Consider the following 285,849-nt stretch of genomic DNA (forward strand, 5'->3'; position numbering starts at 1 on the left):
AATGACAAAATTTCAAATTCATAAACGCTTTTGAAATTATCTTCAGTGGTGTAGCAGGATCGCTCTGCTACAATTAATCATCGTGATAAATCGAGCGAGCATTTTACATATCACTAACAAAGCAGTATTTCACGAATGATAATCCGACCAGTAAAGTTTACGTCTACTATTCGTACAATTAGTTGCTTCGTGCACATAAATTTTACCATTAAATCCAAAACATTACAGTATTTTACAGATCTCTTGTAAAAATTCTGCAATTAAAACCGAATGTCATAACTTTTCTTGATACTCCAACCGGTTAAATAGAAACAGCAGAAACAACGATTTATTGCTCGAAATTTGAATACACCGGAGAACCTAAACGAGAAAGAATCGTTTCTCGCGACATTGACTGGCCGAGTTGTGCCATAATCTTCGACAAACTTCTTCGTTCCTGTGAGATACGTCGAAGCTGCGATAACTTTATCTCGAAAGAAAGTTTCGCCAATGTCGACGTACCATAGGAAGTGTGAACTCATGAAAAACAGGATGCCGGAGGTGCGCTTAACCCGTGACATCGTTCGACCGCTAGAACAAGCTCGATCGTCGAGTTCAAAGTTCATTCGGCAATGTCCGATGTCGACGAGTAATCAGATGAAAATCTCTCCTCTTTCCAGATAATTCGAGGAGTTGAGTATATCTTCTTGAAAAAAACTCTTAGTATTCTCTCGTTTCCTTGAAAATTCTCTTTTTAAATTCTGAAGATATCAAAGTTCGAACTTTGAGTAGTATGAATAGATATTTTAATTACGAAAATTTAAGGAGACTAAAGTAGGATGAAAACTTAAAGTAGCGGAGTTTCGAGTTGGAACTATTAAAGTCGAAAAGCCTGGACTTCTAAAACTCTCTAGCAGTAAGTTCAATTGAAAACTTTTTGCAAATACGAAGCTTCTACTCGTGCATCATCAACGAAATCGATGCTAATATCGCTCGTCATCGGTGGCGATCGTTACGATGACGTGCTTTTAAACGATTCCACGTAATCACCTTCTTGAATCGTTCTTAATCGCGGCATGACGGATGCAAATGGCAGGACAAACGAAGATTAAACACTTCAAGTCGTTCACCGCGCGCACCGCCTTCATTGCGTTGCATTTTAAATGGATATTCAGTCTGGAAGCGGCACAAACATGCCAGATTGATGGGCTTCGATTTCAGCAGGGCGACAACAGCGTTTGTATATTGCTGAAACTCGACTTTCACCGAGTTTCCTTCGCCTTGTTATTTCCAACGATTTATAACATCCATAGGTCCGAAACGAAATCTGAAATTTCTACGTTACGATCGTATCTGTTCGATATTCGCGCGTTAAAATTAGATGAACTTCGGGTCACGTATTTTGGTCGTTGAAAAGGACGACAGTTCGATCAACATTGATTTCTTAGTTTATCGATGAACGGGCGTATCGTCAAGTTTGACAAACGTCTTCGGCATCCTCGTCCTCGTCCTACTTCGGTCAGGATTTGCTTTATTTAACAGAGACGATTTTAACGACGTTTTCAACTCCTTTCTCTGAAAACAAATGGCCACGCTGGGAAGCACGCCAGTTGGGCCGGATATCCGTCTTGCGATTTAAATAATGCAAATCGCGCGCCTAGGTCCCTTAAAGTTGCCGTTTCTCCCGGAAGGCACGAGTTACATCGAAAATGTCATTGCGAATACAAGCGCATCGTCAAGTAGCATCGACGCGAAATACGAACTCGAAGAAAGAAATAATTTGCTTCTATGACTTAAACTCGTTTCAAAGGAAATTACGTCGTTCTTTTCGCGAAATAAAATAATTCGGATATTACTGTATCGAAGATTCGTACGACCTTACGATTTACGTCTTACGTTTATACTCCTTTTCTCGTTGGTTATCGTTTTCTCAATCGATTTGCATAAAGAATCATCGTTCACTGCCTTTGCCATTCGATAACCAAAGATTCTCGAGAAAACCACCTTCCTGTCGTAGTATCTGCCAAGAATCTCTGTACTTCGCGTACAACAAGCTTATTAAAGGTGCTTTTGATCGAACGAAATTCGATGATGGAAAATACGGGCGCAAGGTTGAATTTCAGTCGATCGAAAATGGTCGAAGGTATCTTTAGCTGATAGCAAAGACGCCTTTGATAAACCGCCCTTCGGCTTATCGTTTCCATAGGAGTGGCACGAGATCGCGTGGGTGGACACGGAGCTGGGTCGCCTTTATCGGGATATTTCGGTGTTCCACGCTGGAAAAGATATCGTGTCCTTCATCGAACACCGCGACTCCTGTAGCGACGCTCTGTATCGAGTAATATTCCCATTTGTTTCCATTCATTTCCACTCGTTTCTGTTCCTTTCTATTTTCTTCTATTCGCCTCGTATCTATTCGCTAGTTTGCTAGTAATAGCACGAAGTAGTATGAAACCGTATAAGGATAGTTGCGTGGGAATTCTTGTTTAATCGATGAAGGGCCATGAGAAAGGAAATAAATTTTTAATTAAAACGTATTGTGGAGATTAATTTGGCCTATAGTTTAATATACGCTGTAGTTGGTAACTTTTTCAATTTTAGGAGAACAAGGAGCTGAAATATACTGAAAAGTTTGGACGCGCAAATTGACTTCCGTGTAACTTGCACGTTGCCTTGTTTAAATAGCCAGATGGTCAGCCTGGTCCTAAGTCAATACGCCAGTCAGCTAAAAACTTGTTCTTTCTAATTTCCTCGCAAGATTAAGTCCGCCCGTGTGTTCACTTCCACCTGCAACTTCAAATTTCTCTATTCTTCTATCGGCTAAGAAATCCAACCTGTAACCCCCCTTTGTCACTCGATCAATCGCGTATACCTGTTGAAACGTCCTCATTCTCTTTCGATTCAGAAACCTCCCTTTCAAAAACTCGAGATTACTTCGCTCGGATGGGCCTATTAAAATGCCTCCGGGAAAACCGATAAACCTCTCCCAATGTGAAACGCGACATTGTACAGCTAAACAGTTTCGTTGGATTTTCCTAGTCAGACCAGAAACGGATGCCACTCGCAATTAACGTCGTTTACCGTGAAACGACAGCCTGTGAAACCCAATTAACTGGAATTTTTAACCGACTTCGGTAAAATAAACTACCACGAATGATGTTCCTTTGGCTCCTTTTGATCTTCATTGCCCCTTTGATACGATTCGCGTCTCATGGGCCATCGATGAACTGGTTGAGATTGACACGAGTTCGTTTCTGTTGAGCGAGCGGGGACGTTCTTCGAGACTCTGAGTTTAAGCAACGTTGAACTCAACAATTCGTAAATTCTCTTGGAATTAGATGTTCCTAATATCTCTTGTAACTAAATATCGTTATATTACATTCCTAACATATTTCACACTATAATTAAATTTCAGTCACAACTCCAACTATAAACGTTTGATATTATAAATTCCTAAAGCGTGTATCGAAATGCGTTTAATAGAAAATATGAGCTAATTCGACACGTTCACAGTTCATACGCAAAAGCGATTTCTACGTGGTAGAACGTTCTACCACATGTTTCGCGTGTATCGGAATCTATCCGTCAAATAACCAGGCAACTCGGTATCGTGCAACGTATCGTAAAAGTGCATTCCAAGCTGGGTCTAATGACTCGTAAGACGTAATTCAGTGAATGCGTTAAGAGATATTAACCTCGTGTACTCTAAAGTAACTATTTCCCTGAAATTCTAAATCCAGCCAAGAGCAAGTTTCATTTTCTCCAAGCACGTGCTGCGTTCACCGGCGCTCCCTTTGGTTAATCGATTCCACCATCCGCTCCGGGCTCTCTTCGGTTAATCGATTCTGGCCAACGTGCTTCCGTGACCACGGTGGCGAACCGTTTCGATGATATCGATAGATCGGGCCGGCGTGAATGGACGAGAAAGGAGCCTGCGCTACTGGAGATAGCGCCGGTTACGATGTGTCTGTGCATGCAATATTCATACGGTGTAACAGCGGCAATAAGCTTCGTTGAATGGAACTGCTACGACTATATACATTCAAACACATCCATACAGCCGTCACGGTTTAGCGCGGGTTATATCTACGCGCCGCACCTACGCGTATTTCGCCAAGCCAGTGTTTCTCAACGTAAGAACCGAAAGTTGCGTTCATACAAGGGCGAACGTTTCTTGCGATATAAGCTTTAGGATTTAGGTACCGAGCGTCACTGGGGCCAATTGCTTTCTGTCATTTACTTCCTTTTATTCCTCCACCGTTGATTCCCCAATTTCATCAAGCGAATATTTATTTGCTACTGAACTCATCGCCTATGATCTAATAATATCGCTCGAATGAGAACAAAAACTCTTCGTCTTACGTCGACAGTCGATAAATCACAATTGAGAAAACCAACGAAGAACATTCATAGCTGGAAACTCAGTGTACGATACGTTTGGCGACACTGCTCGTTGCCACGAAGGCGTATCTCATTGTTGATGTTTCTCGAGGGGAAGAACTGTTGAAAAAAAAGGGAGGATTCGAAATTCCACGTCATTTTTTTCAATTTCTTACGTCCCTCGTTGTTCTTACCTTGTTACCGCGTCTACACGTAAAAAACCAAGGCGTGAGAGATAGTTGGGAAGTTTGCCGTAAAAGGAGGGTGGCTTTCGAATGACACGGCTCGAACAGCTGCTTCCAGTCAAGTTCTGCGCTTTCTTCCGGAGAAACGTGAAATTTACGACCTCTGTTTATTTCGCTTTGAACGCTTAGCGTTTCACCGGGAAGGAAACTTCCGGGAAACAGCGGTAATCGCAGCTTTCGAACCCCTCGAAGGAGACACCGATAGTTAACGAGCTTAGAGATAGAAATCGACGTTCAAAGTAATTCGTACAAGACTCGGGGGTTATCCTCCATGACTATGGAGAGCACAAGACGAACACAAGACGAAGAACCATTTTCCGCCCGAGCACGCGTTTTATTTTCCGACAGACACGATAAAGTGTTTGCACAAGGCTGTTTCGCGGCCACGTGAATCTCGTTTCTCGCGTAACAATGACCTTTCGCTGACGTGAGTAGACTAACGAGTGTCATATTGCGACATTGAAATATTTACAATGTTAGCTAGGGACGATGAAACGTAAAACGAGAATATTTTGTTAACGTAAATGACAATTTCATTGGATACAGTTGCTGTATACCGCGCGATTTTATTCGACGTTGTAGCTATGGAATTTTAAGTTTTTCCCCCCAGTAATAAACGTACAAGCGGTTACATTGCATGAATATTACATGAAATTCTCATCCACGGTTATCGCTGGCAATTCATCGACATTCGATGCCCTACAAGTCTACTTATCGTAAATGGCGACTTGTCCTCGATTTCGATGAAACGACCAACACTACGAAGCTTGAATTACGTTAAAAATTATCGCCGTAAATCTGTAATTTGCGACTTAAACGCGCATAAGATGCAAGCAAATATTAACGACATGAAATCACGCAGCAAAGTTGCGCTTTATCACACGCGTTTTATGGAAATTAAACTAAGCGTATCCATTTACTAATTACGATTTACGATATGCATCGCGCAAAACAAAGCGAATAATTGTCGCAAAAATTAGGGCGATCTTACTTTACCTCGATCTTTTTATCCCTCCACCTGTTTCGCAGTTTCATAGTCGCAATTTTCTAAAAAACCGTTCCTCTCTCTGATAAATTGTTCGTAGTCTGTCGTATAAACGAGTTTCGCTTCGAAGAATCTAGAAACGACTACCTTCCTTGTAATGGAAGCGATCCCTTGATTTAGCGCAGCTTGTAAACACAATCTCGGCCTTTACAACCCACGAACCTCACTCGTGCTCGACCGATGTTCATTAATCCAGCGAAATCCGAATAAATTACTAATCGCTACCACCGTAATACCGTGTGTGCTTTGCCGACAAACCATTGTGTATTATTTTGGGTAATGGAAACTATTAAATGCGGTCGAATATGTATTCAAAGGACCCGCTGCCGCCTCTAGATCTAATTTAATTTCGTTATTGGATAAACTTTTGACCGAGCTTGCCGTGATATAATTATTAATTAGGTATATATACGCTATACACTCTGATAATATATGTATGCGCGAGACAAAGCTAAGATCGGAGATAATTATCAAGCACAATTAGTCTGGATGGAAATTTTGGAGATTCGAGGTGCACAGATATCTTAGTTCGGAACATTATGCTTCTAGAACATTATGCTTCGGAGTATCGATAAAATCGTACGAGACAGTTTCCGATTTGCTAGTTTAAAGATAATAGAACTATCGGAAAATCAAGAGTCTGAATCGTTCAAACCGTCGTTGAATCGCCCTTGCGATTGTCTGTGACGCCAACAGACGTGTCCATTGGAAACAAAAGGGCGAAAATCATAGAACGATCCGTGAATTTTTCTCGTTCTCCGTGTCTTTGTTATCCGAGGAATAAAAAGGAGTCGTTGGCGCACTCTGCTCGTCCGATATCAGATTTCGAGATGTCGATTTAACCGCGCGAAAATCGGGGAGAATCGCGCGAGCCACCTTTTCATCGATAGCCTAATTAACCTAAATATCTGTCTGAATCAACCGCCCCCGTTTCACCGATCCTCTGTCGCGTTTCCCTTGTTAATTATTTGTCGTACGGATAATCCAATTTAACGAACGATACGATGATTAATTATCGAGTCAACGAAAGTGCCGTGAAGCACGAGCGTACACGCTGCGAAATTCGAAAGCAACATCCGCTCGTTTCATCTTACGCGTTCCACATCTTCGTTTTGTTCCTCGCTTTCTGGCTTCGGTTTAATCTACTTTGCTCGCGTATCGACCTCCTAATCACAATCTCGGTGAATCGAATCGATCGACTTTATCCCCATGCTTTTTAAAAGAACAACCAGGTTTCGTCTTGAAAATGGCTTTGCGAAGGATCCCAAGCGTTTCGAGGCTTCTTCCATCGACAAACATCGAGAATCAGTTTCGAAGCTGGTGTATGAGAAAATGTGTACCGAGGTACGAGACGGCAAAGCGAATCCGATCGGATCGTACGGTCTCTCGTGTCGTCTTAGTCCCTTTTCCACAGAACGATGCCTAACTGGGATAATAACGGTCCATGAAACGTCCTTCGTGGCAACAGGGCAAACCGAGCTACCCTTTATGGACCGATGATCGCTAGAAACCGGCGAAACCTCTTTAAGAGATCCTCCATCCCATGTTCTCCATCGATCTTTCTTGTCTACACCGTGTTCGACGCTTCTGTATCGATCGTTCTAAAGGGAATAGAGAAGAGGCCAGATGGGAGGGATGCAATTAAGTCTTTGGTCGGTGTGTCTTTTCTCTGGAAGAAATTTGTTGATGTTACGGATACTGACCGTGGTACGTAGCAATCTAGTTCGCTTGGATCGTTCTGTGTTTCGGACGAACAGGTAGTTAACGTAGTTTAGGATTAACTCTGCAAAGTGGAGATTGGAGACTTAGCGCGAAACATTTCCGCAAGATGGGCTACTTAAAATTCCTCTTCTTAAGAAGTTGCTTCAGAACTTCTAAGAAGTATAACGACGAATAGTCGTGGCGAGTAATTTATTTAACCACTGACGAACGACTGCGCCCTTGATATCTTACGATATTCGCTTTTACATGTGTACGTTTGAATTACTCGGTTCATATTTTAAATTCAATCGAATTACGTCGACATTTTTGGTATGACAGCGTAGCGAAAAAATGTCTGTTAGAGAAGTCGAGGAATACGAAGACCACGAATGTGCCAGGAAAGGGGGAAGAAAAGGGGAGAGGCAGAATTTGCGAGAGTAAAATCGGCAGCAGCGTAATATCCAGGCCAGAATTTCCGCCTTTCTTGGATTCCCGTTCTCTCCTCGTTTTTTCCACCCACCCCTCACTCATGACCTCTCTATCGCGTTCGTTCCTCCACGGAAAATTGGAAATCCCGAAAGGCCGACGTGCCGGATTATTGAAATTCCACGCCGTCAGTGTATCGCTTTTGAAATATTCGCCGCTAATTTTCTAGTTAATTATATGTTTATAGATATTCGAAGTAATGGCGCTTCGTCGCTGATCCCACGATAATTACGCATTTCCGTTTTCCGATGCAAACGTGTTTGTCGACACACAAAAGAATACACGTAATCTGTGTGATTCCTTTTTGGAGTTATTTATTACAGTCGAGTTATTTATTACTCTGTTGAGAGTCGAATTTAAGACGATGGAAACAAAAGAGAATAAACAGAAATGCATCAACGATTAACTCTCGACAGATAGTTATTTATCTTCATGGAATATCCGTATCGAAAAATCCACATTATCTATGCGGCAACCTATACCTCTATGGACTTTGATATATAGTAGAGATTGCGGAGTCGAGCAGTTTGATTTCAGAGTTATGGTACTATAGAAGTAGAGTGTAAATGATTCTTGAATGGGGGATTCTGGTGCTGGCGCTTCGAAAGTCCCGATAGTGTCGTTCTCGGAATATAGCGTGATATCGAAGACTGTCGATTCGCTGGATCTGATAGCAAATGTTTTTCTATTCGACACACGCGATATCGAGAACTTTTGACTCCAACGATTTCGTACTTGCTTTTGAGTCTAAAGGTGTAGGGTTGAAACCCTTTTAAAAAAGGACTGATTCGTAACTTGATCAAAACTAAATTCCATTAATTATTCGTTTCACGACAGGGCTTATTTATGTAAACGACCCCGTGCGTGTAGCATATTCACGCCTAACCACAGAGAAACGGGCGAAGAAACGAAAGAACTAAGTATTGCGCGACACCCCATGTACTTAGCTTTATTGGATAACAAATTTATAGTCGTCCAAGTCAGATTTATTGTTACTCTCGCGAAGAAACGCGCTCTTGCGTCTTAAATAGACGTGCCAGTTCCCCTTCGTGCCTCGCATTCCATTTGTACGAGGAATATTAAAAAATTCAAAGAGAAGCCAGTCAACAGAACCAAAATATATTTTTCCCAAGAACCATCCGTTTACAATATTTTTCATCCGTACCTCTTTGTTGTACCTCATGTTATTTCTTGCTTCGGATATTGCTTCGTTCCATCACTATGCCATGTCGATCGAGGGAACAATGGAGTAAAAATAAAATACAAATGCGTATAATAATGGAACACGTTCAAGTTGTTCCGTTCAGTCGTCTCTCGGGAATTCCATCTTCTTACAACAAACGTACGGCATTTACGTGCTCTTCGCGAGCAGGCGCATGCAGATGTTCGACATTTCCCACGCGACACCGACAAATCCTGTGATAAAGATAACACCGTGCACAAAAGGTATTAACCTTCATCCTACAGAATCCTCCTAAGGCTCGCCGTGTACTCTCCGTTTAGCTACCAACGCTTTCCTTTCCTCTGGTTTCTTTCGAACCGCAAGCCTCGCGATGCTTACCGCTGCCTGAAAGTATTCCGCTGTCTCTTGACTGGAAATTAGGTCTATTCGGGTTTACTAGAGTTTATGCGGTACGTGCTAGCGATGCTCTGAAACGCTCGACAGTGCCTTTCATCCGTTTTTCGCACGCGAGAAAATCTGATTTTAATCGAAGCTGAGTAGCTGAACAAAGTTGTTTACCTCGTCTTCCTTTTCAACGAGATACTCTTCTATCAGAAATGTCTGTTTATTTGGTCTTTTTCATTTCCGGAAAAGAAGCTTCCTTATCGAACAAATTTTTAAGGGTCATTCTCGAGAGTGGAAGAAAATTGTGGAAGATCGTAGAAGTTTCCTGTTAGAGTAACCAACGGTGGAAAGGATTACGGATGCGCGTGTCACAAATTCATCCGAGATGCTTCACAGAGACGGTTAATAATATCGTTACTATTATATTCTCCATATCCATAGTCGCGTGGGCATCAGGAAGATGCAAAGGAACGGTCCGTGGGTGGAAAATGAGTTGCGAGTAAATCATCGTCGGTCAGGGTTCAGCAGAAGCGAAACTAATGTTATGGTGAACTTTTCGCTAAAGGTCTTACCCATATGGATGAACGGGATTTTCCATCAAGAGCAACTCAATTAGCAGAAATCTGCAACGAGCTACGATTTCCTCGACCAATTATACACATAATTGGTGTAAAATATGGTACGCGTCTGCTTCTTTAGCACAGGTCAAACGTGCTGCTGTTTCTTTCGCAGACACTTTTGCAAATGTACTTTTAATCCTTTTTGTCTGCGATAAAACTCGAATATTTTTAACTGGTATATTTCCTGATACGTATACGAATTCCTGTTGATTAAACTTCTTTTTTCGTAGATCGTATCGTAATTCTATCGTTTAAAGACATAATATCGACGAACTAGACCTTGCAAAACGTGTGTTACTTTCGTATTCAAGAATCGTATTCGAGAAAATATTTTCACTCGAATACCCAAGATAATGTGCGTAATTCGTGTCGCTTGTTAAACTACAACGGAGATAAAGGAACTGCACGAAGTTTGATTTTTCTTTCGCCAGGAGTAACAAGCTCCAGAGGGAAATTTAAATAAGCAATTGCAAATATATACTCAGGAAGAATGCATCTGCATCTGTTGCTTGCTAAGGGAATAAGTAACTTCCTACTGAGAAGAAAAGGAAGGTAGCCGGTTTTCACCTTGAAAAGAAATTGGAAATAATATGTTTCCTTTATGCGCTGCATACGAACGAGGACTCGTCTATTAGCAGTTGCTTTATCAAGAAATTACAAAGAACATGTACTTTATAATAAGCTTCCCGCTATCATTAATCACACTGTTTCGTCAAACGCTTTAAATACTTGCCTATCGATTCGCCTAATCGACAAACAATCAGTCGCGTATTTCTCAGGGATGTGATGCGAATAGCGATTTTAACAGCAGCACGCTTCGCCACCTTCTGCGTCACGAGCGTGTACAGGCTCGAGAAATGCATACAAGTACAGAGCACGAATAAATTTCCCGCAATTTTCTTCGCAATTTACGTGGAAAAATATTTGCTGGGAATTTCACTGGGAATTTAAAATTTTCGTGGAACGACAGGAATAATTTTATCGAAATGGCCATCTATATAAACAGAGTAAATCTTTCTTAAACGTCGATGAAGTTTCATGGAAGAAAGTTTGGTCCTAGGTGTTCTTGATGCAAGGACCTCATAGGCCTTGACCAGTTTTAACTCACGCTTTATTACGACCGACTAGATTTACGGCGTACTCAAGATGCACACAGGGCTATAGGGATCTACAACAACCTTAGCGCGACCAGGCGAATAAATTCGCTCGTAAATTTGTGAAGACGCGAGACCTTCGTGGAACACAGGGACGGCCCGAGGTAATTGATACTTTTGGCTGAGACGCTTTTTAACTTCCCCTCGATAGCTTTAGTCGTGTTTTATGAATCCTCTGATACGCGTTATAACTTTGGGGAAGAAACCCCGAGGAAAGTAATCGGGTTCGATTAAGACTCTCCTTATGGAATTTTTTAAACTTTCTATGTTTCTCTTAGTCTGAGAATTTCCTACGTCTGAGCCCTGTTGCGTCAGAGACTCTAGGGATATTGGAGTTAAATGGCATGTAAACCAAAACTAATTTCATTTAGACTCCCGACCGGAGATCTGTTAGGACCTAAGTGACATGGAAACCCGAGCTAATCGATTCCTAATCCAAACATAACGCAATCTAACTGCGACTTAATCGCCACCCACTAAGTGTGCGTTAGTTCGTACATAATTGATATCAAAATCGGTACTACTTCGCTTCTAATTTGACGCAACGCGTTCCAGACCAGACCTTATTCAAGGATAGTCAGAAATTACCGCGGTATATTGCTACAATGGGATTCTATCTTTAAATATCAGGATACGAAGATACGAATAATGCACAGGGTCAGTGTTCTAGCACCTGAATCTATCCTCTGTACATACATTTTTTCTATCTTTCGATTTTACATATCATAAGATGCTCTTCGTTTTATTCGTACAACTTATCACTCACTCGTATCAACAGCGCGGTGCGTTACAACGCCAACTACGAAACAACAGTGTTGGTCGTTGATCTTAAATACCCGAAAACGATACTAAACCCGCATGTACTATTCGTCTAAAGATGCTCGACTAAAATCACCCCGTTCATCCTGCGAAATCACGCGACTATCAAACATCCTCCTACGTCATATAATCCTCGGTGTTCACCAATTCCGAACACAAACAAATTCGAACACGTCGTGCCGCGTAGCCTCGATCTACCGTTCGATTGGAAGGCGCGACGTAGATTTCGCGGCGTGGAATTTACGCGATAGAAGAAGCATCAATGACGCCGGATGCACCCACACGACGAGGCCCACGTCATTCGTGTTCCCGGCTCGTGTAGGTGGCCACGACGTTTCAGGCGTCGCGGCGCCTACCTGCGGCTGCCGTACGCCTGCGTCACCCGCCACAGAGGGAGGAGTTGCGGCGTGTGGAGGGGACGTCGGAGAGGGTGCAAGGCCTGGTACGGCCGGGTCGAGGCGACGAGACGCCGGCGTTCGTCAGAGCGGCGTCGCGACGCCAACGGTCGCGTCCGTCGTACAGTTTCACGTCGCCGCGTTACATCAACCGGTTTCACCAGTCGTTCTATGATCGTTCACTCGATCGTATCTCGCGTTCAACGTTGGTGTTTACGTTACAGAGGGCTGCCCGGTTCTCCGCAAGTGTCGACCAGGCGTCGAGCCAACCACCGCGCTTCCTGCTGCTGCATCCACTCACGCGGGAAATCTTGGTCCGACGGCGTAACAGGTACGCGGATGGTTTACAGTTTTCAAATGATTTTCTCGCAACAGGATCAATGAAATATTTATGCACACGCTTCGAGAAATATTTTGTAACGGGGTTGGAGATGGCTACTTATGGGGGAGGGTTCGTCGAGGTTTTCAGCAGAGAAATCGATGTCACGGTTGCAGGTTGTCGCAATGAAGGACTTTTTGCGTTTTCAGCATCAATTCCCATTAACCAAGACTTTGAAAGTTTAATCTTTTGTGTTTTGGCTTGCATCTTTGATTTCTTTTTTTTTTTTTCTTTTTTCTTACGGCTTCTGATACCTTCGACGTAATTTTGTGTAACTTTTGATATCACGACACGTCAAGCGTGATTTTTAATATTTAATCTCGGTATTAGGCATTCGATATAAAACTTGATCTTTCGACGAGACACACGATACGTACATTCAAGCTTTCAAAAGTTCTCGCGAATGGAATATATGCCTCGTCTCATGGCGAAAAATCTACTCGATACGATACATTGACCTAGGACTAGCTGTCGCTCTGCAGTCGCTCTTTAAAATCGGCGCGAGTACTCGTGCACCGAATGACCGGAGTCGTGACGCGACTTAGGTTCGACGGAACGCGCAACTCTGCGCGACGCAGAGTTAACTTAATGTTAACTTTGTTAATGACAAAATCACGAATGCGAATCCAATCTGTTACGATTACCATAAGAAATTATTTCATTCACTCGTTCTGATGCGGAAATGAAGATTCCAGATAGAATTAAAGTTAGATCAACTGACTTCGCGTGCTATTTTCAGATACGAATAATAGAGACACAGACGTCTGAACGATGTGACCATTCATACACGTTACTTATAAATACCGATATTGGAACGATCGAATGATCTAATTATACGCGTGTATACTATCTACAAGAAACATGGAATTATTTATTATTTTAACTATTTTATTAATTCGAAATTAATATCACAATGGAATATCGATAGTAATTTACCCCATTTCGATAAATGTTTCACTAAAGATTTTTCTAAAACAACACAATTCCATAAGTTGAATCCTTTTAAATTGTAAATCCCTGGATTCCATGGAATGCTGAATGATCCGAAACTTTTGGCCGACAGCGTATATTTGGAACAATAACGAGATTCGCGCTTTTACATTCGACACGGATTATCTAAAAATTCAATCTCAGAATCGAAATAGAAAGACGTTTCTGTATTCTTCAAAATGTTGTGTTCTTTGCACGTAATACTTTTTACGAGAAAAGTTCGATTATATGATCCAAGTAACATATTGTTATCCGAGATTCGCCCGTAAGAGTAAGTTGAGCTCGGCGAAATCTCTTATACGATAGCAGTCGATGCGATATCGTTGAGCAGTCTCCCATTGATGATAATTCTTATCGAAACAGCGAGTGATATCGATCGAAACGCCGAGTTTTGTGAGGTGAGAGCGCAAAGTAAGTCGTTGACCAGCGACTATGGTGCCATTTTATCGTCACGATTACTTGGGCTATCCGCTTTTTGTTACGGATGGCTAACAGGGGACACTTGGTAGATTCGAATAGTCAAATAGACAGAGATTATTCCTACACAAGGAATAGAAATTTATTTCTATAATTTATTTATTATAAGAAGTAATATGTTTTACAAAAATTACCTTTTTGCTCGTTTCACGCTTTATCGTTCTTCCGATTATAATCAGCCATCTTTTAGCAAAATTTCATTTCAAAATTTTGAAATATTAGGCAAGATTTTATCTAAAAATAGGCAGGTAAAAATGCCTCGTAAAATTCTCCGAATCGTTTATTTTTCTTCCAACAATTTTATCCCCTTGTTCTACCCGCCTCCTTTATTAAACTTGATAATTCCCTGGGATCGAACTTTTATAAAGTCCACTCTTCGCTCTCCTCCATATAATAGCACCTGACCTTAACTCTCTACCCCCGTGCACACCGACAGTTTCTCGTCCCTCGTACTAACAAACAGACAACCCCTAAAACAACGAATCCATCCATTCCGATAATCAACCCCGACTCTTCGACCTAATTTTCCTTCCAACGCGCCAAACATCCCCTTCAAATAGAACTTACCAACCACCATAGGAAAGAGATCGATACCAAACACAGAACGAACGAGGCCAGTTTAATAATCCCGGCGTCCATGATTTAAGCAACGGGCTGCTACAAACGCGGAGAACAACGCGTATCGGTTTTCAAAGCAGGGAACAATGCGCGAATGAGATTCAGTCCAATTATCGCTTCGCGTATCAAAGCAAAATGTCTGTTGATGCGTGTCTTAAATTATTCCATAGGTGGATAAATGCCCTTTACGCGGGAATCGAGCGATTCCTAATAGGATCAAACGTAGTCAGAGTCGAGTACGTCCTCGAGAATCTCATAGAGGTTCTGCGTCTGTTCGAATTGGACGAACATTGCGATTACGTATCGATGCTTGGTTGGAAATGTATTAGAATCTAAATCAAAGGATAGATTTCTCTTTCTATCGTGTGTAAATTTGTTTGATTAATAATTGATCGAGTTTGTTAAGGATGGAAATTGCTAGAGCATTGAAGGAAGTTGGACGCTTGAATATGCGGAGAAAAATGAATGTGAAGTGTCATCTTCTTTTTCTTTCTTTTTTCTTTTTTTTTTTAATATGCCATCGTGGTAGTTTGTAGTCATAGTAAGATAGGAAATTGGGGAAAATAGAACGTAGAATTTATAGAATAGCGCAGATGAAGTGTGCAGTAGTAAGTCCTAGTTTTGGTCAGGCATGCGACGGTGATATTCAATATCCGTGTGCACGATAATTTACCAATTAATACTAGCAAATTGACAAGTGAAGCGTTGTTGTAGGACTCCTGTTGCACAATCAGTTTCTACAATTGCACGATATTAATTTATTGCTCGTTTGATCACCGAACTTACTGGTGTTGCGACAGAGAATCTATCATCTATCTAATCATCGATAGCTCGTAATTTGTAAGTTGCTTAACTTGCAAAAATTTGTTAACAATATCTATCACATTATTAGAGAAGTTTCATAAAAGAAACAATTTTGTAAAATGAATATTTCTTTTTTTTTTTCTTTTTTGACATTCTGCTATCGAATGCCTAGCATCATGTCGTCGTACGATACGCGTCGATATGAAAAATGCATGATGCCAATCTCTCTCAGTTACATCTACGTATAATATAGCTACATACGTATAAGAGACAGTTACGTGTCAAAGAGAATAAAAGATTCATTAGAAAAGTAAGCGAGACCGATAAAATTTTCCAACTTTATATTCCTGAAATAAATCGTCGCAAGACTACAAAGAGTCACTTTAGCATTTTCACGTCGATTTCACATCGATTTCACGTTGAAAGGATGCGAAGTTGCGACTCGTAGAGCACGCGTAACCGAAGTCGAACGTACTTGGGTCTCATCGATCTATCGATAAAGACTCGATTTCACGACTGTGCAAGTACAAAAGCCATTTCCGATGATACCGAACTCGAACGTCGCCCACTCTATCCACTATAAATAGATTCGTAGGTCGGCGAAATCGTGGAAGATGATTCACGAGAGAGCCAATGAACGTCGCCGTTGATTTCTGTTAATAGATTCAGCGTCATTAATTTGATGGAATTTAGCCGGACGAGAAAGGAAATATTACTGTGATTATACCGACGCCGTCAACTCAATTTTCCTAATAGGTCTGTTTAATAGTTTGATCAACCGGTGCACGAAGAAACGACTGTCTCTCGTATAACAGGAACCAGAAACTCCACTCGTACATTAACACATATTCTAGAAAAAAACGATATTACTATGTGAATTAAAAGACAATATTGACGTACGTTCTGGGCTTTTAATTCGAACGAGTCTTCTGTTCTAGTTCTGTCTATTTAGAGTTTTGCGATTTAAAAGAATCACGAGAAGAGGAAAATTTTATTCAGTTGCAAAGTGTAGAGTTGATTTTCGTACGAATCGGCCAGAATCGCTCGTGCGCACCGTTAACGATAGTTCTTGAAACGCTCGTTTGCTCGACATGGTCGAATTACATGGCCAATATTTATGGAAATCGTTATCACGCGTCTCATCTCGCGTTTTCCTACGCCGTCACGCAGAGTCAGGTCTATTCATATGGTAATAGACCCGGTGAATTTCACCGACATGTTCTACCAAGCAACCAACTTCACACGCATCGCCCACCTATCGAACCCCTGGTTTTCCGGCATTCAACAAGTAACCTCGTACAGAATAGCTGCACTTCCTCTGCGTTGCAATTATTTCTAATTTAATGCGCTCCTTTTTATTCCCATTAATTCCATTCTTTGTACAATTTGTTGTACACACTTTATATCCTCTGTTGATCGTTGAAAATATTTGTCCCTTCGCAACTTCTATTCTCGCTATCCTTCCTCCAGATTCGTCAACGTCAATTCTCGTGAATTTTCCATACATGTACACGCACAAAGCACACAACAGATACGAAGGAGTTCTTCGTTCAAGCTTGTAACGCGTAGTTAAAGTTTCAGAAATGTTGAACTCAATTCCGCGGCCCGGAATTCATCAATTATTTCGAGCCGAACGTTTCACACAATAAAAACAAAACCCTCGACGAGTTCTAGAAATTTACCCGAGTAAAATGTTTTCTTAAAAAGGAATTTCTCATGCGTAAAGTTCTTCCAAGTTCGATATTTCTCTTTCGTATCGAATTCATAGAAAGTCTAGAACCCGGAGCCGAGAGCAACGTTTTTCTCTTTTCTGTGGGAAAAGATATTTTGCCAGGGCGTCAGCTCGTCTAAACATCGCTCTCAGCGCGTTTTTCTAGGCGAATCGCGTAATCGAGTTCGTGGTTATTCCCCTAGCACCGACAAAGCTAAACACAGGGACGAAGGTTCATGGTGTTAAGCCTCGAGAAAATAGATGTAAGCGCAAGGTTGACAATGGCGGCGAACGTGATAAGAATATTTGCCATCGTCCGGAGGACACGGGCATCGAAATTTCTTTGTATAACGAAGCGACTGTCGCGAGACGACCGACGAAATCATCCAAACCGATTCGAATTCTCTTTCCTGTCGCCATGTTTATTCCTTCCGATCGTCCTAGAGCAGTCGATCCTCGTAAATTCGTGGATTCCAGGGTCGAATGCCATAACTCACTCGGGGAATAAATTCTCCATGCCAATTCGCTGCGGCCGAAGACGTTGCTCCGAACTTTACTTTGAATTTTCCTAGAAATTTAGTTTAAATTAATCTGAAAAATTTATTAACGTTGGAATTAACAAATTTTATTAAAAAATGTGTACGATTTAAAATTCAGAATCTTCGCCGAGTATCGAAGTTTCGTTAAAAGCAAGTGGCGTACTTTTAGATACTTTGTTCTTTTGTCCAGCAATCTCGACGTTCTGCAATTTCCACGTTTTATTTCCTCCTTTCTCCTTCTTTGGTTGTCGCGGCTGTCAAAAGACGTTTATCCAACTTTCGCCATAAAATCTCCGCGTTGTATCGGATACAATTAATGTCACGTTTCCTTTTCGAAACCGGGAAGAATGGAAGTAAAACTGGAGGCGGACAAAGGAGCAATGGACAGGACAAAGAGTGTATTACGATCTACGCAACCTGACAATCACGATGAATTTCCTTCGGCTGTTGACCGGTCCGGACAAGAAAATTGAGAAAAAAGAGCAGACACGATCGCTATCTCTCGTTAGAAACTCGTCTGATGAAATAATATATCCCGTAGGATCTATTCGATGGGATTTCGCCCAGGTTTCGATATTGCAAAGTTTGGAGAAGGTCAAACTGAACAGTGACTGAAAATTATAGTTATACAGGTACGTGTTGGATTTTAAGTGGCTAGAGAGAAGGTAGTTCATCCTAATCGTGTTATTATATTAAACAGAATGACCACATAGATACGTAAATATTAAAATCAAGACGATATATCATTTCATAGCTTATTTGTTCATTTGTATTAATTGCACGTCGAATGTTTTATATTTCCGCTTCATGTTTTCTCTTCCTTTTACTTTCCGACTTCTCCAAGCTGAAGCTACCGTTTTCTACTTCTCACACATATGCATCCATTTCTTAAATATATATCACCGACATTATTGATAATTAAATTAAACTAAAGATTAAACTTTCTCTAAGGAACAAACTCTTAAGCATCACATCGTAGTTCCATGCTAAAGTTCTAAGTTGCCCCGATTATTTAAGATGATACAATATTAATATCTAACAATTTAATTCGTTGGGATTCTACGATGCAAGATCGTAGTTCACGATGAAGATTTTTCAAAACATTTGCTTTGCTTGAATTTACGAATACACGTTGTGTTTTCGACGTGTTTGGAATTCGAAGGAACGTGGGAATTGATACCAGTAATGTAAAATAAACGTTCTGGAATTTCGAGCGAGTCCTCGACATTCTAGAAATACAAAGGAACCAGGAAGACTTCGAAGGTTCTGAAGGTATAAGAGTTCCCAAGACGTCTTAAGGGCTTCGTATGTCGCTAAGATATGAAGCTATTTCGGAGAATCTGGGATTCTAGAAATCCCAAGTCCGTAGATATCAAATCGAAGATGTCCCTCAGGACTATAGATTATTCATTTAATTACAATGGCGGAAAAAGAGAGTACAAGATGGAAGAGAAACTTAAATACGTTACTGCAGAAAGTAAAAGAGAAGTCATCGATGGTGAACTATAATTAGAAAAGTAGAATAGCTTGATATCCATCGCTTCGAGCCATTTTCCTATGTATTATAACCATACAACAAAGTTACAGCAAAGTATGCTTGTCCACAGGTCGATATTCCATTAAATCGCGGGTTTATTACACTCTCAAATATCTTTCCTTTTATCGAAGATGCAGCGACATCGCAATCGAATATTTTCTCCTTCCATTTAAATAAAAAATTCCACCTCTTTTTAAAATATTCCCAAGCATCCTTACAATATCTCGCTGCGCGATGTTCGTCACGCTTTTCCGAATTCCATCGTCTCTTTTCCCATGGCCGACAGTCAATCGACGCCTTTGACGTTCGGTACACAGCGTGTTAACAATGTCCTTAGCATCCCATGTCGTGGTTATCCCTTCCACGAGCCAAGTATTCTCGACAGGTTCCACGTTCACTGGCTTTCCTATGCTTTTTATCCTACGATCGACCAAGCAACTTCCTCTTTCACGTCTACTCTTATTTTTTTTCCCCTGCGCTTTTTCTAGCTACGTGAAGATTTATTGCCTCGCGCCGTCCACCGTGAGTTGCAGAACGGATTGAACGGCAAAGCACGAGTTTGATGGGCTTCGAGCTGGATTTCTGTAATAAGGATCAGCAGCAATTTCATGCTGTTTGGTTCCCATGCATTTCGCACGGATAAAGTTGAAGGGAAGCTAAACAAAATTTCTATTCTTTTCTCGATGAAACGAATTATCTCGCGTTCCGTTGTGCTTTATATTTTACAATTACTTTTAACGCGAGTCTCAATCCTTCGATATCCCTTACAACTACGATAAAGGTAACTATATACTTTTTTTTTTTCTATATCGAAGACGATATAATTTATGCGCTGTCGAGCACATTACGTTCGATGTTACCTCTGTTTGGAAAAATCACGACCGCTGTGGCTGTGCCAACAGACGACGATTTATGAATGTACGACGCGGTTCCATTGAAATTTGATTAACGATCATACAGGAGGGCAAATTTGGCCGATTCATTCGTGTGTACCATCATTGGATAGAAATTTCGCGGACAGGGTGATTGATTCGAATCGACCCACGAATCCGTATGTTAAGGAATACCTTAGTAATCCTATTCTTTACGGGTAAGCGTTCTTTGCTTTTCTCATTCTTTCTTTATGTATTTCTGCTTGATATTTTAGCGTATTTTCGAAGGATCAATGAAAAAAGCAACGTTCGTTGTGCAAAAACCTAGCGATTAGAGCAGAGTAGATTGAAAAACACGCGTACATCGCAGGATACCTTTTTATTCCATTTCAAATGATTCGCGTATAACGACAAAGTATAAGAAACGCTAATCAAACGACCGTTTCGTTTATTGCCACTCTTAGTCCAACCGTATGTATCTCGTCAGCATTTTCTCGTTTTAATACCAGCGCTAATGAAGTTTGTCAAAGTAAAAACACGCGACGTTGCACTATCGCGTACAGCTGTTTCGCGACAACAAAACGTTAATAAATTAGACAAGAAATCGCGATGCTTTCGCCTCGGAGCAGCGAGAGGAAGAGAAAAGAGTGGACAGTTGGCAAGTTGGTTGACGCGTCGTACGAAATTCACAGAACAAAACGTAGCAGGGAAAATGTACACGGTAGAAAGATAATTTCGGTTTACCGGCATCGTGTTTCTGCTTTTTTCATCCTGTCGTATCTTTTGCGTCTGTCGAATTAAAACCACCCACCCTCTTTTCCTCACGTAGGCATGGCATACCTGCTTATCCTGACAAATTCCACTCTTGGACGGGGTAAACGTTGAAACTAGGTCGAAAAGAGTTATTTTTCGACGAAGAAAGAATCTTGATGGAAGATTCAAAAAAGTTTTATTTCCGAGCAACTCTTGTCATTGGCGGTGGTAAAAGTATGGTCCTGAGCAGCCGACAAATTTCTTACAGACCGTAGTTCTTATACCGTCCGTTTTTAAAATTGAACTTTCCTAGGACTTGTAATTTTAATATAAATTACTCGCCATGTTTCATTTCTCCCTTCTTGTTGGGAAATTTTAAAACTTAGTTCGTTAACTCTTGCGAGTCTACGTAAAAATAACGAATTATTCGATTTGTAGAAAATCCTCGCAAGTTTCTAAATATCAAGATATTCGCATGATTCGCCTATATGTTTGTTGTTTAATAGGCGAACAAAATTACAGCAAAATGTTTCTAGCGGTTAAATCGATAACTCGATAACGAGAGAAAGCTGCTAGCAGTAAACGTACGAACGAATAAACAAAGAAAAGTAACCCGTTGATTAAAAGTATGTAAATTCGAATTTTTTAATAGTCCGCATAACAAAAAACAAAATGAAACATTCCCAGGAAAGTTCGCCATGGAGATACGATTTCGTGAGTTGGTTTTCCTGCGGAGATTTCGGAAACTCTCGGTCCAACGCTCCAGTTCACCATGATAATTGGTGTTGACATAAGACGGGACGTTACCCGGCTAGCATAATTAGTTTGCCAAGTGTAATTTCGTGGCCGTTACTTCTCAGGGATTTAACCCCCTGTCCCCGACGACTGAACAAATTCACAATTTCGGTAAAGCGACGATGCTCGTTTCGAGATTGGACTGTAAATGTCAGGTTGCAAGCGTCGTTCGTCGATGTTTCGCGTGTGTTAAGACCTTCAAGCTGCCCTTACCCGATCAAACTTTGAGCCAACTATCGATAACTCGCTTCGATAATAGTAAAATACTATCGTTGCGAAAGATACAAAAATATTATGCTGTCTTCAAATATTAGAACCACCGATATACTAAATACACACGGATAATTCTAGTTTAAATGATTGTTATAGTTGCAGTTGAACGACATTAATTCCATTTTAAGAAAAATCAATATCGATTTTATCAGAAACGGTTGGATATTTTTGATAGCAACGAGATAAAAACATCTGTAATCCGTCAGTTTTGATAATTTTGGCGTTAAAAGCATGGAATATATTTCAAATAATGTCAACATCGGACACTCCACATTTTATCTCTCCACTACGCAATTTTTCACCGAGATCTGTCAGATTATCCTGTATTTCTTTTTCCAATATAAAATATTATTTCTCCTGCAACTTTATCTGCTTCTCAAGAAAATTCTCTGTTTCGTCATGTTTTCTACTCCATAATGGTAGAACCAAGTCCCTTCAAGTTTATGACATTTATCTTTCGAACGAATTTTCGCGAAATTTTTACTACGTTAAATCTAACTCGCTTCTCCTAAAGGTGATTTTCCACGGGCTGGAATTTGCTATAATGGGTAGTTTTTTCGCTCTTTCGATACTTGGTCGCGTAATTACGTTCGACGCCCACGAACGTACAGTCTATCTACACAGCAATACACACTGCGACAAAGTAGACGGTTTAAAATTTACAAGGTTACTCTTACCGAAAGTTATTACGCCACGTACTCCAGCCTCGTTAAATGAACATCCACGTCCCAGGACTCCATTATTGAATTTTATTACGATTACATGACCGTGATCATTCAGCTGCCTCGTGTAGTTACGCGAAACATTTTACGAGAACTTCGACCGAAGCAAGCGAGTTATAGCGTATAAGGTGAAGGCCAGATGAAAAGATGATATCGTTGCTGACTGATACAGCTCGGGACACCTTATATCAGCGATTCTTCATCATCCAAGAATCTTATAAAAACTTACTGATCCTCCTGTATTGGTCAGAAAAGATTCGAATTAATATAGAATTTTTGCAAGTTTTCGTTTCGTTATTCTGTTTGTATAAATAATTTATGTATACATAGAAATCACGGTGAAATGCAACTGTTTATTGTACTGTTATACCGCGGCTTCTCAGTTCGAAGTTAGGATGGGAAGATGCGAAGATTCGTCGATGGAATTGCAGGGAATCGACGATATTTTCTAGGAAAATCCGAGATCCGGACACAGCGGTTCAAGATAACGAAGACAAAGCTTGGATTTTCAAATGTATTCTTTACAAATTCGATACTTGACACGTGATATACAAATTATACGCTCTGTATGCTTGACCAGTATGAGTGACACGATGATTTACGAACAAAGGGAACTTTTCATCGGTCGTGCGATGATTTTGATGTCGGTCTCTGATATTGGGACAGCGGCCAGCAACAGAATTACGGTTTTGCTAGCCTTAACGCAACGCTTTGCAACTAAATGTTTCAATATCGCGATATGATATGATATGAGGAGTTTCTGGATCAGAAATATTTCCGAGCCATACGTAACGATATTTCTTCGCTCGATATAACATAGCGAACGGATGATAACAAGCGCAGAATGTTAAAAAGAACGGGATTTGATGAAAGAAGAAGTGCCGCGTCGTGCAGCCTTCTCGTTAGGCCACGCAAGTTTTCTTCGCCTCTGTCTTCCTGCAACTTCAATTAAAGTTGCTTTGTTAGTCCTGTTAGTGACTTTCGAAATTTCAAGGGAAGCGCGAAACGTAACTTTGCGCGGGCGCGAGTTAAAATTTTGTTCGATAAACTTTTTACGACCTCGCAACTTCCGTCATTCGTGATGTCGCGATGTTTGCTGGGAAAGTTCGTTTCCATGCTTGCTGCACTTTTTCCTCGACTATTTGTTCGATGCCTATAACAAGTATCTCGACCTGTAGAAGAAAAAAGTTGTCGACGAACCGAAATATTTTATATCATTAGCTATTCTTCGAATAACATTTCCTGAAACTTTCTACAAGATATTCTTCGAAAGCAGAAGAAAAGGGGGTCACAGATAGAAATCTATTCCATCCATTTGATGTTTTATCGTGAAAGCAACGTTTAAATTCGCCATTCTCACATTCAGAAAATAATTCGGCGATCTCTGCGAAATGTAATCTCCATGACAACCTGCCACTCTGCTAACGAGAAGTCAGAGTGGTGCGCAAATAATCTATGAAAACGCTGTCCTGTGAATTTCGACGTGTACTTGTTGCGCAACCGCCGATCTCTAGATTGTTTGGATCGTCTAGATTGTCTACAGCAAATAGGTACTTAAAATGCACGAGATATTCCTCGCGAGTCGTCTAACGCGACGAGGAACGGACCGAACCAGCGTTGAACCAGCGAGGAGGAAACGTCGACGAGGAAAATACGATCATACCTGTGATCGTTTCCTGCCATCTGCCAGTTGTTCCTACGTTTAAAGTTTAACCCGGCAAATGCAAGTTGCACGCAATTCCTAGCTTACATGTTCGAGATTGGAGAAGACTTGCCATTACGTGAGGATTAAAGTGCCAATACGAATTTAACGGTAATTAACAGTTCGACGTTTTATTATTACGCCAGTTAACGAGTTGGATTTTACAACGATATCGTTTCGTGCAATATACGAAACTTGGGAAATATTTCCATTTGGGTGTAAATGTTCTTTAAAATGTTCGAAAAAACTCTGGAAAACATTTCCTTGCGTGGAAATTATAGCGTATCGCAACTTTTCTTCAATTCTTATTCAAACCTTAAATCTACTTCTCAATGCGGTTGAAAATATTCCGAATTAATTAAAAAAGCTGGTCTCGTTCTCGTTAAAACAGATTATCCGAAGAATAGTTTCCCCCGTGATACATCGTGCTTCGCGAAATAATTCAGCGAGTTTCTTTCATTCTTTTCAAAGCACTTCGCTCGGTCGATTTTTCAACTAACGCGCCTTAACGTGAAAAATTCAGGAAATAAGTTAACAAAGCGTGTATGGTAGGTTAACGAGGATTCCGCGAGATCAACCGCATTCTTCTAACGATTTTATTTCGCCGAACCGCAATCACGACTCTCACGGACGAACGTTAATTCGCTCTAGTAAATCAATACTCGTGTTCCTCGTTTAATGACAGTATCTTCTTCCAATTACCTGCCTTCAAATGCCAACATCTTCTACGGTGTTCGCGTTGACGTTAAGTCGTCTCCGACCTAATGAGATTTTCCCTCGTTACGGCAAATCCGAATAACGTAAGATGATTCTTGGTTGAAGTGCATTTCAATATATTCGTATGCGAATTAATTATCCAGGACAAGCGAGCGAATTGAAAGGTTTACATCTGGTAGCGTAACATCGCGAAGATCGAACGTGATTAAAACGATGAAGTAATATTGTAAAAAAGAATTCTTTATTTCATCGAGTGCTTTCAAAGGGAATAAAACGAAGAGGGTTGCGAAAGGGAAACGAGATCCGTTGGGGGAAGATTCCAAGAAAAAAAGCTTTCGCTTAGATGTTTTCCTCGAATCCTCGTTTTAGTGTTATGACAATGTTAGCGTTGGACTTGCGTTTGTTTTCTTCTTTCATCGACATAAATGTCCTACACATATATACGAAATAACGAGCACCTGAGCCTGATCATTAGAATCGTTCTTACAATTTCTCAAGACAGCTACGATGGTTTAGATGGAGTTATTTAATTCTATGAAAAGTATTTAATTCTATGAAAATTATATAAAAGTACTTATCATTGTAGTATCGAAAATATACTACTTAATAATTAAATGATTAAACGATGGTTTATTTACAAAGAATGGATTGATACAGATACTGATTAGACAGAAAACGATGGTTATTTAACGTGAACTAATCGCAATAACGTATTATACTTTAGACAACTCAATAATTAATTTGCAACTCTCGTCACAACGGATCCAACGCTCTCTCTCTCTCTCTCTCTCTCTCTCTCTCTCTCTCTATCTCTCTCTCTCTCTCTCTCACGCGGACCCATCGGCGTCCATCGAGGTCCCGGTCGGCACCTCGGCTCGCGATAATGTTTGTGGTATACCCGATATTTTTAGGCCTTTTTGTCCACGATACTACATTATTAGTTACACTTTTAAATTATATTTTAATTATATTTCACTAATGTAATATAACCATAGATGCATTGAAAAGTAGATAGTTTACAAAATAATATCGATTTAATGATTTAATAACCATAATTTACAAGCGTAGTTCTTGGCTTGGTATCGTTTTCCAAAGATTAATCAACTGATCAATTTTTGGAAAACGATGCCAATTACCAGGTCTCACCACGAGGAGGTAACTACGCACGAGACCCGCCCATGGGTTATTTAACATTACACATCCCTCTCGACATTCAACCTATTGGCAGAATGTCGAGTTCTGACTCTACTTGACCATGGGCCTGCGTAAAGAGATAGTTGTTTCGTAGTCTAACTGCGAAACACATATTTCCAACGCAGCGCTTACATGAATCTTTACAAACCTAGAAAAAAAGCATACACGACGCAATATCTATCTCCCACACAACGCAACCTGTATCTCACACACAACGATTACATCGATCAGTACAAACGTCGTACAATAATTCGCAACCCTATCGGCAACATTCCGCACCAAAGATACATTAGTCTAACTTGGAACGAAAGGAAAGAAACGAGGCTACTATGGAAAAGGAGCCTCAACAATCAGACGATGGAAGAAAAACCGCGGTTCGCCCGGAACGAACGCAATCACGATCTCTCGAAAGAACTAACAAACCTACGCGACGTACCCCCGTGCACCAGATAACCCTAAGATTCAGTGTCAGCGCAAGCATTGACCTTCGCTCGATTCCTGTCACGTCGTTTGGATCTTATCACGGTCGATGCCACTTACCGATGATACCAGTGTCCAGCAAATGAGCCTGCAATTTAACACACTCCAACTGAACAGTTGAACCCGGGGAGGGACCGCTGAACAGGATTACAAAGGCAAGGCCCCAACTGAACAGTGGGGTCCACCCCCGCGAGTTCGAACAGAATTACGGAGGACATTAAACGCAGGCCCCCTGTCCAAGTACCGAAGTACCAATCGGACAGGATTGCGGACCTGCGACTCAATCGTCAACAGATTCACAGGTATCACCAGCGTGATGACAACGCCCGCGATTCGAGGCAAACAACGAGCAGTCGTCGAGTAGTCACCGAGACAAGAGGTGTCCTTGGCCGACCTGCGAATCCACAGAGTTGTCCAGTGCACGTTGACCCGCACGTACCCGGAATACGCGCGAGCGAGTACGCCACGCGGCAGTTTGAAAGAACTGAGCGATCGTGAACCGATAAATCGCGGGAACAATTTTTCCAATGTGGTAAACGAGGTGATCAAGAGAGACGAGATTTATATTTTTCGTTCCAAGATGGATAAGTATCTTTGTACGGTATGAGCTTACAATGTACATAACATAGGTATCTATCTTATGACTAATTAAGGCTAAAACGCACGCATCCCGCGTTGTCCCACGGTGTCCCACGGTGCAGTCCAGTCTAGATCATTCAAAATTCTTTTCACGGCTTTTGGTGACCCAAACTGGACTGGTGCGTAGTTCTTGGCTTGGTATCGTTTTCCAAAGATTGATCAGCTGATCAATTTTTGGAAAACGATGCCAATTACCAGGTCTCACCACGAGGAGGTGACTACGCACGAGACCCGCCCATGGGTTATTTAACATTACACATCCCTCTCGACATTCAACCTATTGGCAGAATGTCGAGTTCTGACTCTACTTGACCATGGGCCTGCGTAAAGAGATAGTTGTTTCGTAGTCTAACTGCGAAACACATATTTCCAACGCAGCGCTTACATGAATCTTTACAAACCTAGAAAAAAGCATACACGACGCAATATCTATCTCCCACACAACGCAACCTGTATCTCACACACAACGATTACATCGATCAGTACAAACGTCGTACAATAATTCGCAACCCTATCGGCAACATTCCGTACCAAAGATACATTAGTCTAACTTGGAACGAAAGGAAAGAAACGAGGCTACTATGGAAAAGGAGCCTCAACAATCAGACGATGAAAGAAAAACCGCGGTTCGCCCGGAACGAACGCAATCACGATCTCTCGAAAGAACTAACAAACCTACGCGACGTACCCCCGTGCACCAGATAACCCTAAGATTCAGTGTCAGCGCAAGCATTGACCTTCGCCCGATTCCTGTCACGTCGTTTGGATCTTATCACGGTCGATGCCACTTACCGATGATACCAGTGTCCAGCTAATGGGCCTGCAATTTAACACACTCCAACTGAACAGTTGAACCCGGGGAGGGACCGCTGAACAGGATTACAAAGGCAAGGCCCCAACTGAACAGTGGGGTCCACCCCCGCGAGTTCGAACAGAATTACGGAGGACATTAAACGCAGGCCCCCTGTCCAAGTACCGAAGTACCAATCGGACAGGATTGCGGACCTGCGACTCAATCGTCAACAGATTCACAGGTATCACCAGCGTGATGACAACGCCCGCGATTCGAGGCAAACAACGAGCAGTCGTCGAGTAGTCACCGAGACAAGAGGTGTCCTTGGCCGACCTGCGAATCCACAGAGTTGTCCAGTGCACGTTGACCCGCACGTACCCGGAATACGCGCGAGCGAGTACGCCACGCGGCAGTTTGAAAGAACTGAGCGATCGTGAACCGATAAATCGCGGGAGCAATTTTTCCAATGTGGTAAGCGAGGTGATCAAGAGAGACGAGATTTATATTTTTCGTTCCAAGATGGATAAGTATCTTTGTACGGTATGAGCTTACAATGTACATAACATAGGTATCTATCTTATGACTAATTAAGGCTAAAACGCACGCATCCCACGGTGTCCCATGGTGTCTCACGATGTCCCACGATGTCCCACGGTGCCCCCGCGGGGGGATATTAGTCCGGTCTAGATCACCAAAACTATTTTGGATGATCAAGACCAGACTATATTCAAGTAGTTTTTAGCTTGATATCGTTTTTCAAATAATAATACTAATATTTAAAATAGTAGTTGGTGTATTATTATTTGGAAGACGATACCAATTACCGGGACCCACCACGAGGAGGTAACTACGCTCGGGTCCCATTTACATAAACAGTTTTTAAGCATTGGAAGCAGAGATGTAAAATTATTTTATAACAAAGAAGTAGCGTGTACACTCTGCGTTACCACTGGTTTTATATGAAACAGTGAAATGAGAAATTAAATACTTTAGAATTTAAAATTGGAAAATAATACTATATAGAAATACAATAGCACTTCAGGGACTTGAAAGATTTCGTAAATATTAAATAAAACAAAATAAATCATTAATTTAATCACAACGAATTGATGGTATTCATTTAAATCAATGAATCAGATTTGCTGCCAATTAATGGTACAACTGTTATAAATTAAAAGCATAATTACTTTGAATTAATGGGAGGATATGGTTATAAATTATTAGTATAATTGTTAAAAATTAATGGAGTAATTGTTTTAGATTAATGGCTTAAATGTATAAAATAACAGTTTAAATGTTGTAAATTAATAGCTTAAATGTTGTAAATTAATAGCTTAAATGTTGTAAATTAATGGTTTAAATGTTATAAATTGATACTTTAATTCGCAAAGGTTTTTCTTCGATCTTCACTGTACGGCAGTTCAAGCACGAAAGAATTCGCGCGCGAGTTGCATGTTCCTTATATAGTTGATTTAAAGAGATGACGAAAGGTGACACAAACGGTAACGGTTTACTGTTGTCATAAAAGGTTTTTCTATTATAACGTAATCAAATTTAATAATTCTTTAATTTTTATTATAAATTGACGCCTTCAACAATTTATTACAATAACCATTTTTTTAATTTTCATACTTTTTACAAGATTCACTCTTTTGTGGTACTAGTTTTTGATTTAGAACTATGTTAATTTACATTGAATGGCAGTTTATGATGAAAATAACTGTTCTATTATAATCAAACGCTATAACTATTATAAACTAAGAGCATAATTATTTTTAATTAATGGGAGCATGTCGTTATACATTAATAGTATAATTGTTAAAAATTAATGAAGTAATTGTTTTAGATTAATAATACATTGTTATAAATGAATAACGTAACTATTATAAATTATTAGTCTATTTGTGATAAATTAATATTTTAATCGTGAGGAACTAATAGACCGAATGTTGTAAAATAATAGTTTAAATGTCGTTAATTAATAGTTTATATGTTATAAAATAATAGTTTAAATTCTGTTTATTAATAGTTTAAATGTTGTTAATTAATAGTTTAAATGCTATAATGTAATAGTTTAAATGTTATAAAATAATAGTTTGAATGCTGTTAATTAATAGTTTATGTGTTGTTAAGTTATAGTTTATATGTCCTTAATTAATAGTTTAAATGTTGTTAATTAATAGCTTAAATGTTGTAAATTAATGGTTTAAATGTTGTAAATTAATAGCTAAAATGTTGTAAATTAATGGTTTAGATGTTGTAAATTCGTAGCTTATATGTTATAAATTAAAGGTATAAATGTTATAAATTAATAGCTTAAATGTTATAAATTAATGGTTTGGATGTTGTAAAGTAATAGTTTAAATGTTATAAATTGATACTTTAATTCGCAACGGTTTTTCTTCGATCTTCACTGTACGGCAGTTCAAGCACGAAAGAGTTCGCGCGCGATTGCATGTTCCTTATATAGTTGATTTAAAGAGATGACGAAAGGTGACACAAACGGTAACGGTTTACTGTTGTCATAAAAGGTTTTTCTATTATAACGTAATCAAATTTAATAATTCTTTAATTTTTATTATAAATTGACGCCTTCAACAATTTATTACAATAACCATTTTTTTAATTTTCATACTTTTTACAAGATTCACTCTTCTGTGGTACTAGTTTTTGATTTAGAACTATGTTAATTTACATTGAATGGCAGTTTATGATGAAAATAACTGTTCTATTATAATCAAACGCTATAACTATTATATATTAAGTTCATAATTATTTTTAATTAATAGGAGCATATCGTTCAATTTAATTTAATAGTATTATACACATTAATAGTATAATTGCTGAAAATTAATGGAGTAATTGTTTTAGATTAATATTAAATTGTTATAAAAGAATAGCGTAGCTATTATAAATTATTAGTTTATTTGTGATAAATTAATAGGTCAAATGTTGTTAAAAATTAATGGAGTAATTGTTTTAGATTAATAATAAATTATTAGAAATAAATAGCGTAGCTATTAGAAATTATTAGTTTATTTGTGATAAATTAATAGTTTAATCGTGAGGAACTAATAGACCAAATGTTCTATATTAATAATTTAAATGTTACAAATTAATAATTAAATTATTACGAAGTAAGTAAACGTTCTATTTCTATCTACACGGTAGGTAAATCGATAAAAAACGAGCTCCCGTACGAGTCGAAGTTCTTTATGCACCTCCTACAAATCGTAAAGAAGAAGATCATGATATTCAGAGACGTAAACGATCTCGTGCAACGTTTTGCAAAAGAAATGGTACATTGAACGTTAAATCTGCTTAAAAAGTGAAATCCATAAGTATAACGAACGTATAACGAATATGCCATTTTACTAGCCGAGCTTACGTAATGCTACACTCCAACGCAACAAGAGTATTCAACTCAGTGACACTGATAAATATCGATGGGAAATTCTGAATAGAGCTAAAAAATCGATTAGTTAAATGGCGTAATACTCGTAATTTCGGTGAACTCGGATTAATTCGTTCGTGGACAAGTTTCAGCCTTCATTTTCATATTGGCTGACGTGCATGTCCCACGCGACCAACAAACGAAATTACGAACTTCTGGTTAGCAGGGCCCGTAATGAAGCTGCCGGGGTGATTTAAGGCGAATTACACATCGTGTCGTCGGAAAATGGAACGCTTAACCCCGTTCCAGATTGTTACGTCTTGCAGTGCGCGACGCGGTACGTTGCCGTCTGCGATTTAGGCAATTCCCTCGACATCGAACAACTCGAACCACCCACCGAATACCGTTCGGCCAGCTTCCACGTAGAAATTGCTTGTTCGAATCCATCGTTATTTCCAGGACTTATCTCGCGACGAACTACACGCGCTAGCAATTAGATCAGAAATTAGAAATGTTTGATCGATTTTTAAAAGATTCGAAGTCCAGCTTGTTTGAGATTCGTGTATATGGTTCGTTGAGGATGTTCTATCGTTAAATACACGTATTTCCCGTTACGAATAATTTGATTTTTCACGTATATTGTTCTAAATAAAGCAACGAAGATTTCGAGAGCTTTAGGCATAAAATAAATGATGTAAACGTGTATTTGCGATACAGATACAAAGGAAATTGACATTTTATAAAATAGCTTGGTCTCTATACGATTGACTGTCATCCATTGTGCCTGTCCCTGTGCTTTATTGAAAATAAGTCCTGTGAAATGAATCCTTGCTCATAGGCGCGCGTCCAATGCATTACATTGTCGCCTGGCAGAATGAATCATGAGATGTATCGCTTCGGGCGAACGTAGTGCCTTTAAAGCGACGCGACGTCATAAATCAACGTTGATCCGCTGAATCGCTTCATCGATCAAACCAAGTCGTTAGAAATTTCTTTTTTTTCTTTTTCTTAGCGGACGCGACGTATATGTCTTATCGGGAATAAGTCGTTTCACCGGTAACTGTCACGAATGTGTCGAGGGTAAAAAGAAAAATTTCTGATCGAATAAACGAAAATAAACGAGAAATACGTGTTACCGTTACGAGAAAAGTGCGTGCAATTGCGCGTACAATTAAAGTCATCAACAAGTTCGACAGGTGCGCGGATAATTGCTCGAATGCACGATATTGCAATTGGATTGTGGGTGGGCGTGCATTTTCCGCGCAATTAGAGATAATGGCACCGTTAACTGTATTTCACGCGGTTAACTGTGCGCAGGTGTTAGAAAATATCGTCGATCGCCGATAATCTCTCGTTTACGATATCGCGGAATCTCAACTCGGAATACAAACAACTGGGTTAAACGCTAGACCGTTACCGGTACATCTTTGCGTTGCAGAACGTCTTGTTTAACGTTCTACGGGTACTCGACGATCTGTACACAGATCAACAGGTTGAAATTTTAATTCTTCTAAACTCGGCCCAAGTAAGTAGAATTCGTTCCACCAACGCGATCTAACAGAGCTACTGTCAGCGAAAAGTATCGACGATTATCGATGCACTTGCCTTTTGAAAAGAAACGGGAATACCTGTTGCTGCGAGCGAACAGCGAAAACGGTAAATGTCACGAGACTCGGTTCGCGTTTCTTTATCTTCCCACGACCTGTCGTTCTCTCGTCGTTGCTTATTGCTTAACGTCGAACGCTGCCCATTTTCTTCAAGCCTCTTTTCTATGGAAACAACGATGAAATAAGTCGCTCACTGTGATGCTTCTCGTCAGACATTCGTACACGATGAAACGCTTCGAACGAAGTTACTGATTAAACGTTAAAATCTATTTGTTATTGTGAATCAACATCAACAAAAAAATGTTAAGCTTAATTTCCGTAAGCTTAGAATGTTAAGCTTAATGTTGAGCTTAATTTACCTAGATTCACATCTACCGAGGAACATCATCTTTCTTCTTTTTAATCAAATTCGAAGCTGTTTGCATTATTCGATCTCATCTCTAGAAATACCGGAACGAACGCAGAATAATCGAAGAATGGTAATTACGATGCAAATGGAAATTGATCATCGACCGGCACGACGAACCGAAAAACGCGCAAACATCCGGTTACATAATTTACAAATGCAAATTTCATCACTGTTGCTCTGCTGTTCGTGACTTTGCCTGCTCCTCCTTCATATTTGTTCTCGCGCGTTCTCGTGGCAAGTGCAATTCCGTGCGTGAAATCTCTGAGAAAGTGGAAAACGCGATGAAAGCCGACGATGCACAGTCGCGTTTAGTTTCTGTTTTATCTTTCCATCTGGTTGTGCTAACAAGAATGGCGTATGCCGCGTGCTACGCGGTGAAACGAAGCTACGAATGAACGACACTTGTTTACATGCCGGTTCGCTTCCACTTCCGCTTCTCCGCCGGAGACTGTCGACTGCTTTCAGCGAGAAACGCGACACTTTCTCGAGTTTTCCCCGGGGTTCTCGGCTCGTTAGCAGCTCCTCTGATTTTCTAGTTTCAAAATATCGATCCCACTTTCACGTTGAATCTTCGTTGTTCCATTTACCTACCTTCGCTCGGTTGAGACTGGAAGAATAGAAACTACTACAGACTGGAAACTTGGAAATATTCAAAAGTTTGAAAGGTTTCGTAAAATTCAGAGGTGTTTCTTTGCAACGTAATTTTCTTTCAAATTATTCTTTTTCCCTTAAAAGATAAGTAAAGTACATTGGGCGGGGGTTGAAGAAGGAAAAGCGGCGGTGAGTAAAAGTTACTCGTGAAAGACAACGTTGTAACAGAATGAGAAGTTTATTTGTCCCGTTCATTTGTCTTCCGGCGACTCCTCCGCGGAGCAAGTTTGTCATGAAAAATTGTCGTAGTCTCGAGCTGGTTGAAAAATTGCTTTCGTATTCCTGTCTATCGCGAGCGTTACATAGCCTTGTGTCCTTCGAAAACCCACGCGTAGAATCCATCGATTGTATAAGAAAAGATTTGCATGCCTTTGCCAACGTGTTAGAGAAAGAAAGGAAAGAAGAGAGACGAATATTACTTATTTACGGCGATTACTATCTGGAAACTAAAACAGCATCCGTGAATATGCTTATCGGGAAAACTCGTTCGTCTTCTGTCAGCTCGTTTATGTTTTTGTTGGTCGACCAAGTTTTTTCCACCAGTGATAAGCGGAACATAGCGGGGGAATAAATTCGATTCGATCATGATAACGTCTGCGTGGAAACGAAGCGCGCGATGGCCCTCTGAAACGGTTAGATTCCTCGGTTTTCGAAGTTTTCGGCTATCGCCGAGTCACCGCGATTCACGATGATTTGTTCGAAAGCGCCGAACTTTACGCGATCGATTTGAACAAAGACGTTCGTTTCCGAAGAAATTTCTCCCATGATGTCCCCAATTTGGAGCGATTTGTTGCCTCGAGTCGCTTCCATCCGAGGTCATTGGTAAAAATTAGAGGACGCTTTATCTCGTTGTATTTCATATCGATTGCTTTCTTTGCAGTAAAGGAAAAATGCGAAAGTTTACTTATCTCGTTTAATTGGTCTCTGTTCTGCGGACTTTTCAGATCACAGTAATAGATAACGAACGATAGACAAGTTTTATGAATCAGCAAATTACCACCAATCTACCAACAAGCATCTTGCAATCGTTTTAATTATTTCCCTTTTGATCTGAATCTGCAGCTTATGAACGACGATCAGAATATCGGAATTAGAAGGAATTAATTAAAACTTTGAAAATTAGTCTCGCAGTCTTTCCTACGAGAACATCGATCGAAAACGTTCTTCGAGGTGAGAAATTATATTTTACGCGTCCGCTTCAAAAAGAGCTCGATATTCAAAGGCAACTCAAAGTACCAAAAATGCATACAAACGAAAAACAATGATTTTTATAGTCGTATTTATGTTGGAATACAATGATATTACACGCATAGGCACAAATACTCTTACACAGACACCTACACAGGCATTTGAACAGGACACTTACACAGGTCATACTCATTGCTGTATAGAGAGTGGGGTTCAAAATATTTAAGGGATCGTGCGTTACTACCCGTGTTTAGTCTGAGAGTAACTGGCCAACTGTCAACAATCCATTCGTTCTTGCATACGTTGTTAAGTATACCATATCACTCGCTTATATACATTTGGTTCTGTAGTTCTTTTTAACAAATATCACTGAATATTATTTCAACATAAACATCGTGTCTTCCACAGATTATTAATCTTAACTTTAAGATTAAATTCTAAGAATTTATAAAGCTTGTCCGCGTGGAAATTTATATTAACGTACGTTACGTTATATTTACATAGATGTGTACATACCGTAAATCGCGATCGTCGAGAAATTTTCGACAGAAACTTCGAACCGTTCTATTCCTTCTGGTCGATCCGTCATTTCGCTTTAATCCAACGAGAGCAAGTGTGACTAATAGGAAATTTCGCCCGAGACACTCGATCGAAATATCCGGCTGCCCTCGTGGCACATGTCTCCCCTGCTCTGCCACGGTATCAATAAAGATTACCACCAGCGAGTTAGACAGCCGGTGAAAGGAACGGATTACTGGCGAACAGCTAGGAATTGGTTATCGATCGATTTCTTTCGACCGTTTATTTTCGGCCGCAAACTTTGCGCCAGAGATGGAAAAGCGGAGGGCCAAGAGGCTCGCTCGCCATCGAAAATCCTTTTCGTTCTATCGTCGTCACTTTCTGCTCGTTAGACGACTGATTACAGGAAGAGAACCTGTAATGGATTATCGAGCGATTTTTTTCTATGTCGCGTCGCGTCGGTTCGCTAGTAGTCGTCGACGTTATCCTTGTTACCATTTTCCAGTAGAAACCACACGTTTCATGTTCTATGTTCACGAAGCGAATCATTCTGGTCTTTTTGTTTATCTATTTTTTTTTTTTTTTTTTTTTTATTGGTAAAAGCAATTTATAACCCGTCACTCGTTAAAAGCTTTCGTGCAGCTCTTTGTAACCTCTTTGTAACGATCATTTTTATTTCCACTTCAATTTGTTACAGCGTAATTGGTAAAACAAAGTTTCAAATGGATTGTAACGAACGGATTAAACGCGCGTTTTCTCCTCGCTGACAGTCGAATTCATATTTGCGCGCGTACGAAATGTCATAAACACGATGTTTTATCATTAACTTGTCACTTAACGGATCGTAAAAACCACGAGGATGGGCTTTAACGATCTTTCCCGACAGCGACGTGCTCTAGCGTCGCTTTATCGATCTTCCTTCGGCGCAGCTCGCTCTAGATCCGATCTGATTCGGTTAAAGTGCACCGAGCGACAACCTCCTCCGACGCTTGTTCGCGCGAAATGGCTGCTGCAACGCGCGACGCTGACTTTGCGCGCGATTGCCAGTTCCTTTCACGAACGATCGTTTCATCCTTCGAGTCGACGCCTTGTACAACGGCGAACGCAAAACGATGTAGACTTGTGAACGACAGCAACTTTAATCAGCTGGAAAACTCGCTTCTGCAGGCGTCTGTCACTCGTCAACCATCACGACCATGCCACACGCTTGCTCCAAATTGCTATTTGAAAGGGTTGATCGCGAACGAATTTTTTCAGTTTTCCACGAAACCGTGTCGTGTCTGGGTGACAAAGATTTTAGTAAGACGCGAACTGCGCGCATGGAACGTGTCGTGTGTCCCAGAATCTGCAAATTAAATCGGACGAAGTATAAATATCGGATAGAAAAGGGGTGGAAAACGGAGGAAAAAGAAACGCGCGTGGCTTCTATATATATATCTTCAGCAGATAGACATCGCGCGTTCGAACGGAACGTAAAACAGTTTTATCGAACGCGATAGATTTCTCAATGTTTGTTGCGTGATCCCATAACGGAACCGGAACCGAGCTTCCTTATCGATGCATACACGTTACCGTCCTCGATGGTCGACTAAAAGATTAATTTCCAATGACGTGTTTTTTCTTTTGTTTTATCTATTATTTTGTTCTTATCTATTTCTTTTGTTATTATCTATTATTTATTATTTTGTTCTAATCCATGACTTCAGTCATCGCTTCTAAACATCGCTGCTCAAATCAATCTTTCGACCCACGTACCATTTCGTCCCCATTCTAAATCTCAAACTACGATCTTGAAACTAAACCTTGTCCTAGTACCTAAACTGTCGGCATTACTCGAACAAGAGCGGCCTGATAACGTCCGCAAATTGCACCTCTTTGCGCGTTCAACGATTAAAATAAATATCAAACGTCGCTTTGTTTGCCGACTCGCGTTTCTCTGAAAGCAAACGTTCGCCGTGACAAACCACGCGATCATTAAGCCTGGTCGTTTTGAGAGCCACGGGAAACGAGGTACGTATAATTCTCAACAGTTTCCGTGGGAAGCATGGGGCAGGAAAACCGTCTAAGGCTGACTTTTCCACGGCAACGAACTTCCGTTAGACTTGCAGCGTTTCTATGACGATGCAGCGCAGCTTGATGGAAACACATGCCAAAGACGCAAGTGGAGACGAATCGAGTCAGCCTCGGTGATTTTATTACCTCTGCAAACAACCGAGCGATTAAATCTGTTTATCCTCTGCGTGGAACCGTAAGGTGCGACGAAGATTGCGTCGAGACAACTGTTACGTAGGATTTATGGCTGTTGAAGAAGCGGCTGAAGATCGTGTAACGTAGGGTGAATTTAGAGGCGCCTGGAATGTTGCTGAAACTTGTTTTTGTGGCTCGTAAATAATACCGGCGGATAGAAATAGCGGAATTCGCAGGATGAATATTTTTAGTGCGACGTAAAATGGAGAAAATTGAAGAAAATCAGGCAACGTAGAAACTGTAGAAATCGACGAATCCAAAAATTCAACGTAAAAGCAACATCTCCTGGTCTACGTCTGAGCGTGACTTTACTGGATCGATAATTCCAGCCGGGGGACTCTGCTTTGGACAAGAAAGATTCGGTGTCGAGATGCGAGGTGGTAAAAATGAAATGTTTCTTGAAAGATTATTTGGTAAAGGAGGACCTTTTAGAAAAATACTCGTAAAAAATTCCCTCTGTTAAAGTAACACAGCGAGAACAAGAAAATAGGAGAATATCCTTTAGTCACGCGATTGATAAAATATTTATTTCTTCGACAACTTACGAAACATTTATACAGCTATTTTATATCATCGTTCAACATCAGAACGAGACGTTCATATTGAAAAATCAATAACCAAGTCCGTGCTGGCAAGAATATTCATCCAAGCATCGTTCGTAAGAAAATTCTTCCGTGCAATTCTTGAGATAACTTGTTGCTTTAATTCATTCGAAACGGAACATTCCCGCAGCGTAAAAGTAGACGGAAGGCAACGGTTCGTTATTTATTCATTCAAGAATGATCGAGCGATCGTATGCAGACATGTCGCGAGAGTATTCGCGCTGAGAAACGGGGTCGCGTAGATCGGAATTTATTTATCCGGAAACGCAGCTAGAATTCAAGAGAGAGAGAATCTCATTCATCGAAAAGTACGAAATAAAATGCTGGCGTTCGTGTAGAAATTGCACGCGTTAGTTCGTGTCGCGTTTGTATCGTTCATATCCAGAAGAAAAATGCAGGTACATCGATGTCAGAGACTCGATTCATCGCTTACGAATCGCGTTTGCGTATGAAAATAACATCGATGGCACGAGAATTTCAAAACTACTGCGTGGGTTATTCGAAAAATTACGATCACAGATCGATCTTATTGCCCTATGAAAGAAGGATAGAGGTGTCGGAAAGGCGAAAGAACGATCCTTATCGTGTTCACTGCAGATTCAATTTTTATTATTTACGTTATATGCGAACAAGCGATTTTCGTCTGAAATATATCTTCATATCGGGAAACTTTACGCGAGTATTACGTTTTATAGCGAACATTTTGCTTTCGAAAATTTTATGGCTTTTAATTTGCATTCCACGTTTCCAATCCGATATCGTACATCGTAGAAATCCTATCTCGAATATCCGATTTATTTAAAAAATGGAATTCAAAGGAGAGATTAAATTAAATTAGAAATATTAGTTTGATACATAGATTCGTGCTGCAAAGGATGGTAGACCTTCGGGCGACTAGTTACAGTGGAACTTGGTGGAAAAGGGTTAAGGGAGCAGGTCCAATTACTTACGCGCGCTCCCTTGGCAAATAGGAACGCCGTGCTGCTCGTTCCACCATTTTCACGGACCCTCGTCGAAAGACAAACAACGAAACTAGAGGCACGAGGACAACGTTACACGCAGGATAAAATAAAATTCTTGTCGTACGAAGAGGTCGGAAGTTAGTGGAAATTTCCATGGAAAACGCACTCGACGAAGGGAGCTGCGACAAAGTTGCCACAGGCGTGATTAAAGCGGAGACTTGTAATTCCCTGGTGCAAGGGTTATTAATCGCGCGAAAAGAGAAGGAGACGATGTTACTACGTGGCGAGAAACTTGCGTCGTCGTTGTGGAACAATCGCTGAAGTCATGGGATAGGGAAGTCCCAGTGTGCATTATTAAAAAGGTCAATCTCTTGGTAAAGTTCGGTCGACGGGGCAAACAATGGGTACTTTACCTTTCGACGAAAGGGAAATTTCAGGGATAAAGGTAGCTTTTTGCATACGAAGGGCATTGGAAATGTAGGAACAAGTTTAGTAGGTTACTACTAGTAGTACAAGTTTAGTATATTACTATGGCAATAGATGGACTTTAACTCTCAAGATCTTCGGTACGATATTTTTATTATCGATGTTGTCGTTGTCTAATAATATCGTTTAATGTACCGAAATTTAAACGCCAAAATTGACGCTTATATACCGAAGAAGAAAATGAATTACTCTACGGGAAAGTCGGCTGTTCCGTAAAATCTCATTGGCCAAGAAAGGATAACAGAAAGTCGAATGTAAGAGGAGAAAGAATCTTCCGGATGCACTTTCCACGAACGACCGTCGCAAAGAACTCTCAATTACGAGATTCCCACAAAAATTCCCTCTCTCCATTGTGCAATAAAAAATCCTGTATGTTCTATACGGAACCGCTCTCCGCACAGCCAACAGTCATCAAAATATCTAGAATGACGTCCTACGAACAGAAAAAGTTCGTTTTCCAATTTGTTGCAACAACGTTAAAAATGCATTAAGTGTCCTTCATTTGTCCCTGGCTTCCTCCATCCACGTTTCAGGCGATAAAGCGACCTGACGCAAAAGAACAAAATACGCGAGAGATTAAAAATAATGGCAACGGAGAACCGTGTACGCTCTACCAAGGAGAGAAAAAGGTACAAAGAATAAAGCAAGGGTAGGTTATATTATGTTCCGTCGGTCGGTGAAAGACCTTCTGGAAGGGGTGTGCGAGTTGCTGGAGAGCAAACTAGTAGTAAATAGGAGAGAACGCGCACGAGAAATTATTCCGCGCGCGTTGAAAGATGCATTAACTTCCTTCTCCGCTTCCTTTCTACCCCATAGTCGTCCGTCTTTCTCGACTCTTTGGCAAAGATAAAGAGCCTGGCTCTCTCGTCGGCGAGATGGGTGGATGTACTTTCGCGAGGAAAAGGAGGCAAACGTATAGGATGTCACCTGTTCAAAGCGGCCTCGCAGCCGCAGCTATTTCCGCTCTCCGTTATTTAAATAGCATTTGCATTCGCGCGTCGCGCCTCTCTGGTCACCTTCGCCCTTTGTGCCACGTGTACATGGAAAAATATCATTTCGCTGCGTTTGCCGAAGAGATCACGAACAGCAAGCAACCGTTCGTTGCTACTTTGCCTCGCGCAGAAGAGACAAAATTTTCATCTCGACTTATTTACGAGCCTCTTCTTTGAAAATACTTGCTGAATCGGGAAAAACAAGCCGGAGACTGTTTCAAGGGAATTAATGAAAGATAAGTAGGACGAACTTGGAAATGTCTTGTTGATTCTGAAATTATTAAGATAAGAGGATAAACGCGCGTAATGTGTTTCTGTACGAGAAACGTTACTCGACGAAACTTCTTTGAAATGGAATCGAAGAGATTCTCGAGAGTTGAAGTGGAAGCCAGCTGCGGTGGCCTCGTTGCCCAAGAAGAAAACGCGTTTGCTGTATTTCCACGGAGAATAGCTTTCACATCGGCATAAAGGACGCTCCATTCCACGGTGAAATACGAAGCGACGAAAGTAATCTCTTGTTCGCGGCGTGGCGTGTGCAAATAATTGAAAGAAATTGGCTGAGTCTGCGGTATCGAAACGGAGGCAAAGGGCGACGACACTCTGAACTTCTTAAAACCTCGCTTTGGCAAACAGAGGTCGTGTTTGTCGCGTAGTGAAATACTCGCAGATTTCCAGCGGGAATTCGCCGGGCAAACACCTCGAAATGTCACTGGACAAGCGCATATTGTTTGAAAATCAGCTTGCATCGTTGCCCTGTGGAAACAGCTGTCGCGAGTAAAATGTCCAAGGGACAAGCTGCGTTGCAGCTCGAGGCGAGGAAAGAGGTAAACGACTTCTTCAAACCTTCGAATAAGACGCGAGGAGATGGTGTCAGGAAGCTCGTTTCGTGTCGCTTGTCCAGGAAATCGCGCAGATAGAACGTAGAACGGAGCAAAAATTCAATAGAGAGAGGAGATTTGATTCTTCTGATCTTGATTCTTTTTCACCATAAACTTGTAAAACGTGCTTTGCTTAAAAATGCAAAAAGTATCGAAAGCGAATTTCACGAGAGCGAACAGAAGAACTAAAGGAAAATATCTTCGATGGTAATAGCATGGCAAAGATAGACAAACGTTCGAGATAAAGTACTTAAAGTACGGTAGACTACGGTAGACTACGGTAGATAACAGCAACGACTGAACTGTCGCGATAGACTCGATCGTACAAAAAGCAAAGGACTGGAAAGAAAAGATACGAAAGATAAAAGGAGGTAGAAACGGGACGGAGGAAACAAATGTAGAGAGTCTATATGGAAAATCTTCTGCAAAATCGTCATTGGTATTCTGCGATGTCCAACCGCGGCGGTTGTCCGCTGCAAAGTGTGTCCTGATCCCGTTTGCATATCCAGCATGCCAGCACGGTGATGCGTCAACATTCTGACAGGAACAGAGCCGAAGCAAACCTCAGCTGCGGTTCTGTTTGAAATCCTGCCGGGCAACGGCGATTTGCGATTCGAAATTGAATCGATCGTCGAGAAATTCGTGATCCTCCGGCGACTTGCACGGCATCGCCAAGGAACGCCGCAGGGAATTTCACGTAGAGGGTGGCAGGGTGAAAGATTTACGCGGCCTGAATCACATTTGTTTTCGCTGTGACTTCGGTGCTTGAACCGTGCGCGCGACGAAGATGCCAAATTGCGTCAAAACCTGTGTGCAATAACGTGCACACGTTTGTCGGGACGTTGCATGCTGTTGTTTCCGGTTTACGGAGCGGCGGAAGAATCCCAGAAAAATAGGGTTAGTGGAACGCGACGCAGAGTATTGTATAAGTATAGCGAAATATTATAGCGCTACGTAGTATCGTCGTAAACTACGTTCTCTGGAGACTCGCAAACGTAACTTTTATATTTTCGTTTCTCTGTATGCTACACACGCATAACGCTGCTGCTTCCTTCTTTAGTATGGTTTTATGGTGCTCGTGTGTGACCCGAGAGTTTTTAGTAGGAATTTCATAAATAAGCATGGATGATAAATTCGACCGCACAATTCTTGCTCGAATTACAACGCTTTAATGATGTTGAAGTGGTCACCACTGCTAAGAAAACTCTACTCCTGGTTTTTTTAGTTTTCTCAAGCACCGAAGCCATCGACAGCGTATAGACGATAGACTGGGACGAAGGCAGACCATAGACAGTAGACAGGCGACGATGGTTTCGGGGCTTTCAGTCATAGGGTGATACTGCCAGCGTGCTGATCGGGACCAGCTCAAATTATGCTCCTACTTGAATTTACACTTCTGTATTAAAATATATTTTCTATTTTACAATTTGTCCACGCGTTCCTCTGTTCGTACATCTAATAACCTCGACAAATGACTTTCAAGACTGTCCACGAGAATTTCCAACACTCGTTATCTTCTCAACTTCTACATTATTTTTCAAACGCGATGCTCGTCTCGATCGTTCTTCGTGATTGCCAAACTTGTGCTCCTTCTTTCACAACCATCGCTTGACATTACGATGCTGTACAAACTACAACCGTAACGAGACTGTAAGGTTCTTACAAGTTGACAGATATCAGAGAAACTTATTGTTAATGTGTAAATTACAAAAGGCTGATAGCAAGTAACCCAAGGATATAACTATAACGAGGAGTTGAGACGAACAAGAAAACGAGCTTTGCATATCTATCGCGTTTCATCCTAAATCAACCAGTACCATCTCGTCCGAGTTATCGATCGAGTCCTCGTTGCGATTTCGGTTTCAAATCCTGATCGGCTTTCCATTGCACCCGAATTACCTTCAAACGGCGATTACTCCGATCGACGAATCGCGAGCCTAACCGTGGAAGACTCTCTCAGCGAATCGTATGCACTCGAGTTGCAACCTACTTGCCGCTTGGATTATTAATCATCCGCCACATGAGAATTGACGCGCATTAAATCGGCACATTGAACGTTATCAGGTAGTGAATAAACAGCTGCTGGTTGAAGCGTGAAATATCGACGGTATTTTCCATTATTTTGAATTAAACGTATTAAAATGGAATTTATCACGCGCTTCATTGTTAAAAGTTCTCTCGAATGTGATATTACATTTAAATGATTACTCCTAAATTTAATAACGTCGTCGTATTTTCTACGGTCCTTTACAAACTTTATATTATCGTTTATTTTTAACTACCTACAGTGCTTTGCCAGCTATTTTGCAATGCATCGTATTTATTCGCTGTAATAATCAGCGATATTTCCAAGCATACCAGCGAATTACTTTTTCCAAGAAATCGATCATCGTAAGATTCTTTCAAGTCGCGACTGTTTCTTCTTGTTTCTCGAATATTTCCAGCGACGATCTTGAAACATTCTTAACCTTCCCGACGTTTTACAGCCTTTGACGACTCGTCGAGCGGAGATTTTCCTCTCGCGTTTCTCACGAAACGATCAGAAAAGTGTTATTAGCGAAACGAGCCACGGCGAACGATCTTCCAGTTCCGCTCCAAAGAAATGGATGTTCCCACATAAAGTAGGTCGAAGTTCGCCGTTCAGAAGCGTGAACGATACGCTGGACGATCTTTCTTCGTCTCCTGTGATCGTTCTCGATTGGCTGAGCACAAATCGTGACCCTTTCGGCATCTTCTCGAATTTATCGCGTCGTTCGATTTCACCAGCGCCTGCTTCGTCGATGTTCGCGGAAAAATTCCGCGATTTCCGCGAAACAATGGCTAGATATGTAAATGAACGGAACAATGGAACAATGAGAACACAGGGATGTTAAGGTTCGGCTTTTACGTTCTAACTTTGGAATAGTTGGCCGAAGAAATTGCATTAAGGAGAACAAAACAAAATGGAAGAATATTTTATCGTGGACTTCAGCTTGTTGCTTTTGTCCTGACCTTTGCCACTTGGATTCCGCTGCAAAGGATTGGAAAAGAAGCGTGGTACGAAATAATACGTAATACGTAAAAGTTTCCCGATAGCGAAAGAACGTAGTATAATTACATCGGGCTTTCTCGATCTCGAAAAAGAAAGTCAGCATTACGTGGAAGCATACTTTGCAAAATGGTAGTACGAGAGATGATTCGTTTGAAATAAAGAATTTTAATCTTTCACGTTGTCTCAAGCTCCTCTGGAGACCCTGAAACAAGGCACTCTCACGGTAATGCACAGTTTTTTCCTCGAGTTAAGATCCCATCAAAGATCCCTGGCTTTATCTTATGAAAAGACGTTGGCTAGAAAATCTTCAGCTCGTCAAAGAACGTAATATCGCGTTGCAAGAGATGCTTCGCCCTGCTGTCGCACCATTTTACGAGTTAACGGGCAAGTTTCGGTAAATATGAGAACGGTTTTTTCAAACTAAATTAAGTTAGCGATGAAAGAAAAATTCTTAATTAAATGATATAAACATTCTTCTTTCTCCGTTCCGTGCTTTACCATACTTTCTTCCGTGACAAATGAAATGCCCCACACTCGAATACTCTATACATCCCTGCAGAAGCTATTTCAGTAATTGAAAGAAGTTTTCCGGAACAATAATCGTAAAGCTACACACCTTAAATGGCAAAAGGTTCGAAGAAACGTTAGGAAAAAGTTTTAAATTTCGCTACGAATCTTTCACACGCCACGATATTACGTTTGTAAGGGAAAGAATTCGCGTGGCGATTTTAGAAAGCGAAAGTTGGTGGAAATCTACTGGAAGAGACTGACGTGCAACGCGTAGACCGGACAAAATGCTAATTGAAAACGAAGTGGATCACGCGAACATTAGCACAGACGGTGAAAGGAACGATCAATCTCGAGGCGAACCCTCGCTTGCATGGCGTCGTGCACGCGAACAATCGCCATCGCGACGATTTACGCGGTCGACGACGCCGACTTGGCTTCGGCCGTTGGCGTCGTTCCGACGCGATTTTTGTTACGCCTGTGAAATATTCCAGCCGCTTGGAACGATATTTATCGTGCCTCTCTCACACGGTTTACTCTTCAGCGGGGTTCATCGTGGAAGATTCAATATTTTCGTTTACGACGGTCGTGTAAATATTTGCCATGCTCTCGGGCGCTCGTGACGAGAAAATGAGTTTATAAATCGGTATGGCTGTCGTTTAAAAATTTACTTTTCGCGTCTCTCGCGTTTGTTTGCCGAGTTAACGTCGTTTGATCGAATTTATTCGCGTCACAATCGAGTCACGCGGATTAAATGACAAACAACGGTGGTTTTTAGGATCTTTCTGCCAGGTTTGTGCGTTCGAGAGAATTACGAATTCCTCGTACTCGCTGCTACCATAAACTGATACTTTAAAAACATGACGATGAGATTACTCAACGAAATTGTTATCAAGCTAAATAAGAAAATACGCGACTACGCAAAGTTTTTCACGTTGCTCGTTGATTATTCTGGACAAAAACAATGCACAGCGTAGATTATGGAATGGAAACAGCGGAACATTCGTTTGCGTTAGATCAGAATCCCTGCATTGTTGAAACAAATACACCGTGGTCGTACGACACAGAGAGAAAGCTCTTAATTTTGCTACAACACAACGATAAAGAGCCATTTAAACGACCAAGGCTCGAAATGCACCGACGACAATCAACGTCGCGAGCAACGATAAAATTTGAAACATTGGCCGATGCTTATTCCACGCGTTATCATCGACGACGCTGTTGGTTTCCTCGTCAGCGTCGATGATCGATATTCCACGGGAGCATGTCATTTCCAGCACGCGACAAGCATTTCCAACGACACGGTGAACGACGCCGTCGCTGCGATCTGGCAGCGTTATCGTACCGTGCCATCTTTCGCAACGGAAAATCAATTCATCAAGAGGAGTCTGGCGGCGCGAGGAGACTTCCGCTGGAGACACGTGTCAAAATATCTCCAAGACCTAACAAAAAAAAGCGAGTAGTTAGGGTTTTTAATCGAATTTTATTCTAAAAAGCCCCAGGCCTTTCAAGTACTAATTAAGTGCTTATCGTTCCTGTCGGCGATAATTTATTCCACCATTATTTTAATGAATATGGCCGGGAATTTTTTAAGAGATTAAACCCTTTGCACGACCAATAAACGCTCTTTTCTTTTAATACGTTAATGGAACAGTTTACCGTACGTTGTACGTAGAAGAGTGGAATATATCTAATGGAAGGTAACTATCTTTTGCTAGAAAAAGTGGAAAATACCAAATTCACAGTTATTTATACGATATTCGATTAAAATCTATCTATATAAAATTGATAAAGGCGTGATATCAGGTATCGAGTCTGTTCGAATAAAAATTTCGTTGCTCTTTCTCCTCCAACACTTTGCTATTTCTATCGTTCGTTCGTGCGAACTGAGCTGTAAAGTCAGTGGGCTGTTCGCATAGGATGTTAATAATGCAAGAGTTAAATCGTGCTGACCTTTCTGCACTCGCGACAAAAGAGATTTACATCGAGGGAAACTAAAAAGATATAATACATGGATTTATATATTGTAGTATCGTGGATGAAAGGCCTAAGAGATACCGGGCGAACCACAAACAATGTATCGTCGGTCCTTCAATCGAATAGTTACGCGGAAAATCCACTGCGTAATCCTGGCCACGTGCGTGGTGAGGCAAAGACAAAGGGATGCTAAGGGAGAAAGACAAATTAACAGTCGGTGTTAGTTGAGAAGTCAGGGAGTGTGAGTCGAGAAGCCAGGGAGGTAGAGATGTTAGTGTCACGTCGAGCACACAAGAAATCACGAAACCGATAGATCACCGGTGATCTCCTCGCGTCGCAGTTCGAACGTTTCACGAATAAGGTGAAGAAATTGAACTTTATATACGATAATAGAATTTATTATGCAAATCCAACAGAGTGGCGGATCAAAGTGTTACGACAGAATGATTCAAAGTGTTACAAGAGACTGAGTCAAAATGTTTTAACAGACTGGAGCGAGCGCTTATTTTGGAGGGTTTTTATACCGAGGTTTTCGTCCCTCTGGAGGGGTTATCGTCAGGTGTATCTCAGAGGCGCCTGTTCCGTTACTATTTGGTTATTGTTTCGATGGATGGTATGCAGGATGTCTAGCCTATCCTATTACCGTTTCTGAGCGGCTGATCTTCTTGAACGTGTGACACTAGCGTTGTCGAGAGAGTGTGCTCCGGCGTGAGAGAGAACGTTGGTAGAGACGAGTGTTGAAAATCAACTATTTAGTTGTCTTAATTATAGTACGTCATTGTGATTAGTTCGCGTTAAACAACCGTCGTTTCCTGTTTAATCAACGTCTGTTTAATCCATGTATTGTAAATAAACTAATTGTAGTAAGATCTTACAATATAACAAGAAGAATTCGTGTTATATTATTCGTAAGAAGAAAAGATGATAATCCGCGCGAAAATTACAGAAGCCTCGAACGTACAAACAAACGGTGGTGAAATTAGACGCGAGATCAGAAGGAAGAAAATGGAAGAATATCTTAAGAGGTAAAAAAAAGGAGGTTTCGGTTGGGTCAGCGTTCGATGGAGAAAGCAGGATGATCGAATATCGGCGAACGAAATGAAAGTTCCAGGATGATACATGGTGTGTGGAAAAGGCGAGTGAGCAAGGCCGAAGACAGGAACGATGTTTCAACAGTTTCGTGGCAGAAGGCCAGGGCAACCGGGCTACAACATTACCATACGTTACTCCGTTCGTTGCATCCCTTGTTTTCCTTGCGTATTCCTCCATACACCGTAGCGGATGCGACTACACCGGCCTCAAAACCTGACGACAGTTTCCGCCAGAATTCCAATGTACTCGACGAACCGTACCTCGTTCCATCCTTCGTCGCCCACCCTCGTTTTGGAACCTCACCAAGGAAAATTGACGCTTGTTACTTCTCGCTTTCGAGATTTCGAAAATATCAGGAAATTCTCTTTTACCAAATTCTCGCTTACGTAACGCGTCAGAATGTCAGGCGCAACGCGAATCCGCTGAATGGATCTCATCACAGCGTATAAATGTTTCCTTCGTACTTGTTGCGATTTGACACAGATAGAATTAACCCAAATTTGGAGCGCGTGTTGCTCAAATATTTACAAGGATCTATCCTGTTCCGCGTGTATTTCGCCTGCTTCGATCCCATCTGCTTCCGATCTCCAGGGGATTCTGATGGTTGCGTCGGATCCCTTTCAACGAAGGCACAAAGGAGTCTGTCTGCGTTTGCTCGGTCTCGGTTGACGGAATAAATTCAGCAGTAGACGTTGCAACGACTTGGGCACGATGGAGTTTGTAGGTCGAGAAACAGAGGCGAATGGAGTTCGTAAGCGACGTTCCAGGTAATCGATCATGTTTTAAAGGTAGAACGACGACGACAGGGATGGTACCGCGAGTTCTAATTGCCCGAGTTCCGTTTTTAAGCCGAGACGATTTTTGAAGCTGTAACAAAGAGACAAATTTATTCTGGATCTTCTTTCCATCGTATCGTTGCCATGTACTCGACGATCGCAAGTATTTAGTATCACCGACGAGTCGTTGTACATTGGAAAAGTATTAGGTTACTCGAAAAGTGCGTAGATCTCTGTAAAACGATGAAACGTCCGAGCGAACACTGCTCTTGATGGACGACTAAAAAGAATTAAAAATCTCGTATCAACGATACGAGATTTCTCTCGTATTTCTCTTATATTCGGTGATTTGTACACGGGAAATTTTGAATCGTAGCTACAATGTTCGCTTATAGCTTACGTGTTCTGATTCATAAAACGATAGTCCCCTCGCAAATTGCTTCGTAAGTCGTTGTATCGATCGATATAGCAGCGTGACGAATATTCCCTTCGTCGGGAAGGGATCCATTTCGCGATCCTAAAAGCAGAGCCCAATAACGTACACAGGCTGTCCAGGAGTTCCGCAAATGGTGCCGCCGGGAAGCTTGGCGAGTGTACCTTCCGCCTGGTGGTTCTTGATCGTAATAGACCCTTGTGGGTGTTCAAAGCACAGTTACCAAGTATCGGTCGTTCTCTCCACCGAGCATAAAGGGAATCCAACGACCTTGTCAGCAGATATTGCGTGGAACGTCCGACCATTTCCGGTTCGAAACAAACGGAACACCGACTACAGTCGATAGTTAATATACGAACAGTCCGATCATTCGCTCTCAATATGTCGTATTCGAAGGATTGGCAGTGCTTGTATATAGGAAATAGTTCTTCATATAAGATTACTATTTCGGTATCGAAGTCACACGACGCGATGTTCATTTTCTCGTCAAACGAATTCTTTCTTCCTTTTTGTCAGTTACATTCTTCTTTCCTTCTATTACGTTCTTTCGTCGTTTCGTCCAAAAGTATTAATTTCGCGACAAGTTAGAAAGATTAAATTCCAGGAAATTCCGTGTAAAAGGAAAGTTTTCCCCGTGTGATACTGCTAACAGTGCTAACTGGTGAAAGAGCGGCTGGAAATGCGCGCGATTTCTACAAGCTCAAACGTTTAAACCGCCATTCAACGAATTACGTATGTATGATACTCGGTCATTATCACAGCTTTTAATGGAACGAAGCTGGGTCAGTCTGGTGGGTATAACTCCGGCGCGTTACCTAAAGCGCGTTTTCGGAAACTCTATCTACCGTGTTATTCACCGGGTTTCGCAAAACGTCGGAGCCTCTTTTCGTGCCACGGAAAATGAATATTTCCCTTACTAACGAGCGCTGCGATTCTCGTCCAGGGAATCACTCGTGAAAACTCAAAACAAACGGAAAAAGAAACTCGAAAAATAGGAATAAAAGGAGAAAACACGGAAGAACAAAATAAGGAAAAATACGAAACAGATACAAGAATAAAAATAAATTCGGGTTTCGTGAAAAATTCAAAGGGATCTACATTTTCCAGGCTGAAACCCGGTGGAATCCGCTCGGTTCGATCGTGAACGAGATTAATCGTTCTTGCTGTGGCTGAAATCGAGCGAACGAAATCAAACCGATTGACGACCAAACGAATCAAGTTCTCTCTTTCTTTCTTTTCTATCTGCCTCTCGTTCTCCTCTTCTCTATATCGGGCCAAATAAATATTCATCGTGCATACGGCAAGGGATGCGCGATCGGGTTGATCCGATTGGCCGAGCGGAACTCGCTAGCTGCCTCACAAAGGAACGTTGCAGGCCTGTTCGTTTAACTTCTGACATGGACGATCGATAATTATTAACGCGAACAACGGACATCGATGCAGCAAACGTGGTCGCGTCAATGGCGGCCCATCGTTCGAGGAAACTCCACGTAATAAACTTTCGAGGTTGCGTAGATTTCAAGAGGATAGCGAGAAAATTGTACCAACCGATTTGCAGATCCCTTCGCCTTAATGGAATCTTGCAACGTTGATTTCACGCGTCCTATAGAATTCTGCGTATTTCCGCAAGCAAAATTTTTATTTCGGTTCCGAGCGTTTGAAAATTCTTCGTTCGAGTTTCCTCGTTAGATAAATAGTTCGTTAATTTCGAGATAATTTACATGTTGAAAATCGTGAAGTAAAATCTGATATTTTAATTTTGACACTTTCTATGTGAACATTTTCGACACGCTAGTTTCGCGTGACCGTGCAACGGGATTTATTCCCATTTATCCATCAACACGAGATATTTCTTTATTAATGCCACACGCAATTCGTTCGTTTGTTCGAAATATAATTCAGCCGCGACAGTTTCGTTAAACCAGCGAATTATTCGTTGAATTATTTGCTTGATATTCCATAAATTTCTATCTAACCGCAAAGTAACTTTAACTCGTTAAATAGGAAATACGAGTAAATAAAATCGATCTGTTGTTTTAATCCGACGTTGCATTTTTATCTTGCGTTTAATGTCGCAACAATTAAAACGAACTCCTCTTCTAAACACAGTTCAAATATAAAATTCTATTCGATGTCATACTCGTATGTAACGGTTCTCTGTGTGAGATACATTCATTGAGTCGAGAGCAGGAGCTAGAGAAAAATTTATTTCGATGAAAGAGGGCTGTTAGCAGAATAAAATTCGATTCCACATCGAGATCGCGCGAAAACCTGCGCCACGAACGATGGTGCGGCATCGCGACGCCCGACGCGTCGTCCTGCAAAGCGAAAAATGTTGTAGCAACGGGCCTCGCTGAATTGAAAGTAGATGGATCGGAATGGATGCTGACATTGTGCTTGGAACGATCTTCTTATGAATCTACGCTGAATGCTTCTCCAAGAAGAGGTTTACTCGGTCTGCAGAGGCGTTCTATCATAGAAAATTAGATAGAGATAGAATACTATGGAGATGAATCATAGTCCTTTAAAAATAAAAATATTTTTTCCTAGCTTTGGAAATAACAAAATCCCTTCTGTGTTTTCAGGTTCTTGCTGTCGCCATTCAACTTGCGACAAGGGACGAGAAGGTATTTCCAATTCTATTCCATCGCTATTAAACCAGCCACTCGAAAGCCAAACTTAAGAGAAGTTCGCCTTTTGGCTATTAATTTGAATATGCGATTAGCGTTTAATTTCTTAGAGACGAAACTAGATTTCAGACTTCGATCGATCGCAGTTTCGCTTCTTCGTGATTCGAGTAATTCGAGTAATTTTCTGGAATAAAAAATACTTTCAGATTTCGCCCCTTTACGTATTCTGTCATAACTGGCTCGTCGCGTGTGAAAGCGCGTTATGTTCTCCGCATGCACGGGCAGCATGTTATCCGATCACCGATCCGATTATCGATTCACCGTTCGCCTATGTACGTGATCAGTCACGGATAGCATTATTTTCGCGTGGCCCGCTCGGTTTACATTGTGTACGCGATTTTCGTTAGCTGGAACATTTCTATGGCGATCCATGTCGCGTCACTGATCGCGATTGTTCATGAAAAATGGACGGAATACATGGATAAGCAGCCGTCCATTGTACCATGGTTTTGTTTAAAAATCCGCGTGTTTGCCATTATTTCGCTGTATTTTACGAACAGACGCATAGGAAAAGTGAAAGAGCTTTAAGGTTTAACTCTACCGCGTTCCTTTAATCGTTTTCAACCGAGTTATATTTTTTCTAACGTTGAGAAATGTCCGAAGTTTGAGCAAAGTATAAGAAAATTCTCGTCACAGCAAAATTCATATTTGTACGGAGCTAAACGTAGAAACAATCAGGCGAACCATTTCGGTAAAAATTACACGCCTTAAATTTCTTGGCAGAGCAGCTTTAATGATAAGAGAAAGAAAAGAAAATAGAAGACAAGGAAAGATAGGGAAGAAAAGACGACAGGAAGAGGATATACCACGTCACGGGACGCGACGAATTAAAGATTCTTCGACAGTTGAGCGTATCGCGATGAAACAAAGATGTTGAATTATTAATAGAGGAACAAGTTTGTCGAGAGAAATTCTCCGCGAAACGAAACCGTTAAGCCGTATGTATCGTTGTTGCACATTGATACGAAATGAAATTGAAAAGTCGGCCATGGCGGAAACTACTCGTTGAAGGATAGCTGTAATTAGGAAAACTTGCTTCTCGTAATTTCTCCTCCCTTTCGAATGCTTTCAGAGAACTCTGTTTATTCTTTCCTTCGAGTTACTTAATCATTTAAACGTTACTACTTTACGATCAATAGCCTTACAAGCTGCACAGGGTTTATTTGAATAAATTTTAACAATGGGCCCGGTTACATACAAATCTTTAATCAAATGTTTAGTAAATGATGAAATCAAACAAATATAATTTTCTAATCCCAAATTCGAAAATTTCTAAATCCTGCGACGTATCGAACCGCGAGATATCGAGGATTATCACGGATTACCAATCTTCTCTGTTCTTACGTAAAAAGAAAGAAGATGCCTGAAATTCCGAGGATACCAGATCGAGGATAAATTCGCGCAAAGTACCTTGAACTTTTTCAAGTCTCGGCGAGTTCTTCGAGTCTCGAAACTTCCTCCGTTCGATACTTTTTCCTCGCGGCTTCGTTCCTCCATTTCCAAACGACGCAAATCGCACGACTTAATTCCGACTACATCCTCGACGATTCTGAAATAGCAGAATTCCCAATGCAGGTGCCAGATGAATTATAGCGAACTTGGAAAAATTCGATCGGAAATCGAGCAATTTCTCGAACCGTTCAGCTTTTTATTTCACCGTTGTTTCAAGTATTCGTAGTAGACTTATATATCTTTTACCTATTACCTCGATGACAGAAAACACTTCTAAAACCGTGACAAAGTTCCACGAATGTTAATTCGCGAGGGAATTCGGTCGCCTGTTAAAATGAATTATTCATCCGTCCTCCAAGGTCCTTTCGTTTCTATTCTCGTCGCAGTATCCTGTCGCTGTTTCCTAAGGGTTCCAATTCCGCTCTATCTTACCTTTCGCCAAGCTCCATTCACTGTACTAACCTAACAGCCTCGATACGATACTCCTCTAGCGACTGTAATCAGTAGAAGAAAACGTTATTACTCGGACACTCTCAGAATATTCTTTACGTATCGTACAAAAATCATCGACGTTTCTCTACTCTGTGGCAGGTTACAAAATTAAACGAATCGACTGTAAGATGCTCGTCTGTAAGGTGATTCGTCGACGAACGACAGACGCAGAAACTTTTCGAAACCGCGAGTAGGCGGAGATGATTACGTCACGTTTTCGATGTCGCGTGTGGCTTCGATTTACATTGCATCCGCGTCGTCTCGCCTTCGACGCAGGCACGATTGTACGCGATAACGAGAAGCCGATCGAATCCGCGACAACTTGGACAAATACTTGCACGGCAAATTTTCTGAAGAAAATGTAGAAGTTTCTCCGTATATATATATATATCATTTATAGTATACAACAACGATGGCCAACTCACAGGAAGATTCGTTATACGTCCCGAACTCTAATGACAACCCGACATATAAAAGAAATGTTTAGCTATTTCTTTTTCTTTTTATTGTAACGAATATCTTGCGAAGATGGTTGGCTATAGGAAGGAAGTAAAGTTAAGAAAATTATTCTGGAGAAAAGGAAGGGAAAGTTTGGAATTCCTCTGTGCCACTAGTAATTATACGTAGTGAGGAACTTGGGATGTTACGAATTCCTCTTATCTAATTTAGCATCGAATCGTCCCGAACTCGATTAAATTCCTGTAACAATGTTGTAAGCCATCCTGTCCCCATTCGTCCCGCTCATTTCCAATCAGATTCTTATTATCGGATTAATAACAAGGATCAAGCGCTTGCCGGTGGAAAATCGAGCGAGGGAATTAGCCCAAGTTGTTCAAGTGGCCTGGTAAACGCTTCACGAGTTCCTATCGAAATTTACCCGCCATACTTCGTCGGATTTAGGTTTGCAGGATATTAATAAGCTCGTTGAAAATCTGCGATATCCTCTGCTCGAAACTTGAATCGTAGATAAACTGTAGCCCGCGTTACATCGTCCTTGCTCCATAATTTCCTCTTTGACGTTTCTCTGTAATTTTTGCTCGTTTTATTCGCCATGCTATCTTTGACTGTGTTACTCGATTCCAAAGCCAAGTTTATCTACTTTAAACCGAAGATCCAACCACTGGATCTAACGGGACAGCAAAGAGAAATTTCGCTGCGCTTCTCGGAATTTCGTGTGTGACTTTCGCCAGTTTAAGAAACGATATTTGCTTCGAATTCTAATTAGACTCGACGGCTCTGATGTCGACGTAATCTTCGTCGAAACAAAACGCGTAGAGCGTTACTTCTGTAGAATATTCCGCTATCTCGTTTATCGCTATGGAAATTGCAATCGTGGCTTTATATTTCTGACGATGCAAATCACACGAGCGTGCGATCCAACTATTACGCGCGTAATATAATACAAATAGTAATATTAGGAATAGCTGCATCGCACGCTCGTGTGCACCACGTCATCAGAAATATAAATCTGTCACATTCTACGTACAATTCAAAATACTGGTAATTCGAACTGATACGCGTTTATTAAAAAAAACTTGAGCAAACTGCCAAACAAATCGTACGAGATCAAACAATTGCAACAGTTCAGAGATCAAACAGTTAGAGTATCGAAATTACATTTAAATTGAATTATGAAAGTATCGCGTAAAATATGCATCAGACAAAAAAATAGATTCTTCTCGTTTCCCGTATATTAACTGTTATTTTAAATAGGAAAGCGGATACAGAAAGACACGTATTACGTTACAACGACGACTGGCGAAGGGTAAAACCACTACTAGGATAGCTAAGAGGTCCATGAACAATGGTGACGTTGAACAAGATACAAGAGACACGTGGATAGGAGAAAGATACGAGAAACTGAAGGTCCCCGGTGAATCTTTGATAAATGGACAAGAAGTCGTATGTTGAATAAAATGTTGAGAGAGGAAGTCAGAAAACCATAAGGAATCTTTTTTTTCTCGTAAAACAAGAGGGCGATTTATTTCGTTGAAGGGATAACTAGTTAAAAATAGAAATAAAAGGAAAAGTAGAATCGTTAAGAGGAACAGACTTTGTTCGTAAATCTTGCGTGAAACTTGCGAAGAAATTCCGCGAGCCAAATCGACTAAGTTTCGTCGATGGTACGTTTAACCTGGACCGATCGAAGGCGAAGGATTACGGCAAACGATGATCACGGTAAACCGGAATACGATGTTCCAGCCTGGATGAGGTCGTGAAATTAACGTGGAAACCACGTTACAACGACGCCCGCTACTCGGTGATTACGTTAAACACGGTGATTCGACGACTGGAGGGACAGGTTACAGAGCTCGTGACACGTTTAAAATCGTGGGATTAAAGGATGAAACGGATGGCGAGGCGATTAGTACGAGTATAAAGGACGTGGGTGTACCGACGTTAAAAAGATGGATCTGCCAGGGAATTTTTATGAAAGAATAGCGAAATGGATGGTATTGGATGAAACGTAGAGGCAAAGCAAAATATGATTATATCGTTAAAAGTACGATTATTAAAAATAAGAGTCGAATAATTGTCGCAAAGTGAGAGAAGAATAGCGTTAAAATTGTAACCGCTAGAGATAACATCTTACGAGGTATTATAAAATACAGTAGTAGAAATAATTTGAATAAGGGTTGGAATTCACGAAGGTGTACAAGGTAGCGAGAAGGGTTGTCGATTTTCGTCTGGCTATCTCGAGTCGACTCCAGATACCTCGGTTTCGTTTCTCTTCAATAATTCAATTCTTCTCTTACTATCAAGGTCTTGTTTCGCCGTAGGCTGAATTCGAGTTTCTTCCACTTAAATTTCGCTTAAAAAAAGAATTTCGAAGTAGTTAAAAGGGAAAGAAGAAGAAGTTCCTCTCGACGACAACAAACAAGTTCCTGATACTTGTAATTTCGAAATTTCTCCTTTATTTCGCTTTAAATTTCAAGCTTCGCACTTCCTTTCTCACTTTTAAAAGGATTCTCTTCCAGTGCTGCAAAAAAGTTCAAAAAATTCACAGTCTGACTCAAGGTAGAAAACAAGTTCTTAAAAATTATTTTTAGAACCTAGAGAAAGTCGTATCCGTCTGAATGATAAAAAACGAAACGGTTGAACAATTCATCCGTTAAAGGAACAAAGAAAGAGGGGGAGAGAAAAGAGGTATGCTCAGAGGTATACTTGATTTACGCACCAGGGTTGAAATTCCAGCACCCCAGGCATGCTTGAGATATTAATAGAGCTTAATTTACAAGGCCGAGGAGCTGCAGAGAACAAGCCACCAGTCGGCGGGATCAATGCGTACCTTGCGTTCTTGCTGTTGGACCCCGTTCCTCTCTCCTTCCTTTGGCTCCTCGCCTCTCTCCTTCCCTTCGCTCCTCGCCTCTCTCCTTCGCCATATCCATTCTTCCCTATTCCCAATGTTTCCTCTCGCAGAATTCATGGAGTATAATCAAGCGTGTTGCGTATCGATGCCGCTCCAATTTCTTCCAATCTCCTCGTGCTGAAATTCATCGTGCAGGTCTATGAATATGACCAAAAATTCCACATTCGATTACCGAAAGACTCTTCGCTGTTCTGGCTGGTTAATCGGTTGCTTAATTACGTCTGCAAGTATTAGAGGAAATAGAGTCGCCTGATGTTCTGCAAGTTCTTCGTTCGACTCTGTCGAAGCGTATTGCGAGTTAGAAAGAACAACGAGAAAGTGTACCAGTGCTGGTTGAGCGTGGTATAAAATTAACGATAAAGATTATGAACGACAGCGAGTCAACGGTAGAGAAAACGGCACGCTGTGCCATTATGGCTCGTATTTCATTCAGCCACGCGATAAAGCTAACCGTTGAGAAGTATTCGCGTGCCGACAACCCTTCTGTTTGTCTGATCCAATTCGACAACGAGTTATCCACGGTATGAGTCTGACTTATGTTTATGTATTTGCGAGATAGCCAATTGATAATATTTATCGCGAAAGTGGGATGATTGGGAATCGATATTATCGATATTAATTTATCATTAACCTCGTAAGTATCGTTTGATAAGTATCAGTATCGTATCGTTCAATAAGTTGAAGTTTCTGTAAAATTCCTATAAAACTTCATTAGCTCTGCGATCCATTTTCATGTCGCTCGTAACGATATTAATGTCATTTATATAACTACCCGCCTATTACTTACACAATCGATTGGCACGGACTATTAACCGCATCTCGCGTGCGCTGTTTCATAAAGCGTCCATAATCAGCAGGACGCGCTCTCGATCATCGTTCATTACAGGGCTTTACGTAATCCTAAACGAGGTTTCTGCACAGAACAAAGGAGAACCATCCTCGTTCGTTTTTTCTTTTTTTTCTCCAGCTCATTCTCGTTATTCCGTGACTACTACGTCGCTTCGCGTTCACGTTTCTCGCGAAATTCAACTTCCTACCGATTGTTAAAGTAGAAAATAATCAAATAAAATAAAATAAGTCAGAAACACTGGACGAAGTTTTTGAATATGAAGAAAAAAACTAACAACGTTGCTCGTACACACGTGTCGAGATTGGGTTTCTTTCCCCTTCGAGGAGAAAAATTTCGATAAGGATCGTTGAGTGTATCAATTTGCAAATAGGTAGAACATTTACATTTACTATTATTGCTTAATACATATGTAAACCGGGTCTGATATTTATCACAAGATAAAAGAAAATGCTCTCTTGACTGATTCTATCATTCTTGCTAGGACGCGCCATATACCTACGTTCCACGTGTAATTTCGCTTGATTTCTATTCTTTGCGAATAGCGGTCTGGGTTCACGAACTCGAATCTCTCTCTTCCAACTTTCAATACAATTTGTACGTGTACGTCGAACTCCATCGTGTATTACGTTTAATACGGACAGATTAGTATCATATATCATCGACAGAGGACGATGGGCGGCTATTAAGGAGGCGCACCACTTGCTCTCCACTCCACTCGGGTGCTAACAATTTATCTCGACGATCGCTTGGATTATCCACACGGTTGCTACAACGTTCGAACACCGCCTCCATTAGGGAAAATTCACGCGTACAAAAAACGATGTTTCTGCTTTTTGGGGAATTATCGGAGAGTATCTACGACGGAGAGCTTGCGAGAATCCGATCGATCGAATTTCGAATCTATCCTTAAGAGAATATAACAATGGGCTAATAAATGTAGCTGGAGGCAGGAGAAATTGGGAAAGAAGAACTTTTCTGCAAATCACTTTCGATAGTTTCACTGCAAAAGTTGTTGATCGATTGTGTAATAATTTTGGAAGGGTAGGAGATAAAATTAATGTTTGGGGGGAAATAACTATTACGAGGCAAGTTGGTCGATGATTTTCAACTAGTTCACGAGTGGTTGTCGAGTTATTCGCGCTGTGGCGCGATGGCTTAACGTCGGAATTATGGTTGAAACTTGGGGCAGACAAGAAGGAAACGCGTGACGAAGCGAGTTGTCGGGCGAAATTTATGGAAACGCTCAACGGCCGCTTAATTTCAGTTAATTCGCGCAATTAGCAACAATCGCGCGTCGCTAAACTCTCCTCGTCGTTCCGTTTTCTCGATTCCGGCGACTGTCAGCTCGGCTTCGTTCCGCTTCGCTTCGTCTTGATCCTCCTCGCGTTCGATGTTTTATAAAAGAGAGGGAAACGACGCTGTTGACGAGCCCTTCGCCGTCGCGTTTACGATCCATGAAATTATTCTTCGTACGGCTAACAGTGCTGTCGGATCGCTGAGCTACGTGCCTGAAAAATTCTTCCTATCTCGTCGCTCTTTTCTTCGATATCCTCTTGCGTAATTAACGAGAAAAATTGCAATGCGAGCATGTCGAAATATCAGACAACGCGACGAGATAACAAAATTCTCGTATAACGAGCAAATAAGGAATCTGTGAAATTATTATACGTGCGTAGAATCTTTACAAGTTTGACGTAGGATCAGGAGAACGTAGAATTCAAACGACATCTTCTTCTCCGAGAAACGAAAGACATTTTACCGAAAATCCAATATACGCCGTTTCTACAGCAGTATATTATTTCAGTAGATAAAAGTTGAATTAGAAGGATTTCAGACGGCTGTCTGACTAATACCAGATTCATACTACTTGCATCGACTTACACACAAATATACAGTACACGCCACTCCTACAGCAGCACGTCACTTCCGTAGACAAGACTACGGGAAGAAAGTTGAATTAAAAGGATTTAAGAAAGTTGTCTGACCAACGCAAACTCGTTTCACTCGCGGCCGACTTTCGCTCGTATCGTTTCTCCGACATAAAACCTCGCTATATCGAGTAAGAACATATCGAGCTGTGGAAAGAATCGAGGGCAATATAGACGCGCTGTGTTTTGGTAAAAGCACGGTCGAGCGGGTTTGCCACGCGGAATAATTGCTTTGAATTTCCTCGTTTAATCGTATCTCCGGAATTCAGTTGTTATCGCATCGCTGTTTTTCCACCCCGATGGAATTTTCGCTCCGCGGAATTCTATTAATATTCCTCATCGCGCACCTAAACAAGAACTTCATTTTACATTCATTGGCTCCGCTATTACGCGTACAACGTACTCGCTTCCGTGCGTCCTATCGACTGGATTATCCACCGGCTGAACCGTTTCGATTCTTTGACTCCTTCCTTGCTTCGAACTTTTTCAAATTCTCTTACAATCGCGTCAAATATTAATGTAGTCTTGCAAAAACGCGTGTATTGTTCTCTCGCGCGGTTTTAAGAGACGCTGCGCTGTAATTACAGAGACGTGCAAAAAGGAAAAGAGAGTGCACTTGGCCCGAGCTCTGTTAATTCTGTGCGTTTTTGTAATGCAGCGTCACACGAGTCAACGAAAGATTTGAATCGGCAAAGACTCGTATTGTTATGCCTTGGAATACCAACGTTGTTTCTGATTTGCTAGGTTCAAAGATAAACGAACTGCAGATAAAATATTATCGCCGTTATTTGCAATCGTCAGCCGGAGTTCCATTTGAACTTTTTATAATAACACCTGTCGATACAAATAAACGAACCTGCTCTATCTAGATCAGTCATATAGTCGAATAGTTAGTCATTATTATGCCTTGGAATACCAACGTTGTTTTTGGTGTGCTAGGTTCAAAGATAAACGAACTCCAGATAAAATATCATCGCCGTTATTTGTAATCGTCAGCCGGAGTTCCATTTGAACTTTTTATAATAATACCTGTCGATACAAATAAACGAACCTGCTCTATCTAGATCAGTCATATAGTCGAATAGTTAGTCATTATTATGCCTTGGAATACCAACGTTGTTTTTGGTGTGCTAGGTTCAAAGATAAACGAACTCCAGATAAAATATTATCGCCGTTATTTGCAATCGTCAGCCGGAGTTCCATTTGAACTTTTTATAATAACACCTGTCGATACAAATAGACAAACCTGTTCTATCTATATAGTCGAATAGTTGAAGAATTAGAGTGTTGAGAATTGTGGATCTTAATTGCCGAAATAATAGTAAAGAAACACTGAGGTTACACTTGGAATTCATATTAAAATAGTTTTAGATTTATTTAATAATCGATTTCCAGGATCTTCGCCGATATTTGCACGCGTCTCAGCACTCTCTTTGTCTCATCATCTTGCATACCACACTGCCAACGAAACAGTTACAGTCATCTGTTTTTCAAGACGCCACTCACACACATACTTCCAAACACTCATATTCACATACGTGTGTGGCTACTACGCGGCACACAAAATTATACATATCTCAATATAGAGATTTTAATATAATTGACTAATACAATTTTGTCACTCGTCTGTTTATTAAACAAACCAACACGTTTAATATCCACCTCAGTAATTTAATCAAGAGAAGATGAAAAAATCTACTGTGACTTTTTTTGAAACTCTAAGATAATCGTTATGTGTGTGTTTGTGTTCAGAATTTATAATGAGAAAAGAAAATTGAAGTAAAATTAGGTACATAATCCGTACATGAAATTAACGCAGAAACGCGTGAACCAGTTTGCAATGGTCTCGATGATCGAATTATAAACTGTTAGTATCAACGTCACGTCGAACAGCCTGTTACACAGACGTTATCGTGCTGTTCGCGTTACGGTATCTGGACGATAAATCATTTCCCCCTCGCCTCTCCGCTCTACGCGGCACCAGTGTCTTCATAAAACACCATAGCATCGCCTCGAATGACAACGTTACATCGAACATTCGAAACCGACTAATTCGCTATCTACCACGTATCCATCATCAGTGTTTCTATTTGCAAGCTTGTACTTTCGAGTTTGTGAGATAGATCGTGTTGAAAATTTTAATCAAAACTACAGAGAACCGGAAATGGAAACCAGGAATTCCATCAACCGTGTATCGTTATTATTTCCATTTCGTTTTCCAATTTTCGAAGATGTAGAACGTAGAACCTTTGTTACAGCGGGAAAGTAATTTCTACGTTTAAAAGGGAATACAATGAAAAAAGGCATACGTATGATTGCTGTATGAAAAATAAATATCAAGAACAAATATTCATCCATTGTCGTCATCGGTTCGATGCAGACTCGGTTCCTCGAGTTTCAAAAATTTCATTCCTGCTTTTCATCGATCGCCAGCTACGCGAAAGATTCCAAACTATCCCGTCTATTTCGCGTAACAGACTGTACGATTAAAGCTTCCTGTTAGTTCGTGTAAAAGAAACGAAATAGTAATGTTTAACCAACTATGAAAAGAAATGGCAAAAAGTTAGAGAACAGGTTGTTTTGTAGCCTCGAAATAACGAATATTCGATGTATCGTAATAAGCTTGTTTCTATATTAATTTATCACTCGCCTCTCGTTGTAGCGTAACAAAGACGAGTCGAAACGATGCAAAACCTATGAAATGAGATAGGAAGAATAATCAAAGCCTGGAGAAGGAAGTTCGAAAGGAGAAATGAAACTGAAAATCACGAAGGCGGACGTTGAAAGACGCGATGGTATTCGGTTACTCGTTTGACAGTTTCTCCGGTGGATTTCGTTCCCAGATTTCCCTCCTCTTCAAAGCTTTCTTCTCGAACAAAAGATGATCTTTGCGCGGTTGGTCCTCCGGTTTCGACGTGAAGTCAACGAAGTCTCGGTGCATCCGACGATGTACGGTAAGAAAATAGACGGGAGCTCGCCGACTGCGTGGGACGAAGCAAGGAACAGTTGGCTCTGTAACGTCTTCGCATCTGCACGCTGCCATATCGTCCAACTATGGTAGGAGCAAGATCACGAACCACCAACTTTTTCTCCAGAATTCTGTTAACTTCTGCGTGGGGATTTTGAAACTGCTGCTCGTTGGAAAGCTCGCCACGTCCCTAGGATTAATGCAGCGACTCTTCTGATAACAGAAGAATGGCGAAATAGATCGGATTGACGATACGTGAAAAGGAAAGAAGATTTCGAGTTGGCGCAAAGACAGGAAAACTTCTCTTCTCGCTAGTCAAGCAGCGACCACTTTGGCCAATAATTTGCTAAAGTTGAACACACGATTGCCATTGGTTGTTTCATCGGAGAAATTGGCCAAGAAGTAGCGAGCATTAGAAGTAGAATAATGGACTTAAGAAGAAAGACCATCGAGTACGATAAGGATCGATTAAGTGGACCAATGGAGAACCGAACTGTGCTGCCGAATCGTTCGTTAAAAGCCAATAGTCTGGTGGAAGGCCTGTGGAACAGGCTAGACTACCAACGATGTCGTTAACGCGATCCCTAAAAGTTGCTCGAATCGCTGATGAAGCAAACGGAGGATACAAATGATCCGAACACCGAGGCAGAAACGATTCTTTAACTACTTTGTCGAAAGTTCAAGATTGTATTCGAGGAACAGGCTTGCGGAGTGATCTCGAAGTTCTGTTCGCTGAATTTAGGAGGCTCGCCTACCACTTTAATGATTCTGTTCGGAAGAAATATTTTGAGAGTAGACGGAATACTCGAGAGTAATCGAAAGAAGACTCGACAGGGAAAGATTAAGAATTTTTCCTTTAATCATTTCTGGCTTTAAACGCTTTTACGTGGTTTATTCTTGTACGTGTGATAATTTGGAACCGAACGATTCCAGTAAGTTTGCTTTTTCCAAATTTCGTCTGAAAAGAATCGGACAACAATGGAAACTTGCTTATTCCAACTTAAAAATTCTAATTTAACGGTATACAATTTCTTAGATGAGGTAGAAAGTTCCGAGTTCCGATCCTCCTTCTGTAGTTTCTGTGTTTTCTAGAGTCGAAAGGTAAATTCAGGGAATAAACAGCTTTTGAGGGAGGAAGAAAAAGAAAACGACGATCGAAGAGAAGTGCCAATCCTTAACGAAGTGTTCCTCGACCACGAGCAACCACAGGATCGCGAGAATCGCTTTTGTTCCTCGCCTCTATTTCCGGCGTTCTCTGGTCCGCTCGTTGTAGCGGAAAAGGATTCCTTGAAACGGAAGGAATCAGCACCGTTTTCGTTGCCAGTAGGCAAACGTCCAGCGGAGATTCACTCGAAGAAACAAGAAGACACGTAGCTGAAGACTGGCGTGAAACATAATCGACGGACCAATGCAATTCTTATGGATTTCGCTCGATAAGATGGTGAATTCTTAACGAAGCTTCTTCGTCGACGATGCTTTTTAAATATTAATACAAAAAATCTATATCTTGCGGTTAAAGATGTGGCGATAAGAATAGGAATATTAGTAGAAATTACAACGAAAGAAGAAGAATCTATTTACGAAGAAATAAAACTAACCAAGCAAACGGTTCTAAGAATAACCATAGCCATAGGTCGTGAAACACAAGACACCTCGCAGCAGCAGTCCAATCCAATTCTCTTATCCTTTCGTATCGAGGATACGGGTACTTTCCATCGTAGAAAGTACGCGATATTACTGGAAGACAGAGAAATCGTAAGTGGATTAAACCAATGAACGGTCAGACAAATGGAGCAAGGAGCGTAGTCTATTAAACAGTGAAACAGGATCGCTCGTGATAATGCTGCATGTAAAGATACGTTGCGCAAGAGTTAGCATTTTGCGCAGAACTGCAACAACTTCTGGATTCAGTAGCCACTTTAAAATTCGATTAAACTTTTCACCCAAGTTTCCTCGAAACTCCACCTCGTATATTAATATTTCCAAGCGTTCAAGCTCTTCAATGTGTCAGCGAGAATTAGAAATATTCCTTTCAAATAAATTTGATCCGACCATTGGTCGACACGGCTGATTAACCGGAGAGCCATTTTAATAAATTAAATCATTGTCCTATAAATAAAGTTAAGTGGCCATTAAGTATTCGAAAGCAAATTTAATATTCTTATCCTCGTCTAAGTTGCAGAAACTTGTAGTTTTTTAATTTAGAAACTAAAACTTACCGGCCGTGAATGTTTCAACGTGATGTGACAGGTATAAATGCAATTTTATAGTAGAAATCCTTCTACCCCGGAAATGGAAATAACATGCAGCGTAGGAGGAGAACGTTGTTTCACACGATAGCAGGTGTTCGATGGTCGTATCGGCAAACAATTTTCTAGCGGAATCGCCTTCACCCGGCAATTTTAAGTTGCCAGGGTAGCAGATTTCTTTGCCGAGCCATGGCAGCCGTTCGTGAATAATTTAACGCTAAATGACACCGTTAAACGAAGCTAGTATACTCTTGTGAAACACGGCCAATTCCGATCTACCGCCGACTGAATTATGCAACCGTGGTCTTTGTACGTACTTCTTGGCGGATGATTTGTCGAGTAATTGGAGGAGAATGCCAGTTAGAGGATGATGAACGGGAATCTCTGTGTCAGTTCATTTAGAAATATCATTCGTGCGCTATTTTGAGCTCTCGTTTGAAAATTAGGCAAGAAATTGGTAACCGATACAAGCAAACTCTAAACTCTTTTCGAGCGATGGTGAAATTTTAATTTCGCTCTACTTTATTTCGCGATGTACTATCTTTCCTGACGCTACTACTAAATACCTGTGATTTTCGAATGTAAGTCACGTCTACGTGGAGTTATATCTCGACGTATGAGAATCTAAACGTCCCAGCTATCTTGTTCAGGCGACGCACTAACAGTAAGACACCCTCGATTAAGTTCGAACCCCGAAGAAGTTGTAATGCTTAAATCCCGTGGTGTCAGAATGTAATTCATCGCGGACGCGGCTTGCTGCCGGAACACAGCAGAAAACGCTTCGAGCGATTGATTTTAAGTCGTTTCAATTTTTATATCGTTCAACGATAAAACTACAATTCTGAAACTAAGTATCTATTTTCTATGTAATTTTCAAACCACGTAACAACACGGGCGAGAATCAAATCGAAATCAGAATTCGCCAATTGCCGCTGAAAAAACGTTTAAAATTCTCTCTAGTAGAGCCGAATTTTTCTTGCGAACAGGGAACTTCATTTTATCAATGTTTTTCTCCAGCCCTGAAAATTCGTCGTATAACGAAGCAATTAGCGGATCGTCAGCGTCAGCCACGCAACAGCGATTTAATTTTACAGTTGCGCTCGACCGTCCGCACAGTCTTTAGCTGCGATTCCGCGTGTTTAATTCAAGAGAGTCGCGCAGGTCAGCGGAATGCGAATACGCGATACGAGTGAGTGACACGTGTCAAGGTCGCGCAAGAGCCTCGAGGTGCTCGCTGCTCGAGCTTTAACACATCGGACGTATGTTCGTAAAGTGTAGTAACGTTCTCATATACTGTGGCGAAAATACGTAAATGAAATGGAGATTGCGAATACGTTTCTCGCGGGAACGAGCTTCGCTCGTCGTCGAAATTCTCCGCGGTCAATTTCACTCTAAAAGCCTAGCGGACCACGGAGACAAGAAATGGCCCCGCGTGGTTGCATTACCGTGTCACGTTCAGAGGGCTGATGACTGCATTTGCCTCCGCGAATGGGGGATTTAGTTTCGACGAGCATGGAGCTTTGGTGCTCCAAAAAGGAAATATCGGTGGTACGTTGGGGTAGAAGTAGGACATGTGGAGTTTGAGTAGCGGTCGAAGTAAGGTGTAGTTTGTGACTGAGCTCCGAGAGTTAGGAACACGCGGGAGGACCAAGCGTTTGAGAGTAAGGACGAACGTTCAACTGGATGCACGTATTTGAATGTGTTTCGAGAATGACTGGATCGAACGAAAACCAGTTTGAAACGGTTCGAAGCTCGTGCTGCTTGATTTATCGATGTAGCGAACATATACCTAAAAGACGTTCTATTCTTCGTTTTAGCATATTACCATAAGTTACATATCTTCTGTTACATGTACCGTAAACTAAACGATAATAACGATATATATCATGCACTAGGAGAGAAACGGTACGACCAACGATAGGGAGTTGCACGAATAAGAAATAAAATGCTCGAAGTAGTATTGTATGGTCTGGGTCAGACAAATAGCTTGATCGCCTGTTGCTGCAATTTACGACTGCCTTGATCCGGTGCAACAGTTGAGGACAACCGATACAGTCTGTTTAACGCTTGATCGCTTACTAATGATGCTATCTTGATCTTGGTAGAAAATTCTTCGAAAATTCCACGTTTCTGCTACGACCACATCTGCGAGACGCAGATGGTGATGGTTTATTATAGGAGGTAAAATGTTGCTGTACCTGGATCGAAGTGTTCCCTCGTTGCAAGTTGAGCTCATTGTTTGTTCGAAACGATAATCATCATCCTCCCATAAGAACGATAATTTTAGTTTCATAACCCTGAGATAAATCAGCATGTAAGATCGTGTAAAAGCAGGAAGAGTTAGGAACCGACGAGCGATTACAAGAGCCAGAAAAGGAATGAAATAAAGAGAAAAAAGACTATCGCGTGCTCGGTGATCGCGACTATACTTAGCAGCGTTGCTGACCCGAAACGTCGTTGCGCCGCATTAGTAGCACAACCTTGATCCTTTTATTCAGTGTCTCCCGACTACGTAACTTCGAAATCGATACCTTAACTTGCCCAGGGTCAGCTGCGACCAGTTTCGAAATTGCGGTTAAGTCTCTCGTAGCTCTTTACCGAAATAAATCATTTAGAAACTCGTCATGGAATTCCTCGTAAGCGAGTGATTCTTAGAACGAAACGATCCTTTTGCGAATCCCTTTTTCCACGAAACAATTCTGTGGCCCTTTATGGCGTAACTTTCTATCACCTTCCATTTTGGATCCGAAAATCCCTTCTGCGAATGTCCTAGCATCCATCTTCCGTGTTTTCCACATGAACTACAACTGTTCAGTCGTCCCTCCGGTTCTCATAACAATCGAGTAAGACATTTCACCAAGGCCAACAGCTTCCTACGTATCTAAGGAACACGTTGGACCCTCTTGATCACTCACTTCCTTTTTATCCCGCCTACTGTTTCGCGTGATTTCCCCCGATCCTTTCCTTTCTCGTCTCACTTAAGACGTGAAGTAAGTGCATTAAACTTGGCAATTTATTATAGCCATTTTTTTTCGTGTTTTCTTAGGTCATTGAATACAACGCGAAAGAACTCACGTGTGACATTGAATTCTCGTAGGGCAAAACGGAACTTTCTCTCTCTTTGTTCGAACAGCTAACTACGTTGCGTAGCGTAGTGCCATAGTCACGAACAAACTTGAAATTTTACTCGGAAAAGAAAGGCGTTTTGCCCGCCGTTTTTCCCAGCCGAAAACAAGGAATAGGACGAGGTATCGGTGAAAAAGGATACGACGAGAAGAGAACCGATCCGAAGGAGGATCGGCGCGCCTGTTGCTCCGACATGACACTCGAAGAGGCCGAGTGGCCTGGATTTCCGTCCGTGAACCCGGCGACCAGCGAATCACGCTCCTTTTTCCTGCTCGCTTCTCTTCCGCCCGGGCATTGCCGGCCCGCTTATATTCGTCCGTTCTTGCCTGCTCGTCCCTGCACATCCGCCACGATCAATACTCACCTGACCGAGTCTGTATACACAGATGCAGGTACATACGCAGTGCGCAGGTGTGCGTTTCGCGAGAAATTCACCTGCCAGCGAACCCGTACATTCAACGACAAACCATACTAAAAGAATAGTGCATCGAATTCGACTTCATTTTCTCGTCGTGTCATAGGAAGAATTTTTACCGTTCGAAGGAATATTCGAACAGATGTGAAATTTAATATAGATAGGCATAGTAACAAGGTTTCATATCGATTCTACGATTACCAGGAAGCTATCGATATACTTCCATTTACACGTACAACAAGTTTTCGTAAATCACAGTTAGAAAATTGTTGCGTCGATGCACCGGTGTGAACTGAGTTGCGAAAAAGCGGAAAAATGCGTGGAAAGTTAGAATGACGATATTAATATAGAACAGAACGGTATTTATTCGAATGAAATTTCACATATTTGAATAAAATGTCACCGCACGTAATAGAGAGTCGATGAATTTCTATTATATAACTTCTTGCGTGCTGCGAGTTACCCACGCTGCATTTATAGCGTTTCAGCGAAAAATGAATGGAAAAGGCAAGCAATATATTTTAACGGAGAATCGACAAGTTCGAAACTGCCAGTTTTCGCTTCGATCCTTCGGTTGGAATTTATTATAGGCAAAGTAGATTTGACCGATTATTTGCGGCTTTGGCGATCGAGCACGGTTACGAAGATGGGACAGGATTTAGAGTCGGCTAAACGGAGTTAGACACGACGGGATGGAGAAGTTGAAAGTGAATTCAAGTTGATGGATGACGTTCGATCGCGCCTTTGAACTTTGTAGAGGGAATTATTAATCGAAGATAGGTACGAAGTAGTCGCGTGGATGAAGAAGATCGATGAATCGTAGCGGAATCGAGGAATTATAAATCGAATTATCGATGGAAGAAGGAAAAACTAAATGGAATAAACCTCGTGATGAACGGAGGCGGAACGTTTTAATTAACAAAATTCAATACTTTTCTCGATCCTCGTTCCTGGCGATTCACTTTAGCCTTTCTTCTTTAACGAAGAGCTCCGAGACTGGACTTGTAGGAACGCGTCTTTTGATCTCGCAACGTCCACCCTTTTATCGCGAACTTTTCACAATTTTCGGCTTTCATTTTCGTAGAGAAGGCAAGGCCGCTACCGAGATCTCATTCTTCTTCTAAAAAAAGCGGCCATACAAGAAGCGATAATAAAAATTCTAAGAAACTACCCTTGGATCTCTCTATTGTGAGTCAAAGTTGACGGAGATCCGACGCTACCAAGAAAAGCCATAAAAGAGACGCTAAACGTTCTAAAGAAGTCGACCAGTCCATAAACCTTACAGTTGTAAAAGTTTCGTCGCAACTAAGTTGGAACGAATTTTCATGGAATAATACGAAGGAGGATGAAATCGATCAAATTTAAGAGAAGCAGTTGGAGCGTGGTATAAAGCGCTGGCAACGATCTCGAGCTGAGGCGACGTTTGAGAGCTCTGTTTCAAGAACGGAGAAGCTCTTGAAGAGCTAGCAGCTTTGGGAATGAATTCGAATGAAAAAAAGAGAAGAAAAGAAAAGCGGAAGATCAATTAGAGAATGCAGAGTAAAACCTGGTGGTGGGAGGCTTTTGAAGAAAGCGACCAGGGCTTCGCCAACGAAATATCTTCGTAAGGAACGTGAACATGGAATCGAAACGAGTGAGAAAATTCGTAGAAAAATTTAAAGAAAACAGTCGACGAAACATCGAGGCGAAGCTCAGGCGTCGGGATCGTTCGTTAACGGCGAAGATTATCGATGGAAACTCGTCAAGTGTTTTGCGACGGTGATCGTGTAAAATTTGGAATTGTTCGATCAGCTGAAAAATTAGGTTTGAAAGTCACGTTTTATTATCGGACATTAATAAGAAGCAGGATTGCTCTAATTTCTTTGTACTTTTTTAAACTCGGTCGTACTGACGTTCAATTAACGAACTTCATGATCGACAAACATTCCGTGTCTTCGATAATCTATTCTACTTGCGCAATGACGATTGTAAATAAATTCCAATCACGCGATCTTCTTGCTTCGTGGTATTTACGCTACCGATACAGCGTCTTAACGACCATGCTTTTTAAGAGATAGCTTTTCTGTTGTTTTCTCGAACTTTCTCCTCTCAGACTTCTTCGAGACTTTCTAGACATCTTCGGTTTCTCGTTCCTGGATGTCTCTTTAGCTTCAAGGATCTTTGCTGCGTCCTCGCGTAACCCTCCAAGTACACACACAACCTTTGAGATCGTGAGTGTGTAAACGGATTTCTCGTCTTCGTTTTCGTCCCTGTCATCATCCTTCTTTCTTAAACCCTGCTTACAGTTCGCGACTTCTCACCTAATTTACGCTCCTACGTCAGGCTTTCTCTAAGATCTGCCACTATGATACGATGGTAATTTGGTTGCGTAGATATTATTGCAGAATTGTTAACAAATTTACAGCTACCTAGAAGAATAGAAGAAGGTGATATCGTACTTGTTACATTATGAACTTCTTAACGGATATTTCTTAAGTTACTGCAACGTACGACTAAAAGTGTGTAGGATTTGATATACTTCGCTTTTGCAGTCGCAAAATCTAGTCGCTGCTACAAATTAACAGAGATTAGTCTCCGTTGCTCCATCCAAATCCTAAATCTCGTTAACGGCGTCTTCCTTCGGCTAACATCAAAAAGCATCAATTTAATAACTGCATACGGCGCAGAAGCTGCGAAGCTTCGTTGGAACCGCGAAATACACGCATGCTGGTAAAACATCTACGGAAGCAACTGTGACCCAGGCACAAGTCGGGCAAAACTCGGCCTTCGCGAATGGTTAAACGTTTAATTAAATTTCCGCGAATTACAGATGACGAATGATACGTTGGTCGTTGAACGGCGATCGTAATTTAATTAAAACCGTAATTAATTAGCATATTTTGTAGCCGATGCGTAACTTACAAAGCGAACGATGTAAAGAACGTGGCCGTGTAAAAAGCCGTTCATCCGTGAAGGGGGAGGAATCGATTTCCAGGTAGCGCGCGGAACCTTATTATGTCGTAGGTTGTCACCGTGTCGTGAACCACCGCGTCGCGTGCGATAATAACATTTTTCTAACGAACGATAACACCACCATCCTCTTTCCTTTTACTTTACTCCTGTTTCTCTATTTTCTTTCTCGCTTCTTATTTTTATCCCACTCGTTCCATCGAGTACGATGGCGGAGAGCGTGCTATCTTTGGAGTTAACGAAGGGATGATAAAAGTTGATAAAAAACCGCGACTCTTGATGTCTCGTTACCGTAGTATACGATGGCCTGTAAGGTTCTAGAAAAAGTAATGAGTGCCATTCTAAGGAAACAGAAGATCGCCAACTGGCTTGTTTAAAAGCAACGTTTTTACGTTCGCGATGTCAGGTGAACTAATGTGGCGCCTTATGGCTCTATCCGCTTGGGTCACCAGCACTTTCGATCCTTTTACGATGCGTAAAAATTTTGCCACCTAAAAACACTCATTGCCAGTAAATCCATCGAACATAATAATCGCGAATAACGACGAGTCTTCGTTTAAAAATAGCGAAATACACGTATAAGTTAGCCTAACGTTACGGCTACGAGATTGTCTCCTATGTTTTTAAGTATCGTCGCTCGTATTTTTTCTTCCGTTCTTTATTTATCATTTCATAAACGTAATTTTTCATATAAAGCATGATTCTGTGGAAATTCATCGAAGAACGTTTCGTTCCGCTTCGCTGCACTGAAATAGAGTTTGAAAGTTCAAACGCAGTGCCTCCTGCTTCGGATCTCGTGGGGAGAATCGAAGATTTCTTAAGAATTATGAGGTCGATCGTGCTGGGTTCTCGTTCGATCGTAATTACGATGGAGAGGGAAGGAAAAGACAAGTTCCATCAAAACGGAGGATTCGTTTCGCTGTTTTCAAAACCAATAAACGGCGAACGTGACGCAGTCGTAAATCGGTTGGACGATTGAACAAGGGCTTCTGGGAAAGATCGTCACCGATCACCCGATGGAATTTCTCTCGCGATTACTTTGAGATTGGTCGATGCGTTTTTCACCTGAGCACCCACGATTACTTCTCCCATTTACTATCGTGTTGTTATCGCGTTTTCTTCGTGGCAGAAACGTTGGATCCTCGCAGCAAAGGATCTGGAAATTCTCGTTATTTATATTCTTACATACAACGCAGTCGTATACCTAAACATCTACAATTCTAATAAAAAAAAGAGAAATAAATAACAAGCTGTCGAGAATAAAAACACGTAATGTCGATGGAAAGAGGATGCTACTGTATTTTAGCAAGGACGACGTCGAGATATCGCAGTACGATGGTTTAAAAAAGAAAAACACGGAATAACGATATTACGCAGAGAAAATGTTTGCAAATCAACGAATCGAAAGATTCTTCGTGGAAAGGCAAACTCGTTCTTAATGATCGGGTGTTACGTAAAAGGATCTTCAGTTTCTCCAAGATTTACGTAATTTGTGTAGAAGACTGGAAGGAAAACTCGAAATCGAGAGACTCTCCACTGTCATCTTCTTCGTTGGTTGCATTCGGGATAAAAAAAAATCGACTTTTCCAGCTGATTTTTCCAGTTCATAAAGAGGGTCATAAAAATTACGCGGTGACATTAACGTCCGCTCGAACTGAACTCCGCGCGTCTTCCGTACGAGTTGCTTCATCCTCGATTTACGTGCCAGTGGCTGGGTCAAGGGTACATGCATCGGTATCGTGCATCACGTGCTACTCGCTTCTCTGTGAGTTTTCATGTGTTCTACGAAACGGTGATTCGAAGATTTTATACCTCGACACGGACGCTACGGTTGAATCATAGCGTAATCTTCGACCATAACGAAGGCAGAGCGTAAAACCTGAGAAAGACAACGTGGTGTGACGTTTTTCCTCGATGTCTGTTTCGTTTATTGTTGGGTACGCATATACCACACCCTGTATGATGAAACTGGAGAAGAAACAAGTTCGCCGGAATAAACGAATTTGTTCGATGACGCGTTATATCGATCGAACCTCCATTTCGGAATAAGTCCGCGCACGGTGTTGAAATAGCCAAGTGAATAAAATAGTTTCCCTCGTAAAAAAGAAAGTTGGTGGAAAAGACCATGTTAAAAATATTGGACCTGGAGAGACGAGTGATCCAGGCAGAAAGAAAAACAAGAGAAATGAATAGAGGCACAAATAAATCGAATAATGAATAAATTACAACGAATGAATTAACAGCAAACACACGATTCCCGAGTGTAATTTGCATATCGACAGATCCCGCAAGCCTGTAACATATAGTATTTCCAAAATTATAGATGCCACGCGCTCAAAAACGATTGTAAATGCCATAACGAACGACACGGTCATTTGTTTGCACAAAAAGATATACACACGTATTCGCGTCTTTTTGCTTTGTTTCATTGGTGAAAAAATTATTGGATCGCTGGAATATTTTCGTGTAGCACTTATCATCCTACGAACATAAATCTATAAAATTTATGGAATTTTGATATTCAAATTTTAGACTCTAAAACCATGTTTTTTAAGAAACTGCCAAATTCCGCCGTTTTTCACTGTTGGCGTTGAATTCTGATCGTGACAGAGTTTATTCACAGAGAAAAAATTCACGAAAACACGAACGATTCGTATTTTCGTTCTTCCTTTCAAAACGTCCGAGACGTTTACGTTTCTTTCACCTGGAAATAAATGTTTTACATCGGACGTGTAAAACCAGCGCGAGAAAGAGCGACGACCATTCAGCTAGAAATCCTGCAATTGTTTTTTTGGTATCTTCCACCAGATACGATCGAATTTTTTGCATTGTATACTTTGGTTCGCGCGTTAATCTTCCTCCGACGCGCGTCAACCTGTCGATGAAAATATCATTACCGTTTCTTCCTCTCCTTTTTATCCAATCAGATATCAATTAAAAATCGCTTGCCTTTCGTCTGGGTAAAAAGCGATGCGTTTGACGGAAAGCAAACGACAGCATCCATCAAACGTCGGTCTACAAAAGAAGTACGTTCCCGAGTTTTTTCCGATGCAAGCGAACATTGCGGTTCTCCTTCAACGGATACATCGTTGACGTACGAACGAAGTAGGAGATTTTCGTGGGAGCCAGTTGGAAAAAAGAACAGTTTTGCTTATCGAGTTTCCAGGCGAAGCTTGTTTTCAATGAACGACGGTACACGTTCGACTTCGTTTCAAAGAAGCCAGCCAGCCAGTTCGCTCGTACCGTGTACATTATAACCACCTCACGCACAGCGTATGTTGGTATTGGAAAATGAAACGCCTTCGTGCCGTTCCTATCAAATTGAAACCTTTCGAAAAGTTGCTCGTCAAAGGATCTTTTAACGCGCATACGGTAAAACAGGACGATTACAACGGAAAGAAAAATCGTTGATAAAAGGAACAGCTAGCGACTGAAAGAAAGTCGAAGCACACTTCGTAGAGCTTCTATTCTGACGTTTTGACTTTTAGAATTTCAGATTGTCACGATGGATTTTCACGTGTAAACTTGGTGTTTTAAAGACTGTAGCGGAAGCTGTTACGTATGTTTGAGTTTCGCTACGTACAAACGAATCTTCACGGAGTTAATTAAAATTTAACAATGAAAGACTTTCAAAATTGACACGATTGAAACTCAACTAATACAACGTCAAACGCGATTGCAAGGAACGTCGAGCCTTTTGATATTCGAACATCGGCGATCTTATTATTATCGAAACGGTATTCTCCCTGAAAGCAGCCCGATCAATATCACCCTTTGAAAGTTTAATGTGGAGAAATGAAAAAGGGAGGATCGATGCAAGTGAGAGGATCAAACCGTACCGAAGAGACGGACTGGTGAATTAAATTCCTTTCAATCTACTCCGCGCAGCCTACGTGCGGGTCCGCTGTTCGATTTCAACCGTGTCGCCTGCAGCTAGTTTATTTTACTACATTTTCCTCCCCTTTGAAATTCTCCGTGTCCTCCTACTCTCATCGCGCTATGCCACCATTCTCCCGAATACTCGATCCCTCTTTCCAGACATCTCGAGGGACTTGTTGTGTGCATCTGGTCCCGTTTCAACTTGCGCCGCAAAGTCGCCAAGGTAGTCCCCTTAAGAAAAGAACAAAAGGCTAAATTAATTAAATATCCCGCGGCAGGATCGTCACGGTCTTTCAAGCTACTAAGCTACGAAGCTTCAGCTTCGTTTTTCTTCTATCGTTATGAAACGACGAACGTACATACAGTTTTGATAAATATAATTATGCAAGGGTATACAAGGTTGAAAATAAATTCAAAATCTACGAAATACACGACAGAATATACCGACCATAAAAGGTAGCACGAAGTTGCTGAACAAGCCAGCCAATCAAGCTCAAAGACGTACGAGAAGAATATTTCATCATCGTCGATGATATGGCTGGAAATATTCGCGCAAACGTTGCTATAATAGTTGCTACAGAAAAAAAAGGGGTAAACTGTTTTTCACGCGGCGTATTTCGCTTCGGAACGGAGGACGACGAGAATAAAGGGGTTGAACGTTACGTCAATGCGGAGGAACGTGTTTTTACGTCCGAAGTACTCGCGGCGTGTTTCGCTTCTTAAACAGGCATCACCCTGTTACGAGCAACAGAAGCGGTTAAATAGATTCGCCTGCAATACGCGTCATAATTCGCGCGCAATTCGCTGCTCCGAGATAATGTCTTCTCTTGTTCAGGAACGTGTCAAATTTCTTTTCCATTGAATTCAAAGTTTTCCTTCCACTTTTATCTCCGACCTTCTTCCCTTTCGCTTTTAAACACAACTCGGACAGTAACAGTGAACGCGTTGGCGAGTAAATAAATTCGCGAACAAATGGAAAGAATTCACGGGAAAGAGGTGTTTTGGAACTCGTGCGATTTAGGTTGTGCAGGATTTCGATCGAAACTTGGAAAAATTGAAATCTTGTTGGAGATGGATTTCGGTTCTAAGGTATTTAGGAAAAGGAGCAAAGGTTAGAGGTGGAGAAAAGTGGCGGAGAAAAATCACGGACACCCGCGAGATTTCCGCTTTACGTAAATGTTCCGGTTGTTTAACGCAAATGCTCGGGCGACATACATATTTCTTAATTGCGGAAGTTAACGAGTCCACTGGTACGAACGTCCGCTCCGGCAACGCTAAATTACAAAAAGTTTTCTCGACTAGCACCAGACATTGTCCGGCTTTCAACCCTCGTTTAATCCGGCAAATGTAAAGCTCTATCGTCTAGTTTAAAGATAACTTTTGGTCTCTCTACATGTAAAACTACGCAATTTACTTGGACCAGCGATATTTGCAATTTATCTATACGCGAATAAACCAAATGTATTTCATTGTCACAATATTCCTGCGTTCACAATGCATCTGCGTTTTCCATTTCGCACGTTTGCTGTCGTAAATTAGTTTACACGATAATTCACCATTCTTGCATTAACTGAATTACAGCTTAACTCGTGGATCTACCTAATTGCACGTCGCGTTAATTGTATTATCACTCGGTTAATCCCTGTAGCGTCTATGACTAATAGGTACACCGTGTATACCATACGCATATGTACGTACGAGTCGTCTAGAACGAAGCCAGTAAAGTGCAGGCGATACGCAATAAAAACCGTAAAATAGATTTTCCTCTGTGAATTTTTCATCCGATAAACTACGGCCATTCGTCGACGTGACCTCGCTTAAATTTCGAGGCGGGATTCCCCTTAAGTATTCGTTTAATTACGACATTAATTACGCTTCCACGAAGGTAAACCCTCGCCACAATGTGTCCTTGATAATGCGTGGGTGTGTTTTAATAATCGCTCGACGAAACGTAAACCAGCTTCTTTCTACCTTAACCTTACTATTCAAATCATCGGCGTAAAGAACTTAAACGTAACTTTACGAACGAGCAAAAAATTGTTGAACGATCAGAATCGAGAAGAGGCGAGAAGACGAAATAAATACGGCAAACGATACGTAAGATCCGTATTCGTCTATTTTTTGGATTTTGTTGGACATTTTCAAACCATTTTTAAATCATCGACGATTCATCATTTCACCGATATCGTCCTTTACCAACAGTTGTTATACTTGTTTATTTTTTTGTGCGTGGGAACGAATGTACAGGCACAGGTGCACAATGCATAATCAACGATAACGTATGGCGGTAAGTATAACGATCGTCGGCAAAAGACGACGTAGGTGAAACGATTGATGGTGATAAAACATTGTCGACGAGTTCGGTGCCGGTGAAATCGTGTCGATGAAATGATTATCGGTGATTTAAAGATATCCCAGGAATACGTACAGTAGCGTGTAGACTGTAAATGCTTATGCAAATTCGTATTTTTATAAACACAGTTGAAAAAACGAAGGTTTGATTCGCTTGCTAAATATTGCAGAAAATGCTTCGTTTTAAATATTTTATTTTACGTTTCTGTACATCTGAATGCCTCGTTAAAGTTCAATTTTAATCACGGTTTCTTCAAATTACGGGTCTTTTTCCACTCGTATCGTTTCTCCTCTGAATTCTTCAAATATTATCGGGCGAAAGCTGTTGCATTATATGCAATCTCCTTCTGGTTGACTGTGTCGTTAACTATAACACGCTGCAGCTTATTAAAAGGTTCCTCACCAAAAAAATCCTCTGACCCAAACCGACCAACCGAGGTCACGCTTTAATAAATAATCTCCTTCCCTTTTTTCGTATCGTCCTCAAACGAAATCTTCTCTTCGTTCATTTTTTTTTATCTTTTTTCTCCTCCCTTTTTTTTCCACCGTGACACGAAAGACCTCGTGACCTCGGTATATTAACGCGAAATACTCGACCGGACGATTAATACCGATCCCTCTGAAAATGGCTCTCGTGTGTGCGTTAATTATTCCGTACTCCTGATCTCGCTAATAATAACGCTTTAATTTCAACATAAAATTCAACGATCTCGTCGGACGAAACCTTATAATTCATTTGTTTAGAGTTAATCGCATTAATAAATACAAAATATCGGTTACATCTCCGCGATTAAACTGTCAGAAGGCAAATTAGTCAACGCCGCTTTATTATATTCATTTATCAATCTCATCGTCTAAAAAAAAAGGAGGGGGGGAAGAACACGGCGAATTAAATTGGCGTTCGTCTCTCTCGAAAAGAAAAGAAAAAAGTTTCTTCTCTGTATTGAAAAATTGTTTCCATAAATGAACGAACCGTTTCTCGCTTCGTTTATATTTCCAGATATCTATATTAATAAATTCTGTCTGCTTTAACCCGATTAATACTAACTTTTCATGCGCGCAAATATTCGAGAAACTGTGTGCAAGCGAGAAAATAATCGCGAGAGGGGCGTAGAAGTGAAATTCTCCACGTACGAAAGAAGACGAGCGGGGAAAAAGGAAACGGAGACTCGACCGTGTCTAGTGGCTATACGATGCAGAATTCTAAGAAGATCGCAAACGTGAAACGGAGCAATCGTCTAGTGGAATACCGTCGAAATGGGAATATTCATTTGGTAGGTGGATGAACACGAGTATTTCTGAAGTCGTTTTCAAAGACGACCAGGGTCGTCCTCACGGACTTATTTATTATAATTCCGGCTGCTACGATCTCCGTCTATTCTCGCGGATAGCTTTGAAAGCTCGCCGCTTCCTTCTCCGCAACTCAAAGAGAATAGCCCACGGCGAACACAGGAAAGAACACCGCGAACGAGATTCTGCAGGCCAAGCGAACCGCATTTCGACCCCGTTTCCCTCTGTTCTGCCCTCCTGACCACCTTTCAGTAGCTTTTCCATCAGGTTTCGTCGTCATTTTCACGAACAATTATCGACGTTGCAAATACCAGTGTTCTGTTACAAACGAGCTACAGGAGTAGACGTGACATTCAATGCTTTTTCGAGTGCCAGGTTTTGGGGCTCATCTGACACCCCATACCATTTTCCTATCGCCTGCGACCTTATGGATTCGGTGTAGTATCGGTTTAAATTAAAATTAAAATCTTGTATGAAATTGTAAATGGAACATAGAACAGGATATCCTATAATCGCAACGAAGCACATAATTCTTTTTTACAATAATAAATAAAGAAAGAAATTTTAATAATAAATAAATAATAAATAAATTTTCAGGAGACATTACGCGATATCAAAATCAAAGTTAATACGTAGAATAAATGATTGGTTTAATTAGTTTCAAACAAAATTGTAATTTCATGTATCTGAAACATAAGAACGTGAATTTTTCAACCGCAATCTTCCTCTTTTTATTTTCAAATTAATTGTCAGTTATGTATTATCAAGTATAAAATTCAAGTATAGAAGTATAGAAGAAGTTCAAGTATAGAAGAATAGAAGTACAAAAAAAATATATTATCAAGTATAATTATCGATAACCCAAACAGACTACTCACGTCCAGTGTGAAACGCTAAATATCAAGGAAAAGAGCGAAAGATCATCAAAATCTTACTGCTGTGGATAGATACGTTTACCAATCAAGTACTTGATCTTCCTCAATATGCTAAGACTAAGGCTTCAAACAAACGGCTTAAAATTAGAATTAACTAAGTAATAAAGCAACTTAGGACTGACACTTAAAATGAAGCGTTAAAACTATGATCTGAAACTAACGATAAGATCTAAAACAAGGAATAAGTGCCTCGTCGTCCCAGCTGTCCTATAACGAGGTTTAAAATTAACTTAATCTAGATCTTAGCGCTAAAACCTGCTCAAACTGAAGTACAGTAGCTCGCAGCTCTACCGACAGCCTTTGTACCGTTCAACTGGCCTATTTGATAATTTAATATTTAAAAAGATTTGATAAAGAAGCTTTTAACTTCTCGCTCTCAGACGACGTATCTTCGTAGAAAAAGCACGCGCGATCCACTTGGCCTAGATAAATTTATTTTAAAATTAATGAAAACTAAAACGCATACGTTCCTCGATATTTCATAACACGCGGCATTCCACGGCGGATGCTAATAATATAATAACGCAAAACTTAAAAGTAAAGATATACTACGCACCATCTATCTCTCGCACGACGGTTACATAGAGATCTTACGAAGATTATATAATTACGAAGATACCATAAATCGTAGATTACAGCCTACGTATGTATGTCTACTTTATGATTAATTAAAATTAAGCTGCTCGCATGCTACGATGTCCTTGCAATTTCCCAAGGCGTCCCACGACGAGTTATTAGTCTGGTTCAAAATCACCCAAAGGCTACGAAGAGAATCTTGGATGGTCCAGACCAGACTACATTAGCGTAATTCTCAGCTTGACGTCGTTCTGCAAATAATGGTATAACGTATTTCTAATATTAAAATTACTCAAAATTTAAATTAATAATAATTAATTAATTAATTTAAAGAGTTGCTATTAAAAAGACACTCTTAAGAGCTTTGACATTTTTGAAAAATACATCAAAGATTACTTTCCATTTTCGACAACGCAATAATAAAGCATCGTTCCTTTGTGATATCAGAAACCAAGTGGACAAAAATAGACTTGACGAGTTTCTCTCCCTGTATAGTCTTCGAAATAAAAGGGAGAAAAATAATAAAGGTCCGTTGCTCTTCTCCGCTCGAAGCATTCCCAAGGTATCGTTAATAGTTTCGACGCGCAAAACATAAAACAGTGTGGCGCATTGTTCGGACGAAATCGCAGCAACGAAAACGTGACGAAAATAAATATTTGCGAAAACAATGGAGCGTCGACTGAAGGCACGAAACGAACAAGCGACCCACGAATGCCATCGACGATTGAACGTTTTGAATTCTATCAAAAGTGCTGTCCAATCCATCGTTCGAGCAAGCGGTTCGATCGGCGCTCGTTCCTGTTCTCCCTCTGCTCCATGAATTTTCCTCATTCGCGTCTCCTGAACGCTCGTTCCATACCAAAAAACCAATCGCAAACATCAATCCGTATTTAAGCTCCAACTTCTTGTTGCGTGCAGAGGAGCAACAACGACTTCGTGTTTAGTTGTCTAAATTGAGTTAACTTCATCGGAAAGTTCCAAATTTACTGATTGTTTAATCGACCATTAGCGGAGAGACGCGATCGCGAGAAAGCACGTCAACGGGAGTCGCAAAATTCCCGTTACGATTAGATAATCGACGCCACGAACTGATCGATCCCCTTATTATTGTTAGGATAATAGGGGGTGGTTCAATTGAGTTTACACTAAATTAACACGTATAAATTAATGTTTATTCCAACAACTTTGTAAAGTGGATAGTTACGCTGGTTCGTATGTACAAGTTAAGTAGGTGATTGATCTAAGGGTAGAATCCTGATAAAGATATGTTGACTCTTCTAATGATGAAGAATAAGTGAAATCTAGTGACGATGCTGTGTCGGAGGAAAGCTAGAGATGGGTGCGTCTAACGCACGGGACCATCGGATTTGTTGATGACAATTTCGATTAGGAAAGTGAGAGCAGTAGACGTTGCTTCTGATTGGATAATAAGAAGGTTGGTGGACTAGGAAGGGTCTTGGCCGCCCTCGATAGAAAGCTGCTAGTGGGACGCATCATAGGTGAGAAAAGCTAACTTTCCCGTGTCTTCTCGTAGTAAACAATAAACTTTTTGTTCGGCCTGAAGGACCTTAGCTAGAAAATTCCCGAGATTTATGGTAGGTCCTTAAGGCTATTGAGGGCACGCAGTATGGATGTGTAGACATCTGGTTGTCATCTTGCCCGCGGTGTGCAGCCTGGTCTAGGTAGAGTGTCGCCAGACGTAACACTGATATATTGCAATTCATAACGTATCAGAGATATCTTCCTGTCTTTAAAAATCTTGCTTTTATACGATTTACGTCGTTCACGACAGAAATTGTTACACTACCAAGAACTAACTGTAATTAGGACTGAGAATTGAGAGAACTATCATCGATGCGCGTCAAAGAACCACCAGTGTTCTATCTATCAGGCTTTGACCTCTGACTTTTTCAACGACGTGCTCGAAAGTTGCTCGATCTCTATGGCAAAAAACAAAAGTAAAAAAGTAATCGCCGATAGAAGATGAGACGAAACTGCAAGGGTAGAAGCCTGAACGGAGGTGGTGCGACGAGTATATCGGTTTTAAAGCGAGCCACCTTCGTGTGTGCAGCTCGGCATATTAATTGGCAGTGCAATTTACACGCTGGAGCTGTCTTTCAAGTTGGGCCATCGGTGTTACGAACAACGAACAAAGCGAGTCTCGCCGTCCGGCAAAGTTAATTAGCCGTTCGAGGCCCGCCAACTACGAATAACGACGTTAACGATGCTTATCGGGTTGTCCCGTGTCCGAGATCGGTTCATAGCAGCTCGGCACGTTCCTGTAGCTACGAGATACCCGTTGCTCGATAACAACTAAAGTACACTAGACCTTTCTGTGTATTCTTTCGGATGCCCCTTTCTTTCGTGAATTAAGTTGCTTCGAAATTAAATCTTTGCGACGGTTGTATTTTCCTGACAATTCACTCTCTGCAACTTTTCAAGTTTCTATGAAATTCGAAGATCCCTTACGTACATAGATCGAGTGCAAGAGTTGATACGGCGTGGATGAGTCGAATCGTAATCGAAATTTAACCTACGCAAAATTAATTTTAGGTTGGCGAGTAAAATCCTAACTCAACCTCCTCCTAGCAGTGTCTTCCGACATTACCAGATCGAGCGCAGCCAATTCAGAAATATAAGTTGGCGAGAAAACGAGCAAGAATGCGTAATAACATATTGCCGCTATAAAACGATAGCTGCGGCAAGTGATCCGCAAGAAAAGAGAAATACGAGGAAACACGTTTCTAGGGCGAATTTAAAATCGCGATCTAGTGTATATGGAATAACCGACGTGCTGTTCTCTGCCTCTTATTTTCACCTACGTAAACAAGCAGCATTTTACACCAGCGGTATTCTCCTAGAATAAAACTTAACTTCTTAAATCCTCGGAAAGACCCTGAGAGGCTTGGAGTTCTCTTCGCCAACTTGTTGCCCTCGTTTCTCTTATTCATAGCGTGAAAAAAAAAAAACGGAAGCGCTGTAAAACATTCAGAACGGCGGAACGTCTGGATGTCGTTTTTCTGGCTATCAATTCTCGCGACGAAAAGGGAGCTCGTAGGACAGTGTAAATAAGAGAACAGTAATAACTACGAAGTGAGCGGAGGCGTGTTCCTTGTTCCACTTGGAAGGTGGCCTCTCTCGAGTTACGAAGCGTAACAAGATGTTTTTTCTGTCGTGCAAAGAGGAACGTAGAGCGAGAAAAACCGTGAAGCGGAAGGTTTGAACGGTTGTTCGGATGTCTAGGACAACGTCGTGCCGAGAATAACCTCGATGCAAAGACAGATAGTGCTCGAGACGTAGATACCGAAGTGGAAGATCCTCGTCGCTGGTAAGACGTCGCGGAGGACTCGAACAGATGCCACGAAACGAAGCGTATACACCACGCCTCGTTTCTTATTGGCAAAACGAACAACTCCTACTTCCGATCCTTTCAATTTTATAGATTGAATCGTCGTTTAAAGTGATACGTCGTTTAGGGGAAACGAAACGTTGTCGATCTTTGACGATTACGAGTTGGAAAAATTTGCTAAATTATAATTTTTACGATATTCCATAATGTTATTTCGTTTAAAATTATTATCAATCGGCAATGGTTCTACGATTTTGCATCGCCTTGGAGATTATTTTTCTCGTCATCGAAGGCAATCGGATTTACGAGCTGATTTCTTCAAACATCGTCTACGAACGGGTTCATTTTTTAAAAATAATAGTCGACAGACTCGAGTTTCCCCTTTCCATCGATATCTAAGGATTTTCATCGATTGTTTCCTATTCCCGCAGCTGCTATACCGAGCCGCAAAGAAATCTCCTTGATCGTATCGTAAAACCTGGAAAAGATTCCGGATTATTCGAAAGCAGCGGAGTAAAATGGACGAACGTGGCCTGGATCTCCTGCCAGTCGTACGAATATGACTGTAAACGTATGATTTTTATTTCGAGCGAACCAGAAACTAGAATTTTTCTCGTTACGATAAACTTCTCTCCTTCGATTAACAATTCTTTCGAGCGTTATCGAACGACAGAGAAAAGAAAGTGTTAAGGTTATTCGATGTTTGTGGAATTAAAGAAACGCGTGGGTAAATTGTAAGGTATTGTAAGTATATATTTATTGCGAATGTAAAGTACAAAGTGTGGAATACATTGTAAGCTGGTCCAGATCCGCACGCAATGTTACCCTGAGACTAAAAGAACGCTGAAGCCAACGTCGCACGTGTGTCGCTTATGGTCTGTCGTCGACGCATTCTTTTGTCTATGCGCTATCGATGATCTCGGCGCTTGAGAAAGCCGAAGACCAGATATAGAGCTTTCCTAGAAGTGTCGATCGCTTCAACAGAAAGGAAAGAGGTGAGAAATTTTTTGACAGGTTTTTCGTATCAGCGAAAATTTTGTTCTCGCGGAAGCATTATTCGCTCGTTATTTCGTCGAGGAACTTCGGGAACGAAATAGTTTGCACGCTAAATTATAGCAAGTTTTCAGTATCTGATTACCGGAATCACAGCGTGTAATAAATATTTCAGCGATATTCAAGCTCGACCCGAATTTCGTAATTACGTTACGCGGCCAGGCTTCCGGAGCTCCCGTGGCGTCATAAAATTTTCAAAAACTCCGAGCTTCTGTAATTTTACGACGGACAGCTTTCGCTATGAATCCTCTCCAGGAAACAACGTGCTATATGCTTCTCAGCTTTCTCAACTTTCACCTGTAATCGTTCGTTAGAAACAGAAATAAAAAAAAGAAGAGAGAACGTACTCCTAAAAAGTAATTACGCTAATTACGAAATTACGTTTCAAGCATTTCTACAGAATCACGCAAACGCAATCGACCCCTCACGCATACTATCTAATTTTAATGCATAACTTCCGACCAGATAATCACGGTATTGATTATTCTCGACTACAGAAATATGAGTTTCGTTCGGGAAATTGTAGACCCTCGATTATCCGAATAAGCTTACTCACAAGTACACTACGAATATTTATGCGAATTCATGTCTTTATGAACGTAATTGAAAAAATGGAACTTAGATGGAAAATTATTAAATATCGTAACGAGAATCTACTATTGGATTGGCAACTAAGCGATTGCGGATTTTATCATTAGATGGTATTGACAAAATTCGCAATCACTTAGTTGCCAACACAATATATTGGATATTTTACATAGTTTTCTATCTGCTGCTAAATATTTTCTATAAATACATCAAAATCCACGGTCTATTTACAAGTATTTTTCTAATTTGCTATCGTCTCAAGAAACTTAAATGCGTTCGACACGATCTTCTTGTTCTTCGTTTCTTCGTTTCTTTAAATTGGATACCTCGCAGGGAGCAATGAATGCGGATCGACCGCACGAAATTATAAATTCAGGCTAAACCCGTTACGTGCCCAACGTTGCTTGTCAAAAAAGTGGTTGTTGGTCGTGTTGGTGCGCGCTCGAGGGGAAAAATTGGCCGAGCTGCATATCGCAACGAGCCGCCACTTTCGGCCGTGCCACGTTGATTTACAATACCATGGAAGATCGTGCCTTCGAAAGCTTCGACGAGATTCGTGCTTCGTTCATCGATTTCCAATCGCTTTATCCTCGTGGACGACGCGCGCAACGCTATAATATATGGAAAGGACGGAAATACGATGCGTCGCGATACGACCCGGAAATATTGCGAGCGGAAACGAAATTGCGGATACTTCCGGTTTCTAGAGACGTTTGATACCGATAGAATAAATCGCAGGCAAATTTCGCTACTTCAACTGTTTGTAGCAATGTACGCGTTGGATTGTCCCGAAAATTTCTTTCGTTTCGTAAGGAAATAATAGATGCACAACATTCTTTGTTCTATATTTTGTTCTGACGTTTGATAGCGATAGAATAAATCGCAGGCAAATTTCGCTACTTCAACTGTTTGTAGCAATGTACGCGTTGGATTGTCCCGAAAATTTCTTTCGTTTCGTAAGAAAATAATAGATGCACAACATTTTTTGTTTTATATTTTGTTCTGACGTTTGATAGCGATAGAATAAATCGCAGGCAAATTTCGCTACTTCAACTGTTTGCAGCAATGTACGCGTTGGACTGTCCCGAAAGTTTCTTTCGTTTCGTAAGAAAATAATAGATGCACAACATTCTTTGTTTTATATTTTGTTCTATTGCAACGAAATAGATCGTGCATAATTAGATAAAATAATATAAAAGGAAAAATATCTGTTATTTGCTTATAAAGCGAAAGAAAGTTTCACAGATATCAAGTATACGAAAATACGATAGCGAATATAACGAAAGTAAACCTGATAGACCAAGAATTTTAACGAGGAACGAATGATGATAATATTTCTTTGTTGCGTGGCAGTAAAAATGTACGCTACGATCGAGCGATTTAAAACATAAATAATAGAATATATCGGATTAGAATAATAGATTATGAGCCATTACGATATTCACGTTCATTTTATATCAGAAATAAGAATACGATAACAGGGAAAGCTAAGGAGTAGATGTAAATATCGATCAAAGTATGAACCGACTCGATAATTGAAAGAATTCTAACCAGATATTGTAGTTTCAGTGCTTCCAAAAGGATCAATTTGATATAGAAAAATTCTGTATCGAGTTATTATCTCAACTTTATCGATGCTTGTTAAAAAATTCCTGTTTCTTACCGATACATCGATATGTCGTTTCGTGCAGATCGTAACTACGGCTTCTTCTTCGCCGTTGGCACGAGTATCTGCATCTCGACTGCAAAGCTCGCTTATCGATTTTTCGTAACGTTATCCTGGACGGGCGGACGAATAGGAAAATGTAAAACTGCAGGAGGCGAACATCTGGTGCATGCGTTAGACAAATCGATCGCGTATCGTCGCAGAGTCGTACTCGAAGGTTAAATCGGATAAAATACAAATAACTACCAGGTAGAACGTGCTAGGAACATGAGGAAAAACAAGCACCGGGCTTATAATTTCCCAGCAAATAACTGTCCGACCTTCGAATCGAATGTAAAACGAGAGTCGTATCGAAGACAATTGTATCGAAATAAATTCCAGAATCATTTCCACGCGATTACTCTCGAAATACGCTCGGTACTTCGATCTCCAATGTTGCATTACACTTTAACGTACATGTACATGTATAGCGGAAAAATTATCGAACGTGCCTCTATTCTTGTCAATTAATTTTTCAAAAAGTTTCCAAAAGTTAGACTTTAACGACTGTTACGCCGTATGAAGCGGCCAACAAGTCAGCCCTTGTTACCTGACTGTCAACGGCCCTCATACCGTTATTCTGACATTCTACAGACCCAAGGACCCACCATATACTCTAACGATAGTTTAATGGCTAACGTATATAGATGGGTCAATCGGTCTGCACTAAAATTACGGGACGTAGAGTTCCTTTGGCTCTTCAAGCTCTCGCGACAGTCAACTGTTCGTACGACAATCGGACGATCATATTGACTCTACGTTCTTAGTAATCAGATTCACCGACTTCGCTTGTGTGTGAGAATGTGTATCATTATAAAATTAAAATAAATATACACATTAATAAAACTGTAGACTACAGTTTTATTCCATCTGAACTACCCCTATTATCCCAAAAGAAATACGGGGATCGACCTGCTCGTGGTGTCGATTGATACAATCGTAACGGGAATTTACGACTCCCGTTGACGCGCCTCCTCGCGAACGCGTCTCCGAAAATACAACGACTATCGCTTCCCTTAATGACCATAAAACGAATAGTTGTCAGGTAATCTTATATCGCTAAAGAATTTGTTGAAAGTCGTTGCACGGCGATCAACGAGATTACGAAGGTCGTTGTTGCACCTCTATCGCGATGGGATGGTTAAAACGTTTCGAACAGCGCGTTAAAGAGGAAATCGATTAAACGGTGTCTTTGCCCTCGAGTTTAAAATTCGTTCCCCGTACCTTAAGTATTTCACCGTCTCGCGAACGCGAACTCGTTCTATTAATATTTTCTATACGTTGAAATCCAAAGAGCGCGAAAGTTTCCAGCGAAGAGCAACAGAAAAACGTTGCTAATTTATTTTCCAAAGTAAACCAGGAAGAGGTAAAAGTGAATCCAAACGATGCAAAATTGATTACACCGACACACCGAAACAAACCAGGCAGAATTTATTTCCCGTGGCAAATTGTTTGGTCCCAAGCTGCCGGTTTTATACGAACGATTATTCTTGTAAAACGAAACTGCTATTAACCGTTCCAACTGCGATGCAAATAAATCACTTTGAATCACGCCATCGTATAAAAAAAGCCTAAAAAGCTCTCCGATGAGATTACTAGAATACTTGCACGGTTACAAATACACTGAAAATAAGTTAATTATACTCTCCACTGCGTACGAGCAAAAATCCTCCCCTTTTTCTTCTTCTTTCTAAGTAAAACTTCGATTAAGCCATTCTGCAGTCACTCGATGAAATGAATAATGCATTTCATCCTCGACAGCCTTTTCCCTGTCGCTATAATTGCGTTCCTTCCACAGCAAGGAACCAAGCGCACCGCTGTTGACCAACATAATAAATACGCCAGCCAACATTACAGGACCGCAAAATTAGAAACGTTCCATCCCCCGAGCAAATAGGCTGGTCTAATTCTCGCGAACAATGTGGATCTAGCGCGTCGTGTATTTTGATTATATTACGACTGAAATCTACGTGCGATGAAATTTCACCTGTGACGGTCTTTAAGTATTGATTTCTTAACTCTCGTCTGTGTCTTTTAACAATTTGCATCTTTCCAAAACGAATAAAATCGAGTTAACCTGTTACTTAATTATCGGTTGGATCAAGTCTCATTGGAACTCCATCCCGATAGAATTTCACGGACGAGAAACTGGTGGATTATGAGCAGACTGGAGTTTCACGCGAGCAACCGTATCGAAAATAAACGTAACACGGTGTGAATTTTAAGCCATTGCGCTTTAATAAGCGCTTGTACGAGTCAGACGGCCCGTTTCGCGTTCAATTAACACGAGAAAATCAATTTTTACCCGATCCTGGCGTAAAAATAATTATTAACGACACGGTTCAAGTACACGAAAGCATACGGATCGTTCGTCGAGTTTCAATGCGACGCGTTTCAGACGAGAGTTCCAAGATCGTGCGAAAATTCGATGAAACGCGTCCTCTCTATACGGCAACACTCTTCCTCTTCTCTTTTAAAATTCCTTAATTTGTTGGAATCGGAAGTTAGATTATACAAGATGGAAGATAATAATAGGAGTCAAGAGAATTAGAATTTAGATGATTTTGCAAAGAGTTTTCTCTATGGAAAAGAAATTAACAGAATCTTTTATTCGAGACGTACGACACCGAAAGATATGAATTTCATGATAAAGATAAAATAGTTATACAAGATGGAAGATAGTAATAGGAGTCAAGAGAATTAGAATTTAGATGATTTTGCAAAGAGTTTTCTTTATGGAAAAGAAATTGACAGATTCTTTTATTCAAGACGTACGACACCGAAAGATATGAATTTCATGATAAAAATAAAATGGTTATACAAGATGAAAGATAATAGTAGGAGTCAAGAGAATTAGAATTCAGACGATTTTGCAAAGAGTTTTCTTTGTGGAAAAGAAATTAACAGATTCTTTTATTCGAGACGTACGACATCGAAAGATATGAATTTCATGATAAAGATAAAATAGTTATACAAGATGAAAGATAATAGTAGGAGTCAAGAGAATTAGAATTCAGACGATTTTGCAAAGAGTTTTCTTTGTGGAAAAGAAATTAACAGATTCTTTTATTCGAGACGTACGACATCGAAAGATATGAATTTCATGATAAAGATAAAATGGTTATACAAGATGGAAGATAGTAATAGGAGTCAAGAGAATTAGAATTTAGATGAGTTTGCAAAGAGTTTTCTCTATGGAAAAGAAATTAACAGATTCTTATATTCGAGACGTACGACACCGAAAGATATGAATTTCATGATAAAGATAAAATGGTTATACAAGATGGAAGATAGTAATAGGAGTCAAGAGAATTAGAATTTAGATGATTTTGCAAAGAGTTTTCTCTATGGAAAAGAAATTGACAGATTCTTTTATTCGAGACGTACGACACCAAAAGATATGAATTTCATCGTGATAAAGATAAAATGGCAATCCAGTAGTAATTTAGAAGTTGAACAGTGGTTGTGTTCCGATTGTTAACGCAGGAAGTCGGAAGTTTCGTGGATTCCCGACGGAGCGTTTCCTCCACGTTGGAAATTCCTGGAAACTTGGGAATATTTTTGCTTAAAATAACGGTAACTTTTCAGGAAACCGCGGACCACAAACCTTGATAGAAGAATCTCGAGGCACGGTCACGAAGACAAGTCGGAGTTTCGTTTCGAGCATCTTCTTTCTCAAATTGCTTAGTTTAAGAGGGAAACGTCACGGTCACGTTATCGATTCAACCTGAAATTCCACGATTTCGTAGCGATGCAGCGCGATGATCTGATTCGACAAACGCGTGTAGAAATTTGAACGAAAATAACGATTATTTTAATCGAAAGATGCGAAAAAATATCTGCTAAAAATGAATTAACTGATACTCTTGTGTCCGTTAAGCAATTTTTGCGTTAATTCCTATCGCTATCAACTAGGTAAGTACGTGTTTCGTTATCGAGCAATTCGATTTTCCGAGCCACCTCGGTCCTAATTGGTTCGGAGAATTAACCGACGCTCTAATAAATGACTATCATATTCTACACACTGAACTTTACGATCTACACTTTCCTTCGCGCTGTATTACGTAGCGTACACTTTACACTAAACTACGTGTACAGTACACGGAACACGCTACAGGGACAAAGATTATCTCTGGTTCAGACAGTGGACTGCGCTTTAAAGTATTCGTGACAAAAGCAACGATCCCTTAAGAGAGGCAACAAACGGTCCAAGAGCATGTACATCAGCGGGATGGCGTGAAATAGCGAGGATTCAAGTGGTTGGTCCGGTTGCTTCTGCTCACGGCCACGTTCCACCGTCGGAGACTTGAAAAACACGAGCACGAAGAGCTATTCCAAGCGCTTTGATGACCATACAAAAGAGGCCTGCCGAGAACACATAGGTAGCTCAACAGGTAGCACTGAGAGTACCTTCCTCCCTGGCGTGTTCTCACAGTTCCCACCCTTGCCTTCTTTCTTACTCGACGAGAGCCTCCCCTGTGCCTACACACGTTTCACCTGAGCATTGACACTATTCAATGCCCTCTCCGCGCTTTGGGAATTTTCAAACTAGTTTCCGAAACGCGACATTCCTGGTCTACCTAGTTTGGCAGAAAGATCGAATATTGGACAGAAACTTTGTTGCCAATTTAACCTGAATATCTCTAAATAATATAAAAACTTTGTCGCAGTCTCGACGTCAAATCGAATCGGCAAAGTGATAACTTAACGCCATCGTCTCTAATTTCACGTGCACTACGTTATACGTAAATATTTCATCATCGAGCTGCAAAGGTGATCGGTTTACCGTGAAATGACCAATGATGTAAGGACTCCATGTAAGGATACGACACGAGGAATTCTTGAAGGCAGAAAAACAAGCGCACCAGGTCGAAATATCCTTCGGTTTCTTCCTGCGAATTCTTCTTTCATCTTTTTGATCAAAAAATACTGCATAGCCATACAACCAAGGATTATGAACGGTCGACTGAATATTCACTGGCATTACCAACGGTCAAAGAACGGATTTCGACAGATGTGTTCGAACAATCGTGATACGCCAAGAAAGAAAGACTCTGTCAGCGTTTTCGCTATTTCGTAGTCCGGCGAATCGAACGTTCCGCACAGCTTTCACGTTCCGCGAAAACAACGCCGAATCGTTCGATCGATTCCTATTTAATTTACCAGCACTCTCGATCGTTCATGATACAACAAAGATGAGTCCTGGAATTGAATTTGCCTAGATAACGAGCTAATTAGGCTGATCGAGGTGCAAGTGAAGAACATGTGAAGGAATAATGGCTCGTTCCTTGATTGTACGTGTCATTAAAATGGAGAGCCTTTAATCTCTGGTTCGAGAGAGTCTCGGTTAGTGAATTGGTCGATAATTCACGGCCGAAGCTCGAGTGGTTTCGATTGGCTGAAACACGCTCGTAAAAAGGAGAGCTGCGCAGCTGGTGCAACGCTCCTTTAAACGAATAGAGTCGTTGAGTAAATTAAGCGTAGCAGGTGACAAGGATTTTCATCGATGAAGGTTTTTTCATTACGCTAACGAGCTCTTGCTGAGCTGTATCCCACATTTGATCAGGCTTACGCCGAGGTTCTTAATCTCTTGATCCTACGAATTCTTCAAAGGGAATCCGAGAATTTCCCCTTGTTGCTCGCGCAATGTTATTATCGAATTTCTATTTCGACGGATATGAAATGGCGTGTGAAAGATTAAACCGACTTTCCGCTGCCTTTCGTGCAAGCAGGAATTTTACCATCGATTCCTCGTGTAGTTTTCCTTTCAGTTAACGTTCCTTTGATCTCTGCTCTCGAAAAGCCTGCCAAATGTTTTCCAAGATTACCGTCGTTCACTTTTTCCACAGAGAAGAAGAACAAAATGATACATCACTAGTGAATATTCTACGTTTGCCAAAAGTTACACGATCGTGCGAACAAGTTATGAAAAGATAAACATTAATTAAATTCCAAAGGCATTGCACAGTCACGAAAATCGCCATCGGCCTGACACTTGCGAGGGCTCGACGGCAAAGAGGTCGTCCGGATCGAACGACTTGCCACGACCTCGTTCTGCCTATCCGCGCCGGATCTCGACGTCCGGAAACCATCCCCCGAATTCCCTAAATCGTCTGGCCGACCTTTCTCGTCGGTCGACAACAACATGTCCCTGAGCATCTCCAACAATTCCACTTCGTTCTTCATTCCCAGCTCTTCGATCACGCGGAGAACATTTAGCATATCCCCTCTCTGTTCCTCGATCTTATCCTCGTACCCGACCAACTTGCAGGATCCTCTGTCCGTCGCTTTCTCGCTATCCTCTTCCTCGTTACCGGACGCCTGTTTTACATTCTCCAACACGGATCCTTCCTCCTCTATGACGTACGTAGCCATCGTGTTCACGCTTCTTCCGGATACTGTGCTATTATTTTCACGCTTCGGCGTATCTTCCTCCTCCTGTACGTTGTCTCCTCCTCTATCCGCTATCTTCTCCAAATTATCTTCATCGTTTCTACTTTCTTCTTCTCGCGCATCGATGGTGGATATAAAAGAGGTTAAGGAAGAGCTAGAAGACGAAGGAGAAATTTTCTTCCTCTCGATATCTACTCTGAACGTGGCACAACCTTGAGAATCGTACTGATCCTTTTCGAGATCCGATCGAGCGGTACATTCGCGGTAAGTGCTGGCTAAATTCGCTGTCTTGTTCGACCGCGTCGTTATCTCCCCGTCTTCGTCAACCGACGTGTCCTCGTTGCCGGAATCGTCTCTTCGCTCGATAATCGCTTTCCTCTGCGAGAATACCGTAGTTGTCACGGTTCCCTTGCGGCTGACAAACAGACTCAGATCTTGCTTGCCTTTTTGGCCGTGCGAGATGACGGACTCGACGACCTCCCAGTGGCTGTTCCCGAACGGGATCTTGCGGAGGGCGCGCGCCACTTGGTCGATAAGATCGCGGATGTAGGACAGCATTGGAGTATCACCCTCTTCCTCGGTGATCTTCGCCGCTATCTGTAGCTCCTCCAGCGATTCCACGAATCTGCCTAACTTCGCTAGGCTTTGACCTTGAAAAACAAATCGAAGAAGAATGAATGGGAGCGTTGCGTTGAAAGATGCCAATGATCTGCAGCGTACGAATCTTTAAACTGACAACGAGTGCTTGAAATTGCAACGCGAGCAAACAACACACGCTCGCGTAAGGTATTTCAAAATGGTTACGGAGAGGAAGAAGAGAAAAATTAGAGAAACGAGAAAAAAGAATCCGTTTATGCAGTGGATGTGTAAAAATGATAGATAATCGTCTTAGTTAATAACGCGTTATTTACTATTAAAGCAAATGTTGTAATTTTGTCTCCTTCGAAAACGTAGTACGTCCGCCTCTTTTCCTTATCGCTGTGGTCAAATTGCGATACTAATTGTAATTCGACTGGAACGAGCGGTATCAACGTTCCCACAGACCAACAGTCCGAACTACCTTCGTAACCGTTATCCCTATCGACATTCCGTGCTCTCGGGTGTAAATCGTACTCGCGTGGAAATTGATTTCGGTGTCCGACTGTAGCCAGTTCTACCAGAGGTCTGATGCGCTAAATAGGTTCTAAACCACCCGACGGACAAATTGTAGCACAACAGACAATATATGGTAGACCGAGACAATCGCAGATCATCGGATCGCCGACGATTTATTCTTCCATCTTCCTAAATTTCTACGACACTTGCGATTTTAATATTCTTCTATGACAGTTGCGATATCACGCGACATAAAATTACAAATATAATAGGTTTCATAGAAAAAATAAATTCCACAAACGCGTACCTAGCAACAGCCTTCCATTAAGCATCCACTTCTTCGAATGAGCTTTTGTTGCCGCTTCCACGCACCTGAAACCCATTTCCATTGCTTTTTCATATTTTCCAGTCTCCAAGTAACATCTGCCAATCTCGTGTTTGATCCAAGCCACGGGAATCGGTTTCTTCAAGTGCTTGGACAAGTACTCCCATGCCTTGGCAGCTGCGTCGAGGTGTCCAAAGCTGAGATGCACTTTTCCCAAGGTCACCAATGACCGACAGATCTGAACCACGTCCTCGGTACTCTTCGACAAGCGTATCAAACGCGATACGCTACATACTGCTCGATCGTGTCTTCCCATGGCCACGTGGATCAAGGATAAATAATGATAGGCAGCTATCTGATAGCGACTAGGGTCGTACAAGCCTTCCGATAGCACGAGCAACTCCTGAGTGATCTTCAGAGCGATGGATACTTTTCCGGATTCGAAGGACACCTCTAGATTCTTCAGTGTAGTCTCAGCAAGATTGTTTAATTGTTTGAATATCGTCTTGGATCTTGCTAGCTGAGTATTGGAGATTCGAGGAGACGGAAGGCTCTTCCAGTAGCTTTTGTGGCTGTCGAAATAGCTAAGGGTTGGAGGAAAGGGTAGTGTTTAATCATTTATTTCGTAGGATCTTTGCCTCGGTCTCTGAAACGTGGAAATTGAGAATTTTAGCCTACCCTAAGTAACGCGATCGTTTTATAATTAGATTGATATAGAAAAGACAAATAATTTTTAAAAAATGGTCGGGAAAATTTTAATGCTAATATTAGCAGAAAATCTTGTCAGATATCTTTAGATATTAGAAGATAGAGTTCTTAGACTATTATTATATAAATTGGAGACCAGTAACGAGATAGAATCTATTCCATAGAGCATTGTTTTTATGCAAATGATTTAATTGCCTCGATTCGCATCGAGACGTTCGACTCATTTCCCTGAGGTTCCCATTCCTGTTCCTATTGACGTTAGTCGAGGATCCGTATTCTGAGCCACGTTTCGAATCGTTATCCCGACATTTCGAATACTTTAATCATGGTCTGAAGGCGCATTGATATCATACTCGGTATAGATCAGGTTCTCATAGAATAGACAGATCTGGCAGACCGTAATTTACGTAGACAATCGTCTTACAGGTGGCATGAATATATCATCTTATAGATAGATTGCTCTCGCATAAATCATGAATACCGTGCATCGTCTATTACATTACCAGACTACAATCCTACCAACTGCATGGATCAGAATCCTATTAGCGGTAAATGAAATAAATCAACAAGCTATCGCATCTTTCGCCTTTTTTGATTTCCACGAACAATTTGATTCTAACTCTGCATAGTTAAATTCGCTCTTTTAAATTCTAATCTAATTTTTCACTGTCCTAGGCTTTAAGAAACCCTTGAAACTCGATCATTCGCAACAGATAATCGCACAAAGTTTCAGTTCGCATACTATTACGTACTATCGCTCGATATTTCTTGTTAATAATTTATTCCGATGTTATCCACATTATTAGTCGAACATGTTAGAATTTTCATTGCGAAACGTTTGACGCGACGAACAATAGTATAAAATCGTCGTTTTCGGAAAATAGAAACTCCTATGAAAGAAATTCAGGGTTAAAATTTTCTTCAATTCGATTTTGCTACAAAAGATTCAATAACATTTTCCTCAGCTTCGAAATTTTTCCACGTACTCGGTAATAAATTTTGTAACGTACCTAAGTACCTCGGGGATCGACATAGGTTCGGGCGACTTCTTCAGCTGCTCGTTCGCCATTATGGCAGCGGTTTCTGGACATAGGGCAGCCGTTAATCGCTCTCCAGAGCTGGGTAAAACCTTCCGCAAAGCTTTCGACGGATTATTGCAAGAGCTTATCGTCGCTGCGGTCCTCCTAGCCGCAACACCGTGACTGCTGTCCCTCGGATACAAGTTCGCTGCTCTATGATACAGTACTAATGCCGACTCGTAATCACCGCTGCAAATTGCGATGCAACATTCAAAATTCGTTCGCTTAGCCACGGCGAAATGGACTGACGATTAATCACGGGGAAAGGACAAGGACCTGTTTAAACAACGCTTTAACACCGCGTCATCGGTCGTTGCCTTGTGTACCGTAGCGATGTGCTAATTTCGATAATTAACCGACGCCTAGAGTACAGGCGCAAAATACCAGAAATTATGGAAAATACAACGGTTGAAACAGGCGCTTGGTGACACACGCCAATCGCTCTTTGTTAAATACGATTATAAGGGAAATAGGAAATTTAATTAGATGTGTAGCCAATGAAAAGTTTTCAGTTAATGCTTTGTCATAGTTTGAATCAGACGAATACGTACATGGTGCAGTGCGTTTCAATACAATTGTCTGTAAATTCCTCGGACGTTCTATCGCTCGGGTTTCGGTTTCTGTTTCGAGCTGTACACGTGCTACCGTGTCTGCTTACCGATCGTATGACAAAGAATTTGTAATATTTGCACGAGCGTAATAACGCAGGCAAAAATTATCCGATTTCGTAGTTTCACTGATCGTTTGAAATTATATCGCGTGAAATTCATGTGGTTTTGAAGCGTTGCTATAATGTCCATGGTCTCATCAAACCGTTTACAATAATTCCTCTGTAATTCCTTTGAATGTACCATATCAAAGGCTTTGTACAACTCGAAACATTCATTTCGCTTGTTGTTACGTATTTGGAATTGCGGAGGAGATTATTTTGAAGATTTTTACCTTTGAACATATTATCGAAGAATATTGCCTTAAATCGAAATACAATTTGAATATTAACAAACGACAGTTTATCGATGATCGCTTTAACGATCTGAAATAACGTTACCGCACGTACAATGAATGAAACCTAATCCATTAATTACGATACGCATCTGTATGTGTGAAATGCATTTCGTAACGTATTAAATTTCAACAACACGCAACATACTAAAAGACAATTGGATTTCGATGGGAGAGCTAACATTGTCATCGACATAATTCTATCATGACGTCTTTAATGGTGGAACATTCACCCTGGTCACGATTAATTATGCAAAAATGATTAAACGATACAGTCACGGTTTCTCTAATAGTCTGTACGGCCATTTCAAGGAAATAAATTCATTTCGCTGATGAAATCGTTGAAATCGATGCGTAGTAAAGGCCTGACCAAAGCGCGCAATTAAATTTCAAGCGAAACAATTCCAATAATTGCGGTTTAGTTTCTATTTCAACTTTCAGCTCGAAATTTCCGCTTCCACTCGATCCGAAGGGAAAGTTGATAAAACGATAGTAGAACGTTGATAACAAAACGAACGCAAACACAACACCAGCTGCTTCGTCGGTTTTTCTACGCTTTGTTGTCTGTATTCTCGAAAAATTCAGTTTTATCAAAGCATCGGTGTATCAACGTTTACAAAATAAATTGTAACGCGATATACGAACGCTATTCCAGGTCGCGTTTTAAAGTGAAAAGATTTGCTTGGAAAATTACGCTGTCGAAAGTTCGTGAATGAAATTGAAAACGTCAACTGTCGAATTTGTAATAGTTACTTCTTGGGCGGAGTGGTTAGCCTCGTGGAATCTTCTGAAGGGAATAAAATATACAAATTTTGCAAATCTTGCCTGCGGTATAGTTGGTCAGCTTCGCGATGCAAAGATTGCGCGTATTCTCGATTATTCTTCGAGACCACCTTGCAATCGCTTTTCTTGTGATCGAGACGCGCGCGACTTTCCGCATTTTCCACCGCTTTCCTTGTATCGTTCAAATCCTCCGAGTTGCCTCTCAGGCCTCTGCTCGCGAGGACCGCCATCAACGTTTGAACTGACGCTGACGTTTGTCTCGTTGAAATCTCGCCTGAATTTTGCCATAATTATGGTACTTTGAAGTTTGCCAATAATTTTACGATATTTGAAAATATAAACGGGAAGCTTTACGCATCCGGATTCTACGATAAATTCAGTTATTTCTAAAAGATCGATTTATATTTTTTAAATCCTCTTACGCGCACGAACATACACATACAAAATAGAATGAATATTATTGCGAATTTGCAAGCGAGAGTAATGGTTTCATAAAAAGAAATCAATGAAACAGGTGCGAGCCAAATTTATACAATTACATTAACAGAGTATAGGTTCGCGAACTAAACGCAAATTTTGTTAATCGATCTGCAATCTGATTTTCGCAATGGACTTCAACAGAGGAACTTGAACTATCCATTTAACAGAGCGCAGGCAGACAACGGGAGAACTTATCCTATTAGCTGGCGCAATTTTCCAGAGTCTGCGCGGAAAATCCAGCTACCATCAATTCTATCTTTTTCACCGGTGCAAACCTAAATGCGGAGATAAAGCGTTACAGACTAGCGAATACGGCGCTATGTCATACTCATTCCGCTTTCAAAGAACCATTCTCAAGAAGATCGACGCTGCAGCACCGCCAGAACGTCTAAGATTATCCCTTAAAGAACCGAGAAACATTCACTCGAACGTTAAACGCCACTCTCTTTCGAAGTTCTGAAGCTTTAATCGTAGATTCGACTGTGAAAAAATGCAAAGAAATTTCCCATTCTCTCTTTCGCGCAGCCAGGAATATCCTCATTTTTCATTTATCGGTTCGACGACGGTTCTAGCCTCTTCGACTTTCTTAAACTCTCGCTTCCTAAACACGTATCGAAATTTCGTATCTATCTCCGAGGCTTTATAGTTCGAAAGCAGCCAAGCGCAACGAAGGCTGGCTCGATCTTGGTCCAAAAGTTTATAACAAGTATACGCTTGTCAAGGATAACAGTTTCAACTTCTCAAAGTCCTCAAAATCTTATCAGAGATCAACGAAACTTAGTACCTATACTCGTAACTTTACGCTTCATCATTGCCATTCATATTCATCAACGTACACGGCGTTAAGTCCGTCCTTGTGTAACTTGTAGCACTTCGACAAAGCTGTGGTTCTCGTTCATCGACCAGGATATGCTTCGTACTCGCGAGCCTGGTGACACGGTGAACCGGACATTTACGAGACTCCAGACTCTAAACGTTATTCATATTCATCGAAGTCCTCGAAGCTAGGTCTGTCCTTGGAGGGCTCGTATTGCGCCAGTAGAGCTTTCCTGGCCTCTTTCTCAGGGTCTCGCGGAGGACTGGGCAATATAGTCATCCGTTTGCAAGGCAGCTTGAACTTGCGATCCACGGGCTTGCAGCCAGGCATCACCGACAATCTACGGTTCGCAGGAACCGCGTCCATCCGCCTCCAAAGAAAATCCACCTCGGCTTTCATATCGTCTGGCATTAAATTTAATATCAGCTGTTGCCTCGCTGCGATCGCGTCGAACGCCAGCAACTTCTCCATGTCCATGTCGTCGATCACCTCGATCGCGTTTCTGTAGAAATCGATGAGAAAGTCGAGGCCAAGTTTCTTAGCACTGGACAGTGCCAGAAGAGCCGCCTCTTTCGCTTCGTTGCGATAATTTTGACTGATTTCGATCCGAATGAAGAGATGTTGAGAATTTAACATCCACTGTTCGTTGCCTGCTTCCTGACCCATGTCTCGAGCCTTTTTACCATAGAATCTGGCTAGATCGTAACGACGGATGTCGATCAAGTATCTCGAGAACTCGTGGAACAGCCAAGCTAGCTCCAAAGGTTCCGAGGCCATGGCTAACCTTCTACATTTTAAAGATGAAACAGAAGAACGTTTAATATAGAATATTTAGTACGTTTAAGAGGAATACATATCGCGAAAGAAAAAGAAGAAACCTGCGGTAGGTCTTGAGAGTTTCTTTTCTATCGGCCGCCTTTAACCAGCCAATGTCGCTGTCGCGTGGAAGCTCAGCAACTCGAATTCCCAGATGATGTTTCAAGTATGTTTTCTTATGTTGTCTACTCTCTATCTTCGATAAATCGCGGGTATCTATATAGGTCCACGCGACCATGTTGTAGAGCGCGTTCAGACACTTCTCCTTTAGAGGAAACATCTTCAGCGAGTACGAGTCGAACTTGTCTTTCACACGGTCCACCATTCTGAAAGAAATCGAATATATATCGAATTATGTTTTCACCGCTTAAAATTCCTAACTAGAATAAGAGATCGGAAGCTATTTCTGTTCTGTAGTAAAATATGTTTTACTTTCTTTACCGCTTCCCTATCCTTTCCCTGAATTTCCTCTGCTTCCTTTCACAAATTCTCAAAACAAGCTCGTTCTTATCGTACTTTCATCACCTCTGAATTATCCAGTATCTACGTTCTTCGCGGAGAAGTATTCGAAACAATTTCTCAAGATGATATTCAAGCGCGAAGAGAATTCGATTCTCGTTCACCAACGACTCACCCAAAAAAGGTGATGTAGTCTTTTCGCATTCTAATTTCGTGCAGGCGACGCAACAGGAAGTCTGCCTCGATAATGATAAGATTCCTCCTCAGCTTCTTCTCATTCTCCAATATCTTCTTGTGACCCGGAGGTATGCGCCTACTCTCGAACATCATCACGTAAAGTGGTCGTCGCATTCGCAACACGTTCTGCCTACGGATACCTCTCCGGTAATTCCTCGCTATCACTTGATGAAGCAACACGCTGGTCTCTTTATTCGGGGATTCCAGTTTTTCCGGATGTTCGGCCAGGTGTTGCAAAAATTCGTTATCGTGCGCCAAATAACTAAGATATATGTGCCCGAAGATACGCTGCATCTTTCTGAACTCGGCTTCCGCTCGAGCTTCAGGGTAATTCACTTTGAACTTTGTCTGTTCCTCTTCTATGCCTAGAGAACAATATAATTCTCGATTTTCGCTATTTTTTAAGGACAAGGTGGGGTAGTTTACTCTGATTTATGCTACATATCTTACTACTGGAATGATCTTGTTTACGCTTACTATGTAAATTCTCATTTATAATTGTTCTATTCGTACGGTGTTCGATGAAACATCTATAAAAGTGTCTAGAAATAATTCTGCGAATCGCGATGAACATTTCCTCACGAGTGGGATGGAGACGAGAAATTGATCGTTCGAAGAATCATCGTGCTACCTGCGTATCTACACCGTATCGCATGGGAATAAACGTGGCCGGAACAAGAGACAAAAGCGTCGCATAGAGGCGACCGTCTCTTATTACAGTCTCGAATGAAACCCCGACAGACCGTGTTTGCTGAGCCAGTGAAATATTCCCCAGATAGCATAGCGGACTAAAATTTCGAGCAAAGTAGGATTGATTACCACTGCATTAAGGTAGAATCAATTATCTTTTTAAACTGTTAGTCAAGCTTCCACTTTTATCACTTCCGCATTCGCGTTTCCTGATTTATCAAGACGATAGAACGCACCGGGTATCGTTCGTTGAACGTGGTGAGAACAACGCCAGCGGCAAGTTGTGTAGCCACCACGACGATCAAAGAAAAGATTAAAACGTTTAACGAACGACATTATGCTCTAACGAATTTCTGCTTTTCAATCTCCTCTCTTTATCCTTTTTTCATTCTTCTGTTTCCTTTTTTTTTTTTTTTCTTGTCACGAAAAATCATCTTTGCGACCGAAACGAAAAGTTAAAGTCCAATTAGTACACGAGACGGAGAGTCGAGTCGACGAGCAGAGCGAAAGCTGTTAACTGTGTTCGCCTGTGGGAGCAGGTTTGCTGCGAAACTGAAACCGTTAAATCAGGAAGTTGCAGCACTACTTAAGAATTATACTCGCGCTACAGTTTTATCCGCATTATTCGCGCTGCTAAATTGACTGCCGCTAGCGTTCTGAAGTTTGCTAAACATCTATCGAAACAGATACTTTTAAATCCTATTTCAAGCTTATTTATTGTAATACTTGTAGCAGCACTCGACGGTAAATTAGGACCGGACGATGGCAGAGCAGTGGTTAGCGTCGTTGGTTATGAACGTTCAACACCCAGGTTCAAATCCTGGCACCTGTAGTTCGATTTTTTCTTCATGATTCCTAACTGAGAAGAATCCTACCGGATGCGCAGACATAAATCTCATACACCAGCAGCGGTTATTACCTATCTCAGCCTATAGAACAGCAGCACTATCGCGACATATCCACCTTTCTCATATTAATCGTTAAAAGAAAACATTTAAAGAAAACTTATCAAATTTCCTATTCTGCTTTCCTATCTCTAAAGAAATTTTCGTACATCGTTCATCCTTACCTGCAAGCTCGTCCACTTCCTCTTTGAGTTTCTCGATCAGCAACTCTCGATATATCTGCAACTCTCGTATCCACGGAGAGAGGAGTTCGAGTGCCATAGGTTCGGTATCTAAACCGATGCAGTCCTCGATGGTTTCGTTACCTCGCAATATTCCATGCTGGAAGAACGTAGTTGGATACTTATGGTAACCCTGATGGGCGTGTACCAAACTGTGTTCGAATTCGCCGATGTAAAATAGCGTCTGCAACTGCATGTGCTTCACATGGGAATGGGTCGGATCTGGAAATGAAAGCAATCTCGGGAAACAGCGAGTTAATTGCGTTTAAACGTCCAGCAGCAGTTCGACGCTGCTCGTTCGAAAATTAACTCTGCCATAGAAATGAACTTGAGAACGGGGAAAAAGCTATGGAACGGTGCTCATGAATCCAAGTTACAGTATGGAAATTATTCGAAATATTTATTCCTTGCCTATGGTATCGTTGACAATAGCAACACGACGAAACTTGATATTCGAAGGAATTTCGAAGTTTCAAATACTCGGATTTCAAATTACAAATTTCTACGAGGAGCAGCATCTTTACGAACATTTTCTCAGAACGTGTAATATCTAACCTAATTGTAGACATTTCTCGGTGGTTTTCAACGCTCTGCGGAACCTAGCGTAATTAAGTTGCACTTTTCCGAGGCCAACGTATGTCCTAAGATCGTTTTGCTGGCCCTGTTGAATCGCCTTCTCGAAATAGATCTCCGCAAAGGGGTATTTCTCGAGGCTCGACAGCCGGTAGCCCCATTCTCGGTAAACTATACCGTCCCTGAAGAACAAGGCACCACCCTCGTCGCTCTTCGTTTTCACCATCTTGCTAGGAATCTAATTTTCCTGGATAAGAAAACGAGAAATCGTTCGAAGAATGTTGTTTGGCGTCGGAGTGCATTGAAGCTTAACCTGTGCTTTGGATCGATATACGACTCAGAGAATTTAAAAAATCCGTATGGAGCACAGAGGCTGCTCTTCACTCGTAAATTTTGCACCGTGGACTGGAAAAGAGCGATCGGTTACGCGATCACATGTTTTCCGAAATTTTCGTAGCCGTCCGTGGAAGCGAACAAAAGCTTTTGTCAGCTGGTTCTGCATGATATCAGCCGACATATATTTATATTTTATATATAAAATCGATACACGTGTGTAAGATGGTTCGTAGAACGATTCAAGCTATTGGGATCAAAAAGCTGAAATTTGTTCCTATCCTTTCGCTTTCTCTTCGTGTTATTTATCGATATCGCAAATTGAAAATAGATATTTATTAGAGTATTTGAAAAAAACGTAACATATTTTAAGGGGCGGATTTATCTGGTCAGAAACAGAGCGATTTGAAGGACAATATTACTTTTAATAAAAATTTATTTCTGAATGAAATGATACACCAGTGCACCTGTGATCCTATAACAAAGCACCTACAATAAAATAAAGCAAATCTTCTAATAAAAAGTTACACAAATATACTGTCGACACCAACATTTCTTCCAGCCACTTCATTCATGAAACATTTATAAGGGAAATGGACACGATTTGAAAATCGCCTTGCGCTAGATCAAAGCAAAAAGTTTCATTGTCCGCGATTTTCGAGTCGCTCGAACGCGCAGGCTCCCTTTGAGTCGAGATGCAACGAACGGACGTAATCCGCTTTTGATTTTAAAATAGTAGCACGCACGTAAAGCTCTTTGTGGCATTAATTGTCACGCACGTCGACGGATTACATCCGCATGACGGCTGAGGAATTACGAGCGTAGCTTTTCTTCCATTCTCTTCGTCAATTTTAAAATATCAGACCGCGCGTTCCTTCTTACGCCCTTCGTTTCACTATATCGTGAGCCTTTATCAGCCACTACAGCGAAATATTAATGTCTAAATTATTTAATTAATTATTATTATCACGGGAGCTTCGTAATAGTCGCAACCTCGAATATTAAATATCTGTGTTTAGACTCGAGATAACGACAAACGCATTTGTTACAAAATAAATTAGCGTCGTTTTACGTTCGCCGCTCAAAATAATCGTCTTTGATCCCCAAGTATTGCGATCACGTACTTACTCGATACTACGTACTCAAGTACGTACATGGCATTTTTATCGGATCCTTCGATTAAATTTCTAACTGAATGTAAAATGTAATTAGTCGAGTATAATAAAGAAAGAGATTTATGGAATTGTATTGCAGGATACTGGTGAAGCAAAGAATTTATTCAGATAGAGACGTCGAGCAATCGTGGACCATCGGTTTAGCTGTGCCCTCGAGATGCGGTGATGGCTTTGCTGTACAGATTCGCGCAGCTGCCTGATAGCAGCAGCACGCGGGTCTTCTCTTTCGTCGTCACCAGGAGTGTGGTACGAGACCCTGAAAGAGACGTCACCAGCAAGGAGCTCGTCTGCGGCTTCCAGCGATGGTCCGTCGCATTTTCACGTGGAAACAAGGTGATATATGTACAGGGAGGCAGACGTACATGTTTTTCCTTCAGCCTGATATTCGTGTTTATTTATCCCAATTAACGTTTATCCCAAATAGTCGTTGGTAAAGTAACAACGCGACGAGATAAACAGCAAAACGATAGATGTGCAGGTGAATTTAATTAATTTGGAAAGTAGCGCGTTGCCATCAATGAGAAACCAGCGATAAAATCGATCGTAGCTAATGAATCGGAACTATTTGAAGAACTGCGCCGAACGAACCGCAAATACGACCACGGATGTTCGTCATCTTTTCCCGCTGAAATACGAGGCAACTCTCTGGTTGCACTCGCGTTTGCAATTCGTAATCCTATTCCGAGCGAGTCGTGGCGAAAAATGAAACATTTATTTCCACGACTTGGCCATTCATTTGCATACAAACATACGCGTTATTATTTCATTGATGGAACATGTAATGAATTCAATTTCTTTCTTCGACACGAACGAATATTTCAGTCACGATTTAAGCAACTTCGAGGAATGCAGAGGTTACGATCAAGCAAATATCTGATTTCTTATTCGAACAAACTTTGGAAATATAGGGGACGGGAAAGAAATTTTTCCGGGTCGTTAGGTTACGGTAAGCTTGTTTTCTCTTTTTTATCGAGCACCGTGTAGCGGTAAAAATTCTCTAAACGGCAAGAAGAAACTAAATTCACAGCGTAACTGATTAAGCACAGAATTCGAAAGTGCACGCGAGTCATCAGACTGAAAAATCAGTCGATATTGGGAAAGCTTGAACGCGAGTAAACGTCAGGACCGATCGCTGTAGTAAATACAACGCGCGTAGCAAAATATGCCGCGATTAACTCGATAATTAGATGACGATAATATCAGAAATTAACGAAGCGGCCGTTAATACTTCGCCATCGAGCAGCGAAGGCAGCGTCGCATCGCGTCGCGCGTATAATCGCCGATTCTTTGGAGTCGTCGACTGGAAATGAAAGAAACGTCCACTTCGATCGATGCTCGTTCGTTCGATAGCCTTTGCAAGCTTAACAAAAAGCGGTAGTAAATTCGAATAAAATAATCCGCTTTTTAATATCGAGAACTAAATTTAAAACATTGATTTTGTTGAAGAAAAAAAAAGACAATAACGATGCAAATGAAGCAATTAAAACACTAAACTATCGATCCTTTATGATCCTGTGTACCATGTATTTTTGCACCAAGTATTCGCAACAATTACGCGCACGTTTTCATAGTACGTATTAACATGATTGCACAGCGTCTATTTTCTCACTGCAAATACCGATTAAGCGAAAGCAAATCTGTAGTTAACCTAGTTGTAAAATACGTGCTATCAGTTGCTTTGATCCAACCATCTACCACTTTGCGTCAATCTCTGTAACAACGCTCTGCAAGTTCTTTAAAAGCGCATAAAAATCAGCAAAAGAACGACCAACCATTACCTTACAGACTTCGACTCGTTACTTGTCGGAAGCCAAAATAATCAACTAAACCAACCAACGTAAATTCACTTAGAAATCTCTTTTCGTTATTTAGGTTCTAGGCGCGTATCTCGTATGGCGTGGGGCCTCGAGAAACCTACGGGTCTACGTGGACTTCACGTTCACCCTGCTGAATCGGGAACATTTCTCGATGAACGAAGGTTTCTCCGGAAAACGAGTGAAATTCACGTACGAGGCGCCTGCCCAGGGCAACCGGAACTACATCCCGGTGTCGGACCTCTACAGCCGAAACTTCGCCGACACGAACGGCGAGTTTCAACTGGAATTATCAATGGCAAACGTGAGGACCGTCTACATGACCGATCTTAAGATGCCCAGCAGCACATTCCCAGCTGGACAATCCAAATCTAACAAGCTGGAAACCGATTATTTCGCGTTCGGTGGCTTTGACTGGAACCTAGTAATTTATCCTAATGGAAACAAGGAGTTGGAAGGTTACCGTGGCCACGACAGTGGTATCAGCGTCTATTTGATGAGGATGAGCGGCTTCGATCATCGGTGCAGAGTGAGATACAGCGTGGCCTTGGGCGAAGGAGATCGCAGAATCGATTCGGGGCAGATCGAGGATCTGTCGGATGCTGAACGATGCGGGTTCGGCTGGCATACTCGTGTCAGATGGTCGGAAATCGCGCACAAAGGTGTGGTACGGGTATCCCTGGAGATGGTGGAAGCTAGGACCATCTGCGAAGTCGCCGTACAAGCTCGAGGACCTTCGGTACTACCAGCAACCCCTTGTTACGATCGTGACAAACAAGCCTGGATGATTCGAGCTGATTTGCATTCGGATACCGTCAGACTACACCTGGTGTACAAGGATATTCACAACGTTCCGAGGAATCATTTGAGGTTGGTAATTAAAAGGGAATTTGTAGATTCCAGATATCTGAGTATGTATAATTAGCGTATAGGATATCTGAAATTAATCGGTCTATGTACATTAGCAGAGAGGAATTTCTGTAAATCGTACTCGAGAGAATGTGAAATACCGCGGCATTGAAAAGAACATTGATTGAACGATTAATTTCGAACGGATCTTACTCCGTAATTATAGTAATATGTTTGTTACATTCGAGAAAGAAATTTCGAATCATCCGCGTGTATTTCCATTCGAATCTCGATGACTTATAACAATCCTCTTTCGAAAATAAGTATCTTAGAACTTAGAACGCCATTCTACCGCCATCTCTCATCGAATCTTGAAAGCTAAGTTTAAACGAAGTTCTGATAGAAACTTAACTTTCCTTCGTCAGGTACGTCAGCTGGTCAGCCTATCTACTTCGAGACGAGGAGCCCAGCACGGTGGCGATCAGTCTACCAGGCGCACCATTCAGCCGCTACTACGCCCAAGAATCCGCAGACGAAGGTATCATCATGGAGACGAATCTTGACACGAACGAGGTGAAGGAAAATCACTGTCCTTTCCTCACGGACAAAGGGCAATTAAGGATCCGGCTGGAATGGAACGAGAGCCACTTGCTGTTCCAAGCAACCTACCACAAATACGACGACGTGTGCCGCATCCACAATCAGCAGATGAGACGGGAAATCGCCTCGCTGCAAGCGGAGAACTACAGTTTGGAGAGGCAGCTGTTCAGTTACCAGAAGAGCCTGGCGTACACGCAAGCGCAGCAGCAACAACAGCAACAGCATCAGAATCAGCCGCATCACGGTGGTCATCAGGCTCACCTGGAGAGATCCGCGTCCACAGACACCGAATATGCCTGACAAGTGGAACAACAGATGCACCCGAACGAGCTGCCAGCCGCCAGTTGTCGGCGACAATTGCCTATCGTGCACGAGGACGATCGTCGCGTTCACCAAAACCTAGTCCGGATGATGGATCGACGATTGAGCAACGTTCAGCTCCAGCAACGGCTGTACGAATCAGAGACGGTCTATCAGCAACGATACGGGGACGGCTCACCGCGTCAAAGTATCGTCGATCAGTCGTCGGAGCCGCCTCCTCATCCTCCTCATCATCGTCATCATCATCGTCTGAGTATCGTGCAGCAACCCAAGTCGGCGCGATCCAGCGTGGGCAGATCGGACAGCGGGTCGGATCGTGGAAACGATCGTTACTCTGGCTACTATTTGGGGTACGTCGGTCAGGCAGCGCACAAAAGACGTAGGACAACTTTCTGGGAGACCCTGACGGGTCTTGTGTGCTCATTGGGCGCTTTGGCTTCCAGGGCTGCCAAGATGGCCACCAGACGGGGAGAGCCACTTTGAAGAAGCTTAAACCCGTTCTCGCGGACCAGTGGACTGGTACGTTTTACGTTTGGGATCACGAAACGGATTACCAAGATACGGAGCTACGAATTGATGATTTATCGTGACACGTTGCGAACGCGTCCCGGAAAGCAGAACGTGACACGGATAAAAAAGAGGGAGAGAAGCAGAAAGAAAATATTAGGGGGAAGTAGAGAGCAAAAGATCATCGATGGACCAGAAGTACGACCAAGAACGTTACTCGTTTCGTATATTCGTCGTATTTAATCGCTGTATCTCGAGGGATCGCTTGTTTCGAGGATGGAAGACTACCCAGCGGTGTCAATGTTAAATAGAGAAACGAAAAAGAAAGATATAATGTTTCATGTTCCTGGTGGGCGCTATACAAGCTCGTGACCAGACTACCGATCAACTCGACAATATAGCAGATGGATGAGGCGAGCAGCGAGAAGAAACGACGGCGGCAAGAGAAAGATAATGTAGCGTGCGGACTCGGAAGGTATCGTTCGTACAAGGACAAGCGATCGATCATTTTTCGTCCATTTCTTTGTCGTTGGAGTCCGGTTTATGGAAAAGAGCAAGAACGAAGAGGGTGAATGTCTCGTTTGGTTTGACCTTCTCGACGATAAGGCAGCTCCGGCCGAAGAAATTTCGGCTGAATGGAACCAACGCGACCTATTCGGAGCTGTTCTTTCTCGAGAATGGTGACAGGAGGAACCAGGAAGGTTGTTGACGTTAAAACAGCAAATCGTTCCGAATGCTGGTCAGATTTCACATACGTATACATACACGCATACACTTGATAGGAATCAGAAAACCAAGAGAGGGAACCGAAAGAGAAAAGAGAAAGGGAAAGAGAACAAGGTCTCCCTCGATCGTGAATTCTATTATGCACGTATATGAATACAATTCTATCTACTACTTTGTCAATTTACTAAGGGAAAACAAGAAACAAAACAAAAAACCTATTTTCCTCTAAAGACTTTTTTCACCTATCGTCTACGACTTCTTTGATAATAAAGAATCCGTGCGCGACGTAGTCGTCGAGTCGTAACAGCGTAACTTATTATTACTGTAGAATACTTACACCTAAACGAATGCAAACAAAAAAAAAAAATTTAATAATAACAGTACTAATGAATAATACCTTAGAGTGCAGTCGATGTTACATAAACCGAAAGTAGGGATGAACGAAGGACTCGATTTCTCGTTGCAGAGTAATCGACGTGGTACACTATAAACATGCGTCTTTACGCTTCTACACGAATGTACACATATACGAAAATACACAGTCATTAACGTTCGTACTCGACCATCGGCTTTTTCTCAAAAACTAAAAAGCCAAAAAAGACCAGGGTAAAAAAGAAACACAAAACGATGCGAACGATTCGTGTGAAATTTTTCACTGTCCCATCGGGTGTATACGTTCGATTTATTTATTATCGTGCGAAGAGTTCGTTGGTTTCTTTCGTTAATTACCCAGTCCAGTATATGTATGTGTGTCAAATCTATTTTTCTCAAAATTTAGCAATTGCGAGTCGCGCTAATCGTCGTTTTATCGTTAAATCAAACTATCTGGAGATGTAAGTACGCGTTGTAGACGACACGATCGAAGGTGCAGTTTGAACCAGAGAGAAATTAACGAAGATACCCGTACAGAGTGAAAGAAGCCGGAAACAACGTGGCACGTGTAACATTTACAGATCGAAGAGGTATCCAGTTTATTGAAAATGTCGAAAGTACATATTCGTTTCTCCAGCCACTCTGACAACGTTCTACTGTACCTTTGTACCAGTATAGTGTCACCGTACGTGCGAGGTCTTCGACGATATTGCACATTTTAGCTCTTACGTCGCGCGCTTGTCACCTAAATTCTTATCGCCTTTCGCCGGCTACTCGTCATCGATGTTTCTATGTTACCCTTGATCCATATACAATTTTCAAATGGGACGCATTTTCCAAAAGACATAAGTTTATTATCTTCTATTGTCCTTCGGGATCTATAAAATTCTTCCGTATATCGTATTCTTTTTATCATGGAAGTCGATCTTCGAGAAACACCAGTATCCTCGTAATCTCTGTGTCCCCTATTCCCAAAGAGTCGCCAACTCCTTGTGCTTCGTCACTCCTAAATCCCAAAGCAGTTTGTTCCCGCTTCGATTGTCCTTTAAGCAAGAACAGATACTGGACAAAGCCCAGATCCACAACAAACCCACAAACCAGACAGATGTAGATATCCCTTCGTGCAAACTTTCCTCTAGCTACCAACAACTCCTATACCGTTCTTCCCCGTTTCCTAAAGTAGCTCGCAGATCAGTACCTTTCATCTTCTGCTCCAACTCACAGTATGGTCCACCTAGAGACAAGAAAATGTAATTCCGTATTACTATATCGGTTTACTTCGTACAATATTGATTTTCTTCGCAGTAGTAGAAGCAGAAATTCTACGACCAATTCGCCTGAAACCTGTCTTTTCTCGTCCTGTGTCTATAACGTCCCATTTGAAGACATCGTATCCTGTTCTTATCTTCATTCGCCGTGTAATCGTAGCTGCAAATAACGGTGTACATCGAAACACATGTACGTGGACGATACGTGCACGTCGGTGTTCGCATCAGGCTACATCGGTACCGAGGACGATCGATACACCACCGTTAGTCCATACACCGCATATACGTTTAACAGACCACCATGAATCGTCGTGTACCGCGCACGTGTACCCGCAGGTGATTCGGGCTCGCTTGTACACACGAAACTCGGGTCCCGCGATGCCCGATTAAAAGCATGGACGCGAAAGCCGATGCCATTCCATGGAATCCTGGGATATCCCTAATTTCCTCCGGTTAGTTCCGTTGCCTGCGATCTTGATTCCAGACCTCGATACGTCTCCAATTTCATTTCGCCTTCGCTATGCACGTCCTTTTCGCTTCTCGAAGCTAATAGATTTAGCATGACCTTGGTGTTGGAATTAATTAATTATTCGTGACCTCGAAGAAATAAACTTCGAAGGATTACAATTTAAATAGATTTATGGAAATAATATGTCGACGAAGATAAGTTGTAAAGCTCGGTCATTTGGATGTTCCAAGTGTTTTCATTCGAAAAGATCATAGATTTTAGTTAGAAGAATGGCAAGATTCGCGAAATTCGAGTTGATGCTTTTAACCGGAAGCGACGATCGCACCGATCGAGAAAAAAATGCGTCGCATGAAAGTTGTATCCCTCCTCTGAAGTAGCAGAGTCTGTATACTTTGTATATAACTGTACTAAACTGTTGAAAAACTTTAAGAGTGAAAATTAGAGAAGAGAGCTGTGCCTACATATTATGCGCGATGCGGAGAAAGGTTTCAAAGCGAATCGCACGATCGAGAACCTCGTCGTTTCGTTTTAACGATAATTACATTCTGCGATTAGACTTTGACTCGGCTGCTTCTGTTGCACTTTCGTGGATACCGCGGATAATCTACATGTAATTCGTATAATTACGTATGATATTGTATACTTATATAATAATTCGTATAATTCGTACTATTCCGTCTGTTTTAGTCGCAATAATATCCCGTGCTGCTTTTTAAAATATTTGCCATAATTCGTGTTACAATTTCAGATAAAATACCTACCACGAAATGTGCTCTAGTTTCCAGTATAATCGCCACTTGAAACGGACACTAATGGCGGAAAAATTACTTACCACGTGTCCTTACTAACGATGTTGTAATCTTCCACGAGCTTAGAAACCGATAAAACCGAGTCTTGATGGAACTAGAGACGATAAAAACGATAAATAACTCGTTGCGTTAATTGCGTTTCTGCTATCTTTTTTTTTTTTTTTTTTTTTGCATCCATGAATCACGACTATTACGGAGAATTCTCCCTTTCGAGTCAGCGAAAATTTATTCGATTCCCAGGATAGAACCGAGCTGAGATCTCCGCGAAATCCTATTTCCATTTTAATATGACGCCCATTTAAATTCATATAACCGTCAAGATTACGTTTGACCGTGTATCTTTTTCTAATCTCGCGATAACAAAGATCCAAAGTATGATCGAGTTAGTAAAAAAACAATTAGGAAATAACGTTGAATTTGTCACGATAAAAGGAAGATAAAAGAAAAAGAGAGAAATTAGGAAAATAACGAAACGATGAACGAGAGACACGATCGTGCGATCCTCGATGATTCTACGCCTACGGAGGTTGAGGATCGTCGCAATCTAAGTGTAACACGTTTCTGTAAACGTAACAGAGAAGAAATAATAGCGGAAGCGATTCGTCGTGCAGCGCACGCGCTTTCCACCAGTATCCTCGATTCAAAGTTTTCTTATCTAGTATACAGTCGTGTGTACAGGACCACAGACGGGAATCGTCGACGTCAATGCGTCTCCGAAGCTTGTCGCATCTCCCGCCTAACGGCCAACGATCCTCGAACTTGGTTCTAGTCGACATTAATTAAAAACCGAAGAAAAAGGAAAATAATGAAACGATCTTTTCGAAACGATCGCGATTCGTTCGAAATATCGACGACCAGGCCAAGTTGAAGGAATTTTTTATCGGCGACAAAAGACCGATCGTATCTAATGTCATTGTATTGTTGTGTAATTTGTCAGATTTTATCGATCGTAACGTTCGCGTCCGCACAAATGCGAACACCTAAAGAAACGGAACCGTTTACAGGAATCTCTCGTATGTCCCTCCTTGCCAGTCTAAGCTCTCCTGTTTCACGGTTTTCAATTTTCTATCGAAACGCTTGCGACAGGCGTGACAGCAGCTCTGACAATCGCATCTAATCCGATCGAACGATTAAATTCACGCGTCTGTCAGCGCGATAATCCCGCGATCTCCGCTTTGGCACGTTCTAATCGATGCGATGCCTGATAAATGTTGCACGACACCTGGGAGAATTTATTAATGTCTGTATAACAAAGAATGCGTACACGTTTCAAGCTATTCGATAGTCGCAATAGGTGTGACTACACCGAAAGAAGAGGAATTCGAATAGCTCGAACGTGGAATGTTCTATCCAATATTCAGGATACGTAGCGTATTCGATATCTAGATGTTTTTAATATCTAGAATAGCGACAGCAGGCATTTCAGCTACAATTGGCATTCAATTTTCAGAGCTCTCGGCGACCTACGCCACTTTATAGCAATCTTTGTCCACACATTTTCCAAATAGTCTCATTCGGTGTCTAATTTTTCTACCGCGATAATTCAGAACCCTTAGTCACCTTGTATGTCATACGACTGTCTAGTTTATTCCAGTTTCTTATACTATATAGAAAATTACACTGTGTACTGTGCAAGTAAGATAATACAACATTTGAATAATGTATAGATTAAATGATAGTATAATTTGAAGACAAATTAACGAATAGCTTCGTTTTATCTCCCACGTGTCGTCGCATTAGCGAGCTCCCGAACACGCTTCGAAGTCCTCGTGCCCGCAATTCGGCTCGGCACTTCAGTCAATTAAACTCACTCTCGCGAGAGTCGGATGCGGGCCAGAGAAACGCAGAACACCAAGCGGAATTACATACGCATAACTATACACTACGATATAGTAGACACGCTCGGAATTTATCATCGGCATGTCGGCATATCAGTTGGGTCAAGGAGCCCCGTTTCTCTCTCTCTCTCTCTCTCCCTCTCTCTCTGTATCGTTTCAATTTCCTTGATTCCGTCTCTTATTACCGTATCTTCCAACCATCTTATACGTTTTTTCTTATCTCTTATTATCTGCGATTTCTTCGTTCGGTTAGAGAGAGGTCGTTTCGCGTCTCTTATGCTTTTGCGTCAGCGTGAATCAATTGACCCTTTTTACGGAGATCGACGCGTGTTGCTGAGCGATCCATCGTTGAAAAACAAGTGGAAAGATCGATCATGCGTTCTAAAAAGATCGTTGTGGATTATTCATGCAGATTTTTTGAAACTTTTGAAATTTTAGTTTAGAATGAAAATCGCGGAAATTGGGAAATCTTAAGCGATGAAACGAATAAAAGGATGGTCCCATAAGCTTTTGTTCGGGCTATGTAAATATCGGACATCAGCCTCTTATCCGTTCGCTCTCCGAACCTGAGCCAATATTGCTCTTCTCCGCTCCAATGTCGCATAATTAATTTTTGTCCATCGATATTCCGAGTCTGTAACTCTTTTCAATAGTGCCGACGGTTGGGGCCAGGACGTTAATATCGTACCTGTTTCCAGGTTATCGGTTTTCCTTAAAAACCAGATATGAAATATGAAGTATGTAACAGGCAGCACATATCTATCGTCAAAAATCCTGCAGAATTCGTAGAACTTATTATGACTGGGACCTGATGATATTTACGAGGAACGCGATAGAACATATACCTCGCGATGCCTTTCCCTTCAAATTGCCGCTTCATTTCCTAAACTTTGATTAGTTTCCCTGGAACTTTTTACCTTTTATGTTAAAACACTCTGCTGACTATCTTTCCTTCTCTTTTCTGTCGAAGTCTATAAAGCGATATTTTTCCGTATCATTGAAAGAACGCTCCATAACCCGATTGAAGAAACGATAGTGAATGATAAACAAAATTTCTTATCGAAACACCAAAGAGCCGATTTTTCATACACTTCTTAAAATTCTATGTAAATGAAACCTTGCAGTTACATGTGAGAACATCGTAGCGCGCTGACGGATGATGACACCATAAAACAATATCAATTCCCTAGTTCATTTTCGCGGAAAGGGCCGCTCACATGTTGTTAGTTCACGAACTACGATCGCCTGCGATGCGAGTTACTTTACTCGAAATAATTTTTCTTACAGTCAGTTGAACGATATATTTTTCCTGGTGCTCCTTCAACGGGAGCGAAAGTCACGTTTTTTCTTAACGACGAAACTCTCTCCTTCGTGTTACGTGCCGATACTTTTCGCACTGTTATCCTCGCGTCGTTAGACCAGGTGCAAACGAGCGACTCTTGTCGTTGCGATATCGCTGCGATAGTATATCTGTCTGCGTTGTTTTTAACTGAGAAAACAAAGAAAAACATATAATTACAGCGAGATCGCAACGATAAAAGTTGCTCGTCAGCATCGAACCTTGTCGTATATTGCCACTGTAATAATTTTGTTCAAAAATAAGATAATAATTGACAAATGATAAATGGCGAATGACTTGCAAAACGATCAACGACCATTTGGATTTGTATTTTTTATGACAACGTCGGAAGCTTTCGGTCGTTATAATTGCACATAAAGAAAAAAGTACACCTTAAATATATATATATTAATTTTTGGTGATATTCCGTAACACGACGAATCGAGGGAGTTCATCGAACGATCTAGTCGAGCGTTTCCTTTTTCAGCTTTTATCCTTGTCTAACGACTCTTTTTCGATTGATGTATGTTCGTACTTTTTACGCACGATGTAAACACACCTCTTTACGCAACAACCTTTTTCATGCGTGTGATCTATTTGAGAGAAAAAAGATACAAAAAAAAAAAAGAAAAAAAGAATAAAAAAAAAATGCGAATGCAAAACCGTCATACGTTTCTCAGAGTTTTGAGACATATACTAATGTACTTAAACCATCTGTGAGTCTGCCTCGTCTTTTATAAAGTTCTTGCTATATTCAACTGATGGTGGTATTTATTTCGTTCAACCTCTCCATCTACGATTTAAGTATTAATCTTTATGATAAGCAGTCTTACAAACTACTGTTATTACAATTGCATGGACATCTGTAGTTACTTGCTTTTTGCTTTAAAACACTTACGTTCTCTTGTACTTCATCCGTTCGCATTCTATATTAGACAATTTAGGATGATATCAATTTTCGTAAAAATAATATAACAGAAGATATCAATCAAAATGTTCCAACCAAAATCAATTACATTCCATGACAGAATCAAATCAGAAATAGACATATTGTACCATGAACTGCACAATTTCTGGGAAAAAGTTCAAAAAATGAATTTGGTTATCTTTTTAAGAAATAAACTCTGCGCTATCGCATCCTAGTGCCTCCCTCTCGCCCACAGAAAACATCAGGAGGATTTTAATTATTATTCATTAATACGAGTTATCAAAGTCAACGGAACATAGTTAAAAGAAAATGTGAGAATTGATATCGTTTTTAAATTATACTGTATATCTAACCATTTATCCATAACTATGATAGTAAAAGTGGATAATTATTTATTACATAATTATATTATATAATTATTAAAATCAACCATTAATCAGTAAAGACGACAGTCGTGTTGCGACCGTGGCGATATACAGATTATCGTATCACAATTTTATCATGTTATAATCGCCACCAAACTGTATCTTTGGATCATTAATTTTTTCCAACAATTTTCTACACGCAGTCGCAGAAAAGTTAAAAGTAACTATATACATACATACGCACCTAGCGAGCACCGAATTGATTCAGTTCCTGTCGTCGTGGCTGTAACGTTTGTTTGTTATTGTAAGGTTATGTTTTTCACAAGAAGAAAGAAGAAAAATGTCTTGAAAAAAATGTGTTCTTTGATGACGTTCAAGTGATCTTTCATGACGTGAGAAATTTGTTACTTAATTTTAAAAAATTTTTATTTTAAAAGAAAATCTCTTTGGATGTGATGATCGTCGTAATACAACGAGTTGCCTGTCTCAATACCGAAATAGTATTAAATAAAAGTGTCTTTTAAAGTCATTATCAACTAAGACATCGAATGAATTATTCTTCTCATACTTGATATATTATCTTAATTAATAAGATAAAGATAAGAGTTTTCTAGAGGTTATATTTTGCAATTTTAAAACTTTGAACATAAGAAAAAACAGTTCTACTCCCATATGCTGTGTATGCACATTTTCTATCAAAAAATTAACTAATTTAAAAAAAAAACAAATTAAAAACGGCAGTACAAGAGCAAAAAATTCATCAGCAAGGTCATTTGACCTATTTAGACCCACTGTTGATGAATAACAAAACACAGAACATGTTGAGCCAAAAATTAAGTAACAGAAGGTTGTTAGTTGATCTACTTGCACTGATGTTTGGTCTTGGTGCATGGATTGGTGTGAATGGTATATATGTTCAACTACCACTTCTTGTGAACAGTGCTCCGGAAGGATGGAGTCTTCCAGCTCATATGGTCATGCTAGTACAATTTGCCAACTTGGGACCAATACTATATACATTATATATAAAGTATGTATATATTAAAAATAATATTTCCAGTTTATAATATATGAATACTACAGCTCACTAAATATATGTATATATATATATTTTTCTGTTTTAGATATAGTAAATGGGCATGTGATAAATACATTACCTATGTCCTCCTAGCAGCAGGAGCACTATCTACTATTATATTAGCTTTTGTATATAATAAAAGAACGGTAATATTTGGCAATGAGCATTCCACTGCTTTGTTGTCATTGATGTTTGTAACTGCAATTGTTGGATGTACCAGTTCAGTTCTTTTCATGCCATACATGAGGAACTATAGAGAAATTTATTTAGTGTCCTATCTTGTAGGAGAAGGACTTAGCGGATTTGTGCCAAGTGTAGTGGCATTAATCCAAGGTGTTGGTGGAAACCCAGAATGTTTGAATAGTACTAAAGCTGGGTCTACTCATGTAGAACTCACACCTTATTATCCAGAACCCCGATTTTCAAGTCAGACTTTCTTTATTTTTATTGGTACTTTGTTGTTTTTGTGTTACTTGGCTTTCTTGGGACTGAACAATTTGTCTATTGCCATTGGAGAACGTGTGAAACATCCAGCAAGCATGGAAACATTGCCAACAGATACAAGAGCACCTCCTAGTTATAAAACCAATTCTGGTTGGACAATGTCTAAACAAGTGTATTCGTATTTATTAGTTATGATGGCAGTGGTTTGTTTCTTAGGTAATGGTACATTACCAAGTATTCAATCATATTCCTGTTTACCATATGGAAATGTTGCATATCATTTAACTGTTACATTGTCATCAATGGCTGGTCCATTGGCAATGTGTCTAGGTTTTGTTATTAAAATACCAAAAGTGAGTTTTTTGTCTGGCCTGATGGTTATTCTTATAGCACTTTCTGGTTTTGTTTGCTTCTTAGCTATTGAATCTCCTACACCACCTCTACAATATAGTTTGGTGGGTGAATTTCTAGTAGTCATATCTTGGATATTAATTAGTGGTTTAATAGGATTTATAAAATTGGGTATCACAACATTATTTAGACCTGATCCTGGTAGGGGTCTATATTACACTGGTGTTGCAACTCAAGTTGGATCATTAGTAGGAGCAATAATAACATTTGTTTTAGTTAATCATGCAAAATTATTCCATTCTTATTCACCATGTTCAATGACTTCAGTACATTAACGTTTACTATAAATAATTTTATTAGAGAAAATAGTATAAAATTAATTAAGAAAACAAAATATATTTCTTAGTTCTTGTTACTTATGCTGTTATACATGAAAGAGCAGGGTCTTATCATTTTTTAGTCTTATAAATCTAGGGGGTGGAACTAGTTAATTTACACAAGTAGGAATTAGTTCAGATTTTATAATTCTGATGTTAAATAAACACAATTGTAATTTCAAAGTTGATTTTATACATTACTAGTATTAAACCTGCTTATACTCTAAGCTGTAAAGTATCAAGGATATAAATTTTTATGAAACAAATGATTTAAGACAAATAGCTAAAATGAATTTTTATCTCTATTCTGAGCTTGATTCACATAAATGTACAAGATTTAAATGTACTTAAAATATAGCTCTATATATTTAAATAAAATTGCTTTATATATAGAATGTGCAATTATAATATATTTATTATAATATATTTGTCTATATAAAAACATGTCACAATGAATGCTATTAATTTTACTACAAAAATGTACAATGTATGTTTTATGATGATATATGATCTAATACTCTCGGATATTAAAATGTACTTCATAGAACGTTTGATTATCATTAAGTCAATTGAAAGAGGTATGATCGTTCAAATTTTATATTTTATCTGATAAATTTTATTGTATGGATTAAGAAAGACCTGAAGCCAAACATCTCATGACTTCATCATATCAGTTTCTCTGACATGAATATATCCAATGCTGTACAATCTTGATTAACAATCGGGTACTTTTTAAAATAGTTTTATAATCATATATAATATAAAGTGAGATTCTTAGTGAAAATATTTTATTTCAGTTGTTATATTTGAAGAATTAACAAAATAATTAGGTGAGAATATTAGGGAAATATTATGAAAAAGGATTATATGATGGTTAATACTACTAAATTACTAATGTTTTGTTCATTATACAAGGATGTTATACAGGGATATATAAAAATTTACTTTTTCTTACAGTAAATGGCAAAATGACAGATATTGCACAAGTCTCAAATAGATGCTACAAAGAAACTTATATCGTGCATTTTCTTATAATATTATTTGGCATATCTACTTGGATTGGTATTAATGGAATATTTATTCAAATACCAGTGCTTATCAATTCTTCTCCTGAAGGTTGGACATTACCAGCTTATCTAGTATTAGCAATACAAGCTGCAAATTTTGGACCTTTACTTTATGCAATCTTGCAATACTTTCAATGTAAACTAAATGAACCTTGGTTGATACTATGTTTATTGGTATCAGGAACAGCGGCAATGGGACTTCTAAGCTTCTTTTATTCGGAGAAAATAATTATTGCTGGTGATGAATACTGTTTGGTACTATATGTTCTAACATTTTTCAATGCCCTAGTAGGTTGCTTTAGTTCTGTATTATTTATGCCATATTTTCGAAATTTTAATGAAAGATGTTTAACATCCTACTTTATAGGAGAAGGATTAAGTGGTGTACTACCAAGTGTTATTGCTTTAATCCAGGGAATTGGAGATACTTTAGAATGTGCAATTCTTAAGAATAATAGTAACACAGAATCTCCACATTCTTTTGATCTATACTTTCCCCCAAATGTGTATTTTCTTTTCATTTTTATTATTTTATTTCTATCTTTAACTGCTTTTGCTATTTTAGAATATTTTTTGGATGTTCAAAACACAAAACAATTTCATAATACTAGCAGCATAGTATTAAATGAGAAACAATCAAATGTTTCTCATGATTATTATCTTAATGGCACACAAAAAGTGAACCATTATTTGATAGATAATGACAAGCATCTGACTAAACAGACACAAAATTATTTATTTACATTGCTTGGTATTTTCTGCTTTTTAAGTAATGGTTTCTTCCCTAGCATACAATCTTACTCTTGTTTACCATATGGAAGTATAGCATACAAATTATCAATCACTTTTGCTCAATTTGCAAATCCATTTGTGTGTTTATTAGCATTCTGGTTGAAGGTATCAAATGTAAAAGTTATTAATTTCTTATCTATAATATGTTTAATCATTGGAAGTTTTGTTACATATTTAGCATTAATGTCTCCATCTCCACCATTACAAGCAACAAAACTTGGCATTTTTCTAGTTATTATATCATGGGTGATTTTGATAGGACTTACTTCTTATTTAAAATTAATCATTGTATCAGTATTTAGAACTACAGTATTGCCCAATATACTCTTTAAAGCAGGTGTAATTATGCAAATAGGATCTGCAAGTGGTGCAATATTTTCATTTATAACAATTAACTTTACAAATTACTTTGAAATGCATGATGATTGTGCATAAATTGAAAATTGATATTGTCAGTGTGATATCTTATATCTATTTTCATATGCTGTATATACAGAGTGATATTTATTATAATAATACATTCATTGAGACATGTATTTAATTGATTTATGCATATATAAAAGTGTAACAATAATTATCTTTATCAGCGTAGCTTTGAACAAGGAAAACAATAGAGCATATAAATTTACATTTATAAAGATATTTTTATAATTGTACATGTGCCTGCATTTACAAATTAAAAGATATAAACAAATGAATAATACAAAGCAACTGTACAAATGATGAATGAATCTTAATAAAATTAGATATAAAAAGTATATAAATAACCAATTTCCTTTATCTCAAGTATTGCCTCCCAATTGCCATATATGTACTTATACATATACATATATTCAACTGGTTTCGAATTATATCTTCGTGAAGAAAAATCATTATATTTATACATCATAATTGTTTATAATATATAAGAATTGATATATTTTTTTAAACAAGTAAAAACAAATGTTTACAATTGTATTTTAAAATTTAATGATTGTCAATTGATTGTTAATAAATATTATATTAATTCAGAGAAATGCTTCTTTTATACGAAACATGTGCAAGCGATATGTAAACGTTGTGCAATTTTATATATAGCGATTTGTAGTAATTTGTAAGTATAATAAAATCAACGTAAAAGTAATTTAAACTTGTCAATATACGTTGCCAGCCCTGCTCTTGGGAGATAGTTGTGAAATGAACGAAAATGGAGGTGATAAGTGAGTCATGCGCACTCAAGTAAGGCTGTGTCGTGCACGAAACCAAAACGGTAAATAATAACGTCAGTAAAAAGCAACCATTACGTTTATTTTTTGTTATTACGAGCTGAATCACTAGAACGTTTAACAGTAGATCGAATGATATTTTTTAAAAGCGTAACGTTCAACACTGGCTTTTCTAGACTAAAATGTGCGATGAAAATGAGAGTTGTACTCGAATTGATACCGATCAAACGAACCATCAATTATCTCTATCAGATCTTCCAGTCGAGGTTTGTATAGATAAATATTATACATAAAATATAAATATTATACGTACGTACTTTTGATTAGTCAAAGAAATGTGTATTCTAAAAAGCATGTATATACGTTAAAAGTTAGTATTACTTGAAATAATTGAAAAAATTTTATTTTTTTAATAATATTTATAGAGTAACAGTTGTTTGCATATATTTTAACGAATATATTTGATTAATATAATGCAATAACTTGTAAAGAATATTGCATGCTATGTATATCGACTGTTTACAAACAATGAAATGGGTGTTATTTAAGTACATTTGAATGTCGTAAATAAACATGATGGGAGATATATACCTCAAGTAAGAGTAGAAAGCTGAATAAACTCGTTTAGCAGCGATCTGTAACGATCTACTTTAAAAAATAAATGGAACGTTGAAAAATTTTATCGAAACATTAGTAAATCGTGGACGCCATTTTTAAATGCCATTTTTAAATACTTTGCACAGCATATTTAAAAATCCGACTGTGATGTTATATATGAACATAAAACTACATTTAAATGGGTCCTCAGTGAAAATTATGTGTGTTTTCTAATAGTAATTAATATATTTTCGTTGTTATATTTCAGATATTTCTTCACATCTGTTCCTTCCTAGATGCATCTACATTAGTACATGGCTTGAGTTTAGTGTGCAAACAATTTCATCAAATTTTAAATGACAACTCACTGTGGAAAGTGAGGATTACTAAGATTTGGCCAGATACTGGTTACCCAGTCTTGCCTCCTGGTTAGCTCAAATTGATAGCACCTTGCGCCTTGCACAACCAATCATTCTGTAAATAAATAAAACACCATCTATTACTGTATCCAATAATTAGTTTTAGTTTACATTTTTCACGATAAAAAACATTCACTTAGAATCAAATTTTCACATACTACATTTTATAATGAGACTGGTTTGCAAGTAATCATATTTTAGTTAACATGGGAAAATATGATTTACAAAAATTTATGGAAAGCTATATTAATATTTAACAACATTGCATTTAACTTTCTACTTAAAATTTATTTTCTTACATATTAATAATGTTTGCTGACAATTATTTATATCTTCCAAATTGAAACAATATATATATATATATTTTTTTTCTTTTAAGTTGAAGATGATGAACTGTTTTGGAAGTTATCATGTGTTGCATTGGAAAAACAAACATCATTATGGAGAAAAGAAAATGTCACTATGGAGAAGTTATCACTTAATAATGTGCAATACAGTACTATCGATGGCTTGTTATTAATGCAGGCTAGTATAATATTTTAAGTAATGATCATTCAATGTTATGCCTTTATAATTTTATAATACATTAATATGTGTACACAGGGTGGAAATATTTGTATATCAGGAGCTAGAGATCGATCCTTAGTGTGTTGGAAGCTTTCTACAAAAGAAAACGAGAGAGAAAGTTACACGAGTATAGACTTTGCTCATAATGGATGGATTTGGGATCTAGCAGCAATAGATAATACAGTCTATAGTTGCAGCTGGGATCAGAGTGTTAAAGCATGGACGCTTACTAGCACCGGTCTTGCTCACTTCAAAACTTATGAGATGTACATGAAAACCAAGCTGGTCATTTTCGCTGCTCTCGTTATGGGAAGGCCGAGCGAGGAAGGCACGAATATCTTTGTTCATAAGAGATAGTTAGACGTTAAAGTACATTCAACAAAAATAGTGTTAAATTGCAAACATAACTTTTTTAAGGTATTTTGAAAAATGCTATCAAGTAAAAGACTCTGCTTTCACTCGCTCTGCCAGAAGTGACTGCGCAAAGTACTGCATCATTTTCATAAAATAGAGTTTCCTATAGAAACGTTATTAATTTTTTAGGATCGTCGGAGGTGCTTTATTGTGTGTTGCATCATGCCCAGAGTTAGGTCTTTTTGCTACAGGATCATTTTGTAAAACTATATTAGTGTTTGATTCAAGATTATGCAAACCCATTATAAATTACCAACCACATAAAAGAGCTGTCATTAAACTGGCTATGAGTTCTCACTTTATTCTATCGGCTAGTGAGGACAGGACAGTGTCTATATGGGATCAAAGAGCAGGAAGAATTATGAAAAATGTCACGGTAAAAATGTTAAAGAATAAAACGATAAAATGTTCTACAAAAATGTTCTACAAGATTTGCATAATTCAAAACGAATGTTTTCTAGATTTCCCAGGAATCATTCCCTATGAGTATGTGCATGCAACGGGACATGATTTATGTAGGAGATGGTAGTGCAAAACTGCATGTACTTGATCCAAGAAACGATTTTAAACGTGTCAAATGTTACACCACTGAACATAAAAAAGGTATCAATGGTGTTCATTTTACACCTGGATGTTTGATCACGAGTTCTATGGACCAAACGGTTCGAATTTCCAGTCCTACTGATCCTCCACAACATCTCACTACCTTAAAGTCTAGTTATGGTGAAATAGCTAGTGTGAGTAGCTCAAAATAAAGATTTTTATGAAGTTTAATTATATAAATTTAATTTTTGTTATCTTGTAGACGGATTATTTAAATGACGTTCTCGCAGTTTCTGGTACAGAGGGAATTGAAATCTGGAGACCGAGATCGCAAATCCAATATGCATAAATATGTCGATAAATTAATGATTTCTATAAGCATTTCGCTTTTTTATGGTATATATCTTACAAATTTTAATAAACGAATGAAATTATAAAAATATATATGTATACATGATAAAATTTAATAAATGCTTTGCTATAGTTTTTGCTTTTTCTCCTATATGTTTACTTTACTTTAAAATATATCATAGAATAAAAAAGTAAACATATTGTATCATTATAATTGATCAGTTAAACTCAACAGATCATTAAAATACACGCTACCATAAATAGCGTGTCTTTCTACATTTGAAATTTAGCCGCTAAACAGTAGTGTAATTATTCCTAATTCTTAATTCTTTCGAGATTGGCTTAAGAAACAAATATCTCGTACCATCAACGATTTCAATCTTTTAAATCATTAACGGCCAATATCATACGTCCCACGAAATAACGTTAAATTTGAAAAATGTTGCATAGCTTAATACAAATCGAAACAGGAGGCCGATCGATGTCGTTGCTGTCGCCGGAAGAGCTCGTCTGCTAAGTACCAAAAACGTTCAATTGTCTATCTGGATGAATTAACCGAAAATGGAATATCGTTACGAAACGATGTTAAATATCCACCTAATTATCCTGAACAATTAATCGCGGGCCTGACAGTACAACCTAGAGAAAATTAACTAAAGAATTCTGGTGTGACAGGCCGGTATCTTAATGCTTTCGTGGCGTGATGGTGGGGGCAACCGTGGGGAGCTTCCGTTTATCTGTGAGGTCAGAGAAGGCTGGCTGCGTTCAGTGGTGCTGTTGAAAAACACGATGAAAATGGCGTGGCAACCGCAAGAGGAAGGACTTCGACAAATCTTGACGCTCCTCAAGGAGTCTCAGAGCCCGGATACGGCTACTCAACGAGCTGTGCAAGAAGTATCCTTTCATATTTGATCAAAATTCGTTTAGTGCTTTGGAAAAAAAATTTGTCCCAGAGATTTTTGTTCCCGGTGAGTACACCCGCGACGCGGTAACGAAGTGAAGCGGCTAGGTCAATCAAGGGGCGTGCTTTTCGTCGCGATAAAATTGTCTGCTCCTTTTAAATAGCGTTGGAAATTTCATTAAAAAGACGTAGAGGGGGGTCTCAACAGATATCAAGGCTATTGAAATATTCTATTTGATGTAAGATGGGTAAATGTTCGGCGCGCTTTTGCGCAGCCTGTCACGAATCCCCTTTTTTGTCGTCTACGGTTCGATTGAAAAGCTGTTGAGACACCTTATTGTAACTAATATGATTTTTTATGATCGGGAAAGCCATTTCGTAGTCGTTCACATTACTTTTTAGGAAATCATTCTGCGATTAATATTAGACTCTGTAAGAGTAGGTCGACATAAGTTGATAGGTTTTTCTCGAATAACACGTGAGTTATACTCAAGCGCCAAGAAATATGTTAACGATACATGATATCTGTCGCGGGGCGCGTCGGAAATGCCGTTACTGTCGGTGACGAGTTTGTTTTCTTGACGCTGTAATCGATAAATCTTGTATATAGTTTCGGCCATAATATTAATTAAACAGACTGGGAATGACATACACAAACGAATGTTAGTGAAATGTATCTGTTGGGAATTACAGCTGACAATAAATGTTATGTTAACAGAAACTTGGATTTTTTTTACACACTTTTCGTACTGTATCATGTACATATATATGTATGTATACATTTATATGTAATCAAAATTTTGAACAAAGATTTTATAATTGAAACAGTTTTATATATTTATAATAAATTTGTTCATTCATATAATAGAAAATTTGTGGCATATTTTGTGTGGCATGTTGCAATTTATTTAGTGTTAATGTATTGAATGTAAATAGAACATCTTTTTACATTTATTATGTAATAGTAATAGTATTACAACAAACGATGATTATACAAATACGCAATTCCTTTTTATTTCTATAAAAATTGGTCAATTGTTATACTTTAATGTACACCTATTCTTATAACTTTTCCTTATCAATATTTCTTAGAAATTGGAAGAATTAAACAAATTCCCAGACTTCAACAATTATCTTATTTTTGTTTTAACAAAACTCACATCAGAGGGTACGTATTTCAAATATAACTTTTGATGTAAACTTTAATAATTTTTACCTGTAAAGATGGGTTTTTTAATTCAATTGTTTTTCCTTTTTAAGATGAACCTACGAGGTCTTTAAGTGGACTGATTTTGAAAAATAACGTTAAAGCTCATTTTTATAAGTTTTTACCAGAGGTTACAAATTTCATCAAACAAGAATGTTTATCAGCAGTTGGAGATTCATCACCTCTGATTCGTGCAACTGTTGGTATTTTAATAACTACCATTGCATCTAAAGGTATAGTTATTATTTAGTAGAAATAACTATCAAATAACTTCAGAAAATTACTAAATCTTGTTTCTAATAGGTGAATTAACTAGATGGCCGGAGTTGCTACCTGCACTTTGTCAAATGTTAGACTCACAAGACTATAATGTTTGTGAGGGTGCATTTGGTGCTCTTCAAAAGATCTGTGAAGATTCTGCAGAAATTTTAGATTCTGATGCACTTAATCGACCATTAAATGTTTTAATCCCAAAGTTCCTGCAATTTTTTAGACATTCAAGCCCCAAAATTAGATCACATGCTACTGCCTGTGTTAATCAATTTATTGTTAATCGTACACAGGCTTTGATGATTCACATAGATAGCTTCCTGGAAAATCTCTTCCATTTAGCTAATGATGATGATCCAGAAGTCAGAAAGAACGTATGCAGGTATAATTGCATTCTTTCTTTTTTTTATATATAAAGTATATTGATATAATATATAAGATATATACAATATCTTGTATGATATCATATTTATGGTTTTATAGAGCTTTGGTTATGCTGCTTGAAGTTCGAATGGATAGATTAATACCACACATGCATAATATAATAGAATATATGTTAATGAGGACCCAGGATCTTGATGAAGGAGTCGCTTTAGAAGCCTGTGAATTTTGGCTTTCATTAGCTGAGCAACCAATATGCAAAGAAGCACTTGCACCACATTTACCTCGTTTAGTACCTGTATTGGTAGGTAATCACAAAATAAAATAAGTTTTAAAGCAAATGTCACAGGAAACTAATAAATTTATAATGCATTACAATTCCATAGGTAAGAGGTATGAAATACTCGGACATTGATATAATACTTCTAAAAGGAGATGTAGAAGAAGATGAAATGATCCCAGATAGAGAAGAAGATATCAGACCAAGATTTCCCAAGTCAAAAACACACCATTCACATCATGGTAATATGAACAAGCACTCAAACGAAAACGGAGGTTGTGATGAAGAAGACACAGATGCTGAAGATGGATGTGATGACGATTCATCACTTAGTGACTGGAACTTAAGGAAATGTTCTGCTGCTGCATTAGATATGTTAGCAAACGTATTTAGGGAAGAATTATTACCAGTTCTAGTACCAATTTTGAAAGAAACGCTTTTCCACCAAGATTGGGTAATCAAAGAGTCTGGAATATTAGCACTGGGGGCTATAGCAGAAGGTACTTTTCATAACAATCATCAATATATTACACCATTTTATATGGGTTTAGGTCGTAATTTAATGCGTAATATACTATTGCAGGTTGTATGAGTGGAATGATTCCACATTTATCGGAATTAATTCCTTATTTAATTAGTTGCTTAAGCGACAAAAAAGCACTAGTACGCGCTATAACTTGCTGGACATTAAGCCGTTACGCACATTGGGTTTGTGCGCAACCACACGACACACATTTGAAACCTTTAATGACTGAATTACTGAAACGAGTACTTGATGGCAATAAACGTGTCCAGGAAGCAGCATGTTCTGCTTTTGCAACGTTAGAAGAGGAAGCGTGTACAGAACTAGTCCCTTATCTTGGATTTATTCTTGAAACGCTTGTTTTTGCTTTTGGTAAATATGCTCTTACACTACCGTTAAATTGGACAAACGCTTATTTTTTTACTAATCATTCTTATGTATGCAGGAAAATATCAACATAAAAATCTTTTAATATTGTACGATGCAATTGGTACACTTGCTGATTCAGTAGGACATCATCTTAATAAACCAGATTACATTAACCTTCTTATGCCACCACTCATTAATAAGTGGAATGTGTTAAAAGATGAAGACAAAGACCTTTTCCCATTATTAGAATGCCTTTCTTCAATTGCGACTGCTTTACGATCTGGTTTCCTTCCTTATTGCGAACCCGTGTATAGGTAGGTTTCATTAACCTCTATCTTTGTAGATTTGATAGTGTATTTAAATCTTTATGTTTATTTATTTATTTATTTTTTTTTTTTTTTAATAGGCGGTGTGTATCCCTCGTAGAGCAGACGCTAAATCAACACATAGCAAATACACAGAGTCCAGAACAATTTGAGGCCCCTGATAAAGATTTTATGATTGTTGCATTAGACCTTCTTAGTGGCTTAGCAGAAGGGTTGGATTGTCATATGGAACGCTTAGTAATGAACAGTAATGTAATGCAACTGCTGTATCAGTGTATGCAAGATGTTATGCCTGAAGTTAGACAAAGCAGTTTCGCCTTATTAGGGGACCTTACAAAGGCCTGTTTCCAACATGTTCTACCGTGCATACGTGAGTATTTTTGTTATGTAATTACATAGTAAATTTCTTACGTTTATTAACGTTCATTATGTTTATATGAGTTCAGTATGTTCATTTATTGATTTTGTTTATAGCGGAATTTATGCCTATACTTGGACAGAATTTAAATCCTGAGTTTATATCTGTATGTAATAATGCAACATGGACTATCGGTGAAATAGCTATAAAACTCGGTAAACTGCTTTGAAGATGTAATCTATTGAAGCATATCGCAAAACTCTCTGGTAGAGTATGTATATGAATGTATTTTCTTTTTTCTTTTTTAGGTTCTGATACAAGTGCATATATCCCATTAATTTTGACCCAGCTTATCGATATAATCAACAGACCGAATACGCCAAAAACGCTGTTAGAAAATACAGGTGAGTATCTGTGTATAATATTTTCAAATATATAGTTTTTTCTACACAGCTTAGTATATGGAGCATACTTTTAAATGTTAGAGGGTAATGTATAGTAAAGTTTCATATTTTCTTTTCTTTTTTTTTTTTTTCTTTTTCTTTGTGGATATCATAAGAATATGACTATGTTATTACTGTTCACCTATATCTCGTAGAAGTAATACCTTTTCTTAGAAGTATGCTCTGCACACGAGGGGAAACTTTTCATTTAAGGCATTGCAGTACACGTGTTCTGTATATTACAAATATTGTATAAAGGTTTTTATGCAATTAGGATATTCAACGATTGTTTAATGAGAAGTCTCCCAAATATACAGAGAAAGTCCCCACATTAGATTCAGCATTCGGTGGCATTTAAGTTTAGGTGCATTTTCCGTAAATAATTTTATTAAAGGTAATAACCACACAGACTGACGACTTCGAGTGGTTTTATATGACCACGCTTGCACGTTTTATGAGCGGGTTAAATTATTAGTATTTGTATATTGGACCTGATTTAGTGGTGTGCGATTGCCTGCAGGCTTTATATGGCAGAAATATACTGCAATTGAATATACTATGCTTGCATCTAAGCCCCAAATATTGTTTCAACGGTACTTTAAATTGGCTTTTAAATTCACGAGGAAAATTTTTATTTTTGTGTTTCTTGGTTGTACTTGTTTATATTAACATTTATTGGTAGAGATCATATTCATATCGGTTTTTTACAAATCATGGGCTCGCACGCTGCTATCTAATTTTTATTATTGTTTCAGCAGCTACAATAGCACGGTATTGCCTATGTTCATTGTCGGTATTTCATATGTTCACCTCTGTTCCCACTGTCTATTAATTGTTAATATTAAATTAATTATTATTGATTAAATGATTAATTACAAATTAATTGGAGTTTATAAACGACAACATATTCGCCTGAGTTGATCGTTGGTTCTCTATCAGTTTGTCTTATTGTTTGTGTTTCCGGTCACTTCACTACACTTCACTTGTCTACTTACCGAAATGAAATGAAACCGTAGCCATAACGATCGGTCGCCTAGGTTATGTGTGTCCCCACGACGTCGCCCCCATGTTACAGCAGTTTGTCCGACAGTGGTGTGTAAATTTCTTTATTATTATATTCTATTAATTATATTACCTTCTATTTTTATTAGCACTTTATTATTATATATTATTCCCGACTCTTCAGTAATATTGCATCAGGGGCTGCTAAGAACTTTTGTGCAAGAATATTGTAGCATATATAATATACATATATAGAGAGAGCCCATCATGATTTTGTTTCCATATTATAAACAAATACGTTATATGATTTCTCGATAAAAAGGGGTGCAGTTTATCCTAAGTATAATGTGAAACTTGCCCAATGGTTTTTTGCAGTAGTTTTTACATTTACTTTGTATATTTACCTTGATTTACTGCCACCATGCAAGTATGTTATAGGCTCTTATATAGTTCAGCTCTTAAGCAGTTGAGTCTAGGGTAGGTTTACATTTGTCACGTTTTTAGATCTGTGTAATATTTTAGCCTGTGTATTATTGCCTTGCATTGAAATCTAGAAACATATATTCTTTCTTTCTTAAAGTATATTTTTCACTGTGTACAGGTAGTTCCAATCAAAAGTGTCCTTTTGCATGTTAATTAACTCAGCATCAATATTGTCAAATACATCCTAGTTATATTCTTGCTATCACAACTATTGCTAATGTCTCTTTGCTTTGTAATATCAAAATCTTTAAAATTAAAGGGATGCTGTCAAATGTAAACCACACCTTAATTAATAAACTTGTACTAATACAATGCCGGTCATATTAAAATAATATTTTAATGATTCACATAGAGTTAAAGAAATTGTTCTTGGATGAGGTTTCTAAATGTTTTCAAAAAGAGATACAAAAGTACAGAACATCTGATACAGGAACTCTATCTTATCTTATGTTAGATTAGATAACATTTTTTTATTTTCTTAGATTAATAGTTTGGATTTTTTATTCTAAATTGTTCAATAAATTGAAGAATAGAAACATAAAAATAAAAAAGGGTAACGTTCGTTAGGTAATCCAAACATAGGACTGGTCTCACCAAAACTAACGATTTTGCCACATTAATGGAGATGATTTATTCCTGTATAACTTACATAACTTGTGGGAATGAACATTATGTCAAGTGACTAGTTGTCATTTTTTGCTATAATCATATTCTTATAAATGTAAACAGTTTAATTATAAAGAAGGTAGATTTATCATTACAATAATAGTTCAGGCAAACAATAAATTTATCCAGTAAAGCTAATGTGTACTATAGAAAAATGTCACTATCATATTTAGCATACATTCTTTAATTATGATGAATATACCTTCTTAATTCATTAATATTATTCACGCCATAATGTGCACACATACTTTATTAGGTGTACCTCCTTGAGGAGCATAAGAGATAATGAAGAAAAGGATTCTGCATTCAGAGGTATGTGTCAGATGATTACAGTAAATCCAGCAGGAGTTGTACAAGATTTCATCTTTTTCTGTGATGCTGTTGCCTCTTGGGCGACGCCTAGAGAAGATCTTAAGGACATGTTTGAGAAGGTATATCAAAATAAATCATCACAACTTAAATTATTTTCAATTGATTAATTGCTTTATTGCACAACATTGAAAAATCTGTTCTTCTGTAGATATTACATGGGTTCAAAAATCAAGTTGGTGTGGAAAATTGGAAACGATTTTCAGATCAATTCCCACCACAACTCAATGAAAGACTCCATAATATGTATGGCGTTTGAGAAGCCCCACCTAAATGCGGTAAGTTGATCTCGAAATTTGTACTTGTGTTAAATGAATTCTAAACAGTTCTATATACACATATACATAGACTGACAACATAGACAAAGGATGATTCTTACTTAAGTACCAGTTTTGTAAGTATGTATTAAAGTGAAGTAATTGTGTCTCTTTCAGAAGGCCGCTTTAAGGGGAAGGCCAAAAGGGGTTGGGCGGGAAACAGAACAATGGGTGTTCAGGGTGGGTGGGTGAAACCACGGCCTCTTCTCATCAACATCGTTGTCGTTACCGTGTTATGGTCATCGTCAGGCTCTCGGGGGAATTAATATGCGTTATTAAAGCTGCAATCAGCAAGAGGTATAAATGAAAAATCAAAGTGAGAATGAAACGAAGAAAATTGAGAACGACAAAATAAATGTCATGGGCCGAAATGTAACGCGTGGGTGGGCGGGTAGGGGGGGGGCGGGAGGGAGGGAGGAACTGTGTTGGGGTCACCGACCATTTTACAGTAAAGGTATCCTAATTTTGACGCTAAATCGCATTGCAAACAAAAAAAACAAAAGTGATACCTTCACGTAGTGAAAACGTACACGCTGTACACTCCGTTTCCATTAGCGCTGTGCAACACTGTTAAGTGTTTAATTCTCGCGTATTGAAACGAGACACGAAGTGCTGGCAATCAACTAGCCCAGCTCTTAAACGAAACTGACTTCTCAATTATCATCGTGGAGGAGGAAACTAATAGCGAACAGCAAGAAATAAAACAAATGAAAAGGAGAAAATAATCGAACTGCAAAAAGAAGGGTATAGATCTCACGTTATAGAGCTTGCTAAACTACTGTGATCGAAAATCTATATATTAGGAAATATTAATTTTCTTTTTTCTTAAGGAAAATAGAGAGATATTACATTCTATATGAGTTGTGTAGAGCTTTAGACGGTGGTAGTAATACTTATTTGATATAAAACTAACAAATAGAGAAGTATGTTAGTAGAAATTTCATAGTGTACAGAAGGTTTTTGAGAATATGTATTTTTATACGTTGAAACTCAATATAAATGCAGAGAAAGTGCCATTCCGTTCGTTTCGAACCAAAATTTTTCTGCTTACTTTATTCTCTCCTTGCTGATTGTGATATTAGGTTATATGACACTTTGTCGTCATGTATGAATGGAACATATTTAAAATGAATTAATATATACATACTTACATATAAAAAAATGAATGTATGTAGATATTATATATAATTATATGTATCAAATATGATGTTTTAATCCACAGACTATTTTGTGATTATTTTTTTGTTAAAAATATTAAATTAAGATCATATTAGCTCTTAGTGTAAATAGGTAAATACATTTTAGAGTGGAAGTTTTTGTTATCACTATAGTGTTTCAAATTTTTTGCTTACGCATCACCTCTTAATGGGTTATCGTTATATAAAGCAACACGTGGGAGCGAATATAGTTTGAATATGATTTGCAGGTAACGATTCACAGAGTTTTGAATCTATGACGTGAAATCTATCGCGATGTAGGGAAATTTTCGTCGTGTACATGCCAATCTCCATTTCATTTTTCTATCTCTTTTTGCGTTTGTAGGATATTTTTCGAATTCAAGCGTTGACTGTGTCATTCCAGTCCAGTTTTTGGGCCAGTTCAAAAAGCAAGCACTTTTTATCATTAAAAGACGAGATTGCGTTTGTTGTCGTTATTTTTGCTGTCAAACGAGACTACGAAAATCTTAAAATTGTGAGAAACGCGTTTATATGCATTGATGATAAAAATGAATAAGTAAAAGATAATAACAAATATATTATCGAATGTCGTGAATTTTGCGAGAAAAAACCCACGGAAATCGATTTCTAGAACTCTTATGACGTGAACTGTAATTTTTATTTTCTGTTTATTTGTTGAAAAAAGTATTCCAAAAAGCAAATGTGAACAAGTAAAGGAAAAAAAGCTCAACTTGAATAATGAACTAATTTAATCGTCGTTGAGTCACTGTTGTCAATCAAACTTTATTAATAAAAAAAACAAAAAAAAAAATGGAACAAACAAACTGGCAGAATGAACTAGCGCAGGCGAGATTAGATATTACAAGAAAAAGAAAACGCGTTGAATCTGTTACGCATTTATAATAAGCGAGGCGATTTTTTCGGCCAATTCAAGACACTTTTTCAAGCCGAACGATTCCCATCCGCTCGATCAAAAAGCACAGAGACCATCGTGTAATCACAGCAACGCTTGTGACAAGTACAGTCCGGCAGTGAGAATATTTTTTTATTGTCATCATAGATTAAATGGAAGAAAAAGATATTATTTTAACGTTCTACTTCTACTTTAACGAAGTATCACGTGATCACGAGAAATAAAACGTGCAGTCTCTGTTTTCGTCGTTTTGAATGGAAAAGCAAAAAGGAAGGAAGAACAGAAACTTTTACATAGAGAACAGAAAGATTTATCATATACGTACATTCGTGACCGCTCCTTTGACTCGATCCAAGTTTGTCAATTGGCAACCTCCTTGTTGCCATTACTCTTTATCCCCATTTTTGGTCCTTTCCTTGCTCTGCCTGCGCCATTTTTGTGATATTACTATTTTTTTATAATTACTTAAGGGCTTGGAAGTAAACAAGATTTAAGGAAAGAACAAAAACGAGCCATGTGCGATTAATCGACTCGAGTCTATAAATTTTCTCTATCTAGGTTTCACAGAAATATTTAAAAAATATATTTTTTTTTATTCTTATTATTACTACACGCTATTATTATTATTGCCTGCTTTTATTACATTCTCAATGTTGTAAATAATACAAAGCGAACTTCATCACTAAAATCATTTTTTTCACATTGTCACTTATCTTTGTCACTGAATTGACTAGTGTTTAAATAACATATTCGATTTAACATACACACTCGAGATATATATTTATATATACATATATATATTTTTTTTAAATAGTTCCTAAGCTAGAAGCAGAATGTTTTTCAGTGATACACAAGTGAACACAGACACGGATGCGTACACGATTTATAATAGACGTATCTCTCAGGTTATCTCTATTCACTTTTATACTACAAAGAAATGGAATTTTCAATGAAAGAATACTTGTTATACATGTTGTCATAGTGGTCCTGTGTATCGTTGTAAATATAATAGCATATATGATTTTCTTGTGTAAAGAAAATACTTTGTGAACGACTCCCGTCGAGATTTCACGTGGCTCGCTATTATTTATTACTGCTCGGAACTTTCACTCAAGATAAGGACTAATTAAATTTATAATGAATTACGACAGTGAGTGGAGAAGTAAAGTGTCACGAACAAAAAAAAAAGAATTGACTATTTATACATAATATTATATCAAAGTAAATTAATTATTATAAAGAAGAAAGAGAGGAGATGAAACGAGAAGTTGATTGATATTTGAGAAATTTCCAAGTTTTTTCTATTTGCAAAGAGAGAGAGAGAGAGAGAGAGAGAGAGAGTAAAAGAATGTATGAAAGAATGCACAGAATGATTGCAAAGTAAATAAAATATAGAAGAAGAAAGACGTGAAAATGAATAAGTAATTAAATGAAACAAACATGAAGTAAATATATTGTTGTATCTTTATTGTTGTTGTTGCATGAGACTAGCGTAATAGACTGAGCCATACATGTGGTTAAATAACTATTAACGTAATATTTCTTAATTAATACTATATTATTGTAATTATTATACGATGTGTATTATATTTAATCGTACCGTTTCGTGCGGGCAGTGTTTGGAGGGAGTTCTTATCCTTTGGGACTTTTGTAAACACTATCCACTTATAATTAACGATAGCCTCGTCATCCTTAACTTAAGGATGTCATTTACCATATCGTTCTCTAAAAATGTGTACACAAAATCGTTCGTTTTATATTCTAGTTTGTGTTTTATCGTGTGTTACCATAGAAAAGATCCAATGATTAAATCATTAATTTAGTTTTTTAACATAATTGATCGTTGCTAAAGAATCAAATCTTACCCCCCCCCCTAAATTGTAAAGTAGACGTATTCGTGTATATCTTTCTATATGTATGTATGCGCGTGTTGCGTGTTTCTGTGCGTGCTTGTATGTCGTGTGTGCGTATATAATATATTTCCATTCCAATCGAGAAGCGTGAACAACGTATGCAACGTTTTAAAATTTTTGCACCGTAGGAAGATATATTGAATTCTTCTTTGTTATGTAATTGTTTATCGAACGATTTTATATTTTTCTTTTTTTTTTTTTTTTCTTTTCTCATCTTACAGATAGGCAGAAAGAAGTATAGGTCTAGCTTTTTACTAAGATGCACTTCTAGATAGCGTCAAGTTCTTCTCGATTGGGTCATGTGTCAGAGAGAAAAGAAGGGAAAGCAAAAATCCTTTTCTTTCGCCCAAAGGATCGGAACTTCGTGGGGCTGTTCCTAGTACCTGATTATCCTATCCTTGCGGCACGAAGGCTCTTTTTTTCTAACAATGAACAAATACAAAACAGAAACAACCAGAAAACATCTTCTGGTAATTCGGTTCTCTGTTCTCTCGCGTCTCGCAAGCGCCAGCGAATTCTTTTGCCCAGTGTTCGCACTTGGTACAGAGAAAAAAAAATCGTAAAACGGTGTTCTTTTTATTGTTGCATACCTTGACTGCCTAGTACTTAAGTACACATAATATATGTATATATATACACACATCTTACATATATATATATTGTGTATATATATTATTATTATATATATAATATATAATAATATATATGTATATATATTATTATATATAATATATAATAATATATATTATATATATTATTATTATTATATATAATATATAATAATATATATATATACACACAAATCTAACAGAGATAAAGAAAACTCAAGATTAGTGATCGCAAAAGTGAGTCTTCTTTGCATGGATTTCTTATAAATACCGAATACAGAGAGACTCTATATCTTATTTTTCCTCCTTTCTTACACACTAACACACACATACATAGACACACGCTTGTCAAGGTGCAACGAAAGGTGCTGTCGAATGCTTGTTTGCGAATTTTTATACGTCGAAAACGAGGAAAACGAAGCACCCAACGATTTGTTCTCTCGCATCGCGTATTTCGAGTTACGTAATACAATGTATAGACAGGGGAATCATTGAATTCGAAAAAGGGATTAAAATAAGAAAGGTGGGGAAAGCGAAAGCGATGCAAAAACCCGAAAGAGGAGCGACACGCTATTCTTGACTTTATTCAGTATTGTATTACCGATGTATGATAAGCTTCTGGCAATCATCTCATTGTGATCGGTGAAAATCTTATTTTAATGCTGTCGTTCGACACTTTATTACATAATTATTAATTACGATTATTATTGTTGTTGTAATCGATGAACGGAAGGGTCATCGTTCGACTTTTCATCTGTAGGAATTGCGATCCTCGGGGCCCACAATCAAAAAAAGTCGGCTTTTTATTGTAAAACAATGAAAGCAAGAACAAAGAAGAATGAGATATAAAAAGGAGCAAAACTAACAATGAAAAAAGGAGCCATAGAAAAGAATAAAGCGTCACGTAAGCACGCAAAGACCGTACAGAAGATGTCTTTCAACAATTAAAAACAGATGTGAATTCTATTTTTATTTTCTCTCTGCATGTGTTTCGTACACGAAACTGTAATGATGGAATTATCGTGGCGCCAAGAGAGAATACGGATTGTCACTTTTTATTTTCGTTTTAGCCTTAAGAAATTCAGTCTCTAATTGTATCGTTGCGTTTTACAATTGTTCGACGTTCGGAGGAGGGACTGTATCGAGATTCTTTCCTCTCTCAGTTCGAGAGGATCAGCTTCCGGTCTAGTTCAGAGCATGTTCGTCGATATACGTATATTGTACCTATGCACGCGCACAATCGAAACGATCCGTCTCTCGATCACTTTCTCTTGGCTCTCTGTGTGCTACGTGACCATGCCATTGGAAATAAATCTTGAAGAATAATAGCATAAAAACAGTGTGGCATAATCTTTGCGAATGTATCCCTTTATCCAGTCTTTTCTACCGAATCTATTTTTTTTTAATTACTCCTCTTTCTATTCGCTCGATCGTCCCGTGATTTTGTTTTTCTATCTTTTTGTTTTTTTTTTTTTAATTACAGCTGATATTTATTAGACGACGTTATCGCCTGTTATTTTCGAAATAAATGTATGCAAAGGTACGGAGACTATGTGGTTTCGGCTTCAATCCTGTGAAAAGATTTAAGGAACTATGACGTACCGAAATGAATTAGTTGTTCCGAATAGATTGATCAGCGACGAGGTGACAAAGCGATTAAATCACGCAGCCAGCAGTAGTCGTTTTGTATCATTCGGAAAGATAAATTGATCTTAAAGAAAGAAGCAATGTCAGGCGATTCGAGAACCCTTGGGACGTTAACCTTCGCACATCGCCCTCGTTTCCCCCTTTTCAAGGTCGACAGACGTCTCTAACATTCTTTTACACTAAGTTTAATTAACTAACACGAAAGTCACAAGTTTAACTTCATTCGGAAATTATAAATCAAAAGAAAGTTTATCATAAGATACTAGGATAGTGAAATACTGTGTTTCGTAAAAATCTCATTTTTATTTCATACAAATTCTGAAACTAAATGAAAGAAAAATCTCGTTTATCGATACATCGGAAGATTACAAAAGAAAGTTAAAAATTTCGTAGCGGAAATACACCGAGCTCCGCTATTTCGATAAACAATATTCCATCGATTTAAAATTCCGTTAGAAAAGTGGGAAAATTCGCTCGTAACGTCGTTAAAGGCCATCAGAGGCATCCTGAATGGCATGTCCCATTCCAATGCAGTAAAACGGCAATAAACGTTTCTCGTAGTGGCGCATAAAAGCGTGGCTCGAGCTGGATAAAACGCGTTCCCACGTCCGATCGGTCTAACGGCCGGCTTAAGTGATTGCTTCTCTTCATTAGAGGCTGGCTCGTTTCGTTCGAGCTGATCTCCTTCTCTTCGGGGGCGAAACTTGAGGGACAGGTGTGGTAATGGCCCGTATCCGAGCGGTTCCACGTTTCTCTGTTGGAGAAAAGGGGCTGCGGACGAGGTAGTTGCAGTCGATTTAACCCCTGCCTTCCCGCTCCGCCACCCGAGAGACTATTACGCGAATTGATTCGGCATCGGTTCCACCCCGGAGCCGGCCAAGCACCGCGGCACCGTTTAGCTCCTCGTTTCTTCCATTCTCTTCTCCCCTTCCTACTTTTACTCTTGTCTACTCGGTTTTCTAACGCGTACGCTATACTGCGAGTATATCAAGGAGACGGAGAGTGTTTGAAGGGGTTCGCTCTTTGTTTCTTCTTTGGATATTTATTGGCTATTTGTAGCTGAGTTCTAGGAGTTCTCGCAGTTGCGAAAGTTTTCAGGTAAATTTATATTTTGTTTTTCCTTTGGATGTTCAGATTTCGGGTGTAAGAGTTTTGAAAGTTTAGAGATAAACCACTTTCTGCTTTTTTTTTCTTTGCTCGCGTACATTTGATCGACCTTAGGGGATTTCTTTTTTCATCTGCAAGTGGGGATTTTGCAAATAATTGGAACGTAAAGTCTATTGTTTTAGAGGGACGTTTAGAGGGAAAATTCTCTGCTGACATCAAAGCGAAATCAAACGTTACACGTAAAAAATAAAGAATCTTCTACGGAAACAGGTAAAGAACGTTCCAACGGATAAAATAAGTAAGGAAGGTCGCTATAAATGATACCCAAGAAAGTTGCTATCGTAGCTAGGAAGATACTAGAAATCAATCGTGGAGCGAGCGGAAGGGATGTTAGAGGACCGGAAAATAATTCACGCGGGCACGTCGCTACCCGGGTACGGCACTGACTGGCGGACCAAGGGGCTGGTTGGCTGCCTCTACTGCACCTTCCACCTCCGCCCCTTAATCTAATCCAAGGATAATCTAAAATTCATGACACACATAACTGCCAGGCGATGATATATCTGGTGGGGGTGTAGAGGCAGCGTCTTTCCTCTTGCATCCCTTGGTCCATTCGCTTCCCACCGAACTCTTCCTGACCCCTTCAGCAATCCTCCTGTTCGACCTCGTCGAGTTACACCAAGCTTTCGCGGCAAGAGCCGAGTTTCTCGCAGTCACTGGCATTATTATTTTATGCATCATGGTCAGATACATATTTGCCTTCAGGTAAATCCCGATATCGTGCACGATTGCTATTCGTCGGCCGTGGAATACCACCAATTCTCTCCCTCTCTCTCTCTCCCTCTTTTTCGCGTATTGCTAAGCCTAAGTTTAGTAGCGTCGTTGTTATTAAAATACGACCACGTTTTCCCAAAAAATCCTCATTTCGTCTGCCATTGTATTACCTTGGATTTAATACACCGTCCACCGACACCCTCGGCCGTCTAAGGATTTTTAGAACCGAAATGCAACATAGTATCGAATAGAATGTAATTTGTATGACGAGAGTTCATTGATTCTTCCTAATATCTATAATTTCTCGATCAGAATAGGTAGATTCGATCCACCGAGATTTATTCAATCGAGGATTGACTGAAATTTCGTTCGAACTCTACTTTTCGCGTAAATCGATCGGATTAACGCGAATAAGGCAAAAGGATAATCGTTTTACCATTCGTCGTCCTCGGTTTATTTACCACGTTTGGACGCGTTCTTTTCCGGTTCCTGTCGAAATAGAATCACGCGATAGAGTTAATCGACGGTGTGTAATTTGAATAATTTATTCGAAGCCCGACTAACCGAATTGTTGCTCATTACGCGTTCATGGCTTGTCGGTTAACCGATTGATTATCCTGCAACGGTGTGCACGTTCGGAATCGGGTAAACATTCGCATTTAACCGGCTCCGGCGAGGTCGTCGTCGTCGTGGATAATTATTTTTGGTGTCGGTATTCCTGTATTCCAAGTATCGACCGTGAAACTGTAATATTTAATCGCGAATTATTGGTCTGGTCCAATGATTCGTTTACGTCGTTAATTCATTAATCCTCGCGCGTACGTTCTATGGGGCGATACAGATTTTACCGTAAGAAATTACACGCGATAACACGGAAAAATGGTGATTACTATTTTCAGTAGTACGGTGTCCAAGTTACGTGTCGTGATTCGTATGGAATAAATAAATGTGCGATCAAATCGGACAGAAGATGCACCATGACTCTAGAGATAACCGTATTACATAGCGTAAATCGGGATCAACCATAAGGGGCCGTGAAACCGCAACGATCCATTTTCATTCCCCGCGTGATTATTCTACGCTTTCGACTCGTCGACTTTTCGACGAAGGGCAACTGGTAATTGATGATCGTCGCTGGTTTTCGCGGGACATTATATCGCCGTTACTGGTCCGACCGGATGCTACAGTGGTTGTACATCGTCGTAAAAAGTTGAGATATTCGTATCTCAATTTATACTTTCGTTAATTCAATCTCAAACATGTATATAATTACTGGATGTATGGAAGAGGTAGTTACTCGATTTTATGCGTTTAATTAATTAACTCGAGAGATGTGAATTGATTCCTCGCATGTATCGTCGGTATTTGTGATTAATTTCGCAACCACGAAAGGTTTCCGAAGAAAAAGAAACAGTGAACAGATTACGAAGTACGTATACTGATAGTAATAACGCGCCACGGTACAATAAGAAGATATTGCGTTCTCCAATCGCCGCTGCTCGCCGTCGAAACGTCGAGTCTCCACCTCTCGTTTCGACCGATTCGTTTTTCGATAAATTGCGAATGAACAAAGAAGCACGGTCCAATATAGAACAACTATAATGCTGCACGATTTCCTGCAATTGCGTTTAATCCAAGTTAGTCTATTACGTCATAGCTGTTATAACAACGCCTGGTTTTGTATTAATCGGAATAAGAATACCATCACGTAACGGTATAATCCCACATAGACGCCACTTTCCAGCAATCGTAATAACAGTATTACACCGTAACAATCTCGGTTAAAGTCGAGCCACCGTTCTATCTCTAATCCAGTGTAATCAAACTAGGATATCAATATCATTAACGACGAGATCGATCAAGATCGTATTAAGATCTCGAAAGGGACGATATGCCTATACAAATGTGTACCGCTTAAATAGTAGAATCGCGTTGGTTCCTCGGGGGACCAGGAGGGTAGCGAGGTTTTTCCGCTGTCAGGGCAGATTTTCAGCCGCATGGTACGGTACCCCTTGGCGGCAGACAAACGACGGCCAATTTACGAGCAGCGGGAAAGAGAAGAGTTCTTTAAACTCGGATTAAAATAAGCGACGAAACGCCTTTTCTTCTCCCTTACCCTCTTTTTCCTCTTATACACCCTTGAAATTCATTTCGTTGCTCGAGTACGAGCTTTATTTTATTCGCGATAAGGGAATCGAGGGGTCATTGCCTGGCGTAAATCTCTGTTGGGTGACAATTCGTCTGGTTAAATTGATGACGATCGCGACCGTTGTATCGATCATTCGCGTCGAACGTTCCGTTTGCGAGAAGCGATGCTTTCGTACGTACGATATTTACCGCTACGTTTTCGGTACAAGTTTTTCACTTTCCGGTGAATCGATCATTTTTACGCAATCTTTGCCGGTAGTCTCTTTTATTTCTCTCTTTATGGTAGTTTCGTATATCGTCGAAAGAAAGATTTGTTAGATCCGTTAGATACAACTGAAACTCGAAGCTTTTAGCTGGACTGGGTGAAATTATAGTTTGAAAACCGAGTCGTCGAGCAATTCCGGAGTCGTTTTGTTTTTTAATCAGATGCCTCTATCGAGCGAGCGTAGCGTTTCGCAACGGTACGACCGAACGCGCACGGATAGGACAATAACGACGCCCTCGGGAGCGTCCAGAATGAATCCCGGCTAACGCGATTACGCGACGCTGCGTTTCCAACTGATTCGCCCGCTTGATTTACCTGCAAAACACGAACGCTTCCAAAGTTCTCCTATTAAAATATATTAACGAACGCGGCTCGTTGAGTGTCTAAAAAAATCTAATAAACTTTACAACTTTTTATTGTTTCCAGTATTTAGCAAACCCTCTCTTCCTTCTTCTTCTCCGTCGAATTAAAAACGATCGTGTTAACCGGCCCGTGATAAAATTCTGCCACTAAAATCGTCAATGTGTTCAAAAAGATATTGCAGAGGATGCGAAGAGACTAAAAAACGAAAGAAACCTTAAAGAAGTAACGTTCTAACGTACGAGCAGGAGGTAGATGTAATGGGTTGTAATGGCGCCCGGGAGACGAGAGGGGTAACACGATTAGATGGCACAGGACTGGGTGGAACGATTCGGCCGACTTGATTTATCCGCGTACCAAAGCGTTATTGCATTAGCGCCCCGACGACGATACCACTGGCCAGCGTCCCGGGGGCGCTTCGGCATCGCGGCTACCAAAAGTCCTTCTGTCCAGCCAACCGTGAATCATCCCTAAGAATTATGTCTTGGACGATGGTGCCAGGACGCGCGATTTGTCGTTGGATGGCTTGAGCACGAGCTCGTTACCGACGCTGAGAAAGCAGAGAATTCGCGATTTAAGATACTGTTTTCGTGTTAAGAGAATCCATTGCATCCGGTTGGTTCGATATGAAGAAAGTGGAAGAATTCTTTTGGTTTTTCATTAGGTTTTTGATTAGACTCGTTAATTAGAAAATCGTCGTAGGTCAGGATAATGAGCAATAAATGATCCACGACTCGCTCAAGATTTAAGTTTATATATTTTAAAGCTAATAGTATACAGTGTGACAATCATGTATTCAAGAACAATCATGTATCCTCAACACGCCATCGCCGAATTCGTTTTAATCGCCTGGAGACGCTAGACACCTATCGAAATCTCTGAATTTTTCACACCCATCATTCTACAACATCGTTCCATGCATTTTCAGAATTTCGTTGATATTCACTTCGTGGCTCAACGAAGAAAATAGAAATCGAAATACAAAGAATTTATTCGTCTCGGAATGAGAAATTTCGACCGTTCCGACGGATGCACAACTTCTCACCGACTCGTTATTTCCAAGCCCAGCTACTACTGACCCTCGACTATTTATATTTATGTATAATACTTTATATTATACGTATAATACACACTTCTCCCGGAAATTGTTCGCTTTATATACATCGAGTCTCCGTTTGTACTTCTCGGACACGTACTGATGCAGCTGTCTCGCTGACGAGTATCCTTGCATCACGATTTTGCAGAGCTTCACCAAATCGTCAAAAAATAGCTACTATAGATGTAATAGTATTAAATAAAACGAAAAAATGAAAGATGATTTACTTGGAAAGAACATCTCTTCGTTATTGTTAGAAAATTTAATACGTGAAACGAGCATCTTGATAATACTCGACAACCAAGAAGTCAAATGCTTGCCAAATACTCTAAGCGAATCGATATTCACCTGCACAGTTTCACAACGGTGGTGAGTCGGCTACGATCAACTTTATTCTTCCAAAATAATTCCACCGTTCCAAAAGAAATCTACTTTATCCGATCTCAAACTCTTCCCCTCCAAAGCACCCTGTTACTTCCCACGCCAAAAAGCGAATGGAAGAAAATGTTCTGCAAGATCGAAGACGCTTCCTATCGTCGAAATAATCTTCGAATAAACCTCGAAACCCAACGAATGATACGGAGAAACTCTCTGAACGATACCATACTCACCACCGTGCAAGGAAACAGCAACAATCGCTGTTAGTCGACTTCGAAGTCGGAGTTTTTTCGTTTTACGCAGGCCTGTCGAGTCCCAATGCTTCCTGGTGTCGTCTGGCCTTCAACCTCAGATCCGCGATGCTGCTATTTTTGGAACGTGCTGCGGCCGCAGCCAACGAAGCCGCCAAACTCAGGGGATGAGGGTGCGGATGACTGGACGTCGGTGGCGGAGGCGGCGGTGGTGGAAGACAGAAAAGACCGCCGGCTGCCGCGTAATGGAGGACAGCTGGGTCGAACGCAGAACCTGCCGCGGTGGTCATGTTGCCACCGGCACCTTGCATCGGGGGGTGCAACCTCAAGGCAGGTAGGTACGGCGCCACTCGACACGGTTCCAGGGTCGCTGGCGGACTTCGAGGAGCCAGCACCATTCCACCTGCTACATCAAACCTTTTTGTTACTGCCAAATCTACATATAAGTATATGTAATAATTAGTTTGCAAGTGTCTTTATGCGTTTATGGGAACTTATATTTACCCATAATATAGTTGGGATATAGGACTGCGAGGTTTTCGTTGAAGATCTGTGCGAGGTTTATGAGGAATTTAGAGAACATTTTTAGGGCACTTAGCTGACTGTTTTGGAAGCGACCATCTATCGGCTTGATCGTATTCTTCGTTGTAGCTCACCTTTATGCAATTGACTCTCGTGCTTGCGGCACTTGGCACGTCGGTTCTGAAACCAGACTTGAACTCTCGCCTCGCTCAAACCGAGTCTCTGGCTCAGTTCTTCTCTCATGAACGCGTCAGGATAATGCGTCTCATCGAACAGCCTTTCCAATTCGGCCAATTGTTCCAAAGTGAAATTCGTTCGAGATCTTCTCTGTTTCCCGTTCCCGTTTCCGCTATTACGGCAGTTCGATCCTAGGAAATATTTCAGAAAATACGTCAGCTTCCAAATTCGCAACACACGATCGATGCAACCATTTGTTATACTTTTCGTAATTTTATTCCATCTTCTTTTATTATTTATATGGATGTAAAAATTAATAGTGGAGCTAGAAAACTTAGGTGAGTCAGACGTTTTACGAGGATTAATTGAAGAACAGCAAGAGCGGTCAGGAGAAGATTCAGAATTAATCTCAGCGAATCGTTCACAGGTCATTTCTTCCGGTCTGGCCGGCATCAACATAAATTCCTTCCCCTTACGAGAATCTTATTCAAATTACACGACGAGAAGAACTTCCGATTAGTCGACATCAGAGACGCGTCTCCTCGGAGTACGATTTATATCTCTTTCTTCTTGTACAATCCATATTCTTCTCTGCTTCTTCGAAAAAGTCGAGTCGTTTTCCCCATCAATAAGCAGATTAACATAAGTCGAGACGAATTGCTGCGATTTTGAAATTCGATAAAGTACACATCTCGATTATTATTCCATTGCAGTCATAACCGCTTGTTTACCAGAAGACTTAAAGAAATAAGGGAAATCTAAAGTTTCAACCTCGAACGACGACGAAATGTTTTTGCATTCGCACCCCTTGAAATATGTTTCCAAGTACCGACGAGTCAATGCAATAAAAGTCTTCACGTTCCAAAAAGAAGCCCGTAAAACAGGCGCTCAAACCTAATTTAACTCACAAAATAACCGCATCCTCCGCGTCAGCACCTTAATCGACCGAATCGTCTCGAAGAAAGGTCCAACCTTGGACTAATTATCTTCTCCCTGTCAACTGGCGCTAATTTCTCCGGTCATTCCGGAGACGATCTTAAAAACTAGCTTCAAGACCCTGGCACCAAAAGAGCCGCAACGAGTTAAAGAGACGGCCATGGGATAATTAACGGGCGTACGATCTAATTAATGGCTGCTTAATGCAAAGTAACTACGGAGTAGAACTCCGACGAAGGTGTTGCCGATGGGAGATCCTCAGAAGGAGGTCCGTAGCTAGAACAGAGGCAGAGGAGGCGTTAGAGGGGTGGATTAAGCGTCTCGCGTAAGAGCCCTTGACGAAGGGGACGTGATTTATATAATTTAGCAAAGTGGTGAGCTACGCAGCCTTGTACGGGATCGTTAGTTACCCTTCCACCCCTCTATCCGACTGTTTAGTTTCTCCCTCTTTCACCGCGCCACCTTAATCACTCCCTCTCGGCCTTTCTGCATCTGTCCGTCGACATTTCCACCTCTGTAAAGATGGATCTTAAGCGAGTCACACGTTTGTACCGATCATTAACGATGTTTGACGAAGATTTCGAAGCTCGTCGGGTCGGTTGAAGCATTTGCAAGTGGTTCAGAACGGTTGATTTCAAATTTTTGTGAATGGTGGAATGTTGCGATCAAGAGTTACCAGAGCGGACAGGTTTCGTCAGGAAAAATATCTTCCTTATATAAAGATTTTAAAAAGTCTGGAAATCTAGTCCGCTTTTAGTTTCTTAATTGGTCGATCAACGATCCGCACAGGACACTCGTTACCTGTTCATATCTTACGATAGCCACGTAAAGGCACAAAGAAGTAGTAACCATAGATCGCGGATTTGTATGTCTTTACACGTGCAAGTAAACGTAACTGTTATCGATAGAATTCATTAGATAGATTAGTAGGATTATTCAAAGTCAATTACCATCGATTACAGTCAATTTCTCCCTCCCCGGCGGGCAACAGAACGATCCACTCCCTAAAGCAAAACAACGCGCCTCCCTCTCATTAGCCGCGGCAGTTAACTGAAAACAAACACTGATAATATTTGCAAGCTCGCCATTCGTTTTAGCCGATAAATTACAAACACGGAGGCAAAAGCGTGGCGACGAAAGTTTAAAAGCAAAAGCGAAACATTTAAAAAATAGGACATCAGAGGAGAATTCGAAAGACAGAGGATTACGAACGAAAAATGATAGAAATCGATGGACAAAGAAAATAAAGAGTGGAACAGTGTTCCGATTAAAACGAGGAGGAATTACAAGGACGCAGTATCGCGCTTTAATCAATTAACGCATAGCTACGTAATCCAATCGGAGGCCAGGCAGAGCGAAGCCCGCATCCATATGTACAGCGGTTTAAAACCCCTCCTAGTAAAATAACTCGCGTGGTTTCCGGACCCGTTGTCGTTCCCGTCATCCGCCCCTTCATCATCAAACTATCCCCACCAGTTTATACGGTTTTCGTCACCCCTCTAGCCTGTCTGCGTTTCTAGTTGTCTCCTGTGTTGTTGTGATCGTTTTAACGATATCGAGTCGTAGACTCGTTGCTACGAGTTTATTAGTTCTGTGGGCAACAATTTTATGGTCGATCTATTTTTTCCACCAACTTCCCAGTTTAGAATTGCATCTTTCTGCGAGAATGACGAGATTCTAAAAGTGTTACGCTGCTTCATGATACTTTGGATACGACTTGATGATGGTCTAGAATTGACAGGTATAGTAATAACAATACCTTGCACAAGTATAGAAGCTGCGAAAGTTTTCCGTGTACGAATAACGTGGGTCCAGAAACGGTAACAAACGAATCGTAGGTGCGAAGTGGTTGTTCGAACAAAGCCAATATCGTATTGCCGAAATCGGGAAGACAATGCTAGAAGGATGAAACGAGATAGAAACTGAAGAAACAGAAGAAAAAGGGAGGGTGGCTAGTAGCGAAACCCTCCTGGAAAACCCGAAGCAATCACACTCGGACACGAGGGGTCGCTAATTCGATTACTAAGAGCGCTGCCCTCTTGGCCTGATCCAGTCAAACCACCCTCGACTCCCTTCGTGCACCAGCTCGCCGATCGTGGCCGGGTCCCTGTATTTTTTCACCCTCGCGAAACGAGTCGGGATATCGCAGCCATTAGGCGTATAAAAGCGTCGGGACAATCCTGGTTAACCCCCTTACTAGTCGCGTTCACGTTGTAACTGCATATGGCACGCAGCCGTGAAACTTTCCGTGAATCGTTTGGCAAGAAAGTAGAAATAGTCGAAGATCTGTGTTTTTTGTTTTGTCTCGGATAAAGAGGTTTTCTAGAAAGATTCTTCTTTTTATAAAAAGAGATTTTATTCTTTTATTTTTATGGAAGGAAGAAACGATTGTTTTATGTAGACAAATTTAGGGAGGAATTGGTTTTAAATTATTTTAAACAGATTACTCGTTATAAAAGTTTCTATGGGAGGAGAGTATTGAGAGATAGTTGAATAAAGACGAATTGGTTTTAAATTATTTTAAACAGATTACTCGTTATAAAAGTTTCTATGGGAGGAGAGTATTGAGAGATAGTTGGATAAAGACAAGGTTAACAATAGGACACTACGAATGTTTATATAATGTAAATTCATATTTTCGTGATTGAAACTGAAGAAATGGAACTTCAATAGAGATTTGTCCACCCAGTCCACAGTCCTTGGATAATTATCTTGATGATTTCTAGCATGATATAAGACGTAGGTAATTCTAGACTGCGCGAATCATCGATCGAAGCGTCATTTATATTTCACGACCATCTAAAACCTGCTCGATGAAGATTCACCAGGGTGTAACCAAGGGTTGTACTGTAAATATCGGGAGAAAAATTCCAGTAACGTTCTAACAACCATAGCCATGCTTCAAAAACTTACGAGCTTAGGGGCCGTAAACATCGATGCACGACCTTTGACCAGGGGTCAAGCGGAAACGGCGGTAGGACCATCGGCGATGGCCATTTGCAGAGGAAACGCGTGCGCGAGGCCAGGTCGACGGCAAACGAGGCTAAGTGGCTGGCTAAGAAACGTGGTGATCTACTACGACACAGACCACTTTCTTTCAGTGATATTTGTTATGTCATGCGGCCCATCGTTCCTCATCGTAAGTCGTGAGATATCGTTCCTATTCTCCTGTCTGCTATGAACGTCGCACGCCATGCGAAATCGCATCTACTGCAATTGGATGTGCAAGAAAAATTAAATTCTGGTTTCTATGAATTTCGAAACTATAGTCTGGTAATTGGTACTTGGAACGGAGATTCTTCTCATCTATTCGCAAAGTCTTTTTTTGAAAATAAGAGAACGAAATTCCTGTATATCGGTACATCGAGGTACACGATTTTCACAAGTGGCTGCCGCGATTAGTTTGTTTATTTATTTCTATTTATCAGGATAATCAAATAAATTCTGTTCTCCGCTGTTATCAACTCTGGCGCTTTTCTATCTCCTATTATCCTCATCTTCTCGAGATTGCGATATAACTCTGAATACATATCGGAAAATCCAATAGATTTGAGATATCGCTATTTTCAATTGAAATTCTGTTTCCAAATCAGAAGCCACACTCCGTTGGCTCATTTTAACTCGCGTTTCGCATCTTCAAAACTTTCATTTCTCGAACCTGAACTACAAAACACGAAAGATTCTTCTACCCGCTACTCCAGCTTTTTTTTAGAAACCAAAGAGTCGAACGAGTTTTCCTCCGATCCTTTGCCGCTTCTTCAACTCGCGATTATTTATGGTTTTACTTGGGCGCGTCTGATGGCTGCCGGCCGGGCAGATTGCTTTTTGATTTGCGCTTAATCGGGAAAAGTTATGGGCCCCGGAGAGATACAGGCGGAAAAGAGCAGCGAAAAGAGAAAGAGAGAGAGAACATGGACTCTTGCTCTCCTCCCTTTTCTCCACCCTCTGCGAAGCAAAAGAGCCGCGTGTTAGGGGGCGTACACAACTAACGCGGCGGGCCGCATATTAAACCATAAATTCATGCGAGCTCCGGCCGCAATAGACGCCGAGTTATCGCGGCGAGGAATCCGCGCTGGCGTTACTTGAACGCGTCAGTTTTTAAACGTGATTTTCATTCGCTATAGCCGACCGTGCCCCGTCCGCTTTCGATCCAATTTAATCCGCGCGTATGTAACGTCCAGCCTGTCGATTGCATTTTTTATCCAACCGACCATCCTTCTCCCACTGTTGCCCGCCGTGACCGCTGTCACCGATCGTTTGACGTGCTGTAAATTACGAGACTCCAAGATTTATACAGCGAAAGCGAATTTTGGACTTTTTCAGAGGGATTTTGGAGCGTGTTTTGACAGACGCGTGTCTCCTGGCTATTTTCAAACACGACGATTCTGGCTATGTTAGAATTTGTCGTAGAGGTTGAAGCAAAATTTGTCGAGATCTTGTTACAAGACGCGATAAGACGTACTGGTTCAAGCTGATTGCTTGAATCGAAATAAACACAAGGACCAGATAAGCAGTGAACATAATTTAACTACTACACAGTGCTAACCTTTCAAGAGAAACGTCAACTGTTCTCCGCATCCTCGCAGAATGCTCTGCAAGAGCAATTCAACGTGTACGTTCGATATTACCAAGTTTATCCCGAATCTCAGTACCGCGAACGAGACAACAGATTCAAATTGAACTGTATCGATAATTGTCGTAACTCAAACGAAGAAAATTAAAACTATTTTAAAATTTGCCCTCTTCGTAGCGAAAGATTGCAACCAAGGGAGATTAGAGTATCATAGAGATGTTCAAAGAAAATTCTTATTTCTTGGAAAGGGAATTGATTTCAATGGAAAGACGTGACAAAAGAGAGTGGCGATGAGGGAGGAGAAGGAAAAGTGCAAGTGGTGGACGGGGAACGGCTGTTATTGAAGTCGACTTGGAATGTGGGTAGAATTGGAGGTCGGTGATCGTTACGTTGTGAACGGTCAGCTATTCCCAATCACTTCTGAGCTTTATTGGACGACGTGCTGAATTATAAACGAAGATCGAACCCTCCGACGATACGTGTCGGGCCACGGAATTCGTCCAGAGGTTCCTGACCTTCTTACTATCGAAACAAGAACGAATTAAGAGACGTCCTTTGGAATCCTAAAAAACACCAGTCGTACCATGGGAGATACTAAAATATCTTTGTGCAGCTTGCAAGATTATACACAAATAATAATATAACGAGACAATCTTCTTCTTCTTCTTCTTCTTCTAACAACGAGAAAAACGAATTAAATGCTCCACAGAATCGCCGTAAATAAATCTTGAGGAATTTAAAGCTCAAGACCAATGATTGTTTCATATTTTCCTCAAACTTAAGGCACGAGACACAAACGACATAGCAGAATTAATTTGTATGTCATTGTCGACACTTTTTAGCACTACACGAATAAAATGAATTACTAAAAAATACGGGAAGCTAGTTAAAAAGCTATATAATGTTATTTATATTCAACGTTACCTTTCGTACTTTCTTCCTGTCCCTGCATCAAAGACCTCGAAACCTGCGACTGTAGCTTCAAATCCGACGATTTCGTTTCGTTAGAAGCTTGACTTTTCAATTCGACACAATTTTCGGGGCTAGCTGAACGATCTCTCGAAATCGGTGGTGGCGACGGACTGCATCCTAGCAATTTTCTTACGGAGAGCTTTAATTCCGGTGTTTTTAGAGGCGGAAGGCTGTCCACGGTGTTAACCACGTCCTTCGCCTCCTTGCTCTTGGTCGTAACGGAGAGATCTTCCGGTTGGAGACGGCCTTCCGGCGACGGCGGTTCATCCACGCTGCTCGCCTCGACGCTCGATGGATCTTGAGCGGATTCGCTCGTCCCTGCACCGACATCTGGAGAACCATTGCCAGAAATCAGTGTCTGAACACTTCATTACGTTCTTCTTCAGACAAATATCGTTAATCAGTAGAATTATACAAATTCATATCCTCGTAGTCGCAATTAAAGGAGTAAGAACCAGGCAGAAATTTGTTTCATCTACCGAATGTTAGGACGAATTAAGATTTTGACTAGGGAAGTGAAGAAGAAAAGGAAGAAGAGATATCAGCGATGGGAAATCTTCGTTTGCGTGTTTATATTTGACGAGACAAGACTGGTTAATCTTAACGTAATGTTAGAACCAAATATTACGAACGATTAAGCAATATAAGACAACCATAAGCGGACGCAAGAGATTGTTGTTTGAAAATATTGAAAGGATTCTTGGAAATTCCTGATGTAGATTTCAAGTGTAAAATTATATTTCCCAGAGTCTGCTTTCAAATTGAGGATTCAAGATTCACCGTGGGAACAGTTTGTTTGACATCATCTTTGAGGAATGAAGCGCACGTTCGCGATATTCTTGGAAACAAACAGTGGGAAGCGAATCGTGCACGAGGATCAATTGATTATCAATTCACTGAATAGGAAAAAGAGATCTGTTGAAACTTTGTACGATGGTAGAAAGGTACGCAGAATATTTCTTTGACTTTTTCTCTCTGTTCAAGAAACTTCGCTGTTCAAGGGAAAAGAAGATTTTACCATCATCTATTTGCATTCTTAACCCTTTGTTTAATTCCTTAACGTTGTTTAACACCTAAACGTCTATTTCATTCGTTCCCTCGTCAAACTAAAATTGAAATCACGAAGTTTGGCTACGTGTAAACTTTCTTCCGCACAATGATCATCATTGGAGAGTTAAGATTTCTTAAGAAATAAATATATACCATGTGACTTGGTAATTTCTTCAAACCAAAATCTCCTTAAAAAATTAACTGTTACATCAACAAACCGAATAAAACTGCACAAACCACCTACTTCCATTGACCAATCTCCACATTCCTATAAGTACAACCTCTCACCTTTTCCATCACCACGGACAACCATATCTAACTTCACAAATATGCGGCCACATGAAACTCAACCACAACCGAACCACGTGACAACCATCTCAAACCGATCCACCAAGAAAATACACGTAAACCAACAGACGAGGTTCCAGGGATGTAAAAGTAAATCTCCAAAGAATAAGGAAGACGTACTGCCATCGTTCTCCGCAGAATCGCCGAGCAAATGCGCGACACTGAGGGTGATCCTCGCGGACGGAGGTCGTTCGGTGGTTGTCCTGCATGGCGCGTGTTCGCCAGCCGCGTTGTCGAAGCTCTTGGAAACGAACTGGGCGAGCTGCTCCATCCTCGCGGAGAAGACTCGCGCGACGACGCGGCTCTCGCGTCAACCTCGTCGCCGAGGACGAGAGCACCGAAGGGGGTGCACGAAGGTGGCTGGTCGGTGGTAGCTGACGATCGGCGTCGCGACGCCACGCGTCCCCCAGGACGCCATTCGGACGCCGGCCAATCGAGCGGCTCGTAGGCGTTTCCGCTACGCCCTCTTGCCTTCCTCTTCCTCTCCGCATCCCTGTCGACCACCATCGACCTTCGACACCCTTCTCCTCGCACCCTTCGATCGTTCGCCCCCTCTACCACCGGCTACTACCCGTAAACCGAGGCTCATTAGCATTTGCGCCCGCTTTTCCACCCGCGAAGCGCAAACTACCACCTACCGATGGCCGAGCTGCCTACGTTGGCCAGCGTTCGGCTATCCCACGTCTTTCGCTCTGTTCCTCTCTCCGTTGCTCCAGATGGCTGGTGGTGTGTGTAGCTCGACGACCACCACATTTACGAGCTTCTCGTTCGCAACCACCCACCCTCGGTGACGTCGGGACAATTCCTCCTCCCTGGAGGACACGCTTCTCGTCCCCGTGGATGCTAGTTTTAGGTGAAAACGATGCACGCTCACGATTCCCGTCGATGACGTCTATGCCGCGATAGTCTACGACCGCTCTGGAGGATGACGATCGATTTAAAATGATTTACTCTTGATAGATTTGTCTAGAGACGTCTCTCGACGAGGAATAGGGATGAGTTTGGAAGGTTTTTCGAAAAACGATAGCAGATTAGATTAAAGGGGCAGAATTTAAGCAACCTCTAATCGTCAATGACTGGGTTTGAAGGGTAAGCTTGGAATATATTAACTGATCGAAAAGTAGGGGGAGCGAATAGACACTGGTTTAAAGGATAGACATTTAAGTATATAAGTAACGATGGAATCGTGTCAGGAAGGTTGATTTCTTTATTTTTTCTTGATCTCCAGCGCTCTACGACGTTCTATACACCCAAAGTGTCGAATCTTTTCGACCTTCGAAGGTAAAAGGTCCACAGAACAAAATTGAAATTCAGGTAGCGATCTTAAATCTTAGGTAAAAGATGGAGAACTCATGTGTGGTACTTTGAAGAGTAGTCGAAAATATTTGCGTGGCAACGTTTTACATCGAAATGGACGTGTAACGGCCCTTTTGGCAGGCCAGCCGCGTTCCAAGCGAATTGCGAGGCCGGGACGCGTCGTGTCTCGTGTTTGCCGCTACCAAACTCGGCAATATTTAAATGGGATTGCGTTCGGGAATGTAATTGCTTGGACAAATACGGCCCGTGAAACGTTGGGACGGATATGGACAGAGAGGAACGAGCTGACAGATGGGAGATCCAACGGGGATGGAAGAAATCTGACCTGATTGCCAGGAGTAAAACGTAGAAGAAAGGAAAATGGTGGTAACAATGAAATAGTGGAGCATAATGTATCAGAGTTCATTGATAAAGAGAATCGTCATAAGCGTGGGAGTTTCAGGATACAGCAGATTCTTCGAGATTGATACACGAAGGAAAATTACTCCTAGATTCTTTTCCAAAATCAAATGCAACAGAGAGTTACTTCCAAAGTAGTTCCAGATTAAAATATATATAATTATTATCAACTAAAGCCTAGCTTATATGTCTATTCGATTATCATCGATCAACCTGCTCAAAAAAGAACACAGAGCGGCGATTCAGCGACCAATCCAGAGACACATATGTGTCATCGAGCCAGTGCCATATCATAAAAGGCAGCAAATGCAGGTGAATGGATCCGAAAGACGGAAAAAGAAGCCGCGAGTCGGACGACAGGGATGAAAGCAGACAGGAAGAGAAGACTTGTAGCGACATTGAATGACGCTTGCGTACGAGAGGATGAAAGAGACCGACCAACAGCGGTATAGAGAAACAGAGAGAGGCGAGAAACGAAACGAGGAGAGAATTAACACGCATGCAAGAAAGATAACAAGAGGCTGGTAGAGCAAAGAGAAGGGAGAAGCCAGGCTACAGAGAAACGTTGGAGAGGGGAACGGTCTATAACGCAGGCAGACGGAGCCAATCAGGGCGCAATGCGATTACCTTAACGAGAAATCCGATTACTTATTCATTCGCCTAACTCGAAATCAGTTTAACTAATCGTTTAATTCGGTAGCTACCCCCCTACGAGCGAGCGTTTTCGAGACAGACACGGGCCGAATTCTCTCTGTGGATGTTCGTTGGGTGTGGTGGCCATGGGATGGATGGATCTCTCCATCCAGCCTTCTCTGGCTGGCTAAATAGAGCCGCACACGCGCAACCACCGTCGTTTCTACACGTGCTGTATTACCCTTAGCCCAGAGGGTGAGAGAAGGAGGGATACAGGCGGTGGGGAAACAGGCCAGGAGGAGAGAGGCCTCATTCAATTCAATTACGTAATGAATTGTCGTGTCTTGAGTAAACACCCTTCCTCACCGCGACTCGCCGCCGGAAAATCGCCGGTTGGGGATATGTTCTCCTCGCGCGGAGGGGATGTCGTGGTGGCTGCGCGCACCATCGTCTTTACTGCATCGTTCAGGTATGGGGATGATGTTACGGCGAGGAATTAGCGAAGCGATGAAGCAGTTTCAGATAATATCGCGTGAAGAGTTGAATCGGTGTTTTTGTCCTTGTTTGCACTGGTTTATCCTTAATCGTCGACTAATCGACAGTTTGTTTTACTATTCATGGTGTAATAATAATTGTCCTTCTATCGAACCTTCGTATCGTCAATTATTTTATTCATTTTCTATTTACTCTGTCTCTACACGATAACGTAGCAAGGTATATTTTTAAAGAATGAGAATTTTTCAAAGTTCAATGTTAATCGAGATATAAATCGATCGAATCGATTCTGTTTGCTGAACATTTTTTCATTTTAATATTAGAATACGCGATTGATATTTAGTTTTACGAAAACAAATAAAAATTCCGATAGAAATGATCAGTTTGACTTGCGCGTCATTCATTTATAAGACACACTGTACGAAACCAGAGATTCGATTGAGCCGAATCAATTTGCGGCTTGCAAACGCTTCGAAATTTTCCGTTGCGTCTTCGCCAAGCTTCCAGCTTCTCCTCCTGTCTGACTTGTTTCCACGTATACTCACTTCTTGCTCTTCATTTGCTCTCTATTCTTGGTCGTTTTGCATCGCGGTACATCGACACATGGATGCGCGCGATATCGACGTTTCCGGAGCTACTGATCTCGTTTGCATAGGCAGTATCAGTAATTCCGCTGTTCTCCCAGAATTAACAGGACCCGTTCCACGGGGTTACTCACGGGTTTGCATAGGAAACCGGTAACGGTCGACGATCAAAGGAAATCGAATCGGTATTAGCGGAAATTCGAGTAAATCGTTCGTTTTCTACATTCGATTTTGTCCTAATATTTTTTATCATTTTTTTATCATTAAATATCATATAAAAGCTTCCTTATTATTTCGTTACAGTGAACCTTTGCCATGGACTCAAATCTTCGGACAGATTTCAATCTAATGACAGAAATATCGATCGATTGATTTTATATTCGTCTTAAAGAAATTTTAACGACACGTGCCCAATGTCGTTGATATTTCTTTGTTTCATTCACGTTCTGGAAAACTAAATTTCCGATGTAACGCACACACGGACGAAAGGACGATTTCCGTCCACAAAAAAAAAAATCATTTTCGCCATGGCATCTCTCCGGCCCAAGTTCCAAATTCCCAGTGTAGTGTCGTTAAAGGTATCGTTTTCAATTAATAAGAGAAAAGATAGGAAAAGGAGAATTCATAGGTTATACCACAACCTAACAGAGCTTTCCTCCTAAGCTTAGTTTCTAACGAAATGAATCAACAAGGTTGCATGCATAAACGAATTACTATTCCCAGGATAACAGATATCAGAGACCATTGTTGAATGGTCCTTCGATAATACAATCCGTGCTAAAGGAGAACATCAGAGCGTTTTGGTTCCGGAAATCGAAGGATCAACCGGTCGAACCTGGCGTAGGCAACTGTGGACAACCTTTGTCACCTCGTATGGATCTCGTTTGCAAGGGTTGTCCTTCAAAGTGTCTGGAATTTGAAAAACAGAAAAAAAAATCGAAGAGACAATTTTTTGGTTCTAAGAAACAACCAGAAAAGCCAAGCAATTGTAAGAAGGAGCAGAAACCGGTAGAAAAGAAATTGGTCTGGTGGGAGACGATATTCGGTCCAAGCCCTAAGAGACTCTGGCCTGATCCATGTACTTGTAGACTAGCCCACAGAGAGAGAAAAAAGATGAGGGCACGTGATCCAAGATTACGCGATCCAAAATATCAACAGACTGGAGGAGATGTTCTTTTGTATACAGAACCGATAAGACGATGCTCGGTACCTTCTTGCTTCGAACCACAACCGAAACCTCCGCCAGGATACAAGATACCCAAAGCAGCGGTTTTCAAAATCATGGAAAATGCCTCCTATATGGTAAATAATAATTTTGTTTCTTTTTTTGGAAGTAGATTTCTAATAGTCAGTTAATAGTCAATAATTTAGAAAAATTAACTGCGTGCAATATTTCAAAGCAGGCCTTTCATTTTGGTTTATATTCTGTGATAACAATTTTCCGTACGAATGTGAATTAAGAAAGCCTCGCGTGGTCAATAAAATTAAATTGTTAATCTTAAAACATACGAAAGTTTGAAAAAATATAAATGATAATAGTTACATATGTAAAATTCTTTCGTAATATGTAATACGACGATATTAAGAAATAAATTTAATGGGACAATTTGTCAATTTCTAGACGCCGGGTAATCGCATGGCCCTTGATATGCAAATGTATAAAGTTGACAAAGATGTACAATTGAAACCGTGTAGTCTTCCGTACGAAGAATTAAGACCCCCAGGAAGACAAAGAAGATCATTCAGTTGTCAATTAGGAATTCAATCGAAAGACGTTCTTCCACCAATAAATAGAGACTTGAATTATTATGAAGGTCTTCGACAACAACAGGAAGTTAAACTACCGAAGAACCTCAAATCCACCCAAACAAGTCAGAAGAAATTGCCTGATACTGGAACCAATTTAGATCAAATGATCCACAAGCGAAGTAGAATAGAGCAGCTTAAAATGCATATCAAACAGAAAAACATGTCTTATTATCCGCCGTTTTCCTTCTGATCGACAATGTTGAATCCATTTTGCCCTGACAAAGAATCTATTAATTGAATAAAATGCTAAATTTTCGTGTAATGTATATTTAAATCGTCCGTGTGTGCAAAAGAAGTAATCTGTAATGTTGTTCACTTAAGTACATTATCCAAGAATAAAGAAAACGTAAATGAGATCTGAATTTGTTATAAGAAAAAAATATTTGTAGTCTGGAAAAACGTATTTCCCAGATAAATTAAGATTCGCGAAATATAAACATATAAATGTTACAAGTTACAATGCACATTGTAAGGTGTTCTACTGGAGTTGTTCAAAAATTGCGCGAAGCTATAAAGCGATACAGTGCCATCTACTTTGGTGAATTGCAGTCGATTCTGAATAGAATAAGTCGCCTATGAGCTACAACATTCCCTTCGATGGCGGCGTTGTTGCTGTGTGTGGACCCCTGTAGAGCTGGCTACGGGGCAGTCAAATGTCTCGTAAAGGAACTCCCTCCGCTTGCAAGTCAAAACAAATCCCGCGAATCTTTCGTAATCGACGAGGTTTGTGTTCGGTTCGCAGTTGGCCGCAAGGAGAGGTCGGGATTGTGGGTAGTTTGATAGGTTACAATCAATTAAGCCTCCTGCCTGGTTCGCCGGATGGGGACAAAAAGGAGGAAACAAATAAAAAAGAAAAACAGAAAGCTAAGAACAATGACGACACTGTACAGTATCACGACAGAGTGTGGATCGAGGGTAACCAAGTGACGAACAATAGTGTTATAGACGAATCGAATGTTGACGTTGGGATCGGTAAAACCGCCGATGTCGAGACTGTAGCCGACATCGAGAAATGGTTAAAAACGCGATCGGAATCCGTGTCGAGCATGGATCTCGACGCGATCAAGTCCGGGGTCGAGGAGGGCGTCGACCGGTACCTGGGCGAAGAACTGCAGCACGCTTTTCTGGGAAAGGACCCTGACGGATTGTCGATTGACATCGATCTCTCCGATAAGAAACTCAATTTAGGTTATGATCCATTACTTCAGGAGCTTCAAAATGAGAAGCTGCTCGACGAAAAGGATAGCTTTATATTACCAGAATTTCAGCTGGATCATTTGGATCCACTGGCGTTGTCTCCGGATGACATGATGGTCGCTGGTGAAATTTTACCGTCGACCAGTGCTCAACCTACTTTAAGTGTCCCTAATAGGGACGTCGAAGGAATGTGTACAGAGACTGAACAATCTTCCCTGATGAAGAAAGCCATGATACCAGATAATCAGGAATTGCAGAACAAGTCTACGCAAGTTGTGGTAGATGATTTGCGTTGCATAAATAGCACGAGCAAAGAAATCGAGCTGCAAAAGGACAATGACTTGTGCAATAATCCTACGAATCTCTACGTGCAGGATCTCAATTCTGAAAACACTATGCAAGAATTGCAAGGTACAAAGCTAGATGAAGGTGATTCTGAAAATACTATAATTGAACAATTGAAAACGAAAGCTAAGGTAAAATTAGAACCACGTATTATTAAGAAACGTAAGAAAATATCAGAAATGATAGATAAGAGCTATGATAATGAGATTAGGATATCTGGAGAAGATATTGTGGATACTGAGGATGGTGTGATGGCTGTTGTAGCTATATCAACAGATAAAATTTCAAATATGACTCAAATTGTGATAAATACCGGTACAGAGGAACAGATTTATCAAGGAAAAACTTCTGAACTTATAGAAGCTACAGGAAATTTTCCAAAATTACCAAAAATAGAAACTTCAACTGTATGGAATGGAACAGTGGAACATAGTACAGAAAATCCCAGTAATCAACACGAAATGGTAATATCTAATGCTTTAGAAGAATTGGGTATTTCAGATGATAACTTACAACCAATATCTGTTAATGAGCATGGCAAAATATGGCTTTGTCCACGTGACGATTGCAATAGACAATTTAGCAAACTTTATGCTCTAAAAGGTCATTTACTAGCACATTATGGTGTGAGACCTTTTAAGGTATGTATTATTATATCATATATAATTCTTTGTGTTCTGAATTTCCTTTGATCTTTTCAATTAGAATTGTATTTTATTTATTCACTTATATCTTTATTTTCAGTGTGATTTCGAAGGATGTGCCTGGGCATTTTATTCAGAGTTTAAACTCAAGAGACATAAAGAAACTCATTTGAAACGTAAAGACTATGTTTGTGAGGTAGAAGGTTGTAATCGCCGATTTACTACGATTTATAATTTATGGAGTCACGCGAAATTGCATACTCGCCCAAATAGAATAGTATGCCAAGTGCCAGATTGCCAAGAAAAGTTTCAGACAAAGAGAGCACTGGAACTGCATATGAAGAGTCATGATCAAAGTCATGCTCCATATGTTTGTAAACATGAAGGATGTGGCAAAAGATATTATAGTAGTAATGCTTTGACGTCGCATCAGAGATGCCATAGTTATAAGGAAGTAGATGTAAAATGCTCGTGGCCAGGTTGTGGTAAAGTATTTGATAAGCCTTGTAGGCTGAAAGCACACATACGTTCGCATACTGGCTGCAAGCCTTACCTTTGTACGTTTCAAGGTTGCCAGTGGGCATTTTCTTCCTCTAGCAAATTAAAGAGACATCAAAAGAAACACACTAATGAACGAAAATTCGTGTGCGATATACCTTCCTGTGGAAAAGCATTTATGAGATCAGAGCATCTCAAGGAACATAGATTAACTCATAAAGAAGGAAGGTACTTTCAATGTTTTATATGTAATGCAAAATTTTCTGCAAAAAGTAGTTTGTACGTTCATATAAAGAAGCATCAAGTTAAGGAAGAAGTAAAGATGAACTCACACAATAACGTCAATAGTCGAAGCAAGAAGGTACCATCAATAATAAAATCGAAAAGAAAGTCGATAGATCTGAATGTAAACGTAGCATGCCTAAATACATCTACAATAACAGAAAAATCTGAACAAAATGATACAGTAACTCAAAATAACAGTGAAAGTCAAACTAAGGACGATACAGTGCCTCCACGAGATCAATCTAAGACTTTATACCATTGTCCAGTTGAAACGTGTACACGTTCATATACTACAAAAGCTACGCTAAGAGCACACATGTTAAAAGTACATGGTACTCCTGTTGATGAGTGTGGTAAAACAGCTAATAAAATACCTGGAGATTCTGTTTGTAACATGGATTACATTTTATATACTACTCCTTCAATATCAGAGCCTACAGAGCAAATGATAATGGTAGCACCTTGCGATGCGGTTATTCTCAGTACTTCTTCGGAAACAGATCGCTCTCTTCCTGAACCAGAACCACCGCCTCTTAATAATGTATTGAAAACATCGGAATCTTCTTCAAACGCTGCTACACATAAACCAATATCTAATCAACATGTGAGAAAGGATCAGGGTTCCGCACGGACTGATCTGACATTTTCCGATGTGTGGAAATTAAAGGCGAATGGTGCTGTGTTAGATTCAGTTGCCGGAGCATCCGATGTTGTGTTAGGTACAAGTGAATTAGAAGAGGGTCTTTTGCTCACAGAGGAATTGCCTTCAATGTATTATCAAGACGATGTAGTAGGAACAGAGTATCAGGTACTGTTACTGGATTCGGTACCATCTGAAAATACTATAAATCTACGAGGACTCGAATAATACATGTAATGTATTTTGGAAATGGGTGAAAAAACTGATCATTGTTATTTTCTAATATAGGATAAGTTTTAATATGGTCTGTGATCAAAGGCTAGTATGAGCCCCATTCATTTATACTACAGTCCATAATTGCTTCAAATCGTTATTTTATTAATAAATTATTGCTATTTTTCCAAAAAGTTTATTCATTGTTCTTCTATTGTATATAAAATTCCTAAAACCTTGTGTATATAATAGCCAATGTATAATAAGATTTGTTTACTAGTGTTAAGGAACTGAATACACATTTTGTAAAATGTGAGTAGTTTACATGTTGTACACTTCATACATTGAGGATTTTTACTAATTGTATAACAATTCAATAATTTCAGCATTTAATAAACCAAGATATACCAAAATATCAATAAAAACGGAAAATTGGAATGTTTTTATAAAATTGGTATACAATACAATAATTAAAAAATAATTGGACAAAATATAAGCTGCACAAAATTAGATATGTACTTTAATACCTATAAACGCACTAGGTGCATGTATTAAAAATATCCTTAATGCATTATTTTTATTTTATTAAATATACATAATATGTTTTCATAGTGCTAAAACTAATAGTTTAACTAACGAAATTATTGGCCGCAATATAACTGACTTTATTTCCTAAATTGACTTTCTCTTAATTTCAAATTTTGCTTTTGTAACAGTTTTTAATCTTTATAATGTATGATATTTATTAAAGAAATAATTTGAAAAATACTGTTTAGTAACGTTGCGATTATAAATATGATAATCGTGCACATACACATGCGTATGTTTTTATATATCACAATACTGTTAATCAATTTATTGTCAATGTGATATAAACTTCATTGAATGAGGATGAAAGAAAGTCCTCTCTTCCTTCACATAGGCGCTAGTCGTAATTATCAAAAATAGAAAATTAACTTGTCTAAAGATAGGTATTTCAATGCTTTAAACTATAGTTTCGAATGATACAGAGTTTCTAAAGATATTAAGACAAAATACAAATACATAATACTTCATTTTAGAATCGTGAAAAAATGTTGCCTATTATCGCTAATTTTCAGACAATATCGGCATGTTTTTCTACACTAGACATGTGTGTTTCCGCATACGGTCTTCCTAATTTCTTATCGATCTTCAGATACAATCGATCCTTCACTTTCTCTAGGAAACACATTAAGGAATGCAATATAGTTATAAATATACCTTCGCCTACGCATATCAATGAAGCTTGAACAGGTTTTTTCCAATCGAGGATTTTATAAATATAATGATAACCATTTTTGTCTAATCCTCCAGCGAAATAATATATTAGTGAAAACATGGTGTATAAAAACACTATGATTAAACACCACCAGAAGTTCCTTAATCTAAACGGAATGCTTGTAATACAAAAATCAATTATCATTAAAATACTGTTACATATGTGTAGCATAATGTTTAAAGGGTCCAAATAGTGAATCCTGGGATCGAATATGCTGCACCAATAGGTAATCGTAACTCCAAACGCGATACTAGTAGTTACGACGTAAAGGAACCAATAAACTCTGTCTATCAATCCCAGCATCAACGCGGAAGGATCAAAGTCTGATACTTTTTGCAGTTTCCATCTTCTCAATACGAGAAAACCGCCAAGCAAAGCTTGACTGACACCCAATATTAAATCCCAGTTTGTCAAATAAATTGGCCACTTATCATATACTACCATAGGTTTGTAGCTACCGAATTCGAAAATCGAACACACGACTATACAAGCCCAGATCATAAAGATTAACCAACGATAAAGTAGGTACCAGGTGGCTACGTGTTTCTGACATTTTGGTTCGGACAAGAGTCGTGAATGTAGTGACTGATCCTTTTTGTAGAACCACTTCCTTGCTGCTTCTTGGCACCAGAGTTTATTTACCATTGTTCGACGACCTGTAAATAAATAATATTTATTACTAATGACGTAGGATATTCATAAAAAATATTTACATACAATGAAAGTAAAAAAATATGGTATATATTTGTTACGTAATTTTAAAGCCTAGAACGAATGCTACTATGCAAGACAGACATTGGATATTATGAAACATTAAAGTAGGACTGCTGCAATAATTCCTGCTGTCTGTGCATGATTGTTATATTACAGTAATTAGAATCCCGTTATTTGGATTTGAAATTACGAATTATCGTGTTAACAGTAAGAAAAGTACACATGCGTGTTGTTCATTTCCGGCAAATTTCCCGCTCAAAACTTTTGAGCGGTTCAAAATCAACAATTACAATACAAGTGGTTGATATACGAATGTTAATAGAGCGATAACATTTTTGTATAAAAGAAGATGATCGTAGTGTTGTGGAAATTCAATAGCAGGTGTTGTGTTGTGACAGAAACATATAAGACAACTGCATAGTGTTGGTTTCGAAAATCGATGATATTAAAAAATAACTTACATGATGAACATTGTAGAAGTGAAAAAAGAAATCGTTTTGGGACTACCAAACTGCTGAATAGTGTTAATACCATCTTTTATGCGAAAGCTTTTGTTAAAAGCCTGGTAAGTGAAATAATACCGTTGTCGTAAAATTGGCAAGTAACATAACCTCTATTTACGTGTGATTAGAGAATCACTGTGGACGCAGCCATGTTGGTTCTATTCAAACAATTTTATCTTCATCGCGAAAAATAGCGTTTATTCAAATATTATTAAATAATATTATTTTTTAACTTAAATAAAATATGTCAATTGGTCTAGCAATAACTAAATGTAAGATTAAATAAAAATACAATGTCATAACAAATATCAATCATTCCCCTGTTTAGGTCGCAAGTGATCTGACAGATGCACGTTAAATCTAATTCTAAAATATTCTAATTCTAATTCAATTCTTTTTAAATTCATAATTGTTCATTCTTTATATTTAAATTAATAATTATATAGTTTATATGTACTGTAAACATACCTATGCATTATATTTTGTATTAATTTTATCATAATTAAAAACAATTTCATACATTTATACAGTCTTTTCGTAAAAATTAGCACTGCAGCGTAGATTTTAAATTAAACATTATAATTTACAAGTTTGTGTTAAACAAAGTCGAATATTTGATAAGAATATACGCACAGGAAGTGGATCTAATTGGATAAATATTCCAATTTTTAAGTTTTGCGTTTCATATAAATTTATATTTTGACAAATATTTCTAAAAATAATATATGTCAGTTTCTCAGGAAGTAAACATATATATGTATATATATATATACATATACATTTCTTCATATACTGTCAATATTTCAAACCAGAGAAAAGCAAGACAAAGCAAGACTACATAGATCAAGTGATATCTTAAACATTATATAATTTTTAATAATTGATGAAATAGTTAAATGCACCAGAGGTATAAATACATAGTATCATTTATAGGTTATAACAGCTTGAGCAATAGAAATAAAAGAAAAAAATACGCCATGCCGCTCATTCGAAGGATTGAAGCGATTGAGGTGAAACAGCCGTGTAAAATCTTTAATGGCATTGTCCAGACACCGGCGCAGATGGGAGCTGTTTTGAAGTAATTAACCCTGTTAACCCAAGGCGCTGAGGTTCGCACGGACAGCGCTCTAAGCTCACGCACCGCGCATATACACGTATATATATATAGATGCATAAGTCGTGACAGCACGGTCAATCGGCCAATACCAATTCTCTCTTAATTTATTACAATCTTCTATTATTATCACTATAGTCACACAACTACAAGTAAAAACTTTTTCTTAAGGATCAACATCCTTAGGAATTTACATTACTTGTGAAAGAATTACATCTACAATTCAAGATTAATGAATGGAAAATCCGATAGTGGCGTGGAAAGACAAGTTTTTTAATCACGTGTTACATTGAAATTCGATTTATCGATCGATTATCTGATTCAGACAATTGATTACGTAGCTACAGTATGGCTTTGATGATAATTGAATAAATCCGTTGATAAATTTAAATTAACACATGACACCCACATGGATCGTTTTACCGAGGACCACAACTTTTCGTAATAATAATAATAATGGAAGAGACCTATTCCAACGGTAGAAATTTAAAAAAGGTTGTAATCAAACATAAACTTTTTTAAGGCGCAAGGTATATCTACTTGTGTATTAAATACATACAGAGCTAGTCGATAAGAAATACTATCTAAAATAACTTGTTGCCTATTGACAAAAAACGTTTTAAATGAATTATGTTGTATTTCATAGCTTATAAAATGGATGCAATTTTATTTTCTAGTATCTTATATTTTCTGAAAAGACCATGTATCAAGATGACTACGAATTTTTTAAATGTCACGTTATATTTTTTATAACATCAATCGATCCTACTGGATATTCTTTATAAAAAGGCATTAACCTATTTATAGCGCAAAATCATTAGTTTAGCGAATAGATATTTTTTGCAGATGACCAGCTGAGTCGACTAATGTTCTAAAAAATATACGGTGCCATTTAAAAATATAATAGATAAAAATATGAGATATAAAAAAATGAAATTGCATCTATTCAATGAGTCTCTGAAAATGCAACATAATTCATTTAAAATGATATTCGATAAGACCAGTAATTAACTAGTTATTTTATATCGTATGTACTTCTTATTGACTCATCCTGTATGTAGTACTAGTACTTACAGATTGTATAAATAACACGTTGAAGGAACTCCTAACTATTGAGTTAAGAATAAAACTGAAGCTTCTTTACTTCAAGTGAAGTCAAGTTCGATTTCTTGATATTGACATCTGACAAAATACTTCGTTATCACTACGGCACTTTATGAAACCGATCTTATCAATATTAGTAACGATCTATATGTATCATATTTTTCAGATTAGATTTTTAAAATTTTCAAAGGGACTGAACTCTAAAAAAACAAATAACATATTTCGAGTAACAATAATTTTCTTTATATAGTGGAGCAAAGAGGAATTCTGTTTTAAAATGAAAGAAAAAGGAAGAATGTAAACAGATCACGAACCGAGTTGTTGACCAGGCACACGAAGGGGGAGGAAGACTTTAGCTGTTGAGGGCTATGACACGAACAATGTCTTCTTCGATCAAGTCGATCTTCGACCACCATAAACACACAATCTGCCTGCACAATAGAACGCCTGACTCGTCACTGACCAATCTCCTGTCCAGTCTGGTCAAAACCCTATATCCATGAGTGAAATCAATCCAATCCGTACATTACCCTTTCCCTTCCTCCACCCTTTGTTAACTATGTATTTAAACCGCCCCTGGACGACCAGCTTCACTGCACACATTCACAGAACGTACGGTCTTTCTTTTCGTTCAACTATCACGGTTGATAGCTTTTATTTCGAGGACATCCGTGGAATCGAATCTTTTCCACTTCATTATTTTGCCCAAATATACGTAACTCATGAATCATATAATTTCAAGTTAAATAATTAAAATTTTATATTCGAATCATCAATGACATTCGTCAAAAGGTTTGGAACGTAATAACTATATATGCTTACCAGAGATTGAAGCACATGTTATTTTTCATATACTCTTACAAGTATATATTATTTGTAAAACACTCATTTGTAACACTTTACTCAAAAAATTAAGGAAGAAAGAAGAAGCGTCTTTCAGAGCATGCTGAAGAACATGTGAATTAGTATACAAGCTACAAACCCACTTAAAGCTCAGGTTCTTCTTCGGTAACTTATAAAAACAAAAGGAACGTGGATCTTGCGTAGCCTGACGTCACACGCAGAAGTTAATAGATTTTATAGCTTTGGAATAACTGTACGCTGAGGAAAAGAACACAACTTGTCTCTATGCTTGTCATCTCTATCCTTCAATTACAAAATATTACATTTTTCAGATACTAGTCCTTCACTCTAAACAGTCTGATCCACAAACATCTAATCCTCCTGTCATTATAATATTAGAAGAAGAATTATATTCACACGCATCACCGAACAACTATAAACCTGCACAAGATCTTTGATTCATTTAATCCTCCAACTTTTCTTCTGTGAATGATCGAGAAACACGCATAGACAACACGTGTGAAAAATTTATAGCCGGTTGGAAAATCCATTATGTATTAATGAAGATAACGCGAAGTCCTTGCTGTTATCGAATGAACGGCGTGACGTAAACGTAAGAAGGAAAAAGAAACCGGAAACAAAGGAAAGAATGAGGATAAACGTTCGCACCGCATAGTGTTGCGGGTGCCGGGATCCGCAGATGTTCCTTGATCCTGCCGTCGATGCAGGAAATCTTCTCCGGCACGCCATGGTCCTCTATTTCCTCGCACTCGGGAGGCATTTGAGTCCGGCCTCCTGTTCGACGTACGCCTGGCCCGTGACTGCCCGGCAACCGGCTCCGCGTGCTTCAAATCAATATCAATCGCTATGCACCAGCTGTTCCCCCCGTGGTATACGGCACTGTGTTCCTTGCGACCACCTTTTCGACACGTTCTGATAATAATTGCCGGTGAGTTTCCTCCTTTTTATGAACGACTTACTATGTATTTACGGTGAACGTACCTTTGCGTAGTGCTCCCCGGATCCTTTCTCATAGAAACATATTGATGTTGACGAAATGCATTTTTTTTAGTAACGAGTTTTTTAGAATAACTATTTTAATATTTCCTAATTAAACATTTAAGCGAGGTTTGCTAAAAAAAAAAAAAAAACTGAAAAATATGTACTGAAAAATATCATAACTGTAAATCCATTTTCATATCTAAAATATATTTTATGTGCATATTAATGTGATATATGTATATTTAAGTATGATATTAAGTAAAAATAGATAGAAGACCGATTGACAAGATAAAAAATTCACCTAAGATTTAAATAGTAAGATAAATCAATAGATAATTAGTTCGTAGAAAAATTAACTGTGCAAATTTTCCGATAAATATCGATCGATTAAATAAATAGTTAATTGCTAATTGCTCGTTAGCCAGTTATGTAGCTTTTAAATACTCATATTATTGTTATTTTAGTGAAAATAGCATTGTATTATGTAAGGGTTGCCGAGGTATCAATCAGCTCTATTGCGAAACCCTATGTGAAAATCAGTTAATAAAAGATGATAACTTTATTAACGCTAAAGAAGGAAATATTACTTTAATTGTACAATAATCATCTAAAAGCACGCCACGTTTTGCAACTTCATTAATTTCGTTCGAATATATGGTCTTCTACACGTTCATAAGTACTTCATGGTTGCTCTGAACCGAATGCCATTGACTCGTAATGTCACGCGTTGCCTCATTCGTTATAAGGAAGATTTCTCTAATTCTTTGAATGGGTTACGTCTTCCTTGTTAGTAGGTATGCTTTCTCACTGATTACAAGAATTATGAAAGTATAATATTTTATTGCGTTCACTATAAAGATAACTTTCCATGCTTCAAACTTTTTAACGCAGGTAAATATATTAGTTTATCTCCCCTGCAAGAAAAAAGGGCCGCGTGGTCAAGGTTTTACGCAAACGCAATCGTGTGGTTCGCATCGTCGTTTTGGACGTTTACGAGGGATACCGAATTAGGGCTGCGGTGGGTTCCCCGAGGTCGAATCGGTTTGTTGATTTCAACGTAGATCGTGAACCGAACAGTATGCAATATTTCGAAGAATTGATCGATGATGTGGCTCGCTTTATAAATCGCTCTGTACAAACTTTATATATACAAGTCATCTATCTTATCATTTCATTATATGTATACCTCGGAGACTCTAAATAAAAGAAATTTGGAACTGATGATACTCAAGGTAAACAGTTAATATAAAAGAATATAAAGTAGTAAAGTAAACGAGCCAGTGAAAGTTTTCCTAAAGTTCTTATTTAAACCGTACAGGATGGTCTACTAGGAAAAGAAGGTTGACCAAGCTGTGAGGTGATTGGTCGGCTGGAATCACCAGACTTTCGAGCACATACACAATATTCTACCGCACAACCACCGTTCAGTGGTTGCGTGTGATAAGGTATTGAATAGTCTGCAGCAACGATGCAGCAATTTTGCTGATTGCAAACACGTACGCGGTAGGTAGTCTTTTGAAACTTGTTAAGCGTATGACGTGTCTTGATTCTACCTTAAATGATTGCACGCCACCGACCGGGCGTTCATTAGTGGATCGGCTACTAGATGATGATGGAGCAGTCAAGTGTGCGTGTTTTCGGCGTTATGCAACTATGCAATAGTGCGTTAAAGCATGGTCAAATTACGGTAGATGCTTCGACGCTGCACGTCTCTTATTTATGCTGTTGTATGTGAATTTCACTCTTCCCAATTATAAAATTCTGATGAATTTGAGAAAACGAAACCGACACTCGGAATCTCCACAAGAATGTAACTCCTATACGCCTATGCATTTTTTTTTTATGGTTACAGAGATCTCCGGTTACCCGTGTATGCGTACGTAAGCGGTTTACGCGTATCATTAGTTACCGGTAGTAAGACGTTTTATTCGATTAATACCGTGTTTGAGGATTCATAGGCGCTTCTTCAAACATGAAGACTTTCTTTTAATTGTATTACTAGAATCTAATATGCTTGTACTTCATTTGAAAGTAAAATTAATCTACCGTTTACTTTATAGTTTTATTATACGCATTATTAGAACGATTGAGTATACAGAATGTTCCAATAAAACGTAAGTTGTCTGAAACTTTGAATGGAACACCCTGTATATGAAATCCTAAATAAAAGCAATTGATAAAATTATCAAATTTTCAGGATTTAATGGATTATGCTAATTTCCTACGGTTGATTAATACTCACACACGCGTAGAACAAGTATTTGGAAGCGTAGTCATGATCCTAACGGAGAGCTACAATTTTATAAATATACGGGACCACGCGAAGGAAACAACGTGGTGGAAAACCGAGTTTTGTGATTCGTTGGTTTACGAGACGACGCACCGTTCGTGTACCAAAAATAAGCGAGACATCTTGCCTTTGCCGGTCTCTCGAGATTCAGAAGACTCGAAGATACTAAGATAGAGGCAAACGTGCAGCCACCGATTCAAATTCACAAAGTATAGAAAACAGAACGGAATGATGGGTTTGCGATATCTCTTCTGCGGTTAAATCGTGGTGTAACGTGAATCTCCATCTCTCGAACAATGCGACAGAGACTCAATATCCGTTGGATCATTCTCACCATTTGCTTCCTACTATGCACCGGTTGCTTGGCTAAAGACGGGTACATGTAAGTAATGTTAATATTTATTATTCTTTTTAGATCAGGAGCGGTATTATTTTGAACAAAAAATATACATATAAATAGTAAAATGATTAATGGATACGATTACGTTAACTGTTTCTGATCTTTTTGGAATGGTGTATACCGTATACCGTATATCGAAACTGACAGGGATTAGACATTGATTCTACCTGTATTACTTTTTAGTTTAACAGATCGTCATCAGTTTCTGTTATTTTCATTAAATATCAAAATATAAATATAAATTTAATTATATAATAAAAGTAATTCAAGAAGAAATACTTTCGTCATTCTTTAAATATCGTTAACCAATAACTGTTATTGTAAAATGTGTACATATTTGATGACAATAGATGTTCTATAATGTGTTTAATTATTCATTTAATGGAACAGAAATTAAGGAGTGTATTCATTATTTTATCGCTTTACAGAGTCACGCGATGGGCAGAGACCTTGGGCGACGAATTATGGGAACTTGTAGAAAAGGTGGCGCGACCCGAAGAGTTATTAAGCGTAAGTTTGATCTTCATTCGTGCATGCATCTATGTCGATACATAAGTTACACGCGATCGCGTGTTTCTCTCTTTCTATGTCTGCCCATCAGTATCGGTTGATTCGTGTAACTATTTTTGTCACGCCCCCGTACATGATTATCGTCACTTAACAGAGATAGAAGACTTAACGAACAGAGAAAAAGAAAATAGTAAAAGAGAAAGACCGGCACAAAACACAAGGGAAACAAAGTTATTACTAATGTAAAAAATAATCAACACGGAAAAGAAGAAAATTAGGCATACGAGATAGACAAGAAAAAAAGAAAATATTTGATAAAGAAGAAGACTAGTATAATATCAGGACTGCAAAATATTCGAAGAATTATACCTTTTAGAGGTTTTTTCGGCCGAAGCCGAAACGAGCCAATCGCCTGAAATGACTTTTCACGGAAATAAGTCGTAAAAAGTCTCGGTCGACTTGTTGATGTATGACGACTTCGTGGATCTTGAGGATATTTTTTTCAAACTTTGGTACGCTTAATCCACCGTGTGATTTATTCTGTATTCATTTGAACCATGAGTATTGGAATAGATTTAGATTATTTAGATTTGTACCAGCTAGGCTGTGATCATATAGAGAGCGGTAAGCACATAATTGGCATTTGGAGTATTAGTATTGGCTGTGTCACTGCTTGTATTACCGCTTACCGCTCTGTATGATCATCGTCTTGCACGAATTTCTACAGTTAAGGTCTTTGACAGCTAAATGTTGGTAAAACCAAATTTTCAGAATCATTCATTTCCACGAATGTCATCTTCGGGTTTGGCAACCTAAATACTCCCGAAAAGTCACATTCAGATAAAAAATTTTGCAGTCCGGATACCATACTTTATCTAAGAAGAGAAAGTGGAAAAATATATAAATGCATTACTCGTCTGTGACAAGTGGTAACGAAGATACAATGTATCGACCTACGATAAACTAAGTCGCCAAATTCTTGCACTGGTTACTTAGCCGTTAATAACTTAGTTGGTAATTTTGGTTTCTAGAGAGATAATTCATTGATGGGGCAATAAATTATCCGTTATCTATATATAGCTTAGATGGCCCTGAAAAAGCAACTGAAATTATGATACGCAAATTGAAAGTGATCTGCGTAGGGAAAGTGTTCTGCGCTTTGAAGCGCGATCTCCGTGCACAGATGCCGCCTGCGATACGTTTTGAACAATGAATAGATTGCGTCTGCTGAAGTCTATTTGTTAAACAAGGTAAAATACTAATGTACGAGTTGATGACGGGAAAACATAACTCTATAAAAGCTGATAAAAGTTAATGTCTCACTAAACAAGAAGTCTTTTAAAGAAAGAAAAAAATTTTACATTTACGATTAACATTTTTTCACTAAGAAACGTAGACGGTCTTTCCAACAAATATTTTCTTATGGAAACGAATATAATTTTATTTTTATTTTGTACTGAACTAAACTTCAAATGTTATGATAATTCACGATAATGCAGTGACATTGCATTCTCGCCAGATGGTTCATGGCTGTCATTAGTAATAAAATTAATCCAGGATTTGTAATACAATAGGCTATTACTTGTATTAATTATCCAAAGTGGATCGCAGGAGGTTTACTATAATAACCGTACATCAGTTTTTATAATAACCGTACATATTTTACAAGGATATGACTAAAATTGGTCAGTAGAAAAAAACCTGGTTTACACTGTTTATCGATCGTTCTTGTCCTTTTATCAAGGACGAAGCATAACCATGTGAAAAATCCAGCCATTACTATAAATGAGTCGGATAAAGTTTCGAAAAATGACCATGAAGCAGTTGACATTCGTAAAGCTTTGTGCTCTAATGTTTTTGTAAATCGTCCGCAACATTTATAATTCGAAGCTCAAAATTGAACATATATATAATATGAAAATTCAGTTTTATAATTAAAGATCTCCAATTTTCAATTGTACCACTTGTACATAGCACTTCGCAATTACAAAGAGTAAATCGATGCATATACTATTATTATACGTATACATACATTACCATAGCGATGTATTAAAAAAATATTAACTGTAAAGTTTCTCCCTCTTTTTTCCTAAAAACTTTGTTCCGGTGCGAAGGAATGAACGACCAGGTTCATTACGTATTGTTCAAAAGAACAATACGATGAGACACGGGCGCGTACGAGTAAAAAAAAGCCGCGGTTTCGGCGCAAGAAATTAATAGTAGCATGGCGTGACGAGAGGGAAAAAGCGGTAGAATCCAGGTCGAAGGGGAGGCAAGGTATAACCGTAGTCCCGAATGAATTGCAGAAATACAAAGCGATGAACACGCGAGTGGAAAATAAGTCCGGGGAGGAGTTGGTGAACATAATCAGCGAGAACGTCGGTAGGATGCTCCGAAGGAAGATGGACGCGGTGACCTGCATCCGGATGGCGGCTGAGGAACACGCAGAAAACTGGGAGAACGACGAGGAGGAGGGAAATTTCACTTACGTGTCCGGAAAGTATAGTCCAGTGAACGAGGAGTTACCAAAGATTCCATCGAATATGGAAAAGAACATCGATGCTTACAGGTTCATAGGAAATTGCTTTTATCCAATTTAGCTTTCTTCTTTCTATAACTAAAAACAGCAAATATCTATCTACCTTCACGTTTTCATTATACGTATACTGTATATCTGAATTCAAATTTTCATTCTCAATTGTTCGATGAAATATAGTTATTTAAAAATTATTTAGTCAAGCTGTAAATGATTAAAGACGAATCAGCAAGTCGATATTTCTGTGAAAGTATATCTATATCGTTTGATGATTACTAATTATTTGAGATGAACAATATTGTTCATGGGACGAATACAGTTATACTACGTAGTGGTATATACGTAATAATACGTAATTCGTGCGTAATATCGAAGCATTCTGAGTAGTGGTACCGAATGGAATTAGGCTGAGAAGCTTGAAACGTCTTCGGCATCGATTCGTAGGTGAATGTTCGAACCACAAATTGGGTCTAGCATTCTGTCTTGGTCTGAATAGTTTGACGGTCGAAGAAATTGATAGCATTTGTTTGAAACATGAAAATCAAATGAGATGAAATTCGAACAAGTTTTAAGTTACAAAATACACTCGATACGTTCATAATCCTCTCATTTCTCTATAAACAACAAAAATAATTGATTCCGTATTACAAAATATAAATGCTAAATTGTTAAAAATATTTGCAGAAAAATGCTGCTAACGCCTGACTCACACTTTTACAATATACCAGTAAATACAAGCTTTTCGTCAGTGCATATACCTACAAACGTGTACGACATGTCACCAGCGGTGATCGAGGATATAAAGAAAACCGAGATCCTCGACAATATCTTCCAACAAAACTACGAGTCAGATCCGGCTTTGTCTTGGCAATATTTCGGCTCTGTCACGGGAATGTTGAGGCAATATCCTGCCATGCAGTGGAAAATGGATTCTACGCAGGACAACGAAGGAGAAGATGAAGATGAAGAAAAGCCTGACATTTATGATTGCAGAGTACGCAGCTGGTTCATTGAGGCAGCGACTTGTAGCAAGGACATGGTAATACTGATGGATACCAGCGGCAGCATGACGGGCATGGGAAAGACTATTGGTGAATGAAATATTACTATTTCAATCTTTTAATTGTAGGGTGGAGTTAATTTAACTTAAATGAGAAGTAATTTCCATGAGAATATTCTTTGTAATCGAAAGATATGATAGAACTACGTTTACTTTGATTCAGTTTTAACATTTTTTAAGAAACTGTTTAGTTTCCCTTCAATTTATAACTCTACATATTTCTACGTACTCGTATATGTGCTATATGCGTTAATAAAATTTGAAACTTATAACGGTCTGACGCGACCACGGAAAATGTGTTAGAATCAAAATCAGAACGCATTTGTGGTTGCTCCGTGTAAACTATGTAATGCATGTTTGGAATGCACCGCGAATCTGAGGTTACACGTGCAGTATTTAGCGAGGATAGAGTATATTGACGCAATCGTATCGCATAAATCTTCGCAAAGATTAGGTAATCCTTTCATTCTTGGTATAATATAATCACAGAAAAACAATTATTTTAATGATGTGAAAACTAATATTAGTCCAATTTCCTTTCCTTTCTAGGTGAAATATTCAAGATATTTATCTCCATTCTTTCATAAATATTTTTTCAGCAAGGACAACGGTGAACGCAATATTGGATACTCTCTCGAATAATGATTTCGTGACTGTATTGAGCTATACAAACGTGACATACGATGTGGTGCCCTGCTTCAAAGATATGCTAATCCAGGCTACTCCAGAAAATGTGTACACTTTCAAGAATGCTATAGCAAATGTTAAAACAGAAGGACTCGCTAATCTAACAGAAGCATTCACTAGAGCTTTCAACCTACTAAGCACATACAGAGAAACACGCGGGTGTGGTGCAGACACATCGTGTAATCAGTTAATTATGCTTGTCACGGATGGCGTTCCTGGAAATCTGACAGAAGTAAACCAATATCTCCTCATAAAAAATTACGTTATTTATCTAAGCTGCTAATTATCTCCTCGTCTTTTTCTCTTAAAACTGTAGATCTTTTCTGGAGCACATTTAGTAAGAAAAAAGCAATTTTATCTGACGAGATAATTACGCTTAAATAGATGATTAAGACTTAACAATAATGGAAACAATTTTCTAGGGGATCTACATGTACATATATACATATATATACTCCAGCCATTTTTCTATACATCTATCTGAATACTATTATTCATAATGTAGAGAAAGTCCCTCTAATTAATTGCTCTATCATAGAAATACGGAGCTCGCTTCTATCTACAGATCATTTAACCTCCCACTTGTGCTTATTGTAATTCGCCCTGGCTGGGTTACGTTTCCACAAGAATTATACTATCGAGCATAAGAACACGCTACGTTGTCGCGAAACCGCACTAAATTTAAGTAGGTCCGGTGAGCGCGATTTCCACTGGAGGAAAAGGTCGCGTTTTCAACTCTATCCTCGATGAGTAGCTCTTCAGTTTTATGAGATCCCACTCGAATCGACGAGAATCATAGCGATCTCTGTCTTTCTATCTCTACCTCTCTTTCTTTTCCGCTCCTTTCATCTTTCTCCGATCTTCTCCTCTTTCCTTCATCTTTTCTCCTTCTTACCGTCATTTCCTCGTACTCTTTCCCTCTTTTCACGCTACGCCGTCTGTCTCTCACATTTTTCTCTCCTTCTTACTCAGCATCTACGTATATATCGACGCTCTTCACGCGACAGTGGTCGCATTTCCTTATCACTCTTTCTAGCGCTTAGAAAACGCATCATCAACGATAACGCCGCGGCACAGTTGCACCACGATTACGCGAAACTTTATGGCTGTGAATATGCTGCTCCGAACGACCTTTTTATACTCTATTTCTTTTTACTATCTATTCGAACTAACTTTATTTCTGTTATTTTTATCAAGTAACATTCGAAAGGATATGATCTATATGAATTTTATTTAGGTATTCAGAACATGGAACTGGCGAGATAATGATACACACATTCCTGTACGAGTATTCACATATCTTTTGGGAAAAGAAGTTACCAAAGTTCGAGAAATTCAATGGATGGCTTGTCTAAATCGCGGCTACTATACGCATGTTCACACACTAGAAGAAGTTCGGGAACAAGTGCTGAAATACATACCCGTGGTCGCACGACCTATGGTTCTTCAGGATGTGGTGCATCCTGTCGTTTGGACTCATGCTTATGCGGACATTACGGTGAGATAATCACTTTATACAGATAACTAATAATTGTATAATGTATAATTACGTTATAATTGTTAATCTTTGTCGTGTAAACAATTGATCTATAATTAATTCATAATCAAAATTACCCGACTATTAGATCATTTTAGGTGTTTGAAGAAAGTAAAACGTTTGACTATGTTAACAATCTGTACACATCGAAAAGCATCTATGGCACTGTTTCCTTTTTGACCGTTTCACTTTGTACATAGTGTCCCCAATTCTGTAAATTTTCTGATTCACCTTCCGCTAGAATCCAGCACTCGCCACTTGGCTGTGGCTGGTGATGCAGCACAAGGAGCAACAATCACGGCTTCAGAAACTTCTGAAAGGAAAACGTCTGGGCGTTCGAATAAATGAGGACGATACCTACATACAGAAGGTTCAGAGCAAGCAACAATCATCCCTGTAGCTTTAAAGCTGCCTTATCGTGCTCGATGCGCTCTTTCCCTTGGCATTTAGTTGAATGTAGAAATAGTAGTACACCCAGCAGATAAATTTAGGCGAATCCTGCATATAATTATCATTAGCCAGGCACTTTTATTTTAATTTCCATTCGCGTTTAATCTTGCTCCCCTGTATCCCGAAAATTAATCCCATTGTAAAATGCGATTTTTTATTGACCTATTGTTAAAGCGTTTTGAATGGAAATAAAGTTTCGTATTTTCTTTGCATGCAATACTTTTCTTAGGAAATGTAAGTCGTAAAATATTAGTTAATAGCAAACAAGACTGCACAGCATCTATAAACTATTTAATAGTTCTTTAGATTTTACAGCACAACCTCAAATGTTATTATTTTTTTTTTTTATATAAATATAAGTGTGATTTTTTTACACTGATTGAATCATAGAATAACACGAAATAGAATATAGTATACACGTAGAAGGGAAAACAAATTAAATCTATACCTATGAATTTACAAACTTACAAATAATTAAATTGTACATCTAACAGCTCCACAAGAGTGAGGACGTTCGACAGGATGCATCTCTATTGAACACGACAGCTTGGCAGGAGTACAGGCTCCTTACATCCGTCAGCACGCCAGTGTTCGACCGTAAAGGGAATCGCAACAATCGGACAAGAATAGCGAATTTACTAGGTGTAGCCGGCACGGATGTACCAATTGACGACATTCGAAAGCTTACATTGCCATACAAACTGGGCGTGAATGGATATGCTTTCATCGTGTCCAACAACGGATATGTGATACTGCACCCAGATTTAAGGCCTGTTTATAAAGGCACATTAAAGCGGAATTACAACAGCATAGATCTCACGGAAGTGGAGATCTTGGACGATGGTCGTGGCCCAAGGTAGTTTCCTTTATTTTTTAGATTTACATTTATAAAAATATAGTACGTCTGAAACATATATCATATGTTTGTTTGTATATCGTCAAATTTAATAAAGATCTAAATTTTACACTCTTTCTTTCCTAAAGAATAAAAAAGTAAAGGATATAATAATCTATTCTAAAAGCTTGGTCATGATAAATCTCCGAAGTATAGCGGTTCCTGAAAGAGGAAGATATTGCTTTCGTGCCACGCGCCAGACCTTAGAGGTTTAAGAAGAGTTTTTATTAAAAACGGGTACAGGAACCCCGGGCCAGAGGTGCTGGAACTACGAGCCGCGTTGGTGGACCACAAAAAAGGCAGCTTAAAAGGAGTACCCGTGAAATTGCATTACGACGACAACCGTCGTGTGTCTCTCGAAAGACGTGACTACTTCTACGCGCCTCTCCCTGGAACGCCCTTTGGCCTTGCGGTCGCTATACCCAACTATGGCACAACTTGGATCAAGGTAATCCTTTCAGGATATCGTGTGTACACACGCATTGCTAGAAGTTTACGGAATCCCGGAGTATCTCGGCTAGTTCCGGTGAACCCGATGCCACAAACTCGGACTCGCGTTCTCGAGATTGTGGAGCGCATAAACTTTGAGACCTAGAGCAAGCTTAGATGGTAAACAGCAACCATCTGCGGAAACCTCTTAATGGTCGATCGAGCGCGGAAAATTCCTTGCAGTTAATGTAACTTTAAGGTGAAGCTCGAAACTTATGGTTTAACAATCAATGGTAAAAATTACGGAAACGGCAACATATATTTCTCGCCGTTTTTAAAAACTTTTAAAAATAAAAAAATAATAGTTTACTTTGTTGAATAATAGCTTTTCCTTTTTCAACATATTACTGGTTATCCTTAATTCTAAATTCTAAATCATCATTTTCATAAAAAAAATTTCCTAAATTAAAAATTTTATTACATTGTTCAAGGTTGGAGACGAAATCCGGAGGAACCAGAACTTGAAGGTGAATATCTCCGACTTCTTTACGGGCAACAACTGGCGAGTACACCCTGGTTGGGTATACTGTCGCTTTCACTATTTAGAGGGTCACGAATTCAACAGTCCCGAACAAGAGTTGAGACACTTCCTGGACCTGTTAAATAAGCCTGGCTGGCGTTGGTCTGAACAATACGAAAATGAAACTGACCATGTTCCTAACTGTGGTAGACGGACTTTGTCACAGGATGATTACTATTGTAACAAGGAATTGATGCAGCTGTTAGTTTTCGATGCAAAAGCAACGAATGCCAGCTTCAATAGCGATTTTGTATTGGATGATCCCCGAGCGCGACAGTTAGCAGAAGATTATGGAATTTTTTTAAGATTCGTCGCCACTCAGAGTGGTTTAACTAGGTGGCATCATTTAGATACAAACGACTTACCCCAAGACGATGATGGCATCGTTTTTGGTGATCTTCACAGGAGAGCTGTAAACGAACCTTGGTATAAAGGTGCCATTTTCCAAAATATTTTAGATCCTAACAGCATATCTCTGTCAGGTGATTGGAAAATATCATTTCTTAATAAAATTGCTTATCTACTTTCTTAACGTTTAAATATCTATTTATCTTTTAAATTGTTTCAGTTCCTTGGGAAGCAGGAGTAAATGCTACAGTAACAGCTTCGATTGGAATATTCCCTAAAGACAACCGCAAAACTGCACCAGCAGCAGTGATCGGTTTTCAAATGCCAATGAAGTATCTTTATAACAGATTTATTAACCTAACTTCCGGCCAAGCAAACTCAACCTCGATAAACTGCCGCCATTTATGGATAGATTGTTACTTGCTCGATCAGAATGGCTTCATCGTGATATCAGAAGCGCATAACGACACCGGTCAGTTCATGGGGACACAGGAGGGTGCAGTGATGAATTCCATGGTCGGCCAGGGTCTCTATAATCCTGTCGATATTTACGATTATCAAGCCTGGTGTGAGGAAGTTGTAAGTACTTGAACTTATAGTATATTCTAGTAACCGAAACAATCATACCTTTTCTTCATTTCTGCTTTTATAAATTGTCATGTAACGATTAATTTCCATATGTAACGACAAGATTTTTCTGTAATAAGACCTGGACAAATCTTATTTCCTTTCCATTTCCACCTTTTTCTCCTACCTACTATACCCAGCATCCGTAGTCGTATAACATATAAACTTCAAGTTTTCGAGTTCCATCACCGAGCGAGAGTTTGTTAAAAGCTCTGTATTTCGAGAAGCATGTGAGTGTAAGGTAAAGTTTCGAAAAGAAGCCCAAGAAACAAGTAAAACAAATAATCGAAAAGTTCCTGGAAACTGTACGATTCTGTCCGCTCTTTGGCGACATATTTCTAATTCGTGCCAAGTTCCACCGAAGAAAAAGTTCTCCCGCCGGGCGAAAGATAGCCGTAACTTGTCGTGGAACGTTTCGCAAACAAAATGAGAAACTCGGCCGAGACAAAAACAATCTCACGGGAACAAAACCGTATCCACAGCGCATCAGCGGTGCGGCCACCTCTCTGACGGACCCGCTGATGTACATCTGGAAACTGTTGCTCTGGTTTCTGTTACGTGTGACGTGGTTCACGACCCAGTTCGTGAACTTGCCAGTCGGCTACGCCAAAGTCCATTTCGATGAAGACGCTCCGGATCCGCCGCCCCCGCCTCGCCCTTGTCTCTATCACTATCCTTGCGACCAGAAAAGGGTACTTTATATGATGAACAACACGATCGCTGGCCAGGGCATCACGAATCATTCGGATTATTGCTCAAGGCCGTTCTATGCTCGTAGGGTCAGTGTCTTTCGTTTTACTCTCGAGTAGTATACTTTACCGATAATTTAATTTAAAACATGAAAAAAGAAAACACAAATGATATGATTCGCAGGTTCCGCATACAAATTTATTATTGGTGGTCGTCGATGCTATGTATCCAACCTGTTACAAGAGATTAGAAGTAACACCGGTGACAATTTCGCCGCTCGAATACACGAATGGCTCGGAAAGCGCGCCTTGCCATAAAATTCCACTAAACGACCTTAAAAGGAGGCGTCTTGAAGGTTGCTTCACGGAGCATCCCTTGGAATATGAGATCGAGGACTGCGGAGGGGCATCACAATTGACTGTATCTTTGCTATTATTTTCTACCGTTGTAGCTAGAATCTTATATACATTTATATAATTGTTTAAAAGAAGAAGGTTATAGATTTGTTTAACGATATTGATTGCCTTAAGTACAATGCGAATTACAGTATATAAATGGTATGATAATAATAACGTTAATATTTATTGTGTCGAACCTTATAACTTCTTGCAAAAAAATAAAATTAAATATTGAAACACGATTAAGATGAATTAATCTTATTAAAAAAAAAACGTAAGATTGATGATTACTGTAACTTCGATAGCTATCCAGATTAGAAATATTCAGCTTGATGTTTTGTAAAGCAGACTATGTTCTTTTTCTGTGGACCAAAGACATCGAAGAACGAATCGATCGTAGCGAAGAAAAGAGAACATAAAGCCTGACGAAATATCTCCCTATCCATGCAAGATACGATTTTCTGTTGGCGTCGGAATGTCTGTTGATAGGGTGAAAGGAGCTTGCCCCAGAAAATGTTTTGTTCCCTCCTCCACTCGGATATTTAGATCATAACTCCTTCGCCAGCTTAATTGTATTTTTTTATTCCATTTTCTTGTATCGAATAAAATTATACTCGTTAAAAATGGCTAATCAAAATTAATTTTTTTTTTCAATCTTTTCCAATCAGTTTTTTTTTTCTATGTAGAAAAATTAATTATTCGACAATTCCTGTTTTAGAAAAGCTTCCATTAACGCCAACTCATTGGATTCCTCATCTCCTCTTTCCTATCGCTAAACAAGATTAAAAATTCAAGAATGACCATTTCTTAAATCTGGACGATAACCGTAGCAGGTATTTTCTCAAATCTAACAACAGATTCATCTTTTCGTTCTTAAACCAATCAATCGTTATATTTTATCAACTTCGTCATTCCTCATATTCCAAGAAATCTACGAAAACGTGTCGAATCAACGAAGAACTCGAACGTTCTCCCTGATTCTATAAATTTACGAAAACATCAGCCACGTCGAATAACTACGAGAATCGCCGCTACGAAAATCTTTGGAAAAACAAGGGCGGCCGAGTTCGAAGGTGACTTTTCCGAGAGACAAACATTATTATCAATTTCGTAAGGATGCTTATACGAACGGCGACGCGGCGTCGGGACTCGCCGGCCGTTCCGACGCCTCTCTGCTTGTCATCGCGCGCAAGCTCCACGTCTCGCCGAACGATCGATAAACCATACTGGCGAGTACCGTGGTGTCCGGAGTGGAACGGTGCGCGCACTGCATGGCGACGACGTCGACGACGACGACGAGCACGACGACAACGACTACGGTCGGACCGGAGTATCCTTAATGTCAGACGCGAGTCTTCTCTCGGCCTCAGTTTTGTTTACCGTGTCCTCGCGTAAACACCGGAGCGCCGAAGAAGACGAGAGTTATGAGGCTCCGTTTCCTGCCTGCTATTGTCATCCTGATCCTGATCGAGGCACATGGTGACAACATATCGTCCGACAAGTAAGTTCGAAACGACTATTCATCCAGTAACTCGTACATGAGAATTTTTCCATTTTTTTTTTTTTTTTTCCTTTTCCATATTCCAATTTTATGTGGTTGATAGAACGGTTGGAATTTTCAAGAGTTTATTACGATTAGTCCACATGCGCAGCCCTTGATATAATGAAAACGTGGATGTTGATACACGTTCCTCGTTGGTATGTTTGTGTAGGTCGTCCCTTTGTAGTTTTAACGAAGGTCGCTTGGAATAATTGGAGATTTTACAAGAGACGTAGAATGTTGAAAACTAGGAACGGTAGAGTTTATGGATTTTATGTAACACGTTTATATTCTTTCTGTTATCGGCATTTTGAAACATTTGATGGCATTTGAGCATTGACAATTGAGACACTTAAATAGATAATTGTATAATTATTTACAAATTATATGGGTACCATTAGATTTGTCTTACTATTTCGTGCAGTTATAAGAAATTTCTTCAAGTTCAATCTGTCTTCAATTCCGTAAACCGTAATATTTCAAATACATTCACTGCTTACATAACATTAAAATAATATAACATAACATTATGTTAGACTAGTAGTACACGAGTAGTGCGACCATTTGAAATTTATTCTCTGTACAGAGTGGGAACATGGGCAAAACAGTTGGGTTTCGAGTTGTCGCAGTTGGGCAAGTTTGTGACCAACGTGGACAAGTTCACCGAGAGCTACAAACAGGCAGCAGTGAAGCCACGTGATGGCACTGCTTTAGTCCACGAGATCGCTAAAGACATCAAAGCCATGATGGAATCGAAGATATCAGCTATTAAGGTACATAGTCTAATCTAACCAGCCTAGAAATAAATCCTAGCGCTACAAATTTATTAATAAAATGCCTCTAACAATATAGATTATAACATCTGCGACAATCGGTCAGCTTTTAGGTAAAAATCATGCAATTCGTAAATGTCGTATTTAAAATGTTATCATAGAGAATCATGGATGTCGCGGAAACATCAGCCTTGTCCGCTCCAGATGCCGATCCTCCGGAGTCCTTCTTATATATCAACGCAAAGAACAACACGATCGAACTGAAACACAGTGCTCACTTCGGCGGTCAAGTCAATTTAACCATGTCGGCAGTTCACGTTCCGACGAACGTCTATGATCGAGCATCCAACGTAATTAGAGCGATCAAATGGTCCGAGGAGTTGGATAAAACCTTCATCAACAACTACGAACAAGATCCTTCGTTGTCTTGGCAATATTTTGGTAGCGCGACTGGTTTCATGAGACAATATCCTGCGATGAACTGGTTGATGGAGCCTGTGGATTTGTTCGACTGCAGAACCAGAAGTTGGTACATCGAGGCAGCTACCAGTCCAAAAGACATTCTTATTCTTATAGATACTTCCGGTAGTATGACAGGGATTCGCAGAGAAATTGCTAGACACGTAGTGAATAATATTCTGGACACTCTTGGAAACAATGATTTTGTTAACATCATAACGTTCTCCAACGTTACGAAAGAGGTAATTGACACAGAAATGATCCCATATTAAGAACGAACAACTAGATTCTATAACAAGGCAAATATGAGTTAGTTAGTTATCGATCATATTTATGATAACCAGTTTTGGAACCAGTGAAAAATGGTATTCCAGGTGGTGCCATGTTTCAACGACACCTTAGTACAAGCTAATTTAGCGAACGTGAGGGAATTAAAGAGAGCTATCATGAATTTAGACACGGAGAAGATCGCGAATTTCTCCCTGGCCTTGACCACCGCATTCGAGCTCCTCGGAACCTATCGAACCGAGAGAGAAGGAGCCAGGTGCAACCAAGCGATTATGCTGATAACAGACGGCGTTCCTTACAACTACAAGGAGATCTTCGAGACATACAACTGGGAAGATAATTCCAACGAACCCTTTAAAGCTGACATGCCTGTCAGAATGTTCACTTATCTGATTGGCAGAGAAGTGGCAGACGTAAAGGAGGTGCAGTGGATGGCCTGTGCTAACAGAGGTTACTTCGTGCATCTCTGCACCTTGGCTGAAGTGAGGGAAGAGGTATGTTTCATTATTTTATACTTTAAATTGATCAGTATTTATATTTCAGTTTAGTTTATATATCAATTGGGTGAATTAATTAACAAATTGTCGTATTTAGGTCCTTAAATATGTTCCTGTAATGGCAAGACCATTGGTTCTCGGTCGTACGGATCATCCAACGATTTGGACTCCGGTCTACGCCGACGTGACAGATCCAAAGATGACCGATTGGTTGTGGGAGCAAAGAGAAAGCGAAGAACAGAAGGAGAGATTCCTCATGCTTCACAGTAGGAAAAGATTCTTCAATGCCGAGGAACGAGATCGCAGATTCGTGAAAAAGCAGAGGAAATCGCATGACCAGAGCGGCGATCTTCAGGAATACAGGCTAATGACTTCGGTTAGCATGCCGGTGTTCGACCGACGAGAGAACGCGGTAAGATCTTCCTTCCTTACACGATTCAATTAAAACAACTAATTCTCTAGAAACGTGCTAGGACACGTCGTAACTGTTTTACGTTAGATTCTCCGTATATATTCTTACAAAAAATTATATTCTGTCTCGGATGGTGAAGATCGCTATGAAAAATTTCGAAATTCAAGTATACCCGATGTAATTACATATATGCAATTACATGCAACGTCACACGATGCAATATCCATGGTGCATAAATAAAAGATTCAGCTTTAGGTATCATTAAAAATATCCTGGAACCTGTGTTATTACATATCGAGAATAGATTAACGTCCCTGTCGCTGTATGCAGATTATCATTAACCCCGTTCTATTAATAATTATTTACGGTGAGATACACCTATTATACCTGTGTATACATTGGCTCGTAAGAATTCGAACATCAATCAATTACTCGATCACACCATGATCAAATGGGCGATTCTCAGGTTTTCTTTGTGATTATGTATATTATTGAATGAAATGAAATTAACGATGGTGGTATTATCGAGACACTCGAAGAAGCAGGCATTCACAATCATCGCTCTCCCCATGATAACCCCTTTTCACTCCACTGCCTTCGTTCGATCGATCAAACGATATCAACACGTGTCGTATTACCCTCTTTATTCGTTGACGGATAAACGTTTAATCGCGCAAATCACCTCCGCAATGAGTGCATTTTTTCCTTTGGTTTTAAGTTCCTGTTTGTCCACAGAACATCACAAGGCAGGTGCTGGTGAACGAAGCATACTGGGTGACAGAGACAAGAGAGGTTGGCAGCTAAACAAAAAACACAAGCAACGTTGTTTCAATGCATAGAACCCTGTACCCATCCTTTCACCTTATTGTATTCAAGTACGCGACTTGGTCCTTTCTGGTCTCCACGTTTACCAATGGAAAATTGATCTGCCTGATCTAGAGCTCTTCTTTAATAGCAATGGACAATTATTTTATTTTGTAATGTCGGCGACGAAAGCTATATTTTACTGTAAGATAATGTAAATTAAGGAAATAGCAATTTTTTTAAACGAGACGTGGATATCCAGGGATGAAATCGATGTCGCGTAACAATCTTTCGTTACATTTAGGTCTACGTTCGTCTCTCTGGTATCTTACTTTGGTCTAACATTAGTATTGGATTTAGTTTAATCATTAGGTAGGTTTAGGTACTTTAGTCTACCCTGTGCCCTGTTCGAGACGAGTAGAAAAAAGCGGATAATCCCGCTCGCCTGTTGGATTGCGAACAACGATACCTCCTCTTGATATTACCATTATTATTATTATTATTATCATTGAGACTCGTAGAAGAACTTCTGGTTCTGCAGTGTCTATATATGTATACTTATACTCATACTGAATATAAGAGAGAATATTTTGGTTGGGTATAAAATGAGTACCAAGTACACATGGTACAATTTGATCAATTTTATTGAGTGCTAGATTTCGCTAGACAAGTAACATAGTAGAATTAATTCGAACATCGTTCCTATGGCCATCTTCTTCTCCACTAATACATATGACAAGAGAAGAAGAGATAGATTATTCCTTTACAGTATTCACTTTATATATATTTTGATATTTTTATTTTAGTATTCGATAAAGAATCCTTTTACGGTAAATTTGGAGAAAAATAGACGGCTATCGGAACGATAACGGCGTGGCTAATTGTGATTTGATTATTAACACTTAGGATAGCCTGCGTCAGACGTTTATTGTCCTTATTGTGTATCGTTCTTATTATTATCGTTATTATTGAGAACGTAGTTGAGCTAGTTATACGTCCAGCAGTATCGTCAGTGAACATTATTATTATTATTGCTATTGTTTTTTCTTTTTTAGTAACTATCGTTATTGAATTCTAGAACGTGTATCATTAGACGAATTTATTGTGATAGCGTTTATATTGGAGAAGGTAGATACGCTTATGGTTATGCGACTTGGGATGATGATGATTTGTAATTAATTTTGACACACAAATTAATCATTTGTTTACTGGATTTTATTAAAACGTTGTCATGATTCTTTGTGTAGACACGAATCGCAGATCTGCTTGGCGTCGCTGGTACGGATGTTCCTATCGAAGAGATACAGAAACTCATGATGCCACATTTAGTGAGTAGACTACATTTAGTTTAGTTTCTTTCTATCAGAAATAAAATATTAATTCTCACTTTTTATTTTCAAAAACAGCTTGGCGTCAATGGATACGCGTTCATTGTGACAAATAACGGTTTCATCCTGATTCATCCGGACCTCCGACCAGTGGTAAGGAATTTTCTTCATATTTAATTTTTCTTTAAAATTATTTGATGTCACTCGAAATCACCTAACGAATGTCATTACAGTTATTTATGGTGGTGGAAATATAGTTTCAGGGCATCCTAAAACCAGCGTACAATAGCGTCGACATGGCGGAGGTTGAGCTGATGGATCAGGATAGGGAACCCAGGGAGTTCGATGAAGGAATTATTACGGTACATGTAAATTAGCTTCTCGAAAAATAAATAATTTCTACTACTATATATCTAATAGTCATTTATCCACAGCTTCGGGATGACGTGGTCGACCAAAAAAACGGTAGCGTGACACTGCACACGAAATATCATTACGATGATATGGTGAGTTGTATTAAGATCGGTATTATAATTAGAACAATATAATATTAGAAATATTAATTTTTAACTTTTCTGTTTTTTCTGAAGAAACGTGTGGGTAGGGTAAGGAGGAAGTACGATTACACAGGTATACCAAATACACCATTCACGGTGGTGGTTAGTCTGCCGGAACATGAGCACATTGGAAATTATCGCGTGCACGCAACCGAAGAAATACATCGTTCACACGTTAGTGGTACGTACGATCGTAAAATGCATTTCAACAAGTTACTAAAATAAATGCATTCTTGTAATTCCCCACATTAAAGATAAATCTCGTTAAACCAGCAACGTTCAAGAATTAAAATGGTCAGACGCATCAGCGGACGCTGAACTTCTAATAATCGAGAGAATTTCGTCTCGAAACTTTTCAACGGTGCCTGTAAATAGAATTCAATGTTTTATTCAATAGCAGAGATATATATGCAACGTGGAAAGTTCGGTAGAAGTTTGATTGCAAACTTTCCACCGAGCATACACATTTGCGGGAGAAGCTGGCAACTTTTGCCTGCGTATATAATCAAAAAGGCCGCGGAAATAAAGTTATCTCTCCCTCTTGGACATACAATCATGGGAATGTTCAAACTTCTGGTCTAAATCTCAGAAACTCTTCGAATACTTTACGTCTCTTGTACAAATAATTCTTTAAACTTCTTCTGGCCAATACATTGCGATCGCACTAATTTAATTCATCGTTACATTACATTTCCAATTATTTGTTAATCATATCTTAATAAGATTGCCCGTTATAGGCAAGAACGTGTCTGATTATTTCACTGGTAAAAACTGGCGGGTACATCCACATTGGCTGTACTGCAAGTAAGTGAATAAATACAAAGTAATCAATAACCTATTTTTTTACAATTTTATTCTTCAGCTATTTCTTGGTAGAACTATAATAAATCAAATAATCCTCTGATGTAGGTATCACTATGAAGATGACCGACCGTTCAATACCTCGGAAGAGCAGCTTGTGCACTTCCTACAGCGAACCCGCCAGCCAGGCTGGAGGTGGAATGACATGAAACAGCCATCCCAGCCACCGGAATACTCAGCCACGAATTCCGGTAATGACACTCACCGCAAATCAAAACGTAAGCTTCCGCATACTTTGTCTTTATCATATCCTCATAAAATGAAACGGTAACTGACAAATTCTTTGATTCGAATAGCTACGCCATACAAAGCGGACAAAGACTCTTATTACTGCGACAGGGATCTTCTATTGAGTCTGGTTTTCGATGCAAAGGTAACCCAATGGTTCGCGAATCCCAAAACTGCACGCGAAGAGGCAGGGTGAGTACCGGATATGATTTTATTTTTAAAACAAAGCATTCTTGGTGGATTGTACGCTTTAAAAATATATATTATATGAAGCTTCAATAGTCTGGGGATATTAAGGATTGAATATCATCTTCTCTTGAGAAGAATCGTTAAAATTGTTAAAAAGGAGATTAAAAAGATTGAAAAAGATGTTTATACGCCACTGTACCATTAAATAGGTTCGGTGAGCGTCCATTTTCGTGCCCTCTATATTTTTACGTTTTCTGCACAGTTCTTCTCTCGTTTCTTTCTTTTTATTCTTTCCTCTGTCAAAATTCTAACAAAAAAAAGTGCACCCATTTCCTTTTTTACTAATACTGACCACTTTGACGCCATGCAGACCTTTAGCTAGGCTGATGAATCTGCTGCCCAGGTAACGTCCATCATAAACGCACCTTACGTTTTTAGAAGTTATCCAGTTGGTTACAATGTGCTATTGCTTTTTTCTTTGTACAAACTTTCGTTCTACAGTTCGTATATTTTTATTTATCTCTACTTATATTTTTTTATGTTGATTAATTTATCATCTCTGTTACTATTAAGAACATATCTTTTTGTAACATTCATTTAATGTTTCTTTTCCTTAAATCTTCTCAACAATCTGTATTTTATTCTTCTATTATTCCTTGTACGTTTGATTAGTAAAAGGTATTGTAGTCCAAGGAAGAAGATAGACTTTCAATATTGGAACCTTGAAGAGGAAGAGGACATTGACGGCTGAAAAACTGAAGAATCATTTTTATTATACTGTACAGTAGTCAAACTCATTTGTGAAGCTTTCCATGATAATCTAGTATAAACAACAAATTCTAACTGAAAAAATATCAAACGAAGCGAAGCAAATGAGTAACCACAGCCAGCATTCCCATAATGCAGTATCATATCAAATATCAATAGTATCACAGCATTTTAGAAAATAAAGAACTTGGATTTTAAGGAAAGAATGTATCCTCTACATGTATCTAATACCATTCTTCTTGTAGGAAAGATTTCCAACAACGTTTCGGCGTAACGCTTGCCTTCATGGCTACCCATAGTGGTCTGACAAGATGGAAAGACTTCATGATAAACGAAGAAGAAACTATTCCTGATGATCACTTCAGTAAGATGTATCCCAGAGCTATCGACGAAGTGTGGTACAAGCGTGCTGTGGAACAGCACTACGTGAATTCGGATAGCTTCGTCTTTTCCGTGCCAATCGACGAAGAAGGGGCAGACAACACTACTCTTGTCACTGCTAGTCGTGCCATATTTATCGGTAAAGTGTCGCGTAAAAAGATAAATAAATTTGAAGAAATTAAAAGAAGATTAAAAGGTTGAAAGTGACCTAAAACAAATCTAGAAGTTTTCCGAAAGGATAGATCGGATGAAAATATTGAAGTCGATTATTTATTTTATTCTTCAGGAACTGATAAGGAAAAGGCGCCAGCTGCGGTTGTTGGTTTCCAATTCCAACATACCGCTCTTCAGGCTCTCTTTCAGAATATTACATTTAGTTGCAAAGGAGGTGAAAAATGCACAGATTGCGCTGCGGATAACTGGGCCTGCTACTTGATCGACGACAATGGATACGTGATCGCAGCCGAAGATAAATCTGATGCTGGGAAATTCTTTGGTAAACTGAAAGGACCAATTATGTCTAGTTTGGTAAAAGAAGGTGTCTTCGAAAAAATCAGAATATTCGACTATCAAGCAGTCTGCTTCAAAAGTAAGCAAACTAGTAATGATGGAAGCATTTTGTTGACGGTAAGAACATTTTATTTTCTATTTATATTAGTAAAATGTTTATGAAGAATTGAATACAAATATGTAATGATATTTTTTAACGAGTTACCGTATTTACATGTTTAGCCATGGAAACACATGCAACAGATGGTTTCGTGGCTCATCGGCCAAGCAGCCTGGGCTTGGGCTAAAGCTGGAATTTGGGAATCCGACTACGCAGAAGCGTATGCTTATCCAAACGAAGATGAAGGTATGCATGAAGACTATCAGGAAAGCGAAGAGAAACCACCGATAGATCCTAAGGAAGAGAGGCTATTCGACCAAAAGGTTTTGATCAATCGAACACGACCAGAAGCTTGCGATCAAGAGGTAAACTTCATAAAATATCAGTTGCATTGTAACATATTTTCCAATTTTACCGCGACGAGACTACACCATTCTTCTTTCAATTTTATCAGGTATATCTGTACTTGCGAAACGCATCCTTCAATTTGTCCAACACAGATGTAGGCGCAAATACAGGATGTAAATACATCGTACAACCAGTTGAATACAGTAACATGCTTCTTCTGGTTGTGAACATTGATGAGAGCTGCGAGCAAATGATGATGCCTCCTTTGAGCGTCATTCCAGAAGAAATAATCTACGAGAATAATTCACTGGTATGCCAGAAGGCGCTCACTTCATTAAAACGAAAGAGACCTCAATCCTGTATTCGTAGTCACGCGAGAGAGAGCGAGATCAAAGATCTTTGCGGTTTAGCTTCGAATGTGGCGCCGAACGTCTACCTCCTTCATCTTTTATCATTAATTTACACTTTGGTTCACCGACTCGTTTTTGGTCAACATTAATGTTTCATTGGATCGATTTAAGACAAAAGACAAGAGATAGAAGGCGATTAAAATTTCAGTTACAAATTCACACGCTGCTGATTTTTTCGGAATCGATTATCAAACGGAACGATTATCTTCACGACCGTTCATGCTATGCAGTATATAGATGTCCTTAGAACGTTTTTCGGGTTCGCAAAAACGTTATACATTTATCAACGTTTTATGGAAAGCTATTAAACGAAAGAAAAGTACAATTCGTAATAATTCGTTACGAATCGATCGATATTCTTTTTTCCGTTTTTATAGTTATCGCGATTTCAAGATGTTCTAGTGTTTATAGCGACGCTATAATAGGGAGATACTTTCCGAGTCCTGGTACTGTCTCCTTAAATGGTACTTTGACGATGGTGCAAGCAGGGTCTGCACCTCTATACTAATTGGTCCAATCATCAATGTACCTCAAGGATTATACTATGTCACGGGATCAGGGTTAACGAAATTTAAAGAGAATGTATACCCGTGAATCGGTGCCGAACTAGTCCTAAAAAACAATCTTACTGCCTGGAACGCAATGCGGTGTCTATTTCATATACGTCCCTGCTCTGTTTCTTCTTTTTATCCTTCTCTTCGCTTTTGTTGATTCGATTATATCTCTTAGACTTGTTATAGGTACTTAATCAAATTCTCGAAAGTTTTACGGCGCTTATTCTTTGCCCGTATGATTGGAATGGAAAAAAGGAAGCTAACAGATGGATATAATCAAAATTTTATAAATCTACATAGATCGGAAAAGACGACAAGAAAGCAGTAGTCAAAAGTATACTTTCTTAACAAAAAGAAATATCGCGTATAGAAATACTGAATGAGGAAACGTAAAATACATTGTTCATTCAAATACTGTCGCTGCTAGTTACTCTACAAATCATACACTCGACCAATCTTGCGTAGGAAGAAAATTCTAGAGCGGTCGAAATACATATGACACATTTAAGATCTAGATTTAAAGTGTGGTACAAAGGAGGAAGTTAATTCACGCGAGAAATGCTCGTAGGTGGAGGACGCACCTACATTTCGTGGGATAATCGGTTGAAGGAAATTGTGAGGAAACGATGAAATCGCATTTACCACGAACTTAATTCGTCACGGTCGCTAATGTTAATTTTTGGAGCATTCAACTATGTAGAATTTTATAGGAAACTACGTATATGCGAGCAGGGTCGTATATAAGAGTTACACTTTCATGACACTATGAAACACACACACACGCGCGCGCGCGCGCGCATACATACACACACACACAGCGCTTTGTACATTAACCGATGTAAAACGTGTCGTTTGATATTTATAGAGATTACGAATATTAATTTTGTATATTAATGTATTATATGAGAGTTACAAGGATGTGTGCCTTTGGACACGCGGTTACGAGACAAAACGAAACAAAAGTAAAAGAAAAAAAGAAACAAAATCTTGTTGTATGTTTTTCAAATAAACAACTGATCTCTCTACTTCAATAACTTCTCTGCTTCCTTGAACGAAACAGAAAGGTTTTATTGATAGAAGACGTGGCGAGTTTTCATCCGAAAAACAAATGATGTTACTTGTATTACACAGAGTTTATTACAATTTGCTATGTACAATGGCTTGCCTATGTAAAATGAAAATCATTTCTTATCAAAATGGCAAATGTTGGACTAGTGTTATTTGACTTGACTCATCATCTCCTCTATAATCTCCAGCGTGGTCCTTGGTTGCATATCCTTGTAGAGTCTATCCTCCAGTATTTCCAGATCTGCTCCATTTTCCATAAATTCTCTTAAATTGTACATTGTGCCATTTGATATTCTATGATCCGTAATCCGATCTTGATTGAAGTTATATGTTCTGATTTTCTCGTTTCTCAATCTCGACCCCATTTGTCTCTTACGTATTTTATTAATAAGGGAAACCTGTTGGTCCAATTGTTGCTCAAACAATATAGTTTTTAGTTTAGTTAGTGCTAACGTTTTGTTTTTTATTTGAGACCTATTGGTTTGGCAAGTTACAGTTGTACCAGTGGGTATATGAATTATTCTAATTGCTGACTCTGTAGTATTTACATGTTGGCCTCCAGCTCCAGATGCTTTTTTCGAATGTATTATCAAATCTTTCTCATCTATCTTGATATCAACATCCTTGGGTTCTGGTGTGATTATTACAACAGCTGTACTGGTATGTAAACGACCAGACTTCTCTGTTGTTGGAACCCTTTGTACTCTATGTACACCACTTTCATATTTTAATTTCTTGAAGGCATTGTTATTCGTTATTAATAAAGTAGCTTTCCTTATCCCACCTGTATCACTTTCAAGCTGTTCCAATGTCTCATAACTAAACCCTAAATGATCAAAATAATTTACATACATAACTAATAAATCTTTAGCAAACAACATAGCTTCTTGACCACCTACACCTGGTATTATCTCCATAACAACATTATCATAATTTTCAGTATCTACTTTTTGTAAAATAATATCTAAAATTTTCTCGTCAACTTGTGACATCTCTTGTACATATGTTAAACCTTCTTCTCTTATAAGATCTTTCATTTCTTCATTTTCAGGTACTAAAACATAAGTTATAATATAAATTTGTTAAACAATCAGGAAAGAAGGTTTTAATTTACGATAATGTAAATGTATACGAAGTACTTACCAAGATCGTTCAAATCCTTTATATTCTCAATTATCTTAATTTTCTCATTCAGCAACTGGGGAATTCCGTGTAATTTAAAAATATCAGAAATACTTCCTCGTTTTTCATTACCACTTTGATACGCATTCATAAGATGATTTAAATATTTTCTAACATGCTCATTAGTTACAAATAAAGTCGCTTTCGAACAAAATAATTGACATACAGATGCATTAACTTTCTTGTTGAGGTTAAGGAACACTGGATAACACGATTCGACCAGTTTAGTTTTAGCTATGAAATCTCTATAGCACTGGTAAATATTAAGCGAGCATCCTTTTGTTAGAAATAACATATTTCATTACAAATTATTACGCAATCACGATATGTTCCATTGTTCATTTACGCGACTTTAAGTAAAAATATAACCACCTATCTCATGCTTATATTTACAACTGAAGAGAGCGCCAATGTGGCATTAACACTATCAGTATAGAAAACATTAAGGAAATACAAACTGTTCTTTAAAAATTATATACATTTTGTAAATTATATATTCTTAAAGCAAACCTAAGTTCCTTAATTTAAAACAATCACGATTTATATTTATATGAGTAGCTGATATTCTTACAAAATCAGAAATAAAAAATTGAAATGTTTGATTAAGTATAATATTTTAAGTTTAGCTCTGTTGGTAACAGCAGGTTGTATCATCATTTCGATAGTTTTTATAATCTCAATTCAATTAAGTTTATCTAGCTTTGCATAATATTAAAAAATAGAGTACAGGAACACCATCTTTTATAACATTTACTCTTTACGTATACATATAATTGAATTAAAATGTATAATTTATTGTAGCAACAGATATTCATTATAGACACTCATAAACTCAAAAATGTATGGAATATTTTAATTTTAATCATAAAATCATTATAATATATGATTGCTATTTACTTTAACGAATCTATATTTTGGAAAACAGATACATACGTAAGTAGTATATGTATAAAGATTGAAATATGTGGCATATCAATTGTATCGATTTTCTAACGAGTACATACAATTATATACAATTCACTCTTAATATATCCCATCTTTCTCTGTGTAACGCTATAAAATAACTATAATAATAATTTTGCAAGAAACATAGTGTACATAAAAATATTGACAATGTTACCATTTATAAATCAATTAAAATAAAATTTGTTATTGTACTTATATATATGTATCATACACGTATATTAAAATGCAGTCTTTAATTACGTACATATATCAAATATATAATATATGAACAACCACGTGTTCAAATTAATACAACGATTATATTCGAAATACAAGTTTACAATATATATATATATAAGTATAAAATAATCTATATTGCGCTTAACAAGCTTTCCTCGTTACAACTGGTCTGTCTTACTAAACAATTGACTATAGTGGATCAATATTAACATAAAAGAAATAAACAAAAAATAGAAGATAAATTTTTGTGTAACTATATCATTGATGATCGCTGAGGCTTGTAAATCTTATCATTTAAAAGATTGATAATATCTTTCTCGTGATAGATAATAAACCTGCAATATTTAAAATGAAGAATGAAATCTGATGATTAATCGTAGACGTTATACTTCATATGGTATGGAAAGCAAGGTATACAAGTACCTATTGTTGGAGGATACTGTTATTGGTGTTAGGGAAATATTAAAAAGAATTTCCGCAAAGGGCATAGACGAAGACATAGATAGAATAAGGTTAGTAGTAGTTCAAGAAAATATCATAGAAGGTACATTCAAAATGTTGCCTAATTCAAAGTAGATAGGTCTAAGGTTCGGGACGAATGCGCCAAGCGTACCACACGAGAGAGATAGGAAACAAAAGAGAAAGATACGCATACAGTAGACCAGTATAGAGCGGCACGGACAGCTACGATTGAGGATACTATTTTTCATTAAAACAAACACTACGCAAATTTCGAAAATAAGCGCTTACTATAAAAAAGGTAAGTTGTAAATTGTTCGACGATTTATTAGAAAGTTTAATAAAAATTAATAATCTATTCGCTGCCCAAATAACGGGGCCGCGATGGAAATTGATTTTAATGTATTTATGTGCAGGCTTATAATATTATAACGAAGTCATGGAACCTTGCGAAAACCGATCACAAGAGAAAGTGCAAGAAGGAGGTAAGATTAAATTAATTTGCATTTGTGATTAGTTTACACTGTTTCGTTTGTGCAATTTTTATTATATAACGTCAATGTTATTTGTAATAAAATTATGATTATTCGGTAACCTTCTAAAGTTTTTGAAATGACTCTGACCGTTTAACACTGATTCTATTAGAAGACATTAATCACGTTCGCAGAGTTTTTGATAGTAACGTATTGCAGGAATGTAAATTTCATGGAATCCTTAATGAGACGCGCAAGTGAAATTTATTTTATTTTATTAATCATATCGTCATGATAATGACGAATCTTATAATCTATTTATGAGTATTAGATATATAGTTTTTGGACACACAAGATATATATTTTTTAAAATAAAATTACGTGTCATTTTAACAATTATTTTATAATAAATATATTTCATTAAAAATAAAAAATAATTTATTTCAATAAATTAAAAGTATATTTATATTTATATATATCTACTTTTTTAATAGAAATATTTTTATTTTTAGTATATTCGTGCTTATTATTATTATTATTATTATTATTATTATTATTATTATTATTATTATTATTATTATTATATTTAACATTATAATTAAAAATAAATGATATAATATATTTAAATATAAATATTAATAAATTTCATAAATTCTAATAATTAAAAATTATACCTTAAGAAATCTGAAATTAAAATCTATTTTTCAGAATATGGCTTCTTTTGGCAAGATTATCTTGATGCTACAAACAGTGTTGAAGTACCACAAATTATGTTTCCACATGTTGAGCTGACACTTCAGAGTGGTATTGAAATTGGCATGTCCCTTGAGGTGCCAATTCCAAAAAATGCAGATGAGGAAGACACCAATTACTGGGTGGCTTCTATTGTCATGGCATGTGGTCCTTTATTACGTTTACGCTATTTTGGTGGAGATGATAGATCATTGGAATTTTGGTTCAACCTTACTAAGGAAGCTGCTCATGAACTTGGTTGGTGTGTGAAAAATAATAAAAAATTAGTACCAACTGATATTATTCTTCAAAGATCCCCAGACTGCGTAGAAAGATTGTCTGAATTTTTAACAACAGCCCGGAGTGTTCCACCAGAAATGTTATCAGGAGTTAGTTAAAAATTTGTAAAAAATTTTATATAAAAATAAAATTATAATTTAATTTTCTAATTTTAATTTTTGTTTCCATATAGGATGGTCTAAGCATGACAGAGAGAATCAAGCAAGGCATGAAAGTTGAAGTTAGTGATATACTACATCCATATAAATTATGGGTAGCCACGGTAAGAAGTAATGAACAAATTTTATATTATTATTTCCATAAGTACCATTTAATTAATTTTGTGTTTCTTTAGATTATAGAAAATGTAGGAGGACGACTTTTATTAAGATATGATACTCCTGGATCTTCACGTAAAGATTTTTGGATGTTCTGTACATCAGAACATCTTCATCCTTATGGGTTTGCATCTAAATCTAATTCTACTTGGTTTCTAGAACCACCCAGTTCTATAGTAGAAATGCATACGTATGAAGAATGGAAAGATTTATTAGAGTCTATACCAAAAAATTATGATCTTCCAGAAGAATTATTTCATAATACTGTAGATCATCCGAAACATGAATTTAAAGTTGGTATGAAATTAGAAGCATTGAGCCCAATTGATCAGATAAAAATATGCCCAGCTACTGTTATAAAAGTATTTGATGACACTTATTTCCTTGTACATATTGATACATATGATGAGTTGTCAAAGGGAATGGATATTGAAAACTGTATGTACAACAGTACAGAGAAAAACACTTGGCTTTGTACAGCAGAACATCCATATATATTTCCAGTTGGATGGGCAAAACAACATGATATTAAGTAAGTCTAATCCTTATGAATGCAAAAGAAATGCAAAACTACTTAAATATGAAGAAATAATTATTTTCTAAATTATATGTCCTTAGTGCTCTTAAATCTTCATAATTGATTCATGCCTTATAATGTAACATTTTAATGCTTTTTAGAATTGTGCATCCAAATGGTTGGACTCCAAAAGAAGACGAATTTGATTGGGACGAATATTTAAAAGATACCCAAGCAACTGCTGCAGAAGAAAAATTATTTCCAGAAAGACAAAGTGCCACTGATGCAAGCTTTGAATGTAGTATGCGGTTAGAAGCAGTTGATCCAGAATGTGAAAATATCATATGTGCCGCACATATTACAAAAATTGTTGACAATCTTTTATGGTTAAAGTTAGATAATTACGAAAATACAAAACCAGAACATATAGTCGATATGTATTCCTTACAAATATTTCCTGTTGGATGGTGTGAATCTAATCATTATCCATTGAAACCACCAAAAGATTATATGGAAGTTTGTAAACAATTGCAAATGCCCGTGAAGGAAGAAAAAAAGACTAACATTCTAGATATACCAATATCTGAACCACGTTCTTCACTTTGGTGTCCAAAGATATATTTTAATTATCGTTGTTTCACAGGCCCTATGATTTCTAAAGGGAAATTAGCAACCCTACCAAAAGCAGTAGGACCTGGCCCTGTAATTTTAGTTATGAGAGAAGTTTTATCAATGATTGTATCTGTAGGATATAGAAGTGCTAGGATATTAAAGGTCCTTCAGTGTGATTCTAAACCAGATCCAGGATACCATTTAGAAGTTTTAAAAGCCAAACATAAAAACAATACATATCGTGCCAGTGTTGCCGTAGTTACATCCGGAGATATGGTGGCTGATTTTTGCAGAAATATTTGCAAAAAGTTGATGGTATGTCCAAATTTATTTGGTCCCTTGTATGTACCTGAAAATGAATGTCCGGATAAGTGCCACAAAACATCAAAAGCAAAATTTAGTAAGTGTCACTTCTTTTATATTTAGGTTATTATATATGTGGTTCATTTATAATCTTCATTTCAATTGATTTATTAATACTAATTAACTTTTTATTTTAGCAGCATCTGTTGGTACCGGACGAAGAGGTAAGCCAAAGGGTTATACGAGTATTATGGTACAAAAACCAAAACCATGGGGTGGTAGGCGAAAAAGGAGACGAGGAAGATGGGCAAACAGAGAAAAAGAGACTCATGAAGATTTCGAGCAAGAAGATGAAATGCCATTTATGTCATTAGATTTAGCCAAACACGTATCAGGGCTTGAAGAAACGCTCGATGGAAGACCACCACTTTCTGAGATAGATATCATGATCCAGAAAGGTTTAGAGAAAGGAGAAAAATCAGATGAACTTAAAACTGAGCCACCTTCTAGCAACGCATCGGATGATTCTGGAAGTTCATTTAACGATAATAGGAAGATGAAAGACAGAGGAAGTCCTAATAGTTTAAATAATAAACAGCATTCATCAAAATTTAGCCAAAGTTCCACTGTTACTAGAGCAAGTAAGAGAGAACGAGATTGGGATACAAGTATTGAATCTGATGGCTCAGATGGAGAATCAGAATATGTAAGGATGCAGAAGAAACAAAGGCGTCCAAAAACGCGGAAACTTGATTCGAATCCATTATTTTGGAGTGTAGATGATGTCTTCAGATACTTAAGAAAAACGAATGATTGCAAAGACATTGCATACCGAGTGAAACAAGAAGTAATGTATACAGAAATATAAATCCTTAAGCGGCATAATTCTAATAATTTACTTTCCTTTTTCTTCTTTTACAGGAAATTGATGGGCTAGCATTTTTACTATTAAATCTACCGTCTCTTACACAACACATGAAGTTGCGAACGAGTTTAGCTATGAAACTTTGTCGGCACGTTGAACAAGTTAAAGTCACGTTCTTTTTACGACATATAAATGAAGTAGAACCAGAACAGTATCAAATTGTATAATTTTAATAACTAGGAAAATTCAATTTATTGTATTATTTATATAGTGTAATATAGTGTATCATGAAACAAGAGGAAAACAACTTCTAGATCTTAAATGTATAAATAATTACAAACTGATTTTTAATTTATACAAACATGCAAGACTGCATTATTTTTAAATAGATTTTAAATAGATATACAATGTATTTAATTATACTGTTGTATATTTAAATTATTTTTATTATATCATGTATTTTAATGAAATTAGATATTACTAATTAAACTGACTAATCAGAAAAGTACCTAAGATGCAAACACGTATTAAGGCTTATTCTTTATTTTCAAATTGTACAAAATCAGTATGAATAAGATTGGACGATCTTTTTCTATTATTAATCCTACTATTATTAGCGTTTATATAATATATATTCATTAAATTTTTATTTTGTAAATTGATAATAAAGCAATAAATTTATAATCGCAAGGAAATCATGTCTTAATATAATAATCCAAAATATACGTTTGAGTTTGTCGGTTTCGTGTAGCTCAATCTAAATTTGTGACAATGCTTTTACATGTCCTATAAACCGCACTGCAATTTTTGATACTTTGCCAAATTATCTACACTGAGGATCAAATATCAAACAAGAATTGTGAATGAAGTAGAAATTATTAAACTTGTCATTTATCCAAGACAGATGAATAGATGCAAATTATATGCAAATATAGTTTACTTCCTTCACTATTTCCTACTTTACTTCCTACAACAACTTTATTTTGATGCCTAAGTATAACAAATATTATATAACTTTTAATGCAAGAAGTAAATGCGATTAACGGAACGGAAAAATCAAATAAAATGAAAGAGATATGATATTCAGTACGAACATCAACTTATTTGGTATCCAGTACGGCTCATAGAACGTATTCTTTGCACACGGTCTATCAATTAACGTCAAAAGAAACGATGCGGTTAAGTGTTTTGTAAGCAGCACTCGTTGTCTCTCTGTGTGTGGTCTGAACTGGTATGAAAACCAAATATGATTACGCACATAATTGTTAACATAATTTGTATTCAGAGACATGATAATTTTTGCATCTTGGCTTTCTACAATACGATAAAAATCATCAATTTTATTGAATATGCGAATATAAGTCATAGCATACTGCTCGACCTATATTTTTATATCGAGCATTCGATCGAAGTTTAAATTTGCTCAGACTCAGACGTATTTCTTATCACAGAAGAGATTTGCTATTGGTTCTTAGAATATACATGTATTAGTTATCTTGTTATAATATTTGTATCTTTTTACCTGGAATACCATTTATATATCAATTGTTCTCATACTTATCATATATACGATAATATACCGAAAATTAATTAATGGCATAGTTTCTCATCTTCTACAATCGTTTTTACATTAAGTTTTTTATCTCTCCTTTATAAAATATTATCGTGATAAACTCTGTTGCACTCATGTCTCAAAAAACCATATTACCTACTAAACATGAATTTCAAACTTGAAAATTTTGTCATATTGAGAAGTTGACAAAGGTATAACGGCTCACGTAAAGATGCATCGTTTACCTCTCTTTGACATGTATAAGTTCTAAAATATATCACTTCCCCCTTTTTGCAAAGTATACACAGCTGCACTTTAAGATCCTATACAGGCTATACATAGAAGCTAAGTTTGCTTAGGAGGCGCGCTTTTTTTGAATCTGGCGCGACAAGATGCCTTCGATTTGTCTCGACCGTTATTGGCCAAGAGACTATAAAGACTCACTCCTATAAAGGAATACTCACACCGTTTGTTTAACCTGCGAAAAGAAGACTTTTATAAAAAGATTGTAAGTATTTGACATTATTCAATAAAGCAGTATTAACAAACTATCTAATGAACGACTATTTTGCTATATAAAATTCTTATACTCGTCTGCAGTGGTCTTATAAATGTCAACTCTTTTCATAGAATGCAGTAGTGTCTTACTAACTGGCCGGAATTCCGCCTTGCTAACTAACATCACTATCCCTACCATTTCTTGGAAGTGGAGCGGAACTTCGACACTATACATATGTGTGCATGTTCGTGTGTGTATTTGTACGAGACCTGACATTTAATCGTTTTTATAAAGATTAACAAACCTTTAGATATTGGAGCCGTGATATCTTGGTTGAATTTCTATAGCAATGAGTGTTTGAATCTCAATTTCGAAACAAATCGAAGTTTTACAATATTGTTAAGATTCGAACTATTTTGACATGATTCAGTATTAGAAACTGTTTAAGGTTTTAATAAATCTTAAATCGTTCGATAAGTCTCGAATACCTTGATCTTGAATGTTCTAAAAATCTTCATAGATTTCAAAGTTTTGAGAGTTCGATGGATATATATAGATTTATAAGATAGAATCCCTGGACCTCTGCGTTATAATTTTCCAAATAATATTAGTGAATTGACAAGTTACAAGTGATGGGTTATAACACTTTATATATTTACGATTTCAGGTAAAATAGGATAATGGGATGACTTGTAATTCATAAAATTTACTTTTAAAGTTCCGTTTGTTTAATCATCAAACATTAATTGTTATTCTTGTCTAAAAAAGAATATATTAATCCTAATCTATAACTAATGTAAAATTTTACTAATAATATTAGATCAAAAGTATAAGAGAACCGTAATGCAGATCCTATCTTGCTAACTGACCAGGTTTGGTGATGACCCGTCGCCAGATAGCGAACTGCTACATTCCTATGTGAGCGGACCTTAAAGTTCAGTGAAAACTTAGTAGTGTAAATCGGTGTGACCGAAGATACTAGGTGGGGATCGAGCCTGCAATACATGCAACGTGCACATCCACACTAATGTACAGTACCGTACGGTGCGCTACGTTACGTGTACGAGTCAGTGGTTTTTCGATGATGCCTTGGTGATGACGGAATTTTAATAATCAAACACGTCTTAAAAGGTTGAGATAGGTGAGCTATTGTCATTGACGTGAAGAAACGTACAATTGATTAGTGACGTACATCGAGAAATCGAGTAATAACCGAGGTATTGAGTGAAACGAACAAACGAAGCGTCGGCGATCAATGCTAGTTCGCGGGTGTGCCCGTTTGCCCAGCCCCGTGTGTTCCCTTTTTTCCCTTTTGGTCCCCATAGTATATCTGTTTTCTAAGTAGCGGTCGATCGATTCAGATTCCTTTAAACGTCGTAAGAATAAAGCAAACGTGTCGTGAAACAGGTGGACGAACGGAACGGCGGTAAAATTTTCATCGGCGATGTTGTGATTTCGAAGGACAACTTCGGTGAGATCATCGTAACACCATCACCTGTTCCAACGATTGTGCGCGATCCTGAAACGAATACACAACATTGTTACATATACTTGTTCTATTTTATCTAGTTTCACTGAAAAAATATAGAAAAATAACGTAGATTTTGCATGATACTTTTAAGAAGCTGCTGATGGATACACTATTAGCCGGTCCGATGACACATGTCTAGTTTTCTACATATGTATATTGTTCGTTGGTTTTTTACGCGGAGAGCACGCCCATTTCTCACGTCTCCATTGGCAACTATTCGCCAGTGGATTTGAAAATTCTATTTAAAGTTAGAACTACTTGAATATCGTCAAAATGATAAATTAATCATTTTTCATAGAAATTTTGCAGATTTACTATGGCATATTTTTAGACATTTTAATGATTTCTGACGATGTATACCGAATAAAGGCTTGTTTTTCTTCTCTTGCATTATGTATCTTTTTATATTTCGGCTTGAGTTCTTTGGAATGTGGTTTATACCTTAGTCATTGGTAGTTATAGCGTTAACACATTTATTTCGAACAAAATCGTTAATGTCATATTGTATATTCATTCTGACATTCCTGCGCACGATTCATATTCTTTGTATACGCGTGTATACAATGCGATTCAAATAAAATGCAGCTCAGTGTTGTATCAAAAAAAGTTACTTGCGAATGCCAATAGGGTTTACAAAATCTCTAACGTAACAAATTTAGTTGTCGGATTCGTTTGAATCACAAAAGTTAATTAACATGGATAAATCTATAGAAAGTATGTTCAAATTCATAATTTATATTTCTTAAAAGGAATTCGAAATGAAATTTTAATTTGATTTCATATAATAGATTCTAGTTTCTACCTATATGGCGAAAAATTTGCAATTTTCATAAATGTTTTCTTAAAATATATTTTGCTTCTTCCGAAATTTGTACGATTGAAATATTCAAGAAAATCTTCTACTTCTAGATCAAGAAAATACCGGTCGATCATGAAGTTCATCGTGTGTATTATCTCAACACTGGTACTGCAGGCATCGGCTTTAAGTGAGTGTAATTCCGTCATCACGTTTTATATCGGTCACAATAAATTCGAAGTAATACTTGTTATGATCAATCAATTTTCATAGTAGCAATCTGTGATTTTTAATTATAATCCATATTCTGGATATTATAGGAGGTGAAAACAGTAGCAAGCTTACCAGATGCAGCTAGTTGTTTTCACATAAAACAAATTTTCTTTAATTATAAACTTTTAATCACAAACAATTTTTGTTATATCATTAGAAAATTATAAAAAATACATATTTTGCTTTCACTTGCTTTTATAAGACATGTAACACTAAGTGAATTTAGTTTAATGCAATTATAATACATTAAGTTAGGAGATTATATTGTTCTAAGAACACACTTTAATTTCATTACATTTCACTATATTTTAAAGCATTTTTATTTAAATTTATTCAATGGCTATAAAAACATAGTTACTGCTATATAGCACATATGTGCATATAATAACATATGTAACATATTTTACTAAGTGCATATCAGCAAATTGTTTCATAGTGTGTAACAATAATGCACATGTGTCATTTGTATCTTTTATTAGTCCAATCTCCACCACGGATATCCAAACAACCCCCAACAGATGAGCAGTTATTTCAAGTGGCTCAAGCGAAGATTAATGAGAATGACAAACCATTTTTAATTGAATGTGAAGCAGAAGGAGAACCTGCTCCAAGGTAAAGTTCATTTAATTAGAAAATAAATAAAACCTTAAAATATGTCTTACTACTTTGTTATTATTTTGTAAATAAAAATATAATGTTTATGAAAAAAATAAAAAAGATGCTATATTTAAAAAAACTATTTATTGCATTGATTTAAATTTTAAATGCTAATCAAAGAAAAGCAGAAATTTTGTAAAGAATTAATGCAGTAGTGCAACATTAATAGTATATTTTCCAGGAATATTTCATTCATGTAGTTTCATTGCACTTACATGTAAGTACACTATCTCTGTCCTGCAAAGAAGCCAGAGTAACTGGTCTTAATTACCAGGATGACCTCATAGCCTTAGGGGGTATAAAGTTACTAGTACTGATAAAGATACCTTACTTGTGGTGTGAACTGTAGATGCATGGGAGTGATCTAACAATATACTGAAGGAAAATAAAAAATATCATTACCTCATTATGATTTATTCTCATCTATTCATGATCAATATCGTATTATTTTTAGCATAACAGTAATCATGAATAATGATAATATTGAGTATTTGACCAAACTTGCAAGAATATTTCTAATGTTAGTACAAATTTTATTTATTGATCTAATGTAGGTATCGATGGATTAAAAATGGAAAGAATTTTGAGTGGCCAGCATATGATGACCGTATATCTCAGCAACCTGGTAGAGGTACACTGGTGATTTCTAGACCACGAGACGAAGATCTGGGCCAATATCAATGCTTTGCAGAGAATGAATGGGGAATTGCAACGTCTAATTCAGTTTTCGTTAGAAAAGCTGAATTGAACTCGTTCAAAGATCAGAATCCTATAAGTCTGGATGCAAATGAAGGACAGCCATTTAAACTAACTTGCCAACCACCAGATGGTTGGCCAAAACCAAACGTATATTGGTTAATTCAAGATACTGCTGGAGGCATTAAGTCGATCAATAATTCGCGAATGACTTTAGATCCTGAAGGGAACCTTTGGTTCAGCAACGTTACAAGAAATGATGCTTCAGACGATTTTTATTATGCGTGTGCAGCTACATCTGTATTCAGAAATGAATATAAATTAGGTAATAGAGTTTTATTGAACGTTATCTCTTCGGGAATATCTGCTAGTCAAAATAAATATGAACCTGTTAAACAATATGTGAGTAGAAAAAATGAAGTTGCCTTACGTGGCAAAAAAATTGAATTATATTGCATACATGGTGGAACACCATTACCACAAATAGTGTGGAGTAAAAATGGCGAAGTAATTAGAACTAACGATAGAATAATGCAAGGGAATTATGGTAAATCTTTGATAATTAAACATGTTAATTCGAAAGACGAAGGAACGTATACTTGCGAAGCTTCAAACGGAGTGGGTGACGCGAAATCGTATTCTATACATTTACAAGTAATGGCGGTACCATATTTCACTATCGAGCCTGAGATTATAAATGCGGCAGAAGACGAAACTGTAGAATTCAAGTGTGCTGCTAATGGAGTACCTGTCCCTGAGATAAAATGGATTCATAATGGCAAACCAATATCAGAAGCACCTCCAAATCCACGCAGAAAAGTTACACCAAATTCTATTATTATTGAAAAGTTGACTAAAAAGGATACAGGAAACTATGGTTGCAATGCAACAAATTCATTGGGTTATGTATACAAGGATGTGTACGTAAATGTTTTAGCTTTAGAACCCGAAATTACTCAACCCCCCGCTGATATCGCTACAGTCGATGGTAAAACTGTGAGAATTACTTGCCGTGTATTTGGAGCACCGAAACCTGCTGTAAAATGGATTCGAAATGGGCAAGAACTAACTGGAGGACGATACAAGACTTTAGATTCTGGTGACTTAGAAATTGAAAACGTAATATTTTTAGATGCAGGCACCTATACATGCCATGCGTCCAATAAATTCGGAGAAATAGAAGCCTCTGGTAATCTAGCAGTAAAAGAACATACTAGGATCACAGATGAACCAGAAGATTACGAAGTTGCTGCAGGTTCTACTGCAACTTTTAGATGTAACGCTGTTACAGATTCCAGTTTAACACTTACAATCGATTGGTTGAGTAACGGCGAACCCATCGATTTTGAGATGGAACCACGATTTATCCGAAGTACTGATTATTCTTTAATGATTACAAAAACGACTGAACTAGATACCGGTACTTACACTTGCGTTGCTCATACCGAGTTGGATGAGGCAAAGGCACAAGCTACACTAGTTGTACAAGATGTACCAAATCCGCCAAAATTAGTTAGTGTTAATTGTGCAGGAATTACAGCTACTATACATTGGACTCCAATGGGTGATAATAGAGCACCAATTTTGAGATACACTATTCAACATAATACCAGTTTCACTCCAGATACATGGGAGATATCGAAAGATCCTGTTCCATCAACTGAACAAACATACGATGTTCCGATGTCGCCTTGGGCTAACTATACATTCCGTGTATTAGCATGGAATAAAATAGGTCCGTCGTTGCCCTCACCGCATAGCGATGTATGTACTACGTTACAAGACGTTCCTTTCACGAATCCCGACAACGTTATGGGCAAGGGAACAACACCACAAAATCTGGTTATATCTTGGACAGTAATGCCACAAATTGAACACAATGCACCCAAATTCATGTATAGAGTATACTATAGACGTGATATACCAGGAGAAAAATGGACTATAGAAGACATACACGATTGGAAGAAGAACAGTTTGGTTGTGGATAATCAACCAACTTATCAAAGATATAAGATTAAAGTTGTAGCTATTAATGAAAGAGGAGAATGTAGAGTTGCACCTGAAGAAGTAACAGGATACTCTGGAGAGGATGGTTTGTGGATTTTTTATTATATTTTTTATAGTATTTGCAATTTCTTTTAGAATTAATATTACCTAACATTTATTTAATGTTACAGTACCATTGCAAGCACCGAGTAACTTTACGTTAAATCAAGTAAAGTCGAGTACAAGCGCACAATTCTCGTGGAATCCGGTCCCCGAGGAATCGGTACGGGGTGAATTACAAGGATACAAGATCCAAACGTGGACAGAAAAGGATGGTGAAAAGGGAATGCGAGAAATCGATATAAGAGGTGGTAATAGGACTCATGCACTGGTTACCAAATTTGTTCCCTTCAACAAGAACTATGTTCGAATATTAGCATACAACGGACGGTAATGAATCTTAAAATAGCAGTTTATAGACTTTCATATGTAACATTATTTGTAACGATAATCTTTTTATTTTTATTTATTAGATATGCTGGGCCACCTTCTGAAACTTTAAGCTTTGACACACCAGAAGGTGTCCCAGGAACAGTCCTCAATCTTGAGGCGTTCCCAATGGGTTCCAGTGCTTTGTTTTTAGCATGGACAAAACCTGCTGAACCAAATGGTATTTTGACTGGCTACAGAATATATTATGAATCCGTAAATGGAACTAGACTGGGACCTCTCTTGGAGAGAAAACCACATATTATAGATCCAGAAGCCACCAGTGCAAAATTAGCTGCTCTAGCACCTGATATGAAATATCGTGTACATGTTCGAGCAACAACTAAAGTTGGTGAAGGAAATGAGTATGTATCATTGCTTTCTACTTTAATTTTATATATATATATGTATATGAGGTAACATATTGTTTTATACTCACTTAGTTACTTTATCGAGCAAAAAACACGCACATCTCAACGACCTGATATACCCCAATTCACATGGGAAGCTATTCCAAAGGAAAATGGATACTCGAATGTAAGAATTATCTGGCAGCTGAATCTCAATGGGAATCCAGGAAGTCACTTTTTTGTAAAGTATAAACTCAAAGGTGAAACGATACCACTCCAGACCGAACCAGAATATCAATCGAACACGATCGAAATTCGAGGACTTCAAAGTGGTGAAGTTTATGTGATGTCTGTCGTTGCTGTTGATGGTAACTACTTCACAGAAAGCGAACCACAAGAAGTAGAAACGAGTAGCGAAGGACCTATCATTCAGCCTAAAGAAAATGTCGCAACCGCTGGATGGTTCATAGGAATGATGTTAGCAATTGCCTTTCTTCTTTTAGTACTTATAATAGTATGCGTTATTAAACGTAATAGAGGTGGAAAATACGCCGTACATGAAAGAGAATTAGCTGCTGGGCGCGGCGATTATCCAGATGAAGGCGGTTTTCATGAATATTCGCAACCTTTAGATACCAAATCAGCAGGCGGTCGCGCGTCTCTGGCATCTTCTTCCCATCAAGATGGAAAGCATCCTGAATCTGATACTGATTCTATGGCAGAATATGGAGAGGGAGATACAGGTTAGTTGAATTGATAATAACAGTCTATTTACATTAACAATGTAAGAAGACAATTGTAGTAAGTAATATTAGATTTCAGTAGATGTGCATTCCAATTCCCACACGTGTAAATTCACATAACAGCATGAATACAAATACTTGTTTTATATCCATTTTATACACGTTCAACATAGGATAAGATATTTATTTACATGTTATTTATTTTTTTTGCCTTAGCACCTTAATTTATGTTATGTTTTTGTTTGTCGATTTTATTTTGCCTTGTTGCTTGACTTAATATAGAAGGTATGAACGAGGATGGATCATTCATCGGTCAGTATGGTCGACATCGTAAACAGGAACCAAATTCACAAGCATTTGCCACGTTAGTGTAAGGTAGGTTAAGTGATACATTTAAAAATAGATTGGAACATTAATGGTTTATGTTTCTCAAATTATAATTTTTAATGCGAATTTATTAATTGTGATGGTCATTTTGTTAAAGGGCGGTTTACGGAGGACGGTTCTTTCATTGGACAATATGGGCCCAAAGGTAGACCGGAAGAAACACCGCCTATTCCAAGCGGCACTATGGCCACATACGTGTAACCTCTGGTATTATCTTATTCAAACCGCGTAAACATTGTTTTTTTGTCAGAAGTAAGGTATCCAATCCTTACTAGCCGCAGCATCTCTGCTATGCACCTTGCGCTGGGCGCAACGTCCAACACTATACTGCCAATTAGATTTTGGTTTTGGGTTTTATAGTTCACATAGAAAGATAAGTATAAATGTTTCTATGTCGAGCCGAGTAAAGGCTATATAAGTCATGCACAACGTTTGTACATTCGTGTCGTTTAAAAGGTAATTCCTCATGGATATTTAACACACGTCTAGATGTGTGTTACTCGAGTGTTTCAGCAATTTTTAATATTTTTGAGAAACGTTGATCTGCGATGATTATTTCATCTACGTGATTGCGTGTGTTCCAAAGTACAATTTATTAGTCGATCGAAAATTATTTACAATTACTGAATTTGTTGAGAAGATCTTTGACTAATTATAAAACCCAAAGACGATAGAGGTGTCTCATAGCGTGCAAGCTATTTATGGACATAATATAGTAGAAAGTATTCTAGCATCGATCGTAACATTTGACATGGCCAGATTGGAAATTGACACTTCCTGACCATTACAGGGTATACGAGTTATGTTTATATTGTTCTAAGTATGCGTATCACAAAAAAAGGAAGTATGAAGCATTTTTAAGGCTGCATATAGGATTCACGTCTTTCAAATGAAGATAATCAGTATCAATAATTAATTCGTATTACCCGAAAATTAGTTAATACACGGTACATACTGGTGTTACTTATATGCAATCTTGAAAACGGAAGGACTCTCATTGAGCATAGTGTCGCAATCTGGCCGGGACTGAAACTAACTTTAATTGAAAAATGAGAAAAAAATTGTTCTAAGAACCTTTAGATGCAATCAATTTTTACTCTGCCGACAGAGGGCCAAATATAAAGAATCAGTGACTATTTACAATTATTGTGCACGTGCACCTTCATTAACGATACACGAATAACAAAAGTATATGAAAGATATTATTATTATTACTATTATTATTATTATTATTATTATTATTATTATTACTGCTATTACTGCTACTACTACTACTACTACTACTACTACTACTACTATTACTACTACTACTACCACTACTACCACTACTACTACTACTACTACTACTACTACTACTACTACTACTACTACTGCTGCTACTACTACTACTACTACTACTACTACTACTACTACTGCTACTACTACTACTGCTACTACTACTGCTACTACTATTAGAACATAAAAAAGAACATTGTACATGCACTATGGTAGTTTAAAACGAAAAATGTCACATGGCCTCTAATTGTTGCTTTTTGTATGTGAAACGTGCTTTAGCTGAAAATGAAAGTTCTTTTTATTCTTATTAATGTTTACTTTATTTTTTGTAATTTTATTATAATTCAATCAATATAGAATATAATTTAATATATGAAATAGCTATTGAATATATAGAGACGTATATTGATTATTAATTAAAATTAGTGTTAAAAAAATGCGATCACATGAGAGCAGCTATTATTACAATTTAGTGTATGAAATGTTATTATGAGAATCATAGAGTTCGTTAATTTCTCCGATAATAAATTTAATGTTTTTTATTTACCGTATTAAGTTATTCAATGCAATGTACAGGTTGTCTGCAAAAGTGTCGTGAGCAAATATATCAGGTACAAAAATAAAAAAGGTACAAAATATAGAATACTTACAATACATGTGCGCGTAAAGTTCGTAAAAGTCTATATATGCAAAATCGTACACACCTCTCAGCCTACGACAAGAAATCGAACTAAATTATGATTGTCCTTCCGAGTTGACTTTTAAAATTTTGATGATTACCATCTTTAGCAAAAAAAATTTATTTTACTTAATGAACAAATTCGTTGATCTTCAGTTTATATTTGTCAGGGTCTTTTTTGCCGATTATCCTGTACAAATGACTTGGACGTCACGTAATTTTTACGAACTTTATATATAGATATATACGTAAATATATAGGCGCCTACAAAAAAGAATGTATTGTAAATGAAAGAAAACAATAATTTATTATAAAGATACTATGAAGTATATAAAAGGATGCGGAGACGTGTAATATATTTAAACGTGATTAATCATAAACTTATATTAAATTACATATTTGCCAGGATAAGCATCCGACGTCCAAGTCAAAATATAGTCGTATATAATTATGTTTCAACGTATTTTTCTAATCGTAGCATCTTCTGTATAGTTTCAAAGTGTATCCAAATGATATCTATCAGGATTTGAATTTCTAGTTGGCTGAAACACATGGTAACTTATGTGAACTTCCAATATTTTCGTACTGTTACTGGTCTTTTGATACTTTTAATATATTTTGATATTTTTCTTTTTCTTTATTTCACTTGTTATATACATAGAAAGTTTTTTGTATTCACGATAGGTACGATGAGCGTCTAGCACGACGCATTCGTGTGTTGGATCTGATTTTTTTTATAATTATATTAACAATTTTATTTATACCGTCGAAGGAATGACACCGTGTTAGCGTAGTGAGCACAGATTTATATTTAAAAAAAAAGTATGATATATGCGAGACTTTCTACAAAACCGTGTTCATTTTACAACGACATGACAGCACATGTTATACCTATAAAACTGTGACAAAAGTAACAAAACAAAGAGAATACGCTCCTTTATACATGTGCGCGTCTATCGTGCTAACTTTTGATTGTACATTACCTTAGTACTATTAAGATACTAATGCGTTTTCCGATGAAAAGATGCATAAAAGTGCTCCTAGAAGGGATACATCATTATGCATTTTTTCAGCGATGCCATCGTTTCAATATTTTTTCTACGGAGTAGAGTTTTCAGAGTTTAGCAATCTGGTTAAAGATTCTTTCATCTCCCCGTAGTGCAACAGAGATTGAGAGTATGTATCACATTGCGTTAAAAATGTTATGTAAAATTTCAAAGTGACTTCGCTTTGTGTTCGACTGTTTACCAGCGACTATGATAACGCGCATTCCAATGCCTGTGTAACATCTCCCATGTCAATAAAGAAAAGAATAAATTATGAATAATAAATAAATAAATCAAAATCTTGAAACAACCAAAAAATATGAATCTAGGACCATTGATCATTCTTTGACCACCGAGTTCTCATCGTTTTCCACCACAGCAATCAACATGTTCCATTGAAGAGAGTAATGGCCCGAACTAAAGCAATCATCACAGAAAATGTTCAATGCTGACTATTCAATTTGTCAAAATATTTGGTACTTTCTACCAAAAGTCCGTAAAAGATAGGATAAAGAAACAATGGCAGGACCCCCTGCAGTTTCGTTGGAGACCTTGCTGCTTCGTCCTCGAAGCAACGGTAGCCTGTATTGTATGGGAACGCATTCGTTTTCGCAAGCAAGGGCTGTGTGACTGTGAACAGAAGTCGAACGAGATGTGACCGATAATGTAATTATGCGGGACAGGTTTTTTGTGCCAGTACTCTAACTTGATCTCTCGAGAATTCCTCTCTCTTTCTTTTTTCTTGTCCCCTCTTTCTCCTTTGTCCTCTCCTTCGCCAACATTTCCTTTTTCTGTCTCTTTCCCACATACTTTCGTCCCTGTTCCATCTTCTTTGTTTTACCCAACTTTCTACCCTGTTCTCTCTTTTTCTTTCAGAGTTTTCCGACTTTTTCGGATTCTTTCTCTGGTCGCTAATCCCATTTTTCCGTATTCCCCACTCCGTAGAGATATCATTCTATCATTGTTGTCTACCTAGTGAGAAGGGAACGATGAAAAAGGATGAAAGGAGAACGCGGTCCGATGACGCAGAAACATAGCACGATCTGGCCGCTGCCATCAGCTACATGCATCGACGTTAGCGCCTGGCTGCCTGCCGGAGGAGCCGTGTGTCCATGTAGGATCCGAGGTCGTATGCGTTTGTATCCTGTGGGAAAAGAGGAGGTAAGGTCGGTGCATATGAGAAAGAAGGATCGTATATACGAGTTGCACACGCTGATCAGATACACGAGTACGTTGCAAGGTAAAAATTGCAATGATAAGTAGATGTCATGTATATCGTACCTACATAAGATGAAAATATATAACGCAAGATCAGACATTATCTCGATCAACGTAGCATAAAATATTATAATGTATGTTATTATAATAAAACAAGAATTCCATTTACAGAAAAAAGGAGAACTAAAAATCATCCAGCGCATATATTGCTTTCCCTGAATTTTTACTTCCACGAAGTAGGTTCATTGTTCCTGTAAAATCGTGTGAAAGATCAACTTTTGATACAATCTATTCGTTTCAATTAACAAGCGTAACCAACAGCTGATTCGATTTTGCAAGCATGATCGGACGAGCCCCTGCGTTAATGCGGCTCGAAACGGGCCGACCGTCGGCGAATCGACATTTAAAAAGCTGGGGACGGTACACGGTTTTGCGTAATGCTCTGCCGTGTACGACTGTCAGGTGGTTCGTAGCGAATCCAATTAGGTTTGCGACGGTCGGGCAAAAACATTCGATCGGGAATAAACCGGCACCGGTTACTCCTCATGGGGACGGCCCTCGAGACTCGCTTCCCCGTTCGTGAGCCATGTATAATATACGTTCGGATCAATTGTACGTTGTGTATCGGACGAAACGGCCTTTCCTTCGTAATCCGCCGATAATATACAGTGCTCAATTCTCTCGTGCAATGGTTTATTGGATATCCTCTAATTTCGCCTGGCCATTAGAGTCTCAGCACGTATTCCAATCTACAAATATTGATTGCTCGATGGATATTCCAATATCCGTGAAATTGATTATTTCTGTCTCCACCTTTCCTCCTACTTGTCACTTATGACGCATAAAAACGATGTAAGACTGTTCTGATTTCATTCTGCAGAAAGTCGTATGTACGCTATATGATTCTTTTGTTACTAGAATAAAAAGCAAGAAAAAAAGAATAAAGAGGGATGCTTGTTGCTTTTATTTTTTATTTTTACTTACCGATCAAAAATACTAAGAATTCAACTGATGGGCTGTTATCGAACCGTGTGTATCTTTCAACCGACCAAACACAGTAATAATAGCTCTGCGCGCGAGAAAATCGTTTCTCTTTTCTGAATTACCCTGTATGCACGCCCGTTTCGTGCACAGCAAAAGAAGGATGAAGAAGGAAAAAGGCGAAGAAGAGAAAGAGCAAGAGGAAGACCGAGGAGCCGTAAGAGATAACAATGGGCCATTTGTTAGATGGGCCAATCCTCGGACACGTAGCCTACAATGGACACTATTATCAACTATTCATTAACCATTCTGTTAAACCTGTTACCTGATGTATCCAGAACAACCCCCATTCTCCTTCAGGAACTGAGTACTTTGATTTCTAAAAATGAAGATATCGCCGTAGAATTTTTAAGACGCGGTGCATCGTCTAAGATATCGCCAATCTGTTAAAGAAAATAAATGGCTCGTTAAATTTTCAGATGAATTACCCGGAACATCTTGAATACAATAGCTTTTTTAAATTTGTTTAGTAATATATAAATATAAATAAAAATAACAAAAAGTGCATGAATAGAACAGTTGGTAGTTTGCTGCATATATTTAACGTATTAGCGCTAAATAATAATGCTACGTAGGAGTGCTAAATTAAATATAGTTCCTTTCCCGAGACACGGAGATCGAAGACAGTTCACTAACAAACTCGGTCCACAGCAACGGCAACACATCTATCGCATATCATGTATTATTCATCAACCGGGCTTTCATTCGAACCCCGTGGTCGGAAATAGTAATGCAGTCGCCAGCCATTCCATTATTACGCGCTTGTTTTCTACTTTTGCGTTGATTTCGGCTAAACACGGAGGAGAATCGTTCATCTCAGCTTCTATAAGTAACCGTGGAATCGCAAATAAACCTGGTTATCGTTCATTATTTGATGAAGATAAATTGTTTCTCTTCAAGAATCCATGAATTACTTCAGTGAATCCCTCGTAGTTTCTAAGAAATCAATCAATCAATACCATTAACAAAATAGAAGTGCAATAAAAAATATATTAGATGCTGAGATATATAAGAATTAATATTTTATCATTTAAAATAGAAGCTCTACTTTTATATGGAGTTCTTCATTATAGAATATTTAATGAAAAAGAGACGTTATTCTAAGAAAATAGCTGATATAGTAATGTTGTTCTCTTGGAACAATGAAATTTGAAAATATATTGAGTAATATGAAACTTTCATGAAATCTAGGTTATAGAATACGCTACAGATGTCTCTCATGTTTCCATATAATGTATGGTGATAATTAGACTGTAGGTTCTATGTATTTATGGAAAATTATAAGTATAAAAAGATGTAAAATGCACCTAACATGCAAAAATATACAAAACACTCAAAGTATAATACGTATGTAGTATAATGTTTAATATAATTCTTAAAAGGATAATTTACGTACAATAGCATTGTACTTTACATTTGTAGTGTACTTTTTCTCGACCATATTATCTCTACGCATATATCTATGTGTATATATATCTGTGAAATAACCAGTACATATCGAGAGCGTCTTGTGTACCTTTCGTCACCTGCACCTGTTTGTAGAAAGTTTCCGACGATCTGGCATGTTCCTCGGAAGATCAATCGCGTCGCGAAGAGTTGCTCGTCTCTGTGAGGCGCGAAAAATGTTTGCGGCCTGACCGACCACAAGCGCCAGAGTGTAAAATCGTGCATGTCGTATATACCACGATACCTAACAAGCCAGCCTTTGTAACGGATTGCAAAACGACCATGGAAATGTGGTCGAACATTCGACGGGAAGAATACCGTAGTAACTAAGAAGAGTTACACCACAAGAGAACGATGAAATACCATCCTGAAATTCGCTCATCTTTTAAGATATGTCTCAAAAGTATTATGTAATAGAAACTACAATAAAAACTTAAAATACTTGATAAATTTATATTTAATTTTCGTAGCAGTCTCTTTAATACTTCAGAAGATTCTTCTATATTTTTTGTGATTAGTAATCCCTTTTTAACGCGGATTGGAATATGTATTCTTATTGAAAAGCTGACCAAAAGTAAGTTTTAAAGATTTTGTTCCATCTACAAGATTTTTATTGCCAGAGATGTAAGAGCAGTCCTGGAATAATAGAGTATGTTACTTTGAAACAGTTGTGCGAAATAGCGAAATGCGAAATATTTGAAGTGTTTCGTCGTCGATCGTTCGTATCTGATCGATTTCTGACATCTCACAGATTATTCAAGAGATTCCAGAGAAACCGAAAGATAAGTTAACAGCAGGCTTGGTGTCAAGCTTGGGAACAAAGTCCACACTGCAACAGTGAATTCTCTTTGCCGAATGCAAAGACAGACGGGGGAGGGACAAAGAGGGGAATAGACGATGAAGTACGAAAGAGAATGGAGAGAAGAAACGAAGAGGAGGAACCCGGCCAAAGACGTTTAAAAACTGGTTCCTTCCACCCATTTCTTTTCACCTTATTTGCTAATCCGAATTCTGATTTCCATATATCCGCGTATACAATATTCGAGTCCCGAGGAAATTGATATCGACTGATAGATCATAAAATACGTCAACAGGACTGTCTTTGATTTACCAAATAAATACCAGATATTTATCTCTCCAAGAAACACGTCCATCTTTAATAAGATCATTCACAGACTCGTCGAATACAAAGAATTTTGTAATATCGCGATTGTTATGCAAATAATTGTATTTAGATGAATTCTTTTTATCTTCGATATTCGATGGATTTTATTGATGACAATGGCTGTATTGTAATTATGAATTGCAATCAATGTAATATTCGAATCAATTCAAATTTAAATTCACAACTTTGTTCAATGAGGACTTATATATTATATTTCGATGCTGTTCTTAACATCAAATATTTACTACTATGACCTACGATTTTTTATGCCCTGTTCTTATTTTTCTCTCAACAAATAAAAAAATATTCAATGGATTAAGAATGATTTTTTCATATTTTCAGCAAATTCAATACATTTTGTCAACAATGAAAGATCACGGTGGCAAACAACGTAGCAAAATTAAAAAATATTAAAAATGTCAAAGAAGAAGTTAAGAAAATCCAATGGAGATTATGTCAGAAAGTATGATCGGTCAAGTTTCAAAAGAAGCATCGAATATCGATTCTGGAAATCGTTGTGCACGCACCCTTATCCCCAAACGTATCGGGACCCCTTAAGAGATAGAGATCTTGCTCTCGGACTCACAGCAAGAAGACGGGCTGCTGTAGACCTTTTCTCATTGAGTCAGTCAGTCAGTCAGTCAGTTTGCCGCAGCAACGCGGCCTGTACGAACGTGTGCATACGCGTCTTGTTGACTTAACGTCGTGTGATCGTACGGCTGCATTATCGACAGAGCTGGCAGAAAGCTACAGCGAGGCATCGGCGAAATTGGTCGTCGGTCAACCGGTCGTTGGTCGTTCCCTTGATCGCGAGATCTGATCCCCATTGAAGCTTCGCATACGTGTCTCTCTGAGTTGTGTCAGCTCATTAGATTGCGTGCGTGAGAACGTGCTCGTTCGTCTCGAGTCTCGCCGTGAAATCCCAAATTTCACGCGTCGAATCGTGGCGTGTTCCGTCGGGTTGCACACACCAAGGCACACGAGTGTCACATACACCAACGAATAGCTTACGCTTACAAAGAATCACACAGAAAGAGAAAGATTTACATAGCCACAAGGGGGCTAGTCATAAACCGTGCAACACCTGGCGGCACGTCGTTAATTATGCAGTGGGCCGCAGCCGCCCTGGTCTCGGCGGCGATCGCTTTGCTCCTGGACACGGCGGCCGCGAGAAATCACCATCGATCCGGCAATGGGCACAAACCAACCGGTGACATCTCCCTATGGATCGACCAGCAACAGATCAAAATGTTCAGCGGTAAGTTGGTTTACGAGTATCGATACTATCGCGCCACGAATATCCATCCGTGTTGGGAGTCGCATTTTTCTTTTTGCATATACTGTATTATTTCATTCCTACAGTATTTTGTTCTTCTTAATATTCTTATCATATTGATATTAGAAGAAGAAAATACATATTGTCATTCTAAAGAATTTATTTGATATCGATAAAATTGCCATTTTTTGGGATGCTGTTGTGGCATTCACTTATTCATGATTTTAGTATATGGGGACAATATTTATTTTTTATCTTATGTCTAGTTTATGTTATAAAATACTTCATATATCTGTTTATGTTATATGATATTATATTTTTTCATTATAAGATAAAGATTCATTCATTATTGTTCATATATATATATACATATCTTTTATGTGATTCTCTCATGTTTAAGTATAGATATACTGTATTTATTTATTCTATAAATAGTATTAGAGTAGCAACCTATTTCTTTAAATTTATTCCAACATCACTCCACATGAATATGTATGACATGTAACAAGTTACAATCGATCTTTCCTTCTCTGTTTCGTTTAGGGGTTGAAATGGAGATATTCGCGATTACGGAGGGTAGGGTCTTGCCTTATCTATTGGATCCAGAATTCGAAAGCAAATTACCGATTATTCCGAGCGAAGTAACGTACGTGAATTTTACATGGAAGTCTGGTGTAAAGAAATATTATTATAATTTTTATCGATTAAAATCGTTCGACGAGACAATCCTGAAAACACCATATATCACGATCAAAACGCAAGGAAGAGTACCCAAGAGACCCAAGGGTAATTTATGTCTTTTTATTTATCGAAGTATTTTCAGTCAACAAATTTAATCGATTAACAAAAAATTATTAAATTTAATGCCTACGTATATAAATAAATGCATAATGTTCATTAAATTCGCAGAATTCAGCGTCCTATTACCATGTTCTGGTAATAATTCGGGCATTGCGCAATTAGGCATCGGTTTGATGATTGAAAGTCGTAAGGGAAAACCTTTAAACGGAACACCCCTTCGCCTTAACCTGAGAAAAGAATGCGCCGTGCGCGGTGAGTGCGTCAATCGCGCCCATGATCATCTCTTTTTACACGCACACGCACGCACACACACACACCCACGCGCGTGTGTGCACGCCTGCCCGCACTCACAGAGTTCTGTATCAGCAATAATTCATTGCTCAACTTGCTACACACTTCAATTAGAAACTATCGAAATCTCAACTGTTTCATTACCATGAAAACTGCTCTTTGCAAAAAGATAAGGAAAGACGACGATAGAAGCAAACATTTTTTGTAATAATGATGTATGTGGAGTAGGAGAAATGTTATGAATTGACGATGATTTCGATTGTGTTTCTGTCCGATCGGTGCACAAAATATATCTTTGTATATACAACTCGATAAAAGATATTTTGCGGGAAGCTTTAACTGTGTATAACGCTTTCCGGTTAGCATGAAGGTAGATCCTTTTATCCGCTTATATCATAGATCTGTAATCGATAAAATAGTTTCTTCAAATCAATGAACGCATGATTCTGAATGATCCGAATGTATCCTAAAATTTTTATTAATGAAAGTAATTGCATTTATCTGCTTAAACTTATGTAGGTGTAGCAGAAAATAATCGCTCAATGTGTCTTGTGTTCCTTTGCAATGAACGATATTTGTTTATGGTCTAAAGGTAAAAGACAAGATAAAATTTATGCATGAACCAATTTGATATTTGCTTGTACTATTTATGAATTTATACAATATTACTAAAAAATACTTTTATGATTACACTTATTATATTCAAATCCTGTACTTTTTATTGATATCAAATGAATTTCTTCTTTACATAATATTTTTCATTGCAGAACCTAATCCTGGACCTTGTCCAGATGGATATTTAGGCCCACCTCATTGTAAAAAGGCATTGTGCTATCCAAACTGTATGAATGGTGGCAATTGTACAGCACCTGGTGTTTGTTCATGTCCACCAGGTTTTCAAGGACCATATTGTGAAGGAGGTATTTTGATTTCAAAATAAGATATATATATAAAACAGATATTTTATTTACTTAAAATCAAACTAATATTTATAAATATTTTATTAACGTTACACTTTTATACTATATTAACAAATTATATAATTTATATAACTTTGGATATTGATATAGCAGTTTTACAACCAAATTTAATAACATTTGTTAAAGCTTGATAGAATGGTGCTTGTTCTGCACCATGTTCTAGACCAGTGTCATGATGTTCTTGTTCTTCATCACGAAATTTTTTAATCATTTCTAAAACTTCTTCATGTACTTTTTCATCACTTTCCATCAATGCACGTAATTGATCATTATAATGCTCTGTAATCACTGTTTCAACAGCTACGGTGCAAGCCATAGCTGCTTTTTCTCCCATGAGTGCTGTACCAGCACCAAGAACAAACCCAGCAATGTTCCAAATAGGTGTTAGAACAGTGGGTCTTACACGATATTTTCTAATCAACTCTTCAAACTTTGCACGATGTTCCTTTTCTTGATCCCACATATGTTGAATAGTTGGACCAACAGATGTTCTACCTGTCTTATATACCTGTGTTAAATTTATATCCAAAGAAACAACATCTTGGTATATATTTACGGTATATTTATACCTAAAACAGCCATTTGTCCAGCATATATTCTATCAGCTCCTAATTCTCCAGCATGATCTACCCTTATAACTGAATCTAATAATTTCTCTGATCTAGTTGCTCCTGAAGCTGCTGATGTACTAGCCAATCGAATTCCAAGCTGTCTAAGATGCAGCATTTTTTTCTATAAACTTTAAGAAAGCGTTTGTGACACAAATTTTTTTCTCTTAATTAAAGCACAATTAATTTTAGGTATATGTGCAGAAAAATGTTTAAATGGTGGGAAATGTATACAAAAAGATACTTGCGAATGTCCAAAAGGATATTTTGGATTACGTTGTGAATTTTGTAAGTAAAATTATAATAGAAATGTAACTACTAATGGTTAAAATAATAGTATTGGCTTCATAATAAATATGTTTTCACTTTTTTAGCAAAGTGTGTAATTCCTTGTTTAAATGGAGGGAAATGCAAAGGGAACAATGTGTGCAGATGTCCTACTGGCTTCAAAGGAGATCATTGTGAAATTGGTAGAAGATCTCCACAACGCTCAGCCTGCACAAGAGCATGTAGAAATGGAACATGTCAACCTGATAATACGTGTCTTTGTGAACCTGGTTGGTTTGGAAAACTGTGCAATAAAAACAAGCCATGGGCTTGAAAGTAAAAACATATTTTTCACTGGTGGTATTGGCCTGTAGCCAATTGGATCGATGCAACAAGATTTCTTATTTAACATAAAATTACAAAATGTCTTGAATTCTATTTAGACTCTATTCATTCATGAGTTTAAGACATTTTTTACTTCAAACCTCGCATTTAGTTTAACAATCTTTATACTTAAGACAATACTAGATATGTATTCAGAAAATTACGAATCATTAATTTTATAAAGTATTACTATGTAAATTTAATAACAGTATATATATATTTTTTTTTTAAAGTCCAATTGGTTGATACCACTAAACTAACATGTATAATTAGTAATTTACCCCACCCCAGATGTGATATGTAAAGCTGCTTTACAACATTTTATACTATTAAATATTATTTTTAAATAATATACTTTTATATTGTTAAATTTATTATAATGATTGTAAAAAAAAAAAAATGAAATATATTTTCTTTCTTGTAATTGGTATTTTTCCTTGTTGATGTCATAAGATTACATGTTGTCTCTTTAAATTACCTTCGTATTTAAGATTCGAACTTTATAACTCGATAACAATTTACAAAAATTTCTCATTACGAAAACGTAAGAAAAGAGTATCGCTATAAAGACAATAAAATAGAAAGAGGAATTGCATACCCAGGATAAAGTCTTTCGAATAGAAAACGTCAAAACAACAAACGATTGTTTCTTGCCGTTTCAGATGGTGCAAGTTTTTAGGTTAGACTGAAACTCAGCAACATCGTTCCAGGGACGCTGAGAGCAAGAGTCACGTGTTTCAGGATCCAATAAGAAGATAGATTGGATGGACGCCATGACGCGTACCCCAGTGGTACTAGCCAATCAGGTTATTCCAGATCTATATACATGTATATGGTGTTCGTGTTTCCGTGGTCGCTGGTACCTTTTTGCGGATTCTGAGGGGAAATCGGTGAGTGCCGAATAAGTATCGGTGCGTTATTAGCACGTAATTGATCGTTGAGGGACCGGGCGATGCGCGTATGTTGCTTATTCGCGAAATAAGGGCAATTTCGCATCGTCTGCTTGGAGTGCACCGCGCAGGCTCGCTCAAAATGGCCGCCTCGCTGCCGCGTTTGTTGTGGTGGAGATGGAGGGCCGCGTAGCCGATCGATACGGCTGCTGGCGAAACTGGCCATGGTGTCTATGGCGGCTGTTGTGTGTGTTGTTGTGGCGTGGCGCGACGTACACGCGAGTTACGCCCGGTGAGGTAGAAGGTCGCGTTTTAGCCTCACGGTGGTGGTGCTGTGCGGGTGAGCGTTTAACACGGGTGGCGAGATGAGACCGCGAGACGCGAGCGTAGGGCGTGGTGAGAGAGCGTAGCCGACGGCGGCCTCCCCGCAGACGCGAAACCCTGAGCCCTCCCTGATCGGGTGACCACTCACGGGACACACAAGGTGCGTACGCAACTCGCGATTTTCACTGGGCCTGCTCCATGGCTCCGCGGTACCGCGGTCATGAGCTTTGCGGCCCCGGAGGTGGTCTCTTTTGCGTGTGCCCTGCGCATTTTCATTGCCCCCCCAAGTATCCACCAAATAAACGCGCCGTGTGCGCGGCTTGGCGCATCTTCTCTCTCTGTTCTCTCACACCTCGTCACGCTTTGCCAAGCCACGCTCTTACCACTCTTCTTAACTGCCTGTCCGCCGTCTGTCGTCTGTCGCGTCGCCTGTCAAATTCATCCAACAAATATGTATCTGTTGCTCGCTGTCACCCCGAGTGTAACACCGGTTCGCTACGCTTCATCCGCGCATCACCGATATCCTATGTCTATGCACAGACCACGGCGACGACGACGACGTTCACATATTTACGTTACGTTAATTTGTTTCCGCGCGCTCCTTTTTCACGATGTTGTCTCACGTTTAGCGCGAATATCTTATAGCATCACGTTTCATCATGCGTGGGGATCCTAAACGTACGCGCGGGAAACACTTCCGCCTGAAACTCATTGTTTATGTTCCTCAAATTTTGACCGTATGTAGTATCATTATCCTGGATTTTTATCTACTCTAATCATCATGCAGTATTCCACATGGAAATACTTATGTATTCAATGTCATTATTATACTTTGTAATATTTTATAGTTCATGTGTATGTAGTAAGAACATCTGTTTATGTTTTTCCTACCTTTATATCATCAATTAATGATACATAGATAATGATATCATTATTTTAATTGCTCTTAAAATATTATTTGATATACAATCTTATCATCTTTTTTATTGTTGGATCTAGAGTTATTTGTACTGTTATGTTTTATTATATATACGAACATAGTAAATTTCAACATTTCTTTTAACATTGAAGTTCCTTCCTATAAATAATATAAATGATTTTCTATATATAACTAAAAGAACATTATTTTGTAGTTATATTTAAATAATATCACTATGTAAGCTTAACAGAAGGTAAATTTATAAACATTATGGAAGACAACTTTGTTTTGGAAATTTATACATTTACAAGAGACAGTCTATTATTCTATATTTTATATTTCATATTTTATATTCTATTTCTCATATAAGTTTGTTTCTTTTGATTTAGGAGGTGATGTAGAAAGAAAATAAAACATCAAAGATTGGCATCTGTTTCGACGGGGCATTGCAATATAACTGAAGACAACACGGACGAAGACAAAAAGATGGTGTCTCTGCCTAGTGCAGAGCCTGGCACAATGGATAGAATCTCAGATGATGACGATGACGAGCCAAGTAGTGGGTCTGAAACATATGAGGAGGGTGACCTTCTGACAGCTGCTATGGATGATGATGTGACGGCCCAGCTCGCCGCTGCAGGTTGGCAAATCAAACACGCTAATGGTGATTTCCATTTTTTTGCTTTTTCACCTTTTGAGTTATTTATATTCTAATCATTTTCATTTACAAAAGGAAAGTAACATAGAGGGTGCACCAATAATGTTAAATGAACAAGTCTCATTACATAGGCACAAGGAAAAAATAAGTAAAGGAGTTTATAAATTAAATATTTTGGATTGTGATTGATATATTTCAATTTATAATTGATAATGTTAATAATGGATATTATTCTAATTTTTTTATATAATATATAAAGTATTAAAGTATAATTTATATAATATTATTCAATTCTTTGAACATTTCTTTTGCAACATTATAATAATTATATCAAAAAATATGGAGATACATAGAATTGAAGTTACCTTGATTTATTATCAATAGAAAGATAGAAGTAAAATACTGCCTGCCAATGATACATCTAATCTGGTAACTATTAAATATTAAACTAGAATACATTTATGAGAAGATTCTCTATGGAGCCCTAATATGGTTAATAGTTTTAGTTGTTTATGGTTTTATTAAGTCATTTAAAAGATAATACATAAGTTTATTGTTTTTTTCATTTACATCATTGACAGTACAGCATGAATTTATTGTTTCTTTTCTTTTTTTGCCTTTTTTTATATCTCATTTTTTTATCATTCTAATTTTCTTTCAACAAGATAAGTACTCATAATACAAATTACAAAGAAAATATTGACAGAAAATACCATTATTGAATGCATTTTACATTGTTTGTGTGCTGTAATATTATTTGCTTCATGTTTTTAATATTCTACATACATGGAAACACTGTTTTTTATATACATCTTAATTTTGCATTTTATGCAGTAATTTTCACTTGCAAATTTAGAATTATTCATATATATCATCTTTCCTGTGTGTTTATTAAAATATCATAGCTTAGAAATTAGCTTAATATTTATCATTTAAATTTGTGTTCACTTTGTGTAATAAATTTATTATGTTATGTTTACTCCCTAAATGTTATAGAAAAATATGTAATATTTTGTAGATGTTCATTTTTACCTTATCGAAAAAAATTCAAGAATATATTATTTATCTAGATTTCAAATACCTTTCATTTCACTGTTGTAAAACATAATGTTAAATTCTATATATACATATATATACATGTATAAATTTAATTCATTTTAATATATGTATAATATATTCTTGGATATCAAGCACGTTTCATATCACTACTGCTTTGCATCTCTTGTTTTGAATGAACTAAAGATACATGTTGACATGTCAGTAAAATATCTATACACATATGTACATATACGTGAATAGGATAAAAATGTTTTAACAAAAATATTTTGGAAATATCACACAAATTAAAATTTTTTCTTCAGTATCTTTTAATATTACTGATATTTTACTGACATTTTAATTGGTGTGGGATTGTAAAATTAGAAAACATATAGTTAATAATTTGCACATTTAGGCCCTGTTGGCGTAGCTGCTGCCGCAGCTATTGTCTCAGCGAAAAAAAGGAAACGACCTCATAGCTTTGAAACAAATCCCAGCATTAGAAAGAGGCAACAAAACAGACTCCTAAGAAAACTTAGAGTAAGTATATACACATTGCTATGTTTTATCTTGTTATCTGTATGCCTTTAAATATTTATCATTTATTTGTTTATTTATTATTTATTAAATATATATTATTTACAGCAAACTATAGATGAGTTTGCAACGCGAGTTGGACAACAGGCAGTAGTATTAGTAGCTACACCAGGAAAGCCAAACAGTAGTTATAAAGTATTTGGAGCAAAACCGTTAGAGGATGTAGTAAAAAATTTAAGAAATGTTATAATGGAAGAACTTGAAAGTGCGCTCGCACAACAAGCTCCGCCACCAGTACAAGACGATCCATCTTTATATGAATTACCACCTCTTATAATAGATGGCATACCAACACCCGTGGAAAAAATGACTCAAGCTCAACTCAGAGCATTCATCCCTTTAATGTTAAAGTATTCTACAGGCAGAGGTAAACCTGGTTGGGGTAGAGATAGTACACGGCCACCGTGGTGGCCAAAAGAACTTCCTTGGGCAAATGTGCGTATGGATGCAAGGTCTGAAGACGAGAAACAGAAGGTTTGTAGATATTTCAAAGAATCTTCGAACACTTTTTTTCATTTCGTATATATAAATTTTCTAAACTACTTAATGTTTGTTCTAATGTATTTTTTTAGATTTCTTGGACACATGCGTTAAGACAAATTGTAATAAACTGTTATAAATTTCATGGAAGAGAAGATCTTCTACCTGCATTCAGCGAAGAAGATGAAAAATCCAATGTACTGATACAACAATCGACTCCTCATTCCTCGTCGCATCCGTCACATTCATCCGGCCAAGGGCAAGGTGGACAATCGCAGCAACAACAGCAGACGGTGGGAGTTGTTCGCCTCAGCAGCACGGATTCATCTAAGGGAAACTCTTCGCCAGCACAAATCATTACCGCGTCTACTACAACTCTTGCCACTGCCACTCAGGTGGGAGTGGATAGAGTACAAAAAAAGAATTGATCGAAACAACGTGATTGAAAAAAGTCCAATTATTTAGTACAGTTTCAGTCTAATCAAATTTGATGCAAGATTCGATAGTACATTGTGAGATCATGGCGTTTCTTTAAATTCTGATTTTACATTAAGAAGAATTAGAATTTGAAATTCCTTTATATGCAATTTGCGTTTATGTTCATGTGTTTGGTTTCCCTTATTTGAGTTTAATCTATCTTTATTTCTGTAGTCGTTTTCGTCATACTTGGAATCACATTTTATTTGATTGTACCTTCTGTAAAATTTTCACCATTTTTTTCAGTTGTAATCATATCTTGCTTTTTAAAATATTTAAAAAGACACGTGATTCGGCCATCATAATTAATATTTTGTTCTTGTGTTCTAGATGACGGCTCAATATCCGACGGCAGTTTTACAAACAATAACGAATCCTGATGGCACCGTATCAATCATCCAAGTTGATCCTAGTAACCCAATAATTACACTACCAGATGGTACAACAGCTCAGGTTCAAGGTGTAGCTACCGTAAGTTATCATAAACCACTTTTTATGTTTTCCTTTTTTATTTTAGGAGCAAAGTTTTAAAATGGGAATGAATTTTCTTATCTACAGATCCATACAAGTCAAGGAGAAGTACAAGCACTCGCTGAAGTAGCAGGCAGTGGGGAAGGTACTAGTGTCGCTGTCGATTTAAACAGCGTTACAGAAGCAACATTAGGTCAAGATGGTCAAATCATTCTCACAGGAGAAGATGGACACGGTAAAACAGTTTTCTATAGGCTCTGCACCGTCGCCGGCCAGGAGCTACTTGAACAGTGAATTGATTTTTACTGGCCCAGGATCCTTTGTTGTTTTGCATGCTGTCTGCTACGCTCCATTCAAGAAAAATACCTACGTGTTCTACTACTTTGTACAACGAAAGTAGAATATCGATTAGTTATTCTTTTTTGATACTGTACATATGCAATTTCATTCGGAGCTATGCACAGCTTTATTTTAATTTCTTCTTTAAGAATCCATGATACATGTAAGAGATCATCAAAAAAAAAAAAAAAATATTCAGGGCACTTATGTATTGATTTTTATGAATTAATTTACGTTTAAATGTCGTGTGATAAGTAAAGAAACATTACAGAGAAACTAGAGAAGTTGCTCTTAATATTGTGTCGTTTTGTATATATACATATGTCTATAACATTTTTAAACTATTCTCTTTCTGAGATAAGATAAAATTCAAGAACTTTTTAACAGGGGCTAGATGAAATGATACAAATGATAGAATTAAATTCGAACGTACCGTATATGCATGTACATATTGTTTTTTTATATACTGAAAAGCAATTCATGAAGCCTACAATTTATTTATATATTGGAATGTTGCATGTATAGTTGGTACTATGGAAAGCTTTAGATACACAGATTTTTAAAGATTTTTAAAGTATGTACGTTATAAAGTAAACAGGTAGAATCGATCGGTTCACATGGATTCTTAAGATTTTAAATTTAAACGAGAAAATAAAGGAAGGTATTGATGATCACATAAAGAACCTGTCCCTGTTTTACAATCACTTTACCATTATTATCGAAAATTGGTTACTTTAATTTACTTTAATTAAAACAAAGAGAAATAAAACTGCTGTACATAGAGTATTTTTTGTTGATGTTTTTATTATTTTATAGCTGTTGTATTTCGCAGCCTTTGTTTAAGCTACTCACGATTGCTATTTTCTAATTTATTTGAATCAATAAATTATTTTTAATAAAACAATTCGTATTTGTATAATTTATGCTCGTCCATACTTGATCTTACAGATTGGCTTAAACATCTGTTGCTTTTTATTAATGCCTTATTTTTTCTGAAGTGTAGATGAGAATTATGTTTGCACATTAATGATATTACATTAAAAGGGTGTGCCAGAAAAAAAGATAATGCTAAATGTGAAAACAAAAGTATTCATCTTTTCAATTACATTAAATATTTGACACATAGAGTAAGTATATCTACTTTTCTTTAGCACACCCTGTTAATCTAACATTTTTTTATTAGCTTTGTATAGAACAATATACTTTTAACTTGTCATTTAAGTTTTAGAAAAAACGTATAGCCCGTCAAATCTGACTGTATCGTAAACTGGTAGCATGAACGCACAAATCTGAAAAAATGGTCGATATCGAAAATACACGTACGAATACGTGCTCTTCGAATTATTAAGTTTGACTTTTTAATTCCCAGTTTGCTATACAGAGAGAAAAATGCCTGGTCAGGGGCAGAACACAGGACAGTTACTTCTTTGTTTCAGGCTATCCTGTTTCCGTCTCAGGAGTGATAACAGTACCAGTATCTGCTAGTATGTATCAAACTATGGTTGCCAATATTCAAAGTGACGGTACGATGCAAGTAGTCACACCAATGGTTCAAGTCCCAAAGGTTGAGCCTGGAAGTGGGGAAACTAGCATTGAAGCTGTCACTATTCAAGGGCATCCTATGACAATGATAAACACCACAGGTGAACATCAAGTTCTTCAAGTAATATCATTGAAAGATGCTAATGTCCTCACAAAGGCTATGCAAGCCGAAGTTATAAAAGATGAGGATAGTGAACAACAAGCCGTCTCTAGTCCAGAATAAAGCGTTTTACATAGTTAATACAAAGCTTTTATGTTAACACCAAAATGCGACAGGTGCACATTAGTGGTGTTCATGAGAAGAAGAGTGAGAGTATTAGAAATGATATGTGTTATTAATATTAAGGAAGATGATTGTGTCTTTTCTGAATCATCGTATAGTGTGTTCTCTTGTTGAGAAACAGTAAATGAATAGCGAATATGTTTGGAGAGTGAAAATGATTGAATGTTCGATGACTCATTGGACTTGAATGTAATCATATTTGTATTCAAGATTCATTGTAGACACTTAGAAGTATTCACTTGTAATTCAATTTCTCAAAGATAGTACTAATTTTTAGAAAATACTGCGGCGCTCGATGAATGAAAATCGTTGAACATACAAAGTTTCATCGATGTATTTATAGTGATAGTATCCGTCGTCTGGATATTTAACATTTTCCAATAAGCAAACACGGATACAAATATTTTCATCTAGTCTTAGTGTCGGGTCCTTAAAAACGGTCGATATACCAAAGAATTTTAAATTTGCGTTAAACTATTTTACAAAAGAGATGATTACTAACAAATTATATAATTTAATTACATCGAACTAATGATCTAAAAAGGACTTTAATTGAACGAGTTGATGCTGTAAACTATATAATTCGAATTTATTTGTTGAACTTGTTAATGATAGATTATTTTTTCAGACAAGATCAAGTCTCAAAAGTTGCTATGGTATCAAAAATATTTATGGAAAGATCTGTCATATGTAAAAACCTTTTTGAAGTTCAATGAAAAACGAATTCACATTTCGTAGCATCAGGATTCCGAACTAAATGTAATTTTTGAGTTAATCAAATTTGGCTATCGGATTAAAACAAAATGTAATATGTAGCCTATTTTTATGATAAATTGAGATATGGAGATGAGTCATTTTTCGGCGATAGAGATATATAACGATACATATTAATATACATTAATAATCGACAGTAGAGATAAATGAAAAAAAATTAAGCATTTCTGACGGGTACAAATAGGCTATAAGACATAATTTTTTGAAAAATAAGACATATGGATTTGAAGTACACATCCAAAAAACATAATTACTTTTATCATATTAATACTATGTTATATTAGAAAATTATTTTTAGGTGATGTTATAAAGAACAGTATATATATAATTTTCACAAAAATGACAATTAAAGTTTTCCATTTCCATTCTGTATTACTTTGATAGTGTGCAGAATGTAGAAATGGAGAATCGCTTATTGTTCTTTATTTTCATTTTCAGGTAATCTATTTATTTTGGTTATTAATGAAAAAAATCAAAATGTTTTCATGCATTTAAATGCCAACTCACTTTTATACAATATATTTAATGTTAGGAAGAATATTATTTTTTCTGTGCAATCTTGTTTCAATGTTGCGGTATCAAGTATTGCAAACATATGTGATTGACTACCAAAAATGAATTTCATTATTCTGACGATTTTACTTACATTTTTATACTTTTTAGTACTTTGTGTGCATCATACGTTATATATATATATATATGTTATATATATATACGTATGTGTGTGTACATATATATTGTTTTCAGATGATAACTAATAATGAATTTGTGATACCTGTTTAATTAATATCTTTTAGTACATGTGTCTCTATCATGAATGATGATCATGAAGTTCCTGTAGGTGTGTAGTACAGTCTTCTCTTTGAAAAAGTGTATGTCAAGAGCAGAGTCGTAACATTGAAACAACAAACTGCCCTCGACATTAAGTATGAATGATACCAAAAAAAAGAAGGTTTTTATAACATTATAGGAGAAAGTAGATAAATTTAATAATTATCAGTAGAAAACAGATCACAATGACTAGATATTAATTGTTATATTGTTTTTTAAAACTATGGCCATTACATACAAGATGTAATATATTGATACTCCCATGTAAGACCATGTTGTATTTTTTTGTTCTTGTTTGTAAGAAATCACACAGGACATAAATTAAGTTTAATGTCATTTGAGAAAAGAATGTAATACCATTTTAGATAATTATAGATGTATGTGTACATGACTTTACCGCTGTGTATCTTACAATGTAATTTGTACATATGTCATTGTTGTGTCACCTTTCTGCTTTGGTTACTTTTGATGTAAAAAGGTAAAAAAAAAAGGGAATTTGAAAAATATTAAAAATTTCAAGGCAACATAAGGAACCAATAGAAGTTGCAATTAAAATATAATATATACATATCATTTTGTTTCATGATCTATTAAGACTATTAAGTCTTGAAAAGCAATATATAAATAATACATGTTTCATATATTTTTCCAATTCATGAACAATATCCTTCTTGTATGAAACAGATACGACATATGATAAATACTTGTCAAAATCAAGATTTAATAAGAGACATGACAATTGGTATTCTTTTATCCTGATTTAAAAATTGATTTTTTGTTTATTTATGACAAGTCTAATAGAAAGCACCTCTAAGCGTAGATACTATGTTTATTAATTTAGAATCAATAATTAATGTATATCATCAATGGATTGAAGCGCTAATTCAGGCTTATCATAACCAAGCTCTTCTGGAGTGTTGATACCTAATTCATCTAATGTAGGTCTGATTTCTTGTAAAATGTAAGGATAAATTTCGTTAAGTCTGCCTCCACATTTATCCTTTACCATCTCCAAAATCCTGATAGCAAGAGCAAAATCGTTCAGTTTCCTGCAAGCCCTTAATGCAGCACAAATAATAACTGGATCTGGTACAAGATCTAAGCCTGAAAAGACAATGACTGTTAGAACAATTATTATAATATTGCTACAATAATAGTTATTTCAATCTGACTATTTAAATAAATAAGGAAGAACATTCGAAAACAAATTTTTTGAAAATAGAATGTTACTGTTCGATTTAAATTACTCGAAATGGTTGTCATTTAAATTGTTAAAAAATAATTGTGATTGTAAAGCATGATATAATTACTGACCAGCTAATTTGTTAAAAACTCGGCGAATTTCCCAGTGATCGAGATTTGGGCGACTTAGATAACTCACGTATTGCTTATTAAATTCCTCCTCATTTTCTTCTGGGCCATCGTGGGAGGCACGAACATTTCGACTTACAACTGTAGCGCGTGGTAGTAGAGAATTTCTTATGATATTATTTGCTTGTCTTCCCACAAATCGTAACATTTTTTCGATGAAATGTTACTGAAAATTCAATTGAATATGATAGCAAGGCTGCACGATTGGCTTCTTGCGTAATATCAGAAGAAGACGAAACTTGCTTTGAGTTCGATCGAAACGTTTCTGCCAACCTAAAAGTAGTAAAGCGGTTAATTTACATGCTTGCAGATCTTGTACCGCGTGTTTCAATTATCAAATGTTTTCATATTACTTTTACGTCACTGTATATAATTTTTAAAACTAACCCGATTACAATATATGTATAATTTATTATTTAGTTTTTTTTTTAATGACATTAAATATTTTACAAATGTAAATCAATAAAATTTAGAAAATACTAAAAATGTACATTTATATACAGTTCGAGTTATTCATTATCATTATGATAATATTATTATATGTTATTTTTTCATATTTTTTAAACAATTTACATACAAATTTAATTGTGACGAGTTTATCATATATAAGTACTTACACGTGTGTTTGTACACGATACCATTATGTGTATGAATATTTTACTTGTACAATCATTAGATTAGCGTTAATCATAAGTAAATCAAAGTACAATAATACAGTGTAGTGCGATAATTTACTGTAGAAGAATAGTTGAAGGACAGTGGAAATATTTTAATTACAGAATTATGGACTTCGAGTATAACCCTATGTGGCCGTATGCAAGGTTCTGTGATTGTATTTCACTGACTAGCTGTCGTTGCGGAGAAAATAATGGTGTGACAAGATATTTAAAATAACGTTAAATGATTTTCATTTTTCTTTCTTTTTGCATTAGCAAGAGTCTAATAATGTAAATCCAATTTTTTCACAAATACTACTAAAATTCACATAAATATTATCTTTTTGTATACGTAGTGCATGAATGGACATGGGACAAAGGAAATGATACATATACCATCGTTTTATCTGAAAATAATTTAAAAGTTAAATTTCACAATGGCCATAGTTATGGTACAGCAGTTGTGAGAGGTACAAACATATTAGAAAAAAACAGGCATCATTATTGGGAAGTTAAAATGCTTTCTTGTATTTATGGAACCGATGTTGTAAGTATCTTCAATAGAAATTAATGATATGTAATCTACATTTTGTTTCTATTAATAATACAAAATTTTCAGATGGTTGGAGTTGGTACAAGTAATGTGAATTTAAATAGTGCAGAGCGTGACTTCTGTTCCTTTCTTGGGCGCGATAACGAATCTTTTGGTTTTTCTTATCATGGATATATACAACATGCTGGTAAAAAACGTAATTATGGCGCTTGTTTCGGGCAAGGTAGCTTAATAGGGGTATACTTAGATACATGGAGAGGTACCCTAGAATTTTTTCTTAACAGGAAGCCACTAGGTAAATTCATTATATTGCAAATATCAACGTATTTATATTTTTCATTACAATACTTTTATGATTTAGGTATTGCCTTTACTGGATTAAAGGATTTTGCGTTATATCCTATGGTGTGTTCCACAGCTGCATACAGTATGATGAGATTGACTCATAGCTGTTCTGTGCCAGCTTCTTTATCAGTATCTTGTTTGTCAGTATTAAAATCATCACATAGAACATATTTATCAACTATGATTCCTGGATTACGGTACCTTACTCAGAGCATTTTTGCAGATATATTAAAAACTCACTCAAGTAAGTTATTTACAAAGAAATGTACAATTAATAATTTATAATTTAAATGTTGTTCTTTTCTTCAGACAGAGACGACGAGGATGAGAAGGATCAACTCGAATTTCTAACAAATTATGTAATTCTAGATGACTTTGACTTTGCATTAGTGGGTATGGGTAGAAAAAGGAAGAAAATATGTAAGTTCGAGGATGTGCACAACAGACATGACCTCGAATAAGTTGTAAAATTTCTTATTTATAGATAGAAATGATCATTGTAAATATGTGCATTAAAAACGAATTATTCCTCCGCACATAGAAAGTTTCATATAACTTTATAGAGTTTTGTAAACGTGTAATATAATGTATATGCCGATTTTTTAAAATATTAAGTAAAAGTATTAAAATTTCTTAAGATTTTGTGACATGTTACTTGTACTATTTTTACGTTTGATACGCGATCTGGTACGAGCAGAAATATCATTAATTTTTGCACAAAAGACAAGAGCTTGAGCCCATCCAGCTAAAGGACCCCATAATTCGCGTAAATAGTTACTAATTTCTTCATGAATTTTTGGGGTGACAGTTTTACATTGTTTTAAATGAGGCAAATACTTTGTCCTAGCTATTTGAAAAATATGAGTGTCTACAGGAATAGCTTCTAAGTGACCTAATGACATTAAACATACACAATCTGCAACTTTTGGACCAATCCCAGGAAGAATAATTAGTTGTTCCCTAGCTTTAGCATATGATGTATTGTTCTTTTTGTGTAAATTTAAAAGCCACTGTTTTCCACCAAGATCTATCAAACGCATTGCTGCATTTGCTATATATCCCGCACGATACCCAAATTTTTCTTCTTTTAATTTACTTTCAACATCTTTGCTTGCTAATGCCTCAATAGATGGAAATTTGTAATAATCTTTGCCTTCGATCGAGCAAATTTTTTCACCAAAGAACGTACATAATTTTTCTACCATTCCTGATATCCTAAAATAATGATGTATTTAAACGTATGATATATAAATTAAAGTATTTTACCTTACAAACCTTTGGATATTGTTGTTAGAACTACATATAAAAGAAAATACATTTTCAACAACATCTTGATTTAGTATTCTAACACCATTTGTTTTGTTTAATGATTCTTTAAAATGTTGATCCGCTATAGTCCATTTTTCACACAGGTCTTGTAAACATTCGTTCAATCTGAAATAGTCGGACAGAATCGCGTCATAATTTTTAGAATCTACTAGTGGGCCTTGTACATTGTAGAATAGATGATTATCATGTTGCGTAAGAGTCCAAACATATCCACCAAAGACTCCTCTATATCCATTATTGTAATTAAACCATCTATAAAAATAATTATTTTATACATTATTTGTAGGAAGCAAGACTATGTTATTTCAAAGCTCGCGAGAAAATTATGTTAGACAAATGAGAAGTACTAAAAAAATATTGGTTATGTTTTTTTAAAAGATTAATTATGTCATTAAAAAGATTACCTGAAACTTTGACCGCCTTTTAACGTAATGCCTAAATCTAATTCCGACGACAAGCAAACGATTTTACCATGCTTTGTTCTCACTTCATTTTCGTGCATCTTTCTTTCCAAATGTCTTGTATTGCTTGACAAATAGATTTTTATCTTTTCTGTTAATGCACTATATTTAATACAAGGCAGGAGAAATTTGTAATACTAGAAATTTCGATTATTCGTACAGGGTTAACAGTTTTAAACGTTTATTTTCTTACAGAACAGATAATATAATATAAATAGATAAACCGCGCGCAATTTGTGCAAGTGGAATAACGGAAACACGTGCGCATTTAATAGCGCGCCAAATTCGACTTTGAATTCGAATCCAAATCCCGAATAGTTGTAGAGGAAAATGCAAAAGATATTATGTATATGAATTTTGATAATTTTCATAAGGTTTTATTCTAATTATTTTTATAATGCATCCTTTATTAAATATGTTAGTACTATATCACTATTATACATATTTACAACGATGTACCTACTGTTAAGAATTTTGATAGTTTATATATATATCTATGAATTATTTTCATTTATACAATACGAGGAGATATTGCATATTTAACTTATTACACTTATTTTTTATATGTCGCATTTAAATACAGCGTATATTTCAATATTTAAATACTTTTGTATCGTTACAATCTTGATTTTCTTTTCAACATTTTTACATCGCAAGAACATGACTCGTTCATACATAAATACAATCATACAGAATACATGCACGAGCACAATTAACGCGGAATTAGCGTTACCGTACACGTAACCAAGAAAATAAGATAAAAGTAAGTGAACTATTACGCAGATTTCTAATTACAAGAGTCAACAATTTTGTAGGAAAGAGATTTTTTCATTTTCTAAACTACTTGTTAATATAGCGATTTTTTCTAGTTCTTTTATGCTTGAAAAATTATGCTACTCATGATATGTACAGTTTTATTATAATTTATCTACAGAATAATTTATTTGGCATTTTCAAAGACAATAACGACTACATAGTTAGTATATAGATAATAAAAATGATACCCTGTCTATTTCGAACGATTTCATTTCTCCATTTCATTTCATTTTACCATTAAGCCACTAAGTAAAAATCAGCAGTCTAAAACGAATCTGACCTTGCAAATATGAAAAATTAAATATAAACCACTTTTATATAAGTAAATCTGCTTCATATAATTTTCATAGTTGATATGTTTGAAAGATTCCAGATACTCGACCAATTAACTTTTCAATTATAAATGAAGATTAACTCGATCTTACAAAGAATCGATCCAAGGAACTGAAATATGATATAAAACTGTCGTCAATCTACTCTAATGATTACACTTTCTACAGCGACCACTACGTATTGTCATTCTGTCATTCAGACGATCAAAGAGGATGACTGTTTTTATCTGTGATCTGTTGTCCAAAAACGACCGATCGAGTCACGATCGAATACTCTCGATAAACTATTACATCCCTGAGAATTGGTATTGACATCTCTAGAAAAAGAATATTCTCAAACATTCGTCGCTCTCTTTTTAAATCTCTTCCATTTAATTTAATGATAAGGAACATTTTCACGGACATGAGCCTGCTTTCGGTATTCGTGATGCTGGCATTTGCCCATCCAGGACCATTTCGTACAAACCTTCTGCGGTTTCAATATAAAACATTTCGTTCTTAGAACGTCAAAGAAGATTTTGCCGATAAAATTCGCGGATGCTGTGTCTGCCATCTTTAAACACGTACGAAATCTGTAAATATTATAGAGAATTTGATAAGTTCGATTCGCATTCGGATTGGTCTTTGATAAATTCATTTGAATCTACAGATTGCCTTGCTAACTGGCCAAAATTTTATCTCGCTAAGAGTTGGTCGTCTTTACTCTTGAAGCTACTTCTTGGAAATGTATCTTTTTTATTTCATTTGTCTGACATCGACGTCCGAATCCCGACATTCAACTGATTCTATATAGACTGACTGACAACTTTAGACAACACGACAGCATTGCTGTCTAAGGATGGAATTTCCTATAAAACGCGTACGTTTGATGCAAATGCAATAGTTGGAGATCGTTTGTGCGAAATACGCTTCTTCGATGTACAAGCATCTCACACTGTTAGAAAATCTCTGTGTGTGAACGCTGCGTCTAACTGAACTGAAAGCGTCCTTATAGGAAATTCCAGCTAAACTCTATCTCTCTATCAATTTCACGTGGAACTTCTTAGCATCGATAATTTCTAACTTACGATTTGTAATATCAATATTGATATATAATAATAATATTAATTGAGTAATGCAACAGGACCTTGGCCAGATTTGAGGCCAGTTAGCAAAGCAGCACTGTAATCGATACCGTTCGATACCGTTCGTCACAGGCACAATGCATCATGCTCGAGATACCCCAGTTGAAAAGACCGTAGCGCGTCTCGAAAGCAGGGATGAAAAAAGGACACGCCGTGTCGTGTCTGCGACAGCAGGCATCTGCCGTGCCAAAACCGCCCAGATTCGTGTATTTCGTGGCCCGATGACCGCGGCCGCACCATTGTGTCCCCGGGATCATCAACAAGTCCCTTCGCGAGCGGCTCTTACCTCGTCTCTGGCGGTGACTGCTGCTCGTTCCGTTTAAAAGCTTCGAGTATTTCCTGTATTACGTGATATATAAAGAAAAACTGAAAACTCTCTCTATCTCTGTAACAAGTACGACAAGCAGATAATTCTTCTATTTTAGAAATTCGATTTATCGATTTAGCAAAGCTGAAAGTGTCTTTATGATATATTTGAAGAAAAAAGTTAACTAGCACATCGAGATGGACTGGTTAAAAAAACCTTTATCCAAGATTTTATTCGTTATTTCTATCCAAAGCGATTCAATGACTGAATCTCGATATATTTCGTTATATTCTTAGATGATACTATAAAACAAAATCACAGTTTTTTTATTCTATGCTATATTTCATAGATTTTCTTTTTATTATAGTTTTTATACCTTCGTCGATGTTGTAAAATCAATTGATTTCGCGCCCTGTTCCTTACGTGGGTGCACCGATGACGTAGATCCGACGTGGACGAGAGCCAGGAGAGGTCCTGCGGGATCCTCGACGAGTCCTCCTGATCGTCCACATCGAACAGTTCGACGGACGTTTCATCGTCGTAATCGTCGTCCAAGTGCGTGCTTGATGTGCAGGATCTCTCGTCACCGACATCGAGTTTCTCGTCCACGCAGTCAGTAAGCGTGCCACCCTCGTATATCAGTTGCACCTTTCTGGCCGTCTCCTGTAGCCAGACCTGCCTCAGTGCTACGTCCGTATCTCTATCACAGTCATACACGTATTATAAAGAATAGAATTATTATTTAAATCACTGCAATTTAAAAACGTTATAACGATATATGCCGAAGCTTAGAAAATGAATTATCTTTTCCTAACATGAATTTTAATAAACTATCAGTTGCATATAACGCGAAAAATATTCTTCTCAAGTAGCTTGAGCTTTACTCTTTTTAACGTTTTTTTAGTTGTTAGTTCTTTTCACATCGACAACGAACGACACAAGAAGAGACGCACCTTTAATTTAATTTAATACGCTCATTTAAAGTAGCTAAAACCCTAACGCGATGCCCGAGTAATTCACGCTAGATTGATCACACGCACGCGTTGCACGATACTTCCTCGTGATTAACGCGTAGCTATGATTGATGCTCCCCCGCCTTCTTTTCAACTCGTCGATAAACATCTTCGACGTTAAATGGTCGTCGTTACATTCGTCGACGGCTGTTCCCCGATAACAATGTTCCGTCCATGTGTTCTCGTTCCAATACGTGTCTTTTCGTCTACTTGTTACGTATGAATCACTTTGAGCGATTAAGAAACGATAAACCTTCTATTTCGCGATACTATTTACAATTAAGCATAGAGCGAGAACCATTCAACCGATTCTTTTAGCCCTGATCCTATTTTTTCACCTTCTAATTTCACATTTTGCGAACTTTGATACAAGTAGAATCATTCTTCGTTATTTTTCATCTAGCTGACAATCGTAACGAATCAAACGTATAAACAGTTACCACAGAGATCGTAAACGAGAAGGATTGGAGTTCTCTAACGTATTCATCGAATCGGAAGATTTCGTTTCTCGTTGAAGAATTGATGGTTCGAGAACGATGGTGTCGTTGGCGAATCATGAGAACAGGCAAGCCGCGTGCTTTTCTCGTTACAGCAAAAGAGCTTTCACCGATTTAAGTGCAAGGTGACGTTTCGCGGTCGTGGAATTCCCTGGTATCCTCGTGAGAGTATCCGCAGATGAGTTACAACCGCTGGTCCGAGGCCAGCAGCTCTGGGACCGTTCTCGATGTTCGGTCTCCTGCTTTCACCTAATCCTTGCTTACTTAACTTGCCGCTTTTCGGCTTAAGGCCTCGGTTGGCTTAGCGGTCGCTGTCCACGGCTGTACGCGATAAATTGTTTTCGATCCGAAAATTTAACAAAATACGATATAACCATCGTTGTACTTGCTGGAAAGTACGCTTCGCTTTTAATTTTCCTGTTTGAAAGTATAATATCGTTTCTTGTTTTTCTTTTTATTTCTTCCCATGCGATCGTTCAACCGGAATATCTAACGTTACTGTTTTCGTTTGAAATCAATCGTTGATCGGGATGAAAATTCGAGGAACGTAGCGAATTGAAAAATTTTTCAATTTTTGTTCTCCCCGAGAAAATCTTTGTATTATTCTCTAAACCTTTAGTCGTAAATCTTCAAGGGAGAAGAAGCATCTGGACGCACTGGATCTTTAAAAAGAAAGAATCGCGTGAAGAGGCACACTCACGTGGGAAATACGCGAGTCTCTTTTTAAAGAAAAAAAGCCGACTGACTCGATTTAGCGCTGTGGTAATTCTATGCAGTTTCCGGCTGACAAGGACGCGCGTCCAGTAAACTGCAAACGTATGCCCGGTATCAGTTAGTCGATGTAAAAACGACGACGCGCGGCGTATTGAAAGAGGTAACCGAAGTTAAATGCATACGTAGCCAGTCTCGTGGCTCCCACGCGTATTGGCAATGCTGAAAGGAGGCATTGTTTTCCTCTTCGCTAACACCGACTCCTACGGTTTCACCGGGAGGGTTGTAGTCGTGAGATGCTGTCTCTTCAGGAGATTTGTTCCCTCCTAGTTGAAGGAAATGTTATTCCAGGCAAAGAGGATGCTACGATGTTGCTCTAACGTCGATCGGAAAAACAATCGAACTTTGCGTTTCAAGAAGAAATTCTTGCCAAGTGTTTTCACGAAGTTTATTCGCGATTAATATGTATACTACGCGGTCGTGAGTCGACTAGGTGGGAATCGATGCAGAAACATTTCAGAGAATTGACTTTGTGTGATGCAATAAATTTTAAACTACAGACATTCGTATTTTTGCAATTTTACTACAGGTACGTAGGCTTTAAGTTTCTTGGTAATTTTATTTATTAAAATCACTGTTACAAGATTGATCTAACGTAACTGTTTGGTTTGAATTGAAAACATAAACGAATTCTCAAATGGTAATGAAATAATAAATTTACTCTTCTGTAGCTAAGAATTAAACGAGAGATTAAAAGAAATATTTAAAAAAAAAAAAAAAAAAAAAGAAGGAAACTTCGAAGAGGATCTTTGGTTCTTAAAACTAATAAAAGGAGCATTCTTTTAGAGACAGGATGAAGATCATTTACCCCCAATTGACGATGGTCTCCTTGGCGCAAATTCCAGGCAGTCGAATCACCCGTTCGAGTTCCCCGTCCTGTAGGATCCTGGTGACTGAAATACCGCGATTAGTTGCGGCCTTGGCGAATCCAAACGAGACGTTCGTGAACGGTAGGAGGAGGTTCGATTGTTGGTGAGCAGCTCCGGCGTCCGACAGCACCAGGAGCAGCCCAAATGCCAGCAGCATCGAGTACGGGATCCAAATGATTCGCCTTCTTTCCCTGGACACACGCGATATTTATTGCCTCGTTAAGCTATCCGCCACGATGCCTGGTAGCAAATTGAATTTTATTTCTATCCTTTTATTTTCTGGCCAGAGGAATTCGGAGGAGTTTCATGTTACATCTTCTCTCTCGCTATTCAGTTTAACGTTACAGACAGACGTACAGCTTTTTCCTCTTTGATATTATTCAGATATGCAGCTTCTAAGAATAAATAAATTAAATTTTATGAAATTATACTTTCCGTTCGACTTCTATATTATTTGCCAAATAAATTCTTTCAGTTACCATTATTTTTTATTAAATAAGCTTACGTAAAATATTTCTATTATATAAAAATATTTTGTTTCTCGTGTGAGTTTATGATTAGAATAAATTATAAATCGCTATATAAATTTTTCCATGTTTATGTGTAATAATTTAGCGTTCGTCTATTCAAAGTGAAATCTCTGTTCGTTTCTGTACTCTTTGGATTATCTGTATTATTGGCAAATTCAATAACAGACAGGTTGTAAAGAGAATTGGTTGGATCGATGGACGGTGTAACGGAGGTATCAATTTCTGGCGTACAACTTCGATTTGAAGAAATTAAAGCACCGAGCCGTGGCTTTGACAAGCCACCGGGGCCGATACCACCCGCGATCCTGTCGCAGTTTCTTCTCGTCGTTCGTGGAGAACTGTTTGGCGCTTTGCCATCACAGGCTCGATCATCTTCTTTTCATCGGCAAGATAAAAAGAAGCCGCGCCTCTGTATGCTAGCTCTTACGTAATTAACACGTATGATATCTGCACAGCCATATGTTCCACGACTGTTTATTATTTTTTCTCGAGAAACCCCGCAAATTTCTAATGTTCTCTCACCGAAAAAACCTTTTTTCTCAAACATATACATATATACATAAAATGTAAATAAAGAAAAAAAAAAGAAAATAAGAAATAATATCTGGATATCTGAATGTTGCAATGTTTTAATCTTTTTAGCGTCCTAAAATTCCATTGCTGCGGCAAAACAATCCCTCTTCTCGGAGACTTAGACAAAAGACAAGTAAAAACGAGCAGAAAGATAAAAACGCGGGGAGAGATTCTGGAATCTTGGAATTCTGTAATGTTTTAATTTGTTTAATTACAGAAATTTTAACGGTTTTTAAATAAAACATTAGCCTTCCGTCGATAGAGTTTAACGAGTTTCGTGATAAAAGTAATCATGACGTAAATTTGGAATTGCGGTAGCATCTAATCTTGGAACGATGACACATGATTTCATGCAGTCCGCAAAAATATTATCGCGTTTGAAAGAACGAGATAAAAATTACACGTATCCGTATCGTTCCCTTTAATCGGTTGCTTTTTCAAGAATTCTTAATATCTTGTCGGTTATACGCGATAAAAGAGACGATTCCTAGAAAATTCTTGTTCTCTTGAAATAAGCTGAAAAATCTTACGATACCTTGGTAGCACGCTCATCTGCACGGTCCACGAGCGAAAGTTCCAAAGAGCCCTTGGCGCGGCGGTTCAAACTCTTCCATAAATAGTGCACTTCCGTGAACCGCTGCGAACTTCCTCACGGGACGCACATTCGTTCATATTCGATGGCTATCACGGACTCAACCACCTTTTTACTATCTCACTTCTCCTATCGAGGATTTCAAATCTTATTTTCAAATGTTAATTGTCAACTCGGAAGCTCTAACTCGTGGTGTTTCGACGTGTTTCCTCACTGAATCGACATGAATCTCAAACGAAGGAACGGAGTCGCGAATTATACAAATAGAAGAGGCGAAGGGAGAGATGTTTCGGAAAATCGAGTCACGTGGTTGAGACTTTTCGCGCCCTTTTCTTTCGAGCGAAATCGGTGCAGTGCACGGTGGCTCCGTTTAGCTCGGGGATACCTCGTGGAGGCAATCGGCCGTAGTAACTGGCGCGCTACGCTCGCGACTCTCCCTTAAATACTGGCGAGAGTTCTGGTGGTTGTCCAGTTCACCTACACCACTACCTATTCTGTCACTTACGTCTCTCCTTCTCTGACGCTCTCCCCTTGGTTCGATGCGTTTCCCCATCTGCAACCCCACCACCACTCGGACACCAACCAAAGTCTCTGCTTCCCCTTTCCTCCTTCTCCTGCAACCTTCTACCACCAACGTGAGGAGCCGCCTCTGCCAAATCCAATCCTACCCACTCACCCTAAGATCTAATCCCTGCTCTCTTCCTCTTACTCTTTCACTCTAACTCCCTGTCTGCTCTATCCCCCTTTCCTTTTTTTCATCCCTCTTTCCGCTTCTGAATTCCGCGCGCACACCTCTTTCCCTTCCTTTTTCCCTCATTTCTCTTTCTCTTCCCCTCTGTAGCCGTCTTTGGATCTCGCGTTTCTTCCTCCCCCTCGTTTCTCTTTCTCTTTCTCTTTCTTTCGTTTCCTTTGTCCTTCTACCGACCAAGTCGCTGCTTTTTTACACCCTGATCCTTCCTATCGTCTAGGCGACTCTAGCGAGCTGGCGAGCGACTTTGGTAAATGCCGGTGCATCCATCACCGAGCGTCACACAGGCAAGTCGAGGTTACCGAGGGCCATGGCTCTGATTCCGTGTTACGAGTCGCGTGTTGGTGCATCCTCGTCGTTTGCCTCCTAGCCCGGTGGATTCACCTAATCGATCATACAAAATAAATTTACTACTTTATCGGTATTGGTATTAATACAAATAACAAGAAAACGATTATCTTCTAAATGTAAAGCTTTTCGTAAATCAACGTAAAGAAGCATTAGTTTCGTCAGCTATTTTCCGGTAGAAATGGATGAACATGATAGAGTTATCAATAATCGAAGCTCAGACAGAAGCTTTCTTTTTTTGCATATACACTGCGAAAGAAATTATTCGATGATCGACGTCAATAGTACAGACAAAGTCAGCGTTTGATCGGCTGGGAAATTTTTCCTAACGCAGGAAGATGTCGACCAAATTGTCGTCGAAACGTTCGTCCATAATAAATTATGCAAATCAGCGCGACATGAGTAGTCCTCGTCATTGGCCATGAGACCCGCAAGATCGTACCACGACTGGCGACTAGCCAAAGGTCGTTCTTCGCGAGGTTCGCGATAAACTTTCGTCCCGGCGTGCAACCGGGAAGCATTGTCGCGCGAATTAGCGCGGCTTTTCAATTTTTCCGCCGGCTAGGCACTTATAGAGAGCCGCCCGCGTTCTCTGAAATGGATCACCTGCGCGACGATTCCTTATTTCCACCGGTGCACCGCGAATATTTTATTCGCAGATGCTTCTGAAGAAGATGTCCCGGTTCCCACGGATGCCTCCGTGAAATTATGCTCCATTAGCTTACTTATTTATATTGCAGTAGCTGCAACAATATATCATCGTCACTATTATCCTTCGAATCTTACGAATAAATAGAATTAAATATAAAAGATATAAAACAATAGGGAAATTTAGAACGTAATTTATCTTCAGATTAGTATTAGAAAAAAATGTACTCGTTACTAAAAAAAAAAAGAAAAAAAAAACATTACCCAAAGGTTCTCAACCGAGAAAAGAAAATTCTTTTCTATCTTTCCAAAAATTGTAAATTCCTCCGAGTCCTTCCTCTTCAAAGAACCATATACCGTCACATAGCTTATTCTAGTAGCTATAAAACACAGGTAACAATTAGACGCGTGCACGATGTCTTAAAGGAGCCGGTCATAAAAAGATGAATGACTGGCCCATCGTGAACACTCGAGGGTCTTACTCTCAACTCAGGTAGATCTCACAAGTTAAACGCGTTAATAGCACGCGGCAAAAGGAGGGGAGAAAGAAGGGCGACACGACGGATTTGAAGATTTATGCTCATCCATCGGCAGCTCTTGAGTGGTCTCCTTGAGGAACGAGATCGGCTCTACGGAAATTAATTGGCGGGACGAAGAAGTGGCAGTGAAAAGCCGCCAGTGGTTTCCACCCATTGTACTCCTTGTGGTTATGACTCGGTGCCGCAGGACAGGGTTGTTAAAAGGGAGGGGGAGAGAAATGGAATGACAGAGAGAGAACAAGAGACAGAGAAAGGTAGACTAGTCGAGGTGAGAGTTTGTAAGTGAGTAGGTAGTTCTTGGGGCACTCGATTGTTCGGTCCTCGAGGGTTCGTCCACGAACTACCGTCTCCGTATGCACGCTTTTGGAGCTCATAAAAGATCTCCGAACAAAAGTCATACCGTTCTGATTTCCAATTGCCTCGTAAAATATGTTTTGTGACTGTACAGTTGCTGTTTCGCAGTATCCTTTCAGTCGGGAACATTGTCATTTCGTGTTTCGACTCTGTTTGTGCGTGTGAATTATGATCCTGCGAGTAGAAGAATTTTACGTTATGTACAGCACAATGGTAAGTTCTAACGACAAGGAAATTAGTAGAGATAAGATTTTTGCAAATATATAAATATATAACTTATTAAACGTTGAGTGCGTTAAACGAGAGAATTTTGCGACGAAAGAATTTTATTTTCAAGTGCCGAATAGAGATCTACCTGTGCCTCCATCAGCAATCTGAAGAACGGTTTCCAGAGTTGTTTCACTCCCCCACAGGAATGGTTTTATTGTTCCGAAGGCGAAGAGCTCTCGAGCTTGAACGCCAGTGCACATAGTGTGAGGTAAGGTTCCGTGGGTTGACTCTTGCAGACACTTTTAAATCTTGGAAAAATATCTATTACCTCTTGTCGCGTTACATCTGGCTGCCTCCTTTTTCCTCTCGCGTTTCTACGTCGATTAAAGATCAGTTCTCTAATTTAATCAATTTCGTCCTTTCGATCTCCATGCTATTTTTTACAAACTAATTAAAAGAAAGCAAATTAATATGAAATATTATTTATAGTTAAAAATATGTCGATTCTTCCGATATTTATACAATTTCGTAGACACGAGAATTATCTTGGGGATCGTAGCTAATTGCAATTTTTAGAGTTACTTCAACCAGAAAAGGATTCGTGGAAATATGAACGAAGGAAATGTAGACGGTAGAAGGAGAAAAACAAATAGAAAGAGAAAGAAGAAGAAGCCAGTTTAACATTGGCATCGCGTGGTTCACATGACTGGTAAACGGCTTCCTCAAACATTCGTGGATCGAAGTTTGTCTTCTCGAGAAGTAAACGATGACAGAACGGATCCTTTGCCCGTGGATGTGCTCGATCAACCAAGCTCGCAGATCCCGAGTTAAGATCCGCTGCTCTATAACTAACTTGCTATTATAGCGGTTGAAGTGTAATTATCTCGCGATAGTTCAACCGCAAGATATTCCCGCTAACTAGAAGGCAATTTGTGGATACTGGCCATAATCGAATTCCCCCTGTGCTGTATGACAACTATACTACGTTAAATTAGACGTCTCTCTTCCATTTTCTATACGGCTGCCGCTTTTCCTCCTACAATTGTAAAACGAGCCATTAGCGCTAGTAAACATCACCGATGTGAAGAGTTGGTAAACACACGGACTTTATCGAAAATTTCGTGTACAACGCGGGTCACTATATTTTCGGAAAAGAACAAAGAATTATCTCGAGAGGATTATACACACGTCTTATTCCTCTTGACTCCTAAAATTCAAGCAGCATTATAATTGAATACCTTTACCACAAAAATCATTTCAAGGTGAAGGTAAAAAAAGAATATTTGTTTCATCACTGAAAATAGATAAAGTAGATAAAACATATATATATATATATCGCGATTCAAAATCTCACAGTCGCAATGAATCATCTTGTAGACACGATCCAGACCTAAAATATAATCATCTTAACAAAACGTTCCCGAATCGAATCAATGACTAATTATACGTTGGAACAACGACGCGGAGAAAAAGGTTTTGGATCGAACGTCGTTTGTGGGATAACGTATCGATCATCCATCGGGGATCCATTACAGAAACCGTGCCAGCTTAGATCCTTCGAACACGGAGTGAGGTCGACGATCGTTTCAAAGGAGGATGGCTTCATGGATTTTGTTGAACGAGTTGAGGTATAGTCGCCGTTCAACTTCTCCTTCTAAGAGCTAATTAATTTTTATAGCTTCGCTCGAGGAGAGAAACCTCGGGTCCACCGTTCGTTTCTTGTTCAGATCCTACGAGGCAATATTAATGGACTGGCCCGTTTGCTTCGCTCGTGTTTGCAGATTTCCTACAGGTCCTCTTTATTTGCGGATCGTCTCGTTGTTACTGCACTGACCCCTCGACGTCCATACGTTGATTGTTCCTCCCTGGTCGATGCACATAATTTAATAGTTTTTACAATTTATAAATTCGTCTCGTCGATGGCAGAAAATGAGAGATATAAAATAATCAAGCGTGGTACAGTACAGACATACCGCCGTGAAGCATAATACTGGTTTCCGTAATGAACATTGTTCTCGTGTGCTGACGGCTGATATCTCATAGCGGTCTTCCTCGAAATTGACATATTCTCCTGGAAAATTTATGGGTAGAAAATCCTGTAAAATTATGAGTTGAGTTATTATTTCGTTGATAGCTTTTATGATTTCATATAAAAATTCCTATAAGATAGTTTTAATGAAATCGAGGAACGTTTGTTCGATCGATTATACTCTGTAAGAAGGGGTCTTTGATCTTCCCGTGAAATTTATAGAAACCATGATTTTGAATCGAAGCAGTTCCACTATGTGAAGCTCTTCATCGTCCGAGAAAAATAAATAACCGGTCGATCAAGTGGTGCGTCTCCCTCGCAGGTGATTAAGTTTTAGGGTTACAAGCGGAGGGATTTAGACATGAATTTATCGTAGTAATTATTTGCCGAGGCACGAACATACAAATCAAGCAGGCTCGTTATTATTATACACGATGGCGAATTAATTGCCAAAAGAGTATAGATCGATATGATCGGTGACAATCGTTTGATTTATGTCGACGCTAGACAGCAGACAATGGAATTTGTAGACTCTGATATAACAAAAGATAGAATGCAGAATTCGATGCGTTGTCTTCTTTGCTTACTCGTCACATTCTTGTTTTTTCTTTTTTTTTTTTGTTCAATGTTTTGAAATTTGACTGCAAAGAACGTTCTTCCGTAACAGACGAAAAATTAGCTGAATCAATAAGGAATACTCATAACGATAAAGCTGTATCGATTAAAATTATTTTCGTCGAAATTAAAATTCATCCGTACACGCTGAGATTTTATCGAGCACTTGAGTTCTAAGTTATTGCAAACAGTGAGTCATTCAAATCTTTGAGTAGTTCCACGGGACCGTAATGCCTATGGAAGCTTATAATGGAAGCATTGTCGGATTTCTAATATAAAATCGTGGCTTATTTTCTGTATTCAACAAAACGCTGTGCGTGCAAATATATGATACCATGGAGGAACGTGTACGAACGCAAATGGATATCCTAAATGGCCAACGGTGAGTGTATATGTGCACGGTTATAATCTATATTGTACCCGCATAGATGTGTCTTTGTCCGTGACCTATACATCAAAAAGATTGGCGTCTTTATTAACAGAGATACACAGGATTTCTTCTTTTTTCTTTTATTAGTCAAGCTTCGAACTCTTGATGAAAATCAACGACCGCTGCGGTAAATGTCTATCTAATCTGTCGTACAAGCCATTTCTATAATGATACAGGAAATATTTGGACGTTTGTTAATGTTCGTCAGGTTTAGTTGCATTTTAGATTCAAGACCATCGTGCGATACATCAACTTGATTGACTAATGTCGCATCCGAGCGGCTGGCTTTCCCTTGGAAATCGTGAGAAACCGACGCATACAGGAATCTAGTGAAATTTCGATTTACAATAGTTTGCCGAAACTTCCATGTATATACCAATTTTACAATTCTACTTTAAAAATATTACGTTATACTATATTCCCTGTGAACACCTATTTTGTTATTCGAGCAGATCTTTCAATACTTCATACGCTCGAAAGCAAATTAAAATCGTATTTATCTCGGATTCGTGGTCGTGATTGCGGCCAACGGGAATGAATTAAAACAGAGAACGAAACGTACGGGGAAATGTCGGTAGTAAAACGACGAGGAAATCCCCCTTTCTTGCCCCGTTACCCCTTAGACACTCAGGCCATTCAGGCAGTCGCCGTTTTCCGCGACAATTGCGAGCGCAATGCAATAATTGCATAATTCCCGCCACACTTGCCACTCGGGGCGAAACTGGTCGGTCCATGAGTGGTTGAGCCGCGCGTTCGTAAAAGGGTGTAGCCGCTTCGTAGCCACAGAATTGTAGCTTGTAAGTTGTATCCGCAAGGAGAGCCACCTTTTCTTTCGCTCCTCGAACTTTGTCGCTGGAGGATGAATTTTGTGACCGACGTGCGGCTTCGACGAATTTTGTTCCTCTTACTCTCGGGCTATGGGTTAATCGCCAGAGAATGCTGGAGCATCAAGACCAAGCCGACCTACAGAAAGTATAAAAAGCAAAATATACATTGCAAAACGGAAAGATAGAAAAATGTAAAACACAGTTACTGCCGTCAATGAACCTTGAACTTCTTAGTAGACAATAAGGAATTACAATGAACTCCACTTTTCGTTCAGTCTAACGTAAATGATCGGTCACTAGGGGTTCTATACCTGAAATTCGTGTGAAAAATTTGTTTCTAAATATCATAAATGCTAAGTCAAATACAATTATCTATTCGGTCGAACGCCCATTAGCGTCGCTACACCTGTAGTATGTTTACCTATAGTAAGATGAATAGAACAGAAACAATTTACAAAGAATAATCTGCAGTTGTCCAAAATTATTATGCTGATAATTACAAGTGAAAATAGCTTGATTTACTGCTGGGGATGGTTATATTTTCTAAGTAGGGAGAGGTAACTGCGACGAGGAGAAGGGGGCAGAAGGGACGACAGACGAAGAGAGAACAGATAGGCAAGGCTGCAAACCGCTTGACGAAGGAAATAGAATTCAGAGGAGAACTTCCTTCATTTCGACTTTTACCGGCTCTTAGCGAAAGCAACGCTGCGTTGTAACGGGTGACGTTCGCACAAAGGGTGTTAAAGTTTTACGCGGACTATTTCTCTTTTTCATAGATATACGCCTCTTGGGCGATAAAAACTTGTACAGTTTACTGAGATTCGAGTTGTTGCCACTGGAAGAAGGAAAAAATCGTGAAAAAATTAACAGACGTTATATTCGCCGATATTCTACGTATATTTTGCCGATATTTAAACCATTTATTCCGTCGATGCGTTTGCCTCTACGATATTACAAATTTTCATTGTATTTCTTAAAAATATTTCGACCTTTTGACAACGTGAAAATCGTCCAGCTTGTAAACACGCACAATGAAGCGGTCGTCACGGGAAATTCTTTCGAATTGGTTACGGCGTCGAGTCCCAAAGATTTGTCCGAATGTCGTCGAAGCTTCTTCATGCGGGGGTGGTTTCTTGGAAGAACGACGGGAAAGGAATGGGAATAGGAAAGAAAGCGAACGAAAGGCAAAAGAAATGAACTGGCAATCTCATCAATTCACCAAAAAACAGCCGTAGCGGTATCTACCTGATAATATTTACTGCACATTGAAACGCGGCGGAAAGGAAAGCCACGGTCTTTGTAAGACCGATTGGCCCATTCAAAAGCTGGTATCAGCCAAGCTATTGTCGGAGCGGCGTGAAATCGACATACGAAAAATTTTAAGCGAATCATTATGACGCTACTAATTGCTGAATAGCTTCGAGTCATACCGGAACGCGATGCTCGGGCCAACCAACGATTTCTATTGTTTGTTACAAAAACATGCCACTCTTTGTTACTGTTCTGTTTCGCATTTTTCTATAGACGCGAAGGATTTGAAACGATTGGAAGATTGCTTTGATATAGAAAAGATTTTAATACATTTAGATTTGTATTTTGATATTTTCAAAATAATTGGTTCGGCTTGAAGCATGGAGGGCTAACTTCAAAGTAGACCTTAAGAAAATCATAGAAAAGCAGCTACTCAAATACAATTTCTAAACGACTCGCGAAGAATATGTGAAATTATAATAGAACATTGGTGGTGGTTAAAGATGAGAAAAGCAAAGATACATGGCAAGTGGATGTTCCTGCACCACCCTCCGGTGAGAAGTGATCACGGAGTGGAACCGGTGATCGGGGAACACGCAGTTCCCCGAGAAGATCATAGAGAAAAGAGGAACTTTACGAGCCGCGTATATGGTGCACACGATCCGGGCTGCGGCACAATTCGCCACTAATTGATTTTACGACATCCGTTATATTGACCGTGAAGATCGTCGACAGAGCTGGTCGAGCTGCAGAGGGTGCAGATGACACCCTGGTGCGAGCCATGCATGACGCCCTTTTTCAGCGGATACACTCGAGGAATCTTCATGTATGAACCCTGATCACCGAGAACGATCTGATCTATAGTCTGTAGCAGCCCTCTGTTCTTTGTCCGCTTAATGTTTCGCTGATAACGGCCGACAGAACGGGCCGAGTTGACCGAAGAACGAGAGCCAAACCGGTTGAATCGAGAACCCATCTGATAATCTGATAATCGGGACCCATCTATGGAGACACGACTAAGAAGCATGTGAAAAATACTCTGTTCGTATTTAAGTTTTACATTGCGTGTAGATTGTTTAAAAGTATCGACTAAGGAAGAGTATGTATATGAAAATTGGTTTAATGTCACTTTTTAAGCCGAGTTAACGTAAGAATAATGCTGAATTTAAAGAAGGGGTTTAGGAGGAAACTATCTTTGACCCACCCTGTATATTCTTAATAAATAAACGGTGAAACTATAAATTAAAATATAAAATTGAGTCTCGATTTATTTGGTGTTCGTTTTTTTCTTTCGATGGAGAATTAACTTATATAATGAAAGATCGGGAACTTAATTGGTGCAGTCGGTGAATAAATATGGAAAAAGCGATAAAAAGCAATCGGAGAAACCAGTCGTGGATACAGGTCGTAGCCTCAATTCTCGTTCGATGGCATTAGTTGCCCATAGAAGAACAGAGAATCCCCTTGGCCTCCAATAGGATCGAGACGGGATCTCAAAAGGAGGCAAGATAGGAACGAAGGAAAGTCATCTCTCGTTCTCTACTGCTCCATCGCTATCTCTCACTCCAATGGACAATGAGACAATGGAGTGACGTTTGCGAGACGTGATAGCAGTCGGATTAATTCTCGATCGATTCGAAGGGAGCCGGTTCTCCGCTTTGAGAATTCGTACTTTCCCGACAAATACGCAACCGGCTAACTGTTTGACTTGACACTACAAACCACGTGCTTTCAAATCGTACCAAAATAATTCTAGAAAATATACTTGCAAAGAAAATGTTCAAATTTTTCGATCGGTCCTCGTTTGAAGTCTTTTATGCGATGCCTAATACACAGTTTCTGAACCATGAAACTTTAATATACCCTATATAAATAAAAATACTACATTGACACGTGCGTGCAAAAAGGCTGACTATATCGACGATCAAATTATTGTTATCATAACCATCTGCTCGTCACTTTTATAAGCTTAAAAGCTAACGTTGCCGGTCGTCAGATCAAAGGAGGCCGACGCTTCCGCTCCCGAGAATGGAAAACATAACCCGAAATTCCCTAGCGAATACATTCGAAAGTGAGCAGTGAACTGATCGGCAAAGTGCCCCGGAGACCGCTCAGAATTTTATATGAAGGAGAACAAAGAGTTCTGCTCAAGAGTTCAGTCCTGTAAATACATATATTCGGCTGAGTATCGCAGAGAATGTCGTTGCACCGGTCTTTTGAGAATTCAAATATGCGATGCATCTACGATCCAAGACACGGATTGGAGATCAAAAGGTTGTATCGGTTTGCAGAGTCCAATAAACGTTTCACGTTCCTCTCGTCGAATGTTTGATTCCTATAAGACGATAATAGTAATCTAGTTCGATCAATCTTTGTCTTATCTAGAATAATATAATATCTAATACGTAAGAAGTCATGTCTTTATCGAGCCAACCATATATCCTATCGTGTTTGGTTCATATCGCTTCGTGCAAAACGCGTATTGGACAGGGTGCATCGTTTTCGACCACTGAACGCATGAATTGTTGTCACACGAGTTGATTTCAGGGTGGCTCGAAAATCGATGAACTTCTGGCAGGTCGTACGACTAATCGTGATCGATGAACCGGCACGCAGCGGCACGTGACTGGTGATCTATCGCGTGGAAACGATTGATCGCGATATATGGACGCGGAGACATTTCGCCCTTTCGTTGGACATCATTTTTTTTAATACCTCGTTTTAGATCTCATCCTACCACGCACTCGTTTCAAACTTAGTTTCACTTGTCATTGCGAAAAGTGAAAGAAAAAGGGAGAGAAACAGTGAAAAGATACAGTCGAAAATCACTTTTGACTGATCTTAAAAACTAGACGAATTAGGACAAGAATGCAGGATAACTAATTGCCCCATAGCTTAAGCCTCATAGACACGCATACCGATGCATTCATTTTTAGACAATCCCATGGCTTCAAATGGCGTTCCATGGTCAGATAGAAATCTCGAAATTATAGCTCGACTATATAGATGTTTTCGGCGACAGAGGAGCTCGTTAGTGACTGAGAGTATCGATGACCCTCGTTAAGTAATCATCTTTTAATTAAGCCAAGAAAAAAAGACGCCGCTGATATATAGTCTGCAACCACAAAACTCTAATTACCTTGCTCTACCGGTTTAACAGGTAGCTTTGTGTCTTCGAATAGGGGCTGACATACAACTTGACGCACTCTAATCTCACGGTTAACTCCTATGTCAGGTGTATTTCATATGGTGATGATGTCGGAACTATTCTTCTAATCTACATTTCTTTTGTAATCGCTAACGCCTCAGTTTTTCTAAACAATGCCAGAAGTAGTATGTCTTCAAAGCAGCCATGCGTTTATGTCTATATGTCACGCTCGTTGCTTACAGATGATGAGACGTAATCGTATAAAGTTATGTTATGAATAAATATTAGAACTTGCATAACTTCTTTATTATCGCAGCTGTGATTAGTAGTCTTGCATTTCACAAAGTATGTACATTCTAGAAAAAACATCAGTTAAGAGACTTTTGTTACCTTTTTGCAACGGAATTAATTAAAACGTTGAAAAGTAAATCTCACCATATCGTTTCTTTATTTCCTCACTCTATCTCTTATCTTCTTGCTGCACGTTTGTTCCTTTGTTTCGAAGGCGGAAAGCGCAAAGCACTGTCTCGTGCATATTCGCGATGTCCGTTCACTTTGACGTCGTTCACAGTCCGGGAAGTGACCTTGAGTGACAAATTGATTTCGAACGGACTAGGGAATATAACTCCTTTAGATTTGGTCTAGTCTATCGAGTATCTCTGTGAACCTGCTACTTTTACATCTATTTTACTGCTAAGACCCATCGAAATAACGATAAAATAAGTTTTATTTTATTTATCCGAATAAGAATAAAAATAAAATAATATAGTATTGTGTTTCCCATTTCTTCTGATGACTTTTATCTAAGGATAATGATCACCGATTATTATTATTCTAAGGAAAATTGAAACTGTTATTGAAAAAGCTACAGTGTATATCGAAGTATAATTGATATATATGTCGGAAATGGAAGGACAACGGGACCCCCGTTGGAATCACTCAGAAAAACCCGAATGCTGTAGCGATTAAAAAATAACCCAAACACAGTTATTCGAAACTTGAGACAATGAGCTTGGGTTCGAAGCGACGACCGGTCGCCGAGCGTAGCCACGGTCACGGGATGAACGTTCCACCTAACGGAGACGTGGAATTGCATAGTCCGCCTTTAATGAATCGGCCGTACCGATATTTGGCAATAAACGACCTAACGGCCCCGTAGTTAGCGACATACGGATGGTCGCCAGAGGGTGACGTATCGTACACAATTGGCAGGTGGCCTTTGTTCTATCAGCCTGTATACCTGTAGCCCGTTATGGGATTTTCTCCGAATAATCCGATGACCTGGTGCCATAAGGACACCTTAGATAGCTTTGCTCGGCAGCGAGGGGAGGGCATTCTCTTGCTTGGAGTCTTACTAGCCAGAGACCTAGTGTGTGAGTAGTACAGAGTAAATCGAGGGACAAGTATCACGAGTAGTAAGTGAAGTGCGAGTTAGATCTTGAAGCGAAGTAGATCAGTTATTCCGTGGGCTGTGGATTCGCTATACCGACCCCACAATCATTGTCGTTATCGTTCGAGTATTGAGTCCAGTAGTTTATCCTATATTTGTGACAATAAACAATATCATCGATTGTACAACGACGATGAGCGACCCAGGTGCAGATTCTTTACACGCCCCAAACCGAAGTCCCAACGCCAACCCGACATATATATATAGAGATCGCAACCGACTTGCAGAGGATGGGATTTGCACTACGAAGGGATGGTCGACGAACGGTTGTTTGACGGTACCACCCCCACACCGAAGCATGGCAAACCTGGTATCGCATTCACGGTCCACTGCTTCAGGATTCGGGTCTCCACCCTGTCTCTACGCTCGTGTTTCCTCGTGAAAAAAGGAAAGAGAGAGGTGGAGAGAAGGGAGAGAGAAAGAGAGAGAGAGAGAGAGAGAGAGAGAGAAAGAGGATACTGTAAAGGCTACCCATCGTTGGCGATCTGTAACCCTCGATCGTCGGATCTGAACATATCTCACGACGAAACATACTTAACAGATGGTTAGGTGAACAACGCATTTGTCTTACAAATTGCAGCATCGAAACGTCTTCACGGCTTCTACCACGAAAATTGTTCATCCAACTGTTCTGTATCCGAGAAAATTTATGGAAAAAATTTATTTTCTACCTGGAGAATAGTTTTTCGATTATTACTGTTGGAATCGATTGTACCGTGGAAAAATTTAAGATGTTCGTCTTTGGCGATGTAGTTTAAATTAAGTTAACGTAGATACGTTGACGTACTTATTACATTACGTACTGCAATATAAGTAACAGAGTACCAGCGAACATGATTGCTCTTCATAAGAATATATTGACTTTCGTAAAGAGAATTTATAGAAAATTCTATCCGAGAGTACCATCGAATAATTGTAAATCTTGAACCATCTTGCGTCTGTTCGACGAGAAATCTATGTTGCGAACGGATCGTGAATCCATGAACATAACGCAATCGCCTCACGCATCCGTCTTATTCCAAGATCAAGTCACGTGTGAGACTGCATGGTAATCAGCTGACACAGACCGTGCACAAAAAGAGTAGGTGATTTTAATAGAGAACAAACAGGATAAAGTGATGCAATTTTCCTCTCTCAATATTTATAAAACGTATATACTTACAAAGAAAATCAAGAATTTTTCTTTTTTGATAGTTCGTCCAATATTGTTCCATCGAAATGCAACGATATTCTCTTTGCTCTGTAAAGTTATCTATCAGTAGAGGACATAAGTCGTGGTCGCGTGGTAAGAAACGGCTGGGCGATATACATAGCAGGTGCGCGTGCAGACAGCTCGAGGCGTTTACCAGTTAACCGAGGGGTGGGCAAACTTTTTTCTGAAAGGGTGGAATAAGAAGCTGCGGGATTTACTGTGCCAAAAAGGGGTCACGCTATGCTAAAGCGAACGCGCAGGTCTTTTTAATCATCTTGTCAGGCTGGTATAATCCGTGCAAATCGTCCGTAAAAATTCTCACTACTTTCTGGTAGACAAAACTACTGTAACTGCAACAGGCATAGCTTCTGAAACACGAAGATGGTTAACGTTGACTGTTCCGTGAAAATATCTTAAATAGATATCGTATATATCGTAAAAAATATTTTCTTTCTCAGGAGTATTTAAAATTCATACTTACCATTTCATTTGTGTTACAGTAATATATTATTCTATATAAATTAACGAGGATGAACTATCTTAACCCTCTCAAAGAATGTCTTTGGAACGAAAATGTCATTGAAGTGTTATAAAAAGAGTAATCTTTAAAAATATCCACCTCTCTAATTATTAATTAACGAAAGAAATATTTCACATATATCAATTAAGTGAAACTGTTTGTCTATATATTTATCAATTTACAAAAATATCCATGATGTTTTAGGGACAATATTAAGAAGTGATTGCAAAGAAATAAAGCACCGTAATCGACACTAATTAGAGATAAACGAGCATAGAAGTGAATAAACGTTGAAGATGTGCTTGGCGCCTGAGTGTGAAGATGAGTAAAAGTTTGTAAAGATAGCACTTAATCCAACGTGTTACGTCTAACACAGAGAGAAAGAGATAGAAGAAGAAAATGAATGGACGTGGCTGTAAGATTCTCATTCCGCCAACACGCACTGGCTTTTTGCCAAGTCGTGAGCGCGAGCCATTAACGTGCGGGATTGCTTATCAGTTGCTGAGTCCGCGTTATTGCGTCGACGATGACCAACCGAGCGGCGGGCGACGCTGTTTCTGTCCCCGAGCCACCTAGATGCCCCCACGTTTCATAACTCGCCAGATATCAGCTATAAGCTATAAATGACGAAAGCGATCACGTTCACAAGAACCTACGTCCGTGATATTGACCTCCCATCGATTATGGAACTATTTGCGTGTATAACGAAAAATTACCGCACAAAAATCATCCTTCCTTTTGTTTGTAAGCTGATTGTTTAGAAAACGTTTCAGGAAATCTCTTACGATACAATATACTAAAACAATGGTACATAAAACATTACTAATGAAGTACATTTAAATGCAATTTATAATGATTTTTATCGGAGTAACAATTTTTAGTTATATATACTTAACTTTGTATGAGATACCCAAAGTTTGATATTTAATGAGATTATCTGTATACGGAAAAATGAATTTAAAAAAGTGAATAATGGTTATATCTACTATATGATAATTATTTTCACACGTGGAAAGTAGTTATAGTGTAATTAGCGTTGTTGACACTCGATGTAATCACCTCATACTTGTTTTCCCCTTTACATCCTGAAGTAGATAATTGATTACTACGAAACCTATAATTATGGGTTATCGCTATGTTAAAATAGACCTTTCACTTTCCACTTGTAGCTATAGTAATTCCACATAGAAATTTCATAATGAAACATCGTTATATGAAAAAATTTCAGTATACCTTTTTGTCAAGAGACGAACGATTAATAAAAAGATTGTTGAAAAGAAGAGTAATAACTTGTAACCTGTGAACATTTAAATATGGTGGAAGAAATCGCGTCGGCGGTACAGTGTTGCCAGTACGGAAGTACTCGATGACGCTATTGCCAGGTTTGCTCCCTCCAAAACCGCGCGTGCATTGGCAGCATTGTTTTTTGGTAGTTTACAAATAAAATGGCCGATATATGAGGCTATTTTGTATGGACAATAAAATATGCAATTCTGTAAAATTAATGACCATCGGCCGCTTGTGTATGTATGTCAAAGTATAGGTTCGGTGTTGTGAAGTACGAAAAAAGAAAGTAAAGTGTAAGTGAGCGTGTGGGAGTGCCGTGAGAGCAAGGTGGAGGTTGTCTTTCAAGACCCGTGGACGCCGCGGGCCCGAACACCGAAACGAAGAATAACTTACGAACTCAAATATATTGAAAAATCAACCGACCACTATATCTTTTTCATTGGCGCGCGGTGGCGCGGTGACAACAATACGAGAACGGCTCTAGATTTACGGAACCTGGTTTACAGCGCACAGGCCCCCTCTGCCGCCTGCTCCAATTCTTCAGTTACTCTCGCCTCACCTAAACACTGTGTGTTCCTAAGTCTGACAAAGCAACACTTGGGAACACACCAAGCATTTGTTATACTTTATGTGACAGATGACAAACACATGGTGTTAATCACCTATCATATTTTATTTTATGAATCTTGATTATCCATAAGCTGTCTATTAATATCAAGCAATCAAATATTATAGTAACTTAGAGCCGCTTCAGGCAGATATGATTCTCAATTTTGAAACCCACAGCTGAGATACTGGAGTGTGACGGGTACGTTTATTTAGAACCTTTCAAAATATTTCCCACCGACCAGTTTGTTGTAGTGGAAAGAAATGGTGCAGACAATACGTTGACAGAGACGGAGGGGCCCACGAGCAGTGCGTCCAGCCAGCCCACCCCCTCCGTTACTCCTCTGTCAAACATGTGCACCACCCCTGGCAACGTAGGCACAGGATTTGGGTATGCTTGGTCCTTTGGTGGACCTGGAGCAGAAACCCGAGAAAATGCACAGGGTGAACTTACTACAAATATTAGTTATGCTGTGAATAATAATCAGGACCAAGGATCCAGTCAGAAAATACAGGTTGACATTAAACCAACTAAAGTTGCCAATAGTACACATCGTAGACCCATGTTCACTATGAATGAAACTTGTCAACAGACTCCGACAACGCATCATACAGCTGGAGCTCATAATCAAACACATGGCACGCATGTTCGTACTAAGAAACATCACGATGTATTTTCATTAACATGCGACAAGGGAGGTTGTAATTGTGATGCTGCACATGCAACACCCCCACCATCTCTTTTTTCAAATACTTTAGTTTTTACTACAGCTGATAAACACGCTATGAGTAAGCATTTCATGACACCTCTTGGACCACTACAGCTCACAGCAGAAGAGTGCAATGAAATTTTAATGAAAAGAGCAGCAGCTGCTTCAAACCAAGCCAATGTAAACAATGTGGCAACGAGCCAGACAGATAGTACATCTCACTTTGGGCATGTTTTAACGCATGTGAACACGACACAAATTGAAACAAAGGTCAAGCAACAACAAGATATGGGAAGTCAGGTCAGAGTACCAAAAGAAAGACCGTATTCTTGTTCAGAATGCGGGAAGTCATTTCTTCTGAAACATCACCTTACAACACATGCAAGGGTACATACAGGAGAACGACCTCATGTTTGCGTTCATTGTGGTAAAAGTTTTGCACACAAACACTGTCTTCATACTCACCTTCTCCTTCACAGTGCGGACCGACCATACCAATGCAGAGAATGTAAAAAGTCTTTTACACTAAAACACCACCTTGTAACGCACACACGAGTACATACGAGAGATCGTCCATTTGTTTGTCAAGAGTGTGGAAGATCATTTCCTTTAAAACGTCATTTAGTGACACATAGTAAATTCCATTCAGGGGAGAGACCTTTTGTTTGCGAAGAATGTGGAGAATCATTTTCTCAAAAGGATCACCTAACAATGCATTCGCGCTTCCATGGCAGTTTACATCCATTTGTTTGTCACGACTGCGGAGCAACCTTCCAGAGAAAGTTTGAGTTAGTGAATCATGGTCGTTTACATGGCAGAGTTCCACATTCGTGTACTGTTTGTGGGAAAGAATTTCTCCAAAAGAGAACACTACTAGCACACATGCGCTTACATACAGGAGAAACTCCATTTGCTTGTACTGTTTGTGGAGAAGCATTTCCTCGAAAAACAGACCTGGTAACCCATTCGAAGATACATAACAATAATACGAACACAGACGAAAAATCTCTTATGTGCAGGTAAACAATAATTTCAATAACATATAGTTTAAATGTTTATGTCTGCCTATATTAAAATCTTCTGCATATGTTAAATTTAATGTTTCAGGGAATGTGGATTGGACTTTTCAAACCGGGAAGCTCTTACCCTGCACTTAAGGTTACATTCTGGTGATCGTACTCTTGTAACAGATCTCTGTGGGTTAGCAGCTGCTTTCCAGCAAACTCCTGGACATTTCCTTACACCCAACACTTCTGGAACTCATCAGGTATTATCAACATTAGTGTAATATACGAAATGCGTATACAATCAAAGGGTTTACAGATGAATGGACCCATCGGAAATCCCGGTGTCAGCCATATGCATGGTGCAACGCAAACATCACCACCTGTAGGAACAGGTCCGAAACCAAAACCACACGTATGTCCCGATTGCGGTCGTGGTTTCGCGCAGAAACATGGGTTGTCGCAACATCAAAGACGTCATACGGATGGTAGCTGCCATATAAGATCACACGTGTGCGATAAATGTGGGAAAGCGTTTTATCAAAAGAATCATTTGTTATTACATCAACGCCAACACATGGATCCCCCGCCCAGCATACTTCGGCAACAACAGAGACAAGCTGCACAAGCTGCTGCTCAACAAGCACAACAACAACAACAGCAGCAGCAGCAACAACAACAGCAGCAGCAGCAGCAGCAACAGGTACAACAGCAACAAGTGCAACAACAAGTGCAACAACAACAAGTGCAGCAACAGCAAGTGCAACAACAAGTGCAACAGCAGCAGCAGCAGCAACCACAACAGCAACAGACAACGTGCACTGTAGATACAAAAACAATACAGCTTCAAGCAATACAACAAGTGCAACAGCAAGTTCAACAACAGGTACAACAGCAGGTACAGCAACAGCAACAACAACAACAAGCGTGCTCTGTGGACACTAAAGCAATACAGTTAAATGTCACTATGTGAGACGATATAGAAAGTGGGGATTGGTCGATCCCTGGAACAATAGCACTCCCAAATGCGCACCCTGCTGCCACCCTCTGCACGCACTTTTCTTGTACTAACATTAAACGTTAGATATATTTATTATCTCTAGAATCGAATACGAAATAACCAATTTTATTACAAGAGTATATATACAAAGTATACATATTATATTCTAAACATGTAAGGCTTGTAACAAGAAAATAAAAATAACCATATATTAGTGTTTTACATATACTTTATATATCATTTACTCTAGATATGTAAAATGAAACTAAACAAATTAGTTGCCTTAATGAAACGAAGAATTTTAACGGATATATTAACTATTGTTTGGTGAACTTTTTTTCATTTACTTTTAATTAGTAGGACATCACTTTATAAGAAAATACATATTGAATAAACAAACGTAAAAAAATAAGTTTTTTATGTACTACTGCTTTGTTGTTATCCTTCATGCTGTGCTTGTATGGTGAAAGTCGAGAGAAATGTTGATCGTGTGAATGATCAGTAAAAAATAAATATGTAGAATGTATCAAGAAAGAGGGAGAGGGTGGCAGACATAGCGCATTTATGGAGCATTTAAAATTGTAGGTCTGCCCGAAAAAAAAAGAGATGAATGGTGTCTTTAAACGTATTTTTTACGTTATAGCAATTCGTGAAATTTGTTTAACAAATTCTAGAGAATTAAGAGCGCAAGAGCATTACGAAAATTTATATTCCATTAAATGGATAGTTATTAACTTTATCAATTCGAAGGATTCGAATAAAGTTCGAATCGTTAAAATTGTTTTGTTTTTATGTGATTGATAGCGTTTTCATTTCTTGAACTTCCGTACTTTCTTATGTTCTCGACTTCGACTTTTTTACTTTATAATACCAAGATATGTGTGAAAGCCATTCACATATTCTTACAAAAAAGCATCCAGCATAGTAAACTTTTGTAATAGTTTTGTCAGAGATATGTAATAGCTAATAGAAATGCGCAAAGAAATGAAAGAAGTAATAAAGGTAGCTTTCCTACATAGTTTTAACATACATATATATTTTTTCCAGACAGATAATAAACATGCAATGCGTTTTTTCGTGATTTTACACGAAAGTGAAACACGACCTAAATTAGAATCACATTTTTAAATGGAAGAAAAAAAGGAGAAAAATTGTTAAACGATGAAATATTGTAAAACGAGCTTTAATGTGCCTTTTTTCAAGCTCGCGATTAAAGTACCTTTCCTTCTTCTGCATTCCTGTTTCTATTCGCATACGATACAGATTATCTTGTGAAAGTAAACTTTTCGCCCACGCGCACGAAAATATATGGGCTACACGAAACAATCAGTATTCATATTTTTTTCAAACTATGAAAATACGAACATGTAGTACATCTGTGCGATTAAAATTTTCATTCGTTTCATTTGTGCAATATATAAGTTTATTCAAGTTACTTACAGTCACACACGAATCAAACGCTTCGAATGCAGCGGTACTTCACTTGTTTACTCATTTAAACATCCTGAAATCTCCCGCGTTTCATTTGGTAGTGTAATAAAAAATAGAAGATAGGTAACACGCATTTGTTCAGAAGCGATATCTGGCGGTGATGTCCGGAGATAGACGAACGCAAATAGCGCATGCGCATAGGTCATCGTATATCGTCCCGCCTGCGGACGAACCGAAATAAATCGAACGACGCCGAGCCGATCAGCAGTACGGTGCTCGCTGGATGCGACTGTTTCGCGTTAGTGATGATCAAAACGAGTTGTCGTCGTCGTTGTTTGTGGCATTTCGCGAAGACGAAGAAGCCGTGATCCGTGATCAAAAGCTCGAGACGGAGAAGAGGCCGAGGACACACATCGTTGCTCGTTGCCGCGGCCACGGATGCATATGGAGGTGCGTAAACCCTTGTTTCGATGCACCCTCTTCATCTATGCACACGTTTTTTCTTTGCTTTGAAAACATTACAAACACTTCCTTTAACACCACTGCTATTTTCCTATGTGATCTCCTCTGTCCCGTGAAATATGATTTAGTACGCGAATGTATCCTGGACAATTGAAAGTGCAATAGATGCATTTATCACAGGAATTGTTATTTACGATATCTGCGTCGAATCGAAGGATCGTTACTCGTTGAGAACTTTCAATTTCGTACATTACCTCGAGTTAATATTTTTCTACAAATAATAGTATGTTTGAAACGCGATTCAAGGAAACGTCCATGCTGTTTTCATTCGGTCAGCCTGTGCTTGGAACGACGCAATACTATTTTTTCTTCTTTAAGTTTGTTTATTTGGTGTGTAATCATTCAGGTGATTATAATAGTATCATCTTGGGTTGTGTAAACTTATATGAATTTTGCACGACAGTGAACTCTCCCTTAAAAATAGGCCGCAGATTAAAAGTACGTGCGCATACGGCATTGGACTTTGTGTACGCTCTCAGCTGACGGGGGCCTGTCAGCTGCCTTCCACGAGAAGATCAGGGCCGTCATTTTGTGTGGCCTTTCTATACAATTTTTCCCGTTACTTCGTTTACTTGAAATTTTACAATCGATCCATTCCGTTTCGTTTCTATCTGGATGGTGCATTCTAAATACAATTTTTCTTCGCTTGGTAACAGTGCATAATCTGCCATATCGAATAGCTCTGTCGTCACGTCCGCACGTGTGCGTAGGACAAGAATCTATTATTCCATTGTTAATTGATCATTGTACACTTAGTTTACACTCATCTAACATCTCATTACATTTCCATCAGCTTCTCGTGTGTATACCTCGTTTCTTTTTCGAATACATTTTTATTCGTCGACTTTTTTTATTCAAATTTTTTAAATTGCTTCCCACTTACACACAATGTCAACGACATCGTAATACTCCGCGTCAGTGGTGATAATTTCGTTGATACTTAACCGGCAATCTCGCCAAGATAATGCGCGCCGTCTTGTTTTGTACACATTCACAGCTGATTCAACCGCCGCGTCTTAAAAACGTTCAAACTGTTATCTTTTAGTACGCGGGTACCCTTTTGCGACATTTCTTTTCTCTGCTGTATGTGAACGCGTACGTACAGAATGGCTTCGATCGCTCTGAAAAAACCGTACATACATAATATCCAGCATAGAACCTGTGGTAAAGGCTAACAATAAGTGGTAGAGGGAATTGACGTAACGCTTTGCTTCTTCCCTCTGTGTGTTTCCACCCGAGACCACCAAACTCCGATCGATTTTTCTATCGTAAATATTTGGCCAAGTTTACATCAACATTTACGTATCGTCGATTTGTTAAAAGAGTGACACATCTAGAAAATTATCAATTCTGAACTATCTACAAAAATTAATCTTTTCCGATCAGAGCTCGAAGTGAACTATTTCCTATAGAAACAATACTACTTTATTTATTAATATCGAATTATTTAACGAAAGGAATGTCGCAATGCAAAAATTGTATCAACTCCTTATTTAGTAGTATTTTATTAAAGATTCTCAAAACCCAAAGTCTATTATCCCAACAATAAAAGAAAAGAAATTCTTTTTTATTACTAGATAATCGGATTATTAATAATTTTCAAGTTTAAAACGATCTCTTGAAAAATGGACTTTTCCTAGTTGTGTCTTTTAGTAAATCGATGATACAAGTTGACTCTTACTATAAAAATCATATCGTCAATAGAAATTCCCTAAAAGGGAATAATATATATATATATATCTACTTTCCTTGTACTTGTACCGATTGAGTACAATTTGACTACGGGTTTCTCGAGTCGATCGAGCGCCTTTCGAATTTAATAGCCCGAGAACCGTTTTCTGTGTGGACGGTGTCCATATACACAAAGTGCATATTAAGGTGCAATTCGCTTTGAAAGCGACATCCGCGTGATGCGTTCGTCCACAGGACGCTTTACATGGAAAATTAAATATGCGCGACGAGTTACGAAGGACGATGACCCGAATTAACTAAACTCGAAGCTGCTGCTGTGCGCCGCGCTTGTTCCTCTCCCGGTGTTTATTTAAGCTGCAGTGGTGTAGCCTCGCTTGATTCCTGTCTAGCCAGGCAACAGCGACCAAACCAAGCTGCTATACAGTCACTTTGATTCGCTCAACGAAAGTTCTTCGCTCGTTCCTTCGTAACCATGCTATTGGCCATACCAATATACACCTACCATATGTACAGTACTCTGCAAAAGTATTCTTAGACTATTTAACAAATACAAATCTTTTGTTTTCTTTTATGAATGAATGATAATATACTTTTACGATACACTTTAATTCTATTCTTATTTATAAAGAGGCATTTACCCAAAAATTTCCTAGAAGTAATTCCCTAGAAAGTTGTTAGTTAATTTTATGTAATTAATTTTGTTTATGAGCTTATTCTGCCTCCTCGATAACGAAAGTTCTTTTACGACGCTGTCAAATAAGCTTTCGGTAAATTTATTTCATATTATTCGTTATCTTGCGTTTGATGTTAAGATATTTACACTGTATTGTATAGTGCATGCGTACCAATTTTGCTTTTTCACGAGGAAGTGTTTTCGTGATGTTAATACAAGGACTATCAGACTGCTCGAAATTCGTAATCCTTTATAGAAATTTTATACAACGGTGCATGTATAATTTGTAGTTTTATATTATATTTTTTTTTTATAAATTCTTCATCTTGATTTCCTTGATGCAAGTCCTGTAGTTCTAGTCTTAAACTTTGACGTCCACCGAACAAAGCAAAATATACACGTTGAGTAACACGATACCGATATTTTACGTATTCGTGTATTATGTATATAAGAAGTTCCACGGAATACATACTCTCGAATAAAAACACTATCTGTAATCGTTTCTCTAATCGTTATAGACAGTTATTTAAATTTTCTAAAAGTGGGAATTCCAGTATAATTATGATTAATTAGTGGCCTGTTGTTATTATCTCTCCGTAACGCGTTACGCTTCGATATAGTCAATTTTTTAAGTCTTTTTTAATTCTGTTATAATCGTTGGATATTTCAAGCAAGCAAACGCATCGAATTTTCTGTTTCCATGAACGCGTCCTCCGTGGACCTGTTGGACGACGCTTTTGTGTACGTTTACAGCTGATTGGGCTGTCAGCTGGGCTGCGCGCGATAGAACCATCTAGCAGGCTGGCCAACGCATGTTCCAGAACGCTCCGAGGGGGTCTTGTTTTTCTCTTGCTTTTTTTCTTCCTCTGTCATTTCCCAGCAGAGGCTCTGCTCGCTGGCGACCACGCCAGTCAGGGCAATGCCTCTTGCAATCTTTAAACTTATCCCTGTTGAGTCGCTAGCGGTTGGGATAAGGTGAAGGGTTATATTCGACGTGTTTGCGTTATACTTGTACGCAAGCGTAAACCCTCGCCTATACTGGATGGGTATTATAAGTTTTGCCGGCCAAACTTTTTGAGTAAGTTTTATGAATATAAATAAGAAATATAAAATGCTGTATAAACAGTGGTCTTTTATAGTTGTATTAAGAATATGACGCATGAGAGGAATAGTATTTCAGTCTGCAAAGTTGCAGTTAGGTCTCATATTATTAGACTTGCATAGAGAATTTCGTAAGAAAAATTATATTAAGTAAGTTGATACAAAAAATTCATTGAAACGAAATAGAGTTGACAAGTAAACTTTACCATTCTCATTGTTACGTGTAATAGTTACCTGAAGTTTTTTTATCGCTATCTTGCTATCTTTCTTATAACTTTTTAATAATCAACAATAAATCGTCGAACGACTGTTATTTATGTAACATTCTTTTCTGATCTATATTTATCAAATATACCGAAAAAGTATAAGCGAAAACAATTGTGACACTTTTATAGGAATCTATAAATAACGTTCAGTTTCGTTTTCCTTTTTATACGCTATGTTTACGTGTATTCGGTAATATATCGGACACATTTCTACACAATGGTAATTTATTAACGATTTGCTGCTAAATATGCGTATTAAAATTACTATATTGCTAAATGTTTAGCGGTGATTGTACTTAATTATAATCGTTCTCGTACGTGAAAGAAAATGTTGCAACATCGGGAAACGCTACGAACGACCTTTAATTCCAGGAACGTATTTCTAGTTAGTCATAATAGCTGGTAAAACGTGACAAACTACATGAAGATTCCCATTCATAATTCGTACAGTTATACGACACAAGTAAACTTCCGTTAGAAACGTCCTTTATTACCGAACTATAAACTAACGCACATATTATTTTCTTCGCACGCACTTGATTAAACTCGGCTCTCATGGTAGTGGGGCTCGGCGGGCTTGCGATCAAAAACCTCGCTATCATTTATCACTCTACCGTAGCGCTGGTTCGTTGTACGTGCGTGACCTACGCAACTTGACTTCGCTTTTTTTTTTTTTTTTTTTTCAAATCGTTCTCTCATTCTTTTGCATTGTAACGATTGTACAACAGAAGATTGCGAGTTTACGTAATTAAAAAAAAGATACCAAACTGGAGACTTAGGATATAGCAATTCTAACGCGTACTTAAAAAAACATTATTTCTTTTTTTCAAAGCGACCAAACGAACGTATTAGATCACAATACTGGTTTTTTTTTTTACTACTGATTCCAACGATCCCATGCGATGCTTCGTTACAGATTGGATTATATTCTTTATCTGGATTGTATTTGAAGTCCTTGCCACGCGCCATTGGTCTGCTTGTTCGGTGTCCATTGCTTGGAATAATAGGGACATGGATAAACATGAAGTCCATTCGCTGTTTCACGCATATAATTGAAACGTTTCAAATCGAACGTTCGCTACGATAGACATCGAAAACAATGGATTACGCTTGATTATAACATGTACCTGGAACATGTCATCTTTACACGAAATTTAAGTTCGCGGCTATTCCAAGTATCGATAACAAGATACGCGCATATCTCCCCTTGTTTATTCTTTTTATTTTTTCCTAATGTATTTACGAGATAAATAAGAAGGAGAGAAAAGCGTAGTGTTTTCGTTGCTCTCACGTAGTACATCGCCGTTTTTGTTTGATTTTACTCATAGTTGACGAGCCAATCGTCGAAGCCGTACATAATATACGTAAATATAACCACGGATATGTATATGTTTACTCGAGTCTGGAATACATACAGATATATATGTGGATACAAGGAAGGAGGAGTTTAGGGAGAACAAGGATGAAAGAAAGAAAACGCTGACCACCAACAACGAGCTCTAATAGGAAAAAGACTATTCGCTTCGTGCTCATCGATTTGATAATGTAGTACCTGCCTTTCGTAATACGTTTTAGAAAGCTAACCAAAATGCTGGAATTTAAGGTTTAGATTTCCTATTATCGTGGTTATCTCGGTTCGTCGAACGTCGTTAGTACGCGCGGATCACTAATTATGTTCAACGAGTCGTCGCGATGAAATGTAAATCTACACGGTAAAAAAGCCAGCTGGGTTATTGAATCGTCGTTCAACGATTTGCTCGGAAGTATGATTCATTCGTACTCATGCATACGCTTGTTCAACGCACCGCCACATGTACGCTACGCAATTTGTGCGTTTTCCTTTTGTATTATTTACCATGAATCTCAGTAGCCGTACTTAGTTAGGTTTATATATTCACGTTCACGCGTTTGTTTTCCCCACCATGTTTTGTTTTCATAGAACAAAACTCCGGCATTTAGGATATTAATGACTCACTTTTATGGTTGTCTGGCCTAGGATTACGCGTATCCTGGTATATAGCCTACCTTGCTAACTGGTTATATTTAGTCCTGATTTATGGCCAATTAGCCATTAAATTTTCATAAATCTTAACATAACGATACGAAAAGAGTGAAATTCTCTTAACAAAATCTTTTATTTCAAACCTAAAAGATTTCGTCAGTGGCTTCAACGCGATTGGAAAAAAATATTCGCAGCAACGCATTCACTCTTATCGCGGTCCGTTTCTTTCTTCGCGTGGTGTGCATGGCACCGTTATATTGTATATAATTACTCGTTGATCTTGCATGCAATCTTGCTCGTGGTTCAACAATCTTGGCGCTTTTAGACGTCCGCGCGAATTATTTATAAAACTATCGTGCACCTTGCTCAACGAAGGAGTTATCTGTATGCTAAGCGAGAACACGCCGTTGCTCGTCGTTCAGTCCCGCCACGCCGCGGCGTGTAATGTAAAACTTGTTGCGAAGAAAACGCGCGCAACGCGACGTTTTTAGAGTCATTGTTCTCTCTCTCTCTCTCTCTCTCTCTTTATTTCCCTTACTCGTGGGGGAAATACATGGATGTATGAATATACGCACTAGGCGATCGCGTGTGAGCTTGTTCCTCCCGTTGCGGATGTCTGCTTGAAATTTTTCGGTTGCTGCGTGAACGAAATATCTTTGAATATTTTGGTTTCTAGTCGCGATCTTACGTTTACCATAACATATGGATCGTTAACGTTCTCTTGGTAAGTAACGTGTTCAGGAAAAAAGAAACAAATCCGCGGTCACTTCTCGTAGAAATAACTGGCCGAATGATATCTGGATTGCATTACCTTCCTCACTTTATATCGGACCGCAACGTGTCTACCGTCGACTATTTTAGCTTAGCATCGAAATAGAATTTAATAGAATTTGTTTCTTTCTCAGGTTTCCGATATGAAGTTTAAAGATGTTTTGTGAATTGGGCTAATGGAAATGATCAAAGTATTGAGAAATTCATGAAATCAGATTTTCTTTTTTATGGAAATGTTTATTGCTTACGATGCACTGTCGGATTCTTATTCCTATTCGAGAGGTCTGCGTGATTTATTAAAGCCATATCTTCCTGTGCATTCAATGGAAGACAAGGGAGAAGAGATATCGTCGTTGCACGACGACTAAAGGGAACGTAAGTCGACGATGTTTCTTACGAATTATCTACATAAAGGCGTCGTGTTGGAATAACATTGAAATGCTTACGAAAAATAACGATAAAATTGTATTCTTCCTACTTTATATTTACATATACGTCTCTTGTTAAATCGTATCATACGAAATTCTATCAGGGCTTATTGTTTACATCGTATTATCAGCGAGAGATATTTTGATCGTCGCGTAAAACACATTAAATCCATGTCGACGAGATAAAGAGGGAAACGACGCAACGTCACTCGTTACTTTATCACTAATGTTTGTGTTTATGGTGCACTTGGTATTCAAAGTGCGTACATTCGCTATTTACACTTAGCCGAAGATTAACAGCTTTTTTGGACCCACGTACCTCGCGCTTGTAACATTGCGAATCTTCGTAGAAAAAGTATAATACGCAATCTCCTTTTTCTTTTTTTTTTTTTTTACTTCTCATTTGCTTTTTATTTTTTGGCGTTCGTTTCTATACAATATATTGTTAGTCGTACATCGTATTTATTCGTATCCAAACGTTGATCTTTTTACGCTCACGTACGTTACGTGTCGTCTATCTTCAGTTTTTACAGCGAGATACGAACTGTGAAATTCGAATGCGGAGACTATACATACACATTTAATGTATATGCCTGAATCGACTTAGAACGTAAACGTCGTAAATATTTGATTTTGCTGTTACGTTACTTTTTTTCCGTGTCCTTATTTTGAATTGTTATGTGTACATCCGTTGACATCGAACCTTCTCGTTGAAATTTTCCTATCTTTTATCAATCGAGGATTTGAACTCTGGCCAATGTTCGAGCATGTTGATTTTTCTAAACGTACGACATTATCGCAATACGTTAATTACCCCAACCTAACGCTATTAATTAATAATTAACTCTACGTGTACATTTGTGCTGTGTATCTTCTGCCGAGTAAGTTCGTCGATAATAAATATCTTTCTTCAGATAGGAAGTAACACCTCGAACTTCTATTTCTTTTTATCAATGCAGAAAAAAGCTTGTTTTTCAGGAAAAGGTCAGTTTGTAAAGATCACGAGACTTTACTACGTTGTATTCTAGTGTAAACAGGTTGTGCAAAACGTAAACATTATCGTGTGTAAGCTACTTGGCAAATGTTTGTAAAAACTGTGATCCTTCGCTGTTTTCCTTTTTATATTTTTTTTTTTTCCTGTGGGTTTGTTATCATGAAAGACGTTGATCTACGTCGTCTCCGCATGTAATCCAAGTTAAGGCCGTATCACCGTGTACCGCCTTGCATGTGATATGCAATAGAAAACATTTTGTCAATACACGCGATGACGCGCGGAGTCGTGACTGTATTGCATGACCCGCGATGCGTGTTCCGTCGATCGTGGGTCAAACACGTGATTGCCTTCTCGCGAACGCCACTGTTCACGATCATCTATTTAACCCTTTTCCGTATAGGGTTAGTCGTTGAAAAGAGTTATCGATTATCGCGCGTGCCATATCGAACTGCAACATAGCGCGTCTTTTATCCTTTTTTTACATCATGAAGATTATCGATATCTCGTTTATCGCTGTAATCGATCACGATCGTATCCTCAGTTGTGTGTGTGTGTGTGTGTATATATATATATACGTCAATAAAGTTGTGAACTCGAAATGAAAACCGACAGGGACGAAATGAAATTATTACGAAATGAAATTGTACGACTACACACACGTACATATGTAATTGACCGGCACTATAGTCGTCATGTAGAATTTGAAGACTTACCTTGAGGATTATGAATAACTAATATTTTTATCGAAATATACGATCGTCTGTATTCTTAAAGAAGTATCGTCTATGTGCTTGAAGTATGTTTTCAACGCTTCTGTAGCCACCCGTCATTTTAAATGACAACTTATAAATGGCGCCATTTAAACGGTGGACAACATTCTATGAATACAAAAAGAATACATGAAATATACATGAAATATGCAAAGAATATACATACGTACCTAGACATGTACGTGATTCGTTCGTGGAACACTTTCTTTTGCATGTGAATTATCGGTCGCGTGTAGATCCTCGATTATGTCACGGAAATGCTTTATCGATGCATACGGTAGTTTTTGTCGGAAGAATGCTCGTTTCTTGGTTTTACGTCGTATCAAATATAAGAGCCTGATAATTTTCGACCTATGCGATTAATGGCTCGCTAAATGGCATCGTGATACGTGTGCAACACATTTGCACGGATTTTCGTTGTCCACGTTATAACGTAACGATTGTTTTATACATATTTGGAATCGATACGATAATTCTACTGCAAATTAGTCGGCGTGAAAATGCTCGAAGAGTAAAAAAAGAAAAAAAAAAATGAAGAATTGTAGTCAATTCGCATGGAACTCGTACGTTCGACCTCTAGTGGAAATTAGAGCGTATTTACTAGCACTTTTTAAGCTGCTTATATCAACTTTATTATACTAACCTTACCTGTTATATCGAGTTAGCGAAAGGTTAAGGGGAAGCCTATTATGTTATATTGTATACTAGCTCTTAGTCTATGGTGTAGCCATCTAGAACTTGATAGAAGTACCAAAATTTCCAAACAAATACGTACATTCGGTTCACCGAAGAGTTTAGATGGCTGGCCGAGCATGAAATCGATTAAAATTGATTTCTGGTTAGACGGCTACGGTACACGAACGTAAGGTTCGCCGAGGTCCTTGAAACAGGTGCTACGCGACTCCTCGCGAACTTCGATAGTTTCAGCTTAATCTACTCGATAGTGATTTCGCTGTAACAGCATCCCGAATAATCGCGCGCTCGTCACGTGTTTGTATTGGGTTACCACATGATGCGTGTGGTATGTGTTGGCTGCGTTGAATGAAGTTTAGTCGAAGATGGCCGCAACTCCTTATTCAATGGAGCCGAGAACAATAATACGTGGAACGTGAAGGATTATACCTCGACATCGGGACCAAATTAGAATCGGCAAGAATTTTTGTACCGTTGGCCGTCGGCCATGTATCCATGTGCTTTTATTACGACGGTCGTCACATTTCTACTAGATTGAAACAATTTTGTGCGTCGTCGTACGCGTATGTGTGCGCGAACGATCATTAACATAAGTGTTATTTAACGACTCTTCATGAATCTTTACGATCGTTTTCAATTTACGATTCTGATAGAGTAGTCCATTCGGTGCCATTTGGGATGCTAGTCAATATGAATCGAACATCTACGCGAACAGTGGCAAAACGATCGGTTCGGTTTAGTTCGGTTGTCGGTTTCAATTGGGAAGAATAAATGAACATCTTGTCGTTTTTAACGTTCATGGTCGATGTTAACTCCTTGCTCTATGACTTTTTTTAGTACATAGTTATTTGAGCGAGCATTCAGTTATTTAGTTAGTCGTTGATGTAACATCATATTGGATAAGATGGTATTTAAATATTGTATATATATTTATATAATAATATAATATTTATTTAGTCATAAGAAACTGAAATTAGAGTTCAAATTAGATTTCTTTACGAATGTAATTTTCCTTCATCGGAACGAGATTGTAATCACAAATTTTCATCGATATTATTCGATATTATAAGGCAAATGATTAATTATTTCTATTCTAAACACGTGTACATCTGAATAAAAATGATTGAATAATTTTCTAGCGAAAACACCTTCTCCTTTATTTTAAATACGCGCACGAGAGACTTCTCTGTCGGCCGAGAAGTTTAATGTTATCGATAGTTACCGGTTAAGTTAAAAATGGATAAGTTGGCCGCGCAAACGTGAAATTATCGATGGGAAGAATGCAAGCCTTAACGAAATTTCCCTCTAACCTGATTATCTTCCGCGCCGATTAAATTTCCCGCGGGAAGATTCTGCGATAATGTCGTTGAAAGGTTTTCTTTCATTCTACCTCCGTTATTTATATCGAATCGAAAATCTGCGAAAGTCACTCTGACGAACTTTCGATCGAGCAATTAACGATCTAGCTCATTGCAATTGTTATCATTCCACGTTACCAGAATGTTTCTTATATGATATTAACGTAGAGATCATCCGAAAGAAAAAAGCTTCACGCCTGATTGGAAAAACCCGATAAGATATACAATATTCATATTGATTGCATTTACCGCTGACTGTTAACCTTTGCAAAAGCGTAATCGGTATTTAATCTAATCATCTGTTTAGATCTTTATTGCGTTTATCTTGACACAATATTGTTTACCATTCTACAAATTGCCTCTTTATTGACCCTGAATTCTCGAAAGAAACAACATTTCTCGATAATTCCACGATGTATATCAAGTTATAAGTCCTTTTTTTTTGCCTCTCGTGATCTTCTAAGCGTATTAGATTCATGTAAGACACATTTACACGGAATGCGTGTAAAAACATGTTCATAAATATGCACGTTTGTAACTAATACTTGAAGCGGCATATGAATTTAAAATTAAAGTAGAAATCAAAGGATAGGACACAAGGTGGGACGTAAAATTTCTGTTTTATCGATTCAGTTTTCGAAACATCGGAGCATATGCGTCGTTCAATTCCCGATAAACGTTCGGTGTATCGTACAAATAGTTATTTCGTTTTATCTAATGTCTACGGATGTCCTGAAATTCTGGTATCGATATCTGTCTTTAGTATCAGAAGAATCCAATCGTTTATCTTATCATCCTACCGAATATCGTAAGGCTTCTGTCGCTCGATGAAAACACGACCGAAACATGAACGTCCAAATGGTTTTCTACGCATCTTCGATTTTATAAAATTCCTTTCTTTGTCTTTAGTATTGGAACAAGGTGAACGGAAACATGACCATTTTTAAAAATAAGTTTCATTGTCTGTAAACATCGTGAGTTACTGTTATGACTCACTCACGCGGTCTGAAACGTGTGTGCGACTGTTTGCAACTTCGCAACTAGAAGTTGTTCGCTGCGCAACTCAGTTTTCGAGAGTGAACTGTACGCTTTAGGGTTACGCAGTCTGCACCGCACGACATCTGTTCCACGTGTTTCCCTATTGCACGCTTCGTCCGTAGTAAGTACATAACACGCATCGTATATCAACAGCAGGTGAAGAAAAAAGAAAACAAAACGTCTATCGCGGGTAGAAACGGGCTTTCACTGGATTCTTCGTGTCTTATTCATTGGCTAGGTGGGCTCGCGCGACGCACGCCGTCTGCACCGGCATGGCACGGGGAAAAAAAGGATGACAAGAAAATCGGAAATTCCGAGGATGCGCCGGCGACGGGTAGCAATGACCTTGGGCCGTGTATTGACTCGGTGTTCCATCTCTTTGTTCCCAACAATTCGTCGGGAAACTTCTTTCTTGCGGTACGGCCTCTCTGCGGATTCATAGTCCGCGGCCATCGAACCGCGCCACCATTCTATACAGTTGTTCTTTATCGTCACTGTATTCAAGGATGCTCGAGGAGATGCCTAAGAAATTTTTTAATCTAACCTGAGAAACGTCTTTTATTATATCTTACATTATATCTAAAGGGTTCTATTCGCGTTTTTATTCAAAAGTTTCTGCGCTGTTTTGCACGATTTAGTTAATATTGTCAGCGAAACATTGCAAGCTACAAGTTACCATATATTAATCATTGTCCTCGTAATTTGTCAGTCTATAGCGTCTATAGAGTCTATAGAAACATCATATAATTATATAATTTTTATAATTCATATTCTTAGTATTTGAAATAATTGCGGACTACTGCGTCGTTCCATTAGATAACTTTATGCATTTAGATATGAAAACTACGTTTCAAGCTTAGCAGATAATCGTTCGCAAACGCGAATTCGTATCTTTAAATGTAACATATGCGAACCGATAACGGTTTTACGTATTTGTGAATGAAAGTAACGCGTGTTTTTAGTCTGTCAGACTGATCGGTGCCTTGTTGGCATTCAAAATAAAATATGAATCGAATTATCGTATCGATTTACTTTTCGGCAGATTAAAATCGTCTTGAAGCGTTATTCTCTTTCAAGCTGTTCCATTTCAAATGTGCTAATTTCAATTAAGTACAGAAACTACGTGCCACGAGTTTAAACATACAGAAAGTAAAATTAGTTTCAAGAAATTGAACAGAGGTATAATTTGTTTTAATTACGTCGCATTCTTTTCCTTTTTTTTTTATGGTCTTTAGAGTGACTCTCACGCGTCAGAAATAATACAGCAGGAAGTGTGTCCGGCGATTGTGTCACACAGGCTGTTAATTCCGCGCGCTGCCATAAGCCTGAAAAGTGAAGTACATAGTACCGTTATCGCAAGGCCACGACGAATCATTGTTTCGATTGATTCAAGCTGAGAAAGAAAGAGAACGAGGAGGACGGAAAGAAAGAGAAAGAGAGGGAACGTAGGCGAAGAAAAGGACGCGACGAAGAAGGATTGAAGAAGGAAAAAAGAGGTAGGAGAGGAGGATACGGGTTAAAGCCGCAGAAAGCGTCTGGCTCTCTAAATCCAAATAAGAGGTTACCGTTCTTTCATTCTTATAAAGCAGGAACACTTCGCTAGTTCTAACAAAACAAAAGCTCTCTTATTTTTATTTGTACGTACGCCACTATATGTGTGTGTGTGTGTGTGTGTGTGTGTGTGTGTGTCTTTTTCAATACAATATGGAAACGAGATGATCATAATTATGATGCGCTTCTCATTCATATTAATGAACGATGCTACATTTTATTTCGAGGCCTTGAACCGAATCGCAACGTTGTTGATATTCTTAGTTTTCTCTTTCCATCTTTCACGTTATTAATTTTGGGTAATGGGCGCTGGAGAAAACGAAGATCGTCCCGCTTCGAGATTTTTCTTTTCAAGAAGGCTTCGACCATACATCTATATCGATATTTCTCATCGGTGCTTGATATACTTATATCGATAGAAATCTTTTTCTTTCAAGATTGCGTGAAGCACGATTTTCGTTGACGTTACAAACCAAACGCTACGCTTTTGTTTCAGTATCTTTAGCAGATAAATATGAAAGAAACTCGACGATTCTGGCGATGAGTACGGCGGCCTTCGGACAGCTCAAGGTCACAGTAAGGTACAACAGGATACAGTTGCATTTAAGAACCACAGGCACAGATATAACCCCTGAGTGCCCCTGCTGCGGGATGCATTGTTCGTTAAACATCCTTTTCTTGGAATTTAGAAATGGTTTTCACAAAATTACTTTTCTATTCAAAGTCACTGTATTTTCTTCAAACATTTTACAAACCTCGTTCAACCGTCTACCTAGAAGGATCTTTCTTAAATTTCTATTAAACCAAAGATTCTGGTTAAAGTCGTACAAATGCTATTCATAAAATCTTTTCCTTTTCAATATTTTAAAGTTTTCTCTCTTCAAATGATTCTTATCTTAAGATCGTGTGATCTCAAAAAGAAAAAAGAAAAAACATTGTACAGAAACAGGTTGGAAGCGTGAACGTTTAACAAGAAGAGAGACTGGCCCGTGCTTCCTCGATCCTTATAAAGAAGTCTTTCTTTAGGTGCATCATAATAAAGACCTTGTCTCCTTTCTTTGTTTGAACACACGCCAGCACGTGGCGTAGCCGGTCGCTCGATATGGAGCGTACATCGATGCTATTGCGCTTCAAAATGTTGAAGCAGTTTCGCTGTTTCGCCGCTGTGCGCGCGTATGCGTTTCTTATTTTCATATATGCGGTGCACCATATGTTATCTATTCTTTTTCTGCTTTTCTCTTTATCTTACCGACGCGATGCGGCAACCGTATTGAGATTTTTCCTTCTTCCTACTTTGCTTCTTCTTCTTCTTCTTTCTTCTTCTCGGCTGTTGGTTTTCCATAGTACACTCTAATAGTAAGCCACAGCGCGCGGTTTAACGTGCTTGGAGCCAGAGCATGCACGTTATTTAACAGGCCGTTATAAATAACTCGGAACTGATAGTTGTGGAATAAATATACATGATAGCGAATAAATAGTGTGTGGAGCGTACAACGTAACGAGAACGCGGATTCTGAAGAAGACGCTTAGAAGCCAATGTTTGTTTTATTTTTAATGCCCGAACGAATGTAATTTTAGTCCATTTCGCACGTGACTGCCTTTATTTACTCAATTCGAATATATAGCTATAGTTTACCTTCAAATATTATGGCTATTAAAGACCTTTCATTTTTCTTCCTTTTTCTCTTCCTAATTTCTTTCTTCTAGAAGAAAGCGGTATTTTAACTTTTACAGATATCAGTTTCTTTTTATCTTTAATAAAATCTCGATGATCCTATTCGAATAGATGTCATCTGTTCGTGGTAGAGATTAATGATATCGGATTGAACGCATTGCGTTAGTTAGATCATGCGGCTATCTCTGAACAGTGGCATACAACGCGTGTCGTCATCGTAGATGTTATAAGCGCGTAATTTTAAGTTGCACAACACACAGTCGATCTTATAACTCTGCGTAATAAGAATCGCTATGATTAGAGACACAAAGAGAAGAGCGGCGAGAATATATTGACTATTAATAATGATGTTTATCGACAGGTGTCCCCGAACCGGCGCTGTCTGAACCAGCTCAACAGCTGATCGGAGTACGAAGCGGCGGTGAACGGGGCCACTATTGCACCACCACCCCGCGATTGGAAGAAATTTGATATATTAATCGGTCACTGGTTAACGGCCAGACGTTTCCACGAACGAAAAAAGAGGAAGGACGTGACGAAGGTCGAGAAAAAGGAGCGAGGCGTCTGGACACTTGATAAGGAAAAGAAGGAGACAAATTAACGACGAAGACGACGACGACGACGACGACGACGACGACGGCGACGACGACGACGACGACGACGACGACGACGAAGACGACGACGAAGACGAAGAAGAAGAAGACAAGGGCGAAGATTTCTTTGCTTGTTTGGATACGCCATCATGGTCAAAACTTTTCAAGCATACCTGCCCTCGTGTCACCGCACTTATTCGTGCATTCACTGCCGTGCTCACCTCGCCAACCACGACGAACTCATCTCTAAGGTGAGCCGTGCTAGATCAGGTAACGAACAGACTTCTCGCATTCATTACCGAGCTCTGCACACATCTATGTATACTTGTGTTGTGCGTATTTATGCGTCTATATATCCTCTACATATGCGAGCAACTATACGCAGTCTACTATACAGGCTATTTCCTTTTGATTGCAGTCCTTCCAGGGCAGTCAAGGTCGTGCCTATCTCTTTAATTCCGTGTAAGTATGCTAATGTCTTCAGAGAGGCGAGATCAAATCGCGATGGAAAGTAGGACGCGTTATTTTACCCGTGAAACTTCTCGTGCTTTCTGTATATTCTGCCCGTCTCTCTTCTTCTATTCCCGTTGGTCTGTCGCCATACGATAGGCTTTTTATGTAAATGATAAAGAATAATGATCGGTCTTGTTGTTGTTTTAGGGTGAATGTAGGCTGTGGTCCTGCGGAAGAGCGAGTTCTGTTAACTGGCCTTCATGCTGTCGCTGATATTTACTGTGAATGTTGTAAGACCACCCTTGGGTGGAAATACGTAAGTTCCCTGTGGAATTTCTAAGAAGACAGCTACGTGTATGCACGTAGATCGATCCGGTTATTTGCTAACGAAGCTTGGAAATTTTGTAGGAGCATGCGTTCGAGTCGAGTCAAAAGTATAAAGAGGGCAAGTTTATAATCGAGCTTGCTCACATGATCAAGGAGAATGGATGGGAATAGATCGAGTCGAGGGTCACCCACTGCAAGAGAAACAGGATACTCCCGATAAAAACATATACGAGGCCCATCAAAACTTTTCCTGATATAAGAATAATGCCTACAATGTTGTTCTAACTGCAATGTGCGGCCCCCTCCCCTCTGTCAAACCACCAACGAAAGTCTGTG

General features: G+C 38.5%; 27 protein-coding genes and 2 long non-coding RNA genes across 55 annotated transcripts in view; 18 read left to right on the plus strand and 11 right to left on the minus strand.

The window, feature by feature from the left end:
* The first annotated feature begins 11,150 nt into the window (after window positions 1–11,150).
* On the plus strand, window positions 11,151–114,966 carry LOC139992050 (uncharacterized). 2 transcript variants are annotated; one of them, XM_072012564.1, is made up of 6 exons: window positions 11,151–11,281; window positions 12,616–12,722; window positions 52,723–52,764; window positions 106,524–106,777; window positions 108,317–109,128; window positions 109,533–114,966. In XM_072012564.1, exons 4-6 carry the CDS (start codon window positions 106,610–106,612, stop codon window positions 110,005–110,007), a joined length of 1,455 nt encoding a protein of 484 aa, XP_071868665.1. In that variant the 5' UTR covers window positions 11,151–11,281; window positions 12,616–12,722; window positions 52,723–52,764; window positions 106,524–106,609; the 3' UTR covers window positions 110,008–114,966. The 2 variants fall into 2 exon arrangements, with proteins under 2 accessions (XP_071868665.1, XP_071868666.1); XM_072012565.1 differs by lacking the exons at window positions 11,151–11,281; window positions 12,616–12,722; window positions 52,723–52,764 and adding an exon at window positions 102,917–103,378.
* LOC139992051 (uncharacterized) lies at window positions 92,320–98,204 on the minus strand (the record flags this gene model as incomplete). The annotated part of the gene is made up of 3 exons (XM_072012566.1): window positions 92,320–95,396; window positions 96,149–96,750; window positions 97,885–98,204. Coding segments are annotated over 3 exons (2,025 nt in total), but the record flags the coding sequence as incomplete, so codon positions are not given.
* LOC139992047 (outer dynein arm-docking complex subunit 4) lies at window positions 101,158–104,792 on the minus strand. The gene is made up of 4 exons (XM_072012551.1): window positions 104,307–104,792; window positions 102,486–102,912; window positions 101,914–102,177; window positions 101,158–101,822 (listed from the first exon to the last, which is right to left on the minus strand). The coding sequence occupies exons 1-4, from the start codon at window positions 104,557–104,559 to the stop codon at window positions 101,195–101,197; spliced, it is 1,572 nt and encodes a 523-aa protein (XP_071868652.1). The 5' UTR covers window positions 104,560–104,792; the 3' UTR covers window positions 101,158–101,194.
* On the plus strand, window positions 110,023–114,966 carry LOC141445728 (uncharacterized). Its single transcript, XM_074111958.1, has 2 exons — window positions 110,023–110,378; window positions 110,472–114,966. Exons 1-2 carry the CDS (start codon window positions 110,023–110,025, stop codon window positions 110,509–110,511), a joined length of 396 nt encoding a protein of 131 aa, XP_073968059.1. The 3' UTR covers window positions 110,512–114,966.
* A 3,752-nt stretch (window positions 114,967–118,718) lies between these two features.
* Window positions 118,719–121,082, plus strand: LOC139992055 (solute carrier family 52, riboflavin transporter, member 3-A). Of its 2 annotated transcripts, XM_072012574.1 has the most exons (3): window positions 118,719–118,869; window positions 118,959–119,679; window positions 119,774–121,082. In XM_072012574.1, the coding sequence occupies exons 2-3, from the start codon at window positions 119,447–119,449 to the stop codon at window positions 120,855–120,857; spliced, it is 1,317 nt and encodes a 438-aa protein (XP_071868675.1). In that variant the 5' UTR covers window positions 118,719–118,869; window positions 118,959–119,446; the 3' UTR covers window positions 120,858–121,082. The 2 variants fall into 2 exon arrangements, with proteins under 2 accessions (XP_071868675.1, XP_071868673.1); XM_072012572.1 differs by lacking the exon at window positions 118,719–118,869 and having other exon boundaries at window positions 118,891–119,679.
* A 146-nt stretch (window positions 121,083–121,228) lies between these two features.
* Window positions 121,229–123,881, plus strand: LOC139992054 (solute carrier family 52, riboflavin transporter, member 3-A). The gene is made up of 2 exons (XM_072012571.1): window positions 121,229–121,729; window positions 121,857–123,881. Exon 2 carries the CDS (start codon window positions 121,868–121,870, stop codon window positions 123,191–123,193), a length of 1,326 nt encoding a protein of 441 aa, XP_071868672.1. The 5' UTR covers window positions 121,229–121,729; window positions 121,857–121,867; the 3' UTR covers window positions 123,194–123,881.
* Window positions 123,882–123,903: 22 nt separating this feature from the next.
* Window positions 123,904–126,986, plus strand: LOC139992059 (F-box/WD repeat-containing protein 9). Of its 2 annotated transcripts, XM_072012580.1 has the most exons (8): window positions 123,904–124,007; window positions 124,140–124,229; window positions 124,829–124,988; window positions 125,359–125,504; window positions 125,583–125,812; window positions 126,090–126,336; window positions 126,422–126,697; window positions 126,766–126,986. In XM_072012580.1, the coding sequence occupies exons 2-8, from the start codon at window positions 124,146–124,148 to the stop codon at window positions 126,850–126,852; spliced, it is 1,230 nt and encodes a 409-aa protein (XP_071868681.1). In that variant the 5' UTR covers window positions 123,904–124,007; window positions 124,140–124,145; the 3' UTR covers window positions 126,853–126,986. The 2 variants fall into 2 exon arrangements, with proteins under 2 accessions (XP_071868681.1, XP_071868680.1); XM_072012579.1 differs by having other exon boundaries at window positions 123,986–124,229.
* A 592-nt stretch (window positions 126,987–127,578) lies between these two features.
* Window positions 127,579–135,135, plus strand: Tnpo (transportin 1). The gene is made up of 15 exons (XM_072012502.1): window positions 127,579–127,748; window positions 128,848–128,923; window positions 129,016–129,195; window positions 129,266–129,614; window positions 129,716–129,917; window positions 130,000–130,393; window positions 130,477–130,788; window positions 130,862–131,099; window positions 131,192–131,481; window positions 131,586–131,684; window positions 131,778–131,873; window positions 132,929–133,004; window positions 134,320–134,494; window positions 134,584–134,710; window positions 134,867–135,135. Exons 1-14 carry the CDS (start codon window positions 127,644–127,646, stop codon window positions 134,689–134,691), a joined length of 2,700 nt encoding a protein of 899 aa, XP_071868603.1. The 5' UTR covers window positions 127,579–127,643; the 3' UTR covers window positions 134,692–134,710; window positions 134,867–135,135.
* A 10,876-nt stretch (window positions 135,136–146,011) lies between these two features.
* Window positions 146,012–156,406, minus strand: LOC139992143 (uncharacterized). The gene is made up of 4 exons (XM_072012727.1): window positions 156,086–156,406; window positions 154,520–154,897; window positions 148,044–148,277; window positions 146,012–147,793 (listed from the first exon to the last, which is right to left on the minus strand). The coding sequence occupies exons 1-4, from the start codon at window positions 156,234–156,236 to the stop codon at window positions 147,432–147,434; spliced, it is 1,125 nt and encodes a 374-aa protein (XP_071868828.1). The 5' UTR covers window positions 156,237–156,406; the 3' UTR covers window positions 146,012–147,431.
* A 3,261-nt stretch (window positions 156,407–159,667) lies between these two features.
* Window positions 159,668–161,553, plus strand: LOC139992066 (uncharacterized). The gene is made up of 3 exons (XM_072012598.1): window positions 159,668–159,971; window positions 160,117–160,695; window positions 161,015–161,553. The coding sequence occupies exons 1-3, from the start codon at window positions 159,921–159,923 to the stop codon at window positions 161,390–161,392; spliced, it is 1,008 nt and encodes a 335-aa protein (XP_071868699.1). The 5' UTR covers window positions 159,668–159,920; the 3' UTR covers window positions 161,393–161,553.
* A 217-nt stretch (window positions 161,554–161,770) lies between these two features.
* Window positions 161,771–165,221, plus strand: LOC139992033 (uncharacterized). Its single transcript, XM_072012501.1, has 2 exons — window positions 161,771–163,385; window positions 163,489–165,221. Exons 1-2 carry the CDS (start codon window positions 161,856–161,858, stop codon window positions 165,037–165,039), a joined length of 3,081 nt encoding a protein of 1,026 aa, XP_071868602.1. The 5' UTR covers window positions 161,771–161,855; the 3' UTR covers window positions 165,040–165,221.
* Window positions 165,205–171,405, minus strand: LOC139992068 (protein rolling stone). Of its 2 annotated transcripts, XM_072012601.1 has the most exons (3): window positions 168,459–168,589; window positions 167,500–167,586; window positions 165,205–166,980 (listed from the first exon to the last, which is right to left on the minus strand). In XM_072012601.1, exons 2-3 carry the CDS (start codon window positions 167,570–167,572, stop codon window positions 166,121–166,123), a joined length of 933 nt encoding a protein of 310 aa, XP_071868702.1. In that variant the 5' UTR covers window positions 167,573–167,586; window positions 168,459–168,589; the 3' UTR covers window positions 165,205–166,120. The 2 variants fall into 2 exon arrangements, with proteins under 2 accessions (XP_071868702.1, XP_071868701.1); XM_072012600.1 differs by lacking the exons at window positions 167,500–167,586; window positions 168,459–168,589 and adding an exon at window positions 171,272–171,405.
* Window positions 171,406–171,410: 5 nt separating this feature from the next.
* Ca-ma2d (Ca[2+] channel Muscle-specific alpha2/delta subunit) lies at window positions 171,411–185,682 on the plus strand. 4 transcript variants are annotated; one of them, XM_072012489.1, is made up of 15 exons: window positions 171,411–171,551; window positions 172,923–173,107; window positions 173,802–174,276; window positions 174,723–174,804; window positions 177,111–177,373; window positions 178,025–178,431; window positions 179,000–179,319; window positions 180,325–180,585; window positions 180,866–180,994; window positions 181,569–181,930; window positions 182,213–182,417; window positions 182,890–183,460; window positions 183,547–183,905; window positions 184,436–184,732; window positions 184,827–185,682. In XM_072012489.1, exons 3-15 carry the CDS (start codon window positions 174,191–174,193, stop codon window positions 185,118–185,120), a joined length of 3,636 nt encoding a protein of 1,211 aa, XP_071868590.1. In that variant the 5' UTR covers window positions 171,411–171,551; window positions 172,923–173,107; window positions 173,802–174,190; the 3' UTR covers window positions 185,121–185,682. The 4 variants fall into 4 exon arrangements, with proteins under 4 accessions (XP_071868590.1, XP_071868591.1, XP_071868593.1 ...); XM_072012490.1 differs by lacking the exon at window positions 172,923–173,107 and having other exon boundaries at window positions 171,416–171,551; XM_072012492.1 differs by lacking the exons at window positions 171,411–171,551; window positions 172,923–173,107; window positions 184,436–184,732; window positions 184,827–185,682 and adding an exon at window positions 184,126–184,428 and having other exon boundaries at window positions 173,804–174,276.
* Window positions 185,683–186,214: 532 nt separating this feature from the next.
* Window positions 186,215–196,293, plus strand: Stj (voltage-dependent calcium channel subunit straightjacket). Of its 4 annotated transcripts, XM_072012484.1 has the most exons (19): window positions 186,215–186,542; window positions 187,168–187,354; window positions 187,516–188,055; window positions 188,188–188,595; window positions 188,696–189,010; window positions 189,746–189,802; window positions 191,062–191,142; window positions 191,221–191,295; window positions 191,400–191,504; window positions 191,577–191,648; window positions 191,733–191,880; window positions 192,437–192,503; window positions 192,609–192,778; window positions 192,857–192,980; window positions 193,348–193,380; window positions 193,991–194,265; window positions 194,413–194,753; window positions 194,859–195,101; window positions 195,191–196,293. In XM_072012484.1, the coding sequence occupies exons 1-19, from the start codon at window positions 186,466–186,468 to the stop codon at window positions 195,581–195,583; spliced, it is 3,711 nt and encodes a 1,236-aa protein (XP_071868585.1). In that variant the 5' UTR covers window positions 186,215–186,465; the 3' UTR covers window positions 195,584–196,293. The 4 variants fall into 4 exon arrangements, with proteins under 4 accessions (XP_071868585.1, XP_071868587.1, XP_071868588.1 ...); XM_072012486.1 differs by lacking the exon at window positions 193,348–193,380 and having other exon boundaries at window positions 186,217–186,542; XM_072012487.1 differs by lacking the exon at window positions 189,746–189,802 and having other exon boundaries at window positions 186,217–186,542.
* An 869-nt stretch (window positions 196,294–197,162) lies between these two features.
* Mrf1 (mitochondrial translation release factor 1) lies at window positions 197,163–198,762 on the minus strand. Its single transcript, XM_072012576.1, has 2 exons — window positions 198,260–198,762; window positions 197,163–198,170 (listed from the first exon to the last, which is right to left on the minus strand). The coding sequence occupies exons 1-2, from the start codon at window positions 198,591–198,593 to the stop codon at window positions 197,266–197,268; spliced, it is 1,239 nt and encodes a 412-aa protein (XP_071868677.1). The 5' UTR covers window positions 198,594–198,762; the 3' UTR covers window positions 197,163–197,265.
* Window positions 198,763–199,897: 1,135 nt separating this feature from the next.
* Window positions 199,898–204,756, plus strand: LOC139992035 (scm-like with four MBT domains protein 2). Of its 2 annotated transcripts, none has more exons than XM_072012503.1 (8): window positions 199,898–200,243; window positions 200,359–200,427; window positions 201,124–201,536; window positions 201,620–201,709; window positions 201,782–202,296; window positions 202,443–203,293; window positions 203,394–204,043; window positions 204,118–204,756. In XM_072012503.1, exons 2-8 carry the CDS (start codon window positions 200,382–200,384, stop codon window positions 204,286–204,288), a joined length of 2,736 nt encoding a protein of 911 aa, XP_071868604.1. In that variant the 5' UTR covers window positions 199,898–200,243; window positions 200,359–200,381; the 3' UTR covers window positions 204,289–204,756. The 2 variants fall into 2 exon arrangements, with proteins under 2 accessions (XP_071868604.1, XP_071868605.1); XM_072012504.1 differs by having other exon boundaries at window positions 203,397–204,043.
* Window positions 204,740–206,685, minus strand: LOC139992081 (uncharacterized). 7 transcript variants are annotated; one of them, XR_011801010.1, is made up of 5 exons: window positions 206,601–206,685; window positions 206,417–206,453; window positions 206,262–206,338; window positions 205,859–206,091; window positions 204,740–205,769 (listed from the first exon to the last, which is right to left on the minus strand). It is a non-coding gene; the product is annotated as an uncharacterized lncRNA (long non-coding RNA). The 7 variants fall into 7 exon arrangements; XR_011801009.1 differs by having other exon boundaries at window positions 206,266–206,338; window positions 206,417–206,685; XR_011801008.1 differs by having other exon boundaries at window positions 206,417–206,685.
* Window positions 206,099–215,070, plus strand: Nrg (Neuroglian). 4 transcript variants are annotated; one of them, XM_072012483.1, is made up of 9 exons: window positions 207,100–207,253; window positions 208,553–208,629; window positions 209,192–209,324; window positions 209,924–212,157; window positions 212,243–212,501; window positions 212,585–212,905; window positions 212,984–213,633; window positions 213,916–214,008; window positions 214,118–215,070. In XM_072012483.1, exons 2-8 carry the CDS (start codon window positions 208,575–208,577, stop codon window positions 214,005–214,007), a joined length of 3,744 nt encoding a protein of 1,247 aa, XP_071868584.1. In that variant the 5' UTR covers window positions 207,100–207,253; window positions 208,553–208,574; the 3' UTR covers window position 214,008; window positions 214,118–215,070. The 4 variants fall into 4 exon arrangements, with proteins under 4 accessions (XP_071868583.1, XP_071868584.1, XP_071868581.1 ...); XM_072012482.1 differs by lacking the exons at window positions 207,100–207,253; window positions 213,916–214,008 and adding an exon at window positions 206,099–206,121; XM_072012480.1 differs by lacking the exon at window positions 213,916–214,008.
* A 142-nt stretch (window positions 215,071–215,212) lies between these two features.
* On the plus strand, window positions 215,213–217,338 carry LOC139992079 (uncharacterized). The gene has a single exon (XM_072012615.1). The coding sequence runs from the start codon at window positions 215,213–215,215 to the stop codon at window positions 215,480–215,482; it is 270 nt and encodes an 89-aa protein (XP_071868716.1). The 3' UTR covers window positions 215,483–217,338.
* Window positions 217,339–222,519: 5,181 nt separating this feature from the next.
* On the plus strand, window positions 222,520–226,460 carry Shf (WNT inhibitory factor 1). Its single transcript, XM_072012595.1, has 6 exons — window positions 222,520–223,148; window positions 223,710–223,952; window positions 224,076–224,219; window positions 225,026–225,178; window positions 226,039–226,134; window positions 226,221–226,460. The coding sequence occupies exons 1-6, from the start codon at window positions 222,995–222,997 to the stop codon at window positions 226,445–226,447; spliced, it is 1,017 nt and encodes a 338-aa protein (XP_071868696.1). The 5' UTR covers window positions 222,520–222,994; the 3' UTR covers window positions 226,448–226,460.
* On the minus strand, window positions 225,207–227,230 carry Coq7 (ubiquinone biosynthesis protein COQ7, mitochondrial). Its single transcript, XM_072012610.1, has 3 exons — window positions 227,096–227,230; window positions 225,808–225,977; window positions 225,207–225,733 (listed from the first exon to the last, which is right to left on the minus strand). Exons 2-3 carry the CDS (start codon window positions 225,962–225,964, stop codon window positions 225,303–225,305), a joined length of 588 nt encoding a protein of 195 aa, XP_071868711.1. The 5' UTR covers window positions 225,965–225,977; window positions 227,096–227,230; the 3' UTR covers window positions 225,207–225,302.
* Window positions 227,231–227,256: 26 nt separating this feature from the next.
* Window positions 227,257–236,388, plus strand: Ewg (DNA-binding protein Ewg). Of its 4 annotated transcripts, none has more exons than XM_072012543.1 (8): window positions 227,257–227,387; window positions 229,020–229,294; window positions 230,742–230,866; window positions 230,972–231,397; window positions 231,496–231,798; window positions 232,211–232,351; window positions 232,439–232,586; window positions 234,127–236,388. In XM_072012543.1, exons 2-8 carry the CDS (start codon window positions 229,117–229,119, stop codon window positions 234,453–234,455), a joined length of 1,650 nt encoding a protein of 549 aa, XP_071868644.1. In that variant the 5' UTR covers window positions 227,257–227,387; window positions 229,020–229,116; the 3' UTR covers window positions 234,456–236,388. The 4 variants fall into 4 exon arrangements, with proteins under 4 accessions (XP_071868644.1, XP_071868643.1, XP_071868645.1 ...); XM_072012542.1 differs by lacking the exon at window positions 227,257–227,387 and adding an exon at window positions 227,536–227,871; XM_072012544.1 differs by lacking the exon at window positions 227,257–227,387 and adding an exon at window positions 227,536–227,871 and having other exon boundaries at window positions 229,020–229,270.
* A 543-nt stretch (window positions 236,389–236,931) lies between these two features.
* Window positions 236,932–237,753, minus strand: Cox5a (Cytochrome c oxidase subunit 5A). Its single transcript, XM_072012612.1, has 2 exons — window positions 237,435–237,753; window positions 236,932–237,224 (listed from the first exon to the last, which is right to left on the minus strand). The coding sequence occupies exons 1-2, from the start codon at window positions 237,637–237,639 to the stop codon at window positions 236,971–236,973; spliced, it is 459 nt and encodes a 152-aa protein (XP_071868713.1). The 5' UTR covers window positions 237,640–237,753; the 3' UTR covers window positions 236,932–236,970.
* A 482-nt stretch (window positions 237,754–238,235) lies between these two features.
* Window positions 238,236–239,694, plus strand: LOC139992069 (SPRY domain-containing SOCS box protein 3). The gene is made up of 5 exons (XM_072012602.1): window positions 238,236–238,362; window positions 238,504–238,694; window positions 238,767–238,995; window positions 239,062–239,289; window positions 239,355–239,694. The coding sequence occupies exons 1-5, from the start codon at window positions 238,275–238,277 to the stop codon at window positions 239,504–239,506; spliced, it is 888 nt and encodes a 295-aa protein (XP_071868703.1). The 5' UTR covers window positions 238,236–238,274; the 3' UTR covers window positions 239,507–239,694.
* On the minus strand, window positions 239,506–241,059 carry Ogg1 (8-oxoguanine DNA glycosylase). The gene is made up of 3 exons (XM_072012599.1): window positions 240,779–241,059; window positions 240,321–240,626; window positions 239,506–240,260 (listed from the first exon to the last, which is right to left on the minus strand). The coding sequence occupies exons 1-3, from the start codon at window positions 240,874–240,876 to the stop codon at window positions 239,669–239,671; spliced, it is 996 nt and encodes a 331-aa protein (XP_071868700.1). The 5' UTR covers window positions 240,877–241,059; the 3' UTR covers window positions 239,506–239,668.
* Window positions 241,060–241,303: 244 nt separating this feature from the next.
* LOC139992060 (uncharacterized) lies at window positions 241,304–251,590 on the minus strand. 2 transcript variants are annotated; one of them, XM_072012581.1, is made up of 8 exons: window positions 251,252–251,587; window positions 250,268–251,070; window positions 249,962–250,098; window positions 248,203–249,391; window positions 246,504–246,755; window positions 243,791–244,114; window positions 243,168–243,446; window positions 241,304–242,555 (listed from the first exon to the last, which is right to left on the minus strand). In XM_072012581.1, exons 4-8 carry the CDS (start codon window positions 248,217–248,219, stop codon window positions 242,360–242,362), a joined length of 1,068 nt encoding a protein of 355 aa, XP_071868682.1. In that variant the 5' UTR covers window positions 248,220–249,391; window positions 249,962–250,098; window positions 250,268–251,070; window positions 251,252–251,587; the 3' UTR covers window positions 241,304–242,359. The 2 variants fall into 2 exon arrangements, with proteins under 2 accessions (XP_071868682.1, XP_071868684.1); XM_072012583.1 differs by having other exon boundaries at window positions 242,355–242,555; window positions 243,158–243,446; window positions 248,203–250,098; window positions 251,252–251,590.
* A 3,628-nt stretch (window positions 251,591–255,218) lies between these two features.
* On the minus strand, window positions 255,219–262,643 carry LOC139992082 (uncharacterized). Its single transcript, XR_011801012.1, has 5 exons — window positions 262,019–262,643; window positions 261,078–261,912; window positions 259,842–259,990; window positions 259,398–259,762; window positions 255,219–255,318 (listed from the first exon to the last, which is right to left on the minus strand). It is a non-coding gene; the product is annotated as an uncharacterized lncRNA (long non-coding RNA).
* A 1,327-nt stretch (window positions 262,644–263,970) lies between these two features.
* LOC139992038 (uncharacterized) lies at window positions 263,971–268,204 on the plus strand. Of its 2 annotated transcripts, none has more exons than XM_072012518.1 (3): window positions 263,971–266,190; window positions 266,279–266,438; window positions 266,486–268,204. In XM_072012518.1, exons 1-3 carry the CDS (start codon window positions 264,815–264,817, stop codon window positions 267,146–267,148), a joined length of 2,199 nt encoding a protein of 732 aa, XP_071868619.1. In that variant the 5' UTR covers window positions 263,971–264,814; the 3' UTR covers window positions 267,149–268,204. The 2 variants fall into 2 exon arrangements, with proteins under 2 accessions (XP_071868619.1, XP_071868620.1); XM_072012519.1 differs by having other exon boundaries at window positions 263,975–266,190; window positions 266,495–268,204.
* Window positions 268,205–268,827: 623 nt separating this feature from the next.
* Window positions 268,828–285,849, plus strand: part of Ypel (Yippee-like) — a 19,197-nt gene continuing 2,175 nt past the window's right edge. Inside the window, exons 1-5 of one of the 2 annotated variants that reach the window (XM_072012613.1) lie at window positions 268,828–269,056; window positions 284,502–284,984; window positions 285,152–285,195; window positions 285,394–285,502; window positions 285,595–285,849. The exon at window positions 285,595–285,849 is cut by the window's right edge and continues 2,175 nt beyond it. In XM_072012613.1, coding sequence (XP_071868714.1) covers window positions 284,883–284,984; window positions 285,152–285,195; window positions 285,394–285,502; window positions 285,595–285,684 — 345 coding nt within the window. In that variant the 5' untranslated portion in view covers window positions 268,828–269,056; window positions 284,502–284,882 and the 3' untranslated portion in view covers window positions 285,685–285,849. Of the gene's footprint in view, window positions 269,057–282,149; window positions 282,475–284,501; window positions 284,985–285,151; window positions 285,196–285,393; window positions 285,503–285,594 lie in introns of those variants that run through there. The other variant, XM_072012614.1, reaches the window with a different exon arrangement.

Source organism: Bombus fervidus, chromosome 11 (assembly GCF_041682495.2).
Source record: "Bombus fervidus isolate BK054 chromosome 11, iyBomFerv1, whole genome shotgun sequence".
Classification (NCBI taxonomy): Eukaryota; Metazoa; Arthropoda; class Insecta; order Hymenoptera; family Apidae; genus Bombus; species Bombus fervidus.

Bases quoted from the DNA above. Each gene is read 5' to 3' on its own strand.
- LOC139992047 (XM_072012551.1), bottom strand. From the start codon at position 104,559: ATGCAGTTGCAGACGCTATTTTACATCGGCGAATTCGAACACAGTTTG. The intron at 102,913-104,306 runs GTAAGGATGAAC...ATTGTTCTCTAG, and splicing joins GGAAGTGGACGAGCTTGCAG to GCATAGAAGAGGAACAGACA. The intron at 101,823-101,913 runs GTTTCTTCTTTT...TTTAAAATGTAG, and splicing joins ACTCTCAAGACCTACCGCAG to AAGGTTAGCCATGGCCTCGG.
- LOC139992050 (XM_072012564.1), top strand. From the start codon at position 106,610: ATGGCTTTGCTGTACAGATTCGCGCAGCTGCCTGATAGCAGCAGCACG. The intron at 106,778-108,316 runs GTGATATATGTA...TTCGTTATTTAG, and splicing joins CATTTTCACGTGGAAACAAG to GTTCTAGGCGCGTATCTCGT. The intron at 109,129-109,532 runs GTTGGTAATTAA...TTCCTTCGTCAG, and splicing joins GTTCCGAGGAATCATTTGAG to GTACGTCAGCTGGTCAGCCT.
- LOC141445728 (XM_074111958.1), top strand. From the start codon at position 110,023: ATGCACCCGAACGAGCTGCCAGCCGCCAGTTGTCGGCGACAATTGCCT. The intron at 110,379-110,471 runs GTACGTCGGTCA...TTTGGCTTCCAG, and splicing joins TACTCTGGCTACTATTTGGG to GGCTGCCAAGATGGCCACCA.
- LOC139992055 (XM_072012574.1), top strand. From the start codon at position 119,447: ATGAATAACAAAACACAGAACATGTTGAGCCAAAAATTAAGTAACAGA. The intron at 119,680-119,773 runs GTATGTATATAT...TTTCTGTTTTAG, and splicing joins CTATATACATTATATATAAA to ATATAGTAAATGGGCATGTG.
- LOC139992054 (XM_072012571.1), top strand. From the start codon at position 121,868: ATGACAGATATTGCACAAGTCTCAAATAGATGCTACAAAGAAACTTAT.
- LOC139992059 (XM_072012580.1), top strand. From the start codon at position 124,146: ATGTGCGATGAAAATGAGAGTTGTACTCGAATTGATACCGATCAAACG. The intron at 124,230-124,828 runs GTTTGTATAGAT...GTTATATTTCAG, and splicing joins TATCAGATCTTCCAGTCGAG to ATATTTCTTCACATCTGTTC. The intron at 125,505-125,582 runs GCTAGTATAATA...ATGTGTACACAG, and splicing joins ATGGCTTGTTATTAATGCAG to GGTGGAAATATTTGTATATC.
- Tnpo (XM_072012502.1), top strand. From the start codon at position 127,644: ATGAAAATGGCGTGGCAACCGCAAGAGGAAGGACTTCGACAAATCTTG. The intron at 129,615-129,715 runs GTATAATTGCAT...ATGGTTTTATAG, and splicing joins GTCAGAAAGAACGTATGCAG to AGCTTTGGTTATGCTGCTTG. The intron at 130,789-130,861 runs GTAAATATGCTC...TTATGTATGCAG, and splicing joins AACGCTTGTTTTTGCTTTTG to GAAAATATCAACATAAAAAT.
- LOC139992143 (XM_072012727.1), bottom strand. From the start codon at position 156,236: ATGGAGCAGCTCGCCCAGTTCGTTTCCAAGAGCTTCGACAACGCGGCT. The intron at 154,898-156,085 runs GTACGTCTTCCT...ATGGTTCTCCAG, and splicing joins TTCTGCGGAGAACGATGGCA to ATGTCGGTGCAGGGACGAGC. The intron at 147,794-148,043 runs GTGAGCTACAAC...GGTTTGATGTAG, and splicing joins CGAGAGTCAATTGCATAAAG to CAGGTGGAATGGTGCTGGCT.
- LOC139992066 (XM_072012598.1), top strand. From the start codon at position 159,921: ATGGCATCTCTCCGGCCCAAGTTCCAAATTCCCAGTGTAGTGTCGTTA. The intron at 159,972-160,116 runs GTATCGTTTTCA...TACTATTCCCAG, and splicing joins CCAGTGTAGTGTCGTTAAAG to GATAACAGATATCAGAGACC. The intron at 160,696-161,014 runs GTAAATAATAAT...GTCAATTTCTAG, and splicing joins TGGAAAATGCCTCCTATATG to ACGCCGGGTAATCGCATGGC.
- LOC139992033 (XM_072012501.1), top strand. From the start codon at position 161,856: ATGTCTCGTAAAGGAACTCCCTCCGCTTGCAAGTCAAAACAAATCCCG. The intron at 163,386-163,488 runs GTATGTATTATT...CTTTATTTTCAG, and splicing joins ATGGTGTGAGACCTTTTAAG to TGTGATTTCGAAGGATGTGC.
- LOC139992068 (XM_072012600.1), bottom strand. From the start codon at position 171,383: ATGCCTCCCGAGTGCGAGGAAATAGAGGACCATGGCGTGCCGGAGAAG. The intron at 166,981-171,271 runs GTGCGAACGTTT...ATTTATTTACAG, and splicing joins GGCACCCGCAACACTATGCG to GTCGTCGAACAATGGTAAAT.
- Ca-ma2d (XM_072012489.1), top strand. From the start codon at position 174,191: ATGCGACAGAGACTCAATATCCGTTGGATCATTCTCACCATTTGCTTC. The intron at 174,805-177,110 runs GTAAGTTTGATC...AATGAATTGCAG, and splicing joins GACCCGAAGAGTTATTAAGC to AAATACAAAGCGATGAACAC. The intron at 180,586-180,865 runs GTGAGATAATCA...ACCTTCCGCTAG, and splicing joins ATGCTTATGCGGACATTACG to AATCCAGCACTCGCCACTTG.
- Stj (XM_072012484.1), top strand. From the start codon at position 186,466: ATGAGGCTCCGTTTCCTGCCTGCTATTGTCATCCTGATCCTGATCGAG. The intron at 189,803-191,061 runs GTTGGCAGCTAA...TTCTTTGTGTAG, and splicing joins GGGTGACAGAGACAAGAGAG to ACACGAATCGCAGATCTGCT. The intron at 194,754-194,858 runs GTAAGAACATTT...TTACATGTTTAG, and splicing joins ATGGAAGCATTTTGTTGACG to CCATGGAAACACATGCAACA.
- Mrf1 (XM_072012576.1), bottom strand. From the start codon at position 198,593: ATGTTATTTCTAACAAAAGGATGCTCGCTTAATATTTACCAGTGCTAT. The intron at 198,171-198,259 runs GTAAGTACTTCG...CTTATGTTTTAG, and splicing joins AAAGGATTTGAACGATCTTG to TACCTGAAAATGAAGAAATG.
- LOC139992035 (XM_072012503.1), top strand. From the start codon at position 200,382: ATGGAACCTTGCGAAAACCGATCACAAGAGAAAGTGCAAGAAGGAG. The intron at 202,297-202,442 runs GTAAGTCTAATC...AATGCTTTTTAG, and splicing joins GCAAAACAACATGATATTAA to AATTGTGCATCCAAATGGTT. The intron at 204,044-204,117 runs GTAATGTATACA...CTTCTTTTACAG, and splicing joins CATACCGAGTGAAACAAGAA to GAAATTGATGGGCTAGCATT.
- Nrg (XM_072012482.1), top strand. From the start codon at position 208,575: ATGAAGTTCATCGTGTGTATTATCTCAACACTGGTACTGCAGGCATCG. The intron at 209,325-209,923 runs GTAAAGTTCATT...GATCTAATGTAG, and splicing joins GAAGGAGAACCTGCTCCAAG to GTATCGATGGATTAAAAATG. The intron at 213,634-214,117 runs GTTAGTTGAATT...ATTTTGTTAAAG, and splicing joins ATATGGAGAGGGAGATACAG to GGCGGTTTACGGAGGACGGT.
- LOC139992079 (XM_072012615.1), top strand. From the start codon at position 215,213: ATGAAAGATATTATTATTATTACTATTATTATTATTATTATTATTATT.
- Shf (XM_072012595.1), top strand. From the start codon at position 222,995: ATGCAGTGGGCCGCAGCCGCCCTGGTCTCGGCGGCGATCGCTTTGCTC. The intron at 223,149-223,709 runs GTAAGTTGGTTT...TGTTTCGTTTAG, and splicing joins ACAGATCAAAATGTTCAGCG to GGGTTGAAATGGAGATATTC. The intron at 225,179-226,038 runs GTATTTTGATTT...AATTAATTTTAG, and splicing joins AGGACCATATTGTGAAGGAG to GTATATGTGCAGAAAAATGT.
- Coq7 (XM_072012610.1), bottom strand. From the start codon at position 225,964: ATGCTGCATCTTAGACAGCTTGGAATTCGATTGGCTAGTACATCAGCA. The intron at 225,734-225,807 runs GTATAAATATAC...TATATAAGACAG, and splicing joins TGGACAAATGGCTGTTTTAG to GTAGAACATCTGTTGGTCCA.
- Ewg (XM_072012543.1), top strand. From the start codon at position 229,117: ATGGTGTCTCTGCCTAGTGCAGAGCCTGGCACAATGGATAGAATCTCA. The intron at 231,799-232,210 runs GTGGGAGTGGAT...CTTGTGTTCTAG, and splicing joins CTCTTGCCACTGCCACTCAG to ATGACGGCTCAATATCCGAC. The intron at 232,587-234,126 runs GTAAAACAGTTT...TCTTTGTTTCAG, and splicing joins CACAGGAGAAGATGGACACG to GCTATCCTGTTTCCGTCTCA.
- Cox5a (XM_072012612.1), bottom strand. From the start codon at position 237,639: ATGTTACGATTTGTGGGAAGACAAGCAAATAATATCATAAGAAATTCT. The intron at 237,225-237,434 runs GTCAGTAATTAT...TTGTCTTTTCAG, and splicing joins AGTTTTTAACAAATTAGCTG to GCTTAGATCTTGTACCAGAT.
- LOC139992069 (XM_072012602.1), top strand. From the start codon at position 238,275: ATGGACTTCGAGTATAACCCTATGTGGCCGTATGCAAGGTTCTGTGAT. The intron at 238,996-239,061 runs GTAAATTCATTA...TTTATGATTTAG, and splicing joins TCTTAACAGGAAGCCACTAG to GTATTGCCTTTACTGGATTA. The intron at 239,290-239,354 runs GTAAGTTATTTA...TCTTTTCTTCAG, and splicing joins TATATTAAAAACTCACTCAA to ACAGAGACGACGAGGATGAG.
- Ogg1 (XM_072012599.1), bottom strand. From the start codon at position 240,876: ATGCACGAAAATGAAGTGAGAACAAAGCATGGTAAAATCGTTTGCTTG. The intron at 240,627-240,778 runs GTAATCTTTTTA...TTATTTTTATAG, and splicing joins AAAGGCGGTCAAAGTTTCAG to ATGGTTTAATTACAATAATG. The intron at 240,261-240,320 runs GTTTGTAAGGTA...TCATTATTTTAG, and splicing joins TCTAACAACAATATCCAAAG to GATATCAGGAATGGTAGAAA.
- LOC139992060 (XM_072012581.1), bottom strand. The intron at 244,115-246,503 runs GTAAATGATCTT...TGACTGTGATAG, and splicing joins GAGACCATCGTCAATTGGGG to AGATACGGACGTAGCACTGA. The intron at 243,447-243,790 runs GTATAAAAACTA...CACGTAATACAG, and splicing joins ATTTTACAACATCGACGAAG to GAAATACTCGAAGCTTTTAA.
- LOC139992038 (XM_072012518.1), top strand. From the start codon at position 264,815: ATGTGCACCACCCCTGGCAACGTAGGCACAGGATTTGGGTATGCTTGG. The intron at 266,191-266,278 runs GTAAACAATAAT...TTAATGTTTCAG, and splicing joins GAAAAATCTCTTATGTGCAG to GGAATGTGGATTGGACTTTT. The intron at 266,439-266,485 runs GTATTATCAACA...ATACAATCAAAG, and splicing joins ACACTTCTGGAACTCATCAG to GGTTTACAGATGAATGGACC.